We start from the raw sequence: 225,957 nt of genomic DNA on the forward strand, positions 1-225,957 counted from the left end.
CGCAGAATTCACAGAATTTTGCAACTTATAAGGAAGGTTACAACGTATATGGGATCGAAAGTGTAAAAATTTAGGGGGTAGGGATTGAGGTTTTCATAAATTCCCCCCAAATGCACGCTTTTTTGGCTCCATCCGTTCCATCCTTCAGTGTTAGTGAGTGAAGAGGTTGGCCAACGGATCGTATGTACTGGTGATTTATGATTTTAATGAGAGAAAGCGATACTCCCCCTTTTTTACAAGCATAAAAATTGTGTTTGTTAATTTATGTTCTCTACCTCTTTGAAACCATTTTCATGTATGACTGTTGATGGCCATGCTTGTTAATACCTCTGTCCTAGTAACGTACTTCAACAATAATGCTTGCAATGACCATGCAGAAACCTTTACATGATCATTTGCATCTTGCATTGTGTTAATCACAGACCTCACGTTAAGTTCTCATCTACATTCTCATATTTGTGTATCTATAATCTCTTAAACATTTTGATGTGGTCAGACGCATCCATCTAACATGTTGCTTTCTTGTTTGTGTATGGATCCGTGTGTGTGTGCGTGTGTGTGATGATTGTGCTGGCTTGTGTCTGGATGTGCATGTGGCTTCTGTGCTTTTGTAGGTGACCTTTGGGGATGCCATGAGGAATAAAGCGAGACTTTCCGTTACAGGGAGTACTGGGGAGAATGGTCGGGTGATGACTCCAGAGTTTCCCAAAGCTGTCCACGCTGTCCCGTATGTGAGACCTGACATGGGACTAAACGTCAGCCTGACAGATCTATCCTGATCACTGAGAAACTCCTGAGTGCCTTACAATGGTTTCAATAGAGTGATTTTTTTTTATTTATTTTGTCCCTCGTTTCTGTTTTGGCACTTTTTTTTATTTGTCTTGTGAAAAAGTAAAGGTATGAGAGAGATTTCTCTTTCTCCACACAAAGACTTTTACTGTTGCTCTCTATCTACATTTTCCATAAAATAGCTTCCCTTAAAGGGTGGAATTTTACTCGAAATATAAACAGTTGGCTTTTGTTTTCTAAACTTGTGGTATCATGCTTTCCTACCTGCTTGAACTGGACTGAGAAAGAAGCAAGGGCTTGATTCACGGCTGCAGTTTCTCCTGGGTGTCAGCGATTCAGTCAGCCCCGCTGTATTTGTGTGCCTGAATAGTGCAAGTGCGTGTGTGTGTGTGTGTGTGTGTGTCAGGGGGTGTGAGAGAGAGGGAGGGGTCAATTTATTGATTACAACTGTTTCTGTAGCCCCTACCGCCAAACTGGATTTTCAAGCACACTTGATATCACCTCCATTAAGATGTGAAATTGATTTTTTTTGTAAGAAAATTTGCAGAGAAAAAAATTTACAAAAAAATATTTTTATGTATTTTCACAGAATAGCTTTTAAATAAACTTGTATACATACTGGTTGGATATGAACGACTTAACGTGAGAGTTCAGATAGAAAGTACTAAACAGCTTCTAGTTCCATATTTGAAAGCCAAAAACATTGCATAAGAGAGTGAGATCTTAAAGTCATGTAATTAATTCTTAATAAAAACTTTCCTGTATATTTTATTCTTTAACATTAGGTGTTGATATGATCTATATGTCAATGCTTGACATTTGGAAATAATCCTTCTTAGCTTTTTATTGTTGGAGTTGTTGCAGCAATTTTCTTTTGTTCTTTTGTCTCTGTTTGCTTCAGTGCTTTTGCTGTTTGTAATCTTTCTGATGAGGACCAGAGTCACCGCTCTGTTTTCAAGAAGAAACATAATCTGTTTACATGCCATGAATGGAAAACAATGAACAGGATGATACGGTATTATAGTATTACATTCGGAAGTGACATGAAGAGGAGGCATCCACTTTCATATGGCTTAGGTGAAGGTCCAAAATGCCAAATAAGTAAGAGTGCCAAATTCTAGTGCCAGTAGGTATAACTATTGTCTTACTATAATGAATAACTGTCATCTCAGTGAATGTAAATGACTCTGATACATTCTGTAACTTTTGTATCTAGGTGTACAGTTGGTGGCGATGACAGTGCTAATAACAACAGCCTTTTTGCTTTGTTTTTCCGTCTCCATATTTTTTGCATTGATCTGACAATAAAGTAGCACCGGTTGCATGTCGTTGCCACATTATGCTACATATGTTTCTTTCATTAATGCCATTTGTTTTCACTTTGTTGTTGAGACTGTGAGGTTACCTATTTGAAACTGGAAATATAATGTAAGACATATACATATATAAATATAGATATACACACAATATATATACATAAATCATATATTTTATATAAAAAGTTGAAATGTTTAAAAGCTGTATCCCGTTACAAAAGCTACTTTGCTTCTGTTCCGTTAAATACTACATTTATTTGTCAGGTTCTGGAAATGCTTTTAAATCATTTTCAGTTCTGTTTTGCACTATTTTTTTAAATGAGCACATTTGTCTTCAATTCCCTGTCAAAACTCAACCTAAGCTGTATTATTTTCAGTGTTTCTTCAATTCAACATTAGAAACAAACCATAGTTGCTAATCAGTTCCATTACATATTCAGGCTTAACACTGACATTTTGTATATGGAATGTGTGCTAACTTCATTATTTTTTGAAACTATTTCTAAATAAAAGTTACTGATTTCTTGATATTATGTGCATCATTCATTAAGGTTGATGTTATTTACCCTGCAGAGTTTTCCAGCAGTATGGATCCATATTTATTCAGTCCGTTGAGCGCTATGCGGTTAGATCCATCGTCTACATACTCTCAGGTTCACGGGGGTCGTTCTGCGAGAGGCGGGACACACCTGGCACAAGTTGCTAAGTAGATCACAAATGAGTAATTTTAGAAAACATCTTTGCAGATTAATCATCTTTGGGGAAATACAGGTGTAATTAATCAGTGGTTCAATAAAATAAGTGATGAATATGTTGTATGCCTTTGAACATCAACACCAGAGGATGACATGGCTCCCAAATCGTCACTGTCTGAAAATTTTACACTTCACCCAAACTCTGGGAGTCTCATTTCCAAATGGAATATAACATTTACTTTCATCTGAACAACAGTCCAGTTTTTTTCTCCCAAGTCAAAGTAAGACATGTGATATTGTTTCTGGTTCAGGAGAAATTTGAAACATCTTCTGAATCAGAAACATGGTTCTAGACATGGACAACCATTGTCATCGTTGTGGTTCATGTCTTGGATTCGCTCAGGTTTGGTGGATGTTGAAGCACTGATTTCAGATGTTTTGTGAATCTTCGCAATTGCTATACAATCCTTTCAAGACTGCAGTTATCCCTGTTTCTCAAGCAAATTTCTACCAGACTTTTTTCTTTCACTAACCTTCCCTTAATATGCTTGGAAGCAGCATTCTGAACAACTAGCTTCCTCAGCATTCACCTGCTGTGACTTGTAATCACTAGTCTTCTGATTGTGTATTTGAAAACTGTATTACTCTTATGCAAAAATCCAAAATCATGAATGCCACCATAAACACACTTGAATTCTACTCTTGTATGTGGAGAGAGTCTAAAAACACACGAGTTCACCTTTTTGAATTTAAATACTGCCGTACATTTTTTGTGGTACAGCTGCGGATAATCCGAAAAGACAATTATTTCAAAGATGATTTTACATTAAACAAAGTACTGCTGTCATTTGTTTTGTAAAATTTAAAATAGAAAACTTAAGAGTGTCACAGTTAGTGGATCATATTGCCAAACAGAAGAGAGTAAAGAGAAATTTTATGAAAGGTAATTTCATTACACCAATAGGGAATTCATTTTTAGATGACCCATAAACAAAATAACACAATACCAGTGTCAAATAAACTGTAGTAGCCATTAGTATATGCAACAGATCCTAGTTTTATGCTTTTGAACAAAAAAACTGGCAGGAACAAAAGAAACGCTGTCTCTTGGTTTGCCTTGATGCCGATTCTCACTGCTTGCTGGGAAAACCAAGAGTATGAACCGGCTGCAGGGAAAATATTGCACATCTTTAAAATTAAGATCTGAAAACAGCATATACATGTCAGCCTCTTTAACAAGAAAAACTCATCTGGTTTCATTAGCCAATCTCATATCACCATACCAGGCAATGATAAAAAACATTTACACCTTTATGTGAAAGGGTCATTAAATCTCATAAAATATTAAAAGCTGGCATTTGTACTTCTGTCTTGCATTATTTTGAAGCTGCAAAAATTCAAATTAAGACAGAATTGTCAAGAAAAAAAACATTTTTAATGCTTGTTCCTGTCAACCTGTTAGATTGAATTGTTCCTTATTATAGTTGGTGCATGTTTAGGAGGAAACTTCCAAACTTCAATTTATTGATCTTTAGGTTTAAAAACATCACATTTAGACATTTGGAGATGGTAAGGATCCTTGAGCACGGTGTGGCTACTTGTGTCAGACAGGCTGGTATTTCAGAAACTGCTGTTGTCACACGACCATTACTCAGCTTTAAAGAGAACAGTCCAACAAAGTAAATATCTACCACAGAAGAGCAGAATAGATGGTGTTAGCAGCATTTTGTTGTGGGAATGCCTTCCTTCAGGAATGAGAGTGAAGTGAAGCTGGTTACATAAAAAGGAAAGCCTATTTAGAAACTTGTACTAGCCAGATACAGTGACTAGGCATGTCTTATGCAGAAATGTTACGAGTCTAGAAAAATTCTTGCTTCCCAGGTCGCTTCATCTCTGCTCCAGGTACACATGCTGCTTTAAATGCTTGAGCACAAGAGCTGTGGCTCGCCATCTGGTGCTGAGTTGGGTCACATGGCTTGGCAACTGGTCACATCTGGTCATCAACATTTTTATCTGCATTTTTACCTAAAGACAAATTTTGAGATTTCTATATTTCTCAGCCATTTAATGTTGTTCTTTTAACGCCTTACATTTACATTTGCTTGCAAGAAATTGGAGAAATCCTAAGCTTTGTTGTAATTTCCAATGTTTGAAGACATTTTATATCCAAAAGGTTTAGTCTAACTGGAAACGAATAATAAACTGGCAAAATAAAACCAATAATTCAAATATTATGGTAAAATAAGACATTTTCTTTTCTTATTATAACCACCGTTTTGATGTTTGACTTTTTCCAAGTAAGGAGTGACATTAATTATTTTTGCTTGAAGCATCGTTTTGCATTTTTTTTCTATGAAACAAGAAATCTTTAAAGGTTAGCAATGTCTCGTGGATATACTGCAAACACATTGCTCTTTTATCAGCAAGTCCGGCTTTCTTTATCATTCAGAGATTTCTATTGTTCTTATTATAACAAATTATATCACAAATAGTGTTGTGCTTTTGTTTAGCTAAGCTGTGAATTTTTTTTATTTGTAAAATAGATGTAATTTTTCAGATAAATAGAATAATTTCACCATATCATCCTCATCATCTGTGTATAGTCAAGTGTTCTCATGGGATATTAGTTCAGCCAATCAGAGCGCAGATTGATGTGTAAAATTAATCTTCATCCATGAGAACAATCAGACAGCAGGGGGCCGGCTCATTCTCCCTCACTTCCCAATGCTACATTGCTAATCAGCGATAGTTGTTCTGATGCTATCCTCACTGGACTGAAGGTAAACAGAGAATGGCCTGGATCTGCCGCCTCATGTAGATGTCGTCAATAGTGCAGCTGAGACAACGGAAAGGTTATTTTTGTTAAGCATGCTAAGTTTAAATAGTTTCAGGAAAACAAAAATAAATCCTTGGCGGTTTTGTGACACACCTTGATTCTCAGTGAATTCAACCAATTGAAGATTTTTCAGAAGTGCTTGAAAAAAGAAAAGTACTGAGAAAGATCTACTTGTTTGGTGGCCAGAAAACCTCAGCTTTAATAATTGAAATTAATACAATTCTTTGTTTCAACACATCATGCATTAACAAAATGCTTAGCATGGCCTTTCCTCAATCAGTCCTGTTTTTTGCTCATCTACTGGTACTGCCATTTCTAACCAACCCACCTGTTGGGATGTCTGCTGTGCTTAAAGTGCTGGTCTTTTTCAGGTTTTTGTCAGATCTTCCACTTCCTTTACCTAACACATCATGTTGCTTGAATTAGTTTTGTTGTTAATGAAAACTTGTCTTCATTGAGGTGCCAGAGAAAGAGAAACTGTTATTGGAAATTTAACTAAATCATCTTGGAAATTCTTAAAGAGCAGGTACTGGATTTTAAAAATTAGGTTCTGGGGCGTGCTGTGGTGGCACAGCGGGTTAGCACGCCCCACGTTTGGAGGCCTTAGTCCTCGACGCGGACGTCGCGGGTTCGACTCCCGGTCCCAACGACCTTTACCGCATGTCTTCCCCCTCTCCTCGCCCTCCTTCCTGTCTGCCTACTGTGGAAAAAATACGAGCCACTAGCGCCGCAAAAACTCTTAGGAAAAAAAAAAAAAAAAAATTAGGTTCTATAAAACAGTGGTGCCCAACCATTGGGCCGCGGACCAGTACCGGGCCGTGCAAGAAATAATGAGCTACTTCCAGATCTTTTATTTTGAAAATCCTAAACGGGGATTTTACCAGTTACGTCTTGCGCGTCAAAATTGAGCCAACTTGCAGCAGAATGAGTAACAAAACAACATCGGAGTACTGAGCTCGCACCCCCCCTCACCCCCCAAACAACGGCATCGGACTCGATACTTACGCCGCGCACCCCCCCAAAATTGCGAAGGGCTGACCGGTCCACGCGACTAAAAAGGTTGGGGACCGCTGCTATAAAAGATTGTAAGTGGTTAATATCTTACCTATAGGCAATAACTTTATTGGCACCCTAAAGGCAGTGGGAAAATCAATAACTTCTAATATTTTTTTGTTTTTTTTCCTGCTTTATGTATTTATCAGACAGATTCTTTGACTAGAAAATCTTTATGTTGCATTCTCAATTTATATATGCTTACAATAGAAAGTTTGGTGTCATGATGGTTTTGACTTTTTGTTCTTTTAGTGAACTATAAGGGTGTTTTTACAGCTAAGGTGTTTAATCTGTTCTAAGCAAACTCTTGGTGTGGTTTGTTTGTGCACATGTGAATAAGGAAATTGGACTAGACCGCCTGCAAAAACAATTGCACCAAGTCCTTTTTAAGGAGTTGTTTAAGTGGTTCCTTTATGGTACAAGTGTGATTCAACCTGTCCAACAGCATTATGTTAAAAACCTCAGTCGATGGCTTGCATTGTGGGATGCTGTAAAGTAAACAAACTTCAGAAATCATCTAAAAATTATGATAAGAATGCTTAAGTCTACAGTTTTTCTGTAACTGCTGGTTAATAATTATACATTTTAGTGAAGTTGAACACTGATGGTCCTATAGATCTTCCACTACCTTATAGTGAAGAAAAGTTGATATTATGTATAACAGTCAATGCAGAATCACCACAGCATCAAAAATATAATATGTTTTTGGCAAAACATTATTTTGTGACTTTGACTAATCTCACATTCAGATAGAAACTGATGTGAAACTTAATTTAACAGCAATTTTGAGAGTACAACAAAACATGCAATAGATAACAAAGTGCCGTAATTTTACATGAAAATTAGTTTTTCCGACATGTCGGTGTCTGCTTTAAATAAGTGCCACAAAAGGAATTCTGTCATGTTACCATTGCCAGGTTTGTTATTAAGCGCCATCAATGTGTAATATATTATCAACATGGTTGGAGTGTACCTCCTAAAATCAATGACATTTCCAAGGCTAATGCGACATTTTCAATTAATTTCTGCTCTTTTCAAGCACATCTAACAATAGGACGGCTCATTACTGTTTACTCATTACATTTGTCAGTCGCTCTAGCAGGACGGAAGGCAATTCCTTTACAAGATGTGTTCTAATCACCGCAGTTGGTGAGCCTGAGCAGCTGCCAAAGCAACACTTTTCCCTGCCAGCCTAGGTGGTGGGTGGTGTAATATGCTGTAAAACAGTTATCCTCTGGCTGGGTTGTCATGGCAACAGTGTTAGCTGGGTTTCTCATGTTCCAGTACAGCATGTGATCTCTGTAGCTGCATGTTGGTGCAAAAAAAGTGGGGGGAGGGGTTGTTTCTCCATGCTTACCACCATTTTAAGTCGCCCATGAGAACATAGGAAACAGCCGTCGAGTGCTCAATCAGCGGGGTGACTTTCGGGTGAATTGTACCACCAACCTCAATTCATGACTGACCGACAGTGAGGCGTGCCTCAATAGAGCCGAGATCTTCTGTGCTGAACAAGGTTAGACAAATCCACATAGTGACAGATAATAGCTGCTTTTGTTGTCGTTTTCCCTTCGCCTCAAGCAGGTTGGCAAGAAGCTTTGAGGCGCCGCTTCTTTTTCAAATGTCACGGATGCACAGTTGCAGCTGGGTGGAAATTGTGTGACATTCAGACTGAAGAAAAGATTTCTGCTTGCTACTGTGGTGACAGGCAAAGCTCTATATGTGTTTCAATCAATATGTAGACCATCAATTTTCTTTGACTAACAAGATCAAAAGCAGTCAGAATCAAACTCCTATCTCATTTCTTGCAGTATATCAGTTGAAAATGTTTTCCTCTCCCCTTCAATTAGTTGAATTGTACATGCTCACTTTAATACCAGAGCTGACTGAGAAATAAAGTAATGGTCTGTGTGGAATAATACAGTGATGAAAGTAAATAACAAAGCCATTTTCAGTCACTTTCTTGAAGCACTCAGGATAATGAAACATAATGACAGATACATCTAAGAACATTTCAAGACGGACATGTAAAAACCTTCATGTAGACAATATAGTACTATAAGCAGCATGAACAAAAAAAGATGTTGTATGACATCCGATGACATGAAAATTATAGAATAACCAAAACTTGAGTATTAATGCAGCAATTCAAAATAAAATAGCAGCAAAAATTTAAATCACTTAGGAAAGTTATTTATGTTGAGTGATAAATGGAGGATTTCCAGATTCTATTATAGTTCATCAATTTATCAAATAGCATAGCATTTAATATCATTTCGATTACTTTCTTTTTTTCTTTTCAAAAATGAAGTGCTTTGAATGTTCTGTAGAGGCCCAGTCAAAGTCTCAACTAAAATCTGATAATCTGTCAAGAGTTAAAAATTAAGATGATTGCAGAGCGGCCATTAAAACTTCAAAGACTTGCAGCTGACTGCAAAATATTCTTCATCAAAAATGTCAATGAAGTGCAGAAGATGAAAAATCCCAAACAAAGTTTTTCTAGTTATTACTGATGTAATAACAAGCCTTTTAGTTTTTAAAAGGCCGGGGTTTTTTGTTTTGTTTTTTAATCACGATGCAAATAAAAACAGGAACACTATTTTCAGTTTTAATTTCATGAGACCAGAGAACATGTGTCCAGCATGAAGGTCTTTGTCCCTCAGAGAATATACAAACTGTAATGTGCATTTTTATGTTATTTTTTAAGTTATGGCTTCTTCTCTGAGCTGATAGCGGTACGGGAATCATTTCTCTGTTATTACCAACTCTTACCAGCATTAGTGTTTGTAAAGTTGTTTGTTTTTTGCTTGAGACGTACATTTTTGTTCTGAAACTCATTCACTCCTGGGACTTACAGCCCATCTCCTTAGTGTACGATGGCCTGACATTACTACATTACTATGTTGTTTATAGTTATAATTTTTTAAACAGTGGAGCATGGAAGTGGAAACTGATCTGTTGGGGTCCACAATTATCTTGATGATAACTTGTCTGATTTATTTAGATTTTTTTTTTTATCATGTCAATAGGAAGCAGTATGTCTGAGGTACTGTCTTATAAATCCACCCACAACAGAAACGTATAGTAAATTTAATGTATGTAAACTTGTAAAAGTAAATATATGTAAAAGTAATTTGAAAAAAGCTCAGAGTTGTATCTGGCTATTATGAGTGTATTCAGCTGCTCCCCAACAAACAAAAGAATATTCTCCAAACGAAGTTATTAATTCTTTACATTTCCCTCATAACACTGTTACAATGTGTGATTTAATACCACCAGCAGCCTTGACTCTAAAATTCATCTTAATATGCTTGCCAGGGGCTACATGTCCCAGATTTAGATATAGTGCCGTGATTGCTTCGAGATATAACTAATTTACATTTAAATTCCTAAAGTCTTCTTATTGAATAACCAAGACTGCACATTTAGCTACTTAGCTAACGTTGTTCTCCAAAGTCATCCAGTGTTGGAAAGCTGCGAGAGCCGGGAATGAAGGACTGAAGACCTTCCAGATCAGGAATGAATTGCTCTATCGCCGTCTGAGCAAGAAACATCCCCACAGGCAAACAGCTGAGCCCTGAACGCCACACCATGTCAATATCACCATCATCCTCAATCACCACATCCAGCAATCTGAAGATAAAAACATCCCAAAATATTAACAAAATCCATTCCTACTTTACAGCAGAAGGAATAATACATTATGTTCTTCACTCATGATGATATTTTATATATTTTCTGCACTTTTAAAATTTTCCTTCTGTTCAAATGGTAAATAAAATCCTTAAAAGAAGAGTAAACCACAGCCGAACACATACTCGTCTTTTAAATGTGCTCCTAATTTAGCTAAATGTCACCATAAGTTGATGAGCTATAAATAAGTCATCACTGATGCTTCCAGTTTGGAAAAAAATAATCAGAGCTCTGAAGGGAAACAGGTAAACAACATTACAGCTCGTCTGATGAAAGGAAATATTATGCAGCAGCTGTTTAGGGAGTGGCACAGTGAGCTGCCATCTGTATGAAAATGTCCTAGGCTGTGAAAGGCAAACCTTTAATTTTTCAAATCATTGTTATGAACTGTGTTTTCTATGGCTAAAGCCAGGCATCTCCTTACCTGTTAGACATTTTATTGTATCTCGGTGTAAAACTAAATTTGATACAATTAAAATAATACCAAAGGTTTGGGACAGAAATCTGAGACGGGAACAAATTGGACTGCCAATTTTCTCAGGTTCAGCTCTGCTTCAGACATCGCCTGCTTCTGAATGTCTCCCCTGATCTGTCTAGGGCGTTAGAGTAAAACATAAGAAACATAGATCATCCATCTTCACTGAGGACCACCCAGATTGAGTTTTCAATCACATATCTGTTCATTGATTTTACTACTTTAGGTAAATTGCAAGACCAACTATGCAGATCATATTACAAGAGTCAATGTTATGATAATGGAATGAAGAGATAAAAAGCAAACACATATCAGTGATTCCACATGTGCATTTTGAGTGAAGCAAAGTAAAAAAAAAATATACTAGTAATAAAAAATTTGAAATAAACACTTTCTGGGGCATATCTAAAACATTTTAGGTATTTGTGAGCACTAGAGTAATTAACTTTGCCCAGCAATAAGCAGGAGCGGTTCTAGACATGGGCCAACAGGGGCCAGTGCCCCTGTAGAACCAGTCCTGGCCCCTTTTATGGCCTAATAAATCAATTTTCTTCTAATAATATGTGCTGCCACAGAAGCAAGATCATGTCTTACATTCACAGTTTTACATTTAATTAAAAATGAAGGTTTTGGCCTTTTAGCTTTAGCTGTAGTGAAACCGAATGTCAGTTTTCATGTACTAGATCAGGGGTCCAAATCCTGCAGCTCTGGAGCTGCAAGTGGCTCTTTGGCTCACTTACTATATTAAACAATGAAATATTTTTATTCTCATTCTTCTCTTCTGTGCCCTCATGATAAAAACCGCTGGCCCCATGCTGGCCCCATACTGGCCCCATGCTGGCCCCATGCTGGCCCCATGCTGGCCCCTAGCTGGCCCCATACTGGCCCTTGCTGACCCCATGCTGGCCCCATGCTGCCCCCTGGTAAATTTGGTCTAGAACTGTCGCTGGCAATGAGGTAAAATATTTTGAATTCCGTTTAGCTGATGCATGATTTCTCTTGAACATTTTTTTATTATTAGAAACATTTCTCTTTCTGCTTTTCAACAATTTTTCAAATATAAGATGTTTTTCCCACATAAATTAAGATAAAAGAAAATATATCAGCACAGACAGTTTGATACTTTTTCCATGGATGATTGGCCAGCTACAATGTAACTCAGTGGGATCCCACCTTTGTTTTTACCCTCAAAGCACCTCCTCAGTGGGACAGCCATTGATTTTCCCCTCAGGACAATCAAATTCATTCAGCCCTGAGGTGTTCACAGTGGAATTTCAGAGCACATAAATGAAGCAGCTTGATTCAGTTCAGATTAACTGTCTTGTATCAAATTTGCTGCCTGAAAGTCTAAATGAGAAAAAATATATTTTTAAATGTGATCAAGCCTTAGAAGGAGAGCATTTGAGAAATCAATCAAAACAATCTGTAAAAAAATTATTTAAAAAATGCATTTAACACTCCAATTAAAAGCTACATCTGGAAGGTTACAACTTAGTTTACTTTTAATTTCAGATTTAATTGGAAGGAATGTCATGAGCAGCTCACACAGTCATGGTGGAATCAGTTCCACCATGTCTGGGAAAACCCAGGTTGCTTCCAGTGATTTACAAAGCTGACAGCATATAAACCCAGCCAGGAAGTGTTTCTGGCATGAACACAGTCAGCAAGAAAGGGCTAGTCCTGCCAGCGTCTTTGAAAATTATCTATGTAGAAGCAGACGCTGTCTCTTGTAAGAAGAGACTATGATTCTCATTCCGACTGAGGAAAATTCCTGCCCTGCTTGTTATTCCAGTGTCTTGTTTGTCACTCTGTGAGAACAGTTACTGGTTTTACAGAGCTAAAGGAGGGTTAAGGAAGTATTAAGAGCCTTCTTAATGAGGAAGAATGAGCAATTTTATTCCTACTTTCCTAGGGGGTGGGCAGAGCTGGACATATTTCTTCATATTTGTAACTTGACATAAACACCCAAAAATAACAATGGCTCCAACAGCAGATTTCTTACTGAATTCATCTAAAAAAACAAGAAAATATACATCTGTCAATTATTGCATAGATTAAAGACGTTTTCTAAGCTCAATGCATTTAATGCTTTCGGTTAAAGTATTGATCTAATGGCTGCTGCTGGTTGGTCATAGATATTATTCTTCTAGTTCAATGAGCCAGGCAGGCCAGCATTCCCCACCGCTCTGGATATCTGCAGGATGGACAGATTACCAGTCCACCACTGGTGCCGTACTTGATCCATTTATCCAGCCTTCAATTCATTCAGATGGTTTTCTCATTATTTGAATTAATGTTAGGAGTTTGTGCAGCCCAGTCAAGTTTTTCCACACCACAACCACTTGTCTGTGCCTTTATGGATTTTTCTTTGTGCTCTGGTGCTCAGTCATGTTAGATAAAGAAGGAGTCACCCTAGAAAATCTTTCTGTTGGGTTGGAAGAATGAAGTACTCTAGAACGTATTGTGATGCAGCATTAAATGTTCTGTTCACTGGACCCCAGGGGCTAACCCCAAATATTGAAAAACAGACTCATGGTGCTTTCCCACCTGATAATTTGATAGATTTATTTCGACTGGGGACCAAAATTGTAACATTTGTTATATTTTCAACAGGTGTGGTGAACCCTTTGAAAAACCTGTTCCCGCCCTCGCCTGTGGTGGCGCTGCACCGAGAACCACTGAAAGAAACAACTTGAAAAGCTCTGAAGAAGACACTGAGCGCAACATCCTTCTTTATGAAATGTAAACAAATGGAAAGGCGTCAGCTTAGCGGTTCTAGGATTTCTTTTCTGTCCTTGGTAAAAGACAATGAGCCGTTTCTCCTGCTAGGGCTAAACACACATTTGTTGTGCTTGTATTTACCCAGAATGCCCTGCACTATAGTTTCACTTCCTGCAGAAACAGTCATGGAATAGACCCTGTTTTTGAAGGGACCTCCGATCCACTAGCATTTACATATGCATTCAAACCGCAACACAGTTCACTTCAATCAAACCGAGATCTAGATTTTTAAGTCAACCAGAGTTCACTTTTTTGGTCTGTATCAAAGTTCCATTACACATTGACAAATTTCCATTACACATTCACAAATGAATGAACTTCAATTCAATGAACTAGAGTTCAGTTAAAATTGACTCAACAGGGCTGCAAACTCGAAGTACAATCCTATCCACACTCAACTTAAACCTCAACATAATACATTCCATCAAGTGTTCTCCAAGAAACGGACAAACTTAGACTGATCCACATGACAGAGCAGCACAAGTTGTCATTCCTAAACTCTCCACTGCTCTGCAGTCCAGTGGTGACTTGCTATACACTAATGCATATGACGATATTCTATTCCATGACTGTTTCTGCAGCTACAGCACTTCAGCATCTCCTGACCCTGCTGTGTCATTTCAGGCAATCCAGTACTTTATGACCAAGTTGCTCTCCTTCTCAAATTCCTTCCCTTTCATAATATTAATAGTAGAGAAATTTCACAGGTAGCATTCTATCAAGATACAACACTCCAATTCATTAAACTCATAGAGTGCCCCATTGGTTCACAAATGTTTATAATAGCAGTGTGCATACCTATGTGCTAGTTTTGTCAACCTGTGGCCATGAAAGTGATTTAACAGCAGAATTCAATTATTTAAATGGGTGAGTGATTTTTTTGTCAGGTTTTTGTACAGAAAACCTGACACTGGAAGTAAGATGAGAATGAAGTATTTAGTAAACAGTTTGACTTGAGTTCCTCTGCTTTGAAAAACATGTACACATTCATATTCATTCAATGTGATCCAAACCCAGAAGTTCTGAATCTCCTTTCTGCACAGGTTTTACTGTAGCAGGTCTAATTTAATATCTACTGAGCTCAGCCAGAGTGGATTGGAGCTTTTCTGCCTCCATGTTCACTTCTTCCACCGGACCATTTGCACCTGGAATTTGTCCTGCCAGTCATCAGCTGCTTGGCTTTGTGTACTCAGTGCCTGCAATCTACTCAGACCTGCTATTGGAGGACTGCCTTGGCAGAACCCTTTTTCTGGAACATTAGATCTGTTTGACCAAATCACAATCTGCCTGCACTGCTTCTCGAACGTTAGATGGTAGTTTAAAGCGGAATTATGAAGGTAAAATAATATTGATTTCTGTTTTGGGGAAGCATTTCAATTACAGAAAGATATTTATTGTATTGTTTTTGTATTTACATCCAAGAGGAGTAGTTAATATCCTACTGCCTCATGCTGTATTTTACATATTTAAGTCTCCATGTATTTAATCATATCCAGCTCTCTCCATTATCATGCTTCCTGCTGCCAACTCTTGTTGTTGCCCCGGGGAAGCATTGCTTCTCACCTGTCAGAATGAAGTTTTGAGAAAAGGTTGTGATTCAGCCGGATTCACATGTTCGCTCCCCGTGTGAAGGACATGCTTTTTCCGGGTGACTGAAAAACATCTAAACTTGGGGTCAGATGAGGAAAGCAGCCATTTCAATTTTCTGTTGATCAGTGCCAAAAATGAGTCTTATAAGAAGTCTACAACAGAGTTAAGTTTGAACTTTTGTAGTTCTAATTTTTCCTATATTATTGTGGAAAGTCCAGTTATAAACAAAAACATTAAATTTATTCTTTACTCCTGAAATTTTCTTTTTTTAATTTATGATCTGTTTGTCTGATCAACCAAACTAGAGCTTAAGAGGCAAGATTTCATTTACAAAGAGGAAAATCTATCCAAACTATGCTGTCGTAAAAGCAATGTACCAGCCTTCACATTAATAACTACCATCGTGTGTTTTCTGTGCTTGGTTATAAGTATTTTATCTTTACTGTGGAAGATTCTTGGTTCAATCTTCTTTTGACAATTTTTTGAATTCATTCCCATTGGAGGATTTTTAAAACATGATCAAGCTCCTTAACATCACAGCAGAGCATCAGTTCATACTTTGACTAGGCCACTTCAAAATCTTACCTAAGCGACAGTACGTACAGATTAGTTCATCATAAATAAATAACTCTTCTTTTTGAGATAACTTTTTTATCAACCTAAACACCAATGCTTGTTTTTGTACGTCTAAAACAAATAAAGTGCTATAAGTTTTGCTCCTATAGGGTTCAGTTTCAATCCTGGGTGACAAACAAGCATCTGTATATACTGTAAGGTAGTCCAGAAGAACAAACATTGTGTGAAGTTTGACTCTTACGTGTCCTTCCTCCCACACCGCCCTCTCTAAATCCATAAACATATAAACACGCTCAACGTCCTGATGGATTTAAGCTGCTATTCTTTTCTATCAGGCTCCTTTAAGACTTTTCATCCCTGCAGCCTAATTTTGTTTGGCCGCTGATCTATCAGATCTATGCCAGATGTCAGAACCTACTTAACCCAGAGACCTAAGAGCCACTCCAATCATTGATTTGTTTAAAATCAATGCCACAGGAAAACTTCATTCACTAAATCCAATCCAAACATGGGGGAGCTGTTCCTGAAAAACTGGTTTGATTGTCATTTGACTGATGGCTTTAAAAGGTGGGAATTGCCCAGGTAGATTATTCAATACAAAGAAAAAAGGATTCAAGTAACCTTCAAATACTGAAGGGAAATGCCGCACCCCAGCTCTGAAGCAGCTGCTGTCTGTTTGCAACCTTAAAGTGCTACAGTGTGGAGGAGGACAGATTGTACCGACAGGTGCTTCTCAGCAGTTCTCTGTTTCTAAATGGAAACCCACGCCAACCCCCACCTGCAGCTTTATTCCTGATATGGCCCAGACCTTCTATTATCTCAGCATTAAATTAATCTTCTCTGTCAGACTCTGTTCACAACTTTTTCTTGTAGACAGAAACCATAACTGAAACTGATCTGTGTGTTTCCAGAGACTCATTTTCTATATAACTCCAATCATTTGTGATAAAGTTAGTGATGAAAATATTTTAATTTGTTTTATAGACCAGCTTGTTTGCACTCACCTTTTCAGATCTGAACACAAATTCTATAAGAATGAGATTAGAGCTTTTTATGATGCCTTCTGTGTATAAATGTATTCCCCCCTTAGATGTTTTACCCTTTTTCTGGCTTTTACAAATTAATTATGATCAACATATTTCATTTTTTTGACAAAAAAATTACCAATAACTTTAATTTCAATGTTAAAACATGAGTGTGTCTCAGTGTCTGTAGCAGCAGGCCCCTGAAGGTTTGTAAAGGTAAAAGTTAAAATGAATGCAGCAAAATCCTAGAGGACAATTCATTTCCATCTGTAAGAGAACATTGACTTTATACAACATTTAATTTACAGAAAGAAAACAACCTGAAGCTTTCATCTAATGTTACACAGCTCTAGAGTGGCCCAGTCAAAGTTCAGATTTCAATCTGTTAGGGAATCTGTTAAAGGGATTGTAAAGGGTTGTTCACAGATGATCCACATGCAAACTGACCGAGCTGGAACAGTTTAGAAGAATATAGGAAAATGATACCATCCAGCTGAGCAGCCTGACTGAGACAGATCTGTACAGACATCTACAGATCTGTAGATGCATCTTGAACATTTTTAGAAATGTAATTGCTTGAATTCATTTTGGATTTCAAACTTTAAAGAGATTTGTGTCCTTGTTTTAATATATTTTTCTGACAATGTTAAAAATATAAGATGCTTTACTTATTGCAAATAGTTGTTAAGTATTAATACAGCTTTGCATAGTAATTGTTTTACCTTGGATGATTACATGGGAAGTCAATATCGCTGTGACAGACACAGAATCAAGTAGATCTAATTAAAATAAATCCCTGAATGCTTATCTGATATTCATAAATAATCCACTGTTGCCTTTTTGCTGCTGCTTGGTGTCGTTTTCAGTCGCTGGCTTTTACTCTGGGAGATTTTCTTGCTCCTCTGAAGCTCAATGTTCAAGTCTGTCTCAGATATGTTTCTTCTTACAGTCAGATGCAAGTTCAATGTAGCCTCCACATTCGTGATAAATGCCTATTAAACTCCAAAAGCCAGATCATCAGCTGCTGCAGGGAATGACAAATTGATTAAAATAAATTAAAAACACTGACAGGCACATGTTGGCTTCAGTTTTAAGTTTTAAATATGACCAGCTAAATTGGACATTATCAAAAATAGTTAATTTTAGATTCATAACCCAAAAGAATCACATTTATTTTGTAATACAACATCAGAACCGTTGCAGTTTGACCTACTGATCCAATTAGATCCATTCTTTGGCCTGGTAGCACAGTTTTCTCTCTGCCATGTGACTTTTTAAATATTCAGTTCAGAGCTGCATAGTGAAACAGAGCCGGGCATTCAAACTGATCATTCTGGGAATCAAAATGTCTTCATTAATTGAACCCAAACATCCTCAATTTAGACCCACTTGATTACCTGTTACCTGTTGTCACAACTGATGCTTGGTATGCTAAAGAGTGTCTGTTATTTCACTGCAATATCACAGAACTGCTGTGATCTCCTCTCTCTGATTTGTGCACGAAAGTCTGGAGCAAGAAAGCATGAGTAGCAAATGCATAAAGAATAAGAATTAAAGGTACTCAAATGTATTGCATTTTACTAAACCAGTCAGCAAAACATTCTTGTGGGAATTTGAAGGCTATTTAGCCTCAACTGTTTGGAATAATTGTGTCTGTTATCCAGCTACTATTTAGCAAATACCTCATCACCAGAACAAAGTTCACTTTTTCAAACAACAAGGATCCATAACAGCAGTAATTTTCTTCAGCCTCATTCAGTTTGTGTGTGACTACTTTTCCCTTCAGCTTTAGCTCTTGTGTGATCTAACATTACCTCCATAAAAAAACTGCTGAATGAACAAATATGGCCTCCAGCAGACTGAGCAGCAAGGCACCTACACAAAATCACAGCTAACTTCATTAGTGCAAACACAAGAATACACATTTATAACTATGGGTTATGGGACAAATCTCAAGCAGAAATCTCCCAGAAGCATTTTTCAATCAAAAAATACAAGAAAATTTTATGCAAAACATCTAACAAATATTTTTACTTTCCACCAATCAATATTTTTGTAATACTATTTTTTATAATCAATTACCAGGTCTGGAATAAGACGAACTGTTTTTCTTCATAAGTACTAAATTAAGAAAAGAGAGAGAAAAATACCACTAACTGGCACTGGATCATTTTACAGTGAGTAAAACCATTTCTTACAGGATACTGCATGCCCCGTCATTCCTTTACTGCCCCTTTGATTTACACATGCTGGGCAAGTTAAAGGTCAACCCACACCGCTTATGTCTGACTCTTTACACTGCAATCCAATTTTTTCTGACATACAGGCTTCGACTTGAGGGTCCCTCTATATGAACCACTAGAGTATTCATGTGAAAGGATGTACCGAAAAACCTGGCAACATAAACACAAGCCAGTCTAGCTTAAAGTGGAGAAGATGAAACTATAGAACTGTCAGAAATACGGAAATGAAAGAGTGCATAGTCTTTCTAAAATGAAAACAAGATTAAATCCCATTGAAATATTACAAAGAAGTTCAATATCTGATCAAGCTCAAGCTTTGATAAATTATTTCAGACTGGCTTGTTTATTTGAAGCGATATGAGTTTTTGTTGTTGATGTTGATTGAGCGTAATTTCAGTTCCACTGCATTCCAGTTGGTGGCAGTAATGCACATCTAATATACCTAATATATACATATTTTTTGACATCAACAAAAACCCTAAAAGAAGAAGAAAAAGTAAACCTAAAGAAGTATTGGCTGTTTGAAAAATATGGCTGTTAGTCTCACCCCTCCCCCAAAGTGGATTGGTTTTACTTTCCTACCATGACGTTCCCTTAAAATTGCTGTGACGTACCGACCATCTTGGTAGAGTAGTGATGGGAACAACAGGTGAAACTGTGACTCTTCCAGTAGAATCCTCACACAGCGCCACTCCAGTGTGTGCTCACAGCTAAAATCATTGTGAAGTTCAGAAAAAAGGTTACACGTTAATGACTATGTATGATAAAATTAAAGCAGGAGTCCAATTAATAGTTTCCCACTAGCAAACTAATGTTGTGTGATGCCACATAAAAACAACTGCACACACACACGCACACACACACACACACACACGCACACACACACACACACACACACACACACACCATTATTTTAACAGACTTAGGTACAAAAATTAATGAGATTGAGAGGAAAGGAAATTGAAAATGAAGCATTATATTCAGGCCTACATAATTGTCCCAGGGATTAGACAGCTTTGACTCATTCGTGTGCTGTGATATGAAGCTGTGTGTCACAGCAAGACCAGATCATGTCCTGAATTACAGTACAGCTGCTGTGCTGAAGTGGCGCTGTCGCTCACTGAGTGAATCTTTATCATCGAGTCAGTACACTGACGATCCACCCAACCAACATGCTGACTTCATTTGAACTGAAAAATGAACATATTAGTTAATGAAGTGATTTGCTGCAGTTACTCATTTAAATGAATGTGTTTCAGAAACTACTAGCGATGTGCGAGGCCCCATTAACTTTAACGTTTTCTAATTGCTAACAAGATTTTTTGTTGGATTGGATCCGGTGCTTCTTGGCATTAAAAGAACTATTAGCTGTAATATTGTGAACTTAATACTAATAATACTAATTTTAGCTTCACAGTCATTGAAAATGTAGTTCCTTACTAACAATCTAAATTTAAACTGTATGCATCCAGATGATGGAGCTGTTGTCAAATGAAATTGCATAAATATGAACAAAAACCAAAGATTTTTGTGGTCATTTAATCATCTGGTTCTCACTGTGTGTTTGTCACACAACTCATAAATACATCAAAACCTGACTTTTATATACACTTTTTTTTAAAGTTATTGATTTTTTGGTGAAAAGCATGCTTTTCTGCATAAGCCTTGAAAAGGTCACTGAACTGCATCAAAGTACAAACATCAACTGAAAGGTCAAGTAAAGCAGAGCGACAGGGTTTTGGATTAAATCAAAAGAGAAATCTTTTTTCATACAGCCACTTCCAGGTTTACTGTCAGAACCCTGTCAGAGTCCAATCAGTACATAAATTATGTAAATTTAAAGGGAAAACATACTATTTAATAAAAACTGTGTCAAGAACTCAAGGGGTGTTTGTTACCTGTCGGTTTTCAGTAAATTTTAAACCTGGACATGTGACACTGACGTCTTCTGACTCTTATATGCACTTTCCTTTTTATCTGACTTGTAATACAATCAATATTAATCATGAAGCAAAGCATTTATAGAAGCATATCAGCCACTTCTCTCAACAGCGCTGGAAATAAGCAAATATAAAATGTCTGTAATCACGAAAAGCAAAATAAGTCTTCAGAACAATCAAACAACCCACAATCAAGAGCTGAGATGTATTTTATATTCTGTTTTAAATAATGATGGGGAAAAAGACTCTTTAATTTTTTGATTGCTTGTTGATGTTCATTCCTCACGATGCTGAGAAGTAATTGTTTTATTTTAACCTTGTTCTTTTATTATCATTTGCACTGAAGTAATTAAACTGATTACAATTGTCGCCTAAACAACCTTCTGCAAACAACTGCAATAATCACCAAACAATAGAAGTACTTTAATTCAGGCTGAAATCTGGACTTCACATTTAAGGCCAACAGTTTATAGGGTCTGTGCCTGACTGAGATGAAACCCTGATTTTATAACAATCAATGCAACATGATCAAATTTCACAATAACTTATAAATAAATATATAAATTAGAGTATTTCTGACTCTAAAGTATATTGATTGTTTTAAACCACCAATGATGTGGTAAATATATGATGCACCTAAAGGTTTGTGAAGATTTTCCCTCATTGATTCATCCTAAAACTCAGTCTTCAGACAGAACTGAAAAGGAAATACTTACTTCAGCGATATTATTCACATTTGCACATCTCTCCCTCAATAACAAATATTTTCTTGTAGTATTTTTACGTTTTTGTTTACTGACTTAAGATGACATTAATGCCTTCAATGAGGTCTCTTTATTTCCACTGGGTTCATCTAAATAATTGCGTTCAAAGTGAATCTCGTGTAACATATACCTGAGGGGCAACTACCCAGACAGCCTTAATGTTTCTGTTTCTGTACTTCCAAATAAATTTATTTTGACTTATATGAAAGAGTTATATTACAGTAAGGCTTCTATTATTTTGAGCTACCTTACTAATCTCTGCATTAACAAATTAGTGTTAAAGTCTTTGTATCTAGACTTTCCTGTTGTCTGAATCTGAGCTACTTCATCGATCATTGATCATTCATCAGATGTATTTGTGAAATTCTGCTGCATGTCAAAGGAAAACATCTGCTTAAAAAATTTAAGACTTAATTTTTAAACTAGACCATAGATACAAATTTAAAACATTTGGAGACCAAATTCTTTTTAAGTTAATTTAAAAATACTTTAAAAATACAACTGTTTATCATTTGAGAAACATTTCAAATGAATAAGATTGGTATCAAAACAGGAACTGTAAATGGTTTTTATTTCCTCGTTAGACTTTTTTCCACAGTTTTCAACAGAAAAGCCTCTAACTATTTTCAGGTGGCCCTCTGCAGCAAGACTTTAAAAAACTCACATCATTCCTGTTTTAATGTCTTTGCTTTGGGTTATCATTGTAAAGTCCTAACTTTTACTTTTAGTGACCTGAATAGTCAGGCTCACTCCTGTTTTCTGGAAAAGTTAAAGTCACTTAACTGTAAACCTCAGACTGTCAAACTAAAAGTCCACAGTCCCAAGATCTAGATCCAGATGTTTTCACCTGGACTGTGAAGGGAGCTGCTGTTGTTTTTACTTTCTCTTGACTTTTTTAAAATGTAGCTAAATATACTGCTCAAAAAAATAAAGGGAACACTCAAATAACACATCCTAGATCTGAATGAAAGAAATATTCTCATTGAATACTTTGTTCTGTACAAAGTTCCATTTGCACAACAGCAGGTGAAATTGATTGTCAATCAGTGTTGCTTCCTAAGTGGACAGTTTGATTTCACAGAAGTTTGATTTACTTGGAGTTATATTGTGTTGTTTAAGTGTTCCCTTTATTTTTTTGAGCAGTGTACATTCCTTCTCAAAAAAGTATTTTCTTTAATATCTTTATTTTATGTTCATGTTGAAGATGTTCAGGTTAAAGTGATTATATACTGCAGGGGTGGCGAACACGCGGCTCTCGAGCCGCATGCGGCTCTCGACCAATAAGAATGCGGCTCTTTGCCTGTTACCATATTTTCTATATACTGTGGCTCTTTCCTCGTTTCATGTTTCTTTTCTTCTTTTTTTTTTATATTTAAACACACTTAAATCCATCAGGGGTTATTAAAAACAAATAATAATATTTTAAAATTAATAAATTAATTTGACAGATTGGGTGTTTTTTATGAGACGTAAGACGTAAGAGACGTAAGTGACCGCCAATCATATGCGCGGATTACGTCTCATGCCGGGAAATTAGGTAAACATTTTATATGCATGCAGACCGCAGACTTACCTTCTTTGTAAAAATGGCAAAATGCAAAGCTAAACGAAAATATGACGATGAACACAGGACATTTCTGGAAGAATGGGAAGATGCTTACTTTTTTATTGAACGGAATGGCAAATCGCTCTGTTTATTATGCGATACCACGATATCACATTACAAGGCTTCAAACCTTCAGCGTCATTTTAGCACACTCCATGCTAATATTGACAAGGATTTCCCCAAAGGTACTGAACTACGGAAGCAAAAATTGAGCACATTGAAAAGCCAGGTAAAAAGACAGTCTCAAATGTTTCAGCAATTGACCAAGCGTGGAGAAGCTGTGACACTTGCATCCTATAAAGTGGCATGGAATATTGCCCGTGCTAAAAAAAAAAGAGCCGCCCTCAAACTGCTGTCGATGTTCTCCTCAACATATGTCTGCGAATCCCTGTTTTCTACCTTGAAACACGTGAAGTCCAAGCATCGGTCCGTTCTGACTGACACTCACGTAAAGGAACTGCTCCGAGTGGTTACAACTGAATACCAACCTGATTTGCAGAGGATTACTAGAAACAAGAGATGCCAGAAATCCCACTGAGATTATCACCCCATCACCTCCAGCAAGGTAAGAAATTCTGTGATGTAGTTTGAAAAAAATACCATTTGACTAAACATGCCTGTGTGAATATTTCATTATTGATCAATTTACATTATACAGGCCCTATCTATGTATCTGAAGTGTGTTCATTAGTTGCGTGTGTCAGAGCGAGGGATAGAGAGAGCAGTGCCTGTGTGTGTGTGGAGAGGGAGGTGTCTGACCTCCAGGGTAGTTGCTGTATTACCTCTGGCTAAGCTGCATTTGATGTGTGTGTTGAGGGTGGACACTTGAGGGTTATGTTGTAAGAAGAGGAGTGTGTTATTAGAAAAATATATGGTTTTAATTATGTGTGTTTGTGTGCGCATGTGTGTGTGTGTGTCTGTCTTGGCAGGTCAGCGCGTGGTGTGGCTCTTGGACTTTCACAGTTAAAGATTTCGGCTCTTTGTGTCTAACTTGTTCGCCATCCCTGATATACTGTATGATCTCTGTATGCTGTTTTACCTCAATGGGAAATGGTCCGCTCTCACAAACACACATTCAGAGGAAAGGTACGTGTCCCCCCTGTCTTGCCTCTGAATGTGTGTTCAGGGCACATCAACATGTGAAGGGAGGAAGCTGGAATCGAACCCGATTGCAAAGTGACTACTCTTCCCACTGAGCCACTTTCAAAGTTAGGATTTAAAACAAACACAGTGTTTGTTCTCTGTTGTGAAATAAAGGCACAACTCTTTAGTTCCTCAGAGATTAAACCACCCCATTTTGTTTAACAGCTAACTAGTCATGCTTTGTATAACACCTATTAAACAAAGCTAATGACATTGTTACAATAAATGGAAAATTATAACAAACCAAATTCCCCATAATTTTAACTTTTAACCCAGATATCTAAAAGTCTAAGTTTGCAGAGTTTTCACTTAGCAGAGAACGGTTACAGAACTGAACAAGCTGCTTGCTGATGGACATGAAACGAGGTCCCAGCAGCAGAACTGTCAGCTCAGCTGTAACAATGGACAGATAATAAAAAACATCTTTTTGCTAGGAGTTTTATTTATGAGGTAGGGTTATTCCATTTTCCATTTTACCCCAAGCTGACATTTCCAGCATACTGCCGTATTAATTCTAACACGAGGCATTTTACAGTCAGGAATGATCTCATCATGCAAGATGCAACCGTGAGAACAATGTGTGGGTTACAGAAGCATCAAGAGAAAAACTTTACTAGGGGGAAGTTTGGGAAGCCAAAAGATGTTGCATGAATACTTGTGAAGCAAATTTAGTGGCTTTTACCAACTGTATTGTCTTTAATCATCCCGTGAATTTGCCTCTTCACTAAATTGTTCTAAAAGCAGAGGCTATATGAACACAATTTTCATTCACAACTCCAATAATATCAGGCCACCTTTTCTGTTCACCAAGCAACAGATTTGATTTTTGGACAAAAATAGATGGATACTGGAATTCAAAATGTATTATCCTCATTTTATGTTGCTGTTTCATCAGTAATCTAAATGCTCTGTTCATTTTGGATTTATGAGATCCATAATGAAGACAAAACAGTAAAATCGTACGGCATATCTGCTTTTAGATGTTTAGTAACTTCATTTTAATGTTCCTGAAGCTAATTTAACTTACTCAGGCTTTAAATTTAGGTTATATATTCATGTAAAGGAAAACTTGGCAATCAGATATAAGACTAAAACTCCCAGCTGGCAACTGATAAGATCTCATCTCAAGTTATAGGCCAGTTTACCGAGTCCCAGCTCCCTCCCTCCCTATGGATGGAAAGAAGTGTGGTCATTAAAAAAATATGAGGGACGAAACACCCTCAGGGGCTACAATATGGGACTGAATCACTCTGATTTCCAGCCTGAGGATTAAAAATAAATTGTGTCTAAAATATTCAGGGGTACGATATTAGTGCAGCTTTGTAGTTTCTTTCCTCCGCTGAGCAGCTCCACGATTGAGCTGCTTTGCCTGCCCGGGGTTTTGGGTTCATTCAGGCACCTAAACTCCTGTAAAAGGGGAGGAGGGTCCTTCAAAACGGCAAAGAATAGATGGAAAAAGTAACAAGCAGACAGAATAAAAACTGTGAATGAACAGAAAAACGGTAAACCTAGTCAGAGAAAGAGACCGTGACAGAGGAACCAATTTGTTCCTTTTTTGTTGTAAATCATACAATTAATTAGCAACTGTGTGAAGTCCTAGAAGATTTGTGCTCTGTTATTATTTGGGAATTTTACAAACACCGTCCATCCTGTGTGGTAGGAAACTATCCAAGTTTGGCTTAAAACCCAAATAACATTGAGTTTCTAAGCCATGAAACTCATTCTATAAATTCTTGGAAGAACTTTAAAGTTTTGTTTAAAATTAAGCCTTAAATCAGAAAGTAATATTTAATTTTTTTTTTTTTTTTGACGAGTCAGATCCAGAAGGTGGTAGAAGATATCTCATGTTTCCTCAAAGGCATAAATATACTTTCATACAAGCAGATTAAAAGTACCTTTTGATCACTTGAGGCAATAAATGATTTTACCCCAGCTTTCTGAACACTCACCATCAAACTATTAGTTGTCTGAAATTACATAAATCTTTCAACAATTCAGAGCTTATGGTCCATTATCAACAGCCCTGAAATGTCTTTGTTGGAGACACAATGTTCCAACAAACTGTGAACAGATTTATGTCCTCAAAACATCAGCAGCCCCAAAAAACACACAGTGCATGAAAAGCAATCCTGCTGTGATGTATATTTTACAACCCGTCTCCATTTAACAATGCATTGCTTTAGTAAAACCGTACACCTGCTCCAACAGCAGAAAAATCGTGTGCTGGAGCTTTCTTCCACGGCCAGCTCCTCTCCCACTCTGTCCCGTCACAATAAATCATCCGCCTTCCCTCCTTCTTCACGCACCGCCACCAGCAGCTCCATTCAGACACTTTCCTCAATGGCCGTTAATGTCGCTCCCTTGGTTGCACTCTGCATGCTTTGCTTTTAGTGTCTTCACATCACATGGAGAAAACCACAGTAAGTAACAAAACTAGCAGTGATCTACTCAAACAAACTTTTTTTCTTTTTGTTTTGTTTTCATCTCCAGAAAATTGCCCACCGGACATTGATTCATACCTTTTAAATGTTTAAGGAATCCTGCCATTTTAGATAAAACACAGAAGATGAATTTACTTTTGCCATATTGGTTCTGTTCTTGTCTGGGATTTTTTTTGCACTGGTCCATTATGAGGATGATGATCTTGTTGTATCAACCTACAACACCATTCACTTCTTCTGGTTTCAGTTTGCTCTGCATCCCCAGAGTCAGAACCAAACATGGAGAAGCAGCTTTTATGCTCCATTAATCTGGATCAAACTTCCAGAAAACTCCAAAATGCTGAAGCACAGAGTTCCTTCAAATCAAGGCTGAAACCAGCTGCATAGAGTTGCCTTTGATTAATATTAACTGGGATATATTTGATATATTTTATATTTTGTGATGAATATTCTTGATGATTTTTGATCATTTTATTAGTAGTTATAGTATTGTTGTTAACAATAATCCAGATGACACTGGCACATCTCTTTTTTTAAAAAAGGCCTGGCACCAAAACATACAATGAATATATTCAACATCATTTAAGGAAGCAGAAAGTAACCGTAGTTAATATTAATATTTAGCATTATTGAGTAAACCTTGTGCATAATCAAAATAACAGAAACGACATTAAAAATTGAATTCACTCATCTATTGTTCTATCAAGTCAAATCATATCTATTTTAAAGCACTTTTCAGTCTAACAATCCTGAACTCACAGAGGTTAAAAATAAAAATAAAACGTGAAAATATCTTAAACTGCTCAGAAAGTATAACCATTTCTGTCAATTTCTGTACTTGCTAAGATGTCAAGACAAACATCACATAAATGGAACAATCAAAACTCAATTTTCATTGACTTTAATATTTTAAACACTCTTCTACTCTCTACACTCACTGTGGGTCTGTCATGTGATCTTTGTAATGCACCACTGTGTCTTAAGTTACCAAGGAAAAATGTCTTACTTAATATTCTGGGCTGTTTCTAAATGACTGCGTGTAAAAAGTGTTTCTTGTGCTTTCTATATTGGAGAAGGAAGGGCAACAAAAAGCATCACTTTACTCACCAAACCTAATCAGCCTTTCAAAATGTGCTGACAGTCCTGTGCAACCTGCCTCCTAATGTCTTATACAAATGATACTCACTGTGCACCCTTGTTTGTCCAGGTCAATATTTTCAGGCCTGAACCAGTAAAGTAACCCATGTGAGTGTGCACATAATGAGAAAAGAGTGTTTTTCCATGTTCAGATTTGTGTGCATGTGGGTTGGTTTGTGTGCACACCATCTGCTCTAAGTAGGCACATCAGCTGTAAATATTACAGCATGACATTATTGGTCCTGAAGCAGATGTGCCAGAGGAGAAGGGTGACATTGGCTGAAACGGGAGCAGAGATGCCGTTACCAGAGTTTAGTAGTATTTCATAGAAATTAGGGAAAAAGGCTCTTGGAGACGGTTGGTCCCTCTGTGAACGATCCACTGACCTAAAAAACTTCTTATGATGACTGTTGGATACCTTAAAATTTGACCTGATTAAAACAAAATGTGATGAACATTAACAGTTTTTGGGAAAAATGCTGTGATATACTATCAAAGAAAGAAAACAGTCTGTTCCAATTACAGGGAGTACAAATCGGTATGACCACCTCAGCCAGTTTGTGACATATTACAATCATAATAACATTTTTCTTACTTTTCTTACTCCTCTGTTTCATTTCTCATCATGAAGCCTTTTGCACCTTGTCTAATCTTTTGAGCATTTGTCACTCTTATTTCCCCCACATTTTAACAGGCCTCCTATTACTTTGTGTATTTCTGGAGCTTTTGCTTAATCATGGTTGTATTTTACAACCTCTTGACTCAACCAGGAACAATCATCTCTGTAAGCCTCCTGAGACAAACAGACTCCAGACTTATTTACTGAAAGATGATTTTTCTTTATTCCTTTTTTTTTTTTTTTTTTTTGCATTTTAACCAGGAAGTTTGTTTGAAGAACTGATTGCATCATTTTTAATTTCCTATAGGAAGTGCAAAAATTGCAATGAATGTTTCAGGAACAATGTCCTCCTACCTAAAGTAAGAAACTAGGATGAAACTTCAATTACTGTCCTTTCTTTCTGTGGTGAGAGGTTTTTATTTTTGTTGGAGGTAAAAGGGTCGAGCCGCAGGTGAAAATGTTTAATAAGCTTTCATGCTCACAGTGAGATAAGGTTATTCACTCACACAGCAGATTTAGGAGTAGTGATGTGTGGAGTTGCCACTTCAAATGAATCCAGCATTTTGGTCTGTCCTGTGGGCGGAAAAGTAGACCAAACTTTTCTGCAGAAGTTAGTTGATCACAGTTCTGTTGACAGAGACACAATTAACTTATCAAAGCATGGCTTTAAATAGTGGCATGCATTTGTATCTGCTCATAAATCAACATACCAATTTTTACGTGAATAAATGTAAAGTCTTTTTCAACTATATGTAGATGAGTCAAGTATGGCACCTCAATGCAGCACAAACTCACAAAAGCATTTTGTAGTCAGTTTCCCATTAGTTACTGAAACAATTTCCTAGCTGTATTTAAATAAAATATGAAACATCCAGAAATGTTGTGAAAAAGTGAATCTGAGCAAACAAATTACTATGGCTGTGCAATATGTCGTTATTTCATCATCACTGCTATATCAGTGCGTCACAACAGACTGTTTTGAAGGCCGTCATTTTTTGCTAACATATTCAAAGGGTCATGAGTTTTCACTTTGCATGCCAATGTAATATTGAGCCCACTGTGGGAAGTCTCACTGAGGTTGACTTTAACACCTGACTCTGAGTAGAGTGAAAAAAGAAAAGGAAAAATAGGAGGAAAATAGGAAAATGTGGGGAAATAAGAGACAAATGACCAAAAGATCAGAAAGTGTGCAAAAGGCTTCATGATAAGAAATGAAACAGAAGAGTAAGAAAAATGTGTTATTATGATTGTAATATGGCACAACCTGGCTGAGGTGGTCACTCTTTTTTTTATTAGTCCAGAAAACAAATACAATATCTTTACATATTTGTGTGTCTAAGCTTCTCATTTTCTGTGTGTTATAAAGATGATGCAAGTATCATTGGAAAAGCCTTTCTTTTGTCAATTCTCAGATTGATAGCAATCATTTGGCTGGTGATTACTTCAAACTTACTCATCTTCTTTCCATTTACATATATTTGTAGATGTTTATTTTTACTATACCTGCTTTCTGCCAGCAAGCATACTGGCACATATTTACACTCAAACATACAATAGGAAGCAAAAAGCTTCTAAGATGTCTTTTGAAAATAAATCCAATTTTAGTCATCATTGATCAACTAACACATCTTTTCAAACTTTAAAGAAGACTTACTGACAAAAACATGTTTTGATTGTGAAATATTTTTCAAGTGTTTTGCGTTTCTTAAGACATTGAAGTGTCTTAAATGAAACCATTTTTGTTAAATTAGCATTTGAGATAATGTCAGGGGAAATGGCAGACGAAATGTATTATCAACAGTTAAAATGCTGATGTGTATTCTGTCAGAAATTCTGAAGAAAATGAAAAATGACCCCTAATGCTTATTGCAAAGAAATAATGCTTCAAGGTCAATCTGAGTGAACCTTTGATGACATAGTTTGAAGATAAGATAACAAAGATATATATTTCTCTCTTCTCTTCAAAGTGGCTTCTGAAGTAAATGGTTCCCATTTTTCATTCATGCATATTTTTTTTCATTTCATCTTCCATTTAGTAAAGCACAGCTAAAAGAGTTAAGATTAAGAAAACTGCATAAACTAATTCCACAGAGGTGCCAAGTAATAGCATTTAATTTGAGTCATTTCAACATCCATCTTCATATCCTCGACCTTCCTTGGCACCAATAAATTTAATGTACTGTCTCTTGACATCAGGCTGTAAAGTTTGAGATTATTCTTATGAAACTAATTTTTCAAGCAGTTTTGTGCTTCAGTCACATGTAGCTTAGCATTGTGGTTAAAGGAGATGCTAGAAACTTGGCCTCTGCTAATCTTCTTTTCTGGCACAAGAGAGATTGAGTGAGATGAGATTTTAAAAGTATAAAGATTTTATTGAGTTTGTAGGTGAATGAAAGCCTCTTTGTATTTTTATATTTACACACACACACACACACACGCACACACACACACACACACACACGCACACACCCACACATCTAAATCATTTGGAAGTGTTCAATGATAATCTGTCACCACAAGTGTGTTAACATGAACACAGACTGCTTCTAAAAATGAGAGGTAATTTATGGAAGCTCGATTAGCCTCTATTTTATGTTGGGGTTAGTGGTTCCGATATTGCCCAGTTAGAGAGAGTACAAAATGATCTGATGGCTCAAAGCTGCTGATACGTGCCCTGAAATAGCAGAAAATAGGTGGTGATCCGTTCTGACATTATTACACTTGTTGTATCCAAGTAGAATAAAATCTCCCCTGGTAGGCTCTTACCTAGTTCAAACATGAGAATAGGATGGGACCCCTGTGACACTGAGCAGCTGTAAGGAACACTGTTAGCTGTCAGGAGTGCTCAGCCCTGTCGATGGCCTGCTTCAGCTCAAGTGGTACCCAAGGGGGAGCTGCAACATCGCAGTGAACAGATGCCTCTGTATGTATATTACAATACTTGACATTTTTCTCTTTAATTCAGCTTTTCCAAAAGCTTCACAAGGTTAGATGTTGGTATGTGTGATGTTTAATGTCAAGAGGCTTCTGGGAGTGACTCTGTGTGAAGGGGTGTGTGTGTGTATGAAAGGTAACTTTAGGTAACTGAAACACTGAACAGTTCCTCTGGCTGAAATGAAGATTTAATTTCATCTCATTGTCATCTTGAAGCTCTAAGGCTGCTTTGGAAATCTGACTTTTGACATGGCATCACTCCACTGCAAGGAGATGGAATAAAAAGGTTCATGTTCAAATGTTTTTGGTGGCTTTGACTTTTTTTTTCATAAAATGTAAAAACATATGATATAGGTTTGTAGAACTTATATCACTGCTTACTGCTTTATTCCAATAAGCAATAAAGTTGTACAATAGGAACTGATGAAAATGAAATAGGCATGAGGAAATTATTTAATAATATTTCTTCAAAAATTATTAAAACATGTTTTTCAGACTAAATAAAAAGGCAAAAACAATATTCATTTACTTTATTTTTCCAGGATTATGTGAATACATATGTCTGTGAGACTGCTAATGCTTAAAAAAAGCTTTAAATGTAGACCATCTAAACATAATAAACTTTTCATTCTGGACATATTAGATAATTGAAATAAATCAAGGCTCATCTCAGACAAAGAAAATGAGACATTGTTAATTCACTAAAATATATACAAAAAACAAATAAGGGCTGCACAGTAGCACAGTTGCCTTGCAGTAAGAAGGTCCTGGGTTCGATTCCAGGCCCGGGGTCTTTCTGCAGTTTGCATGTTCTCCCTGTGCATAGTGGGTTCTCTCTGGGTACTCTGGCTTCCTCCCGAAGTCCAAAAACATGACTGTTGGGTTAACTGGTCTCTCTAAATTCTCCTTACGTGTGTGTGTGTGTGTGTGTGTGTGTGTGTGTGTGTGTGTGTGTGTGTGTGTGTGTGTGTGTGTGTGTGTGTGTGTGTGTGTGTGTGTGTGTGTGTGTGTGTGTGTGTGTGTGTGTGTGTGTGTGTGTGTGTGTGTGTGCATGGTTGTTTGTCCTGTCTGTCTCAGTGCTGCCCTGCGACAGACCGGCGACCTGTCCAGCGTGACCCCGCCTCTCGCCCGAAATGTCTCTCTGGAGATAGGCACCAGCACGCCTCCCGACCCCACAAGGGACAAAGGTGTAAAAAAAAATGGTTGGATGGATGGATATCCAAAGAACTGACCAAACTTGTAGCGGTAAGCTCTACCCACTCAAAGGCAGACATTTAATCAAAAAGAGAAATTAATTTACTTACTTTTTGACTGACCTGCAAAATAAAAGGTTATTGTTGTCATTTCAGTGTAAAACGGTGCAAGAGAAACAGATTTTCACTGCTTCTTGTCAGGCCATGTAAAGACATTAACACACAGTAAAAAGAAGGAACAGATTATTGTCTGATGGATTTGTCTAATGTGTTCCTGTATAAAAAGCTGATGAATGTGCTTCTCACCATTTTTTGTCTCATTTCTCAGTAACAGAATTTTTTTTACTGCTGGAGCTGAAAGAACAGGAGTGGGCTGGAAGACAGAAATTTCAGCATATAATTAGGACTTGCTGGCACCCACTCCATTGAATTTGAATAATATTCTGAATAGAAAATGAATCATGAATTCAGCCCTTTTTAAAGTTAAATGCTACCCAGGACAGATTTGATCTAAGATGTGATGAACTGTACTGGTGGGCAAAACCTTTTGGTATCTATTCTTTTGGATCTCTGTCAAGTGACTTATGACTTATTGTCTATTTTATTGTATGTCTGTGACAAAGTGGCTAGAAATGTATTCATTCTTCACTTGTACCTAAATATATTCAAAATTTATTGCATCTTTTTTATAGTTATTCATAATGCATTCCATTAACACTGCTGTAATAACTTTACTTCACATAATATCTTGAGTTTGTTTGTGGTGGCATTAAGTTACAGTTCATACCTAAGTATGTTTATAGAGTAAACACTGTTGAATGGTTGGTTAATTTGAATTTTCCTTCTGTTTGAAGTAAAGTTCCAGTATATTTTTGTGCGAGTGCTTCTTTATAAATCTACTATTGTTTCTCCCTTTGTTCAGATCTCATATCCAGGACACTAAGTGCAGAAGGACTTAATAGCATGCAAACATGGCTAGCTTATTTCTAACACCCTTAAAACAGCCTTTATAAGGCTGAATTAAAAAGCTGCACACTAAATTAAAAAATACAGAAAGTTACAAATGAGGAAATTAGCTGTTGGCTCAGCACGAACAATCATAATCAGCCTTAAACATTTGCTCAACAGGAAATTTCATGAATTAGATGTGCACAGCATAGAAGTGGCTGCCAATAATTCCTCTGGACATTTTAACTGATATGGAGAAGTTCTTGTAATAACATTTTATTGAAACGTGAACCACATAATTACTGTTTTACAGCATAATGTGGTCTCTGAAGCAGACCACTGGAAACACAACTCAGTAATTATTTAGAAATGATTAACCCAAATAATGCCTCTTCTGGACATTGTTGTTGCGCAACACCCCCCCCCTCCTTTCTGTCTCTACTCTCTCACTCTCTACTTCCTCTTCTGAGAGGGGAGATGTGCTACCAGCTCTCCATCTAACGGGTTAATTGAGTTTCCTAAATCTGCCGGGATTTACCCTGTCCAGAACTGAAGTAAACTCTGTTTAAGCTGGTTTCGAGAAACGATTCGCCTGGTTTCTGACGGCCAACATCCAGGTGTCCCACCCTTCTTCCCCCTGTGAATTAGCCAGACTGAGCAGCCTACAGCCAACTAGTTTCACAGAGCACACCTGTTAACGGTCGCTCGTTCTCTATTTTACAACTTGCATTTGTTATTGAACCAGGTAGGTTTTAGTGACTCGGGCGAGTCCCAAGGATGTTGTTTTAAATTTGGGCTACCAGCAACCTAAAAACATTTTAAACTTTTTCCTCTCCAGAATCAAACATCAGAGCTATTTTACAACCATCAAAGAACTTTAAGGTGACTCATTAACTGAATGTCCACAACATCTTTTAGATTTTCTTTATGCTAAATATTTTATTAGTAAAGCATTTTTGCAAGGGTCAGTACAGCTTAATTCAGTAGCAGAAATAATCAAATAAGTAAAATCAATCATCTAGTCTATCTTTCCCTACTGCTGATACTGAGAACTAAAAAAGGGAACCTTTGAGAGAGACGGACGGAGCCTGGCGCCTCGAACCCCAGACCTGGCACGACGACGAAGAAGGTGCTGCAGCAGGAGGAAGACGCCGATCGATGAAGGCCAGGATCTCCGCAGGTCTGATGATGAAGAAGGTGTTGCAGCAGGAGGAAGATGTTGATCGGCGAAGGCAGGAATCTCTGTAGGTCTGATGAGCTTCTTCTCCGCATGGATGGTGAGGTCACACAGGACTTGGTGCTGGCAGGAAGGAAGGCACCAGTTCTTCTTCTTTGTCTTTGCCTTTGTCTTCATCTTTGTCTTTGGGGTCTGAACCCAGCCGATGAGAGAAGTGCGATTTGAAGCCACAGGTTGCAGGGCTGACGGGTTGGTCTCCATGAGAAGGACAGTCTTCGGCTCCGTGGCCCCGGCTCTTCTTCAGCTGCAGAGTTCTTTGTCCATCTCTTGGCTCGAAGCTGCCCGGAGGATCCAACGAACGGTTCCTCTTTTGCACCCACCTTTTATAGGGTTTATCCACCCTTTTGGTGCGTTTTCATTGGCTGTCTGCTTAGACAGATGATCTCATATCCATCACTGTCTTACAGACATTATGTCCTGATGTCTGTGCTAATGTCTCAGGGTTGCTCAACCTCCTATGTCCCTTGCCTGCACAACCTTTCACCTACTCTCTAAATAAGGCGTTGATCATCTCTGCTCTCCTGTTAGTTCCTTGCCTTTCACCTTTCACCTACTCTCTACCTCCAACATATCAGTGATGTTTAATTGCAGTTACACCTTTTACACCATTTCAAGTTCAATGTCAAAATCACATTTATATCACATTTATTTTCTTCAGCTTCTCTGATTTATCATTCATTTATGATTTTATAACCATAACTTATTAATTATACTTATTATAATCTTAATGTGAGTTATTACAGATGTTTTCTGAAAAGAAACCAAGAATAATCCATGATTCTAATTATTTGATGCCAAAGTTACAGTTACTTGTTTTTCTTGTAACTGTTCCCACAAATGTAACTGTAAGTATTATTACAAGTAAACCAATATTAATATAAGTATTTTACTTTGAATCTTATCAAATTACTCAAAATGTTTTAGATTTCATTCTTTAAAACTTTCATGCTTTAAAATAAGGAATAGTCTCAGCTATTTTTATAAATCTGCAGGCTGGAACTTACTTCCTCTTTTTCCAGGAAACCTGCTTTTCCTGTTTAATGACTCTCTCTGACTGACTATGATTTCTTATGATTAAATAGAGAAAAGTAGAATTAAAGCAAAGTTTGCATGAGACAAAAACAACACACACAACCAGATTTATTTTATTGACACTTAAGTCTACTGTTGGGCCTTGATGTCACTTGAGTGATTCATTTTAAAGATAACTTTATTTATTATTACTGTTAAACTAAAATCTCCAGCATGGGGAAGTGGGATGAGCTCGGATTTTCTTGACACCCCCTCCACGAGGTCAGACCTTTCACATGCTGGGAGTCCATCACCCTCCTGCAGTTCGCCGTCCTCATCCCCTGGAAAGAGAAGATGTTCGTCTGGGATGTGAAGATGCAGATTCTTCATCCTCAGTTGTCACAGAGGGCTCAGTGTAGTCATCAAAACTCCACTTCTCTTGACAACATCTAAGTGTTCTTTTCAAATAAAAGCTGGAGACTCTGAAGCATTAATTGTTTTCTTGCTAAACCTTGCTGCTATATTCAGTATTCTGCAAATCTATCTTTATTCCTTTTAACTTCACATTTTATATTATTACTGCCACACGTAATTTATGTAGAATTTTATGTGATGCAGCAAAAAAATAATAAAATGCATAACTGCTCAGTCTTAAAGGATTTACAAACAAAAATCAGAAAATTATGTTGAGATTTACACTGAGATCAAATCACAATCACTTTATACATTTATGACTTGAGAAGCCAATTGGTTGCCCTGGATTTTATTTAGGAGTATAAAAGTAAAGAACACTGCACATCATGCAGTAATAGAAATTAAAGACCATATATCCTTTTCTCCCACTTCTCAATTATTTCTTTACTCATCATTCAGTTACAACACTTTGTGTCTGTAAAATATACAAAACCAGGAAGTAGATTTATTGTCAGGAGGTAATTAAAATACACGCCTTACCATGCAAAAATGAATTAAATATAATGTTTTTCCAATGGTACATTTCTAAAACAGGTCCAGTGTGTTACTTGGTGAACTTTATGGTTGCCGGTGGGCAGAGTCTCTGTGGGCCAAGCCACGCTCTCTTACTGCTTTTTCTTCAGGCTAATCCTTCAGATTCCTGCCATCATGATACCTGCAGCCATGAGTGAAATTTAAAAAATGTCAAGCTATTCACATTAGTATGAATATCTCTGTCAAGCATTTCGTATTCTTGATCCTCAGAACCCTGTTCTAAAGAAGGTACATTTAATTTGAAATAAATGTGTTTGGATGAGAAGAGACACATCTACAGTGTTTTAGCTTAAGCTTAAGATACTCTGGTTTAACTCAGGTAAAAATAAAATTAGCTTTAAAACACAATATTCTAAATAGCACAGCCTAAATGAACCAAATTTTGGGATAATATGCACTCAAGAATTGAGTGACTTGCATACTGTATGGATTATATGGATAATAGTCTTTGGGACTTATTGTCTTCTATATTGGATTTAGAATGCAAGAGTGGCTTCAGCACACTTGATTTAAATTGAGGGCTAATTAGCATGTTTCTCCAGTACTTGATGATGTGCTAAGGAAGTAATTTAAACATTCAATCAGGCGTGTTGGTGTAGGGGAGAAATCTAAAACATGAGGTTGGACCCAGTGGACCAGCACAGAGGAAACAAAACATAAATATAAATACATGAGAAAAATTTTTTTTGTCTGTAAATAGTATCCTACCAGTACTCCTCCAGTTGCAATTTTAGCTTCACCTGGTTTCAATTCTTTAAAAAAAATCTCTTGATTAAGCACCTTTAGCTATCTAATTATTAATAAAGGAATAAAACAAAACATAGATCAGCCCTAAACTGTACTGATGTTAAATCAAGCAGAAAGGCATTAGCTTTCCACATGTTGAAGTTAGAAATATGGTTTTTAGTTGCTGATTTGTCCTTTGCAACAAATGATCAAGTGTACATTAAGGAATGCTGTGTTTTCATAATTTAGGCTACACAATGTTTATTTTGTTATTGTAAATAGTAACTGAATTATTTCTTTGCATGATCTTAATATTGTATAAAATATCATCAAATTAATGCTTTGTCTCTGCTTTGTAGCACCAGTCTCACCATCTATGTTGGTGAGACTGGTGCTATTTCAGTGATTAAGGAATGCCTGCTTCCTAGAAAATACATCAATAGTAACACTCTATAAACATGTCTCCTTTAGCCATTTCCAATCTCCCACAGTGCTTATCAACCACCCCCAGAGAAAGAGCAAGGCTTGTATGCAGCTCCTCTTAAATTCATGTGTAGGTGGAGAGCAAGCAGGGATAAGAGCCAGAGTTTCAGCTTGAGAGGACAGCAAAGTGAGCAAGGCCACTGATAATTCTCTGCTTGCCTATTTTCTTGTTAAGAGGCCAGTCTTACCATGGCTCTTGGTAAGACTGAATGTGCCTACTCTTACAGTCTTTAAAATTTCATTTAAGACAAGAAATATAAATCTGACTCAAGTGTATATTGGTTTAGTTTGCCTTACTTTTCTGTCTTATATAAAAGAAGCCAGATCTGCAACCACATAGATACTTGTTCGTCCTGCTTGACCTTTTCCACATTTTGTAAAGTTATAGCCACAAACCTAATATTATTCTCTCAAGATTTTAGGTGATAAACCAACATAAAGTTATGCACAAAATTGATCCATGGTTCTCACATTTTTAATCAGTAAAATCTGCAGATGTACAAAGTTGGTAGAAACACACATTCAGTTGTCACTGTACTGAAAATGATATGGAAATAAATAAACTTAGCAAAAAAACATCACAAATGCACACCATACTTTTCATATTTTTAAGTAAACAAATCAACATTATGCTTCTTCCACTTCACAATTCTGTAATATTCTGTGTTGAAAATACAATAAAGTCTGTGACCGTAATATCACAAGACGTGGAAAAGTTTAAGGACTGTGGAAAGCTTGCAAAACACTATATGTACTATACTACTACTGCATACTAACTACAAACTCAACCAGAAAAAAAACGCAATTTATAGAAAAGGTTGCATTGTCAATGGTCACCCAGCTCACAGTGGTGAATGATGGCATTGCCTTGGCTTATTAGATCCACATCAGACCTGAATCATTTACAAGCAGGGGCTTCCTCCCTCCCTCCCTCCTGACCCCAAATACTGGAAGTTGAACTCCAGAGCTGGAGAGGAGCTTTTGGAAGATATAAACATATTTTCTTTTACTTTAAGAGTTGCATTTGGCCCAGAAGTAGGATTTGTCTTGTAACAGGTGAGTTGCCAGCTTGAAACTGTGCTGTCTATCTTAGTCATTGTGTCTTTGGGCAAGACACTTCACCCAACTTCATGGCAGCTTCGCTTTTGTTAGTCTATAATGTCGCTCACCACCATCAATGTGTGAATGACTGAATTTGGTGTAGAATGCTTTGGAGACCATTGACTTCATAAAGTGCTATTAAAGTGCAAACTACTTACATTTGGGAAGTCATTTCTTATGATAATTGTATTTAGAAAATAGAAATTTTTCACTGCAGACAAAAAAGGAAACAGTTGTAGTTGATATAAATGTTTTCATAGACTTTGTTAATGTTCAGTTGTTTGTCATTTTCATGGTCAGATGGGGATCAAATCAATCCCAGAATGCACTGGGGATGAAGCCACAAACAAGTCATGACCTAAAGCTACACTCAGATGCAAATTATTTCTGAAACAGAGCTTTACTGTTTAAGTGTTGACATTTTTCATTGCTGTTTTTTGGAACTGGTTACAGTTTCTATAATCTAATCTCTGTAAATGTATCAAAACCAGCAAGCCGCATGCTTCCAGTTTAAACTCAGGTACATACACTATGATCATGGATGAGTGATTTTTCTACATACATTCTTTGCTCTGTCAGCAGTCACCATGCTGATGTAATATTTCCATGTGCTGTTGATTTGGCTCTGTTATTGTCCTCTGGTGTGTGCTGTCTGTTTTCAAAGGCAAACATGTGCTGAAGCCTCGCCGCTAACATGTATCATTCGGCTTATTCACCATTCAGATCTCAGGAAATCACTGCCTTAAATAGTCTTCCTCTCTTCTCTTCCTCCCCGCTCATAAGGTCGTTCATTTTCACTCTGCAAAGATGAAGAGCAACACTGCAGCCTGGTGGTCGCAAGTTTCCCTGTTACACTTAAGACAATAGAAAAACTTTCCTTAATGCTCTGTTACAGTTTTGTCTACTTACCAGTACATGTAAAATATTTTTATTTATGTATTCTTATGTTTTGTCAAATAGTTTTCATCGACATCCAATCATTACCAGCTGAACAATTGCTTAATCTTTTCCTTATTACCAGAAGCAATTGTCCTTAACTTACATCATCTGAATCTTTGTCATCATTAGTTCCTCATTTTACATCCTGTCTTTAACAATTTTTTTCTGTACATGATATTTAATGCATTAGCAGCTGGGGCCTAGCATGAGGCAGGACAAACTGTTCTGAGTGGTACATATTTAGCAGATGAGTCATTATATCAGTATCTCTTTTCCATCCTGCAGTGAACTGATGATGTGATGCATTCACTAATGGTTCATCATTAATGCTACAACCACAGGAACAATGAGGTGTAATGGGATTGAATGGGAGTCTCTGTAACGTTCAACATCTCAGTTGTTTCTAATACACAGTTAAGTGCTTCTTCTTTTTCATTTCAGCATTCATAAAATATTTGGAAACCTGAAATAAGTGCTACTTCTCCAGATGGGTATTTAAAGTCATGGCTTATTGGGTCAACACGTTAGTTTCCCAGTGAAATTTCACTCTGCTGCAGGGCCGAAAATGAAGAATCGCTCGAAATAAACTGCTTGTGTTTATCAGAAGCATGTCAACATGCAAAATGTAGGTCAGTGTGGAGGTCACATTGAGCCAGTGCTGGTTGGACTGGCATTTTCTTACAACTCCAATTTCTGATGCCACTCAATTCAACTTTTCTCTTCAAGGTTTTTAAAATAAGTGGTACTTCTTTAATCAAAACAAGTAAACTAGTTTTCTTAAGAAATTGATGGGACAACACAGAGTTTTTGTCATTTTTATTATTCTGGTTGATTTTAAGTTTCTACTTATTTGGAAGACTGCAGAGCGACCCAGTTGCTTTACAGCAGCAGCATTTCAAAAGCATAAAATCTTACCAAGTATCTTGTCAAGTTTCAAGTGGAAATATCATAGTACACTTGAAATAAAACAAAACTAACTCATTATTTTAAACTTTCATCTTGAAAAATCTATTTTGAGCATATCTTTTTTCTAACAATACTTTACCTCTTTTAGTGTTTCTTTTTTTAATTAAAATACAGTAATTCCAGCTCTAGTCACATTGACACATAGGAAGGTAGGAACAAGTTATGTTATTAAAGATGGATTCACATTTTTCTTTTCTTTTACAAACTATTTCTGTCAGGTTTTTTTTTCAAGATCTGAAATGTTATTTTTTCCGACTTCCCCGGAGAATATGAGGGAGGCAGGAAGGCCCTTGATTGACTTTGCACCATCCAAATGTTATTTTGTGTCATCCATCAGCTGCAGCTTTTAGTCTCAGTGGAGAGGAAAGACCGTGGTGAGAGAGAGGTGATGGAAACACTTTGACTGACAAGCTTAATTAGCAGCAGCGCTGAGGTTAACCTGAGAGGCTCCTGGATACCAAGAAATAACTCATATTATAATTCCAGCATCTGCTAGTTTATGTTTTCTTAACAGTACCAAAATTAGATTAGACAAATTAAATTTAAATAATTTATTAGTGGCCGGGATACCAATCATTGAACAAACCTGCATCCTGCAGTGATGGCTCTGTGGGGCAGCAGGGCATCGAAATGCCAACTAGTCAGATGATACATCTTTGGAATACAACCAGTTATTTCAGATTCTTTATTTATGAAGCTTCAGTGTCGATGTTTTTTAATTAAATTTAGAAAGATCTATTTTTGCTATTTTTTTGTGTTTTTTTCGTTAGATTGTGAGTTTCCTTATAGTTTGAAGCATTATTTTCTCCCAAGGCAAAATAATGCAACCAATTTAGGTTACATTATTTGATCAAACAGACCATTTGTAGAGTAATGCTTAATTATAAGATTTATTTATCATTTTACTTCTAAATTAATATTGAAAAGTTATTTGTCTGTTTGGTGAATATAAAGGATAAACAGATTTATCCTCATGAATCTATCATGTAGTTCATTTAATGATTTTCTACCATGTCTGTCCAGAGTTATAGACTTGACTGTTTAAATCAGGGACAGGGTTTCATTTTCACAACTGAAGACTGAAGTGAAACAGTTTTTTTTTTTTTCCTGAAGGTCAGAACTGCTTTTCAGGTTTGGATATTTTGCATTTCTCACCAGCTCCTGTAATGAGGCATTTATGTCAAATCATGCATGTAAAGTAGTGACAGCCAGCTGTCCCATCTCATTATCTCCTACCTATTTTGAACCTTAGCTGCAAAAGCAAACTAAATTATGCTTCTATGACAGAAGCAGTTTTCCTGAGATGAAAAGGTGACCTGAGTAACATAACCTTGGACAAAACTCAGTACATCTGATTCAATGATACATGTTTAATTTGTTAGAATATGCCTTTTGTCCTCGTAAATCCAATCAATACCAATCTGTCCAGTCATTTGTCCTTGAAATCCCCTGAGGACACATTCCCCATGTTAACTCGTATTCCAGCATCAGTGGCGAGATCAGCAATAAGGAAGCTATTTTTCATTGTCTGTATTCGTCTTTTCCCTCAAACTTGAAAAGGCAAACAAGTACTTTTTCAATATATGTTATGGATGAGAAGTGGAGCACTCAGCCATTGTCAGTTTGTCACTGTCAGCTGGGCCACCAGAGAGCCTCGCCCTGTGAGGCGAGGGGAGTCTGACGCAAGGAGGTCGAGATATTTTGAGTCTCCAGTCTCCCAGAGGAGGAGGCATCATGTCAGAGAACTGCATGATCCGAGAAACAAGAGAGAAGACACTCTGTGGGTGTAAATGATGCATTTTTTATCACAAGAAGTTCACGTGGGTCTTTTTCACTTCTGTCGTCAGAGAATGGTGCAGCTAGCAGGACAGATTGAACATGGCTGCTCTGAAGAACTTCAGTAAAGAGGACTTTTTTTATTATGGCACAAGAAATAAAAAAGATACAAATTATTCTAGCTTTCAGTGTAAAAAGTATTAACACCAACATGTGCAGTTTAGTTTTAAGGGGTTTGGAGGTGTAGGACCATTGAACTGAGAAGAAACCCTGAATGGTTTCTTCATGGAAGATTCAAACATTTCTCAGACATATATGGAAGAACCAACAACACTCCAGGTATATATTTGATGAGAGAACGACTTAAAAACATTCACAGTTATGAACTGTAAATTTACAGGAGGAGCATTGTTATGATGACAGACTGGCGAAAAGAGCCAGAACTCAATTTCAAGGCATCAAATCACAAAGTATTTTATTTTTTACATTATTTTTAATGTATACAACCTTTTTATAAGAACTGAAAGCACTATGTGTCTGGGAAATACTAAATACATAATCTTTAACAGTAAAAATGATCAAAGTTTTTCCAAAATGCTGCTGTCACTAGTCTGGATTCTTATTTGTTATACTTTAATATAATATTTAACATTTGTATAAGAGCTATACAGTGAGGAAAATAAGTATTTGATTCCACTTACAAAGAGTGGAGAGGTCTGTAATTTTCAAGAGACAGAATTAAAATTGAATTCCAGAAAATCATAAAATATGATTCCAAAGGACAAAACATTTAGACCTGCACAAGGCTGGGATCGGCTGCTGGACAACAAACAAACAGCTTGGTGAGAAAGAAACAACTGCCGGAGCAATTATTTGAAAATGGAAGAAATTCAAGATGACTGCGAGTTTCTCTCTGTGGCTCCATGCCGGGTCTGGCCTAGTCAAGAATCAGTGATCATGAGAAAGAAAGAGATCAGCTGAGAGGAGGATCAGGTGAAGAGCCGGGACCACAGTCTCAAATGATGAATTGTACAATGTGCTGTGAGATTTTGGACAACAACCTCCTTCCCTCAGTAAGACAATAAAAGTGGATCATGGCTGGATCTTCCAGCATGACAAGGACCTGATACTCACAGCCAGGAAAGCTAGGGAGTGGCTGCATATCCAAGTCCTAGAGTGGCCCAGTCAGTCTCCAGACCTAAACCCAATAGAAAACATTTGGATGAAATGTGTTGCCTAGCAACAGGCCCAAAACCTTAGAGATCTGGTAGAGATCGGTATGAATGGACCAAAGCTCCTGCTGCATGGTGTGCAAGCCTGGTGAAGAACTACAGAAAACATCTGACCTCTGTAATTATAAATAAAAGTTTCTCCACCAAATATTTTTGTATTACATCAAATACTTGTTTCATGTGATAAAACTCGAATGATTTTTATAATTTTCCAGATTTTTACTTTATATATACGTATATTTGATGGTCTCTCAGTTGAAGAGTCCCTCTGATAAAAATTACAAACCTCTCCATTAGTAATTTGTAGATACAACCTTTCTAATGGCAACACCTTAATGACTCTGAATAAAGCAAGGTTTTTTGGCACATTTTATTTTATTTTATTTGATTCCAAATATGAGGTTGTGCCACCCTAATCTAGCCAGTAGAGGGTAGCATTGTAGCTCATTCGAAATGTCCAAGCCTTCCTGCAGGCGAACTCTCATCTTAAATGCTGAACTGGCTCTAACATTACTGTCATAAATGACAAAGAAAGAAATAAAATAACAATTATAATATTTTTTTAAAAGCCATTGTGTCACATTGCTTTGATGTGCCTTTCTTCCAGGTGAGTCTTCAGCTGCAGCATCAGAAACGCTGTGCTTGTGCCAATATGTTTGTCTGCATTTTTATTCCTCTAGGTAGCGCTGTTTTACTATGTTAAAAAATGTCCCTTCTCCAGTAGCACAATACAACTTTACCTTTTATAAGTAGGTGCATAATACTGCTCAGAATATACTTATTTTAAAATCAAATAGGATCAAATGAATCATATACCTTAGTAAAAAGACTTTTTGATAGAAGTGACCAGCAACCCTACTTAAAAATGTTTGTCATTTTTTATTTAAAAGAACAATGACAGCAAAAACAAATGAAATAACTTGACTTAAATTTCATAGAAAGTGATGCAATAAAACATGAGTCCTATTATCAGTGTTGTTTCAGGGGTTTTATTCTGCCCAGGAATCTGTATTTTAGTCCATCAATGAGGTCACAGGGTATGTGGCCATTATTTTGAATCTGCCGCACCCTCAGGCTGGTTTCACTCATTTCCTTTAGGCCCACTCTGTGTGCCGCCTGAGCCCAGGCTGAGTTCCTGTTTGGGTTTCTTCAGGATGGGTGACACTGATCATGGAATATTTTACTTTGGTGTCTTGACCCAGAAACATTATTTCCTCTTCCTGCTTCATAGAAGTTAACGTGGTGAAGGTCCCGGACTTATGTATGGAGTATGAATTAAAAATAAGTCAGATGAATACAAATATACTCAAAGTGACAGGTTTATGTAAACTTAAGACATTTATTTTGTTTGAAAAACATGTTTAATCCGTTTGGTTCTATTAGGGAAACAAAACTAATAATAAATGTGTTTATGAAATAAAATCCAGCTCCATTCTCACTGCCTTTGAATTTCTACAAAACATTGAGAGGGATTTTCATCTTGCTCATTTTCAGCATCAGTAATAAACATAAAATAAAATGTTGAAAAGTTACAGTACATTTTAGGGAAGAGCAACAGTTTAATCCTATTTCTTGTGGAGGTCTGGAAGGCGGTGACCAGCCAATAGCGAGGATTTATTTCCTTCTCTCAGTCTAATCCTGATGCATTTTTTGTCGTGAACTTTGAAAGAATCTGAAGCTTAAGTGTCTTTAAAACATACATTTATAATTCAGTTTTCCACTGAAGGATTCAAGCACTGACCCAAGGTTTCCTTTTGCTATTTTTTCTAGCATGTGGCCTTCCTTTCCTGCAGGACGTTGGTGGAATATGTTTGAAGGTCAAGTTAGGAGTCAGTGAAGATTTTCACATTTTTGTAATTCAGTTCATCCACCCCTCATCATTGTCCATGGCAACATTTAACTTGATCACCGTATCAATCATTCTATTTGACAATATAGGTCAGGTTGAGTCAGATCTGCATAAAGGCATAGATTCTGAAGTCTAGCGGCCTCTAACAGATGTTTTAATTTTGTTTTTGCCAATGGGCCTCTTGGCTGTTTTTTCTGATTACAGGGTGTGTGAATGTTTTGGTAAGGTAAATGTGCAGATTTAAAAATGGGAAAATAAATGAATACCACTAATATCCAGAGTGAACAGTTTCTTATTCCAACTTCAGTAAACATTCAGCCAGTCGTGGGCAGACTTCCTCTAATCTGTTAATGTGCTAACAACAGAGCCAATGGTTCATTTAGCACTTGCTAACTTTGAAAACATTTAGTTTAAGTAGCTTCCACTAAATTTCCAGATAAAATTCTAAAGTTTACTTGCTTGTTTTGTAAACTTTCAGCTGAATGAAGTTCAACATCTGTGTTGAAATGTTGATTGTTGACTGTTATGAGTTATTCAATTCTTATATTCATGTTTATATTTTGAAGTGCAAACTGTCCACACAGCAGCTCTGTTTCCTCTCCTCGTGTTCTCTCTCTGTTTTCCCAACAACTTTATTTCCAACAAGAAGCACATGGAAAAATAAAACACAGACAGTAGAAAATAAGATATAAACATAAAAACAATATGTAAAGGCATTATTATAAACATGGAACTTATAATGCTATTGGTGTTTGAGGGTAGATGTAATTTGAATTGAAGTTAGCATTAGCTCCCACTAAATACTGCTAATGTAGGATTTTACAGCTCCTGGAATTAATGTTTCTAAAAAGTGCTAGCGTTTTGGTTAGCGGTGCCCACTATTCATTTATTTAAAGATGTTTCTTTTATTGCTTACAGCATTTTTATATCTTATAAGTGATGGCCAGCTAAGTTCAAAGAGCTGCTGCCAGGATAGTTTTTGACTGTAAGTAGATGAGTCAGGAACTGAGTACGTGAGGAATGTCTGGCGTCTCTCACTTTAGGCTTTACACACATACAGTCTGTGAGTGCATATAGTTGTGTCAGCTCAACTGAAACGTAACATCCTCAGTTGTCGTCAGTCTATTTTAGACTTTACAAGTCAGTTTTATTACCCTTGAGTTGGTCACATATTTATCATATTTAGTTTTTCCTAAACATCTCTACATGCAGAGAGAAGTTTTGTTGAATTTGTAAAATATTTCCAAAGTACAGTACAAAGCAGTAGCTGGACACAGGAACAGGATTCCACAAAGAAATGAAGAATTCGGCTCTCAATCAAGATATTTTAAAAATTGTTCAAATTTCATGCCTCACTGGTTTCTGAAGCACTACCTAGTGGAGCAGAGCATCTTCTGCAAGAGGAAAAGTATGCAGTCCTGACAGTTTCAGAACTTTTTTAGAATACACTGTCAAAGGAAAAATCTGACATAATGAGTAGAGTCAATAATTTGACTGTTTACCAAGATTAGGCTGGCAATCAGAAATAAATAAAAAAAAAAAACATGTTATACTGATAGAATTTCCCTGTCATGTGATGCACTGGCAGGGAATGTATGAATCATACAGTAAGCCGCTGCAGTCGTCTCATCCAGACTCTTCTTCATGCTCTACATGCCGCTCATCATAGCATCTCTGAAAATAGAATTTGACATATTCAGCCCACAACTGTTTGATTGCCCCATATATCTCTGTTAGCAGATGTTCGAGATGCCTCACCATATTCTTTTTTTGTCTGTGCGCTCACCCTTTAATCTAGCTTCGTGGCTTCAGATGTCAACTCATAGGTTCATGCTCTATCAGATGGAAAAAAGTTTCCTCTTTGTCCACATTCTTGAGTCCCTGCAGTGATACCTATTGTATTTTTATTTGGTATGTTTGGTATGTTTTGACATATTTTCTCTTTACCTGTCACTTCAATAGTTTTCTACTGACAACAAACTTCAGTAGAAGTGGTTGATCAAAATCCTATCAAGAAAGGTAAGACACAAAAGACATTTGCTTTAGAAAATGCTTAAGAGTCTTGGGAACACTTTGCCAATATAGAAACCAAAGTTAAAACATTTTTTAAGCATATTTCCAAAAATAAATAAGTTAGTAATGTTAAGTAAAGGGATTTTCTCATAAAAAGACATTCCACTACTTTCTTTTGAATATTTCATCCATCCAGTGTCTAGTTTTTGCAGGGTTATGTGTAGGGGTTAAAACAGAAAAGGTTTTCTGTCAGACTTTATCATGTTATTATCTCTGAGCCACCAATTTAATTTGATGACTAAAAATAAACATATGAACCATTTGACTTTCCTGGGGGGCCAAGGAGAGGATCCTTTTGCAAACACAAGCGTCAGCGTATTTCATTAAAATGTTACATTTTACAATATTGCCAATGTTGTAAAAATGTAGTCACAATCAAAACCATCAGATACAGTAGTGATATCACCAGAACTTGACAGTGGTATCATTATTTAACAGAAATGTTCTTTGTTTTGTTTATCACAAACTGAAATGTCAGGGATAGATGACATTGATTGTCCACTTATATGTTTTGGAAAGATGACATTTAAAAGTAGAATATCAGACCTTTAAGAAAACAACTTTTAAAAACATAAATGTGAGCTTAATGAATTATATTGTGCAAATGAATGTCAGACTGGATATCATATATCCTCGTGCAACACATGGAATTTAAACCATCATTCAGTGAAGCTGTTGGGCAGCAGAGGTTGCTTCCTGTCTGTGGACCTCCTGCAGAATCAGACATAAAAAGCAAGCAGGAAATGCAGCAGAGCTTAGATCTGCTTGCCACAATAAATTGTTTCCCTGCAGCTGACACCTCCATATTGTTCATGCATTCTATGTAATCTTATCTTGGATATTTTCAATGATGCAGCTCATTGCTCTAAAGGAAGCTACTCACGTCTTACTCCTGGGCTCCATCACAGACAAGCTTTAAGCTTTTCACCTTCACCTCTTAACAGAAATTTGATTTAGTGGGACTGACTTGGGTTTTGAAGTTCTTTAAGAATAAAAAAGAAATAATATTCCAACTAAATCTCAAGAAACTTACTATGTCACTTGGGTCAAGGTATTTGATATACTATATCCACTGAACTTTCTTTTGAGGATTAAACATATCATCTCTGTTGTCTTCTTTATTAGGTTTAAATTCAAACTATAAAAAACAATCCAAGGTGAACTTATGTTGGTGTTTATCACTGGTTCATTAATTAGTCAATCACATTTCAAGATTCCTGAATATGCAAAAACAATTGTCTGCCCCAGGGTAACATTTATTCTCAAAGCAATTAAAGCTTTAAAAGTAGAACTTAAAATCCAATCAGAAGAGTAAACCTAAACCTATACAATAAACCTCAGTCCTGGTCCTGGATAGGTCTCCACAAAGAAAGAAAAGCAGTAAAAAAAGACAGAATTTGGCAATAAGATGATTGACAGTGGTCTTAAGTTTCATCAACCTGAAGAAAGATCGATTTTTTTATTCTACAGATGATCATGTTTCCCAAAAGCGAATTTTAACATAATTTTTGCTCCTGTTTGGTCTGAATCAGCACATCTCTAGACCTTGTGCAGGTTTAGCTGGAAGTAAAACAAGCTGTGGCCTGACTTTATCTAACTCATGTTGACATTTTTCTAGTTCTCTTTGTAAGACCTTATCAGTACGAGTCCACCATCTTTTTACCAAAGTTAAAATCAACATATGAAAAAACATTTTTAGGTTTTCTTGCTTTGGAAAAAAAAATGTCCCTGTGGGGAAACTGTTGTCTGTGCTCTTCTGCCAGCTAGAAATGCTCATCCAGATTTCACTTTGCTATGATAGAACAATGCTTTGTTCTGGCTTAGACACATAAAAATAACTCATCTAAATATCCTGGCTAAGCTTGTATGGATGCCACTTTGAGACAACAGATGCTAATAAAATCATTCACAGACATCGGCCAATGAATTTTATAGTAAAACGGCTATAAAAGTTAGCTTCTAATCAAATATAAACTGACAAACAAAACACCTCAGCTGTCAAACTAAGTCCTCTTCCCTCATCCTTTGATTTTGCTTTTAAATCCAAGTCATGGGGCAAAGTTATTTGTAGTGAAGGGACTGTTTTTTGAAGATGTGCAGAAATCTGTGCTCCAGGTCAATTTACTGCTACAAAACTCTCTGGATAACATGATCTTTGAAGGAAAAGTGTGTAATCTTGTCCTTTTTAGTCTCCTCAGTAAGAAGTCTCACATCCTTTCAATATAATACTTTTAGAAATGTTTATTCCTAAAAACAACAAACAAACAAAAAAAAACAGGAGAGGAACCCATTTGTACTGAAGTCATAGAGTGACAGACTTCAAGAAAGTGTGATTACAGATACTACTATCATCAACCTATCCATCATACATGTGACTCAAAGTAGTTTTTAATCTCAAAAAAGTTATTTTAATTGCTTTTAAAACCAATGGAAAGATCAGATTGTAACTTATTCTTGGCTTTTATTAATTTGTTGGTTTTCTGGCAGCTCTAATAAAAAATAACCCTGAATTTTAATTCTAACTAATATAGCTTAGTTAGGCAATTCAACATTTAGAGGTATTCGTTATGTGTCTTGCCAAATCTTTCAAGAAATATATATTTTAGCAACCTTTTCCATAATATGAACCTCATTTAATTAGTCTGATTAGAGAACTAACCTTGGCAGGCACATAGTTGTTGAATGTTTCCATCAACACAGCTCACTTGGAAGTGACACATACAGTTTTTGCTGATCATTTTTTCTTGGAAAGAACTCAACTATTGTCTGTATCAAAGTATGAAAGTAAACAGCGGGTGGCATGTCCCTGAAATAAACACGGGCTGCTTTGATATTCTGTTTGCTGTTATATTTTCTGTATTATTAGAAAGCTAACACAAAACAAAACCAGTAAGCAGAATTAATAAAGTTGAAAATGAGCCAGTAGGGATAAAAAGGGCAGACGCTAACTCACACTTATCAGGCTTACATACATGTGAAGATTTGTTTTGTGAATGTAATTCTGATCTCTTCAGAGGAAAAGGTTTTACTATTATTATTTCAGAGCTTTGTTTCAAGAAAGAGGAATAGCTAAGCTATGTGCATTGTACAGTTATTTTATATTCCATTCGCCACATTTTTCTTTCATTTGAACATCAGACAGATGTTCAGCTGCTTTTGACGTTCATCTTGCAGTTGAGGTCAGCAGAACTCTGCATAGCATTTACAACAATGTAGTTTTACTGAAGGGGAGTGAGTTAAAGTGGAGAAATAAACCGTCAGTAAAGGTCCAGCCCCTCACCCTGTCTATTTTTGTTTCTGTAAGCTTCAATTGTTTCACCCATGTAGGTCATCTTTTGTCTGTGTGTGTTCTGGTGAGATAATACAAGAGCATATGTGTGAAGAGTTTGTCTTCAAACTGCAGGGGTTATTTTAACACAAACACAACAAGGCATGGAATCCACTCTATGTAATTCAGGTGAAGAGGTCAGAACAATAGGCGGCTTAATGCACAAAACCAAACAAACAACTTCCAGTCTAATCTTTGAGGGCCCAAACAGCAGAATATAAATGATTTCTGACTTTGTTTTTTAGCTTTATTGCTAAAACTAAAATAACAATTTGCTCATTTGCTGTTTTAAAGTATTTTGAAGTGACTTTAATATCCAAAACTATAAACTTTAAAAACCAATGACAGCAATACTAAACCACAACTTCTACTTAGGGTGAATGCAATTGATTATTAATGGACATTTTCTTTTTGGACTTTTACAAGTTACAAAAAAGATACAAAATAAAATAAATATTAAAAAACATAAAACAGTCCAGGGCTAAAATTGATTTTTGGCTCAAATTAGAAACTTTTTTACATATAAATTGGTACATTTATGTCATGTGACCAGATTTACGATAACAACAGTACTTTGTATGATGCCCTAAGGATATAATATACAATCTTCAATAAACAAAATAATCTACAATACTCATAGACACTGTAAAGGTGCAATTTAATAAATTACTGTATCAATGAAAATCAATTTAATCTCAGTAAATTGGTTTAAAAATTCAAACTCGGATTAAACCCTTTCATTACACACAGCGCAACTTTTTTTTTCAGCTGTGGCTTATTCAAAGTTTTACAGGCAATTTGATTACATAAAACCAATTAAACAAGGATTAAAACTTTTTTTCTCCTTAGTTTAAATAAGACACTTGTGTTGTTTCTTGTAGTTCTTTTAGGCTCAGGAGTGGCTTAAGACAAATGTGACAGTTGTAGACCATGTTCTCCATACAGCTTGTTGGTTCTTTAAGCACTGACTCCAGCTGCAGTTCACACTTTGTGAATCTCATCCATCTACTGACTGGAATTTAATTCTTCTCAAAGCTTCAACTATTTTCAATATGCTTGAATTCACCCAGCTTCTTTAGCAATAACCTAAAATGTAGGCTATATAATTAAAAACATGATCCACACTGAAAGCAATAAAAACAAGCATGTTGATTCCTTCCAAATGTAACAACTGATGAGGAAGTGGGCTTCGCTTTTTGGCCTCTGAATGAGGCATAATTCCAATTCATTAAAAACAATGGCTTTTTTGTCCAAAAGCATATTTACACATTTCATTTGACAATGTTACATGCTAGTCATAATCTTACACACAAAAAACCTCTACATTTTTATGGAGAAAATAGAAAAATTCTCCATGTATGTACATTGTTGTATTCTAGAGGGAAATATTATGTTAAATTATACAGGAACATCAAACTTTGACTGTAAAAATGAACCCAAATGATGTCTATTTTTCCAATTTCATTGAAACTACATCACAATGAGCAAAAGTTATGGACTGAAGTAAAAAATCACGCAAGATAATAAGGCAAACAGAAAAGTGAAACGATCTGTGTGAAACATTGTGCAAGAGGATTCCCAAGCCAGGGATTTCTCCATTGCTTTCATGGAAATTAGCTCCCTGATGTTTTCTGTTTTCCATTCTTCCTCCACAGTACTCATTTTTCTGCCCTTGCTGGCAGAATTGAGCCATGACTTTGCCATGCTGTTTGCTTCGATGCCTTTGTGAGGAAAATAAGTACACAGGGTTTTAGCTCTTCATTGCTTTGTGGATCACTGTAGCTACTCAGTTGTATATTTTGATACTCTACATAAAAATATATAACAAATGGTTGTTTTTTTTACCATTCTTAAGAGTTTTTGCCTGACAAAGCTGACTCCTGTACTTTTGGAATAGGATGAAGACAACACAAATCAAGTTTAAAGCTTCTGTAACAAATTATTATTCCTCTATTTTTTCACGTTTACTTAAATTTAGGTGCAGATTTTTACTATTTTAAATAAGATTTATGTAATTTAAAAATCACCTTCATTAGTAAAATATAAATCAATCATTCATTGGGATAACTTTGATCCCATGAGCATTGATGTAGGTGAGGAGGATGTTGGCTCGCTTCTCAATCACATCGATCAGTTTGTCGATGCCCTGTCGGCCGCCCTGACTTTCCCAGTACATCTGGTCCAGAAAGAGCGACTGGAGAAGTTTTTCCCTCAGCTTCCTCTTCCTTAACACAGACACGGCCTGCTCTGGCAGCCTAGGGAGAAACATGAAGAGTTTTGATTCAGTTCGTACATGTATCAAACAACTGTATTTATACTGAGATTAAATTACACACAGAGGGATTCTATCTACACATCCACCTTTCAGTCATATGATACATTTTGTTGTTGTGTCGCATAAAATTCAAATCAAACGCTCTAAAGCTTGCGGTTGTAATATGGAATATTGAAATATGTTAATCTATCACATAAAACTTTTGTAAGAAACTGTAAAATCATATCCTAAAATCTGAACATAGGTTCAGATGTAGCAAACTCACTCCTTGATTCCTTCCAGAAGCCTGAAGTCTAGATTGTCCTCATTGTGGTCAAAGAATCCTTTGTTGTTGATGAAGACCAGGTGCCTGAGGTCATGTTCCCTGTGCACGATGTTTGCCAGTTGTATGTTTTCCTGGTCCTTACACACATCATGGCGGCCCGGTTGAACACACATGTCCTCCTGCCGTGGCCTGAATCCGCAGCAGCTCGGATCCAGACGGTTGTGAATCTAATGAGAAAGTTCACATTTCTTCAGAAAACAGAAGAACAGCTCAAGCTGGGATTTACAGATTTTAAATTAGGATTCAGATCTTTTTTTATCCCCATTGCATGAGGTTGATAACGTAGGTAAACCCTTTATTCAATATTTTCCCTCACTCCATTTTGCATCCATAACATTCACTTTAATATGAGGAAATCAGGTATAAAAGGTTTAGGCAGGAAAAAAACACCTCATGCTGATTCCTCTTTAGCGTCTCTTTGACTCCAGTTACCATTTTATATAATTTAAAGGAACAACAATTAGACCACCATGTAGCTGCATGACATCATCACAGAGGGGATTCTCTCCTTAAGCCTAAAAAGGCAGAACCTCCCGCTGTAAAACACCTGCTGCCTCCACAGGGAATGGTGACCATAAATTAGATTAAAGCACTCATTCAATTTTTGCTCTAAACAAAACAACATGATGCAAGAAAAATTTCAGACTGAAAAAATCCGACAACCTGCTAAAATTCAACAGCTGCTTAATCCTAGAAAACAACACTTAAATACTCACAATGCTATTCTTGTTTAAGCCAACATTCCTCTCTAAGTGCTCCTCCATCTGTAAGCCTGCATCAGTTAAATATGACTGGTTAATATATGAGTTCGCAAATATTACAGAAGTGTACCCATTACACCATAAATGTATAAAGAATAAATTATATCAATTGATGTTTGGTTATTCATAAAACTGAAGCACACATTTATGTAATAAAATGTTTTTTCCAAACTAATCTGGAGAGTTTTCAAAGAAATCCAGTTTCCACTTTTTCTGCTTTCTTTATAAATAGAGTATTTGCTGTCAGTGCCAAAATATGATCCACAGAGACCTCCCACACAGGAAATGAGCAACAGGACAGGACATGGATGATGAATTGTCTGTTTATTCTTTTCTTTTTTTTGATTACTAAACACATCTTTTAGAGCTTTGTGTTGTTGACTGAGAAAAGAAAGAAATCTCTTTTTATGAATCACGTTGGAAGCTTCAAAGCAAATTAAAAACAAAGCATGAATGTGATAAGAGATTTATTGAATGTTAACAATAAAATAACTTTAAGTAGCACTTTTCCCCAAAGTTAGCTCAGTTTTTGATGTTACTGTGGTGAAGAGGTGAATCCAAAATGTATTCTTCTATAAAGGCTTTTCTCATTAGATTTAAGACATCTAAAGAGATCTAAGAGCACATCTAAATAGTAATTATACCTATAGGGACATAGTGCTGCAGAAGATAGTGGAAGAAAGGATTAAAGAAGCAATTTGTCTTCAGAAACTTTCATAGCACCAAATCTAATGAGACGCATTTTTATGGATTCAGAGAAATACAAAAACCATTTATTTTTCTGCAATGTTAAATTTAAAGTTTTAATCCATCAGAGTTTTTACCTGTAGCAAAAAGTCAAAAAGAGCTAATTTGCTCCATTCACTGTGGTAAATTGAAGAGCATCCAGAGTTGGACTTTGGGTTGACATTTCTTTGCCAACACCTCTGTGTCAGTGAGTTCTGGTACTCCCTCCATGTCATCCTCACAGTAGTTGGGCCTGCAGCAAGGTCTTTGGGGTGCAGCGATGCATCCCAAAGAACCACCTGGCAGGCCTGGCCATCTAAAGTGACAAAAGACCAGGGATTAAATTGTTGGATTAGAGCACATGTGACATCTAAACCTTCATGAACCACAGATATCTGTTCTGTTTCAATTCAGTTCGCTAGGATCACTAAAAAACTCATTTTGAACCCTATAATTGAGCAGATAAAGGCAGAGGAGAGAGAAACAATCTGCTCTCCAAGATAACACTCATATGTTTCCACAGCCCTCTAAGGTCTGTTAACACTGATGTTGTAATTTTCCATATGTGATGTATCAAAAAAGATTTACTGCTATTTCTTCCCAAACAAGGATAAAAGGTGAACTGAAGCAACCATGGGTATCTGAACCTAAAGCTCAGGGCAAAAATAATGTGTCTCTCCTGGTTCAGCTTAACATATTTAGAAATGTTTCATATCCATCACGAATATGAAAGCAGATGAAGACATTAGTCACAGGCTGGATTATTGTAATGCAAGGTAGAAAAACAAAGAAAAGACACTTGCTTCCAGTTGCAATATGCTTCCAACATCTCTGCATATAGAAAGATGGAAACTGTGCTTCAGCTCTGTGGTATTAGGAAAATAAGTGCAGAACCTGGGGAAAGTATTTATACCTGAACTTTTGTGTATTCAGTCACATATATGTATTTTATTGGGATTTTATGTCATATAGCAAAAAATGGCATTGAATAATTGCTAAGCAAGGGGAAATTGTTCATGACTTTTAATTATTTTTGTTATTGTGTATTTTTACAATTAAAAAAGCTGGAATTGTTAAGACTCTCCCACATTTGGTAGATGACCATGTCTTGATGGGGTTGCAGCCCTTCATTTTTCTCTTTTTTTCTCTTCTGTGTTCCTCTGTCTTTATGAACTATTTGTTCACCAACATTCTCTAAGAAACCTTCACAGAACCTCTGGGTTTATGACAGCATTGGTTGATTCAATCGGGTTACTCCTAAAAACACCAGATTTTATTTGGGGTTTTCAAACCAAAGGAAATTTAACAGTCATTGCACACCTTTGATATTTGAAAACCATACATCATGTTCCCTCTACTTTACAACGAAGAGTTCATTTGTGTAGGTCTGTCACATAACAGGTTTGTAATTTCAGTGTGACAAAATGTAAAAAGTCCAACTAATATAAGATGTTCATTCTCTAGTGAAACAAAGTAAAACCTGCAAAATGAAAAACAACAGAATGCATGTTGGTGGTTTTAAAGAAATGTTTTTGAAAAAAAAATGCTTTCAAACCACCGCAAATAAACAACCTATGGATTATATCTAATCTAAATAAAAATGAAAACCTACCGTTCAAAAAGCCAAACTTTCTGCTTACCGCAGGTATTGTCCTACTGAGGCCGAGCACCCTATCCAAATGAAAAGCAAATACCTCCGCGTTTCCCACGGAGCAGTGGATAATTCCGCACTGGCCTCCACATACATTATTTCTATTCAAGTGTTTTTGGCTGACCAGACGGTTCATGTCTGCACCCTCAAATATCACGAGCGAAGGTGCGTCCAGACGAGGGATTTCTTTTATGCGCAAAACTTTGGCATCCGCAAGAAAGCGCATGATTTTCACGTCCTGTGCGCTGAACCACGGAGGTGCCATTTCGCTGTAAATTCGGATACTACTAAAACGAGGGTCTGTTCCATCGTTGTAAGACTTTAAGGAGAAGTCCACAAGACTTCCCCCTTTCCTCGATGTCTTAAGTCCAGTGCTGCGGTTTCCTTTGCCCGTTTCCCGTTCCACGCTGAATCGTTTGCGCTGCGTAATTGTTGGATGGATTGTTTTTGTTCTCACTTTCTTTCTCAGCTTTGGTCGAATTGTACCTCGAATATTTACTGGTTTAAGACGCTTGAATTTTAGCGTTACGTAGACCACATTGAACAGGGTCGGGACCTCCAAACTAGCTTGGGTTTGCAGGTCAGAAGTGGCCGGTGGTTCACCGTCTAAGTGATGCTCGCCGCGGGTGTGCCGCTTCTGCTCCTCCTTACTCCGGGGTTGCTCTAAATGCCCAACTTTTAAAACCAAAAACAACAAGTTGACCAAACACAGAATCGCTATAATCAAAGTTCTTTTGGAGGGAGAGCACCTCCTAAAACTACGGGTGAGTTTTCGAAAAGGAAAATAACACCAGTGGACGCGGTACTTCCCCATTGTAATTTATTAAAGCTGAAAGTGTTTTTTCACTTAGCTCAAACTGGGGTGGAGCGCGAGTTTGAAACTCAGCTAGGAGGAAAGGCTTTCTTAAAGTTTAGAGACAGCAATAATAGACAGACTCGCAACCTCAAACAATAATTTAAAAAGCATAATTCACATGGGTTACCGTGCAATGATTCATATGATAATTCACCTCTTCACATTCTGAATATTTCATTCAAACATTTTATAAGGTATAACAAAATAGATCCCATACATATGACTAATAATATTTTTCATATCCAATTTATTGTGACACTCAAGAAAATTTGTCTGAAGTACTGTGACCTTTCTGAAAATACATTGTCTTTTAAAAAACAACTATCCGTTTTACTGACACCAACCAATTTATTAAGTTCTAAAATATATTTCTAATTATGAAAGCGGAATCATTCAGGCATGCCTATTTTCCCGCGGTTTAGGCGACATCTAGTGGTTTTAATCTTTGGGTTTTAACATGTCAATGCAGGATGCTCACACTGGGAAAGAATGACAAACAGCCCATCGATGGAAGAGGTTAGAAAGGAAAACACTTAAAAGAAGGAAGAAAACAGGTTCTAGTGTAGGCAGCATTAACAATAGACAGAGCAGTTCCTGGTCCAACTCGCAGCGAGTTTAAATATGGAACTATTGTCTCCTGGCTCTATTGTCTCTAGTTGTGCCAGGAGAATGAGTCATCAAACAAGAGTTGTTGTTAAGGAATGCAATTTTGCAGATCTTTAAAAAAAATGTTTAAAAATTTAATAAATTGTTAATTATGTCAGTGAATTTACATCCGAAACTAATTGCAAAATGAAATTAGACTGATGTCATCTTGTCGTCATGCGTGTTGGGCCTCCCCGGAAGCTCCGCGGCTTTATTTAATGTGCCAGGTTCGGGTGATTGGATAACTGGCGGCACCTGCTTGCTCTCTAGGCTTCTGCAGACTCCCACGCGTGGCCTCTTGTGGTGTTTTAAGGTTGTGGAAAGTTTGTGTTGAGAGGGAAAAAAACAAGAATTGCATTTTCATGATGCCCCTGGTAAAATGCTCGCCTATGTTTTTATTTATCGCGTCGTTATTGATGGTGAGATGCCTCTGCGCTGACGGTGGGTTAACGAGTCTTTGAATTGCTCTGTGATTAATGTGGAGCTCACTGAGCTTCACATAAATAAAACACCCCACAATGCCTTGTGGGGTGTTTTATTTATTTATTTTTGCAAACTGTCATATTAAATTGTTTGCCCTGAAATTTATCCATATGCTTTAGGGTGTAATGAAACTAGGATTTGCTCCCCGGAAACTGTTGTCTCCAGTAACTCCACAAACGTCACTAATTTTGCTTATGGATTAATTGCAAACATGGCTGCTGTGGTTCTGTATGGAAGCACCTATGTTCCAATCAAAAGAATAGAAACAGGAGATGGTAAGTGGAAGAAATCTGGTGTAAGATTTATTTTTCTACATTTAATGCAAAACTTTTTTCTTTTCTTTTTTTTTTTTTGTAGGTATGTTCTATCATTTTGTGAGCTGTGCATCAATATGGGTTGTATCTCTTTTTGGCGATCTGTTGCTGCGGACACCCAAATTCCACCCTCTTGCAATGCTCGGTGGTATGATCTGGGCCACAGGTATCGTCTCTGGAAATCACAACTTAAAGCAAAAAAAAAAAAAAAAAAAACCTCTTTCTGCAGTGTGGCATCATATGGTGCAGAAGATGGGCTCAAGATATGAAACAGAGGCCTTTTACTGCAGTCAATCAAAAACGTCATGGTCTCTACTGTGAGAAATGGCCAGTTCTGGGTACACAGTCAATTTCACCATAAGTCACTGCAGGCTCCATGAAACTGGCTAGAACTGTATCTAGAGAAGATGTGAATTGTCATTTTTATGAGTTTCTTTAGGCATGCTCTTGTGCTGCTGAAAGGTTATGCAAATTAAAAAGTGGAATATTTTAAAGTCTAAGGAGAAATGTTTGCTTTCTGACTCGGTTAGTTTCTGTTTTGTTCACTGTATAATAAGGAGCTGCTTTAAGTATTCACAAATTCAATAACGGTCTTTAAAACCTCAAGTCTTTCAAATGGGTTTTAAAATTTTGTGGATGATTATTAGTCAAATATTTTACACAGAATAACCTTTTTCATTCACAGGAAGTGTGGCAGCTGTTACCATTGTTAAAGCAATTGGGCTTGGTCTTGGAATTTTAATTTGGGGATCGTCCAGTTTGTTGATGGGCTGGGCCAGTTCTAGGTAAGAAATGTGACTGCATGAATCTCTGAATTGATTTTTCTGCCTTTTGATGGGAATCTTTAGGTTGACATAAAAATGGATGTCACTGTTTGAAACAGATTTGGGTGGTTCGGGATTGATGCTCAGGATGTTTCCAGGCCAATACTGAATTACTGTGGAGCTGGTTTGTGTCTGCTCAGGTGAGCTATGCAACACTTACCAGCCTTTGTCACTGGATTTTTGATGTAATGTAGCAGTCATGATGTTTGGAAAATCTGGTCTTTGTTTTATTCCCTTTAGTGGCCTGGTGTTTTTCTTTGTGAGAAGTGATGTGAAGCTCCATCCAGAGTCAGAAACAATCCCTATACTAATTGACAAGGTGGGTGATTTGTTTTTTGGGTTTTTTTGTTTTTGTTTAACTGTGAATTGCAAAAAAAACTTTTTTGCAGAGTTCACTTTCTGGCAGTTTCGTATACCACTCCTCTGCATACTGGATTGATGCCATTGGACCAAAGACGAGGCGAATCATGTAAGGTTAAACATTGCCTTGGTGCGATCTCACAGCTTGTATTTGGGTGAAAAAACAAATTGGTAATTTAATGAATCATCACCACTGGACATAATTCATTCTGAGACACCACAATAATTATACATGCTGCTGATGTTCACCTGCACTATTAACTCAAAAGTTTAGATTTTCTTGGCAGATGTCAAGGGCTGTAGCCTTTGTTTGGAAAGCTGATTCTACCCCAAGAATGCATATTTAGTTATCATAAAGAGATTGGATTTCTTTGAGAAATGACAGGCAGGAATTATACCATGAAGCATCGGATGCAAAAGGATTTCTTATGTTTTTGGTACTAAAATGGCTTTGGAAGTGAATGTCTAGTATTCACTTTGCTAAATTGTGTGACTAGGCATGGCATTTATCAGTTCTGTAGGAAAAAAATGTTAAAATTAACATACAAATTGAGCAAGGTCTCAAAGGAGATTAAAAGTGCATCTTTCATCCAGTTTTTCACTCTTTGTATTCTCTTCATCAGTGGTTGCCTGCTTGCCGTTATGGCAGGCTTGCTGTACGGCTCTTCATTCATACCTGTTCTCTACATAAAGAACCATTCAGCATGTCATGACAGCATTTTTTATGGAGCCAGTGTCTACGGTAGGTTTTTAGTCTTTGATAAGACTCCTAATTTTGAACCTTCAACTTGCTGCTATTCCCAAATGAGCATGACATAAAAGGGAAAAATTAAAATGTCATGCTGGCTATCAGGATTGCTTCCACTCTTGATCTATACATGAAGAGCAGTGATCCCTCCCCATGCTGAGAAGTAGCTTTAACTGAAGTTTTATTTTTTGCAGATCTTGACTATGTTCATGCACAGACCTCTGGTGTTTTCCTTGCAAGCTCAGTGTACTTCACCATCTACTGTGCCGTGATGAAAAACAAACCCAGGGTTTACCCCAAAGCCATTTTACCAGGTAGCAGCTCATTTTAATAGTCCTTCACCAGGCCTATTTTAACAGGTGAAGATATCATGTTTAAACACAAATGACTAACTTACAATGCCAAGATAATCAAACTGCTCATTTATATGGAAAACTCTGTTTGCTCACACTTGTAATTAACCTTGCAGCATGAAGTAACAAGTGTATGGTTTACTGAAGATGGAAACCAAATGTAGTTGAGCTTATTGCATTTCTGTGTAACCAATGTCAAGACTTGTGCCCTTATCATTTTCCACATGCTCTTTTTCTAAGAATCAAGAAAACATTTTGCCCAAGAGGCCACTAAAAGATCTAATAATAGCTCCAGTTTGACAATAGACAGAATCGGCTGCTGTTTTGAAAATGTCATGTAATCGCTTCCTGTTGCTTAGTGGCATATAGTCATGCCAGGGTTCAGTGTTTAAGTTCTGGACAATTATTTGGGATAGAAGGTTTTTTTTTTTTTTTTTTTTTTTAAACCGTGTGTGTGTGTGTGTAAACTATTTGACATTTTTTTGTGGTTTTAAAAATATTCTCTCTGCTCTGGCTGTACTTCAGGATTTCTGTCAGGATTTATGTGGACAATGGGCACATACTGCTGGTTCCTGGCCACCAACTACCTGGGTGCTGTTGTTACCTACCCCATTGTCACTGCAGTAAGTAAATCATGTCCTGACAAATGTGCTAATTAGATTTCTTACTACGTACAGTTGGAGCACACTTCACCGTTGAACATTTCTCCAGTCTTTCTGTAATTGCACTTCGTCAAAGCAGTTGCAGAGTTAACCAGAAAATGGTATTTCTTCAGTTTCTACGCCTCTCTAAAATCTCTAATTTGAAGGAATTTTTGTATGTTCTAAATAGCTTAGTATTTGGTGCTCTAAATGTTAATTGCTTCAAAGAAACTTGCAGTAGTTTAACAGAAGGAGCAATAAACTTAAAGGAATCCAGTTTGACATGGTTTTGCTTTAACTTTGGCTCTACTATGAATGCAAACACTTTCTGTTTGGGGTTCAGTTGCCACATTGCATGTCCCCTCAGTGTTTGGAGTTGTTTCCATTAATTCTGTCTTCAGAGGTGTGACTTTTTATTGTATAATAAATGACTGAGTTTTAGGTCTCAGTGCCTGCTCTCAGCCAACACTATTATAGTCAAATATGTTAATTTGTTGAAACTGGACCAAAAACACATTGACCTTTTGATCTATACATCTTAATACTTAATCCTCAGTGGATCTTTGACAGCTTTAAATAAGACATAAATTGTTTACCCTTGTTAGACTGGATATTGAACTTTTGCCCCGAGACAAAAAACATCTATTTATAGATGTTGCAATAGCACAGTGTTTCTCAACTCGGGTCCTCACGCTGCCCTGCATGTTTTAGGTGTTTCCCTTCTGCCACACACCTGGATTGAATCTTTGGGTAATTAACAGGCTTCTGCAGTACTTGGTGGCTGCAGAAGACTTCACGCAATCATTTGAATTAGTTGTTCTGGTATAGAGACATGTAGAGCAGGGGGGCCTGAAGACTGGAATTGAGAAACACTGCAATAGCAACAGATATATCTCATCTTTATGAAGATGGGTGGTAAATGGTGAAAGTCTGTAAATGTTTTTTTGTGTTCTGTAGGGCTACGGTCTGGTCGCAGCGCTGTGGGGATCCTTGGTGTTCAGAGAGATTAAGGTAAGGTGTGAAATGTCAAATGGCTTTGCTTAGATTTCTCCAGAGGATAGTTATGACAAATCTGTTTCCTTTTCTGCAGGGTTTGATGAATGGCCTCATCTTCTTCTTTGCTACCTGTGTAGTGTTGACTGGCTCTGTGCTAACTGCCATTTCAAAGCTCTGAAAGCTAAAATGACCCATTTGTAGCTGACTTTCCTTCACTGACTTAGACTTTTAAAATAAAAGATCTTGGAATTCATTTTAAATCAACAAGAAGCTAAATCAATCTTACTTTGTAAGATTGAAAACAAGATATATTTGTAACTGAAAATATTTTTAGTCACTTAATCTTAAACCCACATTTGATACTGTAACACCCTTTAAAGGTTGTTCTAAAATATTGCACATATATTTACATTATGACCTGGTGGTGGGGTTTTGCATCAATCCGTTGTATTTTTGTGATGTCTATTAAAATAACTTGAATATTATGTATGTTTTTTTTCTACTGGAATCAAATTTCATAAGTGGTGAAACACTTATGAAATTTGGTATAAATTACATGCTCCAATGCTCCAGTACCTAATTGGGCATCTTCAGGTTTATTTTAATTTCTTAAGCAATAACTGATATTAGATAAATTAGACTTATATTTTATTGCAAATGGAAGAAAATGTATGAGATGTCAAGTTTATTTGGAAAAGGTTGGATAAAATCTGATTTGAGATAAAGAGTGAATTTCACCATCATAACCCAGAAAGGATTGCTTTTTGGTAAAGTAGTGTTTGGCATTTATGCTTCAGTTGATGGCCACAGTAAAAACTGACATGATGGAAATGAAAGTGTCCTGGATAAGTCAGGTATTGAGATAGCTGACATTTGGATTGATTGATTCGGTTAAATCCTCTAGCTGGTAACTTTTCAAAAGCTGAATAGAAACCATGAGCCCTTTTGAGAGATTTAAATCCATTCTGTTAATTTTTAGATTCTGAAAAGGAATAAACAAATTGCATTATACAACCGGTGATGTTTAGCATAAAATCACATTTAAAACTCCAATCAATTCTTTTAAATTTGAATTGTGAGTCTTCTGGAAGGGTCCACAGTACATTCAACCAAACTTGTATGTTTTGGAATAATACTCAACTTTGCTGTCATCTGACCAAGACGCACAGTCTGAGTTAAAGTCAAAATGCATAAGTGGTTTTAAATTCCAGTCAAGTGTCTTGGAACTTTTACCTTTGTCTCTGCTTCAATAATTATCAGCAGGACTTTTTAGAACTTGAGTGCATCATGAATTACCTCAGTACTGAGGTAATTCAGTCATTTGAACTCTAAAGAAAGAGAAACGTCCACAAGCATGAGCATCTCTGCAGCTATTTACCAATCAGGCCTGTATGATATTGTAGTTGGAGGAAAGCCACTCCCTAAAGAAAAGCACATGATAGCCCATCTGAAGTTACCAAAAGGGACCTGAATAGATGACTTCAGTTTCTTAGGCCGTGAGAACAGATTATCTGGTCTGATGAGACAAGCAAAGTCTTTGAATGCTGCATCATGTGATGAGGAAACCAAACATGGCTCATCAGGCCAGCACCATCCCTACAGTGAAACATGGTGGTGGCAACATTATGCTACGGGGATGTTTTGCTGCAGTAGGAACTGGCAGGTCGGTGTAGAAGGAAAGATGAATACAGCAATGTCCAGAGACATCCTGTATGACAACCTGCTCCACAGCATTTTACCTCAGACTGGGGTGATGGATCATTTTTCAGCAGGACAACAACCCAAAAGCTTCAGAACCACACTCTGAATGTCCTGGGGTGGCTAAGCCAGAGTTCTGACTTAAATCTCACTGAACATCTCTGGAAAAATCTGGATATGACTGACAGAAGTCTCCATCCAACCTGATGGAGCAGAGAGAGAAAAATGGGCCAAGCAGCCTACAGAATGGAGAGCTAAGCCGCTGGCATATCATCACCTTCCTAAAATGTCATTTTTTTGCCAAAAGTTTTTTTTTTGCCTATTCATCTTTTGACTATAATTGTTTTTATATTATTTTAGGAAGATGACAGTATTCAATAAGACTTGGATCAACAAATTTTTGAACAAAAGCTGCAGATACTTAAGTAAATGTTATTTATTTTCTATTTTTAATAAATTAGCAAAAAACTCAACTTTTTTCCACATGGTCACAATGGGGTATTTGTGTGTAGAAAACATGAAGTTTTGTACTTTCCTGATCAAATGTAAGTTGAAAAAGAATATAAAATCTTAAAAGTCCAAATCAATCAGTAAATAAACTGACTAATGCTCTGCTCATTTTTCTGTTTGTATCAGGTGTTAAGTAGTTCATAGTTAGAACTGTAGTTTGCAAATGCTAACTAGTTTTACATATTTAATGCATTTGCTTCCTCCAACGCACTTGCATATAAAAATGTCATTAGTTGAAGCAGAGTGCAGTGGCTTTGGGTCACATGTATGGCCGCCAAAGCTTTCCATCTTCACTGTCAGCATTTCGGTTGAGACTTCAGCTGCTTCATTTAGCAATATTGGTCTGTTGCATTAATCAGAGCCAGGGGAGGAATGGGTGAAATGTAGAAAACCTGATGGCCAGTTTTTCCTCATATCTGTTCTTACATCACAGCAGTTTGTAGATTTTCTTTTGTAGAATTTAAGATTTTTAATAGAAAATTAGACTTTTTCACATTGTATCCTCCCAACCTCAAAATTCCTAATACAATGTTTTACATTGCATTGTATTTTTCTCACTCACCACAAAGATTTGTTCTTGTTCACTTGATTCATTGCAAACAGACGTTGTTTTCATGGGACGCATTGCTGTTTCTGCCCTAAAGGGTAGTTAAAAAAGCTGCTCCATTCACCAGTTCATTAATAGGAGCATAGCTCCTATGCTCTACATTTTAATTTCCAAGATAATTCCAGCTCCAGACCCCCCACTGATGTCCTGCAGAGATTTTTAACCAAGGACACAGCTGAAACTAGGTCTCTACCTTGGTCTGTAGAATCTGCCAAAGAACTGAGTTGTTAAGTGCATTTGAACACTCAGGTCACATATAGATAAATATTGTTTAAACTGAAAGCTATACAACTGTACTTAAATAAGAGCATATTCTATCTGTTGCAGTTCAAAAAGGCTAAAATTATATGTTTTGCAATGGTTGACCTTTTCAATTACAGTTTTCTGTCAAATTTAGTGATGAGGAAATACTTTATCAAGAAATGCCTTGAAATGGTTCTGTTGTGATCAAAGCAACATTGTGGTCCCACTATCTTCCATACCACTGCACCTCTTCTGTAATATACCAATGATGCACACACCAGAGTTTTATGTCATTCTCTTTTACATGAAAATTATGTTAGAGATAATTTTCCTCTAACAGGAACAAAATGTATATATTTTTTCCTCCCCTCCAGGGGAGAGTCTAATTTGTGTCCCTTATATGAAAATAGTCTGACAGGAAAGAGGGAAAGACATGCGGCAAATGTCTCCGGGTCCGGGAATCGAACCGCAACGGCCGCATCGAGGACTCAAGGCCTCCAAACGTCGGTCGCGCTATGCCACCACAGAACGCCCAGGAGCCAAATATATTTCTAAGCAATAATAATTCATGCTTGAAGATAGGTACACTTAAAATTTGACGTTTTGCAACAATAAAACACATTTAGTTTAAAGCATTTTTAAAACCGCTGGAAATGGGCCTCGAATCATGTTGATTTAGCCTTTCATTGTAGTGCAATGTGTGATAGTGTTTGAAGAAGTTAATGAACGTGTAATTCATATTTCTGCCACTGGGTGGCAGCCTTCCAAACCTCAATACAGTGAACTCTCTTCTTCTTGACTCATGTCTTCTTGTTGTTCCTATGCCGAACAGGTGCTATGAAAGTGCAGAAACGGAAGGCGAATCTTAATATAAGTCATATATAAGTTGCAATATAAGTATAAGCGATTCAGTTTACCGTTTATTGATAAACCAAATATATCTTCCAGGACTTTTGAATGTTACTGAACTGCCATGGAACTTAAGCCTGAATCTTTTTGAGTGTTTCGGTGAGTTGTTGTAGCCGCCATTTTGTGTAATTCGTAACTCTTGTGATTTTGTAGGGGGTATACCTGCTGGATAAGCTAGTATAGACGATGGATGGGTGGATTTTTTTCATAAGTAACCTAAAGCAGTGGTACCCAAAGTCGGTCCTCGAGGGCCGGCATCCTGCAGGTTTTAGTTCTCTCCCTGGTGTTAGTAACAACCTTTTCAGCTTATCAATGTTCTTCTTAGGCCTTCTAAAGAGCCATCATTGGATCCAGGTGCGTTAAACCAGGGACAGAACCAAAACATGCAGGATGCCGACCCTCCAGGACCGACTTTGGGCACCACTGACCTAAAGTATATTTTTCATTATACTGTGCTACAAAGTTTTATATTGCAGGTTCTAATTAAAAGTATTACTACAATAATGTAAGAGTAGTATAGTTTTGTAGTATAGTTTTTCAAATAATATATTTTAGGTATATTAGCATAACATTTTGAAAATATAATTTTTTTATTTTTCCAAATTGGTTCTCTTTTTCTTTTTCATGCTTAACCTATTTAGGTTTAAGTTATTTAATTGTACAATTTACCGTTAATGTATAAGTCTTCTTTGGGTGATAAACCTAAGAGACCATTCTTTGTCTCTTTATTCCCAGATGCTTAAAAAATATGCATATTAGAATCTCAGGAGTGAGAGTGAGCATCATTAGTTGTCTGTTTAATTTGCTTCAGTGTTGGCTCTGTGATCAGCAATCTGCCTAGGGTGAATCCTTCTTTTAGCCCGGCACGTGTTTTTATGAACAATGATTATAGCCTTTGGTAATTTAAGGTGTAAAATTACAAGCTGTTGAAAGATGAGAGGTATCAGTCTAGTTTATTACAATATTCCTCACTTTTCCACCATTATCTATAGTATTCACTTTCATTATTAATGGGGCTTCCTTGCATCTAAGGGCTCAACTATAATTCAGCTGCTTTCAAGTCTTTCTACCACATTGGCTTCCATCATTCTGAATAAATCTGCCTCCTCCGTGGCTCAGCTAAGACGTACTGTCTATGTTCTTACTTTCAAGTTTCATTGCGCAATATGTCTCATGCTTTTCATTAAACCCTAGTTGAATATATCTTTTGGTGCTGTTAGTTTGAGTAGCTTGGTCACAATAACTTAAAGTTTAGGAGCAAATGTCAGTCAGCATCAGATGTTATGGGATGCTTTTTTGATAATACTCTTAAAAAGTGTCCCCCAGACATGACTTAAGAGCCTGAGGCTGAAAGCCCTGAAGCTCTGTCTACATTAGGATTACAAAAGGAAAGCTGTGTCTGCTTTCATATATGGAACACACACACATTCCTTACTCTATAAGAGTGAGAGTAAAAAAGCTATAATGTCCAGTTCTGAGAAGCTCTTTGTGTCCATGGAATCGTGCATAATTATCACAGTTATGAATGTTATATTTATAATCTTTCTTTTATGTCCTAACTTACAGGCTGTAACATAATCCAACAGCGCATAAGGACTATTCCAACAATAACACTTTTCAAGTCCATGCTTGCTATCTGAAGGACAACTATTGCTGTGGTCACTCAGATATGACCTTCTGCAGCTGCTTCACTTTGTTGAATTTATCTGAGTGATTTCTATTACAAAACTGTATTGTGTAGTATTAGCTGATGTGATGGCAGTGATGTATGTTTGTGCTTTCATGTTCTACAGAGCAGGAACCTGCTGAAAAATAGTATAGTGCTGAACCAGAAGACTTTGTATCTTTTAAAAATTTTAAATAAAATACTTCAATAAAAACGATACTTCCTCAGGGTTTTGTTCCAGCAGGTTAATTATTTCACGTTCATATTACATAGTGTTGCAGAAGTTTTCATTCCTATTGTACTTTCTTACATTTTGTCAAATAATAATAACAAACTTCAATATGTTTTATGGCCCTTTAATGTGACACAAAGTAGCAAATAATTATGAAGTAGAATGAGAAAGGATGTGTAGTGTTCCCAATTTTTTTGACTAGAAATCTGAAAGTATGAAGTGCAGATCTGTCCAGACCCTTTTAAGAAAACCCAGGGCATGTAACTAGAAGAAATCTCATGAAATCTAAACACTACTTGACTCCTAGATCAACTTGTTGGAGAAAATATTAGGAATTATATACTGAAATCAGATGTTTTATTTGTCCCTTTTCTGTGTGTGATATTTGTACAAATGAATAAATATGTGCAATTCTACACAAAAGATACAGATGCTAGTGGTTGAAACTTTGTACCCATATAAGTGGAAAATAGCAACCTTTGAAAAGTTCCTGAATTTATCTGATAATGCAGAAAATTAACACGTTTTATTCAGCTGTCAGACTTAACGGAGACACTATTGTAGTATATATGTTGTATATGAATACTGATTTATGGATTAGTATTTATCACGAGGTACATATCTGAAATTATGACGTTTTGGACATCAATCAGTTTAACTAATCTGGGATTACTGAACTGAGTTTGTGATTTTTGAGTCTTCTCTTTAAATGCCACATTTTAATAAGATTAACCTAAATCAGTAAATTTTTTAAGACCATTGGGAAAAAACTGTTTTTCTGTCATTACCGTTTTTGGCCCTTTTGATCAATAATGATGATAATGATTAAATCTTGGTAGGTTCTTAAAAAAGAAAAAACTAAAGTTGCTAATCACGATTGACACAAAAAGTATTTTTCTTCTCCACTTTCCAAGTTAAGTCACATTTCAAATAAAATCAAAAGGACAGGTAAAATGACAAACTACTCAGATTTCTTAGAGGCATAATCCCAGAGGCAGATCAATCTAGCAAAGAATGACTTGTCAGATTGGGTCGATGTGCTACTTGGAAAGAAGCCAAAGAAGTGCAGACATGCTTGCTGATTGGTATTGACCTCTGAGGCTAAGAAATGAAACCTTGTTAATCAATATGAGCTTAATATTATCACTGTCACTGCTGTATTTAGCTAGCAAAGAAGGTCATGTTATCATCTTTACCAGTGAAGCATTATGAAATTATCTTTAACTTAGCTGAGTCATTCAAGCTACTTTGCATTTTATTGCAAGGTCATCATTGATGCTGACAGAGACACTCAGAAGCCACTTTGTTAGGTACACATATCCAATATCTCATTAAAACATATTGAAATTAAGCTAATGACATGGCAGCATCTCAATGCATTAAGACACTAAGATGTGGCGAGGAAGAGTTGTGAAAGTGCAAACAGGGCATCAGAATAGAGAAGAAATGTGTTAAAAGTTGGGCAGGGACTTTAAAACACTGATTTTGGTTAATTTCACAGATTGAAGGTCTTATATTTCTTAGTTAATTAATCATATTTTATACATACTAAAGTTCCAGGTGAATCTTTTGTATTGGCATGTTTCTTGTATGCCTGTAAATCTGATGCACAGGCAACATCCACAAACAGCAGCAGTCAACAAAGCTGCTTCTCTTGGCTCACTGGGAGTTGATTTCTGCTTCAAAAAAACTGATGAGATACTGGAAAGGACTATTGTAGTGTTCACGCTTTGCTAGAAGCAGTTAGCCTATCAGTGAAGCTAAAATAGCAACTCATTGCTAAACATGTTGCAGCAGCACAGTCATCGCTAATGTCAGCATCCACAATCCATGTTTTTACAGAAGTTTCATGAATGATCAGGAGTGGCTGAAATACCAAAGCTGAAAGGGTAGAATAGCATTTTGCACCTGTCTGGTGGTTGAATAACAGAATAAAACCAAATATCTCTGTTTTTGAGTTTTCAATATTCAATACTTTAGCTGCAAAAGTTATGAAGTCAAATTTATATTAAGTTATATTTTATATATGCAGCAGTTTATAACAACAGAAGGTAACAGTAACTTGATAAAATGGCACTCTGCACCAGGGAAATGTGAGACTTGTGATTTTGATTGCAGCAATGAAGAACCATCTATTTGGATCAGTAAGCAGCAGTCATGTGGAAAATAATGCTTTGTTAAGGTCAAAGGTCAAAGGACAGACTGGTCCAAACTGAAAAATTGTTGCACTTTGAGATTTCTTTGAAATGTAAGGTGCGTTACAAATAAAATGTATTATTATTATTATTATTATTATTATTATTATTGCAGTCCACCCAAATGTGGAAAGTAGAAAAACAATGATAAATGTGTGGAATGTGGAGAAAAAGGAATGTATATGAAAATATACATATTTCATTCTTATCACCATAACTATGAATATCAAAACAGTCAATTATCATGTCCACGGAGCACTGTGCCGGTTATGTTAGTGTTTCCCTCCTTCTCTCCAGGGTGTGACCGGCAGGTGCAGCCTGTTAGGACTCATCAGAAGGAGCTTAGAGAGGACTCGGCTGGTGGATCATCAATCACCAAAATATCTTACAAGCTCAGTTCTGTGGAGAACCTCACCTGGATCTCCTACCGTCTCCGCACCATTTAGCTCTGCTCATTAAATTCTCACTACATCTCAACATCCTCGAGATACACATCTCCTCCAAGTCTCCATGACATCTGGTTTGAATACATCTTTCTTTTTATTGACAGAGTACATGCTCAATTTGTCATTGAGACAAATGCTGTTAAACTTTTTCCTCCATATTTATCAAGAAGGAAAAAGTATTAAAAAAATAATTTTATACTTTTTTTAAGTGTAAAAAAATCTTGCCTCCAGCTTCTGTGGCGCATTTTGATTTGCATTTGGCCATAAGGTGCACCATTAAACAATACAACTGACCCAAAAGATGATGAAGCCTAGGCGTAAATTAAAACTGGAACACTCTCTAGCCCCACCTGCATCATCCAATCGGTGCGTCCCGCTCATCATGGACGACCTATCAACGCTGGACCAAGCCACTTCACGGCCAATCACCGACCAAGCCCCAGTTTATAAGAAATCTTCCGCTTTCCAGCTGCACTCAACCCACCTCCGCCCCTTCTCCATCTGAACTTTCCTGGCTCTTCAGGCTTGCATCCTTCACCGACCTCCACCACCAGTTTCGGGTCCCGGGGGATGACATTCCTAACCAGCATCGGGAATGCTCATCCGAGCTTATTGCAATTCACAGCTCTATGTCTTCAGCCGGGGCCCGAGCGCCAAAGAACTTTAATTCATGTGTCAATAAACTTTTGTAATCGCTTTCTTTCTCCTTCTTAGTCTCTCCAGAATGAATTGTCAGTTTATCAGTTATTTAGTGGCTTTAGGTTGGGGAAATAAAACACGTCATTAATAGAAAGGTGACCATGTTAACAACTGACTATGCTTGAAGCGAACTTTTTATTCTGTTTTCATGAAAAAAATGGAAAACACAAAAGATCCTCACCGTAGTTTAGTCAACCTTATTTCTGCAACCTCTTTGCTACCTGTAAAATATTAAAAACTAGAAAAATGGATAGAAGATCCATTACTGTACAAAGCAGACATACATTTTCTTGTAATTTAATATTTAAAAAGAGAACTGAATAAATAATTTCACTTCAGCCAATTTTCACAGCATCGACAATGTTTTAGTTTTTTTGTAGGGGTGGGGTCTTACTCTTAAAAAAGGCGAAGAAAAAAAAAACTTCTGCATTATTGCTGACTGCCTTCTAATCCTTGTGTCTCAGGATTTTCCTGTCTGAATCAAGTTGGAAACTCCATATTGCCTGTGTGAGACAAATTTCATCATGCCAGTCACAACATCTGGACCCAAAGAGACAAAGAGGAAGTTCAAGGTACAAAAACAAACAGATTTTATCATTTGTGTTTCAAAGTGGTTCTGCAGGGTCTTTGGTTTTTGCACTGTGATTGTTCACTTTTGTTGCTTTGGCCATTGTTCTTTATCATCAAATATAAAATAATGTTTTGATGTTTATTATCTCATGCACTGGTGACTTCAAAAGGCAGGAAGTATAAAATGTGTTGATTACTTTCAAGGCCATGCCTAAATCTCTTTGAAAACTTTAAAGAAACGTCTGATCAACTGGGATGTTGCTTGGTGTGCTTCTTTTTCCAACAAGTAGTTCAACTTTCTCATACATTGCCTAACTATGCAGTGCAAACTATATGGAATGCAGCACATTAATTGAACAGGAAGCTATTTTACTTGACCTCACTCAGGAACTAATCTGATGTTCTGCATTTATTTTAACTTGGTTAAAAATATGTCTTCTTTATAATACAGTATTTCAAATAGTGAAATGCATAAAGATTATTTGTTACCATGTATTTTCCTGGCACATTTTGTGGCACAAACTAGTAACAATGTTACCTTAAGTTATTGTAAAAAGGCTGTGTACCGGTATATGTCAAACAAAACTTAAACTTGGGGGTAGTAGTTTACAGCTCAGGCAATTTCTGGTAAGCTTCATACATCGAACTGGTGCATTACATATGTCATGGGCAAATGTTACTGATTAAGGCTTTAACTGTTCTCAGCTGTTATTAAGGCTGGAGGTGTGTTAAGTACACACCTTCAGGAAACAATTATTTCTCAGTAGCTGAAACTTAGACCTGTTGTACAAAGCAAAGCATAGTACAAGAGCCTAGTCTTGTACTAGACTCGATCGAGACGGTTATCTGGTCAAATAAGTACAGTGAAGTCATGATCACTAAAGCGGGTATTATACTTTTTTGTGTGAGGAGTTATAAACTACTGTTGGAAATAAAATCATCATGAAATGCTGTAAGAATGTCCTGGTAGTGCATGCTCTGATACTGAATTTGATAAAAGTCAGAATAGCACAGGCAGATGGCCTCACTCTGCAGATCATTACTGACTGTGGAAACTTAACAACATTCTAAAACTTGGATTCTATGTGTGTCTACTTCTGCTGAAAAGGAGAACTTGGGAGCATAAAGCAACAGGCTTTTTTCCTTCGTAGCTCAGGTAAGACACTTCTAATATCGTCTCTGGTTTAGGAGTGTCGTAACACATGGAATGTGACAGTTTACAGCCCATGGCCTCAATATGTCTGTGTGTGGTGTCTGATATGGCTCTGAATTCAGCTACAATCCACACCTTGTGTATCTTCCCTAAAGTCTTGAATTGGCTTTGCTTCACAATCCTCTCAAAGCTGCAGTTATCCCTTTTTCACATGTCTTGCTTCCACTAACCTTTCATTAATATTTCTAACCAAAATCTCTTAGTGAAAACAAGTGAACAAGTAAAAAAAAATCCCTGAAATGCCTATCAAACAAGAAGACTTGCCAAAATCCTTACACGGGGGGGAAACCTGCTTACCAATGGGGTTATAACAGAATGAAACCTTAGTGTTTACAGGACTCCTCTAAATCCCATTAAGCTAGGAAAACATAATACAAATCTTTTATTTTGAAGGTAGAAATTGTGTTTTGAAAATCATAAATGTAGAATTGTGGTAAAGTGTACAAAAAATACATATATATATATATATATATATATATATATATATATATATATATATATATATATATATATATATATATATATATATATATATATATATATATATATGTATAAAATGTGTGTACTTATGTTGTGGAAACTAAACATAATGATTGACAGCAGGTGAGCTGAGCAGATGGAGAGAAAATTAAACAAGTTTGTTTTTCTATGCTTTATTAACACACTAACTTCTGGTGGGTTATCAGAATAACAAATGGAGCATAGATAATAAGGTGAAAATAATTTTCAGTTTAAACATTGAGGATAATAAAGGCACTGATTAAGTCTGTAAATTTCCTTACTGATCTCATATTGAGTACACAGGTCAGACCCATGAATAGACATTTGTGTTAGCTGCACTACATAATTCTCTGTGATGGACCTGTCCAGTGTGTACCCAGCCTCTCACCCTTTGACTGCTGGAGATAGGCACCAGCACCGATGGCGACTCCACTAGGATAAGCGTGTAAGATAATGGAGGGATTTCTTTTAAACTAAAACCTTTATTACTGCATAACATCAAGAAAATATAGAAAACTGATATGCCTTCTTTGGTTTATCAAAGATATTTTTATGGAGATTCACAAAATCTCAGTAAAACCAAAGTAACAATTATGGTTTCTTTCTAGGTGTACAGTTGCATTTAATTGTAAAATAAAATACAGCTTATTTGCCAAGCAACTGGTTTCAATTGCATGTAGTATATATGGTTCACTCCCCAGCTGGAACAACATCATAAAACATTCAAAACATGTAATGAAAAACAACCTGCTGGTTAGCAGCTGATCTTGTCAATCTGATTGGCATGTGGATGAATGTCCTACACAGGCTGCAGATAAAGTCAACAGGTGATGTGTGTCCCTTTTATGCCAAACAGTGTTTTAGATCAGTCTCCTGCCATGCTGTGGAACTAAAAACACCTGAATCAATCAAAAAGAAATCAATCAAGTACATGTTAAATAATTTTATTTGAAGTGCCATTCAAAACAATCAAGGACACTGATTGACATTTGTTTTATGTTTAAAACTTGTTTTTGGTTTTTAGTCAAATGTTATTACTTCCCTCTGTAGCTAAGTGTATTTTTAAAGTTTGTGATAATGACGTTTTCTGTATTTCAGATTTCTTAAAGATTAGTAGGCAGTGAAACATCTTCCATGATTATTAGCTTTTTATCTGTGAAACAGCTAACAGGGGGACCCCACAACAGTGAACCTCCAATATTTGCCAGGCTTAGGGACCACAGCTGTCTGCAAATAGCTAAAATATGTGAATAATTGAAACCCCCTCTAAAAGCACTTTTAATTGCTTAATTAAATCATTCATACACCAAACACACCTTAACATAAATTAACACACACAAGAAAACATCTTCACTTTGAGCATGAGCTAACATTTACAGTCATTCTTTCTCAGTTCTCAGTTTGGTACAGCCAATTAGTGCCAAGGAAAATTAATAGGGCTCCTTTATTGGCAGCTTTGCAGACACCAGACAACAGCAAGAAGCATTGCTCCAAAGTATTTCAACTTCCTAAGACGCCCTACATTGAGATTACTATTGAAAAACACCCATGAATCTAGATTAGTTCATATTTCCTGTTTTTATCAACACCATGACAGATAACGGCATGCAATAACAGATATTGGTGTGAAAAGGCCTTTCTATCACAGATGTTGTCCTTGTCCTCTGTGTGACATTTCAGAGGGCATGTCAACCCAGCAGTGTCATGATGTTCTGAGTCTTCAGCATCACAGTATGAGTTATGTCCACTGCTGGCGCCCTGCTGCCAGACAGCCTTTTAACTCCCTCAGTGAACTTCGCCAAAGTGACAAACTGACCCTCTCCTGAGTACTTGGACTCTGCATTTTGTCTTCCTGGTGACCTTTCTCAAAAACCCCTCAAAGTTCTCCTTCAATAAACTAACAATATCTTTGGTCCAGTTATGTAGTTTGAAATCAAACATGTCCTGCGATGAACCTAGTTTTCCTTTCCTGTGTCATTGAATGTTTGCCTGATCTGTCTCAAGTCTAATCAAATGTCCATATCCATTACCTCTTCAACTTCTTCTGAGACCACAGAACCCATAGTACTTTTGGTCAACTCTAACCTGTTTGCTCACTGCAACAGTGCCTACATGGAGCCATTTTCCACAGAAACAATTAGTCAGTCACACAGCTTTACTAAATGCTATTGTCCATCAAAAGGTGTTGTGATTATCATTGTATTAGGCACTAATGTGTCTCAAGCTGCTACTCCTGGAACCCATGATTTAAATGGAGGTCCTAAACGTGGTCCAGTTTGATTCCATGCCCCCAAACTTCCTTGAACATCAGAGAGGTGTGAGTTGAAGATGTCTGTAACCAGGTCTGTCAGACATTCCCAGTTCCTCTTCATCAATAGATTGAACATTTTATGTTTGTCTGGCACCCTTCTTTGCTGTCTGCTGACCCATCTCTTCACCTAAGTTTTCAAGAAATAATGCTGGGTGTCCGATGATACAGTTAGAAAAGAACCTCACACTAACCAGAAGAAGCTGCAACACCAAAAGACTCAACTGCGGTCTTATGCATATCCCCACTCCCACCCAAAGCATCTCAGGAATAGGCTCACCTTCAGAATGGAGGATCAATCTTTAAAAAGTTACATTCAGCACCTCTAAAAGTCAACAGCAGTGGGCACGACCTTGTTTTAAGAACAGCCAAGAATATGTGCATGCAGAAGGTCAGAGTAGAGTATGGGCTTAATATGTGTAGAAAAAGCAGATTGGCATTAGAAGTTGCAGATAGTGGGAAAATCTAACTTTTGACTAAATTGGCTGATAATAGGTTACAACAACAAGCACCATGACTAGTGATGCTTATAGCTGATGGATGCCTGTTACCCTTAGCTGTTCAAGTTATTCCTGAAATAAGTAGCAGCTCCTGTCAAATGTATATCAAGGCTTAAGCAAGAAATGTTTACCTATACTCTTACAAAATATAAGAGTAAATCATATATGATACAACATACTGTATAACATATGATATAACATCAGACTACATATGTTATATCATAACATACAGTATATAGGGAAGGAATACTAGGTCCATCGCGTAGTAATCGCTTAGTAATTGAGCAGTAAAATAAGAAGAATGTTGGAGGAAAAGTAAAAAACAAGTCTAAACTATTGGTGTATAAAACCTTCAAAAGCACTGACAGCCTTTTTAACTAACTGCTATCAGGAGCAATAATGTAGTTCTAAAGCTCAACCACACAAAGATAATTCAAAGGAAAACCAAATTGTTTGTTGGTGCTGAAGCCAGTTAGTTTCTTCAGCTACACAGACAAAAATGGTAGTGAAGAAACTTGGTAATAACCACCAGGTAACTACTTTATGTGCTTGAACCATAAGTTTAAGAAAATGTGTTTGAAGTTTCCAACTGAGGTTTGGTCGTTTTTCCCTCTGTCTTCTCTTTCATATTTCTGTGGTAAGCTATGGTGGAACTGAAACAAAACATTAAAATCATGAATTGAAATTGGTTATTGGTACAAACATTTTGTTTGATGATTGTATTTATTATTATTAAGAGAGGCTGTGAACAGAAAATGTTTATTCTGAACTTTTTGTGTATTGGGATTCAGACAGATGTCAGTACAACCTTGTTTGCTGTTAATATCTAGGAAATTGGGTTAGTGATGCTAATATCCAAAATCTGAGGAATATCTAATATCTAAAATCTAGGCCATGAAAAATAATAGTTATGGCCAAGGTGTGTTACAACCAGTCGTATTGACTTTCTGTTAGTGATTTGTGTAGGGGTGTGTGTGTTTGTTCGAGGTCCAATAACGTCCCTCAGTTTCTCTCCCTGGTCTCCCCTACCTGTCTCTCATTTGCTCATTAACTCCCTTTTTTAGCATTCTTCCAACCATAAGGACTTCTTGATTTTTCTCAGTGTCAGATTCTCTACTGTTGCCATCAGCCTTAAATGTGCGGCAAACTAACGGTGTTGCAGAGGGCCGAACTGGGTTAACACGGTGAATTTCAAACTGTCCGACGCGTGCTTCAATACACTCCAAGTCGCTTCAGGTTGTTGCAATCATCAATTTATTCCACTTGACAGCCATACTTCAGACTTTACAAGGACTGACACATACTGACCAGGCTAAACCATACAATGGTGCCAACAATAAGCGACATTACAACACGGTCAACAGAAATTACGACCACCACCGGCGCACCCGCTTCCTCATACATACAAAACCAGCGCGCCAGTATGGCTCCCATTCATACCTTAGTGACAGTCACGCCCACCTCGACACACCCACCACCCAAGTGTCAAAGCTATGTGCTTCTGCCACATCAGTAATTGCTTATTTCAATCATATGGCTCTTACAAGCCTGTTTTGTTGGTTTTCTGAGTTCACTTACCTTTAAACTAGGAACATCACCTCCAATGCTCATCTTTACATTTGGCTCCTCAACATTGCCGAAATACAATAAGTCTAGCAAGATCTACCTACTGACAGGGCCAGTGAGTGTATAAGACATGTTTAAATGGCAATTTCAATGGTTAAAAAATGTATGTATGACACATGAGGAATTTATATAAGGTGGTATCAAACTGAATTTTTCCTGTGTTATAAGTTTAAGCAGATGTTGCTGGAATGAGACTGACACATCTGTAAAATAAACATGAAATCTGTCCAGTAGAGACCATCAAAGAATTTCCATCAAAGGCTGAAACAACCAGATTTAAAGGAATATCCATGAGTTTGATGCATAATGTGAACATGTCACTGCAAGCTGCTCATGTTATGTAATCGTGTTCTTCTACTCGTATATATCTGTTAATATCTGATAATTATCTTTTATAAATTACATTAATGCAGTATTTACAAAAGAGCTTCCCTTGATGTATTTCTTTTCTGAAAGTCGCTGACCTTATTAGCATAGGAATATTGTTTCATCAAACAGTTTTAGATAAATGACTTTATCTGTTATTTGTTCTGTAGAGAACAAAATAGTCAAACATACCAAGGGAGGGATCTTGATTTATGCATTTTCCCCAACAGGTATTTGTAGAGGAATGTACAATACCTCAAAGAAAAGTACAAATGAAACAGAAAACAAGGCTGTGCAGAAACCCATCAGATTTAGAGATGTGGTGTTGTTTATATCCATTATTTAAAATGTGGATGGATTATTATTATTTTTTGTCTTAAATTTTAAAATGTATTTGCCAAATGGAAAATCCCCCTGAATGTATTCAGGGGGATTTTGGAACCTTATGCCTCATTTGTCATTTAAAGCATTATTGCATTTCAAAATAAATCAGAGTACTACTACTTCCTATTTAGCCATCATTAATTTTATTTTGGACAACTACACTAGTTGTATCATCTGTTGTCGTCACACAGTAAGCCTATCTTTCCATCCCATAAAGGTAAATATTAGAAATGGAAGTGATGTGGTCCTGGCTTGTCCAAATTTATTTCCATATGACGGTTCCTCTTGTAGGAGACTAGTGGTCTTGCTCCAGGAAAGCCCCAAATCCATTAGAATAGCAGGCAATGTCACACTGAGTTAGGTTCAGACCTAAGTTTGTGCCTTTTGTTTTCCACAGGGAAAAAGAAATCACAACATGTACTACAAGTATTATGTATTATTATTCAGTAAGAAGCCACATCCTGGCACATGGTAATATTCTCTCTCCCTACACATTTCCTGTAAGACTTATTTTTGGGCTCTTGTTGGGTCATCACTAATCTTTAATTTTCTCTGAATAAAACCCTTGATTTTGTTTAGTGTGTGCTCAGACTCGTGGCGATGTTAAAATCCCCCATATTCAGCTCTGCGACTTGTGTAAGTTGTTGAGAATTTCATCCTGCTCCAGAAAAACCCTTATTTCACCTGGTGGTGATGTTTATTGATGCCAAACCTACCTTGATCCACTATGCCACAACAGTTCAGATTTGGTTAATCAGGCTCTAGGCTTTCTTCCACAAGGCTAAAGAGTTCTGTGTTTTGTTTTTTTTAACGGAGACTTGGATAGTTTGAGACCAAAGACCACAGTCTTTCAAACTTACTGTGGAAATATTCAGAACCCATTAAACACTTCTATAGAAAACAACAAGAAAACATTGCTAAGAGATAAGTGCTGAGCTGAACAGGATTGCCGTGAATATTAATATTTGGAAGAGTGGCTAACACAGATTTCCTCTGCCGCCATTACAACTCTAAAAGGGTGCAGAAAATCAGTGTTATCATTTTCTACTTCTGCTGTTGGCTGGTTGACGGTTGAAATTTAACCGGTGAAATTGAGCTTAATGGGAGAAATCTCAGATGGAGCAGTGAAGGGAGATGAGAATTGAGTGGAATTGCATAGGAATGCAATGCCCAGGCGAAGTGGCTTATGACTGATATTTTTTACACTAGACAAGAGTTGAAATAGTTTCTTACTTTCTTACATAAAATACTGTTTTTTTACTAGGGATATGTCTACACTAAAAAAATCCTGTACAAAATAAGAAAAGCTGATGGCACACAATTCATCTTTTTTTTAAAAAAACAACCTTTTTACACTTTGGGAAAAGTGTTTGCATTAAAAGACGAAACTAGTTTTAGCCTTGATGACCAACCAAAGCTTCAAACGTCATGTCTGTGGGATCATTACTATCACTGTCATTTCATAAAAGCAACAGACTTCCTAGTGGTCTGGAACTATTTTATTCTGTTTTTTTCATGCTTTCATTTTCTTTTTTTGAACTTTTTACCCAACAAAAGAAAATCAATTTCTACTCTAATCTGAACTCAAGTTAAATCCCAGCAGGGAGACGCTCATAAAGGTTTTCTCATCTTAACAGAACCCATTCAGAAGCAGAATTGATAAAAAATGTGGTGGCCACACGAGAGACAGAAAGAGACAGAAAGCAAGAGATGGACTGCGTGTCCAATATTAATCAGTGAGACGGCTGGAAAATCTTGAAAGGATCGGGTTTGATACGCGCTGGCGAGACATCTGTCCCACTCAGTTTAATAAACTTAAAACTCTTTGGGAATAAAGTCACTGCTTCAGAAAGTTTAAGAAACTAAATCCTTAAAGGAAATAAGGAAGTTTGTATAGTTAGTCTCATTTTCTTTATCTTAAATATGCAATTACCAAGGGAGACAATCAAAACTTGGTCTGTAATATTTTATTAATCTGAAAATGAGCTGCATATTTACATTTCTTATCACTTCACAAAGTCTGGAAGTGACTAAATTAGCCAATGACATGCCATCATCCAGGTGCAGGATATAAACACCTCTATGATGGTCTGTTGACTTGCCTGACAACTGATGGCACGACTGTCCCTACCTTTTATTCTCTTGTTGATACTGATACAGTTTGACACATTTAATCTTTTGCTGCTTGACAATTGTGAGATTAGTTTTTTATGAGAAGTTAGAAAAAAAAGTGCATTTTGTAATGCAAAGATGAAAACGGTTGCTAAGACATTTCAAAATGTGTTTTTAAATGAGAATATTAAAACAGGGTAATCTAATTATAGAGGTAGTTTATAAATCAACACTTATTTTGAGTAATTTCCCAAAAAATATTTTCTCTTCATTAGATTTAAAAAAGGCTAAATTTATTTATGGAACTTTTAATTTATTTGGCTATTCAAATAATTTATTTCTCTTGTGGCTAATTATTATACACTGGATCTTCAATTTAGCCTCAAGCAACTGTGGTCCCAGCCGACCAGAATGCATTAGATAAGAGAAGAAAATGATTGAATGTTTGTTTTGTCGATTTGGCTGCCCTTATATGCATCATCAAAATACTTTTGATGATACATATAGGCCACAATATTAGAGGAGAAGTATTATGTATTTTCCAGGCACATAGTGCCATTTTATAGAGCAATCAAGTTGATATAAAAATGCTGTATATATAAAGCATTATTTAAATGAAATTACAGTAGATTTCCCCATTTAAGACTTTGAAATTGGGTCTCTGTCTCTTTAAAAAGCTCCTGCTTTTTCTGGTAGCATAGTTACTTGATTGTGCTGTAAAATGGCACTATGTGCCTGGAAAATACACAATATTCCCCCTTTCTAAATCCAGGTGGGAAGCTTTTTTTAATTTTTTTTTTTTGGCCAGGCTGTGTTTTATAAAATAAAATTTTTGTACTTTTTCTTCTACTAACTAAAAAGTAAAAAAAAATTGTAGAAAGAAATTGTTGTCAGTTTTTCTTTCTGAATGACTGGCACAACGTAACCTCACATCGTTTACCATCTACCTGAAACCTTCAGGTGTTTGGAGACACACATAGAGAAACAGAACCACAAAACCAGCAAAACTCTTTAGCTTAGTCAAAACCAAGCCTGTTCAATTTGCCAGACTTACTTTTTTTGAATTTTTCTTTGCACCTTGCTTTGCTCCATTCATGAAAGTTTTACGTGAAGTTTGTTATTTGTCCTTTGTCTTGCTCAGGTTCCAGACTGATCTAAAGTGGGAAATAACACAAACTTGCAATGATCCAGAGCCAGACAAACCATCTGCTCCCTCCTGCCGCTGAGCAACTTTTAGGCTGGTTCATCGAAAGGTGACATAAGAAGATCTGGACCCCAGTAAAGTACGGTCATTTTCAGGTACTGGAAAACTAACCTGCTAGGTGGTTCAGAAAAGGAAGTGCTTTATCCTTCAATTTTAGGCTTACCAGACAGTTAATGTCTGATTTTTAATAAAACAACTTATTATTAGCAAATATTTTTGAACAATTAAGAAATAAACATCCAGTGTAAATTGAAAAAAATATTTTTTTTTGTGGGTTTTTAAGGGAAATAATCCTTAATGCAATTTAGAATGAGCATAATTACATTCTCGATTCGATGTAACTAGTTTGATTAATTGTAAATAAATCCTAAACCTGCCAATGATACGGTTTCTTTAAATGTTTGATTAAAACAAGATGGAGAATCCATCATTCAGAAAGATTTTGGATTGAATTTATGGTAAAATGTTAGTTTGAATAAGACTGTATATAATATGAATTAATTCAGTTCCAAATACCAGTGCATCATCATGCTGCACTGAGGAGTTTCTTATTAAGGGTGTTTTCTCCACAAATGTATGTGAGCTTGGAAAGAAGTAAATCTACTTGAAACTCAAAGCCAAAAGTTTGAGTCTACTGTATATATCTTTTTTTCAGTTCTACAGTCGTTCACTTAAAGATGCAATTAATAAAACATACTTACAGACTCTATCTAGTGGAAATTTCTTTACCATGACAAATAACTTCCTTCATTTGGTATTTTATAAGAGACTGGCTAAATTTATATTTTGACGTTGATAACAAGATGCGGAGCTTTACTTTGACTTCATATCAAACTTTAAAAGTTGAAGCATAAACCCACTGAGGCCTAATTTGGCAAATTGTGCAGTAAGTAGGTTTCTTTCCTTTAGGCACCGAGAAGAAATGTGAGTATTTGAATATTAGAGTTTTCATTTTAGTTTTGGCAAATCCCCAAAAAAGTCATTTCAATAATTTAATTGAAAAAGGCTTTTTTTTTTTTTCATTTTTAGACTCAGTTTGTCATGACGGCTCATGAAACTGTTGGGGCTTCTTTATATTTTTAATCACTCAATGTTTGCACAAATGCATTCTCACTGGCATACTTCATGTAATGTGCTCCAATGACTTTTAGTTTAGACAAAATCTAGATGTTTGAAACAAAAATATGAAAAACTCTTTAAACCCTAGCTCATAATAATAAAATGGAATTTGTGGTTTATATTTGTATGTTTACATTTGATGGTGACATAAGATACATGTCTAAGTATTTGTTTTAAGTGTATTCTTTGAATATATTACCTCTCTGATTTATTTTTCTACATTTTATGTATTTGAAAAAAACAGTTTTGAGCATATTGTAGTTTTAATTTGTTTAATTTAAGCACAAAGTACACTTTAACCCCTGATTTATGGACTTAAGCTTTTTAGTATGTTTAGCTAATTATTTTATATATTTCAACATTCTAGCATCAAGAATCGTAATGGGGAAAATATGAAAATACTTTTTGACATTCAAACTGTCAAAATTTTGCATGTTGATGACATATGTCAGTGATTCCCCTAATTTTAAAGCAATGCAATAGGAATCCATTCAGAGCCTTTTGTGTGATATTATCTTGGGAGATAAAAACATGTTTATTTTTGCACTAACTCAACTAAATTGTGGTAAATCTGAAATTTATCAGTCAAAAGCTTAAATAACAAACATTCAGTATAATTCAAAATCTTACAGCTATATGCTTTATAATTTTACTAAAATCATTTTGAGGGACGTGTCGACAGCAGCCACACAGTGAACTTTAATTTAATTGCATACTCAATGAAAGTCTTTAAAACAGTTGTTTAAAACTGTCTCTTTAAGTTTCTCCTAATTAAATGTTCTATTTGTCTTTATATTTAAAATCTTCATGTCTAACAAGACAAAGCAGCTTTTAATATTCCCTGTAGTCTCCACTTGATAAATATCACCAGGATGATGAGGGTTTTTATCTCAGAGGAAAATTAAGTGCAGAAAATCTTTTAAGCAAATAAATGATGTGAATAACAAAATGATTAATGTGCATTGTGTTTCTGAAAAGAGGCTCTCTCTGATATGTTTCTGTGATTGTGGTGCTGATCAACTGTTAAAATGGGTGTGCTCAGCATCTGTTGGTGAATACCGTTCTTTGAAGCCTCTGAAACGTAACATTGTGTATCCCATTTTCTTTCTCCTATTCACGCAAAGAGAAGACACATCCACTAAATAAGCTAAAAATGCACATTGGTTTGCAGGTTTTAAGATGTTGAAGCAACATGAGCGATAATGCATCATAGTAAACAGACTTTCTGTTTTGAGAAAATTATGAACCTTGTACCACATAAAAACATTTATTAGGAATATGAAATATACAGAATATGTGTCCTTGAAGCTTGGACTAAAAATTGCTCAAAAAGAACCCTGATGCACTCCTAGAATTCATTGTTCAATATTACTGTCTAGAACAGTTATTTTAATTTATCTAGTTGCATGAAATATAATAAAATAGAAATGGATCATGAACCTTTTTAATTTGTTTTCTTCAATTTATTAAGATAAATCTGTCTAGATCAAATTAGAATGATTTACGTTTAGATTTATTCAGTAAAACAAATTTAAATAATCTTCTCATTATAGGACTCTTACATTTTATCAGTTTAAAAAAGACAAACTGGGGATCTTGGTTTTGGTTTGGATTGAGAACTCCACCATTTTTAGAAATAACAAAGCTGCATATATTGTTTTCAAAAGATATGAAAGCAATATGTGCCTATGACAGTGTTTAAAAACTACAGTTTTGATTTTCAAGGTAAGGCTAATCTCAAACAACCAGTGTTTTAGATTTTTGTGTTTTTTAATTGTATAGCCTTAGTTAGAAGTTATTTTTTTCTTCTTTTTTTACCTTAGTTTGAGAAATGAGAGGTCAGTTTGCTGTTCTCAATTTTAAGGCCAACCTGAGGCGATCTGTGCTAGTCTCTTCCTGTCTGAATATTTCTTTTAAAATCTCCTCAAGTAATCAGACGGTGTTTCTGCATTGTCCTGTGATGGATGAATGGCTTAGACTTCCGTTTTGCCTTGTGTAGCTTTCTCAACAAACCACAACTTCATGAATCGTAAAACAGAACTTTTATATGGACTTTGTACTTTAAAGCTTCTTTTGGTATTTTTTGACAGAGCAACCTGATTAAATGTCATCTTCTATGAACTTCTGCAGTCAAAGAGCTTTTTTTATGGAAGCATGATCTGTTCATCAAGTATACTGAAACGCTACAGATCACTGCGTAAAGATAAATGTTCAAAAGGTTATGGTCTCACTGAATTATCTGCAACTCAACCTCTAAAGTCCCCTTTAATATCTTTTCAGGAGCTTAAATAAATCTGGGTAAAATATTTTTCTATGCCATTATTCTTTGGTTATTCAACTTGCTGTGCTTTAGCATATAATTTGTGATCATTATTATATATTGGTTTAGCATTGCAATTCACAAATATAATTTTATTTTTATCAGACACTTTATGACTTTCAATTAAAAGAAATACACAAGAAGCTGCTGCTTACTCAAGACTTTCATGAGTTGTGTGTAAAGATGGTTTAATGAGCCAATTTAGTGATTAAAGGTGAAAGTACCATCCATGCTGGGAATAGTTTGACCCAAAGGAACATAAATAAAGCAGTTACTGCAAAGACTCACTCACAAAGTCCCAAAGAAAACCAGGAGCAAAATACTGCTGACATGACATTGGCAGTATTTATATAACAGTCACTTATGTAGCTCAACTGTTATCACCATATACTCTTTACACATATTCTGTCACACTTTATGTTTTCATACAGTATTCAGTCACTGAACACTTAAAAAAAAGCACATATTTCATGATGACATTAGAATTTGCATCATTTAAAAATGTTTGCTAGCAGCATCACAAAGCCAGATATTGCAGATTTTGGATACAGTAGAAACTGTTTTCTGCAATCAGCTGAAAAACAACATTTGGGTCATTTTAACCACAGCTGCCTCACTCACTGCAGATTATGTCATAGGTTGGTAGAAGTGTTCATCTGGAGGGATTTCATTGTTTACTGCAAATACTTTATATCATCAAAGAGTTTTATACTTATCTTTAAAAAATAGTTCTAGCTGCCAAGGTTCAGTTTACCTGCATGTTTCATGGTGGATTGTAGTCCTGAATAGATAGCTGGTTTTTGTGGGGGGCGGGTTTCTAGTGAATGAAAGTCAATACAGATCCCATTATCTGCAGGCCTGGTTTTACATCCAAACTGGTTAGGAACCAGACAGGTTGGCTTTGATGTAGAGCAGCGCTGGCTCAAAAAAAAGGCTCAATGCCACAGGGCTGAAGTAGTTTAGGTCAAAATCCGACAGATTTCTGACCTCCAGGACCATGGTGGTTGCCGCAAAACATTACACGGCAGTAACATTAAAATTATATATCATATCTGTCATATCAAATATTAAAATCATCCGTAACCACATCAGTGAGCTGAGTGGTACAGGATTTTGGTGCACAACTAAGATGTTATCAGGCTTTACTCATATTCTGTCTCTGCTGGATTTTCGCTGCAGTCGCTGTGGATGCTGATAATGGCGAGTCATCCAGAGGCGGCGAGGACGTCTTTATGGGGAAGATCAAAGAGAGCATTTTGTCAGGATTATTATTTTTCATTGCTTTCTGAAATGGTTAGACATTACTGCTACGAAAAAACTCCTTTCTGATGTTCAGTTGCTGTGGTTGAAGGTTGGTTTATTTTATCCAAAAGAGAAACTGGATAGCAGTTAATCTGGGGAAAAGAAAAGACTCAGGATAAAGTAGCTTATTGGCTGGGATAAGAGTGGGATTGTAATTTTTGCTCTTTTGAGAAATCATTGCTTTTTATTACAGGTTTTATTGTAAAATGCAAGTACAAATTCCTGCTTGTATCAATGAAGAGATTGAAAAATATTGTTAGTGAAAAATGGCTTTGTAAATAATGTTGTTAAACAGATGCACAATACACAAAATATTGCATATGTGAAAATTTTATATTTGAGGGGAAAGGAAAACTTAAGCAAATATTCCTGTTATCGATGCATTACTTTCCAAAGATAAACTAGATGAAAGCATTTTCAAATCAACTCTTTCTGTTGCAGTTAGTAAAGAGGTAAAAAGATGAGACTTCAACTAAAATGTTTTTTTCAGGCACCTACTTCAAATTCTGTAAGAAAAAAAATAAATATATATATATACGTATATATATATATGTATATATATACGTATATATATATAAATAATTTTAAGCACATATTTTATCAAATTACTAATTGGTTAATCCTACAACTGTATTGATAAGTCAAGCAGATTCAGATTTCCACATTTATGTTAGAAGTATTTTTTTGATCGAGCTAAAGGAATTCACTGCATTTTAAACAATAAAATATTTCATATTAAAATGTTAAAATCTTTTGTATTAATGCATTTCTAGTATTGTGTAAAAAGGCTCGAGTGTTGAAATAAGGAAAATGCAGAATATGACAGTTTTTTTCCAACTAATCAATAGAATAATCAATTTCTAAAATCATTATTTGCAGCTCCTTTCCCATGTGCCTCCAGTTGATGTTTATGGGCAGCAGCTCTGCACCAGATGATAAAACTTACTCTGCACAATGAATACATCATGACCATAGAATAGCAGGGGACACAGTGACAAACTGTGAGCTTTGGTTTTGGTTCAGCTCAGTTCTTATTTCAGTATATTGTATTCATAGCCAGATTACTCAGACCAATCCACAATCTGTCATCTGTGGTAAACCGAGTCACCAAAGGTCTTCCTTTAAAGCAGACACTCCCCTCACAAAAGTGTGCAAAGATTTTGCTTAACTTTTTTTTTCAAATCCCACTACAATTCTGGCGAACAAATGCTCCTATTAATTATGATTTTTAAATTTACAAAATGTCGGGTTGAGATTTATATTGTATATATTTTTGGCCTTTTTGCATTAGCAGTGTTAGACTTTATCAGTCCTCCAAAAGCAAACTCAGCAGCAGCATCCATCCATTATTTACTAAAATCTAAATAACAGAGCAGCTTATACACAATCTGCTTCCACGCTTTACCAACCAGATGAATCAATAAGACAGAAGAACAATAACAGACAACACATTTGTACGTTAAAACATTTCATCATGAATGAGCTGCACCTTAGGTCCAAACATCACCACAAATCAAAACAGCCATTTAAAAAATAAATGAAATATAAGGTTGAAACCTTTACATTAAACCTCATCATGTCAGTCAATAAAGAAATAGATGATATAACCCTGGGTCTATCATCTGCTGTTTGCTGGTCAGAAACTTCACACTCATCCTCTACTTTTCTTTATCACACAATATGTTAACATGAAATACTTTTTCATCTTCAGTTTATATATATAGTGTCTCATGCAATTGATGGATAGTTGGACTTATTCCAGAGTAAAAATTAAACTAAAAGTTGGAACTATGAACTTTTTTATTCTTGTTGGGACTGATGTCATAATATGACATTCTTATATTAAATATTAATTGACTGTTTTAACTAAAAGTCAAACAGTTTATTGTGTAAAACATGTTAACATGATGGCTTAATTCAGGCACACAGTAGGGACTTTTGGCACACTGAATAGCTACAGAAGAATAAAATAAATGCTAACCTGACAGGCTGTCTGTCTCTCTAAGAAAGTTATAGAAGACATCATCAGGGCAAACTCATAATGTCTTCTTAATGAATTAAGAGGAACGATTTCCATCTGCGTCACAAACTGAAGTCTAAACATGCTAAATCTGAGACAGGAAAGCAAAATGTAAACTGCAGTATGTTCCGAATTTATACAACGAAGACCACAGTATTTAAACATTTACTGTTAACTTTAAGGTGACCTTTATTTATTACTCTTAATCATAACAACTGTTTAAATCTGTGTAAATAAATCTTTTTATGCATATGTTTCGACATTAAAACAAGCTTCTTACGTTGAATAGATGAATGTTATTTCACTATGAAAACCAAAGATGAAATCTCATGATACTTTAGCTAACCACTGCATCAAGTCCATTAAACAGCAAATTTCCATCCAACTAAAAGTCTCCAGTTCCTGGTGGTATCTGGAGCAACTCTGTGTCAAATATTTAATAATCTGATTATGCAGAAGTTTTGTGAATCAATTTCACAATGCCACGAACTGTTTCATGTGTATTCGTCTTGAAAATTGGTCTGCAATCTTCTCTGCAGAAGTTGCGGTCAATATTCCACAAAAAGCCACTGCTTTTCACCATTATTACTTCTGTAAACGAAGTGCTGCTGAGTGATGAATGTTCTTCTGCGCATGTTTGTCACTTTGGGCTCATAAACAATTCACACTGAAGTCTGGTTTTGGTTGCATTTAACTAGTAGTATAAAAAAATGGAATTGAGCTTTAAGACCTGCTGTGTAAAGATAACATGGTAACTGACCTGCTGCAATTGAAAAGCACAAAGTAAAAAAGAAAAAACACAACTGTTGATTCAATTAAAAATTAAATTTGCTTTTAACAAGCATATGTTATTAAACTCATAAAAGACCTACAACATCATAAATATTTTCCAGCAGAATCAGACAGTTTTGGAAAACAAAAAGGTCATAATGATGGAAGACTTACTCATTAATTTCCCAAGTGTGCATACCTCTTTCTCTGTGGAGTGTATAAGCCCGTCTCCATGGATCTTCAATGACCCTAATTAACGTTTCTCAGGCAGATGTCTACTAGACAGTTGAACTAAAGAACTAATTTTCAAGTCTCAAACTGTTCTACTGCCAAACAAGAGGAAACAATATCAACAACTCTCTCTGGCACATTTTTTAGTTCACTTGTGACACTTTTAATCATCCCTTTGCTTCTGCCCTCAACCTTTAAGCTATTTTATTCAGATGAATGAAAGTGGATGTGTTCCAGAAGAGCTGTGGCGTTCCTATTGTCAGCGGCATCTCATTGTGACAGGCAGTTTGTGCTCTGTACGCGTCTATAAGAACAGTATTCGCATTTCATTCAAATTAAGTAGTATTAGAAGTAATAGTAGTTTGACTTTATTGAACGTAGTGCAATAAAGGAACAAACAACACGTTCAAATAGCAAACTATGGCAAATTCAAAAATAAAGAAATATTTTATATGTGGAACTGAACTAATAAATTGTGTTCATCTTGCACATGGAGAAACAGGAGGATTGTTTCCTGGAACATTTATTTCACAACAGTGTTTAATGGGTCTGGTGGAAAATGAGCTGTTATGAGGAAGGAAGGGTGTAGGACAGGAAACTTTGTCATTTAGGAAAAAAAACATTCTTACAGCTGAACGTTTTATTCTCCTTGCTGTATACAAACTAGCATGACTTGTATGATGGAATAAGTGTTTTCATTGCAGTTCTGCGAAATACACAAATTTTGATACTGCTGAGAACCCACCTCATCCTAGAGCAAAAACCTTTTCTTTTTTTTTTTAGTTGAAAAAAAATTTTAATTCTATTTCACACAGTCTTATGGTTCGTGGAAACACAGCTAATATACTGAACTCAGTCTGTCATTCCAGATTACCTTCTGGCCGTCGCTGCGGCCAGAAGGTAATCTATGCTACGTTAGTAGCACTTCACACTTTAGGAAACGTGCTGAACAAATCTTCCATTTTGCGTCATCCCTCTGTGATCAATCTGTCACTCCAGAGTCTCCTGTCAACAGCCAGCTGTTTGGCTGCTGTTCTCCTGTACGTCTCTCACCACTGCAGACCAGAGCAACAACCTACTTTTAGCTCAGTGCTTACTGTGTACTGTGGCTGAATTTCCGGGTCGTCTGTGTTGGGTAACAATTTCCTTTTTCCTGCTTGGTTATTGCACAGTGCTCTGTAATAAAGGGAGTAGTCCATAATGAGATGACTGCAGACTCAGATTCCCTCAAATTATAATTGATCGTTTCAATGGAAACCTTTCATCATATTCAGACAACCATACATTTTCTGAACACTTACCGCTGACTTGGACATCAATAACGTATTCCTATTACTCTGCTGCTCTCCATTAATATTCATTTTGACTTTATTGTCTGTAGCAAAAACTATTATAAAATGTTATGTTCTTTACTTCATTTACAAGAGACATTTTTATCCAGCTGCAAACACAAAATGTTAACTACTGTATATTTAAGCAGCACTTTTCTTATGATCCAATGAATTCTGTTTAGTTGAGCAGAAAAGGTGATGGAATCCATTTTGCAGTTTTTTATTATTCAAACATCTTAACAAGAAAAAAAATAAGAAGCTATAATTTGTTACATTGGAACACCCTGGTTATGTGCAACTAGGGTTTAAAATGATTGAAGTGTGACAGACCAACACAAAGTAGTGCATAATAGTGAACTAATGAAAAAAAGTTTAATTGTCTTTACAGATAAAAGTGCATTTTTACTGCTGACAGCCCAGAACTACAGGGAATCCCACTGAAAATTTGTGGCATAACTTAATAAATGTTTACAGATGCCCTTAATCCATAAGGCTAAAGATAGTTAAAATTAAAAACATGAACAAGTTAAATTGGTATAGATACTTTTGCAAGGCAATAAGTAAATGTTTTCATTTAATTAAGGAAATTCAGATGTTTTTTTCACTAAGCACACAGACCCTCTAGTTTGGTGAACAAACAATTTCCTTATTAAATTAATCAAGTCATAAGTGATTAAAATCAATTTCCTGAATCTTGAGAGACTGTTTTCCTGGCTGCTCACTCATTTTCCTTAGCTTAACTGCTTTCCTGAAGTGTTTTTGTATTCACCACATGCTGCTGAACCAGAAGAGTTCTGAACCGTTGCTGAAGGAGAGAGGTTACAGCTGCTTTTCTCCACAACAAACCCATCTCCAGCAAAAACATTTTTAACAAACTTCTGCTTCATCTAAACTTTGTTCTCCTCTACGAAGCTGATTTTTCCGCTGCACGCCACTTTTTAATTATAATTTTACAAAAGTGCAATTTTTCCTTTTGACGAAACTATAATCTCAGAGAGGATCTTAACAAGCAAGAAAGACCAAATTCACTTAAGTATTTAATGTTTAATTCTTTTTTTCTCTGAGTTTCAACATGATCTTCAATAGAATTTCAAATTAAAAGTACAGATATCAAAGTGAAATTGCTAATCATTGAAATGCTAATGCAGACTAGGCCTGTTCTGTATCTTTATAAACTGTTTCTCACACATCCCACTGCTGGTCACACATTACAATGAGAATACCTAAGTGGAAAAGCCTGCTGATACTTTGCCTTTTTGGGCTAATTAAAAGTTAATTTACTAAAAGATGCTTTCATCTTTTTGTTGCTGGTTTATTGTCTTTTTCTATCATTTCATAACAAATTGACAAGCTTCTGTAGGTTGCATGGAAGTTTCTGACGTCAGTGCATTTTCAACTAATACTGTTATGTTAATATGTTATGGTTGTAACTGAGTTTTACTCCAGGTCTGAACCCAAAGGCTGTATGGAACCAGAAATATTAACATTGTGTGTAAAGTTATCTATCCCACAAGTTTTCAGTTGAGCTCCAGGATTAATTTTCAGATTTTATTGCGCATGTATAAGGTTTAATAGTTTTTTTTCTCTCTTTTTCTTAAAAGTTCAAAGATGCTACAGAGGCATGGTCATCCTGTTGGTAATACAGAGCAATGGCATAATCTATATTTTGTGTATATAAAACAAATTTTTGCTGAAATATTGAAGTTTTTCAAATTTATTTGTCCAACACAATCTTCTGTAGTTGATGATTTATTTATTTCCCAAACAGGAAAGGTTCAAGTTGATCTAACATCAGATAGTGATGAGGGGGTGGGGGGTGTATTTTTATATAGTATATATAAATATCTGGTTCCTATTATGCTGTCCATAAGTGGAGTTATTTATGTAATTTTTTTCAGAGTTCTGTAAATAATTAGAATAAATTTATGTATTTCTCATTTTTGTCATATATATTTCCTCTTTCATAGCTCACAGGCAGACTTCACTCCTTGCTATAAAACAGTGTTCACCAGTAGATATTAACTCTGCAGGACAGTATTAAGCTGTGGCATTAACAATATAACGGTAAATATGTCTTTGACATTTAATAAATACCAGAGAGCAGTAATAAAGAGAGTTTCAAGGACAGAAACAGCTGTAAACAGATAACTCTTTGAATCTGGGTACTAAACCAGCCATTAACTAGAGTTTTTACTTTCCAGCTTCCAGACGAATGCACCAACAAGCTTCTGAGGACGGCACTGTACAGAAAGCGCAGGACTTCCCCGCAGTCTAACTGCATGGACAATTTAATGCAATTTCTTTTGTTATTAATTTACTGACTTCTTCATTTTTGTATCCAGTTGTTCTTGTAGTGAATCTCATAATAAAAACCACTCAGTTTAATTAAATCATGTGACTGAACAAGTCAGATTAAAAACTTGGTGTCAAAGATGACAAAGGAAGAAGAGCTTCAGAGAGATTAAGAAAAGGATGGAAGCATGACAGGAAAAGTGAAAAGTGAGTTTTGCCCATCAAATACCCCCTGTTGAATATTAGATACACACCAAGTCAGCACTACATTGAAAGTGGCAGATGAAGTCAGTGGTGGCATGGCAACAGTGATCCCTCAGCAGGACGTTGTGCACCACCATGCTGTGAAAACTACTAAGAGAACAACCTGATGCGGCTCAAAGAGCATGTCAAGATTTAATATGTGGCATTATTTTTCTGATGACATGGTATAACTCTTCCAAATTCTGTTATCTATCAATTGGACATTTTTTGTATTGCATGGTCGCACTGTGTGCTGCTTAGTGACCTAAGAGGAGTTTACAAACAAAATAATCAATAATGCAAATGCGTATTGCGTAAAAATAAAATGTGATTCCATCTGTTTACTCTTTTCCCCGAAGCATCCAGCAGTTTAAGGAGGCTACTTCTTTGAAGAGCGAATTCTTGCAGCTGCTCTGGGGGATTTAAGATCAGGCAGGTGGTTTTAATGTTTCTTGGCTCATGGTGTGATGTAGCTCTGACCTATATTTCCAAAACCATTCCATATTTACATCAGGTTGCTTCAAGTTATGGCGTTATATCTCATAGCAAGAATGATATAATCTTTCTGACATTCCATATATTATATCTAATGAAAGAAAATTATTGAACTAGTATCTTCCTTACGGCGTAGCCAATGAAACATTTGGGAGAAGAGCAGATATCTGTAAGAGAAGGACGTGCAGAACAAAAAACTTTGGACTTCTTTTTTACTTTGTGATGGAGGCAGGCTGCATCGCGATCCAGACAGGACAATGTTGCTTCAGAGATCAGCTCCAGACGCCCTTTGTGAAGCTACTTTCACCAAATTTCACACACTTTCCTCTGTGGTCCTACTGCCATCTGCAGAAATACACCACCATCAGAACCAACCAATCAGAGCCAGCAGGAGAGTGACAGTGAATAAACAGTTTTCCTGGAACTGTAAGTTGTTTTTATTTATTCATTTTTTGCGTGTCTTCTGCTTGCATTTTAAAAGCTCAACTTACGACCCAATTATGATCCAGCTGCATGAAATGCAAATATCAGATTCCTGTACCATCTGTCCAAGTGTACACTGAATAACTTTCCAGCAGTAACAGTAACAACTCTTCCCTAAATCTTCACCAACATTCTCTGTTAAACTTTCTGATTTCACATCATTTTACTTTTTTTTCAAAGTTGATACTACTGAGCTAAATTTTCCATGCAAACCAATTTTCTGTCTCCTATTTCAGTGACACTATGCCAAGTGCATAGCATGTGGTCCATCTGTGTGACCTTCCTCAGGTCCAATACTTCAACTAGTCTTGCTCTTTCTTTTTGAAATACATCTTCAAAACCATTTCCACCCTCTTGATAAAACCCACTGCCATCTGTCTTTTCTTATTTCTGTTCTTGGCACCATACCTACTTACCTCACACCGCTTTCACCTTCTTCTTCACTGAAATCCTCTCCACCCGCTATTCTTTCTCTCCTGGAAAAAATGTCGCTCCATTAACTCTTTAACACCAGATGTGGCTTTAAGGATAATGAAGGCAATTAGTTTGGTGATTTATGAGATTGATGCAGTTTAATATTTAACTGCTGCTTCTTTCATTTATATTAAATGACAAGAATCATTACCTTCTGCAATGTTGAGCTTCCACAGACAGGTGAATGAGGACCTGCAATTTTATATGTCTTTTCACCCAAAACACTAATGTCCTCTCTGCATTAGGCTTCTGATCAGGTTTTAATGTGTAAAAAGTGACTTCAAGAAGCTCTTTTTGATGATGTTTCCTGTTGGACTGAAACTTCAAACTGTGAAAACCTTAATGTCAGTTTTGATCAGTGGAACGCCATTCATCAAATGTTGAGACAGTGGCAAATTCGCAATCAATACCAGGGATAATTTTTATTTGGTTCTTCCTGTACACATGATCAAATGTGGCAGCCACCTGGCGTCATCTCAAAGCTAGTTTCAGAAGAAGTCAAAAAATACTCTAATGCATGCTGATGTTTCAATTTGGGTTTCACTTATAGAAGTGTGGTGCCCTGCTTTTTCACATTTCGTCATGTTACATCTACATTTTAACTAAATTTGTATCACTGCACAAGGGATAGCATCTTGTGAAATAAAAGAAAAAGATGTTTCTTCAACCCTTTTTACAAATAAAAGTTAAAAAGTTTATTAGCACAGTTAGCGCTTTCTAGAACCTCCTTTTGCTGCAGTTAAGACTGAATTTTACGATCCGCTGGAATTCATTTTCATTTGTTTTGTTTATTTCCTTGTTTATTTCTGTTTTATAGATCTTGCCATTGGAGCTCAGTTGCCTGTGTTCATTGTTAGTCTTTCTTCACTAACAATTATTTATTTCTGTTATTTCTGTTGTGTTTAGTTTCTCAGTTTCTGCCTATGTTCTGTTGTTTGTGCATTTAGATTTAGATTCAGTTTTAGATCTGGCTCTACTGTGTTTCAAGATAGACGTGGAATGGTCAGGGTGATGTTTGGTTAGTTTTCCAAACTTAAAGTACGATTTTAATCTCACTGGACCAAAACAGCTTCTATGGACGGTTTGCTGTGTCCCCTGCACTGCTTGAAGTTCACTTGAAACTGAACTTCAAAGGTCTTTCTTTCAGCAAAGGCTTTCTTCTTTAAAAACTGGAGTTGTAGAATGCAATGCTAATCGTTTTCCTGTTGACATTCTCCCACCCTAGCTATGTACCTGTGAAGCTCTTCCATGTCATTCTGTGATTCCATTTTCATTTGACGGATAGAACAGTCCTAAATTAGATATACAAATTTTCTGTTATTTCTGTATTACTAAGCCTAAGTAGACTTCTCCACAATCTATATACTTTTATTCCTAACATGTCTGCTGTTTTCCTTAGTTTTCAAAAGGTTGTTTGCTATGTGCTCGAAGATTGTGATTATAATGTGACAAAAGTTGGAAAAAAGATAGGCCTCTGAAAACTTAAGCAAGGCCCTATAAATAGGTTGCTCCAAACCATTCTGTTGAAATCATATGGAAAAATTTCAAAGCATATTACGATTGATTAAAAAAGAAAAAAAAACTCTGAGGTATTTTTAAATATTTCTTTACAGAAGCTAGTTCCTTTATGTTTAAAAACAAAGTCCAGTTCTGAAAAAAGAACTCACCCAGAGTATGGGAACGGCTTAATTGGACATGGTAGTAGGAAATCCCAAATCAGTTAATGAATCAATGTTTGCTGAAACAATATGGAACCAATTATTTACTACATCCAGGGTTAAGTAAGAAAGGTCTGCAAGCTGTAAAAACAGTTTAATTTCCTATTCCAATGTGTAAACTAAATTGTGTGTTTGAAAGACAGAAAATTTGTCTGCTATCCAGCCTTGAATGAAATCTCCAAGTCTTGCAGGATAACCTGTTTTAATCTAATGAAACTCTAGAAGGGAAGGATTAGTTCTTGTTAGATGGAAGCAGACTTTTTGTCAAAGTGGAAAACTTGTGAACAAATCTAAATACGAGTTAATTCTGACTGACCTGGCTGCTTCAGTCAGCTGAAGATAAAGAGGGATTTTATTTTTCAGCATCACTCTGATTTCAAGCACACTTGGGAATTAGTGATAGAATTACTTAATCAAAATTGGTCTAGTTAGAGTTCAGAACAAAATCTGGCAAAAATAAATAAATAAAAGAAATCTGAAAGGTCATATAAAGATCCCTGTGGGTAACTGGACCTCCTCCTGTTTCGGTACTCTGCTCAAACATTATGAATACTGTTCCAAGTGATCTTTAACAGAAAATAAGCTGAATGTTGTTTTGAAAAAAAATAAATAAATAAAATGTAGTGCATACAGTATCCTAATGGTTAGTTTACAAAAGTTGCAAAGATTCTGATTTGATGTCAGGAGACTCTGACTGCTATGGGCAGGAGGGTTAAATGCCTGAACATTGGGGTGGCCACTAGAAGTGTGAAAATGAATTCTCATGCTCCCTGAACCAATCTTTCCTGGTTTAAGCCCAGAAAATCCTGCTATCAGCATTCCTTAAGAACTTGTTCCCTCCCTAAATAACCTTGTTGTTTAAGGGGTGAAAAATCCATTTTCATTTTCACTTTGAGAAAGATAAAATGTTTGCTTTATCAAGGCTCTGTGGCGTTTTTAACCCAGGCAGTGAACACATACAACCCATTTTTATGCCCGAATTTAAACTCTATTTGACTGATACCACACGGAAAATAGTCATTCAATCTCTGCAGAACTACACGCTTCACATGTCTCCGCTGCTTCGTCTGAATTTGAATCTGAGAAATCAGACCAGCATCATGCATCCAATCTGCATGCTTGCCAAGCAGAAAAGCCTAAAAATAAATATTCTACCTCATCTTCTATGAACAGAAAAAAGATTAGAGGGTGTGTTTGAGTGCATTTAGAGGTAGAATTCATCAGCTACCGAATACTGCAGCTTCATTTCTTAGCTAATCCCCAGCAGATCTGATCACACCAGGTTCCAAAAGCTGAGACTAAAAGTTGTTTAATTTTGTAAAAGTGAGGGACCAATTATTTGCATCTGTAAAATTTGTTATTATTATATTTTTAAGACTGTACAGCACATTAATTAAAGACTCTAATTTGTCAAACTGAGCCTTTTTAAGAGAATCAACCTGTGGCGTTGTATTACCCAGCTATCAGAACTGGAGATGAATAATTCTTAATGTGAACTTTACAAATATCTAAAATTATCTGAAATGGTGTAGTTGATGGAATTCATGCTTCTCAATACTTCAAATATAATTGGCCTAGTTCATGGACTCTTAGATGAACTTTTTAATACCCAAAAGGATTTGATTTTCTTAAACTCTTCATGAAAATATATGAATTTACAAACAGCTCTGGGTAGGGGTTAAAGACAAACAGAGATATTTACGCTTTGAAAACAAACTCCCAACTGTTGTTTTAAACTTAAGAACAGATTTTATGTCTTTGTGTTCACCCTATGTTAGAAGAGGTTTTTGCTGATTCCCTGTATCTGATTTGGAGAAGAAAATGTCCCCTTGACTCGTTACATCACCAGATTTAGGTTTTTAGACAAACACAGACAGAGTAGATTAGTACTGTTTTCTCCTGCGGTGGCTATGAGCATCATTTTGCATTTGTCTACAGCAAAACCAGAAAGATATTCAGAAAATGGGAGCAACTGAGGGTCAATGGGATGCTTTTAAATTCATTAGTGTGTGTGCATGTCTCAACAGTCTGCAGTTTTACTTTATAGCATTTTACTGTTAGTGACTTCTACCTTTGACCCAAATAGTCATCAAATATTAGATGTAAATGTTTTTACATTTTTTAAAATATTTTTTCTTTTACTTTATTGTAGTTTGTCCTCAAGTCAGTTTTTTTTTTGTCCTTTTTTTCAGTCAAGATCAATATTCAAATTTATTGACATTCATAAGCAGATTATACCACAGTGACGCATCCAAGATCCGTCACACAGACTGCATCTCAAGACATCAAGATCCAGTCAGTGATTGGTGCAAAAAGTCCAGTGGCAAGATTTCTTTGCATATATTTTTCCACACACATCAATAAAATCTCCAAATGAATATGACGGGTGATAATGATTGTATTGAGCCTTCTAATAGACATTGTTGTATATGATATTCTTGATTTGACTCAAGGCATTCTAGCCAGTATTGTTGGACAGATAAAGTTTTATCCCAATATATTTCAGTTAGTTACTATGCCCAGAGGCCATTTATTATGGTGGGATGAATTCCCCTCTGACTGACGCTTACATCCATGTGAAAGGATAATGCTGACAGATAGCTCCTCCACTCTGAGCCTTTGAAGATACACAGAGTCCCATCAGTTACTAAAATTGGTTCAACCCCAAATACACTCTCGGTCAATTTAGGTTTAAATGGTAAAAGCGGGAAATAGTGAAGACATTCTGCTATGTTCTCTGAGTTTATGAGGATGATGGCTTTGGGTCAGGTTCTTTTTTTCCTGATGCAGCTGCAGGATAAAATGAAAGCAAAAGCCAATCAAAGCAACTGATCCTGTAATAGCATTGAGGTAAAAAAAAAGCGCCAGGCTTTTTTTTATAAATAGCAGCTTTCCTTGATAATAGAAAGAAACCTGCTTACTGAACATAATGCTTGCCTTTAGAAGACTGAAGAGAGATTACCTTTAATATTCGATATGAAACTGGAAATTTTCGAATCAGACAGAGAACATGACAAATGCGACAGAAGGAGAGAAAATGAGAGAAGCTCATACGAAAAGTGTGAAACAAAGAATACCTGAACCCGAACTGAAATTATTCGGGTTTCAGTTCTTTACAGTCTGAATTTCAAGAGTGTGCAAAGAAAAAACAAAACATTTTCATTTGTGGGATGTTAAAGCAATAGAGTAATCAGTCCTGTAGCTCAGCACCGCACTGGGAGAGTTTGGTGTCCCTAATTAAACAGAGGTGCATTTATTGAGCGGCTCGCGCTCAGACGTGGTGGTACGTGAATGCTGCTTGTCTGCGCGCGCTGCCGCACCTGTGCCGCCCGCTTCTCCCCGCACGTCAGAACATGGCAACTCTTTAAACCTTTCCGCCACACGGGAGGAGGCTGCACACCGCCTCGGTCCTGTGAAGCGTTCACAGGTTTCTCCTGCTGCTGCTCTCCGGTTCGAACCGCCGTGTTTACACCGTCAGCGCGGTTGATACCGCACAGCGTCTCATTTAAGAACTTCCGGTGAGAATTTGACACCTGGGAAGAGTGGGACGAGATAATTACTGCTCCTTTCTCCCACCAGCGCGGTTTTAACAGAGAACTTCCAGAGGCATCATGCAAGTTTACGTGGCTGTGATATTCGCTTGTGGAGTGTCTGGTAAGTTCAGCAACTTAATTGACCGGATTATGATTTGAACTCTTTTAGGACATTTCTTTTACAGTTTACATTTGCAATTTAAATAGTTTCACGTTTGCATTGATAATCAGACAGAACTGAAAAATTGGAACATGATTGCACCGAAGGGATGTTACTGCAAATGTATGTCGATTTTTCATCCATCTCAGAGTTATGGTGTAAATTGTCTTTCATGTAACAGCTGGAGATTTACTGAAGCACTGCTCCATCCAATAATCTGATTTTTTTTTTTAAATCGCTTATCTTTTCTTGATAATAATGTACATTCAGATGTTTGCCTTGTGTTTGATCCCATTTTTCTGTTATGTTGTGGATTTTCTGAGGTAGGCTAATCTGTGTATTTGAGGCATTTTTGCTGGATGTGTATGTGATATAAGCTTATTTATTCCATACTGTAGCATCTGCTGTGAAATGAAGCGTCTCTAGCCATGAAGGGAACCTTTTTCATTCAGTTACTGTCCTGCTGCTCCAGTGGGATTCTGTTACTGAGGGAAGCTACTGTTGTTAGATAAGGGGAAACCAACATACAATTTACTGTTGTATAATTTCACTTTAAGTAACAGCTTTGGAACAATTTAAAACTAAAACCACTAGAGAACTGAAACTATTCAGTTTGTTATATTCTGTTCTTTTTTGTTATAACGTAAAGGAACCCATTGATAGAATCAACAGATTAAGTTTCTTTAAATAGTACAGAACTTATCAAGACAATGGCAGTGGTTTATCTTGAATGCAGGGGAGCATCTGTGGTCAGTTTGCCTCCGTAACTTGAATAATGTGCGCACCACGTTCCTTATCAGTGTTTACTAGGTTTCAGCATGTGCTAACAATGGGAAAGGCTGTTAGTGGGGAGTTATCAGACTGGCCGTTCATCCAAGGAAGTCATAATGCAACCTGTTTTATAGGATTATGTTTCCATTTCCCTTTTACATATTTCTGTTGGAGATCTTCATCCTAAACATAGCTGTTTGGTTACAGTTGATCAAACAAACAGATCTTTTTCTACATATTTTTGTAAATTGGCCAGACATCAGAAACAAACGTTGCTGTTTTTAGAAGCAAATTGTTAACAAACAGGTCAGAAACTGAAAAATGAGGGGGTGTTTTCTCATTTATTAAATGTATCAGAAGTAACATCTACTATTTTTCTGATTGTTTGAATTTAGTGTTTTGCTGAAATGTTTCAGCTCAAATTTTCATATCAGTGAAAGATAAGCTGAATAAATAAAACAAAGGCCTTCAAATTATTATTTTTTTAATGAAACAACAAGTGTTTCCACCCAACCTGCCCCATAGATAAATTTAACACATAAAATATCTGTGATTAATAGAGGTGGTAAATCATTTTGAATTTATTTCTCACTAAACCAGTCCATTCACTTGAGTCATTTAGTGAGTGTTGCTTAGATAATTTGTCAGAATCAGTAAGTCAACCTCTTAGTGGACTAGTCAAAGTCCAGACTTCAGCTGAGATGTTCTGTTTATGACCTTAAACAGGCCATTCATATGTGAATGAAAATAATGTATCTAAAAAGGTTTGGCCAGTTTAATTTCTTTCAACACAATTCTCCAGTTGGAGACAAAAAATGATTCAATTTAGTTTATTTTCTTTCCATTTTATGTATTCAATACTATTTTGACGATAAACAAGTTTGACTCCGTGACCAAAGACAGAACGAGTCCTATAATGGAAATCAGCTTTCTTTTATGAGGTAAAAACACATTTGGCACAATTTAGACACTTTTTGGCCAAATTGTGTTAAAAATGACAGCTCTGCTTAGTACATCTTTCACTAAAACCTTTGTGGAGCAAATACGCTTCAGCTGATTCAGTCCTAATCTGATGATGTTTTAACCAATTTATAGATTTAAAATTCTGAGCCATTCTTTTGTGTCTGGACAAGAATTGTTATTGTATTTTGTAATGTTTACTTAGACACTTACATTTTTTCTAATTTACTGTTTAATTACTAATAAATCAGGTAGGGTAACAGCAACATTAGTGATGATGACACTATCAAAACATTCTTATCTTTACACATGTACCAAAAGTTTGCATTTTTGATCTGATAACTGTGGAACTATTCTTAATTTTTTTCTTGTATTGTTTTGTCTTCTGGTGGAAATGACTTCTGAAACCCTTTAGCTTAAAGGGTACAGAAAAAATAAAGAGCTAAAGGTAACATTATTTTATTTAGTGACTTCAGTAAATGAAAACCCAGATGAGTCATTTGTGAAATATATGGGAGGAACTAGCAACCTCAGACACATGTCCTAGAAGAGAGACAGTAGGAAACACAAAAATAGAGTCTAATGCATTATTTGTAAAAGCCAGGCACAACAAATCATGTTCTTCTGTGGAAACAGAGAATACATATACTGTATATATGTGCAAGCAGAAAATAATTTTGTCTAATGATCCCAATTTTAATTGTGACAAAAAATGAATAACAAAAATAGATGAAACCTGTAATGGAAAAGAATAATAACAAAAAACAGATCAAACTTGTAATGAAAAAAACAACAAAAACAAATGAAACCTGTACTGGTGCAATTAACCATTCATTGCAATACAAGATTTAATTTATAGAAGGTAATGTAATTCCTTTGTTTGTTTGTTTTTTGTGGTTTCAGTTACCACCTCTATGAAAAATCCCATTATTTTTTCCATTTTTTGTGTTTAATCTGCCTTTATTCTTTGGGCAGAAACATTAGGTTCAGTCAGACTTCAAAGAAAAGTGGAAATCAGCCAGGCCAAGTGACATTTGCCTGTAAACTTCCCAGAGTTCAAAATCTGTTTAAAATGACTGTCATAGATGAGAACTGGAATTATAAATATTCACTATTTTAGCTAGATTCATATTTCCCATCTAAAATCTTGCTAATAAGATTTAACAGATTCCTTCTTCCATGGCAAAAGATATAGAGTAGCATGTTATTCTAGGGTCTTTCTTTTTCACCTTCTTCTTTTTGCTTCCTTGAGAGTGAAAGAACATCTTCTGCCAGACCTCCAACTGTGAAGCGGCTGAGTCAGACACATAACCCGTTCCACTTCCAGGTTACATCAAACATTTATACTGACTATACCTTGTTCTATTCTCCTACAGTTTGCTTTGTTTCAGAGGCGAAAACTAAAACATTTATCGACATATTCAACTTAAAAGTTCAATCTCTGGCTTTTTTGTTGCCATATCACTTTAGGTTTTGTTTAGATAATGAAATCAAGGATTTACATTACAGCATTAGGCATTAAAAAGCAATAATCCTGTTGGATAACTGACAGAAAAGCATATATTTCAGGGAAAATAAATATTAATGTGAATCGTGTCACTTTAGCACCACAAGTTGTCTAGTAGATTTATCATCTCTCATATCAGCTAAGCCGTTAATATTTTAGGCATGGTTGGGTCTCAGGGTGTGTTCACACCTGGTGGTCCGGGTACCAAAATTGCAGCATTTGTTACACTTGCTGTCACTTTAAAACTGCAGTGTCAAATGAACCAAACCCTTTGAGCAACCTGTTCCCCCCCTTTGCCTGTGGTGCACCAAGAACTACTGAAGGAAACGACATGAAAACCAGACACTCAGTCAACTTCCTTCTTCACAAAATGTAAACAAAAGTGGATTGTGTCACGTCAGATTTTAATTTCATATTAATGTGATGGAAACTTAAGACATCTATGCACAAAGACACTTTTCAAGGCTGAAGCAGGGTTGTATGTAAATAAGCCCCCAAAAAGCTACTCCAGCTTACAGTACAGAATGTGCTGCATGATGTTGTGTAGTTGAAGTTAAAACCTTTCAGAAGACCATGTAGAAGGCTTTCACATTGCCCTGATGCATTACATTTTTTTTAACTTAAAACTTCTATTGCTTTTATAAATGTTTAGAAATAAAATAGAACATTTGAGAACAGCATAAGTTCCACACATACAAACATGAATCTCAACTTACGGTAAATAGAGCACTATTTTTTATATACAATGTGAGAATGGAAGGCAGGGATGAGAAAACTGTGTCTGCTAAACAGACATTGAGGACATTTTGGTTTGATCTGTTTTCTGATGGCTACATTTCTTCTGCAAACGTTAAAACCTGACCAGCATGCTTCATTAGAGATGCAGTACAGACGGTAAATTACAGCTATTGAAATGGTTGATGATACTAATAACTCCTTAGGTCAGGACAAATCTAACCCATAATGGTTGTTTTCTGTGTGCTGTGCCTGTTGACTCCAATATTTTTTTCTGTCATAAAACTACATAGTAGTTGTAGCAAGATGAACTTTGCAGCTTTATTTTTGTTCATGAAAACACTAATTGTATTATTAAATGATAATGGATGTTTAAAGAAACTTTAATAAGCCCTTTTGATAGTTAGCTGTGGAGGCTAAGGCTTTTAAAGCTGAGCCTCCATGAATTATTCTTTCCTTCAGTTTTATGACTAAGTTTTATAGCCAGTGCAGAAATGACATTTTAAAAGAAGAATTGTGAATTTGATTTAAATGGAAGCCAGTTGTTCACAACAATTCCTTGTGTTTTTTGTGATGTATGAGTTTTTGAGAAGCAAAAGTATTTTGACCTTTGTAGCAACATTAAAGTTTACTCTGGGTTTTCCTCATTTTATTTGCTTCAAGGGGTATTTTAAATGTCCCAATAGGTCATTAAATAAGAACTTTCTCCCTTTTTGTACATTTAGTATGCATAAATGTTTAAAATATCCTTAAATCATGAGTTAAGTAAAAACAGAATTATCCTTTAGAATGTTATTTCCTGATGCTTGTATAGAAAATGAAGATTCAGCTTGTTCAGCATCGGAGCAATATAATAGCTGTTTCCCTGCTGTCTCCCTCAGCTCTGCCTCACATGTGGCTGCAGGTCTGTTGTAATTTTTAACATCAGTTCCTCTTAAGCTTAAAAATGCAGCAGCTCACATTTAAACAAGGTTGAGGATGCCATTCTCTTATAATTTTTCAAGGTAGTTTAAAATCACAACAGCTTGTATAGTGCTCTGCGTTCTTTACAGGCAGTTTCTGTCTGGGGCCGACATGCGTCCTGCTTGATCTGATTACAAGTAAACAGCAGAGTACAGGTGTGAATGCATCCAGGACACATTGAGGACACATTCAGATTCCAGAGCTCAGGTCACATTTGGCATTTGGTGAGGTTTTGGACATATTCTGCAAACATAAACCACCTCTTTGCCTTTTGTTGCTCTTTACAAGAAACCAGGTTTCCATCAGAATCTTTTTTCTAGCTTATCTGTTTTTTGCAAACACATATTGTGCATTAAGTTAAGTCCAAACAAACAGGCGGTCTTTTCACAGAAACCCCCGCTGCTACTTATGTGAACAAGTAGATGTGGTTGCAGTGCCTCAATCCAGGAAGCTGGCTTTTTGAGTCCAAAGCTGTATATGTTATGTCATAACTTATTTATGAAAACATAGCAAAATCCAGAACACATCTTGTTTAGATAATTGAAGCATAGAAATAGTCATTACTTTATTGTGCAACATTATTCATTTATCATCCTTCTTGCAAGCTTCTGGCTGTGGAAATTCTGATTCTGAAATGATGTCCTTAAAACCAAAATATGATCCAAAATAATAAGTCTTTTTATAAATTTATCCACACTTTAAGGTTATATTTATAGACTCAAACATATGTTTATATTTGGCTTACCTTTGACAAAAGATTTAACAAGATTCAGAAATAATTCTTGATTAATACACTGTTTTAGACTTAGACTTAGACTTGTACTTTATTGATCCTTTGGGAAGACTCCCTCAGGAAATTGAAGTTACCAGCAGCTCTAGTAGTATTAATAGAGTGTGTATTGGTTCATAGTTTCCTTTTAAGCCTATGTCTTGTTTTCACTGAGTGATATGGCACAGATGGATGTAGATTGGTATGTTTTTTTGTTTGTTTGTTTCTTTGGGGGTTTTGTCTGCCTGCGATGTAAAAGCGACCCGGACCCCACCATCCCTGGGTTGCCTTCAGTTTCAGGTCATGGTTAGGGTGGAGCTACTGGTGTTACTAAAACTGAACTGAACTAAAATCCTGCTTTCGATAAAGAAAAGACACGCTGGTGTGTCACGTTTGTCGTCGCGCTAACATGACGCAGCACTAGGCGTTTGGGTTTAACCCCCTCCTGCCCCTTGAAAGTCTGGTGGTGGAAAAATTTTCCTGAGTTCCTCGACTATAAAATGGCGCCCTGACCCATACCGATCAACAGGAACGAAGCAATGGACATTTTTCAATGGAGTTAAAAATTTGGGAATGCTCGATGAACTAGTCAGTCTAATAGCGCTGTACTAGTGAAGTGTTGCTCCATAGCTAACGTTGTACCTGTTTTGACATGTAATACTCAGTCCCAAGGGTTTTGTTGGTTTGCAGATTCAAAATTTGGTGCAAAAACCCAATTACTGCAAAGTACCTCCAAATTACTCCAGATTACACTGCAACAACACGGACAGCGGTCAAAACTTGTCTCCCCTTCTGCCTGCTATTTGTTTCCCCTGATACACGGGAGCCTCCAGCCCCACCTAGTGACCAAACAGGGAACACTTAGCATTTTTTGTTTGAACTGATACATTTCAGTTTCAGCTTGAACGTGTGATCTGGTCTTGTTTACTGCTTGGCACCTCTAAGTTTATGATGTAAAAGTTTTCAGCTTGTAATCATTCCAACTAAGTTAATAATTTCTTTTCATGTGAAGGCAACAGTTTGGGTTTTCTCTTGACCTTAGCAAAACAATCATCAGAATTATGCATATTCAAATTATTTTTGAATTTGCAGTTCAAATTCTAAACTACTTTCTTGATTCCAAAAAGAAATTAAATAATTATTATTTAGACCTTCCCGTCCTGTACTGGATCAACAGGTTGGATGAAGTACCTAGCTTCATCCAACCTGGATGAAGCTAGGTTGGACAGAGGCTATCTGCTAATTGCTAAGCAGATAGCCTCAGGCCCTGTCCTGTCTTTGAACATTCAGCCCTACTTATGGACAGATTTATATAAAAATAGTCATATTTAAGCTCATATATTAGTACTTTGTGTTGATTGAAACTTAGGAAGCCAATGAAAGATATATAATCAGTCCTCTGGCAAACAAACAAAAAAAGAAATTAGTTAATGTAATTATGCTTCCAGAATTATAATTTTTATTTACATAACCTTCTGACTTAAACTGCACTGGTGATACAATATTTCTAGGATAAATAAGGACATAGTAATATCATCATATGTCCTATATAAGGATACATAAGGACATATCCTTTTATAGGACACATACTGTACATCTCTGCAGAACAGAAATGTATAATATCTCTGTGCTGCAGAGATATTCTTAAAATATAAAAAGAGCTTCTTAAAAATCCCCTCTTTTATAATCAGATCTATCAGAATACTTCTTAGCGCTGGGTGCAAACAATCTCTTACGCACGCAGCAGATCAACCTTAATACTTCAAATTAATAACTGGTTTAAAAAATTGGCTGGTTATGGATCTTAGACCCATTTGGATTATCATAAAAAGACTGATTTCTTCTCTCTGTAGCTCATAATCTGTTCTGCATCAAGACATTTCTAAACTTCAAGCTTAGAGCTTATTCATTTGCAGAACCTCAGCAACAGTTAATTTTCACTCACAGTCATGAGAGACATGGGCTAAAGTAAAATTACGTGATTATGCTGCTGTTTATGTGAAGATGTACTAATTAACCAGAATGTACTTCAAGCCAACTGCTGGAGGGGCATTTTACAAATTTTAAAAATAATTTTTCATCTAATTGTTAACACTAATCCAGGTAAAGAGTTAATCAAGTACTGTATTTGGAAATATTTCTTCAGCAGAGCTATTTCACACTTTCATTAAAAGTAATCAACAGTTCATGTTTTATTGTTAATGTTTTGGTGGGCTGTTGGGTTGTGTACATTTTCTCTGCTTTTAACCATAAACAGAACAGATTGCTTGAAAAAAGCAGAGACTATGAGTCACTACTGGAGGAGATGATTTATCTGTCATTGACGAAGCCTTTTAATTTATTGCAGCCGTTGCTGAACATTTTTGCAAGTGCAGTTTCATTGTTGTCAATCTTTACTCAATTTTCTGTTATCTCTGGTTTTTCATGGCAGTAGCTGCATAAAACCTCTAAAATATGACATTTCATGACCATGAAGATTGCCATTGCAGTTGTTTTATAGATTTAACAGATAGTAGTCAACAGATAGTTCATCTGTTGACTACTGTTTTGATTAATCATTTGATATCAAAGGGTGCTTAATAGATTTTTTTATTTTATTTACAGAACTGGTTGAAGCTAAAATTGCCACTTGAGGTGTTTTGGGTAGAACATATTTACAGACAGAAGCTTTTTCATCTTAAATGCAAAATGTATATATTTTTGGTTCAGTTTTAATTTATTTGCGGCTGTGAGTACGTTCTTTCAAGAAGTGGCCTTTTGAGTCTTCAAACACCAGATTTATTGATTACTTCACTAGTTGACAATTATTTCAATCTTTGATTAATCACAATTAATCCAGATAATTGCTTCAGCCCTACATGCATTTGTCAGACTTTTACTTCTTTTTGCAGCATGTACAACAGCTTGGCCAGACAAACTATAAGAAAAAACACAGTAGCTTGACAAGAGCTGCATAAAACTGAGCATTTCGGTTCCTCTACATAAACATTTTTTAGGAAAGAATCTTTAGAGCATTTAATTAAAACATTTTGTGAAAGCTTTGATTTAAGTCATATTTTTGTGACTTTCTGTTTTGATTACAGCACTCAATACCACAGAGGAGAAGGGTACATGCCCACTTGGATATTTTCCCTGTGGCAATCTGACAGTCTGCCTCCCGCAGCTCCTGCACTGCAACGGCATTGATGACTGTGGAAACCAGGCAGACGAGGAGAACTGCGGTGAGTTTTGTTCCGAACTTGAAGGTTGTAGTTTCACGCTGACTGCCAAATGGCTTTTTTCCTAATGAATAATGGCTTTTATATAATCGCAGTATATTGATTAATGAATTGAATGATGACTATGTCAGTTAAATGTCACATAGTCCATATTTTGTGGTACATCAGTCCATTCTGCAGAGAAACAGCCACATAAAATGATGCCAACATCCACATATTTCACAAGTTGGATGATGTTCTTGAACCCTTTTTTTCTCCAAATGAAATGATTGGAATTAGGCATCATTTCCAAACTGCAGTCCAGCTCACTACATTGGTTTTAAGGGTTTGTTCTTTCTGATCTGTACATGACGCTCAGCCTCAGGCAGAATCCTCTCAAGGTCTTTGGCTTTTGTTCCAGTCTTCATGCCTATGTTCTGCACCTAAACACATTCATCTATGGGATACGGAAGCAGTCTCCTTTGTAAACACTCTGATAGCTGGAATTTCTCAGGGTGTTTAGACTCGTGTGTAAATGTGACAGATGAATGAGAGACTCTTAAGGATCTGGAATGTTTCAGGATGAATCAAATGAACCCTGTGGAGGTCCACAAATCCTTTCTTGATATTTTAGCTGATTCCTTTAAATTCCTCCTTGATGTCACAAAAGGGAGCATTGTGTTTAAGGTGTTGCTTCAACATAAATCAGTTAAACTCAAATGTTGCGAATTAACCTGTCAAACACTTACAAGCTGTGATATCATTGCCTGGGCTTTCCCAGCGTTATTAACCTTTTATGTCCCAAATGTAAAATCTCTGCCTGGATATTTTTGCTTATTTTAATTGTACGCAGTTATTTAAATGTCCTGTGAGTAAATATATTTGCCCATTTATCAATAACACCTGGAACTTTCAATATCTAGCAAGTTATTTTTGCAACTACCCCTCAGATTAATTTCATTCCCTGCTATGACGAGGGTGAAATTACCGTAATAACCCGACATTGGCTGGAAAGTGCATCATCTCCCCTTTCAGAAACCATTTGAATTTCTCAGATAGCGCAAAGTGTGGCGGAATTACGGTTCTGCAAATTTGGCTGGATTGCCGCCGCTGCGTATAGGACATAAAGGGTTAATGGAGTTTTGGTAATCCTAAATATTAAGACTGATTTAATATCAGATTATGAGAGAGTTGTTGTTGATTAAAAAGTTTCAGCCTGTATATTACTTACGACTTTTAATTATTAAACAGTCATTTCTTTGTGCATATCTTTCTTGATACAAAACAACAAACTCTTTTTAATTATTTGAATTTCTTTTTCATATTTATTCGTATTTATTTTAATGTTAATCTGGTTTTGCAGTGAAGGAGTTAAACTGACACTTGTTTCCTTTCAGCCCATTACTTAAAAAAGGATTTGGATTTTTATGTTGAATTTGAACAGAGCTTATTGTAATCCAACATATTTTCTGTAATCATCTTATGCTGCCACATTTGATTTATCAGAACATTGCACTGAAATTAACAACTTTACTATTTGGAGTAAAATATTATTTCAAAAATATATCCCTATTATTACCTGGGAGTCTTTTTTCATTTATGGTTTTTTCTGTCTGTCTTTGCTTCCTCTTACTGGCTTTTGATTAACCTATGACATGAATTTCAATATGAGAGCGTTATCCTCTTTTAAGCATGTTAGCATCTTGGTAATTAGATGTAATTTATTAATTATTTTTCATATAGCCTTGCTTCTTGCAAAGAAGTAATATGAAATGCTGCCACAACATTAAACAGTTTTGAAACATGCAGTTTCATTTTTTTTTTTTTTTGTTCTATAGAAATCTCTTGACTTGCCTGTGATTCTGTGCATTCACGTTCTCGCTGGCTCATTTATACCCTCAATTTGTTCCTGAGATTTACACAGAAAGAAAAAATTTTATGTTTTTTTGCACAGAAAATCTATTCATTCTGGCCTTGAACTTTTCCACTTTTGAAACATATGGTCTATATCTATCTGCAAGTTCCCATTATGCCTCTAGATGAAAAACTATTTCCTGTGGCAAAAGAAATCTTATGGTGAAACTTCAAAAAGATGGAAGATGAAAAGGAAATAATAATGATCAACCAAAATTCGGTGGAATTACACTTGTAGCATTATTCACCGCAAATGTGTACCACCTTCAATCTAAGCTGCTCCGACTGACCTTTTGAACTGATTCATTGATAGTATGTTACTGGGAAAGAGGGAATAGAAATAAGGCTCTGATTTATTGCTCAAACACTACGAAGGTCAGTTGCACTTTATGAAAACATATTTCACTGACAACTATTAAAATAATCCCTCTTGCTTTTTCTGCAGAAAAAAATCATATTTTTTTTAAGATATAAGAAAAATGTCTCATTAAGATTGGAAGCATTTCCTTTGGATGAAAGACAAAGTAAATTTGCTCAACTCAAATGGATCAGATGAAGACTTTTCAGGAGATGTAGTGGAGATTGTATTTAGAAATGGTGAAGTAACAAACTGGCTGACTTGGTTTTTATTTCAGAAAAAGGACAGTTTCACTCTGATGGCAATATTAAAAAAAACAAAGCTTACTGAAACAGGAAACTTGGTCAAACACGTTGCCCAACTCTGACCCAAGAGAACAGCTTTAGGATTCTGTTGAGGTAAAGAGTAGAGCAACAAAATCTTGCCACTGAATAATACAAATCCATCCATCCTAAAAATAATAATAATGCTGACATTTTCTATTTGAGCAGGGTTAAGCCTGGATGTCAAAACACTGAAAATAAAACATCTAAATTTCCCTGGGTGTTGGAGCCTGTATTTTTCTCAAGTGATCTATTGCAACACATCACTAAACAATCTAAGAGAAGCAGCTATGAATTATTGGACGTTTTTAAGTGACAGTTTGTTGGCATATGTTCCTGCCAATGGTTTATGTCAGGAGTGTCCTGGTCCCGTCTGGCCCGTGTCATGCCAGTTTTAGTTCCAACACAGTTGACGCAAATGGTCCAATATGTGTTAATGGGCCACGATCCCAACTTGCTCTGTGTTGTTGTTGGTAATTATTGAAGCTGCTGTCTGAGGAACTTCACTGATGCAATCTCTGAACCAACCCGATTCTCTGCAGCTTTCTGTGAGTGACAAGTTTAATGAACCCAGGATTACATCATTTGTGAAAGGATGAGTATGGAAGTCAAACTCTTCTGCTGTCAGTTCTTCTGTGATTTAGTATTTTTCTGTTTTCTTTCTTTAACAGAAGTACTGGTACATTTAAAACAAATTGAATATTGCATGAAAATGAAACTCCCATATATATCCCAAGCCTTTGTTTCTAGTAATTTTGATGATTAGCGCCTAATCAGTTAATTAACACAGAATACCTGTAGAGTTTTCCAGAACCTTTAAATGGTCTCTCTCTGGTTCACAGTCATGGGGAAAAAGATGGCTGACTGGACACATGTCCAAACCAATCCCAGAAGAAAAATAAATATCTAAAATATTTACAGCAGAAGGGAGCATGGGTTGAATTGAATTTCATGCTACACTTTTCAAATTGTACTTGTGAAATGAAATTGGAAATAATGTAATCAACAAGATGTATAAATACTTTTGCTTGAGTACCTGATAATGATGCGATAATCTTGAGGATTTTTTCAGTATTTGGTAATAGGAGTCCAAATTTGACAACCCAATTCAGAAAGTCATGGGGAGCTAAAAATGTTGCACCTGCAAAGCACAGAGACGTTAGATGACCTGAACCCAAATGCCATACGCTGGGAAAGGTACCGTGACAAAGGAAAGAGTGCTGAGTTACTAAGAAAGCATGATTTGAAGTTTATAGCACCGTTTGAAGCACCGTTATAAAATAAAATTGCCTGACTCTTTTCCCCATTCGATGGATATCGCTTTCCACCATGAAGACTAACCTTTTACTTTGACCTTCACATCTAAACCTTTAAAATCTATTTTTGTTGTTGGACCTTTTAATGTCTTTATTGTTGACTTGACCTAAAATGTTGCCGCACTGTTTGCTATACTCCTTTTGTCGTATGTCTTTATTGAACCAGAAAATGATATTTAGTTTTTTTTTTTTTTACAGGATCCTAAATGTAAAGGAGACATTATGAAGTGTTTTAACATTTCAGCATAATCTTCTCACCTGATCCACAACCTAAGTTTTGTCACATCAGGCTTATGCATGACTGGTTTCCTGGCTGTTATCTTTTAAAGGACAATCATCAGTCATTACAGCCTGTAAAGCAGCTCTCAGATTATAATAAATTAATCTTCCCTGTTGGCTGCCATCTGTGTCCCAGCTTTTATTCAGTCACAGAAAATTATGGTCTGATGTCAGATATTTGTCAGGAAATGTTTATGGGTTCAAGTTAAAATAACTTAATCTTTTTTTTATCCAGCCTGACATGTATGTTATAGGTCCATTCCAGACTCTCATAAAATAAATCCCCATAAAAATTTCCGTTTCCCATCTTCTTCAGTTTTTTGTGTTTGTCCTTTGATGTTCTCTTTTATTACTTGTGACGCCACGGATACTTTCTCTGTTCCAGTAGCACAGTCCACTCACACTCCATGTAATGAACATCACCGCAGAAAAATAACTTGGATGTCTTCAGCTGTTTTGGAAAAGGGGAAGTGGATGCAGTTTGACTCGTTTAACAGCCAATGTGAATCCACGTTGTACCAGGTTTTGGCAGCTTGCTGGTTTGTACCTGCTGGGCAGAGTTCCCAAATGCCAACTACAATTAATTTCTGCAAAGAAAGAAACAATCAGCAATAACCTCTTTGTTATTAATAATTCATTCATCACACAAATTCACTTAGTGATATTCTAATGGACTTCCTCTGGAAAATACGAACATTGTCAGCATTTCCTCTGTAGTTTTATCTGTAGTTTTTTAGATTATTTCTTGGAAGTTTATGCCTCACTGAATTTAGCAAAGACACTGCAGTGTGTGCTGTAAATGCAGAGGACAGCTGTTCTAACTAAAGTTGTATCAGCATTTTTTCACATGATGGATTTCTTTAGTTTATCAGGGAGCCAAAGCCTCCTGAAAATCTCCCCTATCAATATGATAATCAAGAAATATTTAGGACCTAGTTTAGGATTCAATGATCAGGAAAGTTTTATAGCAGAAAAATAACTTTTTATTGAATGATCGAATTCTGACTACATGTAGCATGACCAGCCAAACTATGGGAAAACATTGTGGCTTATTTACTGGGAGAGATTGTAATTTAATGTCTGATTGATAACTGTAACACAAGTAATATATATTTTTTATATAATTTTATATAAATTCAGACAATAAAGAGCAAAAATAACACCCAATTTGCAAATTGTTTTGGGGTAAATTGAAGAAAAAAATGTTGTCGCAGGGGCCGAGGAAATATTTCCTCAGAATATTTTCAACAGTATGAACAACATTTTGGTAACTCTTTGAAAATAGTTGCTGTGTTTAATACATGAACTAAAACATCTCAGTTTAGATCTGACCCTATTATTAAATTAATGAGAATGGTTTAAAAAGTCTGATTACTAAAGGATGAACACCTTTTGCTGTACCTTATATTTTCCATTAACAAGATTTTCATTTGTCAGTAATATTTTTCTCCCAATTAAAATTAAAAGTCTTCATCCACACAATTTGCACAGTTTGAGTTGCAGTCACACAAAATCAGACCAAGGGCATCAAAAGACTCCCAGGTCGCACTGTGGACATCCCTTATTTGGGAGTTTGTCTGATTCAATACCTAATGAGTTAATTTGCCGGCTTCCTTTTTTCATTAACACAAGCCAGACATAAAGTCTTTTAAGTATTACTGTGGGAACTGAAATAGCCCAATTAAAAGTAAAAGCTCTTGAAAAAAATCACTTGCATAATAAGTCCTACTAACAGATAAGAGTATGAAAAGTATTATGGTTAGGCTGCTGTTTATTGTCAAACACCATCTGTATCACAATCTCAACTGCCAAGGCTTTGTTACTGGCAACAGCTTGGAGATTAAAAATCAGCCCCATTTTATCAAATAAGCATAAAAAAAAGAAAACTCTGTTTTGCAAAAACAGGTCACAATATATTATGCAGAAGGATTTTCCTGTAAAGCCACCCACTTTTCCCTGAAGTGTCTGTGGTCTGTACAGTGGAAAACAGAACTCATCCTCAGCCGTTTGAAATATGGTGTCAATACCTCAAGACGGAGATTTGGGACATTAATAAATGCTTAAACAAAACCTTTTACTTTTTAGCTGATTCTTCCCGCGCTGGAAGCATGAGCGCTGTTAAAAGTAACACTGACTCATGTTCTATTGTTTGGTTACTGTGGCCCATAGGGCACCAGTTGTCAGCTCTGTGTTCTAAAGGACTGAGTGATGAGAAGTGGTTTCTGTCTTTTGAACAATCCGTATCTAAACCAATGAAACTGTCAATTTTCTGGTACTCTAGAACCCCTAAATGGGCCGCTTTGACAACCGGATAGTGAAAACGACTTAGCAGCTACAAAGAAAACTTTTATTCTTATTTTTATTGTTTGATCAACTTGAATTTAAATTATAGAATATCATTTAGGCCCTGGTTAGACGGAGCTGATTTTCGGTGGAAGCGTAATATTTTTGTTACAATCCAGTCGCTTGTTTACACATCTCTAGTGATCAGAATCTCTGACTTCAGCACTTTTTGAAATGAGGTGCCAAAGTGAAAGTTTTCATGAACACCCCTCAGAGAGGTGTGAGGTACTCTGCAGGTGTGAAAGTGAACATGTGCTGACGGCAGGGTTTGTTCTGCACATGGATGGACAGATGTCAACAAAAACAATGGAAGATAGCGTTGTGCTTTGTGTGCTACTTAACCAGTTTAAAATAACTCCTGATACAGAATGTATGCTGCTATTTTCTAAATGGGGTGGAAGCCTAGGGTCAAAAGCTTATGTGTGTTTTGACAACATGCTAAAATCACAGCGCCATACAGTGGCCTGGCATGACAACTACAGCAGACTCAATGTGTCTGTGATTTTGTCTAAACATGGAACTTTTTCCCAATCAGTATCTGAAAATACCGGCAGTTTCCAAACAGCAATTTCATGTACTTGTGAACTTAGAGGGAAATAATTAATAATGCCTCGCTTGACTCCTCTGTCGCATGCTTGCATTAGTTTAAAAACTGCAGTAAAAGCAAACAAAATTACAAAACCACTCATGCACAAAGCATACATTACAATCCATTACACTGTGCATACAGATACTTATACCTAACAGCGGTTTTCTATTTGGAGTGTTTCTTGTATCGGCCTGAGGATATATATGTTGCGTAATGATGTTAAATAATTAATTCAATGTAAGAATCAAAACCTACAAGTGAAGGTCTCGCGCAGATTTTCCTCAGTGATTTCCAGTAGTTACAGCCTCAACCAGCCACAGCTACACTGGAATATTTATACAGTTATTTATATTTATATAGTTAATTTTTAGGATTTCCACAGACCTTTTGGTACGCTAAATTGATTTCTGACCTAATTTTCTTCAGATTCTTGCATGAACTAAAGCAAAATTCTGCTCACTCTGGTTCTTGGTAATCCACAGCAGCAGTCTCTTTAAATGTGCTTAAAAAACAAGATGCCTTACTGATTACATGAATTAGAGAAAACCTTTCCTGTTTATTGTTGCAATGATGGAAACCTTTAATTATGTAGTTGATCATTTCCTGCTGCCATCAAACACCAAGGTTTACATGAAGTAAAAAATCTGTCTGCCTTAAGCATTTCAAACTGAAATGGTCTGTTGATAAATTGACTGAATTTAATGTGTGGGGAAAATGAGTAAGGGTTATAGTATGATAGATCAAGGTTTACTCTGGTACAAACGAGGAAAAATTAACTCTGTAAATGTAAAGAGTTCAACTTATTTCTGTAGAGCTCCTATTAAATTGACCTTAGTAGTGTAACATACAGCTCAGTTTTTTTATGAATTGTGCATCAGCTTTTTTTGACTACAGAGAAAACATCCAACAGTAGAAGAGTAAATATTTGAACATGGTGTTAATATAAGGCAACTTTTAGGGACTTGAACAGTAGAGGGAAAAATAAGCATTCAGTATTCCACCAAGTTTTCAAGTTTCCCCACTTACAAAGAATGGAGAGGTCTGTAATGTTCATCATCCCAATAGTGAGAGACAGAATCTAAAAAACATTCCAGAAAATCATGATTTTTAAATAACTGGCATTTCATTGAATGAAATAATTTATGATACAATAGGAATATAATTATTGCAGAAACATTCATTTTAAATTCCAGACATCAGACGTTTCCTGTAGTTTTTGACCAGGTTTGCAGACACTGCAGTAGACGTTTTGGTCAGAGTAAACAAATATGGCCGACTGGGAAAAAGGTAACGGTGATACTTTGTGGACTATTTTTAACAGAGGAAAAAAAATGACCCAAAACAGAAATCTGATGTCAATGGGACTTTCTGGTGCGCCATGGGAGTTATGTTATCCTTTGTATTTTAGATTCGTAACCTCACTTTCTGATTGACTGAATGTCACATTCATCAGGATGCATTCTTGTTTGTCCTCGGGGGACACCCAAAACTCTGTGACACTGGCTCAAGACAACTCAACATGTTGAATATCTCAGATGAGATTTTAGATCGGAGCAGTCCCGTCTCTCCAAGCAGTTTAGATCACGCTTATCATGTGAGATATAGAGCAGGAATATCTCCTGATCATTTTGAACAATTAAAATTGTTAGAATAAAACAATCTGGAGAAAAATCAGCATAAATAGGTTTCTGAAATGAAAGGTTTTAAGATCCAGAAGCAAAACAGACATTTGTAAAACCACCAAAATGTTGCAGAAGCAAACAAAAACCAATACTGACATCTTCATTTGTTCCACTTAAGATCAGCAACGTTTGTGTAGCTGAACCAGCAGATTGTAAAAACAGTGTAGCTTCATTATGCATTAGACCCAGAAGACTTCTGCCTTCCTCGTAAATGTGCTGAAAGCTGCAGCCTTTTGTTTATACCTCTGTGTGCATCTATAATACACACAGAGGTATAAATCACTTGTATTGCTAAAAGACTGAAATCAATTGAATACATGTGGTGAATATTTTAACATTAACAAGCAACCATTATAAAAAAAATGTACATTTTTGAATTATTATATATTTTATTATCATTATTAATTGTCTTAAGCTGCTCAGGAAGAGCTCTTCATAAATGTACAATATTTCAGATGCGCCAAAACTTTTTCTACTTCTTCTCTCCTTGTGGAGGGACAGACGTCATGAACTACAACAGCTGTGTAGCATAGCAACATGGTGCAAAAATGGTCAACACAAAAAAACAAAGCAATAAATCACTCAGCCTGAAATGAAGTATTACACAGAAAATCACCCAGTGGCTTCTTCCATATTTAGTGGGTGATCCGTCAATAAGTTGTGTGTTTAGGGCTTAAGATATGATCTCAGAGTAGAAGCGGTATTACACAGCAATGGAAAAATAATTTGATCTGTAAAAGATTAAAACTAAAACAAAATGTGATGGTAATTTGTAAACGAGCTCATTACTCTTTAGTCCCTGCAGGTGCAGGTTTCTTCCATTTCACAGATGTTCACTATTCCTTGATCTCTTGTGGTTTTCAGCTTATTTTAAGATGCCTCGCTATGCTGCTCTTGTCACCATCTTTCTTCCATTTTTTTTTACAGCTATTTAATGTCAGCTGTTAAGAAAGAGACATTTTCTTCTCCCTCCTCTGGTATTCTTTTTTGCCATTGCCAGGTTTCTGGTGCAGATTTAGAGTTTGAGTGACGGAGCATATGCCCAAGAGGGGGTGGAGCACAGCATGGTCACAAGCTGTGATTTACATCTATTAGAGCCCCCTGACTTGCTCTGATTGGTTGCCTTTTTATATAGCATAGATGGATTTATAGGAATCACATTAGACTACGACAGTAAGAAGGCAACTTATTGAAATGACTTATATAAGAAAGCTTATTACTTTTCAAGCTGCACAGTTTTATAACCATTCTTGTGTTTGAAGCAGAACTATTTTTGCTCAGTTTGTGTTTCTCTGTTAAATTCTCAACAACATAGCCTGACAGCATAAATATGATAAAGGGAGTAGCAACATCAATCTTGGAGTGTATGCTCATTACAGCAATGTAAGGTGCCGTAGTAAGAGAGCATTGCTAGCAATTCTCTGACTGTGAAAGACTGGATCAGAAACTGAAGTCCTGATGAGATCAGTTTGATGTGAGTTGGTTTGAACATCCAGATCTGTTTATCGTACAGTTTATATTCACCTGGTTACTAAAGGTTGGGACCCCTTACCAGAGCAAGCACTGCTGTGTTTCTTTTATTTGATCAATAAAACTAACAACCTGCTCATGTGGGTGTTAACCTTGAAAGTGTTGCTGCTGAATGTTCTCGCATTTTATTCTGGGCTAGAGCAGCATTTCAAAAATGATTCATTATTTAAATTTCTGGATAAATATAGACTCAGACCACAGGCAGATTCTGACCTTTTGAATTGTTTTTGTGCAGATGTCAAATTTTAGCTAAATTTGCACATGGGCGTATCACCTCAGTCGTACATGATTAGGAAATTGTTACTCAGCAAGAACACCATAGTAAAAGTAAAAGAGCAGTTTGAGGCGTTCAGCAAAAAGTTTGAAACAACTTTGAAGTCTTAAAGGAGATGCTAAAAAAAGTCTCCAAAAATCCTAAGATGTCACCACCAGGCCTACAACAGGCTATTGCTATGGTTGATATGAAAATGCATGCTTGTGGAATTAAAGATTGGTGGTGCACAAAAAGGGAATTTAAGGTCAGGTTTCCAGGGAGAACACAGCCAAAGACTAGGACCAAATTAGGAATAAATGGAATTTTAAAAAGTGATCAAGTCCCAGATCTTTGTTCTCTTGAGAGAAGTTTAGATCAGGCCCAAAACATCCAGCCTGACCTGAGCCCATAGACATTGTGTTTGAGTCCGATTCAACCCAACTCATTAATTTACTGTGATTAGGACGACATGCACATTAGATGTGCGCTGCACTTGTTGCTTCTGATTTACTTCTGCACCTTTTCCTATATTTACACTAGAACAGGGGTCTGCAACCATTATAACCCAAAGAGCCATTTTGTTCTCAGGCCAGCCAAAGAAATCTCATTAAGAGCCACCGATGTCACATAATTTTTGGGAAAAAGACATTATGCACATCCTGTTCATAAAGGGAAATTTGTTATTTATAAATATCCACCATTTTATCAGTGTTTTTAGGGTTTGAAATAAAGATAAACATAATATTTTGCAAAGAGCTGTTGGATAGTTTTTTTTCTGTGTGATAGAAAATTGTGTAAAATAAAAAAGCACACAGATTTCAAACTGACCAGAAAAAAAGGATCTGAAAGCATACAATCTTTTGGCATTCTTTGTGGCAAGGTGCACTAACTTTTGTCAGGATACATAATTTTGATTCACAAATTGTTTGTTTTTTAGATAAGATAAGATAAGATTTATTTGTCATTGTCATCAACAGATTACAACGAGATTGAGATTTGCTAGAATCGACCTTTATTAAATAAAAACTTTATTGTGTTACATTAACAGACTTAAAGGCATCCAGACTTTGCAGATGTTTCTTCCTGGGTTGAAGTGTGCAGTTAAACTCAACTGTGAGCCTCCAGAAATGACCCAAAGAGGAGAAGGGGACAAAGATGCTTCCTGTATTAATATTTTGCTCTGCACACATACTGATGTCCTATTTTTAATACTCTATTTCTGTTCACATTTGCAGAACAACAGACAGTATTATGTTACCAAATAAATCTTAAGGCGTTGAGTGTAAGCTACAAAAGTATGATTTTTTTTTATCAAACCTGAACATTGCATACATAAAAAATGCTTTGCCCTGAAAAGCATTTTTCAGGGCAAACCAGCTGAGCAAGAGGAGGCAGACTACAGTGATGAAGAGACGTCAGATCATGACGAAGCACGACCCTCAGGATTAAACTGACTTTAGAAAAACCTCCTTTTGAAGGAGATGTGCCTTTTTTTCAGGGCAATCACTGCAAATTTGCCCTGAAAATGCAGTGATTGCAATCACTTTGCAGTGATTGTTAAATCTGAAGTGAAGAAGATAACATGTGGCTGAGGGTTGTCCTAGATGAAAAATAATACTTCATTGCCCAAATGATTGCTTCACTGACCTGAAAAATTCATCAGCGCTTCAGTTAAGCTGATGAGACACTGACTCAGATGTTTTTTTGTTCACAAATGTGCAGCAACCCACCGCTTACAAAGCGTAACTTCTAGAATAAAGCTGAAAGAAAAAAGTTCTGACTCAATACCTTGAACACTGAAAAAAGCTGCACATCAGTGCCGGCTCTGATTCTCCCTCCATCCCAGTCCTTAAATAACCTCAGGCTGTTTTCCAGGTTAAGCTTGTGCAGGAGGCGGAAAAGAGGCTGCATCAGAATTCATACAAAAATAACAATTTGTGCATTTTGCTAATATACAATATCTACAATAAAAACATGAAACAGCAGGGAGGAATCTACGCCGTTATGGTTGTTTGCTCTCCAGTTTCTGACTTTGACATTGAGAAATCAATCTAATTCATACAGAAGGTCACAGCAGCAGGGACTTCCATGAATGTCAATTTAAGGGATGATATTTTACTGCATTGATATTCGCTTTGTGCAGAAAGGCATGTTGTTTGGTGATGATTAAAGAGGACAAAGATAAGAGGGGGGAAAAAATCTGCAATTGCTTTCATACAATGAGGCAAGAGCAGGCAGCCGACTGCAGGAATGAAACTTTTCTTTAGGTTAGGCTTCTGAAAAGTTAGAAATTTGTTCATGTTATTAAGACTGAAAATGTACGTCTTTGAAGAAGTTGAGGGAAAAACAGAAGAGAAGATCTCTTCTTTTTTTAATTGTTTTTAGCTTAGTATAAAATTTAGAATGGTGTCCTTATGTCGAATTGAATATTATTCCAGCGTCACCAAAAATAAAACAGATTTTGTTTTTGCGGCATTTTCCTGTTAACTTTCCATACAGAAACATTTTTATTTCATAACTTCTGAATGAAGAAAAGTCAAGGCTTTCTAAAAAGACTAAACATTCCACATATGGAACAAAATTCAAAAGTGCAAACAAATAAAGCTGTTTAACAAGACAAGAAGTCAGGACATTGAGAGCTAAAGTTTTGCCAGCTTTTAATCACAACTGTCAATCAAAGTTGGAGGAAACGCATTACATGATTATTCACACAGGCAACCTCTTAGGTTAGCAGTCAGGATTTTCAGTTGCAAGCTTCTGTCAAAAAAGCAATCAACTGATGTCAACACCTAACCTTTTTCTGACCACGTCTGTTTGTGAAAATGAAAGTAAGACCCTTGTTGTGTCTCTTCTGATCTTCAGCAGCCAGCAGGTCCTGCTTATGCAGTAGTGTGTATTTGTGTAGTTTTTTCAATAAGCTATGGAAATAACATATACACTGTTTACTGCTTTGAAGTTTCCAGAATTCGTGGGTGAAAAGGACAAAAACAACACGATGGTGAAATTTATCTTTGTGCAATCAATCTGTCAGCAGTCAGATCTATGAGAAGCACCCAGAAAATACCAGAGTTATAGTGTCTTCTATAACTATTCACACTACAACCACAAACTTCTGTGTAGTATTTACATGATATAAAATACTGTATAATCCTGAAGTGGAAGGAAAATAATTAATGTTTTTCCTCTTTTTCTAATAAATCGGAACATAGAAAGTTTCATTTGTGTTTAAACCTCCTGAGGCAATGCATTATGAGCCTCTTTCTGTAGCCGTTACATGTTTCTACCAAATTTTCACATGGATATAAACATTTTTACACATTGTCCTTTTTGTAAAACAGCTATATTTCAGCTAATTTGGAGGGACAGCATCTGTCAATGTCAGTTTTCATGTCTTGCAGCAGAATCTCATTTGGATTTAGGTTTGGAAATTTCTCAACCTCTGAGATTAGAGGTTATGGGTCACTATGGGATTTATGTCAGTATTCAAGAATTATTGGTCTAAAAAGAGCTTCCACTGGCAGATATTTCAAATTTAAAAATGCAAAGCTAGTTTTGGGAACGGGGGGGTTAGGTTTTAACAAGAACTCTCCCCCCACCTCCCCCTGGGAACATATTCTCTATTGTAATCCATAGGGGGCACAGAAAATCTTTGGGAACCACTGGATAAAGGTTTTAGTTTCATTAAGGGTGTTGCAGCTGCCTCACTGTCATTTCCATTCACATGAGGTTTGATGTAGGAAATAACATTTAAAATTATTTTCCTTCAACATACAGTCGGTCTCAAAAGTCTTCACATCCCTGTCAAACTGCTAGCATGATTGTAATTTTTAAAAGATCATCACAAATTTCAAAATTGAGTCAAACATATTCATTCCAATGAAGAGGAAATTCTAAAAAAGTAAGAAATAAAGAAATGTACAGCAACTTTCTTTCATGCATGTGCACAGATTCAGACAAATACTTTGTTTTTTTGCATCTCTTGATTTAATTTTAGTTTTTTTTCATCTTTTATATCCAAACTAACATGAATTATAGTCAATCTGGTTAACCTGAAATAAATTTCAGCAGTTTTTATAGGATATTCCTGACCATTGCTTTTTGTTAAGGCCATAGTTTACTGAAAGTTTACAGATGTTGAAAAATAATCTGTAGAAAGGTCTTAGAAGAAGGATACCAAAAATAATGACAACATATACGTTAAAAAAATCTTTATCTGCATTGCAGCTACCAAACATTTCTTATAATTTCCAAGCAGTTCTAAATTCACTGGTATTTTCACAATGTTATTTTTGGTGATGAGATCCAAGTTGTTGATGGAGCTCGGTATAAGTCAGGACTCTTGTTGGCCCACTCTAAATCATAAATAATACTAATACTCATGCAATAGAGATTTGTGGTAAAATAAATGACAAATTTAAACCTAAATTTTTAAATTTAAACCTAAATTTGTCAGGCTTAAGAATAATTTAGGGCTTAAATATAACAAGAAATTCTCAGTAATATAAATAGCTAATATTTTTGTCAAATGTTAAAAAAATGCAAATTCTTGATAGAAATGACTCTAATGAAAAACTGCCAATAGGCTGACAGTGAGTTTTTGGCATCTCATTTTCCAGGATCACTGTGAACACAAATCAAGAAAAAACTTCATCTGGGAAAGAAATAAAGTTTAGTAATGTCCTATCAAAGTCTTAATCTGTCAGAACACCTGTGGAGCCCCTGAGGAGAGCTGTGGACAATCCCCAACATTAGATATGATATTGGTACCAAAACAGACTGACTGCTTGCTAGGAATCCAAAAGTCTGTCAAGTTTTATTTAAGGGTGTGCACATTTACCATTTGCAACTAGATTATTATATGTGTTGAAGAACATTTTTTTAAAATACTTTTCAGAGTCTCATTTTCTTGGCATAAATCTCTACCTTTTTAACCAGGGTGTGTAAAGTTTTAACAACCACCCTAAATTGAGGAACAGCTCACCTAGGATTTATTTGCATGAACAGAAAAAAATGTCTTTGCAGACTTTCTTTGTGTTTTTTTTTTAATAAAAAGATTAACATCTTAATTTAGAGACTTCCCTTAGCATCACCTTGCTTCATAGCTGATCAGTGTCTGCAAAAGAAAAAAGCTCTGGTCTTGGATGGTTCCTATGCCTTCCAGTTCCATCACTGAGGCCTCAGTACAATAACATGCTTATCGGAGGTGTGGTTATATAGGCATTTTACTCTTAACTTTCCTGCCTGGCTCTCTTATGTTTTCCCCGTCTTGTCAGAGTTAGTTTTTCAAGATAAGAAACTGTCATGGGTGTTCGTGCTTCTTCAACCCTTGAGGGTTTCAGTAATAGGACGGAGCGGATGAGCTGTCAAATAGATATCAGCTAACGTGGATAAGCTAAAAACAAAAACACTGTTTGACTGCAGGGCAAGAAATGAATCTTTACAAAAAGGCAAGTTAGACATCTGTGGAAGAAAACGTTGGGCTGCAAGCAAGGTGTAGCGCCTTGTATGTTTAGTAAAACCTCTGCTTACAAATTTATGCTTCAACGATTACCTTGGAGAAAGTCGGTGTCTCCAGCACTTCCTTATCATAGTGTATAATCTGAAGGGACTGTTATTTTATTTTTTACATTACTTTCTCAATCATAGATCCCATTTTGGAAAGTTAGTCAGAGAAAGTTCTTTATTTAGTTAGTTTAATAGCTACAATAATAACCAGAACTCAGAAATAATTAATGATGCTGAATTAATTTAAACCTCAGCCATTCCTATGGACCCTAAAAATGGGTTTGCATGAACTTTTAATTAGTTCTAGCAAAACTTTTGAGTTAATATTTTATGTTCAAGTAAAATCAACTCTGTGGTTTAGTCACTGCCAGTTTAATCAAATCAATTTGATTTTACAACTAGTTTTTGTCAATGCTTAGCGATCACAATTCAGGTCACAATAAATTTGCTCAACCATCAAGGGATTTATTTGGATCCTTGTACTTTTTAAACTGAATATGTTCATGTTATGTCTGTTTCATTGTGAAAGACATTTGATTTTAAATGTCTAGATCACAGTTGAAAGGTTTTCACACTGGCAAATATCAAAAGTTTTAAATAGACTGCAAACGAAGGGCCCTAATGGATTTCTTTTTTTGATGTAAGTTAATTTAACCATGTGACAAAATGATACTTGTGATTACATTTTTTAATCTTAGAAATGTGGGTTGGTATTAGATTTTTAAATTTTTATTTATTTATTTTTATTTATTTTTTTATAAAAATGTAACGTTTAACCATAAGTTGGCAGGTAAAGTAATGGAGAGAAGACCAGTAGGTCTGTAACAGAACATTGATGGTTAAATCAAACTAAAATAATGTTCAATGTTCAAATTCATACTTACTATTTGAAGTATTATATATAATATTTTACAAAAGAACATAGATATAACCTTCAATAAAAACTGCTATAAACAGTGAATTCTAGTAATGGCTCATATTTGGGGGATTAAAATTTAGTTTATAAAATATAATTACATAAAAACGGTACTGATAAAAATAGAAAGGTTTTGTTCCAGCATGTTCAGTTGTCATTCATTTTAAATGGTATTGTTATGTAGTTATATAAGCATTCATTTATTAACCATTTTTATAATCTTGAGATGATTCTAAAGTTAAAAATGCAATTCTCGGGCGTGCCGTGGTGGCGTAGCGGTTAGCGCGACTCATATTTGGAGGCCTTGAATCCTCGATGCGGCCGGCACGGGTTCGACTCCCGGACCCGGCGACATTTGCCTTCCCCCATGTCTTCCCCCCTTTTCTTCCCCCTTCCTGTCAGCCTACTTTCGTATAAAGGACACTAGAACCCACAAAAAGACCCCTGAAGGGGTAAAAAAAAAAGTTCTTAAAATGCAATTCTCCACAACGGTTTGTCATCACAGTTGCTTATCAATTATGCGTCTAATATCCAACATAACAATCTTTTAATAAACATATGGTAATATAGGCTATTTTTTTATTTTCCTGTTAGAAGGGAAAAAACAGTTTAAAATCTGCTTTGTTGTAGTTTTTCTTGATGTTTATTTAGACTGATTTTCATAGATAATTTATGAACTTAACATTTTCATACAGCAAACATTTCTATTTATTAACATATTTAAAGATATACCCACTAAACTCAGGATCCTTTTTATAGAATACGAAAGTATGAATGTTCTCTTACAAAGAGAAAGTTGTGGTTTTGGCTAAATCTAAAGTTTCTTTGATGACTGACTCATTCTGATCATTTATTTTTCCTCTGAAAACAAAAGAATGCTGAATTAAGTAAGACCTGAATGCACTTAGCAGCTCAGAGGAAATCAGAACAAAGTCTTCAGGCTTAACTTACAGTAACTCGCCCCTGAATTAAGATTCATTTAAGCTGACACTGCAAGACTGACAACGACCAACTAATCCATTTTGATGAGCAAGTGCTGACTTACGGCAACTGTTTTATCTTTTAATTCTTTATTCTATTCCTTCTATGCATTAATTTCTTGAATAAATATTAAACTGTAAGACAGAAAAGTCTGAATGCAAGACACTTTTCACCACTACATCCGATCTTAGCTATAATTTAAATGTAATGTTAGAAGCTTCAGAGGAGAAAAACAACAACATGCATCACTTTCCACAACAATTAGTTAACCATCACAAACATTAAGATTTACCATTTTATCTAAACCAGATAAAGATGAACTTCAACTCATAAATAGCATTATCACATTAACTGCTAATATTACATTATATTCATAGACTTCTTGTATGCAATTATATTTACCTTAGACGAAAATCACTTTCTTTAAGGAGACACTTTATGGGATGCAGATATAAAATAAATAGAATTTAAGAAAGACATGAATGTTTGGAGAAAACTGACTCATATTGAATTTGTGCTCAGTCGCTTAAACAATAAGACAGAGTCAAGTCATTGTTCCCTGGATGTAAACCAGTCTAAAGGGTGATTTGGAGATATTTACAAAAAATAAATGCTACTTTTGTTTTAATAGTTTGGCTTGGAAATATTTGTGGCAACTTGGATTGGATTAATATGTCTTGAAAGAAAGTAATCAAAATCTGTCAACTTTATTGTATAGACACATACCATTTTGTGGCAACCCTAGAATAATGTTTTAACAAATTTACTGGTAGCAGTAAATTACCAGTACAATGTGCACTGTTGACATTTTATAGTAATGATGTGACTCAGAATCTGGTCCAATGGATCCGGTTAAGAAATGGCGTAGCACCAACTGTGGGTAAGCTGGAGTTTCTTTAATTGAACATTCCTTTGAGCTGCAGCTCTAACTTTGAGTGTTTGAGATATTTATGCCTCATTTGACATTCTGTTCACTGCTTGGGGTGGCAAAATAACTCTGGATGCTTGTCCAGCCTTGTTGCCGGAGTCCAAAAGCAACAAGCTTCTGTGTCTCGTTATATTTGTAGCCTAAAAAAACAAACTCCTGGATTTCTAATCAGAAGTTTTGACAAACATCTGAATAACTTTAAGAAGAAATGTAGAAATTTCAAAAGCAATTATTTCTCAAAATTTTATTTATTTTTTTCTGATGAATAAATATAGTTAAATTGAAGATTACATGTCTCAAAGTTTTCAGTCTGGCACTTTTAATTTATTCTGAGGCTTTTCACTCCCTATTTGTCTATTCATGTTCTGTGTTAAAACTTTGGAAGCAAAGCTGCTGGAAATTTTCACTTATGTGTTATCTCAATTTCAGTGAATAATTCATTTTGTGTTCTTCCCAGTACAAGTGGTTTGGACATCTCCAATTAAAGTTAACATGTAAACTTATAAATATTTTGTCAACATGCTAGGGCTCCCTCAAAATGGTGAGTGTAAGGTTCCTTTCCAGAGCTCAAAGTCTCTCTGTGAGAGATTCTGCATTCACTCCGTGCCAATTTAAAGATTTCAACTGGGTTCAACGTGTTAAAAAAAAAAACTGCCTGTGTCAAAATCAGCATTGATGTGTTTAACATGTCTTATTGCTGTGTATTGTATGTGTTTGTAAAGGGAAAACAATTTATTGTTGAGTAATGGTTTATTAGATTAAAAATGATTAAATTTGATTACCTGATAATGTCCGACTTTCTTTTAGTGTTGGTAGTGTGGCTGTAGTTGACTGTTGTAAAAGAAATAATCATGGCAGAGGCATCCCAGAAGAGGAAAGTGAAAAGATCCCAATGGAGTCCAGTGTGGGATGCAAAATGTACTTTAAGTTTAAAAATGGGAAAAAATTAAAACATTTTGTTTAAACAGTTAGTGCTTAATAAAGCTTACACAGTTGCAATGAAACTGCGTTTTATTTTATTTTATTTTTTTTACTTTTAAATTTCTCCTGATTTATAAAAAAAAATCTAGCCCTTCATGTTATGGAAACACAGTTGACCCTATAGATACAAGAAAAAATTGCTTCATATAAAATGTTTTGTCCAACAATAAGATCAATCAACTTCAGATTAAGTCATTAATTGATAAGTTGCATCCCTAGTTCATAAAAATGTCATACTAAGAACACCAAAAAGCAACAAACATTTCTAATATTCCGTCATCAAAATGCAATAAATATGAGTTATTAGATTGAAAATGAATCAATATCCCAGATATAACAGACATATTACTTCCCCTGTTTTGATTAATGTCCCATTTCTACAGTCCTCTTAGTGTGTTGTATGTTTTCTGCTGTTATATATGTGAACCAGCATTATAAAAACATATTAAAGATGTTTCTGGAAGAATTTGGGGGAAATGGTTAATAAAATGAACATTAATATGGAGCGACAGCAACATGTTTGAGGCAGCGTTGTTCAGCCTGTGGGCTTAAATGACATTTGGTCCAGGATTAGACAGACTTTTATGCAGCGTTTCAGTGCTGCTTTTTAGTCAGAGGTTGTAAAGCATCAAAGCTGAGCTTCAGACTTCTGAAAGCTGAGCTACTGTTTCCACTCATGTGGATTTCACAGCTAAGTGGACTGAAGGAGATCAGAAAACAATGTATTTTTGTTCTTATGGTGGAAAATGACTGTCAACAAAAATATAACATGACAAACATATTAGTCAATCTCAGACTCCAAGAAAAATATTGAATCATTCTAGTTAGGAACAAACACTGTTCAAAATGGCTCCCACAGTACATTGTTTAATCTCTGGCATATAATGTTTAATACCTGGAGTCTGACTCCCTAAACGGGACAAATGAAGATTAATGTGAAGTCACTTCTGTTTCTGCTTTGTGTTTTTCTCTAACATTGCAAAGCAATGCAAAATAAACTGTACAAGCAAGAACAGACTCCGAATATATCCTTTGGTTATAAAATGTTCGGTACTAAAAGTAAGAGCGTTCCATGAATAATCAGTGGGGCCTTTTAGAGCATCAAACACTGGACTTTATGAGCAGGATTTGTTGGGTGGTGACATTTTGGATGCTAAGCTTTTTACGGTACAATATAGATAGTCATTAAAGAATCAGTATCAGCTTTATTCGACCAAATTTGTGCACACAAACAAGGAATTAGGCCCGAGCAGCAAAGCGCTGCGAAGGCCTATTGTATCTGTACTGTTTCTTATTAGGCCCGAGCAGCAAAGCGCTGCGAAGGCCTATTGTATCTGTACTGTTTATTATTATTATTCTGCCCCCCTCTTCGTGGGCCTTTTTGGGGGCTTTATCATATTCAAAAACTCACCAAACTTGGCTGAAGCGACTAGGCGGTTTAAAAATTTTGAATTTTAAGGTCGCCGCAAAAATCGCAAAAAAAATTGCTCAACGGCAGCAACTAGCAATTTTCAAAAGACCCATTGCTATTCACTTACTTCATCGTAGAGACTTGAAATTCGGTACAGTTGTAGAGCTCACTAAGACGCTCAGAATTTACAAGTAATGTCATAGTGCAACTATCACAGGAAGTCGGCCATGTTGGATTGAAGGTCCATTTCGGACCCTGATTTGGCCGTTTACAGCCTTCGTATTTGATCGAACTCCTCCTAGGGATTTCGATTGATCGGCTTCAAACTCGGTCAGTCTGATCATAAGGCATGTCTGATTTAAAGTTATCAAATTGGTGAGTTTTGGAGCATGTTGAAGGGGGGTTACCAGGGGTCAAAGTTCACCTACACGCCATGAAACAAAAACCTCTTATATTTCCTATACAAAAACACATAGAGGGACCAAACTTTCAGTGATTGATCGGCATCGGGTGTCCTATAATACCCTGCAGTGAAATTTTTTTTTTACGTAGGCCACGCCCCCTGAGAGCAGGAAGTGTAATGTTTTACTGTGAACGGTCGCTATCTTAGCCCTTTGACCTAATCAACATGAAACTGTGTCCAGAGACAGAAGACATGTTGGTGTGTTGTGGATTCCAACCCCGACCGGCTGCGATGAAGCAGGTGGGCGTGGCGGCGTTGCGAACGCCATCGAATTTCGTTTGGCTCTGAATTCCACAGTTTCGGGGTGAGCTGCTCCAAACTCACTAGGATGGATCCTTATCCATCCCCGAACAGGAATCCATAGCGATATTTGGTGGGCGTGGCCTAATTTTTCTATAGCGACCCCTAGAGTATTTTAAATGAACAGCCCCAAGCCATGCTTAAACCTAGAATTACGAAACTTGGTACACATGTGTATCTTGTCGGGACGTACAAAAAAGTCTCTTAGAGCCATGCTCTAAACCCAACAGGAAGTCGGCCATTTTAGATTGAAGTTCATTTGACCTCCATTTTGACGTTTACAGCCTTTGCATTTGATCGAACTCCTCCTAGGGTTTTCGATTGATCGGCTTCAAACTCGGTCAGTCTGATCATAAGGCATGTCTGATTTAAAGTTATCAAATTGGTGACTGTATGAGCTTGCTGAAGGGGGGTTACCAGGGGTCAAAGTTCAGCTACTCGCCATGAAACACGAAACTCTTATATTTCCTATAAAAAAACACATAGAGGGACCAAACTTTCAGTGATTGATCGGCATCGGATGTCCTAAAATACCCTGTGGTGAAATGATGAGATCACTTAAGCCACGCCCCCTGAGAACAGGAAGTGTCATGTTTTACTGTGAACGGTCGCTATCTTAGCCCTTTGACCTAATCAACATGAAACTGTGTCCAGAGACAGAAGACATGTTGGTGTGTTGTGGATCCAAGCCCTGACCGGCTGCGATGAAGCAGCTGGGTGTGGCGGCGTGGCGAAGTGACCTGTAACGCCGATGCCATACGTTTGCTTCTAGATTCCACATGTTTCGACCGAGCTGCACCAAACTTGGCCTGACACATCCTGGTCTGATGCCTGACAATGCTATGTCATCATATTATGACGTCATCTAAGCCCCGCCCCCTCAGAATGAATTAGAGAGATCTTCTGTGTAATTACATAATAAACAGTCCATGTTCGTTGTTTGTAGGGCAATGCTGCCCTCTGCTGCCCACTGAAATAGTTTCATTATTTCAGTAATTCGACACCAGAGGGCAGCATTGCCCTACGGAATGACAGTTCAATGTTGTAATGGAGGAAAAAATTAAATAATTAGTAATTCTAACACAAAAACTCACAGAGGCACCAAACGTTCAGTGATTGATCATAATCGAGTGTCCAATAATATCCAATGGTCAAATGATGACATCACTTAGGCCCCGCCCCCTCGGAACAGGAAGTGCTATTTTTTTACTTGGAAAGCTCTGTTTATGGCTCTCTTGACCTAATCAAGATGATTCGGATGATAAACTCTGTCAATGCTCGCTGCTGGCTGAACCGTGTGGGCGTGGCCAAATGGCGAATATCAGTCCCTCGCCATATACATACGTTTGGCTCTTATTCAGGCATAGATCATCCGATTGGCGCCAAACTGGATATGTATGACCTTTGTTCACCTCTAAAGAGCCCGACGGGTTTGAAATGTAATTTGGCTCCACTGCGCCCCCTAAGTTAATACATGGGCTGTATCTCCTCGACGCATCGACCGATCTGCACCAGATTTTTTGACAGTCGTCGGGGAGCGCTGCCGAACGCATTCACGCGTGTCGCCTGGTGGATGGGTGTGGAAAATGCGCGACAGCTTCTGCGGTGGCTAGCGGGCGGCGGTGCTGGAAACTGCGGCGGAGCTTCTGCGGTGGGGAGTTGGCTGCGGCTCTGGAAATCGTGCGAGAGCTTCTGCGGTGGCTGGAACCCCCGCGGTGGCCAATAGGCCGGAGCGGCGCTTGCTGCGAGGGCCGCCCGAGGCTGCTTGCAGCTTTAATTAGGCCCGAGCAGCAAAGCGCTGCGAAGGCCTATTGTTTTCATACTGTTTCTTCTTATTTTTATTATTCTGCCCCCCTCTTTGAGCGCCTTTTTGGGGGCTTTATCATATTCAAAAACTCACCAAACTTGGCGGAAGCGTCTAGGCGGTTGAAAAATTTTGAATTTTAAGGTCGCCGCAAAAATCGCAAAAAAAATTGCTCAACGGCAGCAACTAGCAATTTTCAACAGACCCATTGCTATTCACTTACTTCATCGTAGAGACTTGAAATTCGGTACAGTTGTAGAGCTCACTAAGACGCTCAGAATTTACAAGTAATGTCATAGTGCAACTATCACAGAAAGTCGGCCATTTTGTATTGAACGTCCATTTTTTACCTCGATTTTGACGTTTACAGCCTTCGTATTTGATCGAACTCCTCCTAGGGATTTCGATTGATCGGCTTCAAACTCGGTCAGTCTGATCATAAGGCATGTCTGATTTAAAGTTATCAAATTGGTGAGTTTTGGAGCATGTTGAAGGGGGGTTACCAGGGGTCAAAGTTCACCTACACGCCATGAAACAAAAACCTCTTATATTTCCTATACAAAAACACATAGAGGGACCAAACTTTCAGTGATTGATCGGCATCGGGTGTCCTATAATACCCTGCAGTGAAATTTTTTTTTTACGTAGGCCACGCCCCCTGAGAGCAGGAAGTGTAATGTTTTACTGTGAACAGTCGCTATCTTAGCCCTTTGACCTAATCAACATGAAACTGTGTCCAGAGGCAGAAGACATGTTGGTGTGTTGTGGATTCCAACCCCGACTGGCTGCGATGAAGCAGGTGGGCGTGGCGGCGTTGCGAACGCCGTCGAATTTCGTTTGGCTCTGAATTCCACAGTTTCGGGGTGAGCTGCTCCAAACTCACTAGGATGGATCCTTATCCATCCGCGAACAGGAATCCATAGCGATATTTGGTGGGCGTGGCCTAATTTCTCTATAGCGACCCCTAGAGTATTTTAAATGAACAGCCCAAAGCCATGCTTTAACTTAGAATTACGAAACTTGGTACACATGTGTATCTTGTCAGGACGTACAAAAAAGTCTCTTGGAGCCATGGTCGAAACCCAACAGGAAGTCGGCCATTTTGTATTGAAGGTCCATTTTGGACCTCGAGTTTGACGTTTACAGCCTTTGCATTTGATCGAACTCCTCCTAGGGATTTCGATTGATCGGCTTCAAACTCGGTCAGTCTGATCATAAGGCATGTCTGATTTAAAGTTATCAAATTGGTGACTGTATGAGCTTGCTGAAGGGGGGTTACCAGGGGTCAAAGTTCAGCTACTCGCCATGAAACACGAAACTCTTATATTTCCTATATAAAAACACATAGAGGGACCAAACGTTCAGTCATTGATCGTCATCGGGTGTCCTAAAATACCCTGTGGTGAAATTATTTTTTTAAGTAGGCCACGCCCCCTGAGAACAGGAAGTGTCATGTTTTACTGTGAACGGTCGCTATCTTAGCCCTTTGACCTAATCAACATGAAACTGTGTCCAGAGACAGAAGACATGTTGGTGTGTTGTGGATTCCAACCCCGACCGGCTGCGATGAAGCAGGTGGGCGTGGCGGCGTTGCGAACGCCATCGAATTTCGTTTGGCTCTGAATTCCACAGTTTCGGGGAGAGCTGCTCCAAACTCACTAGGATGGATCCTTATACACCCGCCAACAGGAATCCATAGCGAAATTTGGTGGGCGTGGCCTAATTTCTCTACATCTCCCCCTAGAATATTTTAAAAAATCAGCCCCAAGCCATGCTTTATCCTAGAATTACGAAACTTGGTACACATGTGTATCTTGTCAGGACGTACAAAAAAGTCTCTTGGAGCCATGCTCTAAACCCAACAGGAAGTCGGCCATTTTGGATTGAAGGTCCATTTTGGACCTCGAGTTTGACGTTTACAGCCTTTGCATTTGATCGAACTCCTCCTAGGGTTTTCGATTGATCGGCTTCAAACTCGGTCAGTCTGATCATAAGGCATGTCCAATTCAAAGTTATCAATATGGTGACATTTGAACAGGTGGAAGGGGGGTTAGCAAGGCTCAAAGTTCCCCTGTGATCGACTGTGTAATACAAAGGGCTTTGTCATGTGTAGGGCAATGCTGCCCTCTGGTGTCGAATTACTGAAATAATGAAACTATTTCAGTAATTTCAGTAATTCGACACCAGAGGGCAGCATTGCCCTACGGAATGACAGTTCAATGTTGAATTAAATAGGAAAAAATTAAATAATTTGTAATTCTAACACAAAAACTCACAGAGACACCAAAGTTTGAGTTATTGATCATTATCTTGTGTCCAATAATATCCAATGGTCAAATGATGACATCACGTAGGCCACGCCCTCTGACAACAGGAAGTCTTGTATTTTACTGTGAACGGTCGATAGCTTCTGCACCAAACTTTGCACGAGTGACCCTGGTGGGATCCTTGACGACCCTATGTCATCATATTATGACGTCATCTAAGCCCCGCCCCCTCACAATGAATTAGAGAGATCTTCTGTGTAATTACATAATAAACAGTCCATGTTCGTTGTTTGTAGGGCAATGCTGCCCTCTGCTGCCCACTGAAATAGTTTCATTATTTCAGTAATTCGACACCAGAGGGCAGCATTGCCCTACGGAATGACAGTTCAATGTTGAATTAAAGAGGAAAAAATTAAATAATTTGTAATTCTAACACAAAAACTGACAGAGACACCAACCCTTCAGTTATTGATCATTATCTTGTGTCCAATAATATCCAATGGTTAAATGATGACATCACGTAGGCCACGCCCTCTGACAACAGGAAGTCTTGTATTTTACTGTGAACGGTCGATAGCTTCTGCACCAAACTTTGCACGAGTGACCCTGGTGGGATCCTTGACGACCCTATGTCATCATATTATGACGTCATCTAAGCCCCGCCCCCTCACAATGAATTAGAGAGATCTTCTGTGTAATTACATAATAAACAGTCCATGTTCGTTGTTTGTAGGGCAATGCTGCCCTCTGCTGCCCACTGAAATAGTTTCATTATTTCAGTAATTCGACACCAGAGGGCAGCATTGCCCTATGGAATGACAGTTCAATGTTGAATTAAAAAGGAAAAAATTAAATAATTTGTAATTCTAACACAAAAACTGACAGAGACACCAAACCTTCAGTTATTGATCATTATCTTGTGTCCAATAATATCCAATGGTTAAATGATGACATCACGTAGGCCACGCCCCCTGACAACAGGAAGTCTTGTATTTTACTGTGAACGGTCGATAGCTTCTGCACCAAACTTTGCACGAGTGACCCTGGTGGGATCCCTGACGACCCTGTGTCATCATATTATGACGTCATCTAAGCCCCGCCCCCTCAGAACAGGAAGTGCCGTTTTTTTACTTGGAAAGCTCCGTTTATGGCTCTCTTGACCTAATCAAGATGATTCAGATGATAAACTCTGTCAATGCTCGCTGCTGGCTGAACAGTGTGGGTGTGGCCAAATGGCGAATATCAGTCCCTCGCCATATGCATACGTTTGGCTCTTATTCAGGCATAGATCATCCGATTGGCGCCAAACTGGATCTGTATAACCTTTGTTCACCTCTAAAGAGCCCAACGGGTTTGAGATGTAATTTGACTCCACTGCGCCCCCTAAGTTAATACATGGGTTGTATCTCCTCGACGCATCGACCGATCTGCGCCAGATTTTTTGACAGTCGTCGGGGAGCGCTGCCGAACGCATTCACGCGTGTCGCCTGGTGGACGGGCGGGGAAAATGCGCGACAGCTTCTGCGGTGGCTAGCGGGCGGCGGTGCTGGAAACTGCGGCGGAGCTTCTGCGGTCGGGAGTTGGCTGCGGCTCTGGAAATCGTGCGAGACCTTCTGCGGTGGCTGGAACCCCCGCGGTGGCCAATAGGCCGGAGCGGCGCTTGCTGCGAGGGCCGCCCGAGGCTGCTTGCAGCTTTAATTAGGCCCGAGCAGCAAAGCGCTGCGAAGGCCTATTGTATCTGTACTGTTTATTATTATTATTATTATTATTCTTACCCCCTCTTCGTGCGCCTTTTTGGGGGCTTTATCATATTCAAAAACTCACCAAACTTGGCGGAAGCGACTAGGCGGTTTAAAAATTTTGAATTTTAAGGTCGCCGCAAAAATCGCAAAAAAAATTGCTCAACGGCAGCAACTAGCAATTTTCAACAGACCCATTGCTATTCACTTACTTCATCGTAGAGACTTGAAATTCGGTACAGTTGTAGAGCTCACTAAGACGCTCAGAATTTACAAGTAATGTCATAGTGCAACTATCACAGAAAGTCGGCCATTTTGTATTGAACGTCCATTTTTTTCCTCGATTTTGACGTTTACAGCCTTCGTATTTGATCGAACTCCTCCTAGGGATTTCGATTGATCGGCTTCAAACTCGGTCAGTCTGATCATAAGGCATGTCTGATTTAAAGTTATCAAATTGGTGAGTTTTGGAGCATGTTGAAGGGGGGTTACCAGGGGTCAAAGTTCACCTACACGCCATGAAACAAAAACCTCTTATATTTCCTATACAAAAACACATAGAGGGACCAAACTTTCAGTGATTGATCGGCATCGGGTGTCCTATAATACCCTGCAGTGAAATTTTTTTTTTACATAGGCCACGCCCCCTGAGAGCAGGAAGTGTAATGTTTTACTGTGAACGGTCGCTATCTTAGCCCTTTGACCTAATCAACATGAAACTGTGTCCAGAGGCAGAAGACATGTTGGTGTGTTGTGGATTCCAACCCCGACTGGCTGCGATGAAGCAGGTGGGCGTGGCGGCGTTGCGAACGCCGTCGAATTTCGTTTGGCTCTGAATTCCACAGTTTCGGGGTGAGCTGCTCCAAACTCACTAGGATGGATCCTTATCCATCCCCGAACAGGAATCCATAGCGATATTTGGTGGGCGTGGCCTAATTTCTCTATAGCGACCCCTAGAGTATTTTAAATGAACAGCCCCAAGCCATGCTTTAACTTAGAATTACGAAACTTGGTACATATGTGTATCTTGTCAGGACGTACAAAAAAGTCTATTAGAGCCATGGTCGAAACCCAACAGGAAGTCGGCCATTTTCTATTGAAGGTCCATTTTGGACCTCGAGTTTGACGTTTACAGCCTTCGTATTTGATCGAACTCCTCCTAGGGATTTCGATTGATCGGCTTCAAACTCGGTCAGTCTGATCATAAGGCATGTCTGATTTAAAGTTATCAAATTGGTGACTGTATGAGCTTGCTGAAGGGGGGTTACCAGGGGTCAAAGTTCACCTACTCGCCATGAAACACCAAACTCTTATATATCCTGCACAGAAACTCACAGAGACACCAAACTTTCAGTGATTGGCCGTCATCGGGTGTCCTAAAATACCCTGTGGTGAAATGATGACATCACTTAGGCCACGCCCCCTGAGAACAGGAAGTGTCATGTTTTACTGTGAACGGTCGCTATATTAGCCCTTTGACCTAATCAACATGAAACTGTGTCCAGAGACAGAAAACATGTTGGTGTGTTGTGGATTCCAACCCCGGCCGGCTTTGACATAGCAGGTGGGCGTGGCGGCGAGGCGAAGTGACCTGTAACGCCGATGCCATACGTTTGCTTCTAGATTCCACATGTTTCGACCGAGCTGCACCAAACTTGGCCTGACTCATCCTGGTGTGATGCCTGACAATGCTATGTCATCATATTATGACGTCATCTAAGCCCCGCCCCCTCAGAATGAATTAGAGAGATCTTCTGTGTAATTACATAATAAACAGTCCATGTTCGTTGTTTGTAGGGCAATGCTGCCCTCTGCTGCCCACTGAAATAGTTTCATTATTTCAGTAATTCGACACCAGAGGGCAGCATTGCCCTATGGAATGAAAGTTCAATGTTGTAATGGAGGAAAAAATTTAATAATTAGTAATTCTAACACAAAAACTCACAGAGACACCAAACGTTCAGTGATTGATCATAATCGAGTGTCCAATAATATCCAATGGTCAAATGATGACATCACTTAGGCCCCGCCCCCTCGGAACAGGAAGTGCTATTTTTTTACTTGGAAAGCTCTGTTTATGGCTCTCTTGACCTAATCAAGATGATTCGGATGATAAACTCTGTCAATGCTCGCTGCTGGCTGAACCGTGTGGGCGTGGCCAAATGGCGAATATCAGTCCCTCGCCATATACATACGTTTGGCTCTTATTCAGGCATAGATCATCCGATTGGCGCCAAACTGGATAGGTATGACCTTTGTTCACCTCTAAAGAGCCCGACGGGTTTGAGATGTAATTTGGCTCCACTGCGCCCCCTAAGTTAATACATGGGTTGTGTCTCCTCGACGCAACGACCGATCTGCGCCAGATTTTTCGACAGTCGTCGGGCAGCGCCGCCGAACGCATTCACGCGTGTCGCCCGGCGGACGGGCGGGGAAAATGCGCGACAGCTCCTGCGGCGGCTGGCAAAAATCGCAAAAAAAATTGCTGAACGGCGGCAACTAGCAATTTTCTGTTGACACAATGGTATGAACGTACTTCATCGTAGAGACATGAAATTTGGTACACTTGTAGAGCTCACCAAAAGACTCAGAACTTACATTTAATGTTATAAGCCAACTATCACAGAAAGTCGGCCATTTTGTATTGAACGTCCATTTTTTACCTCGATTTTGACGTTTACAGCCTTCGTATTTGATCGAACTCCTCCTAGGGATTTCGATTGATCGACTTCAAACTCGGTCAGTCTGATCATAAGGCATGTTTGATTTAAAGTTATCAAATTGGTGAGTTTTGGAGCATGTTGAAGGGGGGTTAGCAGGGGTCAAAGTTCACCTACTCGCCATGAAACACGAAACTCTTATATTTCCTATATAAAAACACATAGAGGGACCAAACTTTCAGTGATTGATCGGCATCAGGTGCCCTACAATACCCTATGGTGAAATGATGACATCACTTAGGCCACGCCCCCTGAGAACAGGAAGTGTCATGTTTTACTGTGAACGGTCGCTATCTTAGCCCTTTGACCTAATCAACATGAAACTGTGTCCAGAGACAGAAGACATGTTGGTGTGTTGTGGATTCCAACCCCGACCGGCTTTGACATAGCAGGTGGGCGTGGCGGTGTGGCGAAGTGACCTGTAACGCCGTTGCCATACGTTTGGCTCTGAATTCCACAATTTCGGGCCCAGCTGCTCCAAACTCACTAGGATGGATCATTATCCACCCACCGACAGGAATTCATAACAAAATGTGGTGGGCGTGGCCTAATTTCTCTATAGCGACCCCTAGAGTATTTTAAATGAACAGCCCTAAGCCATGCTTTAACCTAGAATTACGAAACTTGGTACACATGTGTATCTTGTCAGGACGTACAAAAAAGTCTATTACAGCCATGGTCGAAACCCAACAGGAAGTCGGCCATTTTAGATTGAAGTTCATTTGACCTCGATTTTGACGTTTACAGCCTTTGCATTTGATCGAACTCCTCCTAGGGATTTCGATTGATCGGCTTCAAACTCGGTCAGTCTGATCATAAGGCGTGTCTGATTTAAAGTTATCAAATTGGTGACTGTCTGAGATTGCTGAAGGGGGGTTACCAGGGGTCAAAGTTCACCTACTCGCCATGAAACACGAAACTCTTATATTTCCTATATAAAAACACATAGAGGGACCAAACTTTCAGTGATTGATCATCATCAGGTGGCCTACAATACCATATGGTCAAATGATGACATCACTTAGGCCACGCCCCCTGAGAACAGGAAGTGTCATGTTTTACTGTGAACGGTCGCTCTCTTAGCCCTTTGACCTAATCAACATGAAACTGTGTCCAGACACAGAAGACATGTTGGTGTGTTGAGGATTCCAACCCCGACCGGCTTTGAGATAGCAGCTGGGCGTGGCGGCGTGGCGAAGTGACCTGTAACGCCGATGCCATACGTTTGCTTCTAGATTCCACATGTTTCGACCGAGCTGCACCAAACTTGGCCTGAGTGATCCTGGAGGCTTGCCCATCAATCCTACGTCATCACATTATGACGTCATCTAAGCCCCGCCCCCTCGGAACCGGAAGTGCCGTTTTTTTCCTTGGAAAGCTCTGTTTATGGCTCTCTTGACCTAATCAAGTTGATTCTGTGTTGGATGACAGATAGGAAGTTGATCTCGCTTGCTTTAAAGTGCCAAGAGTTTTCAATGGCGGCAACGCCGTTCGTATACGTTTGCCTCTACATTCCACATATTTTGACCGAGCCGCATCAAACTTGACCTGAGTGATTCTGGTGGGATGCCCGTCGATCCTACGTCATCATATTATGACGTCATCTAAGCCCCGCCCCCTCGGAACCGGAAGTGCCGTTTTTTTCCTTGGAAAGCTCCGTTTATGGCTCTCTTGACCTAATCAAGATGATTCGGATGATAAGCTCTGTCAATGCTCGCTGCTGGCTGAACCGTGTGGGCGTGGCCACATGGCCAATATCAGTCCCTCGCCATATGCATACGTTTGGCTCTTACTCACGCATAGATCATCCGATTGACGCCAAACTGGATATGTATGACCTTTGTTCACCTCTAAAGAGCCCAACGAGGTTGAGATGTAATTTGGCTCCACTGCGCCCCCTAAGTTAATACATCGGCCGTATGTCCTCGACGCATCGACCGATCTGCACCAGATTTTTCGACAGTCGTCGGGGTGCGCCGCCGAACGCATTCACGCGTGTCGACCGGTGGACGGGCGGGGAAAATGCGCGACAGCTCCTGCGGCGGCTAGCGGGCGGCGGTGCTGGAAACTGCGGCGGAGCTTCCGCGGTGGGGAGCGGGCTGCGGCTCTGGAAACCGCGCGAGAGCTTCTGCGGTGGCCGGAACCCCCGCGGTGGCCAATAGGCCGGAGCGGCGCTTGCTGCGAGGGCCGCCCGAGGCTGCTTGCAGCTTTAATTATTATTATTATTATTCTGCCCCCCCAAAGAGGAGCCTTTTTGGGGGCTTTATCATATTCAAAAACTCACCAAACTTGGCGGAAGCGACTAGGCGGTTTAAAAATTTTGAATTTTAAGGTCGCCGCAAAAATCGCAAAAAAAATTGCTCAACGGCAGCAACTAGCAATTTTCAAAAGACCCATTGCTATTCACTTACTTCATCGTAGAGACTTGAAATTCGGTACAGTTGTAGAGCTCACTAAGACGCTCAGAATTTACAAGTAATGTCATAGTGCAACTATCACAGGAAGTCGGCCATGTTGGATTGAAGGTCCATTTCGGACCCTGATTTGGCCGTTTACAGCCTTCGTATTTGATCGAACTCCTCCTAGGGATTTCGATTGATCGGCTTCAAACTCGGTCAGTCTGATCATAAGGCATGTCTGATTTAAAGTTATCAAATTGGTGAGTTTTGGAGCATGTTGAAGGGGGGTTACCAGGGGTCAAAGTTCACCTACACGCCATGAAACAAAAACCTCTTATATTTCCTATACAAAAACACATAGAGGGACCAAACTTTCAGTGATTGATCGTCATCGGGTGTCCTATAATACCCTGCAGTGAAATTTTTTTTTTACGTAGGCCACGCCCCCTGAGAGCAGGAAGTGTAATGTTTTACTGTGAACGGTCGCTATCTTAGCCCTTTGACCTAATCAACATGAAACTGTGTCCAGAGACAGAAGACATGTTGGTGTGTTGTGGATTCCAACCCCGACCGGCTGCGATGAAGCAGGTGGGCGTGGCGGCGTTGCGAACGCCATCGAATTTCGTTTGGCTCTGAATTCCACAGTTTCGGGGTGAGCTGCTCCAAACTCACTAGGATGGATCCTTATCGACCCGCCAACAGGAATCCATAGCGATATTTGGTGGGCGTGGCCTAATTTTTCTATAGCGACCCCTAGAGTATTTTAAATGAACAGCCCCAAGCCATGCTTAAACCTAGAATTACGAAACTTGGTACACATGTGTATCTTGTCAGGACGTACAAAAAAGTCTCTTAGAGCCATGCTCTAAACCCAACAGGAAGTCGGCCATTTTAGATTGAAGTTCATTTGACCTCGATTTTGACGTTTACAGCCTTTGCATTTGATCGAACTCCTCCTAGGGATTTCGATTGATCGGCTTCAAACTCGGTCAGTCTGATCATAAGGCATGTCTGATTTAAAGTTATCAAATTGGTGACTGTATGAGATTGCTGAAGGGGGGTTACCAGGGGTCAAAGTTCACCTACTCGCCATGAAACACGAAACTCTTATATATCCTGCACAGAAACTCACAGAGACACCAAACTTTTAGTTATTGATCATCAATAGGTGTCCTAAAATACCCTGTGGTGAAATTATGACATCGCTTAGGCCACGCCCCCTGAGAACAGGAAGTGTCATGTTTTACTGTGAACGGTCGCTATCTTAGCCCTTTGACCTAATCAACATGAAACTGTGTCCAGAGACAGAAGACATGTTGGTGTGTTGTGGATCCAAGCCCTGACCGGCTGCGATGAAGCAGCTGGGTGTGGCGGCGTGGCGAAGTGACCTGTAACGCCGATGCCATACGTTTGCTTCTAGATTCCACATGTTTCGACCGAGCTGCACCAAACTTGGCCTGACTCATCCTGGTCTGATGCCTGACAATGCTATGTCATCATATTATGACGTCATCTAAGCCCCGCCCCCTCAGAATGAATTAGAGAGATCTTCTGTGTAATTACATAATAAACAGTCCATGTTCGTTGTTTGTAGGGCAATGCTGCCCTCTGCTGCCCACTGAAATAGTTTCATTATTTCAGTAATTCGACACCAGAGGGCAGCATTGCCCTACGGAATGAAAGTTCAATGTTGTAATGGAGGAAAAAATTAAATAATTAGGCCCGAGCAGCAAAGCGCTGCGAAGGCCTATTGTATCTGTACTGTTTATTATTATTTTTCTTCCCTACAAATGAATCGCCCTTTTGGGGGCTTTATCATATTCAAAAACTCACCAAACTTGGCGGACGCATACAGCGACGCTCAAATTTACGTATTTTAAGGTCGTCGCAAAAATTGCAAAAAAAATTGCTCAACGGCGGCAACTAGCAATTTTCAACAGACCCATTGCTATTCACTTACTTCATCGTAGAGACTTGAAATTCGGTACAGTTGTAGAGCGCACTAAGACGCTCAGAATTTACAAGTAATGTCATAGTGCAACTATCACAGGAAGTCGGCCATTTTGTATTGAAGGTCCATTTTTTACCTCGAGTTTGACGTTTACAGCCTTCGTATTTGATCGAACTCCTCCTAGGGATTTCGATTGATCGGCTTCAAACTCGGTCAGTCTGATCATAAGGCATGTCTGATTTAAAGTTATCAAATTGGTGAGTTTTGGAGCATGTTGAAGGGGGGTTAGCAGGGGTCAAAGTTCACCTACACGCCATGAAACAGAAAACTCTTATATTTCCTATACAAAAACACATAGAGGGACCAAACTTTCAGTGATTGGTCGTCATCGGGTGTCCTAAGATACCCTGTGGTGAAATTTTTTTTTTACGTAGGCCACGCCCCCTGAGAGCAGGAAGTGTAATGTTTTACTGTGAACGGTCGCTATCTTAGCCCTTTGACCTAATCAACATGAAACTGTGTCCAGAGACAGAAGACACGTTGGTGTGTTGTGGATTCCAACCCCGACCGGCTGCGATGAAGCAGGTGGGCGTGGCGGCGTTGCGAACGCCATCGAATTTCGTTTGGCTCTAAATTCCACAGTTTCGGGGTGAGCTGCTCCAAACTCACTAGGATGGATCCTTATCCATCCCCGAACAGGAATCCATAGCGATATTTGGTGGGCGTGGCCTAATTTTTCTATAGCGACCCCTAGAGTATTTTAAATGAACAGCCCCAAGCCATGCTTAAACCTAGAATTACGAAACTTGGTACACATGTGTATCTTGTCAGGACGTACAAAAAAGTCTCTTAGAGCCATGCTCTAAACCCAACAGGAAGTCGGCCATTTTGTATTGAAGGTCCATTTTGGACCTCGAGTTTGACGTTTACAGCCTTTGCATTTGATCGAACTCCTCCTAGGGATTTCGATTGATCGACTTCAAACTCGGTCAGTCTGATCATAAGGCATGTCTGATTTAAAGTTATCAAATTGGTGACTGTATGAGCTTGCTGAAGGGGGGTTACCAGGGGTCAAAGTTCACCTACTCGCCATGAAACACGAAACTCTTATATTTCCTATACAAAAACACATAGAGGGACCAAACTTTCTGGGATTGATCGTTATCGGGTTACCTAAAATACCCTGTGGTGAAATTATTTTTTTACGTAGGCCACGCCCCCTGAGAACAGGAATGTCATGTTTTACTGTGAACGGTCGTTATCTTAGCCCTTTGACCTAATCAACATGAAACTGTGTCCAGAGACAGAAGACATGTTGGTGTGTTGAGGATTCCAACCCCGGCCGGCTTTGACATAGCAGGTGGGCGTGGCGGCGTGGCGAAGTGACCTGTAACGCCGTTGCCATACGTTTGGCTCTGAATTCCACAATTTCGGGCCCAGCTGCTCCAAACTCAGTAGGATGGATCCTTATGCACCCACCGACAGGAATTCATAACAAAATTTGGTGGGCGTGGCCTAATTTCTCTATAGCGACCCCTAGAGTATTTTAAATGAACAGCCCCAAGCCATGCTTTATCCTAGAATTACGAAACTTGGTACATATGTGTATCTTGTCGGGACGTACAAAAAAGTCTCTTAGAGCCATGCTCTAAACCCAACAGGAAGTCGGCCATTTTAGATTGAAGTTCATTTGACCTCGATTTTGACATTTAGAGCCTTCGTATTTGATCGAATTCCTGCTAGGGATTTCGATTGATCGGCTTCAAACTCGGTCAGTCTGATCATAAGGCATGTCTGATTTAAAGTTATCAATATGGTGAGTTTTGGAGCATGTTGAAGCGGGGTTAGCAGGGCTCAAAGTTCCCCTGTGATCGACTGTGTAATATGTAATTACAAAGGGGATCCTTTATCATTCCGTAGTGCAATGCTGCCCTCTGGTGTCGAATTACTGAAATTACTGAAATAGTTTCATTATTTCAGTAATTCGACACCAGAGGGCAGCATTGCCCTACGGAAAGACAGAGTTCAATTTTGTAATGTAGGAAAAAATTAAAAATTTGTAATTCTACTGTGAACGGTCGATAGCTTCTGCACCAAACTTTGCACGAGTGACCCTGGCGGGACCCTGACGACCCTATGTCATCATATTATGACGTCATCTAAGCCCCGCCCCCTCAGAACCGGAAGTGCCGTTTTTTTCCTTGGAAAGCTCTGTTTATGGCTCTCTTGACCTAATCAAGGTGATTCGGATGATAAACTCTGTCAATGCTCGCTGCTGGCTGAACCGTGTGGGCGTGGCCAAATGGCGAATATCAGTCCCTCGCCATATGCATACGTTTGGCTCTAATTCACGCATGGATCATCCGATTGGCACCAAACTGGATATGTATGATCTTTGTTCACCTCTAAAGAGCCCGACGGGTTTGAGATGTAATTTGACTCCACTGCGCCCCCTAAGGTAATACATCGGCCGTATCTCCTCGACGCATGGACCGATCTGCACCAGATTTTTTGACAGTCGTCGGGGAGCGCCGCCGAACGCATTCACGCGTGTCGCCCGGTGGACGGGCGGGGAAAATGCGCGACAGCTACTGCGGCGGCTAGCGGGCGGCGGTGCTAGAAACTGCGGCGGAGCTTCCGCGGTGGGGAGCGGGCTGCGGCTCTGGAAAACGCGCGAGAGCTTCTGCGGTGGCCGGAACCCCCGCGGTGGCCAATAGGCCGGAGCGGCGCTTGCTGCGAGGGCCGCCCGAGGCTGCTTGCAGCTTTAATTCTTCTTACGATTCTGCCCCCCTCTTCGTGCGCCTTTTTGGGGGCTTTATCATATTCAAAAACTCACCAAACTTGGCGGAAGCGACTAGGCGGTTTAAAAATTTTGAATTTTAAGGTCGCCGCAAAAATCGCAAAAAAAATTGCTCAACGGCAGCAACTAGCAATTTTCAACAGACCCATTGCTATTCACTTACTTCATCGTAGAGACTTGAAATTCGGTACAGTTGTAGAGCTCACTAAGACGCTCAGAATTTACAAGTAATGTCATAGTGCAACTATCACAGTAAGTCGGCCATTTTGTATTGAAGGTCCATTTTTTACCTCGATTTTGCCGTTTACAGCCTTCGTATTTGATCGAACTCCTCCTAGGGATTTCGATTGATCGGCTTCAAACTCGGTCAGTCTGATCATAAGGCATGTCTGATTTAAAGTTATCAAATTGGTGAGTTTTGGAGCATGTTGAAGGGAGGTTACCAGGGGTCAAAGTTCACCTACACGCCATGAAACAAAAACCTCTTATATTTCCTATACAAAAACACATAGAGGGACCAAACTTTCAGTGATTGATCGGCATCGGGTGTCCTATAATACCCTGCAGTGAAATTTTTTTTTTACGTAGGCCACGCCCCCTGAGAGCAGGAAGTGTAATGTTTTACTCTGAACGGTCGCTATCTTAGCCCTTTGACCTAATCAACATGAAACTGTGTCCAGAGACAGAAGACACGTTGGTGTGTTGTGGATTCCAACCCCGACCGGCTGCGATGAAGCAGGTGGGCGTGGCGGCGTTGCGAACGCCATCGAATTTCGTTTGGCTCTGAATTCCACAGTTTCGGGGTGAGCTGCTCCAAACTCACTAGGATGGATCCTTATCCATCCCCGAACAGGAATCCATAGCGATATTTGGTGGGCGTGGCCTAATTTTTCTATAGCGACCCCTAGAGTATTTTAAATGAACAGCCCCAAGCCATGCTTAAACCTAGAATTACGAAACTTGGTACACATGTGTATCTTGTCGGGACGTACAAAAAAGTCTCTTAGAGCCATGCTCTAAACCCAACAGGAAGTCGGCCATTTTAGATTGAAGTTCATTTGACCTCGATTTTGACGTTTACAGCCTTTGCATTTGATCGAACTCCTCCTAGGGTTTTCGATTGATCGGCTTCAAACTCGGTCAGTCTGATCATAAGGCATGTCTGATTTAAAGTTATCAAATTGGTGACTGTGTGAGCTTGCTGAAGGGGGGTTACCAGGGGTCAAATTTCACCTACTCGCCATGAAACACGAAACTCTTATATATCCTGCACAGAAACTCACAGAGATACCAAACTTTAAATTATTGATCATCATTAGGTGTCCAAAAATACCCTGTGGTCAAATGATGACATCACTTAGGCCACGCCCCCTGAGAACAGGAAGTGTCATGTTTTACTGTGAACGGTCGCTATCTTAGCCCTTTGATATAATCAATATTAAACTGTGTCCAGAGACAGAAGACATGTTGGTGTGTTGTGGATTCAAGCCCTGACCGGCTGCGATGAAGCAGCTGGCTGTGGCGGCGTGGCGAAGTGACCTGTAACGCCGATGCCATACGTTTGCTTCTAGATTCCACATGTTTCGACCGAGCTGCACCAAACTTGGCCTGACTCATCCTGGTGTGATGACTGACAATGCTATGTCATCATATTATGACGTCATCTAAGCCCCGCCCCCTCAGAATGAATTAGAGAGATCTTCTGTGTAATTACATAATAAACAGTCCATGTTCTTTGTTTGTAGGGCAATGCTGCCCTCTGCTGCCCACTGAAATAGTTTCATTATTTCAGTAATTCGACACCAGAGGGCAGCATTGCCCTATGGAATGACAGTTCAATGTTGAATTAAAGAGGAAAAAATTAAATAATTTGTAATTCTAACTCAAAAACTGACAGAGACACCAAACCTGCAGTTATTGATCATTATCTTGTGTCCAATAATATCCAATGGTTAAATGATGACATCACTTAGGCCCCGCCCCCTCGGAACAGGAAGTGCTATTTTTTTACTTGGAAAGCTCTGTTTATGGCTCTCTTGACCTAATCAAGATGATTCGGATGATAAACTCTGTCAATGCTCGCTGCTGGCTGAACCGTGTGGGCGTGGCCAAATGGCGAATATCAGTCCCTCGCCATATACATACGTTTGGCTCTTATTCAGGCATAGATCATCCGATTGGCGCCAAACTGGATATGTATGACCTTTGTTCACCTCTAAAGAGCCCGACGGGTTTGAAATGTAATTTGGCTCCACTGCGCCCCCTAAGTTAATACATGGGCTGTATCTCCTCGACGCATAGACCGATCTGCGCCAGATTTTTCGACAGTCGTCGGGGAGCGCCGCCGAACGCATTCACGCCTGTCGCCCGGTGGACGGGTGGGGAAAATGCGCGACAGATTCTGCGGCGGCTAGCGGGCGGCGGTGCTGGAGACTGCGGCAGAGCTTCCGCGGTGGGGAGCGGGCTGCGACTCTGGAAAACGCGCGAGAGCTTCTGCGGTGGCCGGAACCCCCGCGGTGGCCAATAGGCCGGAGCGGCGCTTGCTGCGAGGGCCGCCCGAGGCTGCTTGCAGCTTTAATTTGAGTTTGCTTCTGCTTTAATGTTAATACGGACATTTAGAGAGTATGTATTTTTAATATTCTATATTTTTCTTCTTCTAAACGTGTAAAATTGGTCTTTGTGGCGGTTGGTTTGTATAAAAAGAGCTCTGCAGCGCTGACCTGATGGTAAAAGTACAAACAGTTTGTATCCAGGATGTGTGGGATCTGCATAGCTGCCCTCCTCCTCCTCTCTGCAGGCCGTATTGTTCCTTGGAATCTGCAGGATATCTGTGGTGCTCCTCATCAATAAGACATGACATTACAATACCTAAGTGGGTAAGATATATCCAGACAGCAAGTAAACAGTTTGGTCAAAGTTGGTGTGTTTAAATCAAATAAAATGTGCAAGTGTTAAGGTTTCAGCGAGTTTGACAAAGGCCAGATTGTGATTGTTAGAGGAGTGGATCAGAGCATCTTTAAAGCTGCAGCCCTTGGGATGTGTTCCCTGTCTGCAGTCATCAGTCTCTAATGATTGTTGTCCCAGGAAGGCATAATGCTGAACCAGCGACAGGGTCAAGGCTCATTGATCCATGTGGTGACTGAGGGCCGGGCTCTGAGTCCGGTCCAACAGATGAGCTAGTGCAGCTCAGATAACTGAAGGAATTAATGCTGGTTCTGATAAGAAATTGTCAGAATGTTTGTTGAGTGAATCTGGTTGTTGGGAAGAGAGCTACATGTCCACAGTGTCATTTAATAGCCTAATTCAGAGCTGTCTGAATAACAAAGAAAAAACAAATTAATTAAAGCATTAATGGTTCAAATAATTTGCTTTGTTCATCAGAACAATGAAACCATTTGAAGTTGTGCTTTACTGAAGTTGTGCCTTTTGGTTGACTTTAGGGTTGCTTAACAAAAAAAATGCTGGTTTGGTTTTTAGAGGGTATGTTAAGGTGAAAAGTGTCATTTTAAGGCAACACAAAGGACCAAGTTTTAAATGACTGAAAAACAGGGTTTTATGGATAAGGACATTCAAGCATGCATGCTAGCTTCCAATTTTCATCTCAGCAAAAGCAAAACAATTTTTATTTTTCAAGTTATAAACTAATTTTTAACCTTTCTATCCATGTATTTAAGTGCTATAAATGTGTAAAAGCAAATTGAGTGGAAAAAATCTGATGTGGACAAATACAAATCCATATCAGGTAGTTTTATAACAAGCAGCTGCTGCATTGCTCAACATTGAGGTGAGACCTATGCAATAAATTTGTCATCTTACTGCACTTTCACACATCTAAGGACAACTAAAAGAAAAAACTTGCAACATGCCAACGTGTATGTTTGTAAAAGGTTGACAAAGTATAAAGCAATATCCATATTAATTTTCCATTAAATGCATGATACCCTGTTAAACTGTTTAGCCAATAAAATCTGAGTAATAGCTTTCAAATATTTTAAGCATACATAGAGCCAATACTTTTTTTTAATTGTTTTTATGTTTTTGTGATGTATGTAGCAGGTCTCTCTTGTAAATAACAGTCTCAAGATTTTTCCTCTACAAATAAATAAAATATTATAAAGAAAATTAGTGAAATTTCAGCTACTTTTTAGTTAACTAGCATTAAAATTCTAACTTAAGATTTTTTTATTATTTAGGAATATAATGCTGATGAAACTTTGACAAACTTTTGCAATACACACTCAGAGGGTGAAGAATAAATGTTACACTCAGACTAATATGCCTACATAACATTTTTTAAAATTTTATGACTAGTATTTAATCATTAAAAAAAACTTTATAGTGCAAGTCAGTGACCAAACTGTGAAACATCCTCATGGTTATAAGGAGCAGAAGAAGCGCAGCAACAAATGAAATTCTTTAAATGTTTCAAGAGATTATCAGCTACATTAACATGAGCACTTCCTGTTCCTGTTGCTGTTTTCCACAACGTTTTACTATGAAAGCCGTCACACCGAGCCGAGTTAAATGTAGTCAGCTAGTCGTGTACATTGTTAGTCTATTTAATATAATAAAGCCTCTATTAAAATGATGGTAAATGTCAAGGCAAATGAGCATAATTTAATGTTCTGGTGTCACCAAGCATCATCTGTCCAGCCATGATGTGCACAAATACAAAGACTGTCCAAAGTGATAACGAGAGCCATTAACCCTTTCCTTAACGAAAGGTCTGCTGACCCCTACCGCTGAATCCAGTGTCAAAGCAAAGCTTGCCGTCTTATTCTGATGTGTGGAAACAGGGTTACATTATGACAAATGTAGACTACTTTTTTTCTTAAGCCTGACAGTAAACCTATGAAGTGACAAATTAGCTAATTTATTGCATGCGTGTCAGCAGAAAGTAAACCCTTTTTTCTCAGTCAGTTTCTCTGGATTAAAATAAGTGAGCAACTCTAAATCTCTCAAATATATTTTGAAGGTGCATGGATCGAAACCTAATCTCCTAAAACACAATTCTGCTTGTGTTGAGTGCTTTGTTGTTTCTATAGTCAGCATCTGTAGATTTGTTGTTTCTGTCTTCTTTTAGCTCCTTTTTTGTGTAAAATCTCCAGTAATAGCTTTTCTCTGTCTGCTTGTCTGAAGCATAAATGATGAAAGCTTCCATAAATATTTTCAGTGTTTTAAAAGCTTTAGGTAGATTTGGCACTTTATGTTTATATTTTATTGAAATGATCTAATTCACCTCCACCGTTCCTGATATTTTTAAACATAATGCATGATATATTTTTATGTTGCCAGAAATAGGCCAGTTTTAAATTGAGTGTTACTTTTGTTTTTCTATTGGTTTAATGCAACTAAAAATTCAACTATAAATGTAATATTAACTTTAATCAATTACCACTTCCAGCATCATTTCACAAGGAAGTTAAATTGTTGAAAGTGTGAATGCTAACTTTTTCCGTTTTAAAAAAAACTGTTGCTGCTGAAATGTGATCTTATTCCTCTCTGCCTCTGAGTGGCTCAGCTTGTTGCTGTAACTCCAATCACAACAAGTTAATCCTCAACAGAAATATGATGCATGAAGCATCTGACTCATTTACAAGCAAATGAAATATTAGAATATTTATAAAATATAGAAGAGCAAAGATTTTTTAGGAAGATGTCTTCACATATCAATTTCTAATGTTATTATTTTATCTCCCCAAAGAAAGTGATTCAATGGTATTTGTACAATAAATATTTTTTTCTTTATATATTGAAACAAAACAAAGACAAATCCATGTTTTATAGCCAAGAAAATTGATTTATTTGTTTTTCAATTTGATTGAAAAAAACTTCAATGAGTCTGAGGAAAGTTTGCCTCAAGCCTTATTTTTTTTTTTAGCTCTGATATGTTTGAGCCAGTTTCAAGTCACTCCAGCATATCAGAGGTATATCTATTATATATGGGCTTTGACTAGACCCAGGACTTTTCATTTATTAATTCTCAGCTGTTTCTTAGTAGCTTTATTGGTATGTTTTGTGCATTGACATATTCCACCTTCCCAGTTCTGCTTCAACTTGTATTTTACTAACAATCACAAACTTTTCTGAAGCATCCTTCTGTGGTATAGTTTGACTGATTCTCTGCAGTAAAAAATCCCAAATTCATGTTGCTGCCAGCTTCTCATTGCTGCAGCTCCAGAGTTGTGAAATGCCATTCTGATATCTGATATTTAGTTTAATTAATTACATTTATTTCAACAACAATCCACAATAAATTACATATAATGACAATTTTCTGTTGGGTTTTGATACCTTTACTCATTAGTGACTGAACAGAGAAAAGCAGAGCGAGGGGAAGACATGCAGTGATTGGCCGGGGGCCAGGAAGCGAATCCATGTGAGAGCTAGCAGTCATTATCGCAGGGGTCTTTATCACTCTCTGTAAAGTCATTGGATAAACATCAAACTTCAGCAGCATCTGGCATAATGGAAAGCCAATCAAATTTCAGAACCCCATCTCAGTTCATGAGATGAAGATACAAAAGACGGCTGTTTGTTTAGTTCCACAACTAGCAGATGATTTGGTCAGCACAGTATTTTGTTCTTGTTTTGTAGAGTGGCTATATTTAGGGATCAACTGGGCATCAGGGTAGCACAGTTCATTGATGTCGTCAATCAGTTATTAGCTGAATAATTAATGAATTGGTGAAACATTTTTCACTTAAACTGTGCATCGTCCTACCCTGTGGAGGCACAAGACAGGCATGCAACAGAGAGAAAGGATTACCGGTATTTGAAGCTTTTATGTTCAAATTTCACCCTGTTCCTGCTCATCCGTTCTTGCAAATAAGTAATTGCTTGAATTTGGCATCAGAGGAAACAAATGATTTCTGATGGCTTCATGTTGAGAGCACCTGGATTGTAGATTAGGAGGCACCCCTTCTCAGTTTTGTGATTCCAAGCGGCTGCTGTGCCAACAATTTTAGGTCACACCTGTTGTTGGAGATCACATTTTATGTGCTTTTTTCTGCATCTGAAGTTAATTTGTCTCATTTACTTTGTACCCGTTCTCTTTTGAGAGCTCTGTTTTCTTTTTCAAACTTTTGTGAAAGGCACAAATGGTTGAATGTGACTTTAGCAAGCAGAAAGTAAAACTTTGCATAATGCATCATGCCTCCTTGAATTAAACTTTAAATAGCATAGGAGCTACATCACAGCATTCCTGCAGACTGTCTTGCTGCTCCTGAATCTCTGAACCAGAATGCCATCATTAGTTTTCCAATTCTTGGTTTGATTGAGCATTAGTCTGTTGGTGCTTTTTGACTTGTTTTTTGTAATTTTGAGCACACAACAGGCGCACAGTAATCTGCTTTGAAGCCAAAGTTCAAAGGGACTCAATAAAAATGTGATAATTTCTCCTTCACACTTTATCAAACCGTGGAATCACATTAATGGTTGCTGTCTGTTCTAATTAGACTGTTGACAGAAAATAATATAAGCTAAGTATAGATTTTCAACAGCAGGGATAAATGAAAAAACGGAAATGAAATTCTTTAGAAAAGAAGTGGAAAATCTTTACTGCTCTGTGCTTTCAGTTCATTTGAAAGTTTGCTTCATTTCACTATAAAATTTCACTGTTAATTTTTTAACTCTGACAAAAAAAAGCAAACTCTTAATTTGTTCTTTGTCTTTCAATGCATCTGTGGAAACTTTGCAATCACTATTCAGCAGCACTAATTAGGCTCATATGAACCCATAGCTTCACATCTGAGAGTCATGAATATTTATTTTTCATTTTTAAAGCAGGTGGAGAGTCCCACCAGTCCTGCCCCATCCTGGTTAGAAGCATTTTCATGTCTGAAAGTGTTTCATGCTTAGGGATACATACATGGAAGTCATGCTGGAGAGGGGGATTTTACATAATGCCATTCATATGAACCTGACATATTTCCAAAGTTTCACTTGTTAAAACATTTAGAAAATATTTTAACACAAATACCACTATACATTAATATATGTATATTTGTCTGGTGTTACCCATGTTGCCAGTTTATCTATGAGCTGTCATCTGCACATTAATTTTGCCATTAAGCAGATTTATGTCACTGCTCTCTGCACAGCCAGACATCAGACTGCTCCTTCTTTGGAGAAAAATTGGACATATTCTAAGACTGTGTGTCATGGGAAGTATTCTGCATTTTGTAGATGTCTGACAAATATTTAAATCAGTATGTCAAAATCTTCACATTTAAATATATGATCTTACACTGAACAATCTCTATGGAGATCTGTTTTCACATATACAGTGTTAAATTGAAACTATCACACCCTCTGCATGTTGCGTCCTTTGCAAAACAGCACAAGAATGCAACAATTATTTTTTACAGCATAGTATATGGTGCGAAATTTTTAAAATCATGAGGATTTTTTTCTGTGCGGAAAAAGAATGTACTATAGGCCAAAGACGGCTTGTCCTTCAGGTGTTCACTCAAACCAGAATGATCCAAGCCAGTCAACTTTCTTGCATCCCTCTCAGGTTTTGTTTTCCTATTCTGAGGGGCTCATTGTGTCATTTCCTCACGTATCACTGAATGCTACAAGGCACCAGCAGAAGGCTTTTCTCAGATGCTGTGACATATATTATTTTGATTGGCACCTCTTTGGAAGGAAGACCTTTGTGCATGAACAACAATTCATCATAATTCAGGACCAGCACAAGCTTGTCTGTTTGCCCATTCAAACTTCACGTGATCATCTCCACATGAGTGCTCTCCAAATCAGATACATGGCTTTTTGAATGCCTTTTTGTTTAGTTTTCAAGTCCTAAAGCTCCCTGTGGTGCCTCTAGAACAAAGATGCATTGATTTCTGTGCATGCATCCTTCACAGAGCCATGCTATGTTTCTGCATGAAAAACTCTGTTGCATCATAATTGTTGGGATCAGTTATAATTTGAAGTGGCTCTAAAGGTTGCCAACATTGTTGTACAAAAATCAGGGTCTTTTTAGGAAAAAGGTCTCTTGCACTTTGCATGTTTTTAAAACATATTTACGGTCCTGATTCTCTCAATATTACACAAATATTCAGGCTGTGTTACTATTTAGATCTAGAACAATTTGATAAAATAATGTTCAAATAACTTAATGAGAGGGTTAATCATATATTTTATGACCATTATCTTTTTGGCAGCACTGTAAACATTCATTGGTTCAGATTTTGTGATTTAACAAATGAGAGAAAAAAGATAACTTGTTTCAAAACGTACAAAAACTAGAGAATATATGACTGACAAATGAGCAAATGGAAAGAGAAAAAAGGTTTGAATAACTGTCAGAAACCCTGGACATCACTCCTGACCACAAAGCCTGGTGGCTTCAGATGTGAGTTCAATACTTCCTCCTCTATCCTTCAGATATTTATGGATTTCTAAAACCGCAACTGCCATGGGGTCAATTTTATTCCCTGAAGGCTTTAATCTGTTTTCCTCCCTAAAATCCAGACTTTTGTGGTTCAAACTTTTTACTTTTTCTTGAAAGGTTTTCATGTAAAGTCGCTGCAGGTTATTTCTGACAGCGACCTAAAGACAAAGTAATTATTTAAAACCCCAGATGATTCAGTCAGTTAACTGTCATAAAACCAATAGATTTACTGTAATATTTGTGTTACTTAAATTTCAATATTGAGAGACATTCTATCAACAAAATGTCAACAAAAAAACAAATTATATAAAAGTTAAAACTTTATTTTTGGTCATTATTGGTAATTGATCAATAGATTATTAATCAATTCTCAAAGTGTTATTAAAAAGTTACAAGGTATTGCTTCCACATAATAAAGTTCTGTCTGTATTCCAAATACCATTTTAGGTGTTATTTGGAATACATAGCAAGTCTGTTGATTTGTGTAACTAATTCTTAATTAATTTAGAGTGAAATGGGCTTACCAACAAAACTCTTCAATACAATCCATGTGTTTTGATCATACAGAGTCACGCTGGAATGTGTTACTATAGATCTTTCCTTAAGATACTTCATGTCCCATTCATTCTGTTAGTTTAAGCTAATTGACACACTCCAGATTCCTCATAACATAATTCAAGTTTCTCAATATTCACAATGAATTGTGACATCATTAATTTAATTGTTAGGCCCGAGCAGCAAAGCGCTGCGAAGGCCTATTGTATCTGTGCTGTTTATTATTATTAGGCCCGAGCAGCAAAGCGCTGCGAAGGCCTATTGTTTCTGTACTGTTTCTTATTATTATTATTAGGCCCGAGCAGCAAAGCGCTGCGAAGGCCTATTGTTTCTGTACTGTTTCTTATTATTATTATTATTATTACGATTCTGCCCCCCCAAAGAGGCGCCTTTTTGGGGGCTTTATCATATTCAAAAACTCACCAAACTTGGCGGTGGCGACTAGAAAATTTAAAAATTTTGAATTTTAAGGTTGTCGCAAAAATCGCAAAAAAAATTGCTGAACGGCAGCAACTAGCAATTTTCTGTTGACACAATGGTATGAACGTACTTCATCGTAGAGACATGAAATTTGGTACACATGTAGAGCTCACCAAAAGACTCAGAACTTACATTTAATGTTATAAGCCAACTATCACAGGAAGTCGGCCATTTTGTATTGAACGTCCATTTTTTACCTCGATTTTGACGTTTACAGCCTTCGTATTTGATCGAACTCCTCCTAGGGATTTCGATTGATCAACTTCAAACTTGGTCAGTCTGATCATAAGGCATGTTTGATTTAAAGTTATCAAATTGGTGAGTTTTGGAGCATGTTGAAGGGGGGTTAGCAGGGGTCAAAGTTCACCTACTCGCCATGAAACACGAAACTCTTATATTTCCTATACAAAAGCACATAGAGGGACCAAACTTTCAGTGATTGATCGACATCAGGTGGCTTACAATACCATATGGTCAAATGATGACATCACTTAGGCCACGCCCCCTGAGAACAGGAAGTGTCATGTTTTACTGTGAACGGTCGCTCTCTTAGCCCTTTGACCTAATCAACATGAAACTGTGTCCAGACACAGAAGACATGTTGGTGTGTTGAGGATTCCAACCCCGACCGGCTTTGAGATAGCAGCTGGGCGTGGCGGCGTGGCGAAGTGACCTGTAACGCCGATGCCATACGTTTGCTTCTAGATTCCACATGTTTCGACCGAGCTGCATCAAACTTGGCCTGAGTGATCCTGGAGGCTTGCCCGTCAATCCTAAGTCATCACATTATGACGTCATCTAAGCCCCGCCCCCTGGGAACCGGAAGTGCCGTTTTTTTCCTTGGAAAGCTCTGTTTATGGCTCTCTTGACCTTATCAAGTTGCTTCTGTGTTGGATGACAGATAGGAAGTTGATCTCGCTTGCTTTAAAGTGCCAAGAGTTTTCAATGGCGGCAACGCCGTTCGTATACGTTTGCCTCTACATTCCACATATTTTGACCGAGCTGCATCAAACTTGGCCTGAGTGATCCTGGAGGCTTGCCCGTCAATCCTACGTCATCACATTATGACGTCATCTAAGCCCCGCCCCCTCGGAACCGGAAGTGCCGTTTTTTTCCTTGGAAAGCTCTGTTTATGGCTCTCTTGACCTAATCAAGGTGATTCTGTGTTGGATGACAGATAGGAAGTTGATCTCGCTTGCTTTAAAGCGCCAAGAGTTTTCAATGGCGGCAACGCCGTTCGTATACGTTTGCCTCTACATTCCACATATTTTGACCGAGCTGCACCAAATTTGACATGAGTGTTCCTGGTGGGATGCCGGACGATCGTACGTCATCGTATTATGACGTCATCTAAGCCCCGCCCCCTCAGAACAGGAAGTGCCGTTTTTTTACTTTCAAAGCTCTGTTTATGGCTCTCTTGACCTAATCAAGATGATTCGGATGATAAACTCTGTCAATGCTCGCTGCTGGCTGAACCGCGTGGGCGTGGCCAAATGGCGAATATCAGTCCCTCGCCATATGCATACGTTTGGCTCTTATTCACGCATGGATCATCCGATTGGCGCCAAACTGGATATGTATGACCTTTGTTCACCTCTAAAGAGCCCAACTAGGTTGAAATGTAATTTGACTCCACTGCGCCCCCTAAGTTAATACATGGGCCGTATCTCCTCGACGCATCGACCGATCTGCGCCAGATTTTTCGACAGTCGTCGGGGAGCGCCGCCGAACGCATTCACGCGTGTCGCCCGGTGGACGGGCGGGGAAAACGCGCGACAGCTCCTGCGGCGGCTGGCGTGCGGCGGTGCTGGAAACTGCGGCGGAGCTTCCGCGGTGGGGAGCGGGCTGCGGCTCTGGAAACCGAGCGAGAGCTTCTGCGGTGGCCGGAACCCCCGCGGTGGCCAATAGGCCGGAGCGGCGCTTGCTGCGAGGGCCGCCCGAGGCTGCTTGCAGCTTTAATTATTATTACGATTCTGCCCCCCCAAAGAGGCGCCTTTTTGGGGGCTTTATCATATTCAAAAACTCACCAAACTTGGCGGTCGCGACTAGAAAATTTAAAAATTTTGAATTTTAAGGTTGTCGCAAAAATCGCAAAAAAAATTGCTCAACGGCGGCAACTAGCAATTTTCTGTTGACACAATGGTATGAACGTATTTCATCGTAGAGACATGAAATTTGGTACACTTGTAGAGCTCACCAAAAGACTCAGAACTTACATTTAATGTTATAAGCCAACTATCACAGGAAGTCGGCCATTTTGTATTGAACGTCCATTTTTTTCCTCGATTTTGACGTTTACAGCCTTCGTATTTGATCGAACTCCTCCTAGGGATTTCGATTGATCGACTTCAAACTCGGTCAGTCTGATCATAAGGCATGTTTGATTTAAAGTTATCAAATTGGTGAGTTTTGGAGTATGTTGAAGGGGGGTTAGCAGGGGTCAAAGTTCACCTACTCGCCATGAAACACGAAACTCTTATATTTCCTATAAAAAAACACATAGAGGGACCAAACTTTCAGTGATTGATCGGCATCGGATGTCCTAAAATACCCTGTGGTGAAATGATGACATCACTTAAGCCACGCCCCCTGAGAACAGGAAGTGTCATGTTTTACTGTGAGCGGTCGCTCTCTTAGCCCTTTGACCTAATCAACATGAAACTGTGTCCAGACACAGAAGACATGTTGGTGTGTTGAGGATTCCAACCCTGACCGGCTTTGAGATAGCAGCTGGGCGTGGCGGCGTGGCGAAGTGACCTGTAACGCCGATGCCATACGTTTGCTTCTAGATTCCACATGTTTCGACCGAGCTGCACCAAACTTGGCTTGAGTGATGCTGGTGTGATACCTGAAAATTCTATGTCATCAGATTATGACGTCATCTAAGCCCCGCCCCCTCAGAACAGGAAGTGCTATTTTTTTCCTTGGAAACTTTCATCTATGGCTCTCTTGACCTAATCAAGGTGATTCTGTGTTGGATGACAGATAGGAAGTTGATCTCGCTTGCTTTAAAGTCCCAAGTGTTTTCATTGGCGGCAACGCCGTTCGTATACGTTTGCCTCTACATTCCACATATTTTGACCGAGCTGCATCAAACTTTGCCTGAGTAATCCTGGTGGTATGCCCGTCGATCCTACGTCATCACATTATGACGTCATCTAAGCCCCGCCCCCTCACAACAGGAAGTGCCATTTTTTTCCTTGGAAAGCTCTGTTTATGGCTCTCTTGACCTAATCACGATGATTCGGATGATAAACTCTGTCAATGCTCGCTGCTGGCTGAACCGTGTGGGCGTGGCCAAACGGCGAATATCAGTCCCTCGCCATATGCATACGTTTGGCTCTAATTCACGCATGGATCATCCGATTGGCGCCAAACTGGATATGTATGACCTTTGTTCACCTCTAAAGAGCCCAACGGGTTTGAGATGTAATTTGACTCCACTGCGCCCCCAAAGTTAATACATCGGCCGTATCTCCTCGACGCATCGACCGATCTGCACCAGATTTTTCGACAGCCGTCGGGGAGCGCCGCCGAACGCACTAACACCTGTCGCCCGGTGGACGGGCGGGGAAAATGCGCGACAGCTTCTGCGGCGGCTGGCGGGCGGCGGTGCTGGAAACTGCGGCGGAGCTTCTGCGGTGGGGAGCGGGCTGCGGCTCTGGAAAACGTGCGAGAGTTTCTGCGGTGGCTGGAACCCCCGCGGTGGCCAATAGGCCGGAGCGGCGCTTGCTGCGAGGGCCGCCCGAGGCTGCTTGCAGCTTTAATTATTCTTATTATTCTTCCACCCAAATGAATTGCCTTTTTGGGGGCTTTATCATATTCAAAAACTCACCAAACTTGGCGGTCGCATAAAACGAGTTTTAAATTTAAGTACTGTAAGGTCGTCGCAAAAATCGCAAAAAAAATTGCTCAACGGCAGCAACTAGCAATTTTCAAAAGACCCATTGCTATTCACTTACTTCATCGTAGAGACTTGAAATTCGGTACAGTTGTAGAGCTCACTAAGACGCTCAGAATTTACAAGTAATGTCATAGTGCAACTATCACAGGAAGTCGGCCATGTTGGATTGAAGGTCCATTTCGGACCCTGATTTGGCCGTTTACAGCCTTCGTATTTGATCGAACTCCTCCTAGGGATTTCGATTGATCGGCTTCAAACTCGGTCAGTCTGATCATAAGGCATGTCTGATTTAAAGTTATCAAATTGGTGAGTTTTGGAGCATGTTGAAGGGGGGTTACCAGGGGTCAAAGTTCACCTACACGCCATGAAACAAAAACCTCTTATATTTCCTATACAAAAACACATAGAGGGACCAAACTTTCAGTGATTGATCGGCATCGGGTGTCCTATAATACCCTGCAGTGAAATTTTTTTTTTACGTAGGCCACGCCCCCTGAGAGCAGGAAGTGTAATGTTTTACTGTGAACGGTCGCTATCTTAGCCCTTTGACCTAATCAACATGAAACTGTGTCCAGAGACAGAAGACATGTTGGTGTGTTGTGGATTCCAACCCCGACCGGCTGCGATGAAGCAGGTGGGCGTGGCGGCGTTGCGAACGCCATCGAATTTCGTTTGGCTCTGAATTCCACAGTTTCGGGGTGAGCTGCTCCAAACTCACTAGGATGGATCCTTATCCATCCCCGAACAGGAATCCATAGCGATATTTGGTGGGCGTGGCCTAATTTTTCTATAGCGACCCCTAGAGTATTTTAAATGAACAGCCCCAAGCCATGCTTAAACCTAGAATTACGAAACTTGGTACACATGTGTATCTTGTCGGGACGTACAAAAAAGTCTCTTAGAGCCATGCTCTAAACCCAACAGGAAGTCGGCCATTTTAGATTGAAGTTCATTTGACCTCCATTTTGACGTTTACAGCCTTTGCATTTGATCGAACTCCTCCTAGGGTTTTCGATTGATCGGCTTCAAACTCGGTCAGTCTGATCATAAGGCATGTCTGATTTAAAGTTATCAAATTGGTGACTGTATGAGCTTGCTGAAGGGGGGTTACCAGGGGTCAAAGTTCAGCTACTCGCCATGAAACACGAAACTCTTATATTTCCTATAAAAAAACACATAGAGGGACCAAACTTTCAGTGATTGATCGGCATCGGATGTCCTAAAATACCCTGTGGTGAAATGATGAGATCACTTAAGCCACGCCCCCTGAGAACAGGAAGTGTCATGTTTTACTGTGAACGGTCGCTATCTTAGCCCTTTGACCTAATCAACATGAAACTGTGTCCAGAGACAGAAGACATGTTGGTGTGTTGTGGATCCAAGCCCTGACCGGCTGCGATGAAGCAGCTGGGTGTGGCGGCGTGGCGAAGTGACCTGTAACGCCGATGCCATACGTTTGCTTCTAGATTCCACATGTTTCGACCGAGCTGCACCAAACTTGGCCTGACACATCCTGGTCTGATGCCTGACAATGCTATGTCATCATATTATGACGTCATCTAAGCCCCGCCCCCTCAGAATGAATTAGAGAGATCTTCTGTGTAATTACATAATAAACAGTCCATGTTCGTTGTTTGTAGGGCAATGCTGCCCTCTGCTGCCCACTGAAATAGTTTCATTATTTCAGTAATTCGACACCAGAGGGCAGCATTGCCCTACGGAATGACAGTTCAATGTTGTAATGGAGGAAAAAATTAAATAATTAGTAATTCTAACACAAAAACTCACAGAGGCACCAAACGTTCAGTGATTGATCATAATCGAGTGTCCAATAATATCCAATGGTCAAATGATGACATCACTTAGGCCCCGCCCCCTCGGAACAGGAAGTGCTATTTTTTTACTTGGAAAGCTCTGTTTATGGCTCTCTTGACCTAATCAAGATGATTCGGATGATAAACTCTGTCAATGCTCGCTGCTGGCTGAACCGTGTGGGCGTGGCCAAATGGCGAATATCAGTCCCTCGCCATATGCATACGTTTGGCTCTTATTCAGGCATAGATCATCCGATTGGCGCCAAACTGGATATGTATGACCTTTGTTCACCTCTAAAGAGCCCGACGGGTTTGAAATGTAATTTGGCTCCACTGCGCCCCCTAAGTTAATACATGGGCTGTATCTCCTCGACGCATCGACCGATCTGCACCAGATTTTTTGACAGTCGTCGGGGAGCGCTGCCGAACGCATTCACGCGTGTCGCCTGGTGGATGGGTGTGGAAAATGCGCGACAGCTTCTGCGGTGGCTAGCGGGCGGCGGTGCTGGAAACTGCGGCGGAGCTTCTGCGGTGGGGAGTTGGCTGCGGCTCTGGAAATCGTGCGAGAGCTTCTGCGGTGGCTGGAACCCCCGCGGTGGCCAATAGGCCGGAGCGGCGCTTGCTGCGAGGGCCGCCCGAGGCTGCTTGCAGCTTTAATTTTTGTTTATACTTCACTGTTGTACCTTTTAGTAGTTTTAATTTCATTATTCTTTTATCCTTTTGGAAAATAAAACTGACACTAGATGCATAAAATATGGATGTGTTGCATATATTTTACTCTTTCATTTTTCCTGGATTATTTGCCTCCCAAATCATTGATTGAAAGGTGAATTCCAGAGCAGGCTGCCGTGGAAAGATCCTGAGACATGTTTGATGCTGATGTGAGTCACAGTAACGTTGATGGCTTTGTTTCATCTTTCAACAATCAATGCAGATCAATTTTAGGCTCTGTAGCACCTTTCAAACAAAACACTGTTCAACACACAACTTACTGCTCCTGGTTAAATGAAAGTATCGGTCATTTTAGGAGGCACTGTTGGAATTTGGAATATTTATAGAAACTAGAAGTTCACAGGTTAAACCTGGAAGAATCAATGTCTTGACATTGTTGAACAAAAAAGCTTTTAGCCAATTAACTTGATGTTGTTTGTGTCATTTTGTTTTATCTGCTTATTTTTGTTTATCTGAGAGAGGTCCTATATGAATAAAACATATCTTGTAGCTTTAATAATTTATATAAGGCAACTTAGGCCTTGTTTACAAAACTTTTTTTTTTTTAATTACATATACATAACAGTAAAAATGCTCCATGTCCAGATGAAAACGTTGTTGTTGTCCCTGGACCTGAGTGCATAAGTACAGATAACATGACCATCATTACCGTTTCCAAAGGTTTTCAGTTTATGCTTATAGACATTCTTAAAAAGTTCCTCTCTGAAATTCATTCTCAAACCTTTTGTGTTTTTGTTCTGCCAGAAATGCTGTTGCTGTGTAAGTGAGAGGCCAAAAATCAACAAAACATTAGATTTTTTACTGTCCTGGCATTGTCATGTAAAAGGGGCCTCTGTCACTTTGATGGCCCATCTCTGCCAGTTGTATTAAATAAAAGAAGAAAGATTACTTTGCCACAGTGATGACACAATCTCTCTGGGCTTTAACAACTGACAAATATGAGACATTTTCATGTCAACGGCCCTGGTGAGGATTAATCTGAACCCCTGGTCGTCTCTGTGAGACTTATTTAGTGCAACTGAGCATAACCTCAAAGACAAAATGTTCATGGACAGAGACACAGCCTTTATTACACTTTTAAAAGCCCTTCAGATTTTGACAGAACTAGGGTAAACGAGACAAAAGACAACCTGCTAGCTGATAGTCAAAAAACATGTCAGAAGGGACAACATGGCGAAATGTATCTGTAAGCTTCTACAACATACTCAGGCGTAGCAGATCATGCATCTCTGCTCAGCTACTGCCAACTGTTTGTCATCAAGAGAAGAAAAAAACCAAAATAAAATGGTATAGTATTTCTACTCCATTCACCCTGCAAATCTCTGTACCTAAAATATGTTTGAATCCAGAATCTTGTAAACATATTGAGGTTTTTTCACATTGCAACTAACAGACAACAATGGAAAGACACATCTGGCACAACTGCAAACCTACCTAGACATAGTTTATCATTACCAAGTTATCCTTGTGGGGTCATGGGAGGGCTGGAGTCTATCTTCATCAGTCATTAGGCAAGAAGTGGAGAGCAAACTGGACAAGTCATCAGCCCATCACAAGGCAAGACATAGACACACAGGATAAACAGCCATGCACACACTCATAACAGCAATTTAGAGTAAACTGTTGACCTAAATTGTTTAGAGTAATGGTTTCCGCTGATTAGAGTAAACAGTTGGCCTAAAAGTCAAAAGTCATGTTTTTGAACTGAGAAGAAGCCAGAGTAACAGGAACATACAAGCTCCATGCAGAAAGACTCTAGGCACAGATTAAAAACTAAAACCTTCTTGCTGCAAGGCAACAGGGCCATCAACTCCGCCCCATGTTGGGGCTACCATGTGCATCCCCAATATGGGAAATAGCTCTACCTAAGCTAGCATGAAAGGTAGGGCACTCACCAGAGAAGCAGCCAAGGAGCCCATGATATCTTTGGAGTTGGTGCAGTGATCTCCAGCTCAGGTTATCAACTCTTATCATACATGCCACAAACCTGGTCTTTATGTAAGAGCAGAAAAAAGAAGGCAGTAAGCCATAGCCTATATAGGGGAAACTGCTACATGAGGAAGATGTACTCCTAGTCAGATTAGATAAAACAACTTTTTGGTCAAAAAATAAACTGCACACCACTCTGAACACACCAGAGAAAGAGGATAGTGGCAACGTCATGCAGTGGTTTTGTTTTTCTTCAGCAGGGACAGGGAAACTGATCAGACCAATGCATACTAATGTGTTAGAATGGCCCAGGCAAAGTCCTGACCTAAATCAACGGAGAATATTTTATCAATTTTAACTTTACATATCTTCTACACATAGTTCAAGCTTGAGCTGGGGTGTACATGTAGAAAGATTGTTAAAACCCTGGTCTCTCTAGTTTCAAAGCTGGTTGAGACGCATCCTACTGGCCTTGAAACTATAACTGCAGCAGCAGGCGGTTCTTCAGAATATTGACTTGGATAAGCTGAACAGAACTGCACACCATGTTTCTCAGATTGAGTTTCACAAAGACATGGATCACTTTCCTTCCACTTCACAATGATGCACTAGTTTGTGTTATTCTGTCATATTAAGTTCAAATAAAACACTGAAATGTGTGGTTGGAAAGTTCAAAAGTTGTAAAATCCATGTATAAAAAGAGTTCAGTTTTACTTGAACAGAAAAATGTATTTGCATTCTGAGGAAAAAAGCTTTGATTCCAAAGTGTCTGATTTGTTCTTAATGATAGGCTGAAAGTGTTCTGCACTAGTTTTTATAACAAATTCACCCATAATCAATTGTTTCCATTTTAGAAACACCTACAGATAATATAAACAAACAGTGTCAGCTTAATAAACAATAACAACAATTTTCCCTTCTTATCATAATCACAAGGCAACTTTACTTTCCATCTGTGCAGCACATGCATCAACACAGCTTCTACCAAAGCTTTTCTTTGATGAAAGAATGAAGACAGAAAGAATTGTTTATAATGTCAACACCAATCAATATGATAATTGATCTGGAGAGCTGAGGCATTGTGATCTAAAAGGAAGTGATCATTTGAGACAATTATAAACCATCAGGAAACAACTTACTCCCAGATATTAGTGCTAACTTTGTAAGATTCTATAATTAAACAGCATCCTTTGGGTTGGAGCACAATTTAATAAATCCAAAAACATTTTTCTACCAGACTCCAAACAATTAATCAACAACTTGCTCATTCGTTTTCCATAAAATTGGCATCACATGAGTTGTTCTGTTGTGTTTTCAGGCTGATCTTTCGCTTTCTGCAGTGCTGTCAGCTATAATCTTATATAAGGTTTTTCTCCCAGAAACTACAGAAATGCAGGTGAATCAATTTTCTACAGTAGCTTCATAACGCTGACCGTGAAGCTGCAGTGCAAGTGGCAAATGAGCCCATAAATCTAAGTCCTACCCAAAACCCCATAACCAAAAGGCCATAGTGTTCGATGACACCAGGAATTATCCACTGCAGAAAAACTGTTCCTGGCTTTAAATAGAAGGGAAGCCGACTTTATTTAGTTCAGGGATACCATGCTTCATTGTTGAGGTATGCTTATGACCTGTCTCATCCAGAGTTCAGTGGGAGGTTTTGTCTCATCTGTTATAATAATGCACTATTGTGCAAGTTGGCCCTTAACACAAACTCAGAGTTCACAAGTTAATTTGTCGTTATGGTAACCCACATAATTATTCTGAGCTAAATTCAAAGTCCCAACAAAACTATTGCTTCATCATTCATTCTTAATTTAGTTCCTGACATAATAATAATTCTTGGCATCCTGAAGCGTTTACAGCCCGACCTTTGACTCTGTATTTACATGTTTCCTTTTCTCTGTTGCTTTTATTCATATAAACATGGTTTAGGTCAGGGTGCTCCAATCCTTGAGAGCTGCTGTCTTGCAACTTCCCTCCTCCTACCTACATGAATTAAACTGATTTGCCGTTGCCAGACCTCTACATACCCGTATGACATGTGGATGAGGGTATTCAGCCATTTGATTCTGTTGTTGCATAAAATATGCACCTAAATGTTACAGGAAGGCAATACTGAATAAACAACCATGTCCAGGCACACATTTGTTCTTAAGGGCAAGTTAGCGTTAGTATTTGACCCGAAAAAGATCTGTTTATTCTGCAGGAGGAAGATGGAGTACCTAGAAGACTTGTGAAACTGAACTTATCTTTTCTACAAAACAGAGTTTTTTGAATACTCTTTTTCTCTTAATAAATAACATCAGGATTTAAAAGCTACATTTTTTCCATGTTTGCAATATTTTTCTCTGATATGACAAAAAATCAGAAACATTTAGGTGTGACAAACATTTTACATTTTTACAGCACCGTTAAATAGAGCAAAATAACCGCAGTGAGGAATATAGAAAATGAATGTTGAGCCTCTTTCTTTTTACGAGAAACATCAGGATGAAAAATAGTTGAGGAGATGAGATTTGATCCCTGCATTGATTAATGTTTAAGATCAGTACCACCTCTCTATTTTTCGAAAAGTGATTATTTTTCCACTTTGGCATTCTTCTGGAAACTTGCATTCATAACATCCTCCCCTATACATTTTAGAGCAAGATTTTATCCTTATTAAAATGATGCTAAATTCTACTCAACATCTCAATGTGGGTTTGCAGTGGTCATAGCTATTCATTCCCATTTGTATTTGCATGTACAAACATCTATAAAGTATTTATTATAACAGATGATTTAAAAAACTTGTGCAAGATACAGTAAATTTGTGTATTTTGGATTCAATGCAACATGAAGCTGTTTGAGTAGCAGCCACTGTAAATTCATCCTGCTGGTGTTCAGAAAGTAAATATGGAAATTTCTGTAGTAAAAAAAAAAGTGTGGTTATTGAAATTTTAACATCTGGAGGAAAATTATTACCGCAAGATTAAATTTTTTATTTATTTTACAGCAACAAGAGATCAGCAAGAAAAATCATCAAAACATCAAAGCAATTCATTAATCAAAGCTGATTAAGAATATAATTTTTAGGACATTTCTATACAACTTAGAAATGTTTTCTCTGATTATATATTTTTGGGGTTGATCGCCTCAACCAGATTCTTAATTTTGCTTTTGTTCTAAAGCATTTGGATCACAGCAAACCTGTTAGTGAGATAAGCATCAATTGTTTCCTCCAGGAACTTTATCCTATTATCACCAATGCTTTACTTACACTTAATGGAGCAACTGTGTTTGTGCAATGAAAGATTTAAATTTCACACCATTACTACATTATCGTGGTTGTGTATGCAGCCTCTGACCTCCTTTGAAGCTCAGCTCCTTTCTGAATCATGAAATGCTAATTATTATTCTAGAGCGCAAAAGATAAAGGGTAAGGCTTTACCGTCAAACATGAGCAAATTGTTTAGCATCATTAGATATAATTGAATTATTCTTTTGAAACTAATTCTGTAAATGAAAAGATTAAAAATATAATTTCAGACCTTCTGTTCTGGAAGAAACCCACATCGACATGTTGAGTAGAATTTCTTTAAGAATTACGTAATTCTGATAGAAATACACAACTCTGTGTAATCCATAAAGTTTATCCATAAAGTTAACGAGTGTGTACCATAGATGAACGGATGGAAGACCCCTCATTAAAGCTCTCTACACACTCATGTATATCATCGCTCTGGTATGATGCTGCATTAGGAGTTTGGACATAACGCTGCCTGCACAGTGAGAAAAACTCTCCTGTATCCCTCACACCATAAAATAACCAAACCATTCAGTGGAAACAATGCATTATACTACTTCTGGAGGACAATGGATTTAACTTTGCAAAAATAAATGCTCAGCAAGCTCCAGCCCTGCTGAAACAATTCTGATTATCTTAAATTTCCGCCATGTTGGATCAGTCAGGGTAACTGTAAGAAAACTTTAAGACGTGTCCAAATGGTTGGTGCTAATAGTTTTAACCTCAAGTTGTTTCTATTGGTCTAAAATGGAGATATTATGGAATTTTCAGGCACATAGTGCCTTTTTCTAGCAGTAACTGTTACATTCAGTTCTTGAAAACACTGCATATATCAAACATGACTTAAAAGAAGTTTGACTTTGCAGTTTGATGTGTTTGAAATCAGGCCCTTGTCTCTTTAAGAAGCTCCTTCTCTTTCTGCCTTCAACACATCTTCACAACAATGTTACACTATTATAATGTTTACAACCGTTCTTGGAGCGTTGCACTGAGAAGTAGTTCCTATGATAAGTTAGGCAGACTCATAGGTGTTTGCTAGTTGCTGCTGCTGCTAGTCTGGAGGATCTGTGTGAGGAAGGCAAGAAGGGAACGGTTGCTCTGTGAGGTGGAAACTTGGCTGGAATCTGCAGCTCCTAGGAGGAGCTTTGTGGAACTAGTCGGCACTTTCTGTTGGCAAACATTTTGGCATCCCAGAGTGCTGCTACTGAAGATTCAAGAATTCCTTAAATATGAAAGAATTGAAGCAACACTCCAGGTGTATTTTTTCTGATAACATAACATGATGTAAAGCTCAAAAAAGCTGATTTTATATAGTAACCCCCTTTAAGATTTACTATTTAAGATGCCACATAACATGAAACCATTAATTCCATTTGATGACCTGCAATTTAATTTGCAATAGCATGCATTACTTGGCATGAATTATTTTTATAATAAATATAATTCATAACCAGCTTCACATTATAAATTATTACTATATTGCATGGATGTAAAAAACCTCTGTGGCATTTCAGTAACTGTAATTGCAAACAGCTTTAGCCTGTAGTGTAGTTTCATTTTGTATATTTATTAGTAGATCATAAGCAGCACAAGGACACCGGCATCAAAGTTTCCCTTTTCTACTTTTAGAAGAAAAGTCAGTGATGTTGTTTATTGGGTACAAATTAGCCTGTTTCATATTAATTCTGCCGGACATCACCTCTTCACAAAGAGGACATCTCATTGATGAGACCATGATGAATTAGCATCTCAGTTGGAGGGAAGATGATTAAAAGCTTCAATAGAATTTTGCATGCATCCTCAAGAGCCTCTAGTAGCTATTCAGGCTGAAGACCCATTTGGAGGATGACCAAGTTTTAATTAGTACATCAGTAAATTGAACAAACATGCTTATTTATTCATAACACATATGAGATGTAGCACAGACTCATGAGTTGAATGAGCTCCCTAGTTCTTTTCTGTTAAAGCTAGGAGGGTGTCGGGCCTGGAAGTTTTCACTGTCAGCAAAGCCTCATAATTGTATTTCTGAGTTTGAATGGAGGGCAGTTTGACTTCTTTCTTCTGCTTGGTGCTTTTTACTGAAATGCTCCACATTACCATAAAAATAAATAACAAAAATGTCCAAGTGGAGCAAATCATATGTTTTGGCACTTACCAAATTCTAATCCAAACATGGATTTCCAATTTGATAGAATTTCTTGAAAGAAATCATTTTTTACCTTTGAAAGATAAGGAGCAGTGGGAAACTTTGGGTAAAGTGGAGTTAAATTGTTGCAGCAGAATTATTTAATAAGCCAGGTTTTTATGCATAAATGGCAGCCTTAGGATTGACACACAGGTCAGTCCTGTGGCGAAAACAAGTTTTTTCCAGACTTCCAAAATCGCATCCATTTTGTCCAGGCAGGATTTTGAAAAGATCATTTATGTAATTGTTGTCGTACGCTTTGAGTATTGTTTAAAACTGTATTCTGGTGTAAGAAAGGCTGATTTTTCTCATCTTCAGCTTGTCAAAAATGCAGCTACTCATTTTCTAACTGGATCGCAGAGGCTCTCTGGGTGATAAGGAACTGGTTTTAAAATTCTCTAAAGTTTTTAAGGGATCTGTTGGACTTGTCTCCAATCTGCAGCTATGGAGCTGCAATTGGGTCTTTGGACCTCCCACAATGGCTCTTAATTTCTAAAAATGATAAAGAACCACAAGAACGAATTACACTTTCTTGTGGTTTTGCTCTTTATAGAGTATCCAGTAATAACTTTATTGAATTTATGCATCAGAAATCTGAGTGGTCTTCTGAAATAACTGTTGTTTTATACTGTGCAGGAAGAAGTTACAGGTGTATATAGAGTATATAAAATTCTATATTGTTTTTCACAATATCAAGACTTTAGCTGACACTAGTTGTTTTAAAACAGTGATCTTCTATCCCTTAGTAACCAAATAAAAGAGTAATCCCAGTTTAATGACTAAAGAAATAAATCAAACATAAAAAGATTGACGACTGAAAGAGAAGTTCCACCAGAACTGAGAAAGGAGCATCAGAGTAATAATATCTGATTAGGGGTTTGGTTTTTATCAGTGTCTCTGTAAGGATGTCTCTGAAATGCAAGGTTTTGCAAGTGAATTGAGTTCTTAATACCCGTCCTAAATCTGAGGGAAGATTTGGAGGAGAGGAAAAGGAGAATTCAAAAGAATTAATGAGCTCAAGATGATCCATGAGCTCTCTGCTCTGAACGCAGTTTTATCAGAAAATCAAACGCTTTACTTGGTGATGGTTGTTATGATCACTTCTCAATAAACCAGACTGGATCCCTGGACCTTTGGTTCTCACTGTTGCCTTTTCCATCACCACTGACACTATGAACAGGCCTAAAGATAATTCCGGGGAAAGTAGTAAAGGGTGTCTTATCTGGCTCAGGTCTTCGAAGTTATGCAGAGTGGGAAACTATGCAAACTATAGATGAAGAAGAAAACACTCCTTAAGAAGTCTCTAAGTGATGCTGAGCATGTTGAAGTGTAGAGGAAAAACAAGAGAGAGCTTTGCTGTAGCTTTAAACAAAGATTAAAGTCTCAAAAAGTTCAGCAAACAAAAGCTAATTTTTTCTCTGCTGAATGCTGAACAGGTTGATCAGACTTGATAAATCCAAGTGGGCTGTTTCTTGTTCTGTGTGGCTTAGGCTGCCCAAACTATAGTCAGCATTCGAGAGCTCACAGACGTTTCTCTGTTTTAATGTCATTAGGCGCTGATCCCAAAAACATATGCTCATGGGAAATTAGACAATCAAAGCTGAAAACCCTCCACCATTTTTAGAGAGGCAGAAACACCAGATAATATATTTTTGGCTAAACAGCAGCCTATTTATAGGTCTAAATGTGTTATTATAAGAAAAATATATGCAAAAATGCATTCCTTTCAAAGCTTACTCTGTTTTAAACTATCAAAGAGATTATTAGCTTAGCGACTATTGTTTTGAATTTTATAGAAAGTCATAAAATTAATAAAATACTACATATTTGTCATAAACATTGCATTTGGACATGTACACATTCTCAGGAAATGATTTTGTGGAAATGTTCATGAATTTACAGCATCTGTTTAAAGTTAATTGGGTAAATGTTAAGCAGATTGCCATCATACTTTTATGTTATGTTAATTCATTTGCAGTTTGAAAATATAAAACAGAAGCTGTACATAATAAAATGTGTTTTCTTGTTTATTTTCTATTTTTTGTATCTTTCTAAAGGTGTTTATTGTACATTTAAGTTACAAAATTAAATGAGTTGACTGCTTTTTTGCATGTCCAATATTTCTCTTATTTATTTACTTTAGCAATTCAAATTATTTTGCTTCCTTCTGAGATACAGCTTCAACTTTGCAGCTTTCTGCATCCCTTAAAGGTAACAAGTAATACTGAATTTGACATCTGCATTTTACTCAGCAAGTTAAAAAAAACAGCTGCCGGTGTTTTGGCAAGGGAAGCTTATCAGGGAACAGAAAACGTCCACAGGCGCTGAACTGGAACAACTCGGGTCATTATGAGTTCGGAAGAGGAAAGAAAAATTTAAAGTTAACATCTCCTTTTGTTTCTTGAACAAAATCTAAACAAAAATGGCTTCAAATTTTATTCTAATTTTAAAAAATCAGCTCTTAATTTATAGTTTCAGCCCAAAACTTTAATATTTACAAGATTTGCATCAGTTCTTACAAAAACACCAACTGAAACCATTTATTGAATCGCCAAGAACTACAAGAATAATTTCAACTTCAGTAAAGAAATCTTTGCCACACTCTAAGGTTGCCACCAGTGCAGAGTTTGCTGATGAATGGTAGAGGACCTGTGTGTTTCTGTTTCTGCACACACCCTGAGACTTTTACACTCTGGACAGTCAAGGAGGGCAGTAAAGAGTCACTTCTCTCTCAGAGTAAAACATAAAGGATAGACTGACATTCTGCAGAAAGTAGCCGGATTGCTCTGTGGAGGACAGGGATAAAATTGTTTTGTACAATGAACCACCCTTTAGACAGCTTAAGGCATCTGGAAAAAGAATTATCTGGAGAAAAAAGGCGATCTCGACAACATAATGGAGCAGGCCCACAAAAAATGGCCTGAAAAGGATGAAAACATCCCCCAGCAGCAACTTTTCTCAACAATCCAGATTAAGTGATGAACAATACAGTAGTTCCTCTAGCATGATACAGTACCTAACTTAAATGGTCGACTGAATAACAGACTTCTGCAGCACCTGTGGCGAGCAAGTAACTTGAATCAGGTGCACTGGAGCAGAGACATGGCTGTCCCACACCTCATCCGAAGCCAAGCAGGCACATGGTTGTTAGATTTTTGTATTTTCACACGCAGAAATTTTATGTTCTAAGCATTGTATGTAAAATCTCTGCAGACAGCCTCTACAAAGGACAACAACTCTGCAATTTCCATCCAGGAATGTTTAGCCATTTGGCAATCTTTGTGAGTATCTTGTGAAGAATTATGCAAATGTCCATAATTCCTCACCATGTCTCATAGATGCCCTTCAAAAGTATTCATGTTTCCTGCAGAAACATAAGCAAAATAGTGGAAATGGACAAGTTCAAGCAAAATATCATCTTTGCTGTCTGAGAGTATATCTGCATAAAGAATGGCAGTAAACTTCTGACCAATCACACAACACATCGCACAGAGCTCTGTGTGAAATAGTTTGACCCAGGTCTGGTGTCTCTAAGGAAGAGGAACAGGATGGTTCCGCAGTTACACAGTTTTTAATGACATTTTGACTCTTTAAATGAAGTATGGGTTGTGTTCGGGACAGTGAATCCTGAACACAACCCATCTATTCCTGCTTATCTCTGCGGGGGCTGGTGTCTGTCTCCAGCAGTTATTGCAGGTAACATCCTGGATGGGTCGCCAGTCCATGACAGGTCAACACAGAGACACACAGAACAAAGATTCATGCACATGAATCTTTGAGCTTAATGTGAGTTAAGCTCACATTAATGTTTTGGACTGTGAACTTCAAACTCCAAACCAAGACCAAGACCATCTCGCTGTAAGGCAACAGTTCTACCAACTGTCCCTCCATCCAGACCTAAATCTTAATACCAGTGAGAATCCATTGTCCCTTTGCAGAAAGTTTATGTAACTTTCAATAAAAGTCTTTGAAAGGTATTACATTTTCATCACTCAACTTCACTATAATAGAACATCATCTTAGAAAAAAGCACTAACACTGAATGTTCCTGAGTCTGAAACAAGCAGCTGGAAGACAGGAAAGATGTGGATTTGAATAAAACAAGATGAAAGAAAGAGGAATAATTTTAGGACTTTCCTTAGCTGACAAAAACTATTTTGAAGAACAAATAATGATTTCCATTTTTTTTGTCGTTTTTCTTCTTTTTCAGGAGACAACAATGGATGGCCGCACCTTTTTGACAAATATTTTGGCATGCCGAGTCATAATACCAGGACCAAGTCCAACATATGCTGTAAGTATTCTCTAATGTGTTTAAAGCCATTCTTTACACAGAATGAGGTGAGAATATGGTGTTGGCAGTGTTTTTTGGAAATATGAAGAACACAATTATGTGTGTTATGTATTGTTTTAGGAACAGTATCGGTGTGTGTGTGCAGACAGGAAATTTGCTGGATTTTGGCCAGTTGTGAGAAATATTTACTCATATGCTCTGTTAATTTCTAAAAAGATGAGATACAGCCAGGTTCAGTTGTGACGCTCAGGATTTAATGATAGTTCTGCTGCAGATTCATTTTGTGTAGGTTTTCATTCTGTCTTTAGAGGCCACCCGTTGATGTCGGCTGCAAACAGAGTTTTTTTCTTTGCATTGTCATCAAAGTAAGTACTCAGTTTTTCACAATGTGATCTTTACAGTAGGAGGATGTTCTTTCTTTCATCTCTGAATGTCTCTGTTTCCTGCCACTGGCTTATTTGTGAAAAAAAGCAAAAGAGGGGGGAAAGGATTTAGGGTGAGTAGGTTTGCTTTGGTGTTTTTGAATGTAAACCTATTCTGAATGTGCATCATGCCTCAACCCACGTTATTCGCTTCAAAAAATCTCCACCAGCAGTGGAAACTGACTGCAGAAAACACAATTAACCAATCACAGCTCTGGTGGTCTTCAAAGCATCTCTTGTCATGTTTAAGAAGGTGCATGTATAACACTTTAAACCCTTTCATTTTGTCCATTAAGCATGAGCTTCAATCCATTTTAAAGGAGAATTCTCATACATGAGTGACAAAAATGTGCTTCGAGTTTTAGGATCAAATTTTATACAGTTGTACATTCAGAAAATCTGAACAGTTTAAGCTTTTTATCAGTAAAATGCATAGTCTGAGTCCCACTTAACACCAGGAGCAGACTGGCAATCTTTCTGTTCTGGTCAAGTCTATAACAGCTTTCCAGTGTGGTACAGTGGCCTGCCTGGTTCATTCATCAAAACCGTTAGAGTGCCTCTAAGAGCAGAGAGTGGGTGTGTGTGTCACAGCAGTGTGTGAACGCCATACAGTTACATTTAATACGGTAGAATATGCTTCCTGATGAGGCTCATTTGTTAAAATAAAAATACTTTAACTTAAACTAACTTAAAGACTGTTGTTTTGGTCAATCCATGGCATCAACAAAAAGCTCTTAAGTCTGTGTAGCTCAAGTCAAAACCCAGCAGGACTCACTACTTTCCCAGGAGAGGATCAAAGGTTTGCGTCCGCTGAGGATAGCATTATGGCAACCAGTGACACTAAAACACAGCGCGCTCTCTTTCTCCAGATCCATGTTTTCTCACTCTGTCTTTCTTATTCTAAAATCATTTTCAGCCTCACAGAGGTAAACAAGACTGGAAAGAGGGTTTTTATCAGGTGCTGTTCAATTCCTGTTTGAAATGTGGTTTAATGTGTTGGCTCTGAAGTAGCACCAAGTTTCATTCATTATGTCATTAAAGCTAATAATCGGATGTGCGGCCAGAGAACTGGAGTTCACAAACGTTCTCTACATCAATGACACAGAGTTGATTTCAACATGATAGCATGCAAGTAATTTTCAGTGTCTGGTGTTAAGATTCTCAGCAGGCGAGGCTTTCGGTGTCTCACATTTTCGTGCTTCTGCATCTTCTGAGGCTATTAGAGGTCATTCAGCAGGCTGTGAAAATAATGTCGCCCACCACTCAAGAGGTCTCAGAGCTTGGCTTTGTTTATGCTTCACAGACGCAAACTTGTTTGTGTCTCATATGAATGTGGACTTCCTCTCCTGGCTGGTAAAAGCGATCGTACAAAGAAGCCACCACAAAGCTCTTAAAGTTGAAGCACTTTGGACTTTCCTCTTGGGCATAATCTGAAATATCCTGAAAGTGTTTGGGTTGAGTTGGTATGATTTTTGTTGTATTCTAGAAGAAAACAAGCCCAATGCTTTAGTATGTTTTTATTTTCTTCTGTGCCTTCAACTATGTTTGACAGAAAATCCTGACAAACACAGAAATTCTGTTTTTTGTTTTGTTTTATTATATCAATATGTGTTCATTAAAAAGCATTTCTCAGACTAGACATGTTAGAACCATGTTGACTCTAAGTTTTCTACTCTTCTCTTCACATTGCATAAAGTTGTGCAAATATCTATATAGTTGCAAACTTAGTAAAGTGTGTCACTGTTGTCAGATCTATATTTTTTCTGAAAAGTGACAACATTACATTTTTATCTGCTTGACAAAAAAAATCTGTTCAAGATTTACTCTAAACTTCTGGAGATATGTGTATATGGATATTTAAAAAATGCCATTCACATCTCCAGACATTCTTTTTTCAAATTTGTTTATCTAGAAGATAAAAAAATATAAACATGTTTAAAATGTGTGTGAATTTTTAAGTTGAGCTGAACTGAGCAGGTCTACATGATCACTAAATAACCCTTTCTGGAAATAATTTTTCATTATTCAGATGAGTCGTTTCGTTTTCTGCTGTGTCATGTTGTGTCATGACTGCAACAGAACATTTTGCAAACATGACTCCCACCATTTAGCATTTTGAGTCTGTATCATTGGAAGAGGTGAGTTGCTTATCACTGAGCAGGTCAACATGAGTCAATCTGCCATAATTCTAATACTTGTATTCACATAAAGTGAATAGCATGTGAGAGATATCTTTCTCAGTTATTAATACTTATCTTAGCAGAGGGATTGTAAATTATAATATGCTGAATTTCTACGTATTTTTTCTGACCAACACAAAGTGCAACATCATTGACACATCTGGAGGAAACTTATTTTTGGAAGAATATCATTCCTACATTGTCACAGAAGAAGAAAATATGTTGCAGTATTTATCATGGGTGTCCCTCTTTCCACATGTCATGTTGTTGAGCAGTTTATTGAGACCTGTTTTCTGTCCTTTTCATTTCAAAAGGAGTGATGTGTTTGGTGAGTCATGTAACCTTGAGCCTCATTCAAACATAACCGACAATTTTTAAATTCAATTCTTCAGTGACTCTACCCTGACCCATCAAACTGACTTTATCAAAGTTTGATAAACATGACAAATGTTTAAAACACCGACAAGGTAATTCCTAAAGATCTGTTGGCTAAAAGATGTAACAAAGTGGATGGATCTGTTTCTTCATCTTTATGTTCTCTCAGATGGAGAGATTTAACCCCAACAGTCGTTTTTTCTAAACAGACATCACTCTGAAACTGGAAATCATGATGTTCTCTTGGCACATAGCTGTGGCCCCTAATCCCCAAGATACATTTATGGAATCAATATTTATTCGTAAACAAAAGCACAGAAATAAATAAACAGCGAGTGAGAGACATGTTTCCATAAACTCCACAAACATGTAGCTTCCAGACTCCATTGGTAAACAAATGGTAAAGTATCTTAGGTTTGATTTTTCTTTTTTAGGAGTAGAGAGTAAAACATTTGACTCAATATTTGATATGGAGGATGGGAAGATTATAACCCATTTACCTTCTTTCAGATTGTATATTGTCAGTTGTTGTTTCCTTTTTTTATCCAAATTTCCTTATTTTACAAAGCAAACTGCACAATAGCTTCTCAAGACCAGAAAAATCCTAAGTAAATCTTAAATGGCCCAAAAACTATTGTTCAAGACAAATTTAATAAATTATAGAGAAATAATGAGTGTGCAAGACAGATAATTATTCAGAAATTGGTGATTTAATATATATTTACAGTCGTTCATGCATCCTGGATAATATGTGAAACACGAACAGAAATCTTTACAATACACAAACAATCTATTCCCTGCCAAGGTTAAAATTTTAACTTACAATGTGACACTTTTTACTCTGGTAGAAGTAAATCAATCTTTCCTCACAGAGTATAACTAACTTCATATGTTTGTAACTTATTATTAATTGTAATGGATGGATATGCAGTGTCATCTGATGTTAAATTTACACTTCAGGAGTATTTTCCAACAACACGAAGCCCAAACTTGTTTTTTTGTGTGTGTGTTGTGAAACCAAAATTAAATTGGCTGCCTTCCATCTGCGGCTGATCCACCGCAGCACAGTGAGGTTTGGGGCCATCAGTTGTTTATTTCAAACAGCCAACTCATTTATTGCAAGTGAAAGATTCCCCAGCTGCTCTACCCTCAATTACTACTAGAACAGCTGTAATCTCTTATCTGGTTAGCGTGAATGGACCTCCAGCCATAATTGCTTACACTTATTGCAGTCAGGCCAGCGGCTGTTTGGACAGCGATAAAAATTATTGCATTTCTTTTTGCACAGTGAAGATTGGACTGACTAAGATAAAACATGTTGGAGAAGAATCTTTTTAGCTGCTTCTGTCTAACCATATATAGAAAAGTCTGTATTCCTGTGTGCTACCAGTTTAAGTGTAACTTATTTTAAGATCTAATTTATTGACATGTTACTGATTTAAAATCTTTCCATTATGAATTTTTAGCTATTTAAAAATCATGAAGATTATTCTGTATTCTGGTAGGCCATTTACTGTGTTTGTGCTGCTCCACCGTTTTAACACCATAAGCTTTGGTTCAGTTTGGTAAAACATCCCAGACTTTGATCCTGTTCAGTTCACACATTTAATGAATATAAATGCAGTTAGTTAACATTCCTTCACTAATAATCAAGAGTATCTCTTCTTATTGAGAATGCTAATCATGCTGGTTTGAGATGACTCCACAGCTTCCTATTTTTTTTAAGTTGGAAAATTTGTGTAATATAGAAAATAAAACTTTGAACCATTTCAAAACTTTTAACATGTAATGTTACATTCATGTTTATTTAGATTAAATTAGCTGAAAAACAAAAAAACTTCCAATAACTTGATTATCCTGAATCTTGAGGCAATTATTTGTTTAAACACCTCCCAAACACATTAGTCTTCAAAACAAAATGGTTTATTTTCGTACCTACTCTAAGAAAATTGTTTTGATATTTGGATTAGAGAAAATTTTTATTTTAACTTTCTTTTTTTGTTTTTTTCCATGACATAGATAAAAAAAAAACTACATACTTTTCTGTGTGTAGTTTCATATAAAGTGTTGCGTAACTTTACATAACTTTACGTAACTACTTTTTATATGAAACTACACACAGAAAAGTATGTAGTTTTCAGAAAAAAGAGTGAGCAATAGAAACAGACATCATGAAGGAACCATCATGTACTGAACATATATGGATTTAGATTTTAAAAATGCATCTACATCCTGTTTTACTTAATGTTTCTTTCTTTTGAGTCCTTTGTATTTTTAGCAATCTTTGCTTTGACTGACTTTTTCTTTCTTTTTCTTTTTTTTGCTCTGGCTGGGGTTAGGGGTTGTTTCCTTGAAAATGTGAAGCTTAAGGGAGATTTTGGCTGTCTCTACCTCTACACTTTGTTTCATAAAACCATAATCTGAGCATATTTTTAGCATATAAGAAGTTTGTTTCTGCATTACCTTTGACAGATTTGGCCAAACCAGCTTATGCCCTTAAAAAGGCATGTTGTGTAATCGGAGCATTGTGGAAACGGTCACAATAATTTAGGTATTCATGTTGGGGATTTCTGCAGTGTTTTTCTCCAAGCTCAAAATAAAAATATCCATACATGAGATTAAGGCTATGGACATCGACTGAGGTTCTTTTTGTTTTATTTTGTTTGTTCATTCATTTTTTTGTTTCCATTTTGGAGCTGTTCATTTGCAGCTGTTTGTTTTTTTTGCCCAATTTTTACCTCAGACTCTTCAAAACGTCCAGGCTGGATGCATCAGGCATATGGAGCTGAAATGGATGTTTTTTATTCAGAGCACATTTGCAACACGCACAATTTAAACCAAATGCATTTGTCTAAATTTGTAATCAACATGTTGATTATCCCTGTGATTATTCGGCCTGACTTTGCTCCCATTCCTTTATTTATCTGCTTTAACTCACATGTGAGAATCAATAAAACAAATATGCTCAGGATCCACATTAATCTATTCATCAATGCAAAATTGCATACAAATTTTAACATATTGCATTTCAGCAACAACATATTGCATAAGCAGTTGCATACATTTTGCAACCTTTTTCCATCTTGCACCTCAAATGGTTGTTGCTATTTTCATACCAAGCAGTCGGGTGTTAAGCTGAACTATATATATATAACTGGCACACAGTATGAATTAGCTATTTAAAAAGCATGAAATTTAGCCAATTATAATAAAAGATGGGACATTTCCTTCCTAGCACTGTATCTCATTTTGATGACATTACATGTTTATTGGCAGTATTTTTTAATGCTCTAAGAATTATTAGAAAACGTCACCAGAAATTAGAACTAAATAGAATTTATTGATTGAAGTCAGTAGAGGTTTCATAAAGCGACTAAGCCACAAAAACTCATCACTAAGGAAGTTTGCTGTTTAGAATTATTTGTCCAAGATCACATAATTCCTAATCAATAAATTAGAATACTATTGTTATTATTGAAAAGTCAATTTATTTGAGAAATTTTACCTCGAACTGAAACATATGAAATGTGCTATACAAATAAACTTGATTGATTGAAATGACTTATTGAAAATGTGTAATTATGTATGATAAAATCTGCTGTTCAAATAAAACCTTTCATCAACTTTTTGTGGCTCATGTTGCGCTCAAATACTTCCAGGTGTGACGGATTTTTACCCAGTGAGATAAATAAATATCCTGTTTTAGTAAATTTCATCCATATTTAAAAGGTCAGTTCCAAATTGTAATTGTTTATAAAAGCTGGGTTAACCTTATAATTAAGGCATTTTTTGAAAATGTGCTTTACTTTTTTTTCTCACCTGGTGGTTTAATCTATAACCTTTCGTTCTTCAGTAGGTTGTCATTCCTGCAAGCAGCTCCACTCATAGCTCTGCAGGAGGACCATTTGATTGACATGTCCTCTGATGTCCTTTTCCTGTCTCGCAGTGCTGGGCGTCGTTCCTGAGCTCTGCCAGTGCCGAGACCTGGAGCTGGACTGTGACAGCGCTCAGCTCCGAGAGATCCCCATAGTGGCGATAAATGTCACCGTTATGTGAGTAGAAAATAACCCCTTCTGTTTTAGGGATGGTCTTTTTTCAGCTTCATAAAGCTCAACAAGTCATTCATCAAAAGCTTTCACTGTCATTTCTTATTGGAAATGTTGTCATGGATGTCTGTCCTCAAGGACCCCAGGTTGGGGGAAAAGGAGAGGGCCTGTCAATGCTAAAAAACTTATTCAAGAACAAAGAAGTAAAGTCTTACCTTGACAAGTGTTTTCACTTTTTCTACTGCGTAATAGAGAAAATTATGTTACCCAGTCGACTAAATTAACCACAATTGTGTGTACTTTCTTAATTGATATTCATATTATATAAAAAGAATTTTCTTGAGGATTTAACAGTTTCAGTGGAGAGGAAGCTAAACATGATCAGTTCAGTCATCTGAAAAAAAAAATACACACAAACTTTTAGATTTAGGGTTTTACAAATCAAACTAAAGTTTTGCCTGCTAGAAATCAGCCCATTATTGAGAAATGATTGCTTGTTGGAGGAGTGGACTCTGTTGAAGTTTTAAACAATTAGACCTGATTTTACCTAATTGCTTTTGGCCATGAGGTACTGTATGTAATTCACTATAGCTCAATGAAGCTTTGCAGCTAAAATGTTTTAAAAGTTTCTCATCCTCCAATTTTAATTGCTCAATATTTGGAAGTGCGAACAACACGGACTGAATGGCTTCATTTAATTCCTCTGCTGCCAAACTACAGCCATAAAGACAGATTGCAATTTGAAAACAGTGCAAGAAATCAACATCAATTGTTCACAACAACTCCTTTTGTTCATAGATTTGCCTAAAGAAATCAACCTCAATGGGAGAAATCTAAGATGGAGCACTGAAGGGAAATAAAAATCAGGTGGAACGAGGAGGTGATGAGCAGACTGACTAAAAATAATTTATAAATCTAGTCTGAAATGCACAAAACAGTTAAACTGCAGTTAAACAACAAAAAGGAAAAGTGTAAAATAATTATCCAGTCACTAAAATAATCACATTGTCAACAATATCAAAGTATCTGTATGACTTTATCATTGTGTTATGTCTGTGTGGAGACTGAAAAGTTGAAGTTGACATGTGTTTGTTGCACGGCTCACTTGCGGCCCCTCTCCAGGATTTCATGGGTTGGCTAGAAACTTGACTGGATCATTTTTCAGCCATTCTGTTTCAGAATTGCTGCTGTGTTTAAGATCATTGTTCTGTTGGTAAAGCAGTTTGAGCCTGAGCTCAAGCTGGCAGGCAGGTGACCTCTGAGTTGACCCCAGAATATTTTAGTATACAGAGAAGTCCATGATGACTGCAAAGTACTCTGTTAGTGTGGCGGCTCATCATCAGCGCTCCTTCACCATGACTGACGGTTGGTGTTAGGTGTTTACTGTGTTTAGTTTTATCCAAACAAGGAGTTATCTATTTTGATTACGTCTGTCCTTTGGACTTATTCACTTTGTTACATTATAACTGCAAATCTTTAAAAACTTTTATTGGCCTTTTTGTAATAAAAAAACATAAAGTAGCATGTAATTGTGACATGAAAAGTAAGATATGCACGTTTTCAACACTTTATTTTACAATTAAAAGTTTGAAAAGTGTGGTGTGTCTATGTAGTCTACATAAAATCCAGCTAAACCTCTTACCTTCAGAAGTCGCCTAAATAAAGCGTTGTAATTTAATCTCAGTAAATCTAACTTTATAATTTTCAAATAAAATGTGAAAAAGAATAAAAGAGCAAGAAGAGTTTTGGAAGGAACTACAGCTGCTGAGTTTTTGTCATTTTCTGAACATTGCTTGTCTGACCTTGGGGTGAATTTCCTGACATGTCCACTTTGGAGAAGATTGACTGCTGACTCTAATGGCCTCCACTTTGAAGTAATCTATGTCACTGTAGAATGGTGGACTTCAGATTATTTGGAAACAACTTCATAATTCTCCCAGCAACAATTGCTTCCTAAATGTCACTGCTGGTGTCTTCCTGTTGGCAGTGTTTTCAGACAGCTGCTACCAGCTACCTGCCAAATCTTCTGCTTATAAGAAGGTTGTCACTGTGATCAGGATAAGATACTCAAACAAATTTGATCAGCAGCTACATTTTTTCCATGCTGGCTTTTGTTTATATTATTGTGTGTTTTTGTACCCTTCTTGTTGGGTTTAAATAATCTTACCACCTAGTAAAAGCAAAGACTGTTTTCCTGATATGTCAGATCAGGAGGTTGTACAGCATTTCTCTGTAACTACCTCCATGTCTCGCTTGCCCTGAAGTCTATTTCTTTCCACAGTTAGACTGTAAAGGCTGAGAGGAGAGCAATTTAAGTCCAGATTGTGCCTCTGCTTCCATATCTTTATAATGACACAATATTGATCTGTTGATTCTTCCAGCTATGTACTTTTTAGCTTTCAAATGTCACTGATTTCATTCACGAAGACACTCACAGTGCATGAGGATCTAAACTCTGATTGCCTTCTTTTCTGTAGTTCACCAGATCTGCATTTATGTTCAAAATAATAGCAACCTATTTATCTTTTTAATTGAGTAATGTTATGGCTTTGATTTTCACACAAATGGGTTGGAAACTGTAAACATGAGTAAAAACCTACCAATACATAAAACCTTAGGAAATTAAACTGTTATCAGCTGTTTTTCCATCTCAAACATCTACTGGATAAACTTTAAAATGCTCAAAGATTTTGCTTTTATCAGCTGAAATGTTTTACCATTTTTGTTAAAGTTGGTCAGTGTGTTCTTAAACAAATGGTAACATCTTTGGGTTGTTCTTTCAACAATAATGGTGCATTAAGGGGTTCTGGTGGATCCTTTACATGCTTATAGATTGAAGCAGAAATTATTATGAATAATAGTTTTTTATGTTTTCCTGTCTTCAAGTCCTCTGTTTAATTTGGGCCTTCTTTAGTTCTGAATTATATATGGAGAAACCTATTTTACTTGAGGGTTCAGAGAGGAATGTGCTATAACCACCAAGTACTGCCTTCCCCTTGAAATGAGAGGCACTTGTTTGACCCCTGCTGATTCACAGAATGAAAGACTTCACTGATTGATCTTTGTAATCCTGGTATTTTAAACACACCCCTTGTTAATTAATGATTTTATTTTACAGAATCAGCACCATGCACGTAGTGGTCTGTTGATTTTCAATGGCTCTGCACCTACTGGTGCTAAAATATGTACTTCTGCCATAAACAGCAGTCGATCTGGCTGTGCTGTTGCACTCTGAATGTTTTCAACAAAACTGTGAATCTGCAAAAATTTCTATCAGCTCGAGTGTGTAAACTCCTCTTTCAACATTTGTTGGGTTCCTGAAAAGCTGAGTCTGCCAAATCAATCAAATTTTATTTGTATAGCACATTTCAGCAGCAAGGCATTTCAAAGTGTTTTACATCATATCAAACACAGAAACACAAAGAGTGTGTAACTCCAGGATGTTTTTTCCAGCTGGCCTTGTCTCACATCATAGCAGATGTTGAACGTAGCCAAAAGCAATGGAGCATATGTCTTTGTCCATTCATCATCAATGCAGAAATTGTCTTTGGTCATTACTTTTGTCAAACAGTATCACACAGAGAAATTGTTGTTTAAAATAGTGGAGAAATATTGCATTGCATTGGGAAATTGAAAAGATGAAATGTCTAAAGTGGCGTCCTATTCATGTTTGATAAATTACTCCCCTTTCTGTCCTTTCAAAAGCATGCCTGTTGGTGGTCTTTGTGTGAAAAAGTCAACATGCTGTGTTTGACTGTCAGCTTAAATTTTTGCAGTTTGCCAGAACAGAAGAGCAAAGAGGATTGTGTTATAATTTCCCCAGAGTCCACAAGTGAACACATCTAAAAGTCTGGTATGACTACAAGTGATGAAATTACACGTTAGTAACATTTTAATCCATTCAAAGGTTTGGAAGCAAAAACTGAATCAACTGGACAATTAGGAGTCTCTTGATAAAGCTGAGTTTGTAAGATAGATCAGCAGCTTGACCAGGTGTAGCATGTTTATGGTTTCAATTTTCTAACTGATGACCAAGTGTGAAAAGATGTCAACAAAAATATTATTCATCAGGCTTCCTTTGGCATTTGTATGATAAATCATTTGAAATTTTATGTCTGCACTTATTTGCCTTGCCTTATATTCAATAAACATAAGTATATACTAAAAGAATTAAGACAACATTAGAAAAAGGCGACATTATGTTAAGAATGTGAAAATGAAAATCTCATCTTTTGCAAATGGAGATGGAAAAAGATAATTTGTTTGTGGTATTTTAATGGTTTTCATGATGCAAGGGCTATTTTAATTTTATTTTAATTTTATGTGAAAGACCAACTCAAAATAGTGCATAATTGTGGAAGGAAAATGAAACACGGTTTTCAAACTTTTTACAAAGCAAGCATTTGTATTCAGACCGTTTAAGTGGAGGTCCATCTTTCCACAGAAAAATTACCTTACATGTACAACAACAGCTACAATGGGATGGCTTAGGTCACAGCTTATTCATGTATTACAGGGGCTTAGTCAAAGTCTAGAGCTAAATCCAATCTGACTGGAACTGAGCTATTTCACAAAGATGGGCAAAAATGTTGTCTAGCTCGCAAAGCTGGTAGGGAAATACTATGAAAGACATGGAAATTATGGTTGTACTATGCATTTACTCAGGGAGGCTGGATTCATTTGTCAAACGGTTCACCTTTTTACTGCTAAAGATTTTTTTCTAAATAATGTATCATTTCCTTCCACTTTGCTGACATGCATTACTTTGTGCTGGTTTGCCACATAAAATCCCATTAAAATATGTTGAAGTTTTCAGCTGCTACGTAGCACAATGTAGAAAAAATCCCTGCTGATTAATAGTTTGGCAAAGCTTTAATTAATGTAATAATTTTTAATGATAACTATTAATTGGTCTGCACACTAACATGATCATAATTCCTTCCTATTTCTCAGGTCCTTACAAAGAAACAGGCTTCACAGACTGAAAGCAAAAGGATTCTTTAACTACCAAAGCCTTCAGAAACTGTGAGTTTCCATCATCCTCTCTCCATATACACATAAACTAAAGGTACTTAAACCATGCACAGGAGACGTTATGAGGCTTGGAAGGCTGTTGGGCATGCTGGCAGTGTTGAATGTTCTGTTGTGCGTATGCAGATGCATTTGCCACTGACTTGTGCTGTTTATCAAGCTTGCACAGTGTCACTGTGAGGACAGGTCTAATCCTTTGCCAGAATCTGTTTGGCATTGTTGGGTTTGTGGGTTTAAATAGATTTAAAATGTTTGTTGTGTTTACATAAACAAGATGATTGAATAGCTGTTAGACAGTAAAATATAATACCAATATCCAACAGCACTAGGATGTTACCCCTAAATTTAGGCCTTCCTGCAGAGTTCTTTGTCAGTCAGCCCAACATATTTTGGCAATGCGCCTGTTTTTGTTTGCTCATTAATTCATCAGCCTCAAAATGTTTCTGTGATCCTTTTGCAGATATCTACAGCACAACAATATTCAAGATGTGAATCCTGATGCATTCAGAGGGCTTCATAATCTAACAAGACTGTGAGTAAAGTAATAATTTTTCTGATTACTAGATATTTATTGTAATTAGATTATTGTAACTTTTAACAGCTCTGTCACTATTCTGATTCTAACCTCAGATCAGTGCTGTTGTTGTGAGAATAAGTTCTTTTGGATTAAAATCCAACTCTTATTTCATTAAACATGACCACAGTAGCTTGTCAGCTCTGATTCCTGGGAGGTAGAAATATTAAATATCAAAAGTAAGAGACATGAACTCCTTTTTATTCTAGTTCTAATAGACTGTTTATTGAAATTCCTAAATTTTCTTTAGCAGATTTGATATGAAGGGCAGCTAAATAAAAACAGCTGCGGTATATGGGCCAAATAGGTTCTGTACTACATCACCTTGGCAACCACCGGTGCTCACAGCCACATTTTCTTGACAAAAAAGATATTTCTAACCCTGGGTTCTGGATAAATATTTACCACTTAATTATAACATAGTTAAGTGTGGAGTGAGCGCCCCTACTTACCCCACAGATTCAGCTACAGGGAAAAGGCTGAAGAGGTTTAATGCAGTAAGGAGAGAAGACAATGGCACAAGCACCAAAACAGGATATTCTATTCAAAGCACTTCTTCTCAGTCACAGATTATGAAGCAAACTGCTGATGTCAGCAGTATGACGGTGGAGAGTTTTTCTGGAAGGAAATATGTTGTTTTTACTTTTCTGTACTCTGTGACTGTACATCTGAAGATGTAGAAGATGTACGTCTTTTTTTCTGTCAGTGTCTGTGCAAAATAAACAAAACTGAATGTGCAGAGATGTTGACTGTATATCAAAATGTGTATATATGTTTTATTTATTCATTAAAAACAATAAATAAAAAGTAAAACTGAAGCATATTTTAGTTGTGACTTGCATAAGAGCAGAGGGTAGATATTGTGAGCCTTGATTGTGACTGAATAAATAGTTGCTAGTGGTGTGAGTGTGGAGGTAACTTGAATGGCTTTGTAAATAAATAAATAAAAGTTGATAAAACTAAATGACTTCAGTGAGAGACAGTGTCCAGTAGATAATGACTTATGAAGTACTGTAGCACAAATAAACCCTCACAATTAAAACATAGGCTACATTTACAGCAGGCTTTAATAAAAAAAAATAAATAAAATGTAAACAAAAACCATTAAAAATGGAACAACAAACAAAATAAACAAAACTTCTATTCAAAAATATTAATCATAAGAATGAACATTATTGAGCTCATTTTAATTTATCATTTGATTAATTGATTAGTTGCTTATTTCCAATAACAGTACTGGTCAGAACTGGAGCATAAAATGATTTTATAACTTATAAAATGGATTTTGTTTTTTAAAAAAGATTTTTGTGTCTGAAAAGGAAATAAATATTATTATTTTGATCTATGACACTGTAACCCATATGCTCAAACTATGAGGTACAGAGTCATCGTCTTGACAAACTATTCTAATAAATACAAACCTTTCAGGACGATTTTAAGTTTTAGCTGTGTGTAAATTTAACTAAGCACCTCCAAAAAGGTTTGATTGTTTGAAAAATACCATCACAAAGAACTGAAGGTGCAGTCCAGGTTGAGCTGTAGAGATTTCCTGTGAGTCAAGGTGTCAGAGCAGGATTCCAAAAACTGAACTGGTGCAGAGCTTACTTTTCTGGTGGCTGTAGATGAATGAGCAGAGCCGACAGGCGACACAGGCTGGTTTTCACAGAGATAGGGAGGCGAGTAAGGGAGGAGCAAAGCTGGCTGGTGTTCAAAGAGGAGAAAGAGGAGAGGCTGGAGCAGAGCAGGGAAATTACTGAAAACTCTTCTAGACAACAAAGAGTAGCCAGCTATAGCGTAATCCCTCAAGAAATAACGGTCGAAAAGTTTTGGAGCTCAGCAGAAACATTTACTGCAGGGCTTGATTAGTTATTTAATGTGTAAAGGGCGTGAAGAAAAATGTAATGTTTTACCAAGACAAAAAAGACAGAAACACAAATTGAAACAAATCTATAACTGTATGCTGAAAAAGACACTTTTCATCATTAAACTTTAACTGTTTTAGATCAGTTAGGACCAGCAAACTTAGCTCTGTTTGCTAGATTTCATTTGATAGTAAAACTTTTTTGTACTTTGCACCAAAGCACAGAACCTGACACAGAACCTGTCTTATGTCTAGATGTAGGATGGCTGGACATTCTCACATGGGTTTATGCGTAGGTTGTATCCATGGCTGGAGGTCCACAAAAATCAGAAAATATAAAATAGAATTTAAGCTAAGCAAATATAATATCATTGAATAGTAAATAAAAATGAGGAAAAGTATTTGAAAATTTGAAGCTTCTTTACATATGTTGTAGCATTGTCAGTGTCTTGCAAATGTGGTCCTCACCCAGCTGTTTGGGAACTGTTGATGTAGAGGACTTTTCTGCAAAATCTTCTGTTAAATTGATTGTGATGTGGTTGAATTGGTTTTTAACACAAACAAAAAACATTTAAAGCCGTAAAATGGAAATGTTGCTAGGGCATGAATCATCTTCCAACAGATTAGAGGGACATCTTGCCCTGTTACACATCAACAGCTTCTTGTAATTTAGGTCTTTCTAGGGTTTCTTCATAATGTATGGAAAACTAGTTCATCCTTGCTGCTGGTTACCTTAACGTTACTGGTTATTATTTCAGGCGTACCCACATTCTCACAGCTTATTGTAAAAAAAATTTCTGTCATTATAAAACATTCTAAAAAACATTCAGCACCTATGAACTAACTTGGAATGCCATATTTTATCAAAGTATGAAGACACCTTAATGTGACCTTTTCAATTAGATTTCATAGTCACACAAATCACACATCTGTAATACTGCACGTTTTTTCAACCATGGTGTGCAGGACCTAACTTCTCGGCCCTCCCCCCTCTGGAGGCGGATGACATAGATAAAACACTCCGTGTCAAATCCAAGGGGATTTGAAGATAACCTGGACAACTTTACAGAAATCTGAGTTAACAAGAATATGCTGTAAACCTGCAATGACCTATCTATATGAAGGTGTATTTTCCCCACCTTTCATTATTATTATTTTTTTTGTATCTCACTTTGACATGTCCTTGAATAGGCCACAGAGGCCAGAAATTCTTGCTTTATTAAATGTACCTTTCTCAAAGAAAATGACATCCTCTCTTTTTGTAACCCATTTGATCTGCTTCTCTTTAGCGATGCAAAACCTTATTCCTGTAATATAGAGATGAAGACTAAAATACATCTTAGATGACTGGGAAGTAGCGTTGTGTGTGAATTGTGAGACAGTTATTTTTTTGTTTTTGGGCATGACTGATGGCACCCTTTGAATTTCGTTGTCCTTGTGACAATGACAATAAAGATTTATCTTATCTTATCTTATCTTATCTTAAGTAATCGATATTGTCAATGTACAATATACAGGATGTGAATGATAAAAATAATTTGAAGGCTTGGGTAAAACATCACAGTTGTGATGTTTATAATACAGTTCTGGTTAGGCCTTAATGTACATTCATCATATTCATGCATGTCATGCACATTTAGACTTTTATGGCTGTTCTTTTTCATACTTAATGTTTAAAAAAAAAAAAGAAATTTAATTATTTTAAACAGAGGAAGTGGCTGCACGATTTCTTCCGAATTCCTGCATGCAGACAGACTGAAGTGTATACATTCAGCTTCAGTAATATTTAAATAAATGTCTATTAGGAAGCTTCACCTTGACAACACGCTCCGGACGAGTTGGAAGAACTTGTTTAAAGTTCTTCCAGACACAGACTTGTCTGGAAGAACTGTGTCTGGCACAGACCTGACTTTAATTATAGTCCATATTTTTCTATAAGGTTCTTTAAGGTTTCAGAGCCATTGTGAAACCTTAAATGAAATATATTCTTTTGTCACATTTGTTTTTTTTTATATGTACTTGCCACTTGCTCAATATAGTTTTTTTAAGAGAGAACATGGCAAGAGGAAAGATAACTGCAGTAAACAGTTTTCACCCATATATTCACCCATGTCAAACTACTTGAATAATTCTTAACAGAACCTTCAATACAGATGTTGAACTTTATTCATTATTGGAAGCTAAATGTGCTAAATGTTTTCAAAGTTAGCAAAATGCTAATGACTAAGTATAAGCTTCTGACTGACGCTAAATACAGGCTTAGCTTTGCTTGTTAGCTTCATGTGTCATGTACAGAGTAAGGTAACATTTCTTTTTTTTCAGGTACCTGAGTTACAACAAGATAATAGTATTGATGCCAGGAGTGTTCAATGACCTGCACAAGCTGGAGTGGCTGTGAGTCAGCGGCTTTTATGTTCTATTGTTTCCCTTTTCCTCTCTACCTCCTTTTCGTGTTATATTATACACCGCACGTATTTCTACTGAGGCGGTTTTATCCGAATCAATGATCCGAAAATAAGGCGGAAACAACATCCTGTTTGTCTTTTCAGGATCCTGGAAAACAATAATATCCATCAGATATCTACCATGACATTTTCAGGACTTAACTCTCTTGTTTTACTGTGAGTTTCTGCCCTTACATTATATATTTGATCTTTTACTTTCATCTCATGTTTTTTGGACTATTTGAAGTGCTTGTTGTTTAGAGTTGTTCCTCCCCTGTTAAGAGTAAAAGTGTCTGAACATGAAGAAGAAATGTGCAACACTGTGTTTTTTTTTTGTCTCTGATTGACAGGGTTTTGTTGAACAACTCCCTGACAAAGTTGGATGACATCTGCCAGGAAATGCCCAGACTGAACTGGCTGTAAGTGGGATGTCAGAAAATATCACAAACTGTCCTCTCAAAAAAGTGACAAGGCTTTTGATGGGTTTATTCTCTGTGTGTTTGTATTTATCCCCACATACTCTCTGTTTGTGTGTGTTTTCCAAAACATGTCCTTGCAGGGATTTGGAGGGAAATCTAATTGAAAAAATTGGAAATGCTTCTCTCCATTCATGCACCATGTTGACAGTTCTGTAAGTGTAAATTTGCATAATTTAATTCATAGCTACGGCAAAGGTTTGCTCTCAAAATATTTACTTCTGACTTAAGCTTGCAAATTCTACCTAGATTCACTTAAAACTGAAGCCACCTTGTAGCCAGAGTATGAAGTCAATACGGCGATTCATTAAACGGAAGGAAGAGGGTCGAGGAACAGTGGAGTAATTCAATGTTTATTGACTTTTTCCAGGGTGTTGCAGCGAAACAGGATCAGCTACATACACGAACAAGCATTCTCAGTCCTCCAAAAGCTCGGAGAATTGTAAGTCAAGTCCTTCCCTCGTTTATTTTATTTTCAAATCGCACAGAGAAACTATTCTCAAAATGAAAAGAGACAAAGTTTGAGATGCTTTTGAGAAAAAGGCTGAATTAAACACTTTAACATGCAGATCATTTAGAAAAAGCTTCACATATTGTGTCTTCCAGCTCCAAGGACATTATCAAAACATTGATGGAGTGTTTGAAGGAGTGTGTGAACATCAAGAGAACAGTACATTCTGAAGGAGAGCAAATTTTAAGGGCTGTGGAAAGGAACAACAGACTTCACAATGTCTAATGAGCTCACATGTTATGATGGAGGCTTCATTGAACAAACTCATGACTGCTTTGTACTACTTGCAGTTAAACTGAGGCTGAATGATCGTTTAGATTAGCTACTGTGTTGGGGTGCATTAATTTGCTCCTTTGAAATGTTTTTGCCGCTGCAATATATATTTTAGCTAAAGTTCCCATTTTAAGAGATTTTATTTTCTCTACAGGAGGATTATTTTGATTATTATGAACTCTGTAGTTCTGTTTCTAGAACTACAGATTTGTTCTCCTTCACTAACTTTCTTATTTGTCACAAAGTTTCACACAAAGTACATACAATGTTTTGATTGAATTTTCTCCAAATGCCTGAACCCAGAGGATATTTTTTCAGTTTTTCATTGAGCTCATGACTTTTCCTGTAATGTAGTTGTGATGATGGAATTTCCTATTAAAAAACAAAGTAAAAAAAAACAATAGCTCATCAGAAGCCATTTTCATTCCAGTGCTATACTGTATACCTCCCAAAAAAATCCACAAAATACATCACAAAACTAGTTTCTTCTTATATACAGGTCAATTTGAATAAATTAATATTTAATTAAAAAGTCTATTTTCTTTAATTAGTTAGATTGAAAACACACATTTATATAGGTTTCAATCACTCACAGTGATATATCAAGTTTTTATTTATCTTAATTTTGATCATTATGGCTTGCATGCAGCTTCTGACATTAGGAGTATTACATATGAAAAAACATTTTTGTTCTGAAATGGGATTCTGAGACATTTTACCCTGTACTACAGAGTATTTACACTCACTACTTGGTCAAAACTTCTTTTGCATAAATTACTGTAATTGAGCAATTACTGTAAAGGCAGCATGAAATGAAGGCAATCAATTCATAGCTCAAGGAAGTTTAGGGTTTTATCTAATATTTATTTAGCCTTTAGTTTACCAGGTAGAATCTTGGAAAAGTAGTTCTCATTTACAAACCTGACATGATAAAAAAAGTACAAAAATACATAGAAACACATGAAAAACGTTTGACCAGGAAAACGTTAGTAATGTTTCTTCTCTTTGTAACAGTGAAGTAGTAAACATCCTGGATGCCATCTTGGAAAAATATTTCTTTATTAATTTTGGCATGTGATTGTGTGTTTTTGTTATCTGTAAAAGTACTTTACTCTGCTTTTTGGTGTGTAAGAACAATTATTTTCACTGTCTGAATTACATAATGAAGGAAATTAAATGAATTGGCTTTTTGAACTATTGTGATTTATTAAGATGCTCCTATAAATTGAGCATATTTAACCTTTATAGACACGGCATTATACCAAGTGTCCACATTAAGCTTGTTTTACTTTTCAGACTAGGTATTATTTGACCTGCTTCTGTGCAAAGGACACCATTCCACTTCTGTTGTTTGTATATTTCTGTCTTATAACCACAGAAGTGCTGCATTTGCCTGCAGACATGAACCTTTTACTTCAGACTCTGTCTCCTTCTTGAGTTTTGAATAGTGCCCTCTTGCATTTATCTTCATAGCATCCCCCCAACTGTATGTTCCTTTCATCTGCTGTGCCTCACTGTTGCCTGTACAAAGCTGATAAACGCCTCATGAGTTTTAGCATCTCCTGTTCCAGGGACCTGTGAATTTTTCATGCTCCTCTAGCAGTAACTTCGATAGCCAGAGGCAACGTATTGTCTTTTCTCATTCTCCAGAACACACTGAGGGAAATATCCTTAAATTTTGCAGTAATGTCACTTTGGACTAAAGGCTGAACTACTTAAAATTAGTTGGTCATATCTCAAAATTACTGTGACACTTTTTGTCTTGCATAAAATACAAAAAATAGACTGAAGACATTTAACAGCAAGGGAGTAATTGAAGCTTTTATTTTTCCTTGCTGGATATTTGAGGGACATAAATGTGTTATCTGTAAAATTTAAACGTTAGCGCCGTTATTGTAACATCAGACACACCTTCTTTGTCTAGGCTGTGAAAGCTTCATGCTAATTCCTTAAGAATCCAGCTGTTTGGGTTTGACTTTGAGACTTTGGAATAAATTAACTTAGCGGGATATATTTTAGATAACGTCAAGCTCTTGACTTCTTTTTTCTTCTTGCAAATACTTTTTTGTATCCTTTTGTCCAAAATAAGGCCTGAAATGGCTCTTTAATTATCGCTAAATCCCATCAAAGCAAAATAACCAATGTTGTTTTGTTTCTTCTTGACTCTGTAGCCAAAAGCCAGTTACATTTTGCATGACTTTATTTAATTATGTTGTACTCACAACATAATTAAACTCACCAGTAATGCACATTTCTGTAAACTCTAAGAATGTCTTTTGTCAACTTTATTAAACATACAAAGTGTTGATAATGGCTGCTGGTTATTTAATCAGAAACCAGAAAAACAGAGAGAATGCATCTTGTAGCAGGAACAGCTCTGACTGCTGAACAAAAGTCAGTTTTAGTATTTTATACATGTTTTTTAGTTACATGCATTGAACTGTAAATTGCTATAACAATAAATCTTCACTACAAAGACTTCAAAGAATGAAGCAAAATTATGATGTAACATTAAAGCACTGCTTACATCTTTGTACCTTAATCAAGTTAAGATATCTCTCCTTGCAAAAACAGATGTTGCTACATCTTAAGATTCCTTTCTGGTTAAGAAGGTTGTGCATTCTCCCTGCTATATTTGTGGTGCAGTAGGTGATTTCAAACAAAGGTAAGCATGAAGACACTATAGCATTTTTTGCCAGTGTACTTGTATACTCATATGTTAGTGTTATGAGGAGTATCGAACGACAACAAAAGACGAAAGTTTTCTGCTGCTTGTGGTAACAACAGCAACAAAACATTTCTCAAATTTCTTGTATTGTGCTACCCACATTGAATCCCACGTAGAAGGACAGCAAGCAATTGTCGCCTCATAGTATTTGTTCCATAGGAAATGAATGGAGATGGAGCGATATAACCTCCTGTGCTAAAGGTGCCTATCTTGCTTCCTTGAACAGGTTAGGGTATGTTTTCATGCTATACAAAACATGTCCATTGCATTTTTTGCACAAAATCATTCTTAGATAATGAGATATCAGTCTGCTCAGTTCTGCCTCTTTTCAAAATGAGCCATTTTAGGTCCTCTTGTCTCTTTAAATCCAAATAAGCTGCTGCTGGTCATGCCCCCAAAATCAATGTTTACACTTGCACATAAAAATGGTTGCAAACCACAAATATGCCACCGTACCTCTTTGAAAACCAAAAGCAGAGCCTTCTGCACAGTCAAAAAAAACGCAGCAGGTGGTTTCTGGATGATAAACAATAAATGGCTTTTCCCACAGCCATTGCAGCTCATACAGTTGTAAAGCCAGCTGACCAAAGTTTGCTGGAGCGCCACTTGCGTTGCTAGGTAATGGGTTTGGCTATGCCGGGGTTTCTAGGTAACGGGGCATCGTCCTTCGATTGTGACTTAACAATTGGGAGGTTCCTGAAATGTCTTGTTTTCCAAATTCAAAAAAACAATAGCTTATTGCCAAAAACCAACTGTGCAGAAATGGAAGTATAAAAACTTGCAAAAAGGGAATTTTGCAGAATAGGTCTGCTTTAAGCCCATTAGTTTAGTACCCTTTGTGGTTAGCTCAGTTAACTTAGCCTCCTTCCCGCAGTTTCCCTGCCTACTCTTCCACGGATATGCAACTCTCCACTGATTAGACTCGTCTGATCCACATATCACTGATGGACCAACACAGAAGAGCCACTTTATTCTGTCTAGCCTCAGGTGTTCATTTGACATCTGAGGGATAAGGGACAGTCGATTCAAGACATTATTTTAGACAGAGAAGATAACTAAGTTGGATTAAAAGAAGCCAATCAGGTCTGAAAAATTAAGATTTAACAGAGGAGGTGGCCTCAGATTTTGTCCAACACCAACTCTGCAGACTGCAAAAAGATTCTGCAAGACATAGAAAAGCCAGCAGGTTCATCTCCACTCTTCCTTCCTTCAATGACATTTTTGACATCCGCTTGGCCAGCATTGCTTGTGACACCTCTCACACCTCACTACCAGTCTTCAGCCTCCTGCCCTCAGGGAGAAGGGACCAGAACACACTCCCCAACACTTCTGAGCATCTTTAAACACCAGCCTGTCAGGACGCTTAACTCTGTCCACTACCTTCTCCCTCTGACCCCTGCCAATGGATTTTAAACTTAATCTGGCTTCAATTGTATAATTTTACCTTGTTTCTACTTTATTAATTTAAATGTTTTGAGGGAGAGAAATAGTATTTCCATTTATCTGTATCTTCTGCATATATGGTGAGTTCACAAAGAGGATGATGATCATTTCCTGATTCATGTCCTAAGGCAGTTTCACAGCAGTTAACACCATGGGACATGTGACCAAAGTCACTCATGTGTTATTGTTATGGACAAATAACATGGACTCAAGTACTGGACAATATGGAGAGCAGAACTGGTAACTTGTGTCCTTAATGACCCAAATGCTGTGACTACAGCATGAATAGGTCTTACTTCCAATCACACTGAGAACTGAAGAAGGCTTTTGGATAGAAGATGAGAGTTCTTCAAGGAATAAAAGAACTCCAGGGTCATTCTACTTAAAGCACTTAGAAACTCTAATGTATTTATAAAGAACACTCAGCTGTCTGCTGCAAGTTACACTCTGATAGGTGTTTAGTATTTCTTACAGACATAAGAAGACGACTAGCTACTTTAGTTTCCACTACAGTATATTTACACCAGTAGGAGTCAGGTTTGTCTTATGTCTTTGTAATACCTACTATACCTATAATACCTACTGTCATAATGTCTGTTTGACAGGATTTCTTATTGGACATGTTGTGAACTATTTTTATTGAAATGAAGTGTTGAGTTCTTTCCTTGCCCTTGTTTTTTTGTGTTATTTAAAAAGTTTAGTTTAAAACAAGACAACCAAATGGAGATTATCATTTCTTTTTTGGCCATACTAGCACCTTTGATTGTTCCTGGGTAAAATCTTGCAATAATAATTGGATGTCATGTATAGATTTCTTTTTTACAAGAAAAATCATTTTTGTTTTTAAAAAGTTGCTTCTGTTTTTTATCATAATTTCTACAAATAAGAGACACGTGTAAAGGAGAAAGTATTGTGCCTGTTTGTCTCTCTGTATGTCAATCGGCCAAGTCTCTGTTGTTCATATTTTGTTTCTCAGCAGAAAATAGTTTGGAAACCAACAGTGCTCTATAAAAAGATCAGCAAAAATTAGTACATGATCTTACAGAGTCTTTTGGTTCTGAATGAGTTTGTTTATTTTTCTAATGCTTATGTGCTTGTGTCTCTGCACAGGGATCTGTCCAGCAACAGACTGGTGGCCATACCTCCCAATCTATTTGTCTTACTGGAGGATTTGCTCCAACTGTGAGTTCTTAATCAAACACGACAGTAAACAGATTTTGGTTTAACTTTGGATTGCTGCAGCTCAGAGTTTGTTTACATGTCTGCAAGAATCAGTTTGCACAAAACTCAATTTTAATTGGATTTAGTGTATTAGTTTATTTTAATATAATTAAATCAGACATATAAAGTATGAAAAGTAAAGTTTTTACGCTTGCGTCGAGATTTTGTGTTTATTACATAAGAATAGTTGAGCACAAGTTAGCTTGCTAACAGCATAATAGGTTTATATCAAGCTGTTATGCAGAGACAAACAAAATGAGGATGAGTCCAGCGTTTGCTGCTGAATCGTTTTGACAGCTTAATTGGAAGGAAAACATGTAGGAGTTAAAAAGAAACAGAAAAACATGTTATTGAGATGAAGCGCTGATGTCTCATGTGTGATCTCTGCAGGATTTACTCTGTAGTGTGAGATCAAGGATCAGTTGCATCTATATTTAATATTTTGTATGTTTTTTTTTTTTCTTATATCGTAGAAACATATCCTACAATCCCATCGTGGAGCTTCAAATGGATCACTTTGACAAGTTACATAAACTGAAGTCTTTGTAAGTATTTGTTCTGTTCCTGACACTGACCGCTAACCTTTACTGTTGCAGATTTAAGGACAACAGCAGCTTTGTATCTGCTTTTGAAAGGGTAATAAAGTCTTTGATGATGTTTAAGATCTGCAAACAAGTTTTTTGTGACATGCCAAATAGGAAAAAAATTAACAGTAAGAAAAGCTGGGCAAAAAGACCAGAAAAACACAAATTCTCACAGTTTTACAAAGTGTGTACCCAAATGTATTAGGTGTAAAACTAACCTGTCATTTCAGAAAAAGAGCATCATGCCAACAGTAAAACATGGTGGTGGTAGTGTGATGGTTGGGGCTGCATTGCTGCTTCAGGGTCTGGACAATTTTCAATAACTGATAAAACAATTAATTAGCTCTCTAGCATAAATTGCTAAAGGAGTGCAGGGACACTTTGGTCATGAAGCAGGACAATAATCCAGAGCACAGCACAAATTCACCTCCAAATGATTCATAAAACAATGTTTTTGAAACATGCTTTTTTAATCTATTATTGATAATACAATTTGTTTGATCTGAATTGAAGTTTGACAAGAAAAGCATAGACAAAGGAAGTCTTCACTGTTCAGAATTTGTGACAAAATCTATGTTTTTATGTTTCTCAGGAGCATAGAGGGAATAGAAATTGATAACATACAGCGAAGGATGTTTGAACCTCTCAGATACTTGACTCACATGTAAGTACAACATTATCATGTCTGTGGAGACCTTCATTTTTTCACACATAATGTACTGATAAGACCGAGTCACAGGCTAACCTTACCGGGCCTCAGCTTTAAATCCATCTGGGAGATAATTAAACCAGCTTTAAAGTGATCCAACCTCTCAGAGGGTAAAGATGCATAATTCATGAATTCGTGGAAGGAATAAGTTCCTTTTTTACTTTTTTTTCCGTTGTAGTTTTTCGTTTTTATTCAAATAAATACCATCAACATTGAGAAAGATGGTGATCTGGTTTGTTTTAGTAAAAAAGGGTTTAGTGTTAAAGTTTCATTTTCAGTCATTTTTTTTTGCAGAGGCTTATTGCCCCAAACTGTGGTAAGTAAACTGAAAGGTAATTTTGTAGCACCAAACAGTGAAAAGCAATTTCAAATCTTAATGACAAACACTTTGTGCTGTGGAAGGTTACATTGTGTTTGTTTTCTCTTAAATCAACCAGCCTGGATATAATCTGCTTCCAAACATACAATTTCTATGATTTTTCACCAGATTTGAAAAATCTGGTGAAAAAGATTTCACCTTTGTTCACTTTGGGAACAAAGTAGAGGTGCGCAATACATCGGGTTTGGACAGGATTTTCTTCATTTTTTACCACATTGTCTGATATATAAAACTTCGATTTGAATAAACAATGTTCTATTCAGTTTTGTTGGTCATGTGAGAATGATGGTGAAGCAGTGCATTGTGGGGTGTTCTCACTATGTGGAAAAGGTAGGAGAACATAATACGCCATCAGTTATCAGACACAACAGCAATATTAACATTAGACATGAATACTAACTCAAATTTACATACTGATGCATCACTTGGTGACAAAATTAAAGTGTTGTTGTTTTTTTTCTGGTTGAACTTTCAAGCTCCATCTTGAACGCTGCCCACCTTCATTTGAAATGACTGAAGATTTCGGCTAAAATAGCAACAGTTTATTTCCTATAATGATGCAGTCAAGTCCTTGAAACTTTTGACATTTTGACATGTAATCTCAAACTTGAATTTATTTAAATTACGTTTTATGTGTCAAACCAACACAGAGCAGTAAACAATACTGAAGTGTAAAGAAAATGACCTATAAGTTGTTAAAAAAAATGAAGTATGAGTTCAGCCCTTTTAACCATAAATAAAACTCTAAACAACCAGTTGCCTATGTAATGTAATCTCAGTGTAAATCTAACTGTTCTTTGAAGGCCTCACTGGTTTGTTAGAGATCATTAGAGAACAACCGGCATTATAAAAACCAAGGAACACATCAGACGTTAAATTTACATTCTAAAATTTTTATTGAAATTTAGGTTAGTAACTTTATAAAAAATAGACCAATTCATTCTGCAAATATTTGCACAAATGTAATATTTAGTTCATTATATACAGAACTCTGCATTGTTTTTTTTTTAATAATTTCAATCAATACTCCAAATTGAGTAATTTGAGGATCTGAGAGGTAATCATTGATTTTCCTTTTGCTTTTCATTAAGGCCATTTTAACTGCTTCTAGTTACCATTCAGGCCAAAGTGACACGGTGAAGAAAGCAGAGCTGTGTCAACGCCCCACACCTAAAAGTAAATTAACCCAAAACCAAATGCTTGGTTGGGTTTCAGTTCTTTTAGTTTTGATAAATGATTGATGTTAAATCTCTGTCGACTTTCTCCAACAAGATATTATAAGAACAAAATGACCAGTTTTAATCCAAATAGGTTTTTTAATAAGTCTTCCACCTCCTGAACGGCACAGTCTGACAGAAATGAGATCACTGTCCTTCTGTTCTTCCTTATCTTCCAGTTTAAATGCACAAATAGACAGTAAGGGTAATATTGTGGATAGACCACTGTAGGCTGCAAGTAAACACACACCCCATGCCTTAGCATTAGATTGCTTTTTTGATGTTGTTTTGTCTGTTTTCTTAGCTATTTCAAGAAGTTCCAGTACTGCGGCTATGCCCCTCACGTGCGCAGCTGCAAGCCCAACACAGATGGCATCTCATCTTTTGAGGACCTGCTGGCCAACATCGTCCTGAGGGTTTTTGTCTGGGTTGTCTCTGCCACCACATGCTTTGGCAACATCTTTGTCATCTGCATGCGCTCGTATATCCGCTCTGAGAACAAACTCCACGCCATGTGCATCATCTCCCTCTGCTGTGAGTCAAACTGCACTTCCAGGGGAACAGCAGTCATTTGGGAGGGAGCGTTGTGCAAAGGGAGGGAGATATGGAGCCTTTTAAACTTCAGAAAGTACAAAGTGTCACTTGAAGTTTCTGCCTGAATTTTTATTTATTTATTTTTAGTCTGACTGTATTTCTATGACATAATGTATAGTCATGTTTCATTATGTTTCTCTGGTATAAAATATTTGATAAGTCTCACAGGGTTTATTATGAATTATATCAAGTTCATGCAAAGCATCAATATTTGCAGTGACTACTCATTCTATGTTAATATGTCTGTAATGCAGCCTGGCACTTTCACTTCCTAGAGTTTGTTTTTTGGTTGATCTGCCTAGAGGTTCTGGATGGGGTTAATTTCTTACCAATGAACCCAAGATGTTTATATTAGGGCCAGGAGTTTTAATTAATTTCAGAAACTCTAATGTGTTAAAAATTTTCATGCAATTAATTATATTTTTATGGACAGCAAATGTTACCTGTGGGAACCAGAGGTGGACAGTGAAGGATGATTTCTTAGACCACTACAGTCCATACTACACTTTTTCTGCTCAGATTTATTCTGAATGACATTGATATCAGTTGCCCATTTATTTGATCACTCTCCATATCAACCCACAAACAGTAAAAATTAAAAAAACACTACAGTACAGATAAAAAAACAAAGTTTATTCATATTTCTCAAAACTACAAATCTGAATGCTTCTCATGCTGTCATGACTAAATGGAAAAAGATAAATCACTGGTGGGATTTCTCAAATCATAATTTCATCAGCTAAATCAATACGGACTCTTGATTAAAATGTTGAGTGATGTTTCCAGAAAAGCTGAGATGCTTCGTAAAAAGTTTATATGAATGCAATGAGCATGCAAATGTTCAAACCATGAATGTAAACCAAGATTTATATTAGTTTTATTTTTAACTCGATGCCAACAAAATCTTTTAAATATATTCTGGATGCATCTACCACCAAGGCTGTGTAAGTGAAAACTGTCCCTCTACATATCAAAATTTAATGTTTCCCCCCCATGCACGTATGCTCCAATTTTCTACCACGTTTTGGCTTGATAATTTTACATGACCTTGTTAATATTGTATGAAGGAAGAGGAGTGAGAAAACAGCTGGGGGTAGAAAGCTGGCACCCGGGCAGTAAAAAAGCTAATTAAGTTATATATTACCCTAAAAAAGTAAAAAATATATCCACGCATCAATCAGCTCAAACATTTCACATTTAGATACTGTGTCACACAACAAATTGATTCAGTTGGTAATAACTGAATCAACTGAGGACAAGTTTCATAAAAAAAGAGCTCTGTACTGATGTCTAACAAAGTAAGCAATACATAAATATTTAAACATATTTTTTTATCAACATCTCTGCACTAGAAATATTCATATATAAACTCTACAATCTCTAGCTGAATCTGTGATTTCAAGTATATAATTTGTCTCCAGAGCCTTTTGCTTGGCTAATGGTGAGCTGAGAAAAACTCTGCAGTTTCCTGACAAAAGAAAAGTTGGAGTCTTTTCAAAGCTGCAGCATCTAACGTTTAGAATTTTTTTATTGATTACTTAAAACTATGTTGTGACAGTACAATATGGATACAGATGTTATAAATTTACATCAAAGTAAAAGTTGCTAAATGCATTTGCACTCACCACTTTTCAGAATTAGTGTAGTAAAAAAAAATAAAACCATACAGGATATTTTCGCAAATATCCTATGTTCATCTGCTCCATAATTTCCCAATAATACATTGTTATTTGTGGTTGTAATGTGACAAAATGGGAAAAATGTTTATAATGGTGTAAATACACTTACAAGACAGAGTATCTGCACAGAAGAGTCCAAGAAGAGAAGATGCGTGGACATGAGTATGTCGCACAACATTAGCACTCAGCATTATATGCAGTTCAGTGCAGTTTGCTGTTGTCTAGGTGACTTTTACAGCAACACGGTGCCAGATACATTTTGTGTTCCAGGTGGACGGCTATTAAACTAACATCTACTGTATATGGCAGTAAGTTAAAGTCTGTTAGAAAAACAGAGAAAATGACGACACATTCAAAACTCAACATATTGTTCCTGACATTTTCAAGATGGTTAAAGCGCTTCATTAAAAGAAGAGGTGATGCAATGCAGAGGTAACATGCCCAACTCTTAAACATGTTCCCTGAATCCTTACAAAAATAAAGACATTTCTGTGTTTTGGTAGCTCTCAGCTCAACACGGGATTTCATCAGAATGCTTATGAATGCAAAGGCACTTGTTATCAGCATCAGATGAGGACTCCTTGGGTGTTTCATGATTTAATGAGGAGAATCAGAATAGTTGTTTTTTAAAATGGCCATTTAAAATGGACTCCAGACTGACAACTGAGGAAAACGGAGTTGATGGTAAAAACGGTTTATTTCTCAGGAAATATTTGAGATTGAAGAGCAAATCTGCTGCTTGATGTGACACTGTGTATACTGTCCATATAAATAGAAAACACGTTTTACTTTAATCAAGATTTGTTACAGCCTTCAAGTTATACAATAAACTATAAAATCATAGGTTAGAGCAGGGTTTCCCAAACCTTTCCCTACCAGGGACACCCTTCCTCATCCTCAGACATTACTACAAAATATGTAAAGAAACTGGCCACTTTTAGAAAGTTTTTTTTCTACACTTTTATTCAAAAATTAATAGTTATTACATTTGTTTAGCATAAGTGCTGCCTCATATTTTCTGACTTTAGCTGGCCATAATTTCTGAGGGATTTTTGAAGCAGTGTTCTCCACAGGCGGGCTGCTGGATGGTGGCTTCATTTTTTTCTATTCAGAAACTTGTCCATTTTGTATTTTTTGTCCTCATGCTTCCAATTTTCTAAGACCCTCCTAGCTCTTCATGGTGACCCCCCACGGGGCCACAGATCCCACTGTGATAAACCCTAGATTGAAGGGCACAAACTTTTTTTCTAAATGTTTAATAGACCCATGACAAATGTAACATAAAAGGTGTCAACCAAGTTTGAATTTGTTTTCATTTCAAGGCATTTGTAGCCTAGTTGCTTTAACACATTGATCTTTAAAACTTTATTCCTTTAGAGTTGGCTGAAAAAAGCTAAAGTGAAGCTTAAAGGGATGAAAAAAGAGATAACTGGCCTTAAAATCATTTAATCTCTTTACCAGAAGTGGATTGTGTACTTCTATATGCAAACACAGCATGTCCACAAAGAGCTTCTGATCTGCATATAAAGGGATGGAACAGATTTAAGTTCACAGGCAAAGTATAAACACATTCAAGAGTTGAGTCATCTGTATTCAAATCTGGATCAAAAGTTAGTTTGAAAGACATTTCCATCTATTCAGCCACATTCATCTTTGACTGTAACCTTTTACTCACTGAAAACATTTCCCTGTTTGGTTTTTACATTTGTTCTTTTTCTACAAAAACATGTCAACAAAATGTCCAAGATCCTCCTAGAGATCCCAGTCTGGCACGGAGCAAATCAGTTCTGCTGTTTCCCACTTTAAATCCTCATATCTCAATACTGCATGGAATCAATAATAAAATGTTGAGATCTTTATTTATTTAATAAATGAAATGTATTGTATATCATTTTTAATAACTTTAATGAGATTAATTTTGCAAAATTATTCGAGAGATTTTTTTTTTTTTACATTTCACAAATGTTAATATATTTCATCTAAATTTTACAGACAGTAAGGTTAAAGGTATTTTGAAAAGAATGGGAAAATATTTTGTTTACAAAGTTGCAAAGCTGGTAGAGACTTATCCCAAATAACGGGAGAATTTGCAACAGAAGCTGAATACAAGTGAACACTAAACTTTTCAGATTTTAATTAGTACAAAATGTTTAAAACTAGGCATATTAACAATTATGGACTACTTTGTGTTGGTGACTCATATAAAATCCAAAAGAAATAGATTAAAATTTGTATTGGCACTGTATTCAGGTGATATTTTATGTAAAACAAAGGGTAAAATGACAATAGTGGTAACATTTTCCAGTTAGATATAAACTCCAGATTTTGACTGATGCCTTTCAGATGCCAGGAAGAACAGCAACAGATGGAGGATATATGAGTAATTAGTTTTCACACAGCACCAGTGGATGAGCATGTGGGACTTGAATCTAAGAAAAATGAGACTACTCTGCTTGGAGGAACCTGAGAAAGAAAATAGGTCAGTTATCAACATCATTCCCTAAGAAAGCATAAGAGGAGCTTAAAAATATGATGTATAATTATGAGGCAACAAGAAGAAAACTGTGCTTCACCATCTGTAGTGGCCATATTTAATGCGCCGGGTCAAATGTGACCTGCATAATTTCATCCATGAACTCCGTGGATAATTACGCATTGAGTTGCTCTTGGCCCAACGTAATAGGCTCACAACCTGCTTGTGGAAGGTGGTGTACATCTCTATCAACCCCCAGATTCAATTCTTTGTGTATCCATAACTTGTTTTAATAACTGCTGCAAGTCTTCAAGGATATGCCAGCTTTGCATACCTATGACAGCAATCAAGTCTTGCTACAATTTTTTATTGGATTTTGTTTGAGCTTTGACTGGGCCATTCAAACACATTGATATGTTTTTATCTACAGCATTTTGTTTTGGCACTTTCTTTATATTCGATGCAGTTTCTCCATTAAGAGACGAACCTTCACCCCAGTCTCAAACCTTGGTCAGTGTCCAACATATTTTCTTCCTGGACTGACATTCATGAAGCTCCATCCACCTTCCTATCATCTCTGTTTCCTGTTGAAGAAAAGCAAAAATACACAAAAACATTTACATTGATCAGTCTAAGCTGCTATCAGTGCAAAGGCACAACCTACTGTGAACAGAGCTCCAATGGGCAAGATGAATTTAGACATTTCCCTGGCTATGTCTGTTGGGAGCCGTTAGCTACTGTGGCTAACAGTATCTTATTGGTTATCTAGTCAGTTCTGAACTTGATGTTTTCAGCTCTGGATCAGGCTGATATGGGCACACAAAGCTGTTTCTCAGTTCTCAAGCAGTATTTGGCAGCTTTACTTTACTTCCTCGCTGGGGTTGTGTACTGTGTCTGTTGCTGACAGAAATCTTGGAGGAACCTGTAACTACAAGGTTCCTTCTGCAGAAACAAACCGACTTTGTCCAGCCAGCCTTCTACTGATTTCGTCCGTGTCTGGATGCAAGTGGCTTGTTTTGGCCACTTGCATCTTTCATTCTTGTTCCATATCTCATGACCATGAGTAAGGGTCTGAACTTTGAGGAACTAGTATATTGAGAGCTTTGCTGATCTGGTCAACTCTTCACTAGAACAGATGCTCACATTACAGTAGGCAAAGACCCAATCTGTCTGTCCATCTCCGGTTCTTAACATCACTTGTGAACGGGGCACCAAGTTGCTGTTGTGGGATTTTACATTCATTTGAAATATTGCATCATTTGGTATTCAACTATCATTGAAGATATTTAGCCGTCATCTGTGATAGCTTATGGTGTGCTGACATAATGAAGGAATTACTCCCAGAGGGTCATTTTTGTTGTGCATCTGAACATTAGAAAGTGACTGACGAGACATCTATAAACTTATTAGAGAGTATGACTTGTAAATTTGCAATTTGTTTCTTGATCGTGACAGGAAATCTTTTTAATAAATTACCAAGGGCAATGAGGAGTAAACACGGAGGGAAACATTGTCCAGGGAGGTAATAAGACACTTTTGATCAGATGGATAGTCCTGCACTAAAGAAAATGTCAACTCTCTGTATGACACCGGTACACTGCATATAATTAAGTATTTCTACCACAGGAGACCTTGGTTCTTTGCTATGATAATGTGCTTATGTGCTGAGTCATTAATACTAATATGTTGACTGCTCCTTGGAATAGCAGCTCAACTCAAGCTGAATCTGCAGACATCCCAGAGGGCTTATTGTTTGTTATTTTACTTTTTGTGCAGTAGGATTCATATTTAACCTCAACAACACAAGAACAAGTTTCAACACAGAATACAAAAACTGCTGCTTCATGTTTTAAAAAAAATAAAGTAATGTTTGTATTAAAACAAAAGCAATTATTATTATTAGATTTTGTTTTGGTATAGACCAAGAATAACATGGTTTTCCTGTTTTGCATTTTGGATACAAAGAACATTAACATTAGCAACCTGATTTGCCTGGCTTGCTAATATGTTTGCATCTTTTTATGTCCTTTTGCATACTCATTTATGTAGAATGGAGGTGTGTAGAAAATCAACTTGTCTCTGAAACATGACATAATACCAGTAACTAATTAAGATTAATGGGTGACTAAAAACAGAAGCCAGACCTGCAGCTGTACATGGACCCTCACATTCTGTATGTTTTTAATGTAAAACCTTCAAAGCCCACCACTGAACAACGCCCTTTTTCCTAGCGGCACTTTTTCTGACTAATTATTTGCTTTTTTGGTTTTCAATCAAATTAAAAATATGCCATGAGCATAAGTAGAGACTGCTGCTGAAGATTCGAAAGTATCTTTGCAAAACTGACTTCTTATGACCTTCTTTCCACACTGACCTCATCCTTCCTGACTTCAGTCTGTGAGAGTTTCCATGGGAAAGTTTTAAGTTTTGAGCTTTTGTGAATCACTAAGGACTCTGTTCTGACTACATTCTCTTACTCTAACACATCCTTTGATCTTTTCAGCAAGATAACAGGTTGACAGTTTTAATTTATTCTGAATAAAAAATGCTAATTATCTAGAAAGGGCATCCATTTCTTTGTCATTGACATTTCAGCAAGTCTTATAGTGGATAAGGTGGTGAGTTGTATGAAATAACACACAGAAATTTAGGACACCCTCTGAAAGCCTCTGTTTTCGTTTTTATTTTACAAAATTAGATGTACTGGGGAAAAAATAAAAAGTAAAATAATTATATATATTAGAAAGAAAATACTCAAAAGAAAACCTCAAAGTACTCACAACATGGACATCTTCTGCTTATAGACAAGTGGACTCTATATGTAATTAGGCCCGAGCAGCAAAGCGCTGCGAAGGCCTATTGTTTTCATACTGTTTATTAGGCCCGAGCAGCAAAGCGCTGCGAAGGCCTATTGTTTTCATACTGTTTATTAGGCCCGAGCAGCAAAGCGCTGCGAAGGCCTATTGTTTTCATACTGTTTATTATTCTTATTATTCTTCCACCCAAATGAATTGCCTTTTTGGGGGCTTTATCATATTCAAAAACTCACCAAACTTGGCGGTCGCATAAAACGAGTTTTAAATTTAAGTACTGTAAGGTCGTCGCAAAAATCGCAAAAAAAATTGCTCAACGGCAGCAACTAGCAATTTTCAAAAGACCCATTGCTATTCACTTACTTCATCGTAGAGACTTGAAATTCGGTACAGTTGTAGGGCTCACTAAGACGCTCAGAATTTACAAGTAATGTCATAGTGCAACTATCACAGAAAGTCGGCCATGTTGGATTGAAGGTCCATTTCGGACCCTATTTTGGCCGTTTACAGCCTTCGTATTTGATCGAACTCCTCCTAGGGATTTCGATTGATCGGCTTCAAACTCGGTCAGTCTGATCATAAGGCATGTCTGATTTAAAGTTATCAAATTGGTGAGTTTTGGAGCATGTTGAAGGGGGGTTAGCAGGGGTCAAAGTTCACCTACACGCCAGGAAACAAAAACCTCTTATATTTCCTATACAAAAACACATAGAGGGACCAAACTTTCAGTGATTGATCGTCATCGGGTGTCCTATAATACCCTGCAGTGAAATTTTTTTTTTACGTAGGCCACGCCCCCTGAGAGCAGGAAGTGTAATGTTTTACTGTGAACGGTCGCTATCTTAGCCCTTTGACCTAATCAACATGAAACTGTGTCCAGAGACAGAAGACATGTTGGTGTGTTGTGGATTCCAACCCCGACCGGCTGCGATGAAGCAGGTGGGCGTGGCGGCGTTGCGAACGCCATCGAATTTCGTTTGGCTCTGAATTCCACAGTTTCGGGGTGAGCTGCTCCAAACTCACTAGGATGGATCCTTATACACCCGCCAACAGGAATCCATAGCGAAATTTGGTGGGCGTGGCCTAATTTCTCTACATCTCCCCCTAGAATATTTAGAAAAATCAGCCCCAAGCCATGCTTAATCCTAGAATTACGAAACTTGGTACACATGTGTATCTTGTCAGGACGTACAAAAAAGTCTCTTGGAGCCATGCTCTAAACCCAACAGGAAGTCGGCCATTTTGGATTGAAGGTCCATTTTGGACCTCGAGTTTGACATTTACAGCCTTTGCATTTGATCGAACTCCTCCTAGGGATTTCGATTGATCGGCTTCAAACTCGGTCAGTCTGATCATAAGGCATGTCTGATTTAAAGTTATCAAATTGGTGACTGTATGAGCTTGCTGAAGGGGGGTTACCAGGGGTCAAAGTTCAGCTACTCGCCATGAAACACGAAACTCTTATATTTCCTATACAAAAACACAGAGAGGGACCAAACTTTCATTGATTGATCGTCATCGGGTGTCCTAAAATACCCTGTGGTGAAATTATTTTTTTAAGTAGGCCACGCCCCCTGAGAACAGGAAGTGTCATGTTTTACTGTGAACGGTCGCTATCTTAGCCCTTTGACCTAATCAACATGAAACTGTGTCCAGAGACAGAAGACATGTTGGTGTGTTGTGGATTAAAGCCTTGACCAGCTGCGATGAAGCAGCTGGGTGTGGCGGCGTGGCGAAGTGACCTGTAACGCCGATGCCATACGTTTGCTTCTAGATTCCACATGTTTCGACCGAGCTGCACCAAACTTGGCCTGACTCATCCTGGTGTGATACCTGACAATGCTATGTCATCATATTATGACGTCATCTAAGCCCCGCCCCCTCAGAATGAATTAGAGAGATCTTCTGTGTAATTACATAATAAACAGTCCATGTTCGTTGTTTGTAGGGCAATGCTGCCCTCTGCTGCCCACTGAAATAGTTTCATTATTTCAGTAATTCGACACCAGAGGGCAGCATTGCCCTACGGAATGACAGTTCACTGTTGTAATGGAGGAAAAAATTAAATAATTTGTAATTCTAACACAAAAACTCACAGAGACACCAAACGTTCAGTGATTGATCATAATCGAGTGTCCAATAATATCCAATGGTCAAATGATGACATCACTTAGGCCACGCCCCCTGAGAACAGGAAGTGTCATGTTTTACTGTGAACGGTCGCTATCTTAGCCCTTTGACATAATCAATATTAAACTGTGTCCAGAGACAGAAGACATGTTGGTGTGTTGAGGATTCAAGCCCTGACTGGCTGCGATGAAGGAGCTGGCTGTGGCGGCGTGGCGAAGTGACCTGTAAGGCCGATGCCATACGTTTGCTTCTAGATTCCACATATTTCGACCGAGCTGCACCAAACTTGGCCTGACTCATCCTGGTGTGATGCCTGACAATGCTATGTCATCATATTATGACGTCATCTAAGCCCCGCCCCCTCAGAATGAATTAGAGAGATCTTCTGTGTAATTACATAATAAACAGTCCATGTTCGTTGTTTGTAGGGCAATGCTGCCCTCTGCTGCCCACTGAAATAGTTTCATTATTTCAGTAATTCGACACCAGAGGGCAGCATTGCCCTACGGAATGAAAGTTCAATGTTGTAATGGAGGAAAAAATTAAATAATTAGTAATTCTAACACAAAAACTCACAGAGACACCAAACGTTCAGTGATTGATCATAATCGAGTGTCCAATAATATCCAATGGTCAAATGATGACATCACTTAGGCCCCGCCCCCTCGGAACAGGAAGTGCTATTTTTTTACTTGGAAAGCTCTGTTTATGGCTCTCTTGACCTAATCAAGATGATTCGGATGATAAACTCTGTCAATGCTCGCTGCTGGCTGAACCGTGTGGGCGTGGCCAAATGGCGAATATCAGTCCCTCGCCATATACATACGTTTGGCTCTTATTCAGGCATAGATCATCCGATTGGCGCCAAACTGGATATGTATGACCTTTGTTCACCTCTAAAGAGCCCGACGGGTTTGAAATGTAATTTGGCTCCACTGCGCCCCCTAAGTTAATACATGGGCTGTATCTCCTCGACGCATCGACCGATCTGCACCAGATTTTTTGACAGTCGTCGGGGAGCGCTGCCGAACGCATTCACGCGTGTCGCCTGGTGGATGGGTGTGGAAAATGCGCGACAGCTTCTGCGGTGGCTAGCGGGCGGCGGTGCTGGAAACTGCGGCGGAGCTTCTGCGGTGGGGAGTTGGCTGCGGCTCTGGAAATCGTGCGAGAGCTTCTGCGGTGGCTGGAACCCCCGCGGTGGCCAATAGGCCGGAGCGGCGCTTGCTGCGAGGGCCGCCCGAGGCTGCTTGCAGCTTTAATTATTCTTATTATTCTTCCACCCAAATGAATTGCCTTTTTGGGGGCTTTATCATATTCAAAAACTCACCAAACTTGGCGGTCGCATAAAACGAGTTTTAAATTTAAGTACTGTAAGGTCGTCGCAAAAATCGCAAAAAAAATTGCTCAACGGCAGCAACTAGCAATTTTCAAAAGACCCATTGCTATTCACTTACTTCATCGTAGAGACTTGAAATTCGGTACAGTTGTAGGGCTCACTAAGACGCTCAGAATTTACAAGTAATGTCATAGTGCAACTATCACAGAAAGTCGGCCATGTTGGATTGAAGGTCCATTTCGGACCCTATTTTGGCCGTTTACAGCCTTCGTATTTGATCGAACTCCTCCTAGGGATTTCGATTGATCGGCTTCAAACTCGGTCAGTCTGATCATAAGGCATGTCTGATTTAAAGTTATCAAATTGGTGAGTTTTGGAGCATGTTGAAGGGGGGTTAGCAGGGGTCAAAGTTCACCTACACGCCAGGAAACAAAAACCTCTTATATTTCCTATACAAAAACACATAGAGGGACCAAACTTTCAGTGATTGATCGTCATCGGGTGTCCTATAATACCCTGCAGTGAAATTTTTTTTTTACGTAGGCCACGCCCCCTGAGAGCAGGAAGTGTAATGTTTTACTGTGAACGGTCGCTATCTTAGCCCTTTGACCTAATCAACATGAAACTGTGTCCAGAGACAGAAGACATGTTGGTGTGTTGTGGATTCCAACCCCGACCGGCTGCGATGAAGCAGGTGGGCGTGGCGGCGTTGCGAACGCCATCGAATTTCGTTTGGCTCTGAATTCCACAGTTTCGGGGTGAGCTGCTCCAAACTCACTAGGATGGATCCTTATCGACCCGCCAACAGGAATCCATAGCGATATTTGGTGGGCGTGGCCTAATTTTTCTATAGCGACCCCTAGAGTATTTTAAATGAACAGCCCCAAGCCATGCTTAAACCTAGAATTACGAAACTTGGTACACATGTGTATCTTGTCAGGACGTACAAAAAAGTCTCTTAGAGCCATGCTCTAAACCCAACAGGAAGTCGGCCATTTTAGATTGAAGTTCATTTGACCTCGATTTTGACGTTTACAGCCTTTGCATTTGATCGAACTCCTCCTAGGGATTTCGATTGATCGGCTTCAAACTCGGTCAGTCTGATCATAAGGCATGTCTGATTTAAAGTTATCAAATTGGTGACTGTCTGAGATTGCTGAAGGGGGGTTACCAGGGGTCAAAGTTCACCTACTCGCCATGAAACACGAAACTCTTATATATCCTGCACAGAAACTCACAGAGACACCAAACTTTTAGTTATTGATCATCAATAGGTGTCCTAAAATACCCTGTGGTGAAATTATGACATCGCTTAGGCCACGCCCCCTGAGAACAGGAAGTGTCATGTTTTACTGTGAACGGTCGCTATCTTAGCCCTTTGACCTAATCAACATGAAACTGTGTCCAGAGACAGAAGACATGTTGGTGTGTTGTGGATCCAAGCCCTGACCGGCTGCGATGAAGCAGCTGGGTGTGGCGGCGTGGCGAAGTGACCTGTAACGCCGATGCCATACGTTTGCTTCTAGATTCCACATGTTTCGACCGAGCTGCACCAAACTTGGCCTGACTCATCCTGGTCTGATGCCTGACAATGCTATGTCATCATATTATGACGTCATCTAAGCCCCGCCCCCTCAGAATGAATTAGAGAGATCTTCTGTGTAATTACATAATAAACAGTCCATGTTCGTTGTTTGTAGGGCAATGCTGCCCTCTGCTGCCCACTGAAATAGTTTCATTATTTCAGTAATTCGACACCAGAGGGCAGCATTGCCCTACGGAATGAAAGTTCAATGTTGTAATGGAGGAAAAAATTAAATAATTAGTAATTCTAACACAAAAACTCACAGAGACACCAAACGTTCAGTGATTGATCATAATCGAGTGTCCAATAATATCCAATGGTCAAATGATGACATCACTTAGGCCCCGCCCCCTCGGAACAGGAAGTGCTATTTTTTTACTTGGAAAGCTCTGTTTATGGCTCTCTTGACCTAATCAAGATGATTCGGATGATAAACTCTGTCAATGCTCGCTGCTGGCTGAACCGTGTGGGCGTGGCTAAATGGCGAATATCAGTCCCTCGCCATATACATACGTTTGGCTCTTATTCAGGCATAGATCATCCGATTGGCGCCAAACTGGATATGTATGACCTTTGTTCACCTCTAAAGAGCCCGACGGGTTTGAAATGTAATTTGGCTCCACTGCGCCCCCTAAGTTAATACATGGGCTGTATCTCCTCGACGCATCGACCGATCTGCGCCAGATTTTTTGACAGTCGTCGGGGAGCGCTGCCGAACGCATTCACGCGTGTCGCCTGGTGGACGGGCGGGGAAAATGCGCGACAGCTTCTGCGGTGGCTGGCGGGCGGCGGTGCTGAAAACTGCGGCGGAGCTTCTGCGGTGGGGAGTTGGCTGCGGCTCTGGAAATTGTGCGAGACCTTCTGCGGTGGCTGGAACCCCCGCGGTGGCCAATAGGCCGGAGCGGCGCTTGCTGCGAGGGCCGCCCGAGGCTGCTTGCAGCTTTAATTATTCTTATTATTCTTCCACCCAAATGAATTGCCTTTTTGGGGGCTTTATCATATTCAAAAACTCACCAAACTTGGCGGTCGCATAAAACGAGTTTTAAATTTAAGTACTGTAAGGTCGTCGCAAAAATCGCAAAAAAAATTGCTCAACGGCAGCAACTAGCAATTTTCAAAAGACCCATTGCTATTCACTTACTTCATCGTAGAGACTTGAAATTCGGTACAGTTGTAGGGCTCACTAAGACGCTCAGAATTTACAAGTAATGTCATAGTGCAACTATCACAGAAAGTCGGCCATGTTGGATTGAAGGTCCATTTCGGACCCTATTTTGGCCGTTTACAGCCTTCGTATTTGATCGAACTCCTCCTAGGGATTTCGATTGATCGGCTTCAAACTCGGTCAGTCTGATCATAAGGCATGTCTGATTTAAAGTTATCAAATTGGTGAGTTTTGGAGCATGTTGAAGGGGGGTTAGCAGGGGTCAAAGTTCACCTACACGCCAGGAAACAAAAACCTCTTATATTTCCTATACAAAAACACATAGAGGGACCAAACTTTCAGTGATTGATCGTCATCGGGTGTCCTATAATACCCTGCAGTGAAATTTTTTTTTTACGTAGGCCACGCCCCCTGAGAGCAGGAAGTGTAATGTTTTACTGTGAACGGTCGCTATCTTAGCCCTTTGACCTAATCAACATGAAACTGTGTCCAGAGACAGAAGACATGTTGGTGTGTTGTGGATTCCAACCCCGACCGGCTGCGATGAAGCAGGTGGGCGTGGCGGCGTTGCGAACGCCATCGAATTTCGTTTGGCTCTGAATTCCACAGTTTCGGGGTGAGCTGCTCCAAACTCACTAGGATGGATCCTTATACACCCGCCAACAGGAATCCATAGCGAAATTTGGTGGGCGTGGCCTAATTTCTCTACATCTCCCCCTAGAATATTTAGAAAAATCAGCCCCAAGCCATGCTTAATCCTAGAATTACGAAACTTGGTACACATGTGTATCTTGTCAGGACGTACAAAAAAGTCTCTTGGAGCCATGCTCTAAACCCAACAGGAAGTCGGCCATTTTGGATTGAAGGTCCATTTTGGACCTCGAGTTTGACGTTTACAGCCTTTGCATTTGATCGAACTCCTCCTAGGGATTTCGATTGATCGGCTTCAAACTCGGTCAGTCTGATCATAAGGCATGTCTGATTTAAAGTTATCAAATTGGTGACTGTATGAGCTTGCTGAAGGGGGGTTACCAGGGGTCAAAGTTCAGCTACTCGCCATGAAACACGAAACTCTTATATTTCCTATACAAAAACACAGAGAGGGACCAAACTTTCATTGATTGATCGTCATCGGGTGTCCTAAAATACCCTGTGGTGAAATTATTTTTTTAAGTAGGCCACGCCCCCTGAGAACAGGAAGTGTCATGTTTTACTGTGAACGGTCGCTATCTTAGCCCTTTGACCTAATCAACATGAAACTGTGTCCAGAGACAGAAGACATGTTGGTGTGTTGTGGATTAAAGCCTTGACCAGCTGCGATGAAGCAGCTGGGTGTGGCGGCGTGGCGAAGTGACCTGTAACGCCGATGCCATACGTTTGCTTCTAGATTCCACATGTTTCGACCGAGCTGCACCAAACTTGGCCTGACTCATCCTGGTGTGATACCTGACAATGCTATGTCATCATATTATGACGTCATCTAAGCCCCGCCCCCTCAGAATGAATTAGAGAGATCTTCTGTGTAATTACATAATAAACAGTCCATGTTCGTTGTTTGTAGGGCAATGCTGCCCTCTGCTGCCCACTGAAATAGTTTCATTATTTCAGTAATTCGACACCAGAGGGCAGCATTGCCCTACGGAATGAAAGTTCAATGTTGTAATGGAGGAAAAAATTAAATAATTAGTAATTCTAACACAAAAACTCACAGAGACACCAAACGTTCAGTGATTGATCATAATCGAGTGTCCAATAATATCCAATGGTCAAATGATGACATCACTTAGGCCCCGCCCCCTCGGAACAGGAAGTGCTATTTTTTTACTTGGAAAGCTCTGTTTATGGCTCTCTTGACCTAATCAAGATGATTCGGATGATAAACTCTGTCAATGCTCGCTGCTGGCTGAACCGTGTGGGCGTGGCCAAATGGCGAATATCAGTCCCTCGCCATATACATACGTTTGGCTCTTATTCAGGCATAGATCATCCGATTGGCGCCAAACTGGATATGTATGACCTTTGTTCACCTCTAAAGAGCCCGACGGGTTTGAAATGTAATTTGGCTCCACTGCGCCCCCTAAGTTAATACATGGGCTGTATCTCCTCGACGCATCGACCGATCTGCGCCAGATTTTTTGACAGTCGTCGGGGAGCGCTGCCGAACGCATTCACGCGTGTCGCCTGGTGGATGGGTGTGGAAAATGCGCGACAGCTTCTGCGGTGGCTAGCGGGCGGCGGTGCTGGAAACTGCGGCGGAGCTTCTGCGGTGGGGAGTTGGCTGCGGCTCTGGAAATCGTGCGAGAGCTTCTGCGGTGGCTGGAACCCCCGCGGTGGCCAATAGGCCGGAGCGGCGCTTGCTGCGAGGGCCGCCCGAGGCTGCTTGCAGCTTTAATATTTTATTCTTTTCAAAATCATTGGATGAGGGTTATGTTCAGGTGGTCTCTATAGTTAGAAAGTTGCAGTATGGACATCTAATATCAATTTTAGCAATACTTAGAAATTAAAGTAATCATTAACAATAAAAATCAAAGAAATTTCTGTAAAAGAAATTAATTAGAACATCCCCTCATTTATTCCCACTTCAACACAGTTGTCCAGGATTACATTGCTGACCTTGGGACACTTCCAGCACGCCTTCCCCCCTGCTCTTTCACTGCCTGTTGTCTGATTACTATGAGTAAAGGTCACCAGAAGCACAAAAAAAGGCTAAGGTAACCAATCAGGAGTGTTTTGATGGACCTGTGCCCTGTTCAAACTTTAGACATTTACAACCTTTTTCCACTAGGATCAACTCAGCACAGCTGAACCTGGCTCTATGTGGTCATAAGGTTTTTCTACTACTGCTTAGGTTCAAAGCATGTGGAGTCCGGTTGAAAACATCACGTCAAGTCTGTCGGTCACTGATTGGCTAGGGAGTGGAGTCACTCTTTGCATTATGAGAGATTCTTACAATAATCAAACATTTAAAAAACTCAAAACAGTGACTGACATAGCTTCCATATTGTGTTTGTATCATACAGATCCATTTGCACCACTTTTCAGACTCTGGGATCGCCCAACTATTTGACACCCACCCACTAGAGCTGTTTCTCAAACTAATGGAAAATCACTCTAAGTGTGTAAAGTAGAGTTTAGCTGAGTTTAGCCATGCTGTTAGGTGCTTGTGGAAAAGTCATTTGTGTGATGTGTTAATGACTGTTGAAAGGACAGTTAACACCAGGGTACAATCAAAACAGCAGGCTTCAGAAACTGGATTGCAGCAGAGGATTGTCTGAGTCTGGTAAGAGAACTAACAAGGTCTCATAGGACTCTGAAAATTTGCCATTCCACTGTCTGGAACATAATCTGCAGATGAAGGATCTTTAAAACAGCTGCCAACATGCCCAGGTCTGGGCAAGTCCACCCTAAAAGTGGATAGTAAATGCTAAAAAAGACTACAGAACCACTCAAATGGCAGAATTTAGGAGTTTAATCAGGCTTCGCTCTAAAGTAAGTTGTTCTTTCTTGCAGGTGCTGATGGCCTGATGGGTATTTATCTCTTCATGATTGGTGCGTATGACCTGAAGTTTCGTGGTGAATATAATCGTCATGCTCAAGCCTGGATGGACAGCTCTCAGTGTCAGGTCATTGGCTCTTTGGCTATGCTGTCTACCGAAGTGTCCGTGCTGCTCCTCACGTATCTCACCTTGGAGAAGTACATCTGTATTGTTTACCCTTTCCACTACCTGACTCCCGGCTGGCGACGGACTGTCAGTATCCTGTTCGGGATATGGGTGTTTGGATTTGTCATCGCCTTTTTGCCTCTGGCCTGCAAGGGTTTATTTCGCAACTTTTATGGCACCAATGGAGTCTGCTTCCCTTTGCACTCGGAACAGCCAGAGACGCCCTGGGCGCATGTGTACTCCATTGTTATTTTTCTTGGTGAGCATTTGTTTTCATGTTTGCTTTTTCCTATTGCATAACCATGTTTTTAACCAATTTTACTTAATACATATATTACTCCCATAACTATTTGGAAACACATACATCTTTTTATTTGGTTTCCCATGAGTTTATAAATGTGCCCCTGCATAAAGATCTGATTCAAATTTATAGTATACTTGTGAATTTTGTATCAAGATTAAGAATCCTACAGATCATCTTTGACAATTACAATGTTAAGAAACCCTGTACACCCCAGAAGTAATTCTGAACTCGGTACTCTCTCAACAGGTCTCAACTTGGTGGCATTCCTCATAATTGTCTTCTCCTATGCAAGCATGTTCTATAACATCCAGAGAACAGGGACTCAGACCACCAAGTACAGCAACCACATAAAAAAAGAGGTGACCATCGCCAAGCGGTTCTTCTCTATCGTCATCACTGATTCCCTCTGCTGGATCCCCATTTTTGTTCTCAAGATCCTTTCACTGCTGCAAGTGGAAATTCCCGGTAATGAAAAGATTCCCACTTAAAGTCCACTTAAATATGCTCTTTCAGTACAACATAAGTGGCTGGCAGCTTGTGTCTGAAGTATTTTTTGTGGTGTTAGTGTTAGTGTTAGCACTAGTGACAACAACAGTTGGCAATTTAAGTTCCTGAAATAAAAGTTTTGCAAAATAACTTCAAGGGTAAAGTGTATCTGTAAATATCACCTCCAAAAGCAATAATATCATCTAACTGCTTAGTAAAAGCTGTATTCACAAGCCTCCTTGAATTTTTCCTCACTTTTGGTGTTTATTTCAGGTGTAGTTACAACCTGAACAAAATCATATTGAATGAACAGAGATTCTTGGAAATAAAGCTTATATCATTGGCAGGCCTGTATATTTTCCCTTAAATTGTGCCACATTTGTAAGGACGATGCATTTCTGGGTAGTCTACTGAAAAAATAGCCAAATGCCTTTCTATCCATGCCAGACTGCTTATCCTGCTCATCCTGCTCAGGAATGTGTTTTTGGTGTCTGTTGGACTGGGTAATGGATGTTCAGAGAAACAAGTCATTTTGGCAATTTAACAACATTAATTCAACATACAGGAGCCTTGATGGTGTGTGTAAGAAACATATGTAACCACAACAGTCTGGCATCTCCTTATGCTAGTCACCAGCTCAGTTACACACTGCTGTGGGATGATATCCCATTTCTCAGCCAGCAGCTGTCGCTTGTGTTTATCCCTCTACATAAACAGCAAACCAAAGCTGATCCTACAAGTGTTTAGTGGGGTGGAGGTCAGAACTCAAAGCTGGTCATTCCAACCTCTGCTCTCAATCTGATAAACCCTGCTGTGTTGGAGGAGCATTGACCTCTTAGAAGATAAGAGTTCAGTCCCGGAGAATGAAGATATGGGATTCTCACTGGTTAAAACTCATCTCGATATCTTTGTGCTCTGAGATGATAAATAGTCTTATTTTCTCCAGTATAGGAGATGCCACCACACACATCACATTGTCAGATGTTGCAAGGTTTACTGCTCAAATCACATGCATTTTCCTCATAAACATTGTCCCATTTAAGGGGAAATAAACTGACTTTCCAGTACCATTCACAAAGAATTGCTGGTAAAGGGCCAATATTGTGTATTTTTCACGCTGAAAGCCCAATCAAGTAACTATATTACCTTCAGTTGTTATGAAAATGTCTCAAATATAACTTAAAAGAAATTTAACTTTGCATTTGACACCTTGAAATTGGCTTCTGCAACTTTAAGAAGTTCTTTCTTTTTAACACCCGCCTTTAGCACATCATCACAGCAATGATTCTTTTCTATCTCAGTTTTTCTGCTATAAATATAAAAATGATAAAAAGCCATCAAAATGATTTTTTTATGAATATTTTTGTCATGTTAGGTTGTTCCACATTTATGTTCTCCCATCTTTTTTTTCTCTGTTTCCTGGCAGGTACCATCAGTTCCTGGGTCGTCATCTTTATTCTCCCCATCAACAGTGCCCTGAACCCCATCCTCTACACGCTAACCACGCGGCCTTTCAAAGAAACAATCCTCCAGGTGTGGGCAAACTACAGACAGAAAAGGCCTCTGCTCAGCGGTCACCCGCCACATCATCCGTCTCTCACCTGGCAGGAAATGTGGCCCCTCCAGGAAAACAGCCACGGCGTCTCCCCAGGGTGTCTGCTGGAGGCGAAAGACACAGCAGCCAAACTTACCCCCGTGGAGAACCCGGATGAAGCATACAATGACTTTAATGCGAGCACGAAACAACAACAGCAGAAGCAGCATGCCGTGTTATCGGTGTGCTCGCAGAATAAGACGGTACCCCAAACACTCACACATATTCACACCTTCACACAAACAAATGACCTCCTCTAAGTGACTAAGAATTGATCTGTTTGTATGTCTGTATAATTCTCCTCAACCACATTAACATTTCAGGTCCATTCATCTAAACTCTTTTAATTATTCCCTTAACAATGGAACTTAGGCCACAATCTGTGCACAGATTTCTCATTTAAAGTGAAAAACCATGCCAGTAGTATCCATGATGCTTAGCAGTAAACACAGTTATCAAAGATTTACAACTACCTTGTTAAACATTTTATTCTGCATTTTCTCTAGAACTCACCTCACTTACAAATCAAAGATGAAGACTTCTGAATTACAAGTTTGTTTTTTTTAAATACAAGTTAGATTCTTTTCTGTAAATGAGAATGTAATTGGAAAGTTTATTTATCTCAGCAATTTAATATAGAATAAGAAAATGATGCAAATTAATCACAGTGTATTTCAAGCAATTTTTTGATACTATTTATTTAATCATTCCTTACAGCTAATAATAATCCAAAATGTAGTTTCTGAGAAAGTCACTCGACACTAATAAAAAAAAGGATTTTTAATACATAATCTAATGTTACAGGCAAAAAATAATGAAGAACACTTGTCCTTGACATTTGCCCTGCAGACAGTGTTGACTTCCTCCACAAGGATAAGCTGCTAAATGTCATTGCTAATAAAGCTAGCTTTATTAAGTGCTGAATATAAGCAAATTAATTCAACAGCATTGTGTGTATAAACTTTACAGTACATGAACATACTTTTCAGTTATCCAACTTAAAACATTTATTTAAACATGCAGGACTTTGATAAAGAGGATTATGGAGAATTGGAACAGCGGAAGTAAGAGGGACTTAGTTTCATATTAGTTGCTTCCCAAAACTGCTTATTCCCCAAAGTTCTTCTAAAAATTCAAATATTTTTACAATTAAATGAGAGAAATGGTGAGCTCATTACAGCAGTTTGGCAGGAATCATTATCGCACCATATTCCAACTAAATAAAGTGACTGGTTATGATGACAGTGATGCATTGAGTCTCTGTGTAATGGCTTAAAGGCTTCACAGAAGCGTTTCTGTTTATTGTCGCTGTGCTTTGCTGTATAACAGATTAGTGATTCAGAAGTAACTCCCATTCCCTGCTGTAGCCTCTGGTTCTGGTGGTGCAGCTTTTGTTGACTGCAGCAGCACACAGATAGAGAGATGTGTAGCAGAATAATTAGGCTGTTAAGATGCTTTCTGTTTCTCATTATCTACTCCTATGGGTTCTTGACTTGCAAAAAGAAAGATAAAGGAATGAGTAATAATAATGTGCCTCGGCTTTCCTTAACATCTAATCAAGATGTCTCACCGTCTGATGAACATAAGTTCTGAGTTTCTTTATTTAATTTCCAAACGGTTAAACAGTCAACTCAGACGGAATGTTCTCCATCTCTATGTCTCCATCTTTGTTTTGATATTTATTTATTCTTATTTATGTTCTGACTCCAAACATTTGCACCCAACACCCAAACTAAGTCTACAAGATACACATTTACTGTGTCTGAGGTTGCATAGCTGTTCGGCCAGTTAGAGTACCTGCAGTGATCCCTGTCACTGCTGACAGCACCAACATGTAGACTCATGAGTATCAGAACTGGATTATGGAGCAATGAATGATGATGTCCTGGTCTGATGAATTATGTTTTCTCATCATCAGCCATCAGAGGAGACTTTGTTGTCTTATCCATGCATTGGAACACCAAGCGTCTTATATTTGGCAGTGGCTGTATGCTGCGTTTTGGGGAGCTTGTAGTCAAATTCATTTTTTTCTGAAATTGTAATTTCAGAAAGAATTGAATTTTGCATTGCCTCTGGCGATGCAAAAAAAGTGTTTTCATTGCATTTCATTACAGCTAAAAAGATAAACAAACAAAAAGATTACGGTACTTCAAGCTAGTGCAAAAACTCTTTTTTTCAAAATTGCCATGTTTCCAGTAAAGCAAATTTATTTTCAGAATTCCAATTTGTGCAATTTTAATGCCAATGACAACTAGTGCTGCCTGCTTTGTCCAGGTTATACTAAAGCATTTGTGATGGCATCAACTCCCAAAGATGGTGATAATGCTATGCCTCATTGTTGTAGAAAAATCCATTTTATGAACAGACATTTTAAGCTTCTGCAGCTGAGAAGGTCATTACCAGACTTTAACAATTAGTTCTGTAAAACCTGTCCAGTGAGATTTCCCTCCATTAGTTTAAGCAC

At 37.7% G+C, this 225,957-nt stretch overlaps 4 protein-coding genes across 10 annotated transcripts in view; 3 read left to right on the plus strand and 1 right to left on the minus strand.

Annotated features, from left to right (window-relative positions):
- gria2 (glutamate ionotropic receptor AMPA type subunit 2) overlaps window positions 1–2,635 on the plus strand; it is a 49,536-nt gene extending 46,901 nt beyond the window's left edge. For 2 of the 6 annotated variants that reach the window (XM_023328657.1, XM_005800585.2), the window contains exons 15-16: window positions 1–77; window positions 615–703. The exon at window positions 1–77 is cut by the window's left edge and continues 172 nt beyond it. In XM_023328657.1, the coding sequence (XP_023184425.1) occupies window positions 1–74 (74 nt within the window). In that variant the 3' untranslated portion in view covers window positions 75–77; window positions 615–703. Of the gene's footprint in view, window positions 78–614 lie in introns of all 6 variants that reach the window. The other 4 variants (XM_005800584.3, XM_005800583.3, XM_005800586.2 and 1 more) reach the window with 3 other exon arrangements.
- Window positions 2,636–51,628: 48,993 nt separating this feature from the next.
- On the minus strand, window positions 51,629–58,075 carry fam198b (family with sequence similarity 198 member B). Its single transcript, XM_005800607.2, has 4 exons — window positions 57,223–58,075; window positions 55,709–55,926; window positions 54,064–54,290; window positions 51,629–53,778 (listed from the first exon to the last, which is right to left on the minus strand). The coding sequence occupies exons 1-4, from the start codon at window positions 58,073–58,075 to the stop codon at window positions 53,571–53,573; spliced, it is 1,506 nt and encodes a 501-aa protein (XP_005800664.1). The 3' UTR covers window positions 51,629–53,570.
- Window positions 58,076–59,022: 947 nt separating this feature from the next.
- tmem144 (transmembrane protein 144) lies at window positions 59,023–63,966 on the plus strand. The gene is made up of 12 exons (XM_005800582.2): window positions 59,023–59,203; window positions 59,365–59,520; window positions 59,603–59,725; window positions 60,245–60,344; window positions 60,443–60,523; window positions 60,624–60,702; window positions 60,773–60,852; window positions 61,367–61,485; window positions 61,686–61,805; window positions 62,370–62,467; window positions 63,443–63,496; window positions 63,576–63,966. Exons 1-12 carry the CDS (start codon window positions 59,125–59,127, stop codon window positions 63,657–63,659), a joined length of 1,173 nt encoding a protein of 390 aa, XP_005800639.1. The 5' UTR covers window positions 59,023–59,124; the 3' UTR covers window positions 63,660–63,966.
- Window positions 63,967–101,647: 37,681 nt separating this feature from the next.
- On the plus strand, window positions 101,648–224,024 carry rxfp1 (relaxin/insulin like family peptide receptor 1). Of its 2 annotated transcripts, XM_023328284.1 has the most exons (19): window positions 101,648–101,923; window positions 110,751–110,888; window positions 177,115–177,198; window positions 184,122–184,227; window positions 189,175–189,246; window positions 189,713–189,784; window positions 194,010–194,081; window positions 194,237–194,308; window positions 194,482–194,550; window positions 194,691–194,762; window positions 194,978–195,049; window positions 200,673–200,744; window positions 201,257–201,328; window positions 201,960–202,031; window positions 203,977–204,206; window positions 220,958–221,368; window positions 221,660–221,878; window positions 223,326–223,432; window positions 223,508–224,024. In XM_023328284.1, the coding sequence occupies exons 1-19, from the start codon at window positions 101,881–101,883 to the stop codon at window positions 223,751–223,753; spliced, it is 2,301 nt and encodes a 766-aa protein (XP_023184052.1). In that variant the 5' UTR covers window positions 101,648–101,880; the 3' UTR covers window positions 223,754–224,024. The 2 variants fall into 2 exon arrangements, with proteins under 2 accessions (XP_023184052.1, XP_023184051.1); XM_023328283.1 differs by having other exon boundaries at window positions 223,326–224,024.
- The last annotated feature ends 1,933 nt before the right edge of the window (window positions 224,025–225,957 follow it).

The sequence above is a fragment of the Xiphophorus maculatus genome, chromosome 23 (assembly GCF_002775205.1).
Source record: "Xiphophorus maculatus strain JP 163 A chromosome 23, X_maculatus-5.0-male, whole genome shotgun sequence".
Lineage (NCBI taxonomy): Eukaryota > Metazoa > Chordata > Actinopteri > Cyprinodontiformes > Poeciliidae > Xiphophorus > Xiphophorus maculatus.

Coding starts and splice junctions, on each gene's coding strand:
- fam198b (XM_005800607.2), bottom strand. CDS start 58,075: ATGGGGAAGTACCGCGTCCACTGGTGTTATTTTCCTTTTCGAAAACTC. Junction 54,291..55,708: donor TTTTTGACTTTTTGCTACAG/GTAAAAACTCTG, acceptor CTTTCTCATTAG/ATTCACAACCGTCTGGATCC. Junction 53,779..54,063: donor CTTCTGGAAGGAATCAAGGA/GTGAGTTTGCTA, acceptor GTTTCTCCCTAG/GCTGCCAGAGCAGGCCGTGT.
- tmem144 (XM_005800582.2), top strand. CDS start 59,125: ATGATGCCCCTGGTAAAATGCTCGCCTATGTTTTTATTTATCGCGTCG. Junction 60,703..60,772: donor TCCCTATACTAATTGACAAG/GTGGGTGATTTG, acceptor ACTTTTTTGCAG/AGTTCACTTTCTGGCAGTTT. Junction 60,853..61,366: donor CCAAAGACGAGGCGAATCAT/GTAAGGTTAAAC, acceptor TCTCTTCATCAG/TGGTTGCCTGCTTGCCGTTA.
- rxfp1 (XM_023328283.1), top strand. CDS start 101,881: ATGCAAGTTTACGTGGCTGTGATATTCGCTTGTGGAGTGTCTG. Junction 194,082..194,236: donor CTGCACAAGCTGGAGTGGCT/GTGAGTCAGCGG, acceptor TTGTCTTTTCAG/GATCCTGGAAAACAATAATA. Junction 194,551..194,690: donor ATGCCCAGACTGAACTGGCT/GTAAGTGGGATG, acceptor ATGTCCTTGCAG/GGATTTGGAGGGAAATCTAA.